This window comes from Cynocephalus volans, chromosome 15, assembly GCF_027409185.1.
Source record: "Cynocephalus volans isolate mCynVol1 chromosome 15, mCynVol1.pri, whole genome shotgun sequence".
Classification (NCBI taxonomy): Eukaryota; Metazoa; Chordata; class Mammalia; order Dermoptera; family Cynocephalidae; genus Cynocephalus; species Cynocephalus volans.
The window spans coordinates 23,065,158-23,353,515 of record NC_084474.1 but is presented as its reverse complement, the minus strand read 5'-3'; the positions used below and the strand labels follow the sequence as shown (position 1 = coordinate 23,353,515).

Sequence of the window (288,358 nt, the reverse complement as noted above, 5' to 3'; positions counted from 1 at the left end):
GAACTATTTTAAAAGAATGGGGGAAATGTAGTGGATCTAATAAGCAGGTCAAAAACTTGATATTGAAATGAATTTGTCAACAAAAATAAGAAAAGACCATGGGCCATTTTACATTTCTGCCAAAAATATATAAGGGTTCCAATTTCTCCATATCCTTACCAACACTTGTTATTGTCTGTCTTTTTTGCTTTACCCACCCTAGTAGGTGTAAAGTAGTATTTTACTGTGGTTTTGGATCATCCTTATTTTTAGCAACAAGAAATTGAAGACTTATGTTCTATGTCCCAGCTAGTCATGAGCAAAATCTGATCTACAGAGATGTGCCATGTTAGAGAAAGACATGGGAGGATACCTAACTGTTACTTGCGGTTACTGAAAGGTAGGGAATCAGGGAAGGAAGGTGGAGAAAAGCGCTGTTAACTTTTTTCTTTATACTCACCAATTGTTAAAATGAGTGTTGTGTGTCTACGCATTACTTTAATAAGACAAAATATCAAACAAAAATATCAAAAAACACAATGAGAAACTCTGTGTCTTCTAATTTCCAGTTCTTTTGTTAATCCTTTGGGTGTTTAGGTAAAGTCTTCTTGTGCATAAGGATTATGTATATATATGGATATAAACACACATATGTACATATAATATGGACATTAGATAATACATTTAGATTATTATACATATATAAAAACATACAAAATACTAGCAAGGTCAAACTTGGTCCAATAAAATTAGTGTTCCGTGTGGAGTGTTACACTATGGCTAATGATTTGCTGGAAAGTTTGAATAAAAGTATTACACTATCAGTATTTTCTGGTTATGGCTCATTTAGCTGGAAGTTTTTTAGGTGCATGAAGAAAATTTAATAGAGACACAATAGGTCATATTCTCCTCACAATTCTTGAGCATAGTTTAATAACCAGAAAAGGCTTATGACTTGATAAACTCAAGTAAGCACCAAGTTGAGTCATTTCGCAGATTTGCTGCCATGCTTCTGGTTTCTGATTTTTCTGGACTGGTGTGGCAATCTATAGAAAATCATTCATACTTGTCTAGCAGTTTACAAACTTCTACTGAGCCTTTCTTCCAAAGAGCACAACAGATTTAACTAATTTCAAATAATTAATGGTAATACCAACATGTGGATTAAAGGGGTCTTAACATGCATAAAACTTAAAAAAAATGAAGCCCAATGCTTCCTCTATATATTCTCTCAAAACGTTTTTGATATATTATTATCTATACACCCATGTTACAGATAACATGGTAGACACAATCTGTTTTCCCTAATTTGCTTTTCTAAAGACTATATGTGTTTATTTACAGTTTGAGCAAAACTGTTCAGTAGTGTGTGTGGTGGGGGGGTGGTTTGGTTTTGGGTTTTTTTGTTTTGTTTTGTTTTGTCAAGTAAAAGACAGAGAGAGAGAGAGAAAGAGACAGAACTGACAGAGCAGGGTCTTAAAGGTCTCTCAATCCAGTTATTACCACAAATCAAGTATATAATGCCTGTAAGATCTATACTGGAGAATGCAAACATGATGATAAATACTCCAGAAAAAGGTCTAACTGAAGAATGACAGAAATTCAAGCAGTAGCGAAAGTAAAAGAGAGTTTCTTTATGCTTTTCCTGCAGTACCATTATTCTTCATTATGAAAGTCAGTCAATAGGAAACCGACAAGAGTGAATAGCACCTTATGAGGGCTTTGGATATGTGTCTGGGATAGATAAGATCAGACTCCCCAGTCTCAAAAGGATAACAAGGAATAAAATTCCAGAGACAAGAATCGACCACCAGCAATGTGCCTTTGCTTGCCCCAGAATTTCAGACCTTTGGGATGAAGAGTAAGAATTAACCAATCATCATAACAAGAATTTATAGAGACAATACCACAAAACTGGCTCTAGGACACTTTAATAATCTGTAGCTTGACATGTCCCTGACCCTAGTTACACTTTCTAAGGAGCTGAATTTGTAAATACACTTGTGATAAGAGGTATGCTCTCCTGAACAGAGCCCTGGATAAGTAGGTAGGGAAGCCAATCAATTCAGTAATCTATTGAGTAACTTACTATATTTGGTCTGGGGTAGTATAGTTTAAAGAAAATTCCTCGAACGTAAATGGAAGAATCTACTTTAAAAGTCTAAGTGGCAAACAAAAAACCTACACCTAGGCTTTTAAAAAATGCTTAGCATTAATATTTCTTCATTGTTAAACAATTAATAGGACATTTCAGAATGGGAGGGAGTTGTGGAGCCAAATAAACATAGTAACAATTAAAATATACAATCAATTCACATATTTTTCCCTAAGTTACACCATCTACACTTATGCCCATCATATCTACCATCAAAAAATGTTGTTTTTAAAAAAATGTACATCCTGCTTGTTGTCTAGCTTAAATTACTTTGACTATTTTTATCTTTTCTTACTAATTTAATTTCTCACTTGATTAATTTATTATAGCAGATGTCAGGGATCAGCTTAACATAGCTCATCTCATCTCATTCAGAGGCAGATCCAAGTTTTATAAAGATGGAAGCTTACATAATTTAGGAACCCCTTTTTAAAAGAAGAATACAAAAATATGTAAAAAATTAGAATGACAATGGAAATCATAATAAGTTAAAAAATTTAAATGTTGACAAATGTCATAAATATTACAAAATTCAGGAAAATTACATAATATTTTCATTAAGTAACTGCCTAACATATCCTTATAATACTTTTCATAGCTTCTTTATACAACAGCTATTTAGTAATATCATCTAGAACAAGACAAGAAAAATACTTTAGTCTTTCTTGCAGCGTAGTTGATCAAAATTTGTTTTACATATTGAAGTTTGGGATGCATAAGTCATCTCAATCTCATACACAGACATACTTGCTGTTTTTAGTACTACTTCAGGTTTGTGCCCTAAAAATCTAAAGATTTTGATCAATTTTATTTTACACCATTCCCATCACGAAACAGAAAAAACATATGGGTGTGTTTATAATTGCAGATATTGCATCACTCTATATATTCCGACTGGAAAGCTACAGTTTTGCCTCGACTTTGATGCAAACTAACTTCTCTGCTTATAATTTTCTACATCTGATAATTGAGGAATTTTTCATAGACTTGTTTAGGACATGTCAAACACATTTCTCCACCACTTACCTAGGCAGTCCTGATAAGAGGTACAAGAGGACACAATCATGGTTTATGAACACTGGCTTTGCACCTTCATGTCATGGCTCTGGGTGGCTCAGCATGTGGGTGATAAAAGTATTTGGGAATACTATTCTTTCACCAGGACACCTAGCTATAACTTAACTAATCACAGAAATGACTGCAAACCACATACATATATCCCATGAAACCCAAACTAAATGTGTTACCAACTTAATTTCCCCTTATCAAGAACCTAAAATACCCACAGCATCTCCAACATCACCAAACACAAGGGCTAGTGCTACAGAGGAGAAGTCCAAAAGGCATAAGAGAAGGTGGCTAAAATATCTTTCTATTGCAAATTTTACAAAAACATACGACATGTGAACACATTGCTAAGGTCTTTCCCTCAGCCTTGGAAGTATCTGTATGAAAAAGGGAGCCTGCAACTTCAGCATCATCAGCTTCTGTCCAGCTTGTCTCGCTTGTGAAATGCCTACCATGCAAGCTTCATGGGAGGCACACCTGCGCCTCCACACAGAAATAAGTCACATGATCTAAAGGAATTAAGGCTGTGCTCCAGAAGGGACAAAACCAAAACACTTCCACTTTCAATTACAGCGAATAGACTTTCCAATTAGAGCTGTATTCCTCTGAGTCTTCAGGAATCCTTAATAAAATGGCCTGGGGACGATTAACTTCTCTCTAGTTGAGAGAAGACGGAACAAATGCCATGGAAATGAAACTCAGGCTCAATCAACCAGTGAGAACAATCTGAGTGCCAGCTTGGCCGGCCCACCCAGAGCATTGGCCCAGGGCAGCTATCATGGTGTGTAGCAGGCAGGGCAGCAGGTGGGCCTGGAGGGAAAGAGGCCTCAGAAGGCAAAAGAGGAGACCTCAGAGATAAACTGTGCTATTCTGACAGATTATGCCTGGGATAAATCTTACCAGGTGCCCTCAAATAAATCTAATGTAGAGTCTGAGGCCAGCCCACCAAGTTGGATTTACATAACCAGAAAGAAAACAGGCAGTATTAGAAAAGTATTTTAGCTCCCTAGATGAAATTTGTTCTTCCAGATTAGATCAAGACCTATTTGTACCTGAAGACAGAGGGGTGATTAGATGACTTCTTGAGGCATTACTCACCAATCTATGATACATTTCAAGAGAAGGATGAAAATACATTCCCAGGGAAAGATGAATCACAAACATTATAGATTTGGGGACTATTCTTTTAACTCTTTATAAGCCATGTAGGCTACTGAAAGCCTTTCAATGTTTGAGATGTTATAGTTTTCCCACTCAAGAAAACAGAAAAGAATAAGTGAGAATTTTAAATGTGCCTTGGGAAAAAAAAAACAGAAAAATCACCAAAATATTATTCCCTAATATTTTCTAAAAGGTTCCTCTTGAGTTATTTTTTCATTTCTGTATGAATAGGAATAAAACAGAATTTTGCAAGTACACTTAAGTAATTTATAAAATCTGAATTTGTAACAGGCAATTAAGCTATGAAAACCAAAACATTTTTTGCAGCAATCTCTCTAGATAGAAATTACTGCTTTTAATGATCCTTAGGACACTAAATAAGAAAAATCATGAAACTTCAACTGTACCTAATACTTTCTTTGCTATTTGATCTACTGGAAAATGAAAGCCCCTTTGTAAAAGTGATTCTCCAGACAAGGTTCTCACATTCATTTTCCTGATGATGTTACATCTTCCATGGTAACATTTTGCCAGTCTGCTGTAAATAAGCTAAAGCAATTCTTGCTTGGTTGTGTTTAAAAAAAAAAAAAAAAAGGAATAATTCCTTAAAATGTCAGATTTATATCTATTTATTTTCACACAAAATTGAATAAAATATTAGTGGAGGGAAGAAGGTATCTTAAAGCATGAGCATAAAATGAAACTTAGGTCAATCTGGAAAGGCCAGATAGCATGCTAGAGATTTCAGAATTCAGTGTCAAGTTTATGTAATGGCCAAACACTCTTTTCCAGATTTTCACACTTGAAGTGTATGAACACAGCCTTGGTTAAAACTCACTATAGAGGTAAAGAGCAAGAGTGGCTTTTGAAAGAAACAGATCTCAAATAATGTCATTACTTTAAGAAAGAAGATCTGAAATTACAGTACATAAAAATAAATTTACCTGCCGACATGTCTGGGAAGTAATATGCTAAAATGAGAAGTGGAGTGCTTCAGGGGTAAGAAAGTGATATGTGTATTCAAAACAGTTTTTAATCTCCTTGTTCTTTCAGCATCTCAGAAACAATGATTTGAAAATGGATACATCATCTGGTTAGAAGAGGAGAGGCAAGTAGTCTGACTTTGCTGGTAGGGGATGCGCCATGAGTGTGACCTCCCAGCCGCGTGCATCGGGAAGTCCACAAGCCAGTAATTGCGCCCTCAAATGAAAAATTAATTCTGGGAACTTATTTCCATAGGTCACTAGGAGGGAAGCAGTAGCAGAAATAATTTTATAAGCTTAACACCTCTCAAGACAGAGAACTAGTGAATAAACAGCTGAGTCCCCTCTCCCAAACTGCCCCAGAGGTTTCTCATGTTCTGAAAGAGAAAGACTGAGTCTGTTGCCAGCAACAGCCACCCATGGGTCATAACAGAGGCCACATGGGCCATCATGCCAAGTTCTAGAGAGTCATCTAAAACTCGGAGACTTTGCTTTTGAGACCTCAATAAAATAATAAATGATCAATTACATTTTTGAAAGGTTAGAAAAGAGAGAGCAGCACTGAAGAAGGAAAAATGGTATTGTACCACTGTACTATAGTATTTGTTTGATTCTGAATTTAAGAAATAAATACTTTAAAGTGTTATTTCATCAAAATAGTTGATTGTATTAATCAAGAGTAAAGACGTGGGACAAGGGAACAATACCAGTGTTTAAGACATACTTCATGAATTAACAGAAATTTGACATCACAAAAGATTCAGAGCTGTGTTTGTGGTTTGCCTCCCAAGACTTGTCTGTTTCTGTAATACTGGATAATTTTATCTCTTGTTAAGATGATATACTGTACTTACAGCAGCAACACCTTTGGGTATCCTCTTTTTCTTTCTCTTAGTCTTTCTTCCTGTCTTGTCTTTCTCTTTCTACCTTCCTTTCTGCCTTCCTTCCTTCCTTCCTTTCTTCCATCTATCTATGATCTATCTGTCTGTCTGTCTATCATCATTTCTCCAAATTATCTCGTCTTTGAGGGACCAGAAAATTTGGCACTGCTATGGCTATGTTAGTGGTTAAAGTCTATGACAGGAAGAAACCGTAATTAAAGTTGAGACTTTTCAGATCTGACTTTCCCCAACCCTGTACTGACACTGACAGAGAGTAGATCTCTCAAGAGAGAATACTAGGCCAACACTTCTTTACAAAACCATACATAAGGACAAATATCTAAAAGAGTAAGAAAAATATCACATAAATAAAAATTGGAATTTCTTTTAGCGGCCTTTGATATTCAGTATTCCAGTCTAAGCCGTCTATTTCCTTTCTCTTTTACTTTAATATGTCATAAAACGAAAGTTAAATAGTCCAGAGATTTCTACATGGTATGTACCCCCAAACATTACATATCATTATTCTTCACTCTTCAATTTTTTTTTGGCAAGACCAATAAAGCTGAATACACTCTTTAATTTTTGAGTTAAACAGATAACCTAGTCAGAAACAAGGGTAAGAGATTTTTGAGACCGATAAACTAAGTTTGGAAGAAAACTTGAAGGAGAAACTGTAGGAAAGGGCTTCAGGAAAAGAAAAACTAGGGGAAAACTTGGGTGAGAAAATAAGTCATCAATGAGGTGAGGAAAAGGAAAGTTGCTGAAAGAGAAATAAGGAAAAGATGATGACAAAACAATCAAGGGCTTATTAGTCCCACGAGAAAAGTCCTTGAAAATAAGTCACTTGTAGCATGATCCTGAAATAGAGCAGTATCTATACACATAATAAACAGATTCTCTTTCATAAAATTATCTTGCTGTAACATGAAGTATCCTAACTTTAATGAGGGAGAATTTGCTTTTCCTTGGGATAACAGCATCTGTGAGGCTGGTTAATTAAAGGGACAATTTCCACTTTTACTAGAAAATTTTATCTTCCAGTAAAAGAATTATTTTGATGGCATTGAACCCTGTTTCAAAAGCAATAGCCCAAATTACTCAAATACCACTTTTAAAAAAAATATTTTTAAAATGGGAATTCTGCCAGAAATACATTAACTAGACAAAATGTAAATGAAATCAGGAAAGTAAAACGCATCAAATCAAACCAAAGTGCATTTTAGAAGCAGAGAACAAAAACAATAACTCATTCTCACCAAAACCAAACCAAAACAAAACAAAACCTTCTTTGAAGAAAACTTCATGTTGAAGGCCACTAAAATATGAATCTGGCAAATCAGACATTGGGATGAATTTCCAAGGGTAGAGAGGAGATTACTCCCGAGAATTTTTCTGTGTCATTTCTAGATGGTTCCATTTTGGAAGACAATGTCTAAAGTATACTAATCCAGCCAGCCAGTTAGCTCACTTGGAAGAGCATGGTGCTAATAACACCGAGGTCAAGGGTTTGGATCCCCATACTGGCCAGCGGCCAAAAAAATAAATAAAATAAAATAAATAAATACAGTATACCAATCTTCATTGCTTTACTGGAATTTAGGGTTAAAGGCAGTCTGATAAAAGCAGATAATGTGAACTGACATAATCATCTTAATGACCGTTATCAGCAATACTGAAATTCTTTCCTTGAAGTAAAAAGGAAACCAGTTCGGTTTGTAATGTAGGTCTTATGGTTTTCTTATGATCATAATTGGACTCAGAAATGTCAAAATATGGTAGCCAGTCATGTACTTCTAAGCAGCATTGCTTAGAATGATGGCCAGTATTCTCAGAAGCTTTTATGTCCAATTTAAATAATGTTAGAGAAAATTCCTGTGTCGTTTTGGGCAATTCACTAAATCTCTTTGAGGCTTGTTTTCTCATCTATAAAATAAGAACTGAAATATCCACCTCATTGGGTGATTATGAAAAATAAATAAGATAATGTTTAGAAAGCATTTAACAAAGTATCCACCACATAGAAATGGCTTCAATGAATGAGTAACTACAATATGTGAATAATCAAATTTAACCTACCCCTGCCTTGTGGAGACTGTTCCCTGAGAATAGTTTTTGAGCAGATGACCGAGCTCTAAGTCAGGAAGAGAATTTGAGAGAACAGAGGCAGGATGCTGCTGGGAAGGTGAAATAGCTGGAATAATATATTAGAGACAGCAATACTTAGAAAGGAGCAAGAAAAAGGTGGAAAGCAAAAAATCATAATGAATAATTTCAGACCTAATAACTACCTTTTGCTAAGGGATGCTGGACATACTCTGGGTTTTGACTATAGATTTCAGGAAATTTTTAAAGCTGGAAGGGAACAGAAAGAGATAATTTATCCAATCTTATTTTATAGATGAGGAAACTGAGGGGAAGTAAAAAATATCTTTTCTAAAACAACATGATTATTTAATGACAACAGTAGGACTCAGAACTGCTGACTTCTATCCCAGTGTTTTTCTCCATGACAACACCTCTGTCACATAAAAGTGAGCAAGACTTCCTGAGAGGTTCAGAAACGTCCAAAGGAATGTTTGCTATAAGAAACGGACAAAAAAGAAAAGCAGAAGACTGGACGTCAGTTCATATAGACCCTGGTTATTTCTTTAGTTTTCCCTTATGTTAATGGAAAGTCAGGAGCAATGCAAAAATGTTTCTAAGGAGGGCTCATGGTAATAGCAGACTTATATAATACCCTTGGTATTATTATAGACTTGAAGGAAAAACATTGTAATAATCTCAGTATTATGAAAATGAAGTGTGTAACTTTATGTAAATTCCAGAAAGAATTTAATACACAAAACACTTTACAATAATTATCAGAATCACCCCCCAAATACTAAACAATAGCAAATATGCTATTCTGTAAAAATCATGAATGTAAGCAACATTACAGAGGAAGAGCTAGTAAATCTTAAATTATCTTTTTATTACTTGAAATTAAATTCCAATTTTTGTCAATGTACAAAATGCATTTGTTATGGTTATAAGTTTACACACTATTTAATATTTCTTCCTTAAATTTTTTTCATGTTGATTATTATTAATCAACCTAATCTGCATACTTGTAAATTTTAGTGATTACACAGTCCATCCTACTGTTAGAGTTTAATGTGTTTATCTTGTCCCTCATTGTTTCTAGTTTTCTATTATTATTTAGAGTGCTAAAATAAATCTTTTTCTTTAAATATCTTCCACCCCAACAATAGTTTCAGAGTTATTTTCTTAAGGTTTATTCTCCATTATAGAATTATTGGGTCAAAACAATATAAATAACGATAGCTATTATTAATTTGTTCCTCTGTATGCCAGACACTCTATTCAGTATACCAGATATTACCACTTTTATCGTAAAGACAACCCTATGAGGTAGTTATTCTTTTTATCCTATTTTACCAACAAGCAGACTGAGACTAATAAAAGTTGAACAACTTCCCCATAGTGATACAGAAATAAATGTTAGAGCTAGAAGTGAAACCTAGCTCTACAAGGCTACAAAGGCCATGCTCATTTCAAAACACTGTTGTGGCTTCCAAATCAAATGTTGTGACTTCAGAACTCCTTTATATTGTTAAAAATTATTGGGGGGTGGGGGTGAAAGAAACTCCGGAGAATAAGAAAGAAAAGTCAAATAAAAAGATCACATTTAGTTGCCAAAAATAACAATTAGAATTTAAAATTTAAAACACAATTTATATTAGCACCAAGAACAATGAAATGTTTTGGTGTAAATCTAACAAAATATGTACAAGATTGATGAGGAGAACTACAAAACTGACAAGAAACTCAAGAAGCCTGTGCAGAGAGGATCCTAAGATGGCGGTGGCTGCGGCGGCTGGCGCGGAGTAGCTGAGGCGGAAAAGGCGGCCACTGGGCCTCAGGCAGCCGGGAAACTTGTGGACCTTCCTCTTGCTGTCCCTTAAGGGAGGACCGATGCTGGTGGCCGGTCGTGGGGGCTGACTGCCACTTTGCTCTTGGCAGGAGAGGCTGCCTCGTTTAGAGGCAACAGCTTTGAAGTATGGAGCAGGAAAAGAACTGTTTCTTAGCTGCAAAAGCGAGTCTCTAAACAGAGAACATGGCGCTGGGGCTGCAGTTGATGCAGCCAGGATCCCAGAGGCCGGGGCCGCGCTGAAGGTGGCCAGCTGCCCTATTCAAGATTCAAGGTTTCAGGCCGGCATAAAAGAAGATTCCTGGGAGCGCCCGAGCCGCGCAGCGGGACCGACTGAGCAGCCCGAGGTGGCGATGGCCGAGAACGGGGATGGCAACAAAGCAGAGGAAGAGAGGGAGCTGCCCAACCCAGCATAGCCCTGTGAGTGACCCGCGGCCTGGCCCTGCTCAGGGGGTGGTCGCCCGCCTGGCTTCCGCCTGCCCCACCGGGCCACTCACCGCCCCCGGGGCTGCCTCCATTTTCTCAGGTGGTGGCAGCTCCGGCCCGGCTCAGCCAAGCCTGTCCTCCTCGCCCGACTGGGCTCCTCACTGAGCCTTCCCACTTGCTTGCCCCAGCGCAGGGCTTCCCGGGGCCTGCGGGCCGGCCTCCTCTCTCACTCCCTCCGCGGTTCTCTGGCGGGGCTGGTGGCGTGGGGCGTCCCTGGACAGCATCGGGAGGGCAAGGAAGTACGGCCGGACGGACTGTCACTCCACCGCACCCTGGGCTCTGGCCCCCGGTAAACTTCCTGTTACTGGGAGGCAGATACCATCTCTGCGGCCACCAGCTCAGAAAAACGCCTAACCGATTTCTGGTTAGGAATAGTGTGGTTGGAGAGTTCCCAAGTTCGTTTGAACCTGCCGGCGAGCTGAATGCGGTGGGCACTGGACGTGGTCCGCGCCAGGGGGGATACAAAGGTGAACCATGTGCTGTGGGCTCCTCCCCCGAGGAGCTCATGCTATGGTGTGAGAGATAAGACAAGTACACAAATAACCGCGATACCAGGAGGAAGGTGATAAGTCCCGAGAAAGATCTACACAGTGCTACAAAGGCACCCAGAGCGACCGGTCGTCTACGCCTAGCAGAAACCTGGTAGACTTCCTGGGCGAGGCAGTGCCGAGCAGGGTCTTGAAGGCCCAGCTGATAGACGAGGATTGCAGAAGACACGTCCCAGCCCAGCCCAGTGCTCACAGGGTGGGGAGTCGTCAGGCTAGGGAGGCGGAGACTCGACAGAAACCACACACCCTGTGGGGTCGCCACTGCATGATCCAACAGCCCGGGACAGAGTGCACAGAACAGGGAGAAGTCCTGCACAGGAAGTGAAAGCTCAGCAGAGATCACATACCCTGCGGTACTGCCCCGTGATCCAGCAGCCCAGCAGAGTCCAAGCTAACCAGAAAGGTGGCTCCCCGGAGAGGCCCAAGACCCGAGGTAACCATACACACAAGGCACTAGAGGCCAACTGAGCAGTCACGGACGTAGCCATACCAAATTGGCAACCACAGCAACATCTTAGTTAGTCAATAGTCTCAAACCGGTGGACTGTGAAACCCCCTGCCACAATGAATAAACATCAAAAAAAAGATACCAGAAATACAAAAAATCAAGAAAGTACACCACCAAAAGTTAATAAATCTCAAACTCTAGATCCTATAGAACAAGAAGCCCTTGAAATGACTGACAAGGAATTTCGAGTGATATTTCTAAGGAAACTGAATGAGATACAAGAAAACTCAGCTAGACATCGTGATGAAATGAGGAAAAGTATACAAGACCTGAAAGAGGAAATGTACAAGGAAATCAATGTCCTGAAAAAAAATGTAGCAGAACTTGCTGAACTGAAGAAGTTATTCAGCGAAATAAAAAACACAACGGAGAGTTTAACCAGCAGGCTTGTCGAAGTTGAAGAGAGAACCTCTGAACTTGAAGATGGGCTGTTTGAAATAACACAAGCAGACAAAAAGAAAGAAAAAAGAATCAAAGACATTGAAGAAAATCTGAGAGAGATATCAGACAACCTTAAGTGCTCAAATATCCCAGTCATGGGTATTCCAGAAGGGGAGGAAAACGGAGATTGCATTGAAAACATATTCAACAAAATAGTGGCAGCAAACTTCGAAGGTATAGGAAAAATCACAGATCCTCAGATCCAGGAAGCTCAATGATCTCCAAAAGTATTCAACCCAAAAAGGCCTTCTCCAAGACATGTCATAGTCAAATTGGCAAAACTCAGAGACAAAGAGAGAATCTTAAAAGCTGCAAGAGAGAAGCGTCAAATCACCTATAAGGGAGCCCCAATCAGGCTAACATCAGACTTTTCATCACAAACCCTAAAAGCTAGAAAGGAATGGGATGATATTTTCAAAATACTAAAAGACAAAGATTGCCAGCCAACAATACTCTACCCTGCAAGGCTATCCTTCCGAAATGAAGGGCAAATAGTATATTTCTCAGACAAACAAAAACTGCGGGAGTTCACTACCACACAACCACCCTTACAAGAAATCCTCAAAGGAGTACTGGGTTTAGTTCCTGAAAAATAGCTACCACTGCCATAAAAAAGCAAAAAAAATCAAAACCCACTAGTATAATAAAAATGGCATTCAGAAAGAGAAAACAAACAAACAAAAACGCTATCTACAACCTAAGGAACCAACAAACAAAGAAATCAAACAGTAAATCAGAAACCAAGGAACAAGAGACACCTAAGACAACCAAACAACCAATAAAATGCTAGGAATAAATCAACACCTTTCAATAACAACTCTTAATGTAAAAGGCTTAAATTCCCCAATTAAAAGATACAGATTGGCTGACTGGATCAAAAAGGAGTACCCAAGAGACTCTGCTGCCTACAAGAGACCCACCTCACCCATAAATATTCACACAGACTAAGAGTGAAAGGATGGAAAAAAATTTACCATGCAAACAGAAAAGAAAAACGAGCTGGAGTAGCTATTCTTATATCTGACAAAATAGACTTTAAACTAAAAACCATAAAAAGAGACAATGAGGGACACTACTTAATGATAAAAGGACTGATCCATCAAGAAGACATAACAATCATAAATATGTACGCACCCAATGTTGGAGCAGCCAGATTTATAAAACAAACTCTATTAGACCTAAAGAAGGAAATAGACACTAATACCATAATAGCAGGGGACCTGAACACCCCACTGTCAATATTAGACAGATCATCTAGGCAAAGAATCAGTAGAGAAACACAAGATCTAAACAAGACTCTAGACCAATTGGAATTGGCAGATATCTACAGAACATTCCACCCAGCAACCTCAGAATAGTCATTTTTCTCATCAGCACATGGATCATTCTCCAGGATAGATCACATATTAGGTCACAAATCAAGTCTCAATAAATTCAAAAACATTGCAATTATCCCATGTATTTTCTTAGACCACAATGGATTAAAACTAGAAATAAATAACAAACGAAATTCTGGAAACTTTACAAACACAAGGAAATTAAAAAGCATTCTACTTAATGACATATGGGTCCAAGAAGAAATCAAGCAGGAAATCAAAATATTTATTGAAACTAATGAAAACAATGATACATCATACCAAAACCTGTGGGATACTGAAACGGACTTAAATCTCCCAAAATCATTCTATGAAGCAAACATCATCCTGATACCAAAACCAGGTAAAGATATAACCCCAAAAGAAAACTACAGGCCGATATCCTTGATGAATATAGATGCAAAAATCCTCACTAAAATACTAGCAAACAGAATACAGCAACACATACGTAAAATTATTCACAATGATCAAGTGGGATTCATCCCAGGGATGCAAGGTTGGTTCAACATCTGCAAATCAATAAATGTGATACACCACATTAATAAACTCAAACACAAGGACCATATGATCATCTCTATAGATGCTGAAAAAGCATTTGATAAAGTACTAGCCAGAGCAATCGGAGAAGAGAAGGAAATAAAGGGCATCTAGATTGGAAAAGATGAAGTCAAACTGTCCCTGTCTGCAGATGACATGATCCTATATATCGAACAGCCTAAAACCTCTACAAAAAAACTGCTGGAATTGATAAATGATTTCAGCACAGTAGCAGGATACAAAATCAACACACAAAAATCAGTAGCATTTCTTTTCTCCAACAGTGAACATGCAGAACGAGAAATCAAGAAAGCCTGCCCATTTACAATGGCCACCAAAATATAAAATACTTAGGAATTGAGTTAACCAAGGATGTGAAAAATCTCTATAATGAGAACTACAAACCACTGCTGAGAGAAATTAGAGAGGATACAAGAAGATGGAAAGATATCCCATGCTCTTGGATTGGAAGAATCAACATAGTGAAAATGTCCATACTACCCACAGTGATATACAAATTCAATGCAATCCCCATCAAAATTCCAAAGACATTTTTCTCAGAAATGGAAAAAACTATCCAGACATTTATATGGAATAATAAAAGACCACGTGTAGCCAAAGCAATGCTGAGCAAAAAAAATAAAACTGGAGGCATAACACTACCTGACTTTAAGCTATACTACAAAGCTATAATAACCAAAACAGTATGGTACGGGCATAAAAACAGACACACTGATCAATGGAACAGAATAGAGAATCCAGAAATCAACCCACACACTTACATTGTTGGTGGGACTGCAAAATGGTGCAGCCTGTATGGAAAATGGTATGGAGGTTCCTCACACAATTGCAGATAGATCTACCATACGACCCAGCTATCCCACTGTTGGGAATATACCCAGAGGAATGGAAATCATCAAGTCGAACGTATACCTGTTCCCCAATGTTCATCGCAGCACTCTTTACAATAGCCAAGAGTTGGAACCAGCCCAAATGCCCATCATCAGATGAGTGGATACGGAAAATGTGGTACATCTACACAATGGAATACTACTCAGCTATAAAAACGAATGAAATACTGCCATTTGCAACAACATGGATGGACCTCGAGAGAATTATATTAAGTGAAACAAGTCAGGCACAGAAAGAGAAATACCACATGTTCTCACTTATTGGTGGGAGATAAAAATTAATATATAAACTCACACACACACACACACACAAAAAACAAAAAACAAAAAACAAAAAAACCCGGTTGTGGGGGGAAGAAGATATAACAACCATAATTACTTGAAGTTGATACAAGCAAACAGGGGACATTGGTGGTGGGAAGGGGGGGAGGGAGGTTTTGGTGATGGGCAACAATAATCAGCCACAATGAATATCAACAAATAAGATTAAAAAAAAAAAAGAAACCCAGGAAGATCTAAATAAATGGAGAGCTATTTCAAGTGTATGGAGAGGAAGACTTAATATTGTCATGATGTTAATCCTTCTTAACATGGTCTACAGCCTCAATGAAATCCTAATCAATAGCCCAGTAAGTTTATTTTTGGGGTATTAACAAACTGATTCTAACTAGGAATGGTAAATGACATAAAATAGCTAATACAATGTCAAAGAGAAGAACAAAGCTAGAAAAATGACATTACTTGACTTCAAGACTTTCTGTAAAGCTATAGCAGTCAAGACAATGTGTTATTGGTAAAAGAATAAACAAATAGATCAATGACACAGAATAGAGTGCCCAGAAATAAACTCATACAAATATAGTCAATTGATCTTTGACAAAAGAGCAAAGGCAATACAATGGAGAAAAGATAGTCTTTTTAACAAATGATGTTAGAAGTGAACATCTACATGCAAAAAAAAATGAATCTAGACACAGATTCATTTCTAACACCTTACACAAAAATTAACTCAAAGTGGATCACAGATCTAAATGTGAAATGCAAAAACTATAAAACTCTTAGAAGATAATAAAGGAGAAAATCTAAGTGATCTTAAGTTTTGTAATAACTTTTCAGAAAAAATACTAAATGCATGATCCAGGAAAGAAAAATAGTAAGCTAGATTTCACTAATATTAATAACATCTGCCCTTTGAAAGACAGAGTTTAGAGAATGAAGAGACAAGCCACAGACTAAAAGAAAATTTTTTTTCAAAACTCTTATCTGATAAAGAATTGATACCCCCAAACTATAAAGAACTTTAAAAAGTCAACAATTAAAAAGAAAAACTTGACTGCACCAATACAAAGAGAGTCATGAATGGAGCCACTAAAAAGAGGTGAGTGAGTGCAGACCCATGTCCCAATGGCCCAACCCACAGGGGGAATAATGCTACCCCAACAGTTGTGCACCTGGGGGTGAGAGATGCATGCACAGCCCACACAACTGCCTTGACATGGGAAGAGATGCACATGGAGCACCCAAAAAGCATGGAAACATGGAGTAGCCAAAAAGACTATAGAAGAAAATTCCCAGCCACCACCAACCCACCCCTCAACTAGGGAAAGCAAGGACACAGGAGGAGCCTTTGCTGGTAGGAACGAGGAAAGAGAAAACCCACCCAGGCTCACCCATTCAAACTGAAGAGCTCTAGTATACACCATTGCACCTGTATGAGTCATGAGACCTTAGCTAGAGTGCCAACAAGCCAGTCCAGGGTCACCCACTCAAGCCAAAGAGTGACAGGCACCCAGGCACTTCTTGCAAGAACTTGAGAGTTCACTCACATCCTCAGTGACCCAGTACAGTGTCACTAACCTCAGTAAAAAACCACTAAGTGCCCCAGCAGCTAGGCTACAGAGGCACTCACATGCAATTCAGACATTTAATAGGCCAACATAACTGCATGGAGAGTACATTACTGTGTCTACTGTAACCAATACTAAAACAACCTACTCTGTGTTCAATATAAAACACCTATGGAAGGCAGTCTCTCTCCTCAAAAGCCACTCCAAAGTAATAGAAGAAACAACTGCTCTGTCAGATGTCCAGACATCAACATAGGGATACTAGAAATATGAAAAAAAAAAAAAAAGAAAATATGACACCACCAAAAGAATACAATAATTTTCAAGTACAAGACTCTATACAACATGAAACCCTTGAAATGACTAAAAAGGGATTACAAGCAACAATCCTAAGGAAACTCAATGAGAAACAAGAAGACTTTGACAACGCATGAAATGAGAAAAACTATCCAGGATATGAAGGAGTACTTTTATGAAGAGATAGATACCTTAAAAAGAATGTAGTAAAACTCCTGCAACTAAAGTATTCATTTGACAAAATTAAAAACACAACCAAGAGCTTAAGCAACAGGCTAGAGGAAACAGAAAAAAAAAGTCTGATCTTGAAGATAGTCTTTTCAAAGTATCCCAGGCAAACAAAAAGAAAAAAGGATTTTATAAAAATGAAGAAAACCTACAAAAGCTATCAGACAACCTTAAGCACACAAACATCCAAATCACTGGTATTCCAGAAGGGGAGGAGAAAGGAAAAGGCATTGAGAACATATTCAATGAAAAAATAGCAGAAAACTTCCGAGGAATTGGGAGAGACACAGACTTTCAGATCCAGAGGTTCAAAGATCACTAAACAGATTCAAGCCAAAGAGGAGAGCTCTGAGACATATTATAGTCAAAATGGCAAAACTCAAATACAAAGAGAGAATCTAAAAAACAGCAAGAGTAAAGCAAGTCACCTAGAAGGGAGTCCCTATCAGACTAACAGCAGATTTCTCAGCAGAAACCCTACAGGCCAGAAGAAGATGGGATGATATATTTAAAGTGGTAAAAGAAAAATCTTCCAGCCATGAATACTATACCAGCAAGGCTATTTGACAGAAATGAAGGAGAAATAGTGTATTTCCCAGACAAACAAAAACTGCAGGAGTTCACCACAACATGACATGAGGAAGAACAAAACCAACTGGTAGAGCAGATATGCAAATGAGAAAGAGAAAGAAACTATATCTTACCACCTCAAAAAACCAATAAACACCGAAAACAATACAAGTTAAAGAAGGGAACAAAAGATATTTAAAACTACCAAATAGAAATAAAAAAATACCAGAAGTATGACAATAGCTTCTGATAACAATCTTAAATGCAAATGGACTGAATTTCTCATTCAAAAGACAGACTGGCTGATTGGATTAAAGAGGTAGACCCAACTGTTTGCTGCCTACAAGAAACTCACCTCACCTGTAAAGACACACATGGATTAATAATGAATGGATGGAAAAAGGTATATCCTGCAAATGGAAACCAAAAACAAGCAGGAGTAGTTATTCTTATATCACATAAAATAGGCTTTAAACAAAAAACCATAAAAAGAGACAAAGAAGGCCATTTTATGATGATAAAGGGATCTATCTAGCAAGAAGACCTAACAATCATAAATATGTACACACCCAACACTGGAGCACCCAGATATATAAAGCAAACACTACTAGACATTATGAGAGAGATAGACCCCAATACAATAATAGTGGGGTCCTCGACACCCTTCTCTCAATCTTGGACAGATCATGTAAGCTACAAATCAACAGAGAAACACAGGATTTAAACTACATGATAGAAAAATTGGATTTGGTAGACATCTGCAGAACATTTCATCCCAAAACTACAGAGCATACTATCTTCTCTTCCACTCTCCAGGATAGGCCACATATTAGGTTACCAATCAAGTTTCAACAAATTTAAAAAATTGAAATCATTTCAGGTGTTTTTTTCAGAGCACAATGGATTAAAACCAGAAATCAATAACAAGTGAAACTCTGGAAACTATATAAATACTTGGAAATTAAACAACATGTTCCAGAATGACCTATGGGTCAAGGAAAAAAGTAAACAGAAAATAAAAAAATTTCTTGAAACTAATGAAAATAAAGACATATCATGGCAAAACCTGTAGGATACTGCAAAAGCAATACTAAGAAGGATGTTTATTGCAATAAATACTTATAGCAAAAGGATAGAAAGACTTCAAATAAACAACCGAGGCTGGGTATACACCCAAAGAAATGGAAATCATCATGTCAAAGGGAAACCAGCACCCCCATGTTCATCACAGCCCTATTTACAATAGCTAAGAGGTGGAACCAACCTAAATGTCCATTGACAGATGACTGAATAAGGAAAAAGTGGTATTTATCCACAGTGAAATACTATTGAGCCATAAAAAAAGAATGAAATACTGTCTTTTGCAGCAACATGGATGAAATTAGAGAACATTATGTTAAGTGAAATAAGCCAGGAACAGAGAAATAGCACATATCCTCATTCATAAGTAGGAGCTAAAAAAATAACCAAATAAATTTTAAAAAGAATAAAGATACAACACTCAAAATAATATATTGAATTTTCAAAAGGAGAGACCAGAACTGAGGTTACTTAGATGTGGGAAAGGGAGAGGGCAGGTTAGTGAGACATTGGTAAAGGGTCTCAAAAATGATTACGTTTTATAATATGAATACACCAATTATCCTGATTCGATTATCACTTATTGTACATAGGTATTCATATTCAACTCTGTACCCCACATATATGTATAATCAATTGTATCAATAAAAATTTTTAAAAATATCATATCATTTGTCATATGTCATATGTCATTTGTCATATCTAATATCATATGTCATTGAAGAATTTAAAATTAAAGCAATGAGATACAACTACCCACCTACTAGAATGGCTAAACTCTAAATACTGATAAGGATCAGTGAAAAAAAAGGATCAGTCAAATCCAGTGAGGATGTGAAGCAATAGGAACTCTCATTCATTGCGAGTGGAAATGTAAAACAGTACAGCCACTTTGGTAGACAGTTTGGCAGTTTCTTACAAAACTAAACACACTCTTACATGCAATCCAGCAGTGGCATTCCTTGATACTTACCCAACTATGTTGAAAACTTATGCCTACACAAAAACCTGCACCTGAATGTTTATGGAAGCTTTATTTATAATTGACAAAACTCGGATATAATCAAGAAGTCCTTTAATAAGTGAATGGATAAACAAATATGGAACATCTATACAATGGAATATTATTCATTGCTAAAGAAAATCAGCTATCAAGCCAAAAAAAACATGGAAGGACCTGAAATGCATATTGCTAAGTGAAAGAAGCCAGTCTGAAAAGGTTGTGTACTATATGATTCCAACTACATGACATTTTGGAGAAGGCAAAACTAGAGAGACAGTAAAAGGATCAGTGGTTGCCCAGAGGTCAGGAGGAGGGAGGAGAAAATGAATAAGTGAAGTATGAGGGATTTCTAGGACAGTGAAACTACTCCATATGATACTATAATGGTGGCCACATGTCATTACATATTTATCAAAACCCGTAGAATGTACAACACAAAGAGTAAACCCTAGTTAAATTATAAACTTAGGTTAATAACATTATACCAATATCAGCTCATCAAGTGTAACAAATGTATTACACTAATGCAACATGTTAGTAATACAGGAAGCTGTGTGTGTGTGTAGGGGGAGGACATTCACAGGCACTCTGTGCTTTCTGTTCAATTTTTCTGTACACTTAAAACTGATTTAAAAATAAAGTCTATTAATTTTTTTAAAAAATAAGAAGGTCAGATTTAATATTAAGAAAATTATTGTGAGCTTTTGTTTATGTAAGCTGTAACTATCAATATTTACCATATTAGAAATTGACCTTTAAAAATATTTATTTATTTAAAAATAACCATAGAAAATATGTTGCATGTTAATATAAATAATATTTTTGCAAAAAAAAAAAAAAAACCCTATATTTTCCAAAACAAAAAATAGTGAAAAGAGTTGCACTGTTTTACATTTTTGCAAATCTCTTTAATATCTGACTTAATAGAAGGCGGCTAGCTTTTCATATCAGTTTTTTCATTCAAACTATTGCAATATGTTGTTTTGGTTGAAGTATGCAAAGAAAATCTAACCTCATATACATGTGGAGTTAGAAAAGGGAACAGTATTTTAATAGCCTGTTCATATAATTGTGGATATTCTTGGTTACAAAACCCAAAATTGACAAATGGTAGTTTCTTAAATGTTAGTTGCAATATGGAATCTGAAACCTTATTGATAAGCTTTTCATACTCTGTTACATTAAAATCCACTGGGCTCTTTTGAACTCTTAGTGGATCTTTTTACCATTGCATGTTTTTGCAAATCATGCATTACTTGTTTGGAAAATGTTGGTTAATTTTGTTATGCAGACTTTCCCCGAGTTGGCAAATTGCATTATACAATACTAAAAAATTATATCCATTAATATTACCACTGATTGCATTAGAAAATTATTTAAGGATCAAGCTCACAGTGATGGATCACTTTTCCAAAATTCTAATATTCACTTGAAAATTTGGACTTTATCATTGACAACAAATACTGACAGTTATTTACCTTGAAGTGACAGGCTTATTTACTTCATTTTAGAGAAAATGTTTGTCAAATACCCAAATCTTAAAACTATAGTTTTTCTGCTAGTCATTCTTTCAAGTAAAATGGTGTTTCACAAAAGCAGCAGCTGCTTCAGTTCCCGAGGCAATTGCACAAGAGTTTTCCTTGAGTCAACCATCAAGCAGCACAAGTGCTTTATCCATACTTTCCCTGTCATCACACAGTATATTAAGAAGATGTGGACTCAAGGGGTGACATATAATAAAATTAAGTTTTACTTCAAGGACATGCATAAGCTAAAACTGGCATTTTGAAATGCGAGTGCATAGCAGTGAAGACTGCAGTGACCGTCTGCTCTGTGCTAAGGCTCCAGCAGTTTTACCAACCATTTCTTTCACACCATCATTGCAAACATCAACACAGTAAAAAAAGTAAAAAGAGGCAAATAATGTCTTTGTATTCTTATGAAAATAGTTTTGATCTGGTATATTCCATCCCCTGAAAGGGTCTCCAGGACACCCTGGAGCCTGTAGAACACACTTTGAGAACCCCTGAACTACACTGTATTAATAATGATAGCATAAATATAATTGCTACTGTCTCTGTGTTTAATTCAGGCATACCTATAATTCCTTAGGATGTACTACTTCTCATTTCTTATTAATCAATCTGTTCAACAAATATTTTTTGTGTGCTGGGTACTCAACAAACTCAGGAAATGGTTGCTGTCAATAAAAAGCATAGAACATGCTAGAGAAGATAGAATTTTGAAGAGGACATCAAAAATTTGATAAATCTGAAGATGTTAAGGTGTTTTGGAGTAGCTTCAACTAAAATACTTGAAAACAAAGTGATATAATAAAGTAACTAGAAAGGAACACTTTCAACAAGAAGTGGGAGATTAAATGAAGCACAGTACAGTTGAAGAAATAGACTGATGGCATTATCGCGAGTTAACGGTAGTTCCCTCATCCAGGAGGCGATATGTTCCAAGACCTCCAGTGGATGCCTGAAACCACGGATAGTACCAAATCCTATATACATTATGCTTTTTCCTATGCATACATACTTGTGTTAAAGTCTAATTTGTAAATTAGGTATAGTAAGAGATTAACAACAATAACTCATTATAAAATAGAACAATTATAACAATATACTGTAATAAAAGTTATGTCAATCTGGTCTCTCTCTCTTGCTCTCAAAATATCTAATTGTACTGTACTCACCCTTCTTCCTGAATCTGCATGACCATCCCTTACTTGCAGTAAATGGACAGGTGTCACTCATTTCAGGAGATTCCTCTCTGAAGTCTTTTTACATGCTCAATCTTTATGGTGCTACACATTGCCATCGATCAGAACACATTACTGTTTGTGTCTTCTACTCATAAATTTAATGCCTTTTCCACCTTAACTAAGCACTCATCATGTACTGTGGCTGTAATTTTTGCAGTTTGAGGTGTGACAGCTAAACTAGCATGAATTTCTTTTTCCTTCTTCAAAATTTCATGGATAAATTTGTTCTTGTAGATCTTGGCAACCTCAGCATACGATTTTTTCTTCCCTTATCAAGTCGAGAACTTTCACATTTTCACTTAAAGGAAGCACTTTATGGCTTCTCTTTGGCATATCTGAATCACCAGCGTGACTACTCTTGCACTTTGGAGCCATTATGAAGTAAAACAATGGTGACTTGAACATAAACACTGCGATACTGCGACAGTCAATCTGATCACCAAAGGCTACTAAGTGAGCAATGCGTCTACAGCATGGATACACTGGAGAAAGGAATGATTTGTGTCGCAGGTGGGACAGGGCAGGATGGCACGAGATTTCATAACGGTACTCAGAACGGCACACAATTTAAAACTCATAAATTGCTTATTTCTGGAATTTTTCATCTAACATTTTCAGATCACAGTTGACCACGGTGTATTAGTCCATTCCTGCTGCTTATAAGAAAATACTTGGAACTGGGTAATTTATAAGGAAACAAATTTTGTTGCTTATAGTTTCTGAGGCTGGGAAGTCCAAAGTCCCATCTGGTGGTGGCAACAGTGACCCAGGGGTCTCATATTGCAAGATGGTGGAAGCAGAGAGAGTAGAGAGAGAGAGACCCTTTTCTTTTAAAGCGCTCACCACACCCCTGACCATTTTTAACCCATTCACTACTGCATGGTCCTACAATCCAATCACTTCTTCAAGGCTCCACCTTTCAGTCACCATAACAGGATTTTCGACCCTCCCAAAAGTCACAGTGGGGCCAAGTTTGTAACACATAAAACTTGGGGGACACAATTCAAGCTTCCATGAGTTTGGGGGGGACATAATTAAATCCACTACACACGAGTAGCTGAAACCATGTAAATCAAAACAGCAGATAAGGGGGACTACTGTATTTTGTGCATTAAATAGAAAGTTGATTGAGAAAAATTATAAAATAGAGTTGCTTAGACTCTGTTACTGAGGGCAGATAATGAAGATTTATGATTAAGTGGGGAACTGAAGATATAGTTTTCGAGATCAGACTTTAAATGTTTTATTAGTTTTAAATACTTTCGTAATTATATTAAATAGTACAGCAGAAAATAGCTAACAATCTGGTGAAAAGTGAGTGAATTAATGTGTGCAAAACACTGTGGCTTCTTTGCTAAAAAAGAGCATCATTCATTCTCTTATTTGACAGATATTTATCAAACGTTTAAAGATACCAGAAATTTTAAAATTCTGAATAATTTAAAGTGGCTTAAATTAGAATCTTTAAAATGAGATAGATATGATAAAGTAACTAGAAAGGAGCTCTATCAACCAGAAGTGCAAGGTATTTTCTAGGAATTACAGAGAATACAAAAATGAAACAGACATAAACTCTGCCTTCATGGGACTTACCATCTTAGAGGAGAATTAAGACATGGCCACTGGAGGGTAGAGGACATTTGTTGCTTTATTTTGGTTGTCCAGTAGGTACCCTCTCATCATATGAGTCTTTGGCAGAGTCAGAGTCTCACCACCTACTACAAAAGACAAGGAGTCAGATATTACCTGTCCTTGAACCCTGCCATTTGACTGTGGGCACATAACCCAGAATTAACCAAATGTATGTGCTCACCTAGAACTTTAAATCTTGAGCAAGTGATGAAAGATGAAGGATAGCAAGAAGTGATTGTATAGGTGTCCAGACCCAACAGTAGCAGTGGGATATGGGAACAATAAAGGTGGCAGCATTCTTGCCAAATGCTTCTGTCTATCCTAAAGATTACCCTGCCTGTTTTTCAGCCTCCCTTCTATTCTTTGAGTCACCACCACATCTATCCAATAAATCACTTTTTGTTATTTTGTTTAGAATTATCATGTTGGCTACTGTTGTTTGCAACTATGAACCCTGACTGATACAGAAATATGAAATTCGCCCTGTGAGAAAGTTTCTCAGAGAGTATAGCATTGGAGTTGTACCTTGTAGAATAGTGTAGATATTAGCAACGTGGTACAAGAGCATTCCAAGGTGAGAGAACTGCCTGAGAAAAGCATTGGGGTGGGAAATTTACTCATTCATGGATTCATTTTTTCATTTTGTATTTATTAATTTTTCACTCTAGGTAAGATACCATTCAAGACACCATGGATACAATATAAGGTCTGATAGTAGTTGGAGGTTTCGGAATAGGGGGAAGAGATGGGGAGAGAAGAAGGAATTGAAATTACAATAATATTACAGAAATAAAATTGGCAAGGCTTTGTAACTGTTTGAATGCAGGCAGTGAGGATGGTTTTACACCCAACAGACCAGGAAGGTATTGGTGTCTTAACATAAGGAGAACAGAGGAAGAAAGTTAGGCAGGTAGAATGACCATTTCCATAGTAGACTTAGTGAGTTTGAGGTTTAAAGGGGCAACACAGTGCAGAAATCTAGCAGGCAGTCACAAATGAGGGACTGAACTTTGAGAGAAGGATAGGATAGAATACTAGAGTAGAGATTTTGGAGAATCATTAAATGTACAAACTTCACCTTGGTAAATGACTTTATCCTTCTCGGTCAACTCAGAATATTTGAAATGAAAAGAGAAAGTAAGTGTCCTAGAATATCTGAAAAGGTTTTTCAAGGCTTTCTGGAAAAATAGAGGGGAAAAAAATGTATAATAGGAAATTGGATGAGATATGTCACAGGCTCTGATACCTATAGCAAAGAGAAGCTGTAGTCACGCTCTGAGAATGCGACCACGGTGGGTGCTGAAGGGGCTGTGCCTCCTGAGCAAGGATGGTGACCTGCCCCCATGAGGGTTTTATTCTAGAGCTCAGAAGAGAGTGGTCGGCTAAAGCAATGAATTCTCATAGCACGTACCTTTTTCCATCCTTTCTACATCTTGGAAGGGGATGCAGGGGTTTGTTGTGGTAAAATATGCCTCACATAATATTTATCATTTCAACCATTTATACGTGTACAATTCACTGGCATTAAGTGCAATCACAATGTTGTGCAACCATTACCACTATGTATTTCAGAACTTTTTCATCATCCCAAATTGAAACTCTATACCCATTAAACATTAACTCTCAATTTCCCCCTTGCCCTCAATCCCTGGGAATCCCCTCTATTCTACTTTCTGTTTCTGTGAATTTGAACTATTCCAGGTACCTCATATTAGTGAAATTGTACAGTATTTGTCTTTTTGTGTCTGGCTTATTTCACTTAGCATAATATCCTTATTGAGTCATCCATGCTGTATCAGAATTTCATTCCTTTTTAAGGCTGAATAATATATATTTTTTAAATTTTACTCCTCAAAATACATTGTACTTGATATTCATGCTCCTTTACCCATTCCTCTCCACCCCCTCCCCTGAATAATATATCAATGTACATATATACCACATTTTGTAATCCATTCATCTCCTGATGAAAATTTGGGTTGTGTCCATCTTTTGCTCATTGTGAATAATGCTGCTATGAACATTGGTGTATAAGTATCTGTTTGAATCCCTGTTTTTAGATATTTTGGGTATATACCTTGGAATGGAATTGCTGGATCATATGATTCTATGTGTAACTTTTTGAGAAACTAACAAATTGTTTTTTTTTTTTTTTTCGTGACCGGCACTCAGCCAGTGAGTGCACTGGTCATTCCTATGTAGGATCCGAACCCGCGGCGGGAGCGTTGCTGCGCTCCCAGTGCAGCACTCTACCGAGTGCGCCACGGGCTCGGCCCTAACAAATTGTTTTTCACATCAGCTACCGCACTATTTTACATTTCCTCCAGCAGTGCACAACAGTTCCAATACCACCACATTCTCACCAATATTTGGTATTTCTTGTTGTTATTGTTTTAAATATAATAACCATTCTCATTGTGGTTTTGATTTGCATTGCCTTAATGACTAATTACATTCAACATCTTTTCATGTGCTTATTAGTCACTTGAGTATCTTCTTTGGAGAAATGTCTGTTCAAGTCTTCAACATTCTTGAGCTGGGTTGTTTGTCCTAGGAAAGTTTTTTAAAGCTTTGACCTTGAATATTTAATCACTTCATTTTCTAAAGTCAATGACTACTGTTAATTATATTCACTTATTACCGAATGAACAAATCTCACTTTAAACTTATCTGAATTTTGAATACTGGCTCCTTCTACTCTGGGAATTGTGAACATTTAGTAATTCTTGGACAATGTTCAATTTCCTAAATACTATAACTAGAAGAATTATTTTAGTTGCACTTAAAAAATCAATTTAATACTGCTAATACATACCATAAATATAACTTATTTTGCCACACCATGTAAAAATTTTATATTATATAAGTCATTTACCTAAAAAATACATTTGTTCTGGGATTTTTTAAGAACAATTTCATTTTTATCCCTCAATTTTAGAGTCATTTTAAGTTTTTGGTTTTGAGCTGAGAATAAGATGTCCAAATGGATATTAGTCGGTTTATTCAAAAACTCCTACAGATTGCTAATCTAAAGAAGGATGTGGAAGAACCCGATGACTGTTATGATTTTAACTTGAAAAGGGATGACGTTTGCAGGCTTAGATCATTATTTGTAAATTTGTTCTATATAAATTTGCATAGCGCCACCTCCAAAGATGCTTGAAGGTTCCACCATCCTCTTTCAGGCTATTTAAAAAGCTTTTAATTCATCTCCTTGCTTCCACTGTTCACTTAGAAACCATTGTCTATACTGCAGCCAGAGAAATCTTTAGAACATGTAAGTTAAATAATGTCACTTCTATGATTCTCTAAACAAAACAAAACAAAAAACATTCCAATGGCTTCCTGTCACACTTAAGAATAAAATCCAAATCCTTAATGAAGCCTACAGGGACCTACGGGTCTGCTTTCATCTCCTTTCCCTGCTTTGCAATCATTAGGCTCTCTCTGCATTGGCCTTATTCATGCATTTGGCATTTGTACTAGTTTCTTCTACCAAGATAGTTCTCCCTACCCTCAGTCCTTGCCTAGCTCATGTCCTTATTTCATTCACGTCTCTGCTCAAAAGTCATCTTCTCAAAGAAGACTTCCCTGAACTCTATCCACTTTCTCATACACTTCCCTATTTTTTCTTCATAATACCTAACACTAGCTTATGTTATATTATCTTATATCATGTCATATCATGTATTTATTTACTTCTACTCTCCTCCATTACATTTTTAACTGCATTAGGCTAGGGACGTTTCTCTGTCTTATTTTATCTCTAATGACTAGCAGAGTGCCTAACACATAGCAGTCAGTCAACATTCAGTGAATAAATAAATAAATGAAAAAACTGGAATTGAGAAAAAAATTTTAACCCCTCCCCCCAGTATAATTCTGATTAACAAAATCCCTGTGTATTAGTTTCCTAGGGCTTCTGTAACAAAGTACCAAAACTGACTCAAAACAATAGAAATGTATTCTCTCACAGCTTTGGAGGTAAGAAGTCCAAAATGAAGGTGTCAACAGAGTTGGTTCCTTCCAGCAGCTCTGCAGGAGAATCTGATCCATGCCCCTGTCTAGATTCTGGTGACTGTTGGCAATACTTGGCATGCCTTGGCTTGCGTATGCGTGAGTCCAATCTCTGCTTCCATCTTCACGTAGCATTCTCCCTGTATCTATGCCTTCACATCACTGTCTTCTTATAAGGACAACTGTCCTAATGGATTAGGAAACAATCCTAATCCTATTTGACCTCATCTTAACTAAACTAATTACATCTGCCATGACCTCATTTCTAAATAAGGGCACAATCTGAGGAACTGGATGTTAGGATCTCAACATATTTTTTTTTGGAGGGGTCGGGGGTAGACATAATTCAACCCATAATACCCTATAACCAACTGCCTTAAGATCTTAAAAATTCCATTATTTGAACTATTTTTAAGCAGATATCTGACCCTAAGACAGGGCATTGGAATTGAGTGTAGGAAATGTAAATAGTACAGGTGCTTTCTTTAAATCTGTTACTGTTTTGTATAAAAATGATAGTTAACAAGTTCAGAGATACTTGTGAATGGAAAAAAATTGTTTAGTGATCGATTTTCAGTGCACTGTAAAAGATTTTGCTGTTCTGAGTAAGATTTATTCTGTTTAACAGTTTACATTGTTATTGTGCAGGGTGTGAGCGAAAGGGCCCCTTGTTCTTTATAACCGTTCTTCTTCAGAGATAGCAGGAGAGAAGAGTGTTTTTTAAAACAGAAAGTAAACCTCAGATGGGCATTTACTTCAATATTTATAACTAGAGACTAAGATTTGTGATTCTGCATTTGCCAGTCCTCTCACATCTCGTAATTGAACAGATGGGTTTTTTCTCCTGTGCCCTAAAAAACAGCTAACTTGATTAGTAGTTGTTGTTGTTTTTAAACTTCAAGTGTGGAAATGAATTTAGAACTGACCCTCTGTGAAACATTCTTGCTCCAATTCAGAGACACAGAATTGAGTAACATGATTGTATTATTTTCCGAGGGCTGCCATAACAAATGATCATAAACTGGGTGGCTTAAAACAGCAGAAATGTATTCTCTCATCATTCTGGAGTCTAGAAGTCCAAAACTGGAGTATTGGCAGGGCCGTGCTCTCTCTGAAAGCTCTGGAAGGGAATCTATGTCATGCCTTTCTCCTAACTGCTGGTGGTTGCTGGCAGCCCTGGGTGTTCCTTGGCTTGTATACGTATCACTCCAATCCCTGTCTCTGTCTTCATGTGGCTTTCTTCCCTGAGTGTATGTGTGCTTCCAAATTTCCCTCTTCTTACAAGGATACCAGTCATTGGACGTAGGACCCACCCTAATCCTGTATGGCCTTATCTTAACTTGATTACATATGTAAAGACCCTATTTCCAAATAAGGTCACAGGTACCAGGAGTTAAGACTTCAACATAACCTTTGGGGGACACAATTCAACACACTACAATTAATTCTATTTTTTTGAATGAGAAGAATAATACGAAGGTACTTCAAAAAGTTTGTGGAAAAATAGAATTAAAAGATAACATGAATCTTTCCATAAAATTTTTGAAGTACCCTTGTACACAAATGTAACATTTAGAGTTCAGTATTTCTACTGTGTTATAATAAACCTAGCAGCCTTCTGTCCCATCCCTATACTCTACCAATTTTTCTTTGCTGAGGCAAGAACGTTCACTACTTTTAGTTGCTTCTTACAATTATTAGCTCCATATTATTAAAATACATTTCAATTTTGTATACTATCTATCAATATTCTACTGGGGAAGATGAAAATTTAGCTAATACCACCCAAACATACATATTTCATCCTTTTTCGCCTATCAATACAGTCAGCTATGACACCATATTTTCATTAAATCAAGATTCAGTGATTATATTATTGTGAATATATAACTATTATTTGAAGAATAGCCATATAATGTATGATGATTAAATTTCTTTTCTTTTATAACCTGTTTTGTTCAGTGTCAGTAGTTGACATTTTTTTGGCTTAATTTTTTGTGTGGTAATAATAAATTTATTTGCAAGGTTTTTGCCAGAGCTTTTCTCACTATGCCCAGCCACCTCAAGTCATCTCTTAGTTTCATTTTCTTTTCAGAGCTCCTATCCTCCTGCCTACAAATGTCCTTGTTGCTCTTTAGGTCTTCTCTGTAGCTGTGACCCAGAGACTTCCATTCTGGGGACTCCCTTTCCCTCTCTTCTGTGTTGAAGCTCTTACTTGCTTGATTCTAATGCTTTTCTCTCTTGGTATACTCCCTCCTCTTTCTAGAATACATTTTCTAATAGCTTCCTGAGAACAGGTGCAATGGCAGCTAAATACTAGAGTTTTTCAACATCTGAAAAATATCTTTATTCTGCTAGCACATTAAATGATAGTATAACCAGGTATACAGATTCCTAGATGGTAAATAATATTTCTTCAGAAATGTTGGAGGCTTTACATCATTGTCTTCTAGCTCCTAATTTTCTGTTGAGATGACCTTTGGATCCTTATCCACAGTCCTTTGTATGTGGCCTGTTTTAATTTTTACTCCCTGGAAGATTTTTAGTTCTTCATTTTGTCCTCATATTCTGAAATTTTGCAATGATATGCCTTGGTGTAGATCTTTGCTCTATATCCATTATTCTAGGCACAAATTTGGCTATCTCCATCTAGAAATGCATGTCCTTTGGTTCTGCTGAATTTTTTTGAATTATTTCTTCCCTTACAATTTTCTCAATTCTCTCTTTCTGAAACCATTCTTATTTGGATGTTAAACCCCCTGGACTGGGATTCTAATTTTAATATATTTTCTCACATTACCTTTATCTTAAATTTTTCATTTGAGTTTTGGGAAGATATCTTCAACCTTATTTTCTAGGCCATTCATTAAATATTTAATATTTTTGCTATTATAATTTTAATTTAAAATAACTATTTTGTTTCTTTTAAAAATATCCTGTTTTTATATCTTATAACTCCTCTTCTAGGAATATTATTGGTGTGTTTTTTTTTAAAGGGGTTTTCTGTATTGTTTCTGCTTCTCCTTGTTTCTTTTTTCTGTTTATTTCTGTTACCTCAGATGCTGTGGGATTTTTTGAACATCCGGTAATGCTTGATTTTTTTCTTTAATTTAAGAATGAGATGCTGATATGCTGTTTACAAGCTCTATGTGCATAAGTAGGGTCTACCTTAGAATTATGTGTGGACCTACTTACTCACTTGTTTGAAAGACTCCCAAGTGATAGCACCTGTAAAACTTTTGCCTTGGGTAGGTCCACTTTTCTGAAAGAGGAATTTTCCAAACTCTTGCCTGGAGGATACAAACTTGGCTGTCAACAGTTATGCACACGCTTAATTTTTTCACCTCTTTTTATAGAGTACTCTAACCTCACCCTCAGCTCTGCCTGATAAAACCAAGTCCAGAGCCTGTTTGGTTCAATCCATTCAATCTCCTGTTGAGGTGAAGAAGAGGAAGGGTGAAGGAGGAGACCTGAGGTTCTAACCACTTGTTATAAAGAACTTCAATTGATTCTTCTCTTTTTCAGCCCACTTGCATCCTTGCCTTCCAAGACAGGTGGGGCCTCTAATTTCTGAGATTTTTCTGGGTATTGATTAGATGGAGCCCTCCCCTCTTGTAAGCTCAGGTTTTAGCTTTCTTTTTAGCTAAGACATATACAACTTGTTCATCTACCTTTAGTTTCCAAAAGATGAACTTCTAATCAGTTTTTATTTCCTCTTCTTTTCTCTTTGCTTTTCTGGATTTATGCTTTATTTTCTTTCTTTCTTTCTTTCTTTCTTTCTTTCTTTCTTTCTTTCTTTCTTTCTTTCTTTCTTTCTTTCTTTCTTTCTTTCTTTCTTCTTTTTTTCAGTGTCATTTAGTAGAGTTTGAGGAGGAAACAGAGATGAATACATGTATACAATCTTCTGTGTTTATCTAGAGGTCCTCTGACTGATTATTCATTAGTGTACTACCATGGATGGAAGTGCTCGTTGATCAGTGTCGGGTTATGAAATAGTCTAGGGAAATTAACCCTCTAGAAGACCTAGAATTAACCACTTTTAACATTTTGGGAATATATCTTGGAGACTACTTTTTTGGGATATGTACAGAGAGCTTAGTTTATAAGATTTGTGAAGTTAAGAAACTGAATTAATCATTTAAAATCTTCCCACCATGAAAATTCCAGGTCCAGATAGTTTCACTGATGAATCCTGTCAGACATTTATGGAAGAAATAATATTACTTGTATACAAACTCTTAAGGAAAACTTTCCAACTCATATGAGGTAAATATTGCCCTGACACCAAAGCCAAACAAAGAGTACAAAAAAATAAACTATGGATCAGAGGCAGCAGAGACTTTATTTTCAGTGTTTTAACCTACCACGGTATGTCTGAAGGACTTGTTTCTGTTTTGCTTAACTTGGATCTCAAGCAGGGAGAAATAGTGGATACTGCTTGGGAAAGTTGCAGGTAGACTGGCCTATGAACAGGTGGGGTAAGAGATTATGGATGGAGACATACAACAAACCATCAAAGGTTCCAAGGAGAGACTCATTTGGAAATAAGGACATTTCAAAGCAACCATGTACACAGAAAAATCAAAAGAGCCATACAGACCTGGGCAAGATGCATGCTCAGAAAAGACCTCACAAAACCTTAAACTTTATCTTCGGGCTAATCCCCAGGCTTAGAAGCAAGGCCCAGCTAAGTAAAAAACTTGCTTGACACAGGACCAGTGTGCAAGGATTAGAAGAGGAGGCTATTTTTTCAAATGCCCAATTTTACACAAACAAATAAAACACAAGGCAGACCAAACCAAACCAACCAACCAAACAAAAAACCTAGGAAAATATGGCTTATTCAAAGAAAGAAAATAAAGTGGCAGAAACCTTCCCTGAAGAAACACAGACTTCAGACTTACTGCACAAAGACTTTAAAACAACTGTCTTAAATATGCTAAAGACAAACATGGATAAAGAACTAAAGGAAATCAGAAAAGCAATATATGAACAAAATAAAAATATTAACAAAGAGATAAAAATTATAAAATGGGACCAACCAGAAATTCTGAAGCTGAAAATACAATAACCAAATTGCAAAATTCATTAAAGGGGTTCAACAAAGAATCAGCAAACTTGAATATGGGACATTAGAAATGATCAAGTCTGAGGAACAGAAAGATAAAATAATTTTTAAAAAGTGAACAGAGCCTAAGAGACTTATGTGACACCATCCAGCAGACCAATACATGCATTATGGATTTACAGAAGGCAAAGAGAAGTAGAAAGAAATAGATAAATTATTTAAAGAAATAATGGCAGAAAACTCCCCAAATTTGTGGAAATCATGAATATATAAATCAAAGATCAATGAACTTCAAGTGTGATAAGCCCAAAGAGATCCACACCCCCAAAATTATAATCAAATTGTTGAAAGAAAAATAGAAAGAGAGAATTTTGAAATCAACAACAGAAAAGCAACTCATCATATACATGGGATCCTCGATAACATTACCAGCTGATTTCCCAGAAGAAATCTTGAGCCAGAAAGCAGTGGGATGATATATTTAAAGTGGTAAAAGAAAAAAGCAAAAAAACCCCCTATCAACCAATAATTCTATATCTGAAAAAATTGTCCTTCAAAAACTAGGGAGATACTAAAACATTTTCCAAATAAATGAAAGTAGAGGCAATTCATTACCATTAGCCTTGCTGTACAAGAAATTCTAAGGGAGTCCATCAAGTTGAAATGAAAAGATGCTAGACAGTAACTTGAAGCCATAGGAAGATATGAAAATCTCTGGTAAAGGTAAATACATGGAAAAATAGAAAAATCAGTATAATTTTGGTTTGTAACTTTGCTTTTTAAATTCTGTGGGATTTAAAAGACAAATGCATAAAATAATTATAATTTTAGTGTTAATGTGCACACAATATACAACTATATAATTTGTGACATCAATAACGTAAAGTGGGGTGGAGAGAGCTATAAAAGGGTAGAGTTTTTGTATGTATGCAAGTTGGTAACAATTCAAATTACATTGTTATAACTTTAGAATGAAATATGTAATCCTCATGGTAACCACAAAGAAAATATCTACAGAATATACAGAAAAGGAAATGAGAATGGAAAAGTTCTGGAGATCGGTAACACTGATGGTTGCACAATATAAAGGCACTTTATGCCACTGATTTCTACATCGAAAAATGGTTAAAATGTAAATTTTATGTTGTGTATTTTACAACAATGAAAAAATAAAAGGCTGACTTTGACTTAGAATAGGAGAAGTCTATGAAAGGAGTCCGTTCCACCATGCAAGCTTCTCTGTCTTTGGGCCATATGACCCAGCAGATATGTGCTGTAGTGTCTATGATAGATTATGGATATTATATGGAACCTTTGGTAAGCCCCTATAAGTGAATCTGTACAGGCTTTTAGAATTTTTGGAGCAAAGCTATGCCATCTTCTAAAAATAACTATTCTTTTTTTGAAAAATTGTTCTGGTTTACAATGATACTGGGCCTTAGTATAAACTGAACTCTTAACTATGAGCTATCAAATTACCCTGTGACCTGAGCTGCCCAAAGTATATTAGATGTATTATGACCCACCAAACCATAAATTTGGTTGTACTCAGCAACACCCCATCATTAAGTGAAAGTGCCATATATGAGATCAGGCTCAAGCATGTCTTTGAAGGCACAAGTAAACTGTTTAAACAAATGGCCCAGATGCCCAGGATCTCTACTCGTGCTACATTGCCTCCTCCCTCTCACCTCACATCTAAGGGGACAGTTTTCCTATGATCTACTGAGAAAAATATTTGGGATTGACTTGCAGATAGTTCTACATTTTATGGCCCCCAAAGTGAATAGCTACAGCATTATGGCATCTCTCTGGGGTAGTCCTGAAGGTGATGAGGGGAAATATTCCCAGTGGACAGAATTTGTTCATTTGTCTGAAAAGAGAGCTATCTATATGTATGGATCTATACCAATTCATGGGAAATTCCTGACTATTTGGCTAGATGGTCTGGAACTTGGAAAGAACACAATTAGAAAATTGGTGACCAGGAAGTCTGGAAGGGGTATATGTGTGTAGATTGGATGGGCACATGGTGTGACAATATTTGCCTCATGTTAAAACTTACCAAAGAGGAACCTCATTAGAAAACAATCATAATAATGAAATGGACAAGATGATCTCTTCCATGGATATCAGTGAGCCTTTTTCCTCGTCTATCCCTATCCTTTCCCTACGGACTTGTGAACAAAGTGGCCATGGTGGCAGGATGAAGGTTTGATATGGGCTCAGTAGCTTGGGTTTTCACTCATCAAGCCCAATCTGGCTACAGCAATGGTTGAATATCCAACTTACTAACAGCAGAAACCAAGATTAAACCTCTGTTCCCTATAAGTATCAGCCAGCCATCAGGCACAATACATTGGGCCACTTGGTTTCTCATAGGCAACCCTTTGCTTCTCACTGAATAGATACTTATCCTGGAAATTAATTTCCTTCCTTGCCTGCAATGCTTCTATCAAAACCACCATCTACAGACTTACAAAATGCTTTAGTCACTATCATGCTATTCCACTTTTATCTTGCTTTTAGCCAAGAAACTCATTTTACAACAAATAAAGGCAGCAATCAATTCATGCACATAATAAGAATTCACTGGTCTTATTATGTGCCCTATTATTCAGAAGTAAATGTCCTGATATGATAGAATGGCATTTTTCTTTTTATTGTTGCAAAATACACATTACATAAAATTTACCATTTTAACCATTTTAAAGTATACAATCCAGTGGCATTAAGCACATTCACAATGTTGTGCAACTATCACCACTATCTAGTTCCAGAAATTTTTTTTATCACCTTGAAATGAAACTTAATATCTATTAGGCAGTCACTCCTTATTCTTCACTCCCTCAACCTCTGTCAAACACTAATTGGCCTTCATGTCTATTTGCCTATGCAATGTATATTTCATATACACTGAATCATACAACACATGACCTTTTGTGTCTGGCTTCTTTCACTTAGCATGTTTTCAAGGTTCACCCATGTTGTAGCATTGGAATGGCCTCTGGAGGACTCAATAATCATTCCATCTGGGTGGGTGGAAACATGTTGTGAGGCTAATGTTTTCCAGGTTTTGGTACATGCTTTAAATTAGTGATCAATATAGAGCCGTGGTCCAAGAATCAAGGAGTGGGCTTGGGAGATGATCCCACTTTTACCCCTAATGAAACATGCAAAATTTTTGTTTCCCTCTTCTGCAACTTCAGGCTTCTCCCAGAAAAGAATGCTTCCACCAGGGTACACCAGCAAGAGTTCAATTAAACTAGAAGTTGAGACTGCCACTTGGCCATTTTGGGCTCCTTGTGCTATTTAACCAACATGCAAAGAAGGGGATTACTGTACTACCTGGAATGACTGATCTTGACTATCAAGCAGAATTTGAGTTGCTGTTACACAATGGGAGAAGTAAGAAAATGCATGGAATGCAGGAGAGTCTTTGGGGATGTACTTGGTACTTAGCATTCTGGGAGTCCAGGCTCTATGATATGAGTTAATGAAAAACTACAGCAATCCAACAGAAGAGAAATTCTAATGTCCCAGACCCTTCGGGAATAAAGGTTGGTCACCCGACAAGGCAGGAAACTACTACAGGCTGAGATACTTGCTGAAGGAAAAGGAAATATGAAATGGGTAACAAAAGAGAAAGAAGGTAGTTATAAAAACAGTAGCTATCATCACATTACCAGTTAAAGATACAAGGACTGTAATAGTTATGTGCATTTTCCCTTATTTGGATATAAACATATTTGTGTATATATTAACCAATTTTTCTTTTTTCTCCCTCTCATTCTCCTAAGATGTGTTAATAGTGGGTAACGTTATATCTTAGTATTTAAGTTACAGAATATCAAAGGGATAATGAGTCATCAAGAAGGGGAATGAATATAATTCAAAGACGCCTCTGTAACCTCTTTTGGGGAGGGAGTGAGCTGGTTTTGGTTGTACGAGAGAAACTTGCATCATATGGGCAGAAGCATGATTTTGCTATGGTCTTTATTTGAAAATTAAATATGATTAAAAGAAGTGTGAATGAATGTCAAAGTGGCAAGAGTAGGACTGAGGTGATTTTGTACTGTCAACTTAGCTAAGCTAGAACTACTTTTCCCAGAATTGTTTTCTCTGTATGGTTCTGGTTTCAGTTGGCTACAATAGAAATTTGCAAAAGTTTTAAAAAGTGAAAGTGAAGCACCAGTCATCACCCTTGGAAGGTCCATGTAGGATCCTAGGCACCACTGTGACCTGTGCACACGTTCACTGATCTGCTGACTCACCTTATCGGCGAGGTGCAGCAGCAGGGCCTGCAGCTTCTCCAGCTTCTCTGCATCCTGGGGTAGGCACATGTCAACTCCTTGGCTACAGGCACCAGCTTCTTGTGCATGACATGGGGTTAGAGGCAGTGAGAGAAAGTCATGGCTCTCTCATAGGCTACAATTTATCCAAGCTTCCTCCCACGTTGCCTGCAACTTTCCTTCCCATGGGCCTGCAGTGACTTCAAACCCACTACTAGACTCTGAGGCAACAGCCATTCATACATCTTGTTACCAGTTCCCCTTCCTGATTCCTGTTTAGAGGGTTTTCTATGATCCTATAACCATCCCTTCCTGACTTTTACTTCCCCAGCTTCTCTAAGTTGAGTAAAGTCTAATCCCTATCATAAATCTTTTATTCTGTATCACTTGAGGTGATTCTATATCTCTGAATCAACCCTAATTATAGAGATATTCATTTCTTGGGGTTTCCCCCCCGTAATTTTCTGGGTTAACTTTATATATATATATATATATATATATATATATATATATATATATATATATATATATATATATTTTTTTTATATGATCTTAGAATCAGTTTATCAAGATAAAAATGTTTGATTATTTACTGAGGTCATGTTAAACATGTAGATTAATTTAGGTGAATTGTAGGTTAAGTCTTCCTATTCAAAGGACATTCTTTCTAAATATCCAAGTCTACTTTTATATTTCTCCCACATAAAAGTTTTCTTTATATGAATGTTGCAGTTTTTCGTTAAATTTATTCTTAGGTACTTATCTTTTTGTTGTTGTAGGTAACAGGACTTCTCCCATATTATTTAAGCTTAAAGTTTGCTCTCTGTGATAACTGATTTTATGTACCATCTTGGCAAGGCTATGATGTCCAATTGTTTGGTCAAACACTAGCTGCTGTAATATTTGTGGATGTGATTAACATTTATAATCCATTGACTTTAGGCACATTACACTCCATAAAGTTGGTGGAACTCATCCAATCAGCAGAAGGCCTTAAAGGCAAAGACTCAGGTTTCCCCAGGAAGAAGCAATTCTGCCTCAAGACTCCAACACAGAAACCCCACCTGACTTTTCAGCCTGTTGGGCTGCCCCACAGATTTGACTCAAGACTGCAATATCAGCTTATTTGAATTTCCAGCCTGCTGGCCTGCCCCACAGATTTCAGACTTGCCAGCCTCCACAATTGTGTGAACCAATTTCTTAAAATATATCTCTTTCTCTCTCTTTATATATATATATATCCTATAGTTTCCGTTTCTGTGGAGAATCCTAATACACTCCCCAACACTGTAAAGAACACTGAAAATGGCTGAAGAGCTGGTTTTGGGATACTGCATAGTAGGGTGGAAAACGTATGGTTCTGAAATCATAGGCCAGAGTTCACTGGGGCAAATGCCTTATTGTCTTGTAACCTGATTCCTCATCTGTAGAAGTGGGATAAAATTATCCTACTTGTGTTGGCTATTGTGTTGAGTGAGGCTAAACACGGTATGTAAAATACCTATCATGTTCTTGGCTCACAGTAGGTGCATACCTCCCCTTACCATGCTGCAGGGAGATGCATGTAGTTACTTACGTAGTGCTGAGTCTTATTAAATGATTTAATCAACCGAAATCTCTTAGATATTATTAGATGTAATATATTTTATTTGGCACATATCACACCAATATGACCTTCTGGGTGGTTACATGTACAAAGAATTCAAACATTATTTGAGATTAGTTCTTGCTACTTACCTGTGTAATGTTTAAGGCAAGTTTGTTTCCATTAGATATTTTCAGTTTAGATACCAATAATCACCTCGTGAGGTTTTCGTGAGAAGTAAGTGTGATAACATAGGAGAAAGTGCTCAGCATAATCCCAAGCATACAGATGCTCAACATATCTAACAGATGTTGTGGGAGTATTTAGGGTTTCAAAGATGAGTTGGACTAGTTGTTGCCCTAAAGGGGAGTTTACCATGTAGTGAAGACAAAAATCCACAAAATCCACACAGGAGGCTGTATTTCTCTTAATAGTGGACAGCAGACAAGTAGAAAAATACCCACGGAGGAGGTAGAAAGTTTTAACAATATAAAAGAAACAGATGCCACGGGAAAATGATAAAAGGTCTGGCAGACTTTGGCTTATTTATGGGACCATGCGCCTGATATCATCAGCAGAGGCTGTGCAGTACTATCAAAGCCCTGCCATTTTGCCAGTGGTTAGTCATCCCAAATAAGTGGAAGGGTGACTGCCCTGAGAACTGAGCCAAATCAACAATTTTGCCAGCAGGGGTGAGCTTGCTCAGGCTCAAGTCCCAGAAGCTGGAATGCGTTAGAAACCATCAGTTACTGCTGAAAAGCTTTGACGGTTTGGGGAAAAACGTGATACAATAAACACGCAAATCCAGCTTACAAAACAGGTCAAGAGCGCTTTACCGTCTCCCGCTTTCTAAAACTCAAAAACTAACAAACAAAACACCTTTTGGTAGAAAGGCATGCAGTCTCTTTTCCTTTGTCTTCTCAATACCATCCTTTCCCATTTTTCTCATCGCTTACTCCAACTTCTTTCTCAGTATTGGAATTTTCCCCCTCCCCCATACCTCCTGTGTACTCCCGAATTCTCGGCTCCCCTCTCTGCTCCTCGGGCCCAGGACGGCCTCGGGGCCGCACCTGCCAGGGGAACGCTCGAGCCCGACCCCGCCAACAGATGGGCAGTGACGTAGCGGGGAGGATGGTGCCCGCGCGGTCCGCTGACGTCACTGCCGCAGCGGTCCCGAGCGGAGCCCAAGAATGGGCATCCAAGGAGGAAAAGCCGGCGGGGACCCCGCGGTCAGGGCTGAGCGCGGCGACTACGCAGCGTGCTTTGGGTTTCTGGGCTCGGCGGGCCGGAGTGGCGCCTCTCGCACGGGCTGAACACATCCCACGCCCTCAGCGCGCTCCAACCGAGAGTTTAGCTTTGAAGGGGATGCCCCCACACGGCGGGGCCTCGTGCGCACGCGCCCTGGGCTGCGGGGAGCGAGGGGAGGGAGCTCCCGGGGCTGCGGGAGGAGGTGGGTGGGGGAGGAGGGAGGTATGTGGCGGCAGGGAACACGGGCCGCGCTCCGATGCAGTACGAAAGGAACGCTGCTCGCGCCCTCGTCCGCTAGCTCGGCTCCCCCGGCGCTGCGGAGGCACGGGGCGCAGGGCCTGCGGCGCGGCGTCCTGACGTCACGGTGGCGGCGGCCGTGGTTGGCGCAGGGTCCGCGGCTGCAAAGTGTGAATTACGCCGCGCTCGCGCGGCCCGCGGAGTGAAGTCAGGCTCCGGGGGAGGGGAGCCGAGGGGAGGGGCAGGACTGCGGCGGCGGCGGCTGCCCGAGCTGGTCGCTGGTCAGAGCACCGCGCGCCCTGGATAGGGCCGTTGGCTCCAGCCGTCTTTTCTTGCACCTCTTTGCTCTGTCCTTGCTCCGCTAGTGCTCTGCTGTCCCCGGACCCGCTCCTCTCGGTAGAGGAGCCCTAGGGCGGCGGGCTTCCGTCTCCGACTTTGCGTGTGCTGCCCCCGCTTGCACCCCGTCCCCTCTCGCCGGGAGCCAGGCGCGCGCCGGTCCTCGTAACTGGCGCCGCGGCCGTCGCAGCTCCTTCCCGCCGGCGGCTCGAGCGGAGGGCCGGGGCGGGGGAGGCGTGAGCGCGGCTTCCCGACCCGGGGTTGGCGCCCGCCCGCCCTGCCCCCGCCTCGGCCCGGCGCCCCCGAGCCGCGGCCCCCCTCCCAGCGCAGGGGCCGGCGGCCGCGGCAGGGCGGGCGCCGCGCGGAGGCAGGGCGGGCGTATTCAATGGAAGTATGTTACCAGCTGCCGGTGCTGCCCCTGGACAGGCCGGTCCCCCAGCACGTCCTCAGCCGCCGAGGAGCCATCAGCTTCAGCTCCAGCTCCGCGCTCTTCGGCTGCCCCAATCCCCGGCAGCTCTCACAGGTAATCGCCGCCGCCGGTGGTCACACTTGGGGGCTACTCTGTTTTGTTTCCCTCTGCCCACCCGGCTTCACCTCCGCGACACCCCAGTCCTCGCCGCTCACCCCAGCCCCAGCATTGTCCATTGTTTGGGGATTTCTAGGCTCGCCCCTCGCTTCGAGAGCCGCTTCTTTTAATCCTCGCGGTTGTCCGCCCTCAGTCCTCTGGCCTCCTCAGACCCCCACCTTGGTGGGCTCTGGGAACCCTCAGACCCTCCCAGACTCCTCACCCTCCGTGCTCAGCGGCTTAAACCCGAGGAATGACTTTGTCTTCGCTTTCTCGATGTCTCCGTCTGGAAGTTGGGCCCCTCTTCTTTAGCTGTGGCCCCCGAGCCCACCTGTTCACCCCGTCCCCTAACACACCTTTCCCCCCCAGCCCCACACACCTGTGCGGGGTTCGCGCCTCTCCTCCAGCTCCTGCGCGCCCGGCGGTGCTCGGATGGTCCTGCGCTTCTCGAACAATAGGCCTAGATGCCCCGCTGCTGCCTTCTCCCCGACTCCTTCCTTAATGTGGATGGGCCTTAAGTGGTATCAGAGGAACAAGTCCACAAAGTTGATAGCCAGGAATCAGTTTTAATTAGATACGGAGATTTTTAAGAGAGAAATGACTGAACACAAAACTTCTGACAGCAGAAGGTGAGGGCACTCAGTTCATATGTAAACCAAACAAAATTCTTTTTGCCTCCCTATTTCAAATATATTTATTTTTCTTATTGGTTAGTATTGTTCTTTTTTATGGAAGTATATTTTTCTCTCTCCAATTGTATTGCAAGTATCTTGAGCGAGGTCTCTCTCTCTCTCTCTATATATATGTATATATATTACAGGTAGTGAAGACAGCACCTGGTAGAGATTTTGCTTATAATAGGTGCCCAGTAAATATTTGTCATTTGCCATTTATTTCTTTGCCTAAATTGTTTGTAGAGAGAGCGAGAGCCTGCATTTGGGTATCGTTTTGAATCCTTTTCATTTAAAATCAGACTTCTTTCGCTGCACAAAGTGGTGTGTTAATGTGGCCGGAGCAGACTTGTAAAAATTACTATAACAATAAGTGGCATTTTAAATAATGTTACGTTGTTATTTATTTTGAAGGTTAGATCTGTGAAATGCCTTTTTAGTACTGCTTAAAGCGTTTTTTCCAGAATTAATGTTTGAGAGATTAATGTACTGCTGAAAAAGGTTTTTAATAGTAGTAATTAAAGGTTTTTAATGATAGTAACTTTTTTCATTACTAAATACTATTTTACTTCCTCAGATCAGCAAGCACAGGACTAATACCCATATCCAGTTATGTCTAAGTGATAAAGGCAATCATTGATCATGTATAAAATTATTAATTATGAATAAAGTTCTTGTGCTCCCTAAGGAGAAAATGAATGGGGAGGAAGATTCCAAGGAAATTAAAACAAGGTTGATGTCAGAGGTTTTACCTGACGTCTTAATTAATCCACCGAGACCAATTTTAAGCTCCAGTCCTTGACTCATTTCCTAGCTTAGGTTTAAATGGGTAATGGAATTTTTAAAATATGGTTGTGGCAGGTAAAGTAAATATTGTAGAGTTACACCATATTTTACTAGCTCTTAAAAGTTTTTAAAAATTCCTAAACCCTAAAGTGAAGTAGGAGTGTATAGGAACTTATTAAACTTCGGACAGAAATTTTCCTGAATTAACACTTTTTTTCTGTTCAACATTATTCAGTATTACAATGATTGTAAACTTACCAGGATGCTGACATGGGTTTATTTGCCATTATGAGGACTTTGCATATTATTTAATAACAGACCATATGTTGACACTGATTTCTTTAGGGCTAGATAGAAATTTGTGATAGAAAAAAAAAAAGGTAGAAAACCTTGGAATTTTATTCAGAGCTCTATAAAATAAATATGTGGTTAAAGCAAAAGCTTTCTTTACCCTTGAATCTTTAGTTTCTAAGCCTAACGGTACAGAAATTATAAAAAGTTTGGGTGGTTTGTAATTTCACTCAAGAGACTTAAAAACGTTTTTTTCCTTTATTTTCTAGACATTAAGTAGAATAGTTATATTAATTAAAGCTTTTCTATTTTAAAATGTATTCAAAACTAGCAGGTTCAGCTTATAGTAGGTACTTAACAAGTATTTGTTGAATGAGTGAATAGGTGATGAAATTATCTCTGACTGAGCACCAGTTTTAAATATGAAAACAATGTAAGCATATCAAGGTATAGCAATGACTCACTTTTCCAAAACTTGGCTTGGAACTTGTAACTGCAGTTTGTAACACATCCAGCAAAAAGCAGAAAAGACTTTGAGCAATCAAAAGAGATTTGGAGATCTTCTCAAAACCTGTGTATTTTAGGCAAAATTCTGACAAACTTGTTTTCTAGGTAGCGGCAAATTTGAAGTGGGATATGAAGCTGCTAGAGGCCGATCACACTGGTAGCAGCAAAAGTTGGTAACTGACACACCAAAAGCCAGGGATCAGAAGAAAAACTTTTCAAAGCCACCAACTTTTAATACTTTTTTTTTTTTCTTTTTTGGCAGCTGGCCGGTATGGGGAACTGAACCCTTGACCTTGGTGTTACAAGGCTGTTCTCCAACCACCTGAGCTAGCAGGCCAGCCCTAAAACCACCAACTTTTAAAAAGGCAACCTGGGAACATTTAGTTTAGGGGCTTGAATGCTGTACACACAATCATTATTAGTTGAAATATGTTAAATAGACTCTCTTTTTAAAACTTGGAAGATTTGTTTCTTTTTTTTTGTTTTTAAAGATTTTCTGTGCCAAACAGTTTAAGTGTTGGTGCTTAAATTGACAAGTTTGAGTGATCTGGAAAATTCATTTATGTGGAACATCGCCTCTCCCAAGGATGCCAAGTAAATGAGACACTAGCTTTTTGTTTTAAATCAGGTCATATACTACTTTTTCAAATGGTTAATACAAGTTTTTTGAGTTATTTGAATAATAAGGATAATAATTGAAGTCTGTTCTTTGCCATTTTTGGACATTTACTGTTGATTGCTGAGTTTAAAGATTGTCTTTCAGAATAAAGTTCTTATTTAGGAAAAGATATTGTGAAGGTAGAGATTGTGTCTTGTTCACCACTGTGTCCATGGTGCTTTGCATAGGTAGGTGCCCAGTAAATGTGGAAGTTGAGTTAGTGTATTGATGTGCATACCAAAAGTCTGCACTTGGGATTATTTCAATCATATTTTCTGTTCACTAGAAATAAATCTTACTTGGGTTAGAAGTTTGAGGTTTAATTTCTAATATCCATCATAAATCTATGATACCTGTTATTGAACAAAATATTGGGATCTAGCATGTAAACATATGCTTTTCATAGCATAATAAGCTGAATTTGATTTCTAATTTAGCATCTGTGTCTTTTTTTCCCTCCCAGAGAAATTAGTTCACAAATATTTACTCACAGAACACCTTCTGTGAGTGAGGCTCCTTGTGTTAGGTGTTGAAAAAATGTAAAGAATTAGTAGTTTTTTTTAAAAAAACAACTTGTGACCCTGCCAACCTAAGTTTTCCTTTGTATGTATTACCTTCCTTGTTTACATGAACATTTTCCAACTTTAGTCATTGTGTTCATTCTTTTTTTGTCTTTAGCAGTGTTTTTTGTATATGACAAATCATGAAGGTCCTATATATGCCAGAATAAGCCCTTCGGATAAAAGTTGGTTCTTCCTTCAAAAAGCTCACAGGATTGTAGTAGGAAACATGATATGATTATATGTTTTATCATTACTGTATTGGAGTTATAGTGGTATAATGAGACTACAAAGAAGCTATACCTAAATTTCTGGGATAAATCATTGGGTAGCCTTATGTATTTGTTGAGGCTTAGGCCCATGACTGAAAGTTAACCAGATGTTTCTAGACAAATGGGTGAATGTAGAGGGGGAGGAGGAGAGAGGACAGCCCATGTGCATATATAGATCATTGCTGTCCAATAGAACTTTCTGTGATGATGTAAATGTTCTCTGCATTATTCAGTATGATAGTCACTAGTCATAGCTAATGAATACTTGAAATGTGGCCAGTATGAGGAAATGAATTTTTGTTCAGTTTTATTTAAATAGCTACATATGGCTAGTGACTACTGTATTGGCAGAGCAGATGTATAGTCTTATTTAATGATCGTTAGAGTGATGTCATGTTGATCTTTCAGCAACACATTCTCTAAATGTTGAACATTTGTTTTTTCAGGTTTTTGTTGTATGCAGAATTTAATTTCATAAATACTTTCATGCATGTTTGATTAAGCCTTAGAGTAGAATCACTTAGGTTGGGTCAAAAGGTAAGAACATTTTTTTTAGCTTTCTCAAAAGTCTGTCCTTTTACAAACCTGAGATAAATGATCATATCCCTTTCATTGCCAGTCATATATTAGATATTATTTTATAAACATTTTGCTACTTTAGTAGATGCATGTGGTACCCTGAGTTTGTTTTAAATTTCAGTAAGCAAGAGTGTATGCTTTCTGAAGTGTTGTGTCATGTTCTGTGCTCATTTATAACAGCTCTTATATATCCAACATCAGTTTGTAAATGTGCATTATTCCAAATAATTGTTACCATTGTAGTTATTTCTTTACATACCTACATGCAGAAACCCATACAGGGGATAGTGTGGATACTCAGTGATATACCCAGAGGGAAGTGCTTATGTTCCTGAGACCTTCCTTCCTATCCACTCCCCAAACACTTGTTTTGTTGGGACCTTGATTTCATTCCTTCATTTTCAGAAATGCATCATATTTTGATTTAAAAATATTTTTTGATTTAAATTTAATACTACCATGTTTTGGCTTTCACTCCTGAGCTAATATATATTTATATTATATCTCACATATGTGCTCAAACATAATCTTAATGTATATCTCTGGTGTATTTGGAGTGGGAAGGTAGTTCTAATTGAGTAGTAGTGTGTTCAGATTGCTGGTTTACAGTTATCAGGAACACATTCACTCTAAGGGATGTGATTTGTACACCCTGATTTTGCTGCTTTGTTGCAGTGCTAGAGTTCCGTCAACTGTACATACTGCCTACTCCAGAATTCTTTTTTAAACACAAATGTCCTACAAGAGGTAAAATATTATGCCTTTCAGAGGAGTTAGGAAGATGGGGAGCACACTTAGGGTAGAAGAGGGAAAGATACCATCTGTTTTCTTTGAGGCAATTTGATAAAATTTTTGCTAACTCTTTAGAGTGAATTTCATCTTTTTCTTTCTTTTCCTTCTCTCCTCTCCTCCCCTCCCCTCCCCTCCAAAAAGGACCACAGCAGTTTTTGAGAATTAGATTCTTTTCTGAAGGTGGATATAGGGACAAGTTTAGGAAGAGAAGAGCTGAAGAAAGGGGAAGTGGACAAAGCTTAGCTTCATTCACGTTTTTGTCTAGGATCATTAATCGTCATTTAATTGGACTAAAGATACCTAATAAATTGAGATGATAAAGAAGACTTATTACACTGCACATCCTTTTGAGGAGTTTAATTTTCTTTGTTTTCTTAATTATCTTTGTGTGTTTGATATTATACTTATATGTGTTTATAAAAACTAAATTTCTAATTTTGTTAGGAGTCTCTTGACTAAAGATCTTTTCAGATCTGGGCATTCTTAAATTCCCTTTGGCCACTCCAAAAAACCTCAACAATTAATTTTGAATATTCTAATTTAAAAAAATTCAAAACTTCTTTTCTGGCTGTGAATTGTTCATCTTTTATGATTAATTTGAATTGAGAGAACATTTAGGGTTTATGCTGTTCCACGTTTAAGTGGCCTATATTCTTGCCTAGAAGTGACATAGACTTTGTTAATTGTCTTGTTTCCAAATAGCTTTTTAAAAGATTATTCACAAATAAGTGAAATTTTTGCATATTTGCATTCAGGTGTAAGTGTTCATAGGCTCAGCATGTGAGTTAAGGAACAAAAAGTGGGTTTGTTGATGAGCCTTCTAAGCTTACAGGGTATTATTTTGGCTGCTGGCGGGTTCCCTTTGTAAGGGACCTGTGCCACTGATTTTGTGGTTGACATCAGAAATGTCTCCTGCTTGTAATTTTCTTTGAGTAGGAATTTTGGCTTGCTGCTCCATGCCTCCACCTGCTGGTAAGGATGGCTCTTCGTTTTTGGAAGGTGATGGCTAGAGAGAGAGAGAGAAGACCATTGCAGACCAGGACAGAATTCGGTTTGGGGAAGAAAATAAATTGTTAATTGGATTATATAAAGTACTTGGCAAATGGTGCTTAATAAAGATGCAGTAGTCTTGCTTCAGTAATAATTATAGTTATTTATTTTCATTTTTTGGAGTAACTCCTCCATGCCGAATACTTTAATTGGTGTTTTTAATCTTTACAAAAACTCCGAGATAAGTGGTATTACTCCCATTTTTGCCAAGAAGTAAACTGAGCTTCGAGACTTTGTTACTTGCTGAGGCATTACATGAACTTCAAGAAGGGCCTGTCACGTTTCATTGCCCTCACTTTTAATCTGGCCCATCTCAACAGTCAAGATGAGTGGAATATAGTTAGAATTTTAGGTTTGAGTATTTGTAAATGATGTAATATCTGGTGTATCGTTTAAAGCACAATTTTAAATGTATTTAGAGAGATTTTAACAATTCAGTATGTCCCATCATCCATTTAAAATATATATGTGGAAAAGCTCTTAATTTTAACAGAGTTCTTCATTCCTTCTTTCTCTCTTTAAACTCTTATTTTCCTTTTACTTTCTCTACATATTATTATCATAATGTATTCTTTTGTACTTGAAAGCATTTTATCAATCATGTTTTATTTTTCTTCAACAAAAGTAAATTCATCCATGAATTTAGTAGATGGGAATGAAAAGTGCCATTCTTCTGAGTTATATGCATAAAAAATCAAAGTGATCCATAATCAAAATTATTTTAATGCTTTATCAGTTAGCAACTAGATTTTATTTTTCATTCCATTTTTATGGAATTGATGGCAACTTGACTTGAAAAAGAATTTGATACCCAATGTGTAGAGTAATTAGCTTTCTCAACACAAATATTTTGAACTGTCCTTTGGCTCCCCAGATGCTGTTAAACCCCAAGATAGTACTCCAGAGTAAATTTCAGAAAGTGTGAGAGTTGTGGTTTTCTTTTATGAAGTGGCAGAGGGGGAGAGGTGAAAGTGGAGAGGAGGTGGAGGTAAAGGAAAGCTGACATGCTGTGTCAGTAGAATGGTTCCAGATAACTGCACATGTGGACATTGTGAGGACCTCATAATCAGTTCCCTTGAAACTCTCCATGCTCATATATTTCCAGGGGTATGCATGACCCAGTTTGTAGTCTACTGGTTTACTATCTTTCACCTTGATATTTACCATGTTGCTGTATTTTACCATTTTCCATAGCTATAAAGAAGTAATACCTTGTACATCTGTCAATTTTTTTACTTTGGTTTTTGATTACTTCAAGTCCTGGGTCTCCATACTTTATTACTCTAGGCTTTCTTTGGGAATGGAGTCAGAATATTAATACTTGAAAGAAATCATATACATAATTACATTCCCATAGCTTTAGTAGCTGAGGATCAGAACATTATGTGTTTTGTCTAAAATCACACAATTAGAAGGAGGAGAAGTTAGGGCTTTAAATTTAATTTTTCCAACTTTAAATGTGTTGTTTTTATCACTGTGTCTTCTGATTCCTTATAATAGGATTGATCTGTAGGATTTCTTTAAGTAGCAACCTGTCTTTAATGAACATTATCCTTTTGTCAGGTCTTCTTTAATACATATATGCATCTGTTTATAAAACAGTAATTATTTGAAAAGGTTAGAATACAAACACACTCAATTCTAAAAATATCAAATATGTAATGGGCCAGTTGGGAAGATAGCATTTGATTTGTTGAGATGTGATTTATGTGCACTTATTAGGAATAACCTTTTTATAAAGAAAGACATATCTCATGCGTTACCCCACAGACATGTACAATTATGTTTCAGTTAAAAAAAAAAAACCCACATATCTCATTTGCACCTTGAAAATTAACTTATGAATGAAGCCCTTTTCACCTCAGGGAATAAAAAAGTTAATATTTCTGTTATGCAAAGAGCTTACTCTATTATTTTACATGTTTGCTATGGATGAAATGGTGAGTAGTGAAATTTTTTGATAACAAATTTTTTTTTCATTTTCCTTTTTGTGTGAATTTTTCATAGTGAACATATATTTTAAGAAAAACAATGAAGTTAATCTAAAAAATAAAGTAAAAAGATTCTTTTCTTTTTACAAGGGCAATACGGTCAAATCTATAAGAAAATAAAACTACTCAATAGAAAATCAGCAGAACGCTGTTAGTTCCAAGAAGAAATACAAATGTAGGAAGACATGTACAACTTCTCTAATAAAAGAAAAGCAAATAAGAGGGTTTGTTTAATTTGTTTTTTTTTTGGGGGGGGCAACGGAGTAGTTTCATATTGGTGAAGATTGATAAAACCCAGTGTTGGCAAGGATGTGAGAAAATGTATACTCTAATATATGGAGTTGGGAGCATCACTTGAGTCAATCTTTTGAGAGGATAGTAAGTTTATACTATACAGGTGAAAATTTTGAAAGTAAATACTGCTCTTTCTTTGGTCCTGGAATTTGTCCAAAGGGACATTGCAAAAATTTGCTAAGATATATGTGCATAGATTTTTGGTAACAATTTGAAACGGGAGTAATGATGGATATTTGGATTTATTTCAGTGCTCATCAGTGGGGGATTGGTTAAGTTCTGGTATTTTAATTCAACAGAAAACTCTTATGTCTGATAAAATGATGACATGTAGTCATATTTGTCATGGAAAGAGGGACATAACAATTTAGTGGAAAAACTAGTTGCAAAATAGCATATGTATTAGCTTATTAATACAACTTTCTACATAACATCTGTATTTGTGGACAAGATCATGGAGGATATTTTATATACCAATGTATGAATACATCCATATCTGGAAGCTTGCTCAGTGTGATGTTAACAGTGGCTGTCCTTGGGTAGTCAGATTTGTGGTAATTTTTACTATCCTTGTACTTTGGTGATTTTTTTCAGATGATGAAAATATATTGTTTTTTGTAATCAGAAATCAACAATGCTATTTTTTGAAAGCTTTCTATTAAAAAAATAATTTGCATCTATTAGTTAGAATATCATTTAAGTAGAATTTTAAAATTATGAAGAGACCAAGGTCTAGTTAGATAATAATTTAATAAGTACAAATATGTGGTTGGAAGTGTGTTATTCACTGCTGTTCCTGTGTAGGTGTTTATTAGAATGGAAGTATAGTGTTTTAATGTATGGAGGAATACATTGCATTCTTGATGAAAAATAAAGATAATTGAAGTGGATGTGGTGGTAGTTTACAAAAAATTTTTGCTTACTTAAGGGCTGAGAAATAAGCTTTCTACTGTAATTTAATTTATTCAAATATTTGAAGGTCTCTATATGTCTAACACATTTATAAAATCTAAAAAGTCCTCAAGAAAATGTATTACTCAGAATCATAGAATATTAATGTTAGAAGAGGCCACAGAGATCAGTACCCTCAACATCAGATGACAAGCAGAAACTAGAGAGGGTAAATGATACACAAAGACAATACAGAAATCCATTTTGTCGAATATTCCTGATTTTGACTCCTCAGCCTGACTTGAACATTTTTGGTTTGGGAAGATTACCACTTAATAAGGCAATCCATTGTAGTGTTGAATGGAATAGTGGGTTGACTTGTGTCCACCCAAAATTCATGTCCACCAGGAACCTCAGTATGTGACCTTATTTGCAGATGTAGTTAAATTAAGATGAGGTCATATGGGATTAGGGCAAGCCCTAAATTCAGTGTCTAGTGTCTCCATGGACACACAGAGGATTAGACATACACAAGGAAGAAGGCCATGTGAAGATGGAGGCAGAGATTGGAGTGATGCAGATAGAAGCCAAGGATGCTAGGGATTGCTGGGAGACATCAGAAACTAAGAAGAGGCAAGGAAGATTCTCCTCTAAAGCCTTTGAAGTGTCCTGTCGACACCTTGATTTTGGACTCCCAGCCTCCAGAACTGTGAGAGAATAAATTTCTGTTGTTTTAAGCTATGTAGGTTGGATACTGTGTTACAGAAGCATTCGGAAACTCCTATAAATGGCTTGGAATATTTTAAATTTATTTGTTCATTCTTTTAATCAGCAGACATTATTTGAGCACTTTTATGTCTGCTTCGCGTGACAAAGATAAATATGTCTGTCTTCATTCTTTGGGCTTGATCCAGTAAAAAAAAAAAAAAAAGCTATATAAATATATAATTGCAATACATTTCGATACATGTTCTCATTAGGATTGTGTGTAAAGTTACTTGGAGCTTGGAGAACTAGGGAAGGTTTCACAAAGTGAAATCTTTGTGCTGGGTTTCAAAGATAAAGTTTTGAGATCAGTCTCCATGGGAATTCTGCTTCATTCTGCCCCCTCTAGTGCTATCAATTCTACTTAGTTCAAGGCACATTTGGCCTGCTCCAATAGCCTCCTGTCACTAGAGTTCTATCCCCACAGATTAGTTGAGGTAGTCTCTAAAATGTAGTCAGATCATGTCTACTGAAAATGTCAGTGGGTTCTCATCACAGTTAAAATAAAACTGAAACTGCTTTTCATGATATGGCCCCATGTAATCTGGTCCTGCGGTCTCACCTACTTTCATGGTGGTCTCCTTGCTGTCTGTGAACATGCCAGCTTTGCTCCCCTCTTTGACTTTGCACTGGACTGTTCCCTCAGGCTCAAGATCTTCCCATGGCTCCTTGTCATCCAAATCTCAGCCCAATCTTTGTAGAGAAACCACCCTATTTATCTATCCCATTACCAGCCCCTATCTATCCCTTTACCTTGTTTTGTTTTATTTATGGCACACACCGCTAACTTGATTTATTTATGTGTCTCCACCCCACCTCACCTCCCACATCCACCACCATAGAATATGTGGTCAGGAAGCAGGGACTTTGTTTACCCTGTTCACTGCTGTGTCCTTAGTGTAAAACACATAGTGAATGTTCTTTACAGAAGAATGAAGAAAAACTTACTCTTTTAAAAGTCTCAGGTTTGTCATGTCTGAACATAAGTCACCATAACTTTCCTTTGGATGAATTCCTGATACTTACAATTTCATTTTATGATCCCCCCTACCCCCTCCATCCAAAATTCCACATGCATCTTTATACCCTTTCTGAATCGCCCTCTGTGGTACTGGAGCTGTCTTAATCTCTAAATTTTTGTAAGTCTTATTTAATTTAAGCATGCGCTGAAGTTTTGAGGTTCTGGTCAAGATGGCAGGATAGACAGTTCCCAGCATCACTCTCTCCCACAAATCAACCAAATTGCAACTATAAAAATGTAACAACAGCCAAGCTGGGGCTGCAAGAGCTCAGGGGAAGAGAAGGAGAGACCTACAGAGTTCATGAAGGTGGGAGAAACCATGATGAGAGAAAGAAAAAACTGCTTGGAACGTTTTGGGCCATGGCTACTTTAAGGCTGGAGCTGCTGAGTGCATGGAGCAGGAGCCAGCAGAAGCCACAGCTGGGCCCCTTCAGATGGAGTTGCTTGGAGGCGGCAGGGGAGAAGAGGGCCTTGGTGTCCCCCAGGACAGCAAGACCACTAATAGGGTTCCCGTGGGCCCACACAGGAGTAAGGAGCCAGAACAGCTGAAAAAGGGAGCCACTCAGACTGGTGAGTCATCACAAGGGACTGGCACAGGGCCCGTCCCATGGGAAGTGTTTGGAGCATGGGCGGTGGGGGAGATGGGCCCACTGGGAGAACACTGGGACAGAGCAAGGACAGCCAATCCACCCCCCAATCAGTGCAGGACCTCTCAGAGGAGACTGGTCTGGAATGCTGAGTTGCATGGGGTGCTCTTTGATGAAAAAACTCAGGCCTAGATCAGAGTTTCTACACAACCCAGGTGCACCAGGTCTCTGAAGAGCCGGAAGTACCAGTAAGGTCAACCATTAAACCCTGAGCTGCACAAAAAGCCTTCCCTAGGGAAATAGCTGCAAAGCAGCAATTTAGCTCAAGAACACAGCCCAAGTACTGGTTCCCACAGGAAGTTCCCCTGTTTTAGAAGTAAGCAAAGGACAAAAAATTAGTTCCGGCCCAGGCACACCACTAGTTCCTCGGGGCTCTCCGGTGGACCTGAGATATGGAGCTGGGGACTGGACCCCCTGCCCACAACCATGCACACCACCAGCTTTGGGGCCTGCCTGGGGCATGGAGCTGGGGACTAAACCCCTCCGCCAACAACCAGGCACACCGCCAGCACCTTGGAGCCCTTCCCCAGGGCCTGGGCATGGATCAGGGGACTGAACACCCCTACACACCACCAGGCACACCACCAGAGCCAAGGAACATGCCAAAAACATCGCTTCCATGTGGGTGGCCCATCACAGCCACCACTGTAACCACAGCTGCCGCAAATGTGGCTAGACGTCACAGCCACCATGCAGATGGTCCAACAGCCGGTGGAGTGCATTGACACAAGGAGAGTCACCAGCTGAGACTAAAGAAAAGAAGAGGATGTCTCTCTCCACAAAGCCCATTCGAGAGTGACAGAAGAAGGAGCTGCTGTATGATAATATTGGGGGGGCCTGAACACACCTCTCAGCATTGGACAGATCATTTAGGCAACAAATCAACAGAGTAACCATTACTCTTTAAGAGTGAGAGAAGAAATCTAGGGTTATCAGTGGTGGGAGTGGGGAGGAGAGGGGGATAGGGAGAGATCCGACAAAGGGCATAAAGAATAAATACAATTTGTAACAATATACATACTAGTAATTTTGATTTGATCCACATATGTCAACATTGAATCCCTAAAGATATGTATAATCAATTTTGATTCAATTAAGAAAAAACGCACTGAAGTGTAGAAAGGTAAGTTGCCCAGAGTAATACAGCTATAAGAGGCGTTTCTGGGATTTGTTAGATCTCTCTCTAACTTGAGATCCTCTCTGCTGTGCTGGTGTGGAGGCTGCTGTTTTTGGTGAGTGGGAGGTATAAATCCAGAATTAGAATAGGATACTTGTCCATTTGGAATAGAAATAGCAAACACGTATTATTTGTTTCTATAAGAAGAACTGGGTGGTATTTGTTAAAAAGAACTTTTAACAAGTTGAATTTTTTGGGGGGGTTAAAGTTAACATATGCTTGTTATAAAATACATGGAATGTACAAAGAATGTAAAGGAGAAAGTAAACACCATCCATAGTCCTATCACCCAGAGATAACCACTGTTAGTATTTTAGAGCATGTTAACCCATTATTTTTTCTATGCAGAAATAAAACATTGTGGTGATCATTTTCATATATAAATCTTGAATTTTGAAATCATTTCCTAATGTAATTACTAGATCAAAGCATATTGTCAACTTTTTTTGCAGAAAGGTGATGCCAGTTTATATTTCCATGAGCATCATGTGAATGTCTTTTTATGACTTGCCAATATTTTTAGTTTTCCTTTCTTGGATTTTTGTTCATATTAAACTTGTAATATATGTTTATTATTAATTTCTCACTATCTTCTATGAATTGTTTATCTCTATTGCTTATTTTTCTGTTGGCAACTTAGTATATTTTAAATCAATTTTTGAATTAATTTATATTGAGAATGAACATTTTATCATATTTTTGGCAAACTTCCAATTTTTTTGTCTTATTTTTAATAAAATGATGTTCTACCTGTACTGCCATATCTTTATTTAAGTCTTAAGTATCTTTAATGATGTAATAATAATGGGAGTAAGTTTATTATTAATAAGAGGTTTCAGTATTTTACATTATTCCATATGTAAACTTTGTCTTCTACATACTAATTAGTAAAGACACTTTTCATCTTAATTGCACTTATAACTAGTGTGTAAAGGATCTTTTTCATTTTAGTTGCATTGACTAATTGTCAATAACAAATTATCGACTAGTTATCTTTATATTTTTAATATATGGTAAAAGGGAAAGTGACAGGATAAATATTTTTCTAGAACTGAGAATGTAGAATTGGAGGAAAAAATTTTTATGCTTGGAAAACTATATTGAAAATGACTAACTTTAGAACTGAATGTACTGCCGAAGCACTCATTGTTAAAGCGGTTGGCACACAATTTACCTCGAGTAAATATTTTTAATTTTGTGATACCTCCAATTTTAGAATAAGAGAAAAGGGAGAATAAGACCCCTTTTAGACAGACAGCTTTTCTAAAATATAAATTTTTTGAGAGAGAATTTATATCTTCCAGATACATTACAGGATTTTTTAGTGGCTTATAATAATACAGAAGAAGACAATTTGAAGATAAAAGTAGAACGTAGATTATCCGAAATGTGTAGAAACCACATTGTTCAGTTTCATTTTTTTCTTTGTCTTACAATGAAAGTATTCCAAATTCATTTTCAGAGAAAAGCTTTCTGGAAGTTACTTTGAGGATTTTTGTGGTTGGCCTCTGCTCATTTTCCTTCGAGGTGTAGTTTTAATAACTTCGTAGAAGTTTTCCACCCTCTTTTCCCCATCAGTGGTGTTTTTCAATTTCTTAATTTTAATGTTAGGGCACCTTAGAGTAGGATTCAAGTGGACTGTGCAAGAAGAGCCATTGGAAATAAATAAAATTTTAGAATTTTATTTATATTTAACTTTTATTTTTTAGATGCTAATTTTGTTTGTGTTGCATAGACTACATAAAAGTCTACACACACACAACACAAACACACACCCACCTTTTTGAGGATACTTCAAAGAGTTTGTAGATCTTTGTGTGTGTGCGTATGTGTGTGCAGTTTATAAATAAATGCATTAAAAGTTTGGAGACCACTGCCTCGGTGAATCTGTTTATTGCTATGAATTCTTTCACCTTTCCCCCTAAAGTGGAGAAAAAGCCCGTGTAGAACTGTGTACATTTTCAAAGGGTTCTTGGAGTCCACTGATCTTACTCCTTTGAATAACTGTATTCCCATTTATCCATATCCTTCCTTGTCTCCTGAGTCCAGTTATCCTCAGCTTTTTGTTTACTGACTTGCTTGACTTTATTAACCACCTCTGGTTTTAGTTCTTAAGGTTACAGTCAAGGATTAACCCTCAGCACAGCTGTCCTTGTCCACTGTCTGTCCTGACTTCAGTATGTTTGATTACCTGCAAGGCTATCCTTCCGAAATGAAGGGCAAATAGTATATTTCTCAGACAAACAAAAACTGTGGGAATTCACTACCACACGACCACCCTTACAAGAAATCCTCAAGGGAGTACTGGGTTTGGTTCCTGAAAAATAACTACCACTGCCATAAAAACCCAAGAAAAATCAATACCCACTAGTATAATAAAAATGGCATTCATGAAGAGAAAACAAGGAAACAAAAACACTATCTACAACCTAAGGAACCAACAAACACAGAAACCAAACAGTAAATCAGAAACCAAGGAACAAGAGACACCTAAGACAATCAAACAACCAATAAAATGCTAGGAATAAATCAACACCTTTCAATAACAACTCTTAATGTAAAAGGCTTAAATTCCCCAATTAAAAGACACAGATTGGCTGACTGGATCAAAAAGGAGGACCCAACTATATGCTGCCTACAAGAGACCCACCTCACCCATAAAGATTCACACAGACTAAGAGTGAAAGGATGGAAAAAGATTTACCATGCAAACAGAAAAGAAAAACGAGCTGGAGTAGCTATTCTTATATCTGACAAAATAGACTTTAAACTAAAAACCATAAAAAGAGACAATGAGGGACACTACTTAATGATAAAAGGACTGATCCATCAAGAAGACATAACAATCATAAATATGTACGCACCCAATGTTGGAGCAGCCAGATTTATAAAACAAACTCTATTAGACCTAAAGAAGGAAATAGACACTAATACCATAATAGCAGGGGACCTGAACACCCCACTGTCAATATTAGATCATCTAGGCAAAGAATCAGTAGAGAAACACAAGATCTAAACTAGACTCTAGACCAATTGGAATTGGCAGATATCTACAGAACATTCCACCCAACAACCTCAGAATATTCATTCTTCTCATCAGCACATGGCTCATTCTCCAGGATAGATCACATATTAGGTCACAAATCAAGTCTCAATAAATTCAAAAAAATTGGAATTACCCCATGTATCTTCTCAGACCACAATGGATTAAAACTAGAAATTAATAACAAACGAAACTCTGGAAACTATACAAACACATGGAAATTAAACAGCATTCTACTTAATGACATATGGGTCCAAGAAGAAATCAAGCAGGAAATCAAAAAATTTATTGAAACTAATGAAAACAATGATACATCATACCAAAACCTGTGGGATACTGCAAAAGCAGTATTGAGGGGAAAATTTATTGCATTAAACGCTCACTTCAGAAGAATGGAAAGATGGCAAGTGAACAACCTAACACTTCACCTTAAAAGAACTAGAAAAACAAGAACAATCCAAACCTAAAGTTAGCAGACGGATAGAAATTAAGATCAGAGCAGAACTGAATGAAATTGAAAACCAAAAAACAATTCAAAAGATCAACAAATCAAAAAGTTGGTTTTTTGAAAAGATAAATAAAATTGACAAACCATTAGCATGGCTAACAAAAAGAAGAAGAGAGAAGACTCAAATAACAAAAATTAGAAATGAAAAAGGCGATATTACAACTGATTCATCTGAAATACAAGGAATCATTCGAGACTACTGTAAACAACTATACACCAACAAATTTGAAAATCTGGAGAAAATGGATAAATTTCTGGACACACACAAGCTCCCAAAACTGAACCATGAAGACGTAGAAAATTTGAACAGACCAATAACAATAAAGGAGATTGAAGCTGTTATCAGAAGGCTCCCAACAAAGAAAAGCCCAGGACCAGATGGATTCACAGCAGAATTTTACCAAACATTCAAAGAGGAATTGACACCGATTCTTAACAAACTATTCCAAAAGATTGAAACGGACGCAAATCTCCCAAACTCATTCTATGAAGCAAACATCATCCTGATACCAAAACCAGGTAAAGATATAACCCCAAAAGAAAACTACAGGCCGATATCCTTGATGAATATAGATGCAAAAATCCTCACTAAAATACTAGCAAACAGAATACAGCAACACATACGTAAAATTATTCATCACGATCAAGTGGGATTCATCCCAGGGATGCAAGGTTGGTTCAACATACGCAAATCAATAAATGTGATACACCACATTAATAAACTCAAACACAAGGACCATATGATCATCTCTGTAGATGCTGAAAAAACATTTGATAAAGTTCAGCACTCATTCATGACAAAGACCCTCTATAAGTTAGGTATAGAGGGAAAGTATCTCAACATAATTAAAGCCATATATGACAAACCCACTGCCAGTATCATCCTGAATGGGCAAAAGCTGAAAGCTTCTCCTTGAAGAACAAGAACTAGACAAGGATGCCCACTCTCACCACTCCTATTCAACATAGTGTTGGAAGTACTAGCCAGAGCAATCAGAGAAGAGAAGGAAATAAAGGGCATCCAGATTGGAAAAGATGAAGTCAAACTGTCCCTGTTTGCAGATGACATGATCCTATATATCGAACAGCCTAAAACCTCTACAAAAAAACTGTTGGAATTGATAAATGATTTCAGCACAGTAGCAGGATACAAAATCAACACACAAAAATCAGTAGCATTTCTTTTCTCCAATAGTGAACATGCAGAAGGAGAAATCAAGAAAGCCTGCCCATTTACAATAGCCACCAAAAAACTAAAATACTTAGGAATTGAGTTAACCAAGGAGGTGAAAAATCTCTATAATGAGAACTACAAACCACTGCTGAGAGAAATTAGAGAGGATACAAGAAGATGGAAAGATATTCCATGCTCTTGGATTGGAAGAATCAACATAGTGAAAATGTCCATACTACCCAAAGTGATATACAAATTCAATGCAATCCCCATCAAAATTCCAAAGACATTTTTCTCAGAAATGGAAAAAACTATTCAGACATTTATATGGAACAATAAAAGACCACGAATAGCCAAAGCAATGCTCAGCAAAAAAAATAAAGCTGGAGGCATAACACTACCTGACTTTAAGCTATACTACAAAGCTATAATAACCAAAACAGTATGGTACTGGCATAAAAACAGACACACTGACCAATGGAATAGAATAGAGAATCCAGAAATCAACCCACACACTTACTGCCATCTGATCTTTGACAAAGGCACCAAGCCTATTCACTGGCGAAGGGACTGCTTCTTCAGCAAGTGGTGCTGGGATAACTGGATATCGATATGCAGGAGAATGAAACTAGATCCATACCTCTCACCGTATACTAAAATCAACTCAAAATGGATTAAGGATTTAAATATACACCCTGAGACAATAAAACTTCTTAAAGAAAACATAGGGGAAACACTTCAGGAAATAGGACTGGGCACAGACTTCATGAATACGACCCCAAAAGCACGGGCAACCAAAGGAAAAATAAACAAATGGGATTATATCAAACTAAAAAGCTTCTGCACAGCAAAAGAAACAATTAAAAGAGTTAAAAGACAATCAACAGAGTGGGAGAAAATATTTGCAAAATATACATCTGACAAAGGATTAATATCCAGAATATATAAGGAACTCAAACAACTTTACAAGAAGAAAACAAGCAACCCAATTAAAAAATGGGCAAAAGAGCTAAGTAGGCATTTCTCTAAGGAAGATATCCAAATGGCCAACAGACATATGAAAAAATGCTCAACATCACTCAGCATCCGGGAAATGCAAATCAAAACCACATTGAGATACCATCTCACCCCAGTTAGGATGGCTAAAATCCAAAAGACTATGAACGATAAATGCTGGCGAGGCTGCGGAGAAAAAGGAACTCTCATACATTGTTGGTGGGACTGCAAAATGGTGCAGCCTCTATGGAAAATGGTATGGAGGTTCCTTAAACAATTGCAAATAGATCTACCATACGACCCAGCCATCCCACTGTTGGGAATATACCCAGAGGAATGGAAATCATCAAGTCGAAGGTATACCTGTTCCCCAATGTTCATCGCAGCACTCTTTACAATAGCCAAGAGTTGGAACCAGCCCAAATGCCCATCATCAGATGAGTGGATACGGAAAATGTGGTACATCTACACAATGGAATACTACTCAGCTATAAAAACGAATGAAATACTGCCATTTGCAACAACATGGATGGACCTTGAGAGAATTATATTAAGTGAAACAAGTCAGGCACAGAAAGGGAAATACCACATGTTCTCACTTATTGGAGGGAGCTAAACATTAATATATAAATTCACACACACACACACAAACCCGGGGGGGGGGGAGGGAAGAAGATATAACAACCACAATTATTTGAAGTTGATACAACAAGCAAACAGAAAGGACATTGTTGGGGGGGAGGTGGGGAGGGAGAAGGGAGGGAGGTTTTGGTGATGGGGAGCATTAATCAGCTACAATGTATATCGACAAAATAAAATTAAAAAAAAACAAAAAAAAAAACAAGCAAACAGAAAGGACATTGTTGGGGGGGAGGGAGAAGGGAGGGAGGTTTTGGTGATGGGGAGCAATAATCAGCCACAATGTATATCGACAAAATAAAATTAAAAAAATAAATTAATTAATTAAAAAAAAGAGAGAGAGAAAAAAAATGGGCAAAAGAGCTAAGTAGGCATTTCTCTAAGGAAGATATCCAAGTGGCCAACAGACATATGAAAAAATGCTCCACATCACTCAGCATCCAGGAAATGCAAATCAAAACCACACTGAGATACCATCTAACCCCAGTTAGGATGGCTAAAATCCAAAAGACTCTGAACAATAAATGCTGGCGAGGTTGCGGAGAAAAAGGAACTCTCATACATTGTTGGTGGGACTGCAAAATGGTGCAGCCTCTATGGAAAATGGTATGGAGGTTCCTCAAACAATTGCACATAGATCTACCATACGACCCAGCCATCCCAGTGTTGGGAATATACCCAGAGGAATGGAAATCATCAAGTCGAAGGTATACCTGTTCCCCAATGTTCATCGCAGCACTCTTTACAATAGCCAAGAGTTGGAACCAGCCCAAATGCCCATCATCAGATGAGTGGATACGGAAAATGTGGTACATCTACACAATGGAATACTACTCAGCTATAAAAACGAATGAAATACTGCCATTTGCAACAACATGGATGGACCTTGAGAGAATTATATTAAGTGAAACAAGTCAGGCACAGAAAGAGAAATACCACATGTTCTCACTTATTGGTGGGAGCTAAAAATTAATATATAAATTCACACACACACACACACAAAACCCTGGGGGGGGGGGAGAAGATATAACAACCACAATTATTTGAAGTTGATACGACAAGCAAACAGATAGGACATTGTTGGGGGGGAGGGGGGAGGGAGAAGGGAGGGAGGTTTTGGTGATGGGGAGCAATAATCAGCCACAATGTATATCGACAAAATAAAAAAGTATAAAAATTTAAAAAAATTACTGCAAGTAAAAAATACAGTATAACAGCCATTTACATAGCAGTTACATTGCATTAGGTATTATAAGTAATCTAGAGATTATTTAAAGTATTACAGGAGGATATGTGTAGGTTATATGCAAATACTACACCGTTTTATAGAAGGATTTGAGCATTGGTGGATTTCCACAAGGGATATTAAAATCAAGCCCCCGCAGGTACCGAAGGACGGCTGTATTGTTAAAGCAGCAAGAGGAAAACACTCCTTACGTAGAGAGGAGCATAAATATGATTATTGGCTGCTTTCTCATCAGAATCAGTGGAAGGCAGTGGGATGCCTTATCCAAAGTTCTGAAAGAAAAAACTGTCTGTGAAAAATTCTATGTTTAGCAAAACTACCCTTCAAAAATGAAGATGAAATAACTACATTCCGTCACAAAGACTGAGAGAATTTGTAGCTAGCAGACCTGTCTTATAAGAGGTACTAAAAGAAGTTCTTTAGGTTGAGAGAAAATGACACCAGATGGTAACTCAAATCCACAGGAAGAAATGAAGAGCACTGGAAATGTCAATATGTGGGTTAATATAAAAGACTCTATAAATACATTTTTTTCTCATTTCTTCTTTTAAATAGCATTAAATTCTATCTGAAAGAAAATTTAGTATCTGTAACATTTTACCACCTCCTCCATGTTCACTCATTCTAGTTGTAAACAAATTGCTTTCACCTTTTTTTGCCTTTTGATCCATAGGATACATGTTTGATGATGGTGGTTCTCAAAATTTTTGGTTTCAGGACACCTTTCCACCCTTAAAATTATTAAGAACCCCAAAGATCTTTTGCTTATGCAGGTTTTATGTATTGCTATTTATTGTACTAGAAATTAAAACTAAAAAAAAATTTAAGTAGCATTTATTTAAAAATAACAATACCAATTACAGGTTAACATAAATAACACTTTTTTTTTTTAAATGAAAGAAAAAACCTGTATTTTCCAAAGCAGATAGTGAGAAGTGTGGCAATGTTTTACATTTTCAAATATCATTAGCGTCTGACTTATTAGAAGACAGTCGGACTGTCATATAGGCTTCTGCTTTGAAGTTGTTGCGATATGTTACTTTGGCTAAAGTATGTGAAAAATAGCTGGTGCCACTCAGATGTAGTTGGAAAAGGGGGTATATTTTAGAAGCTTTTCCTTATAACTGTGGATGTTCTTTGATAGGACACTGAAACTCAAGAAGTGGGAGTTTTGTAAATGTTAGTTGCAATGTGGAATCTGAAATCATATCAATGAATTTTTTTGTAGTTTTTTTACGTTAAAATCCATTGTATATCTAGCACTTTGAATGGATCTTTTAACAATGCGTAATTTTATCTCTTGAACACCTTGAAAGGGTGTTCCGTTCCTGTAGCACACTTTGAGAATTGTTGGACCATTCACCTTACTGCAACTTGAAATGAACACAACTATGAAATGAACACGTTTTTAAATAAAAAAGATTTTAGAACACTTAAAACTGCTTCAGTGAGTATGGGTATTTTTTGCGTCATAATTGTTTTACTTTTGTTTATCTTTTGCCTATTTCTTAAGTCTTAAATTTTATTTTACAGCTTGGTATTCAGAGCTCAGATCCTCTCTATCTCTAAAGGGTAATGGGGTAAACGAAGATTTTCTGTCTGAAGTAATTACATTTGAAAAAAAAAAAAAACTGTTAGGGTAATTGAGTGTTGCATAAGAATGTCTTTTAATTAGTATGAAGGTTTCTAAATTTAATGCCATCAGTTAGGCTTTAATTTAAATTTTCGAAAGCTGGAATCGTTACTATGATTACTATATACTTAATTTAAAGCCTAATTATAGCATCATCATCATTATTATTATTGTGAATACATCATTGTAAATATTGTTATAAACATTACTGTATTATTGTAAATATTGTATTATTACCTCCTGTGGTAAAATGAAATCATTCAGAGGGATGTAAGGAAATCTCTCTTTACCAATTCCCAAGAGTTAAGCAATGTTTATAGTTTCTTGAATGCTTTTTATGAAAATTTGTTCACCTATTATGGTAGGTATCTTGATATGTATTATGTATGTATATGTATATGTATTATATGTATGCATATGAAAGTCATTTTTGAGCAAATGGAATCATACTATACTATACATATTGTTCTATAAATACATAAATCTTGGGCATCTTTATATCGGTATAATAGATATGTCGTTCTTATTTAATGACTGCTTAGTATCTGTGTTACTAGGTTAGTTATGTAAGCAAAGGTCAGAAGAAAAATTTTCAGTAAAGGAAGCACCGCTTTCAAATTAGTTCCCTATCACATGTGAAATTCTTCTTGCACGTATTTTGGTGTATTCTTGGACTTTCTATTCTGTTCCATTGATCTGTCTAATCATGTGCCAGGATCAAACTTTAAATTACTGTAACTTAATAATTTATTTTGATATTTGAGAGGACTCTTCCCTCTTTTTTTCTCTACCCTATTTTGCATTCATATTTATTATTCTAGAAGAACTTGTGAAAAACTCTCCTCTTCCCTCTCACCACCCATTAATATTTTTACTGGGATTGTTTGAATCTGTAGTTTGGGGTAAATTGGCACACCATGTGAGAATTAAAGGGATTAATCCAAGTAAAGTGCTTACAGTGGTGTCTGGCACAAACAGTCAAAAGAGACTAGCTGCTGTGTTGAATATTCTCTTTGCTCCTTCAGAAATGTTCTCCACTCTCTTGTCTTCCTCTCTGTCCAAGGACACCGATCTCTGTGCATCACCAGGCCTCTCATGCCCTCTGGCTTCTGGTTGGGTTTGGCCAATGGGAGGTCTAGGAGGAGGTGGGAAGGTGGGAGGAAAGAGAAGTTAGGGCATATTTCCCAGCCTCTCCCCAATAGGGCTGTGTTTGTCTACCTAAGGCCATGCTTCTTGTCAGGTGGCTGCTCTCCTATTGCTAGCCCCTGGGGGCTTCACCCTGCCCAGATCTTCATGAATTTCTCTTCAGTTACCCTTTGAGTGTGCTGTGAGTTTCCTGCGTGGAGCCTGACTGATCAAGCAGCTCTCATCTCCCTCCTTTCCTCCACCTCTTCCTCCTCTTCCTCATCACTGCTAGTATCAAATCTTCCTATTCAAGTCTTCTTGGAGAGCCTTCAGTAGGGATTAAAATTTTCTTCATAGAGTCCTTTACAATTTTTTTTTATTTCTACCCAGATTTGCTCTTATTTGGTTGCAATTATAAATTTACATTTTTCTTTTCTTTCATTATGTTTTCTAACTAATTGTATGTGGGCAAACTATTGATGTTTGTGTTATTTTGTAAATCAGCTGTGTACTGAATTTATTGTTTTCAATACCTTTTCTTGTTTATTTCATCATAAACTGCAAATAATGATAATTTTGTCTTTTTTTCCCCCTACTTTATTAGGAAGTATTTATTTGGGAATGATTACTTATTTTATTCAAATGAATTTCGGGACATCTGTTGAGATGTCTCAAATTAAAGTTTTTCACCTTTGATCTACTAATATAGTAAATTATCTTAGTAGATATTCTAATATAAACTTATCCTTATATTCCTAGAATGATTCTTACTTGGTTATGATATGTTGTTATTTTAATGATTCTATTTGCTAATATTTTATTTAGGACTTTTGCAGCAATATTTCTTATTGAAATTCATCTATAGCTTTCTCTCCCCATCTGGTGTCATGTTGTGGAAATAGTACTCTGTTGACATCATCCTTGTATTTTTTGAGGTAAATTAAAAACAGTAAGATAGTAAAGAGGTGTTTTTGTTTGTTTTTTTAACTTTTAATTTTTTTGATACTCAGATCTTCAAAGCAGTCAGCAAGTTAACTTGTTACCAGGGAAACTGGCATCATACATTGCTGGTTATAAATCTGTCTTTTGTATCAAAATGGAACAAAATACAATTGTTACAAGACTTAAAATGTGTATGTAATGAAGTAGCAGTATGTAATACCATCTTTCACTTGATAGTTCTTTCATCTACTTTATCTTATCCTGTGAAGAGGAATAGGTAGCTATTATTAGTCCCATTTAAAAAATTAGAGTATTAGGGCCGGCCCGTGACTCACTTGGGAGAGTGTGGTGCTGATAACACCAAGGCCATGGGTTTGGATGCTATATAGGGATGGCTGGTGAGCTCAGTGGCTGAGCATGGTGCTGACAACACCAAGCCAAGAGTTAAGATCCCCTTACCAGTCATCTTAAAAAAAAAAAAAGAGAGAGAGAATGTTTAGGTTCAGAGAAATTGCTGCTTGCTACAGTACATGGCTAATAAGGTTTAGCTCTAGAACCAGAAACCAAATCTTCTGACTCATGGTCCATTGCTCCTATACTTTACTACATCATCTTTAGAAATAGAGTTTTGCAATGTTATGAATCAGATCTCGTACATATTTCAAAATAGGAGACACTTTGGCTCAGATTTTATTTTCAAAGCAATCATGTGTGAAGGTTTCAGCACTTCTCTTATAATGCATATCATAATTCAATTTATGTCTAAAACATCTTCTTGAGATAGAGAACAGGTTTATAACTTTGCACTATAAATAGCAACAGAATCACCCAATTTAAAAACTGGAGTTACCTTCCTATCTGCAAAGGATTGTATAGGCTCTTCCTAGATACAAATGCAAGAAAAAAAATAGTGTCATCTTGTTCTCATAAACAAAAAATACTGAATTTCTTTCTTTTAAAAACATGAATTGTGTTTTTCTTTATTATTAGTAAGTTAATACATACTCATGATTAAAATTAAGGAAAAGAACATACAAAAATATAAGAATTGTTTGTAATCTTACTATCCATAGATAACATTGTGAACATATTGGTGTTTAGCTCAACAATCCTAGTATCTTTTCATCTAAAAGTATTCTGTCTTTCTCTTACTGTGCATAATGTTTTATGATCATTTTTTTTTAAAGAAAAATATATTGTCAGTAATTTTTCTATTATGAAATATGAGGGGGTCTTCAAAAAAGTTCATGGAAAGATTCGTATTATCTTTTAATTCTATTTTTCCATGAACTTTTTGAAGTAACCTTGTATTCTTTTATAGCACTGAATACTGGAGACTTTTTTCTAAATAAAACCTTATTAGAAATCCAAATACATGCAGTATTTTATTGATGGCAATTTTTATTTTACTAACTTACAACTTTATTATGGGAATTAAAAGGTAGGGGTTTTTTGCGTGTGTGTCCACAATTTTTTTTTATTGAAGCATAATTGATTATTTATACTTTAGGAGTACAACATTGACTGCCATCACCTATGTATAGTGTATGTTGATTAAATCAATATTATTATATTATTAAAAATCATACTTATTCTTTATGCCCCTTATTCAATATCTCCCCATCCCCCTTTCCCTCACCCCCACCTCTCATAACCTTTTGATTGGTCTCTCCTGAAAGATTAACTGTTTCTCTGTTGATTTGTTGCCTAGATGATCTATCCAGTGCTGAGAGAAGGGTGTTCAAGTCCCCCACTATTATCGTAGAGCAGACACATCTATTACTCTGGAGTGTGCTTTGTGGAGAGAGATATCTGCTTCTTTTTTTTTTTTTTTTTTTTTTTTTTGGTCTCTGCTGGTGACCCTCCTTGTGTCAATGCAGTCGAGTGTCTGGCGGGCCACCTGCACAGTGGCTGTGGCTACTGCTGTGGTATCTAGCCACTTTTTTGGCAGCTGTGGCTATAGCCAGGGCTATGGTGGGCCACCCGTGTGGAAATTATGTTTTTGGTGGTTTTTTTTTTTACCGGGTTGTAAGAGGGTTTTGTGTCCCCCAGCTCCTGCCTCGGGACCCTGGGTAGTGGCATGGCGCCTGGTTGTGGGCAGGTTTGGAATCCCTTGGCTCCATACCTCTGGTCCCTGGGCCTAAAAAGATAGGTTTGATAAGAAGAAAAAAATGAAATAGGGTTTTATCTAGTGATGTACCAATAAATGTTTAGCAGCTGGATCTCTGAAAGAAAAATAGCCCTGATTTGTGGTGTTTGCCAATTTCTGTAGCGTACATTCTCTTACCATGGCTGATTTGGAGCTCCCAATGCCATGACACTTAATGGGGAGTTGAGAAGGGGATGTGCAGAATTGCCTCTCCTGAGGCCAGCATGAGCAGGCTGTAGCACATCACTGATTTTAACAGCTATAATTTTTTTGTTTCAAGTAGCAAAAATCTTATTCCAAATTCTTTAAACAATAAGAATTATCAAGAAGACTCAGGGCTGAGCAGCTCCAGGTCTGGTTAATTCAGCAGCTCAGCATCATCATCACTGACCTATGTTCTTTCTCTCTTTCTGTTTTGCTATCTTCAGTATGTTGGAGTTGTCCTTGCTCTAGCTTTCATCATGGTTGCAAAGTGGCTTTGATAATTCCATGTATCCAGACATGACAAATTCTAGAGAAATAGATCTGTCTCTTCATTTTATATCATTTTAAGTGCAAAAAAACCCATTCCAGAGGCTTCCCCAGCAGACTTCCTGTCACACCTGATTGTTTCACATGACCATTTATAAACCAGTCTCTGGCAAGAGATATGGAGCCATTATGATTAGCTTGGACCAGTCAGGACCAACTATTCATGACTGAGGCTTCGGCCACACTCCCCTGAAGTACATGACTGCCCAGACACCTGCACAAAATTTTGCTTCTTTTAGGAAGGATTATATAACTAACAGTGTGTGCTGCACAGGGATTGAAGATGACACTTCTAATCATGTTATCAGCTTAAATATTTATTCTATTCTGTTTTGATTGTGTGGTAAAATTTTTTATTCATACCAAAAAATTGCAAGTGTTAACAGTATTCTTCCCAAGTCATTCTACCCAACAAAGACATTAGAAGAAAAGGAGAGTATAGACTAATATCTCTTAGGAATATGGACACAAAAATCTGAAACAAAATATTGGCAAACTGAATCCAGCAACATGTAAAGAGAATTATACACCATGACCAAATGGGATTTATCCCCAAAATTCAAGGTTGGCCTAACATCCAAAAGTCCATTAATGTAATACACTTTGTTAATTAGATGCAGAAAAAGCATTTGACAAAATCCAACACTCTTTCATGGTAAAACCACCCACAAAACTAAGAATAAAAGGGAACTTCATCAACCTGATAAAGGATATCTACAAAAAGCCACAGCTAACATCATACTTAATGGTGAAAGATTAGATGGATGCTTTCCCAGTAAGATCAGGAACATGATAAGGCTGTCTGCTTGTACGGCTTCTATTCAACATTGTACTAGAGGTCTAGCAAGGTCAGTTAGGCAAGAAAAAGAAATAGAAGACATCTGGATTGGAAAGGAAGAAGTAAAACTACCTCTAGTCATAAATGATATGATCACCTATATAGAAAATACTAAAAAATCTACTAAAGAATTATTAGAACTAGTAAATGAGTTCAGCAAGTAGCAGGATGCAAGATCAATATATAGAAATTGATTGTATTTCTGTACACTTGAAATGAGCAACCTGAAAATGAAGTTAAAACAACTCCATTTATAATAGTATCAAAAGAATAAAATACTTAGGAGTATATTTAACAAAAAGACTGCAAAATATATTGTCTGAAAACTACAAAACATTGTTGAAAGAGAAATTGAAGGTCTAAATAAATGGGAAAATATCCCATGTTCATGGATTGGAAGACTTAATATTTTCAAGATGGCATTAACCCCCAGATTGGTCTACAGATGCAATATAGTCCCTTTCAGAATCCCAGATGCCTTCTCTGTAGAAATTGAGAAGCTGATTTGAAAATGTCTGTGGAATTGCGAGGGACCCCCAAATAAGGTCCCTTGAAAAAAGGCAAACAAAGTAGAATGTCTCACACTTCTTGATTTCAAAACTCAGTGCAAAGCAAGAGTAATCAAGAAGACACTGTGCTACTGGCATAAGCATAGATATATACATCAATGGAGTAGAATTGAGAGTTGGGTTAACTGATTTTTGACAAGGATGCCAAGATCATTCAATGGGGGAAAAAATAGCCTTTTGAACAAATTGTGGTAGAGCAACTGGATAGCCATACGCAAAAGGAATGAATTTCTGATACATGGATGAAGACTAACTCAGCACAAACTTTGCTAACTAGTAATACGTGTAGAAAACATTCAGATACATGCACAGAAGTGCCAGGGGGCAGCCCAATTTAAGATTTGTATAAATACATTTGTCTGGCAACATAAATTAATATATTGGTAGGAAGCCCCAAAGAGTTAAAATTCTAAAATGTTTAAATATGTACAATTTTTGAAAAATAAAATTTTCCCTTTTAAACTGTACAATTTAGTAGTTTTTTGTATATTCACAAAGTTGTGCAACCTTCACTGCTGTTTAATTCTAGACCACTTAATCACCTCAAAAAGAAATTCTGTACCCGTTAGCAGTCACTCTCCACTTCCTCCTCCCCAGTGCCTGGCAACTAGTAATCTCCTTTCTCTATGCATTTACGTATTGAATGTGTGCATTGTTTTTTTTTTTTTTTTCCCCTTTACATTTAAGATAGTTAAAAGTATCCAAGAATTATGATCAGTTGGGAAACTGAACATTTATGTTTCACGGCATTCACTTAAAATGATTATAGATATTCCATATTTCTATTTTTATATAATGAATTAACTAATCATTCCTTGTTGTTATTTAGAATGTTGACAGTCTTTTTTACTGTAATCAACAATTCGGTAATGAGAAATCTTTGTATCTAAATCTTCATGCTCATCAATGATTATTTCCTTAAGAGTAATTCCTGGAAGTAGTATGGCTAGTTAAAATGTTAGGTGCAGTTTTAAGTCTTTCAATAAACATTTCCAAATTACCCTCCAAAAAGCTTGTACCAATTTTCACTCTAATAATAATGTAAGAAGGATTCATATGTTTTAATGTATAATAATATGGTAAATAATTAAATTGTATTTTTTTATATAGGGTGGTATCTACTTCCCAGTTAAATGTTTACTTGACTAATTTTAAAAATTGTTTTTCGCTCAACACTTTAGAAACTTTTTGGTGAACATGAGTCATAATTTTAAAATTAAATGTACTTGAAACATTACCTCAAATAAGCAGAGCTGCTGTGGTACAGGTTGTATTCCAGATTCAAAACAAGGAACTTTTTAAATTTATATTATTCATCAGTTAGTTGTAAGCTAACTGTACTATATCTAACTTGTTCTTAATTGTCCATAGAATGAATTAAAGCTTTCAGCTTCATCAAATTATCTACTTTAGTTTTTTGTTTGTTTGTTCTTGTTTTTTTAAAGCTGCTCCAGTAAATCTTGAAATAAGCAATTCTGATGGCAAAAAAATTATGGAATTTTATTTTTCTTTCTATATCCACATGTCGGAGATGTTAAAATTGACATGCCTTCCGCAGGAGGGAAGGTGCTCACTCAAAATTGAGGAAATAGATTGAGTAAATATGTGCAGAGGCAATGCCCAGTCTGTGTTCAGGAAATCGTAACTATTTGGCTGGAGTTAGGGTAAGTTAGGATGAAAATGAGATAATAAGGTTATATTTGTCCTATGAATGACAATTTAAAACTGGTATTCTATATTTTCTTTGTAGTAGAAAATATCACGCTATAGGGTGGTGAAGGATGTATGGTTAGGAGCTGTGTGTATGCAATTTGATGAGAGGATTAAATATTTCGTGGATTTTGGTGTTTCCCTTTTTAAACTGTGATCATACAGATTTTTCTTAAGTTTTAATTTTGAATTATATCTGCTTTTTTAGACATATTCTGGTATACTGAATAATGCATTATCTTGTCTAGAAGAGAGAGAGAGAGAGAGTGTGTGTGTGTGTGTGTGTGTGTGTGTGTGTGTGTGTGTGTGTGTGTAAGGAACAGAGAAGGAGGGAGCTGTGTATGCACATGCACCTTGCCTCTGCTGGTTTGTTCTCCCAGTGCCAGGAACTTTATCCATTTGCCAGTGGTTCCCAATTGATGATGGAAAATCCCAGGAGAATCTGGGAATTTGGGAAAGGGTTCATGAATTCACATGTATTTCAAACAGTAAACTTAAAAAAAAAAAACTCATGCACATATATACTAGTGTCTTTCAAATACAAGTAGATACTGTAGTGATTTACTAAATAAAATTTATTTAAACATAACTCCTGAATTCACAATAATGTCATGTACTTTTTCAGTCAGTGCATACCAAAAGAATAAGGCCTGTTGCATGGGGGTGTGCAGACTATTTTGACATTAAGAAGTGTTTGTCATACTCCAGAAGATTAAACACCACCTATGCCAGCCATGTCTTGTCTCCTAAAAGAGTAAAATGTAGTTTAGACTCTGAAACAGTCAGGCAAATTTCTGACTGGTTTAACATTGTTGAATGCATGCCTAGTTATTGATGCAGATTACTGAAGATTGACTGTTATTATTGGGTACCATGGGTACTACCTAACAAAAATTTGGAAAGGGGAGCATTATGGTTAAACTTGTACTTAATGATGAGTATTTATTTACTTAGTTATTAATTACCTTGTCTGTCTCTGTTTCAGTCTGTTTCGTGTTGCTGTAACAGAATGCTTGAGACTGAGTCATTTATGAAGAAAAGAGGTTTATTTAGTTCACGCTTCTGTAGGCTGGGAAGCTCTGGATGGGGCAGCTGCATGCAGCGATGGCCTCATGCTGGATCATACATTGTGGAGAAGCGGAAGGAAAGTGGTCTTGTGCAAAGAGACAAACATGGGGGGTGACCTCGCTTTGCAGCAGCCTGCTCTTGCAGTAACTAATCCAGTCCCCACAAGAGCAGGAACTCTCTTACTCCCCAAAGACTGCATTAATCCCCTGATGAGGGCAGATCCCTCTGGACCTGGACACCTCTTGAAGGTCCTGTTGGCACCATTACATTGGGAGCAAAGCCAATGTTCCTCTGGTCTAATTTCAAGAGGGCATTTGCGTGAATTTCAGATTTAAGAGAATTCCAAACTTTAAGAATTATTTGAAAACATTTTCTCCTATGCATTTTTTTAATTGTGGTAAATTATACCTAACCCCAAATTCACTATTTTAACCGTTTTGAAGATTGCAATTCAGTAGCATTAGGTACATTTCCAGTGTGTGCAACTGTTGCCACTATCCATTTCCTGAACTTTTTCATCATCCCAAACAGAAACTCTGTACCACTTAAACAAATAACTTGATATTCTCCCTCCGTCCAGTTTCTGGTAACCCCTATTCTGCTTTCTGTCTCTAACGAAAATAATTTTTATTGAGAAGGCTTTCTTGATGTTAGGTGAGATAGATTAACTTTTAGATTTCTTTGTGGAGACTTTGATTATAAATACATTTCTTTTGAACAAGAAGTACCATGTACATCAATGCAAATTAAAAGTTATTTTTGCCTTCTTAATTCTTTGTCCTGTTTTAAACAAAGCATTATAATTATGTATGCTAAGTACAGAAGACTTTGTGTTCTCTTCATTTTGTTAAATATAAACAAATGGTGAACTATTTAAGAGAAAATAGTTTTTTCTGAACCTTACTAAACTGCCTTTTATACAATGTTCTAGTTAGAACTCCCTAAGTTGCATTACAGTTAGTCCTAATTGCCTTTGCAATTAAGTTCATCAAAATGGTAGCAAATTCAGGAGATGACTGTCTTTTTGCCAGCCTGCATAAATTTGTATCACATTTTCCTAGCTGATGGTTGTCTAATTGCACATGATTTGATTCAAGCTATTTTTTTAAATGAGTGTAGAATTTAATTATTATTGTTCATTGTATTCCATTAGTAATAGTAGTTACTGGGGAGTACTCTATACTTTGGCCAGATCCTGGGCTTTGTCCTTTTTATTCTGTTTACCCATGAGGTTAGGAAAAACCTAAAACTCAGGTTTACCCACTTTTCTTTCACCTTGATGAGAAAGCCAGCTTCAGTACTCTGCTTACCTTGTTGCTTTCCTGCCTTTACTCAGTTTTTGCCTGAGTATTCCTTATTTTCTTACCAGTTCATGGATTCATTTCAGAAGATATTTTTATATTTGCTAGCATTTTTAGTTACTTTCCGTGGTAGGATTGGTTCTCTGAACTAGTCCATTGTTGGAAATGGAAGCATTCTCAGACTTTGCTAAACAGATTCATTCACCCTGCCTATAACAATAGTAGTAATAATAGTAGGAGTATAGATTTTTGTCTTGGTTAGCTACCATGTATTCTTGGCTGCTTTTTCTAAATCAGTGTCCATTTTAGAACTGGATGAAAGAATTTTTAATACTAGCTGCTATAGCTTGCCTTCATCTTCTTTTTCTTTTTATTGAAACATAGGTGATTGTACATATCTGAGGGGTACAGAGTTGAATATCAATACCTGTGTGTAATATGTGATGCTCAAATCAGGATAATTAGTATATTCAGCATTACACAATGTAATTGGTTTTCGTGGCCCTTTACCAATTTCTTCCTTAATCCTCATCCCCTCCCCCTTTCCCACCTCTGATAACCTTAGTTCTGTATTCTCCTGTTGAAAGTTCAATGTATTATTGTGATTGTTGCTTTTCTTTCTTTCTTTCTCTCCCACTTATGAGTGAGGACACGTGGTATTGCTCTTTCTGTGCCTGGCTTATTTCACTTAACATAATTTTCTCTAATTTCATCCATGTTGCTGCAAAGGCAGTATTTCATTCTTTTTTATGGCCAAGTAGTATTCCTTTGTGTTAATATACCCCATTTTCCCTATCCAGTCATCTGACGATGGACATGTAGGTTGGTTCCAACTCTTGCTATTGTAAATAGAGCTGTGATAAACACAGGAGTGCAGGTATCCCTTCGATATGATGATTTCCATTCGTTTGAGTATATACCCAGCAGTGGAATTGCTCGGTCTTATGGCAGTTCTATCTGTAGTTGTTTGAGGAACCTCCATACTGTTTTCCATAATGGCTGTATCAATTTACAGTCCCACCAACAGTGTAGGAGGGTCCCCTTTCTCCACATCCTCACCAGCATTTGTTATTCTCATTTTGATAATGGCCAGTCTAACTGGGTGAGATGATATCTCACTGTGGTTTTGATTTGCATTTCCCTGATGCTGAGTGATTTGAGCATTTTTTCATGTGTCTGTTGGCCATTTGTTTATCTTCCTTTGAGAAATGCCTATCAGTTCCTTTGCCTGTTTTCTAATTGGGTTATTTGGGGTTTTTTTGCTGTTAAGTTGTTTGAGTTCCTTGTATAGTCTGGGTACTAATCCTTTGTCAGATGCATAGTTTGCAAATATTTTCTCCCACTCTGTAGGTTGTCTTTTTCCTCTGTTAATTGTTTCTTTTGCTGTGCAGAAGCTTTTTAGTTTGATATAATCCCATTTGTTTATTTTTCCTTTTGTTGCTTGTGCTTGAAGTTACTAAAAGAGTGGTGATTGGGGAGTGGAGAGGGTTTGAACCAAATGTTCTTTCTCTGGTGTAGCTCCTGAAGAGAGGTTAAGCCCTAAAAGGGGATTCAGTTTGTTATTTCTTGAGCAAAGACCTTCTTGTCACTTGCTTTTTGTATTGTATTTAAAGCTGCTTCTTTCTGGCTTTAACATTCCTGAGGTGTGAGAGGGAGAGGAATGTTATTTGTGTGTATGCCTGTGAGAGAAAACAGCACGGGGGGAGGGGGAGGGGAGAGAAGGGGGTGTTATTTAGTTTGAATAGTTGCTATTTTGAGTTTTGGTCTTTTGTCCTCCCAGTCCTCGTCTGTTTGTGAGCCTAAAGGTTTTGGTTTCAGCCAACTTCTCTCTTCTCTCCTTGGGTAATCCTACTGACCATAAGGTCTTGATTAGTAGAGTATCACTCCCAAATCCCTGTCTCTAGCCCTGCTCTCTTTCAAGGCCTTCAGACCCACATGCCCAGCTACTGAACTGACACTTTCACTTAGTTGTCCCTGGGCACTTAACCCTCTCCTGAACCATGAAAGCAAATCAACCTCTTAAATCTCATCACTTTTTTCTATTCTCTTGTCTACTACTCTAATCTAGGCCATCATCTCTTCTGGATTGAGGCAACAGCCTTCTTACAGATCTCTCTCAATTTTTGTCCTAGATAAAAACTCTCAGTGGTTTCCTTTTGTCTTTGTATACAATTCAAACTCCTTAATATGGTCAGCATAGTGTTACTTCTGTAGTCTCAACCCCCTCACCACTCCCAATTTAACTTTATACTCTAACTGTATCAAATTTCCTTTGGGATGGTGGGATAGGTTTTGCTCCTCTTTGAAATTCAGCTTTACTGAGGTATAATTTACACACAGTTGAATGAATTCTAACAAATGTGTATACCCATGCAACTAATACCCCAATAAAGATATTGTACTCTTCAGTCACCCCCAAAACTCCCTTGGGCCCCTTTAGTATGAGGTCCCCCCAGCCCCTTTCCCCTGGCAACCACTGAACTACAGATTTGTTTTTCCTATTCTAGAATTTTGTATAAATGGAATCATATAGAATGCACTCCTTTTTCCTGGCTTCCTTCAGTTAGCACAGTGTTTCTGAGATTTATCCATGTCATTACATGTATTAGTATGTTCCATTTTATTTCAGTAGCATTCCATTATATGTGTATGCCACTGTTTATTTATCCATCCTTCGTCAGTTGATGGATGCTTTGTACCTGCTTTGACTATTATGAAAAAGCTGTTATGAACATTTGTTTTCAAGTCATTTTTTGGACATATGTTTTTGTTTGCATGAGAGTTCTATACTCCACATCCTGCCAACACTACATATTGTCAGTCTTTTTGATTTTAGCCATTCTTGTGGATGTGTAGTGGTATCTTGTTGTTTTGGCTTGCATTTATCTGATGATTAAACATGTTGAGCATCTTTTAATATGCATATTGGCTATTTGTATATCTTTTTTTTTGTGACTTGTCTATTCAGATCTTTAGCTCATATTTGTAAATTTATTATGAGTTTAAAATGTGTGTGTGTGTGTATATATATATACACATATATATTTCTGGATACAAGTCCTTTGTCAGATATATGTATTGTGATATTTTCTTTGAGTCTGTGAGCTGCCTTTTCATATCTTAACATTGTAGTTTGAAGAAGGCAAGTTTTTTTTTTTTTTGGTGGCCAGTATTGGGATGCAAACTGTGGACCTTGGTGTTATAACACTGCTCTCTAACCAACTGAGCTAACCAGCCAGCACATCTAAAAATCTTTACTTAACCCAAGATCATGAATATGTTCTCATAATTGTTCATAGAAATTTTATTTTAGGCTTTATGTTTAAATATATGATCCATTTTGAGTTAATTTTTTATATGGGGTGAGATTGGGTATCAAGTTTCATTTTTTCTAATATGTTTATATAGCTTTTCCAGTGTCATTTGTTGAAAAGACTACACTTGAATAACTTTGGCATCTTTGTTGAACCCTAATTGTCCACATAAATGTGGGTCTATTTATGAACACTCTATTCAGGTTATTGATCTATATGTCTGTCTTTATGTAAATACCACACTATTTAGGATTGCTATAACTTTCTAATAAGTCTTGAAATCAGGTAGTGGAAGTCCTCCAATCTTGTTATTTTTTTCTCCAAATTTTTTTTTGGCTATTCTAGATCTTTCGTGTTTCCGTGTAAATTTTAGAATTAGCTTGTAAATTTCTGTGAGAAAGGCTGCCAGGATTTTAATTGGGATTACATTGAATTTATGGGTTAATTTGGGGAAATTGACAACTATATTGAGTCTTTTAATAAACATGTTCGATAGTTTCCTAGGCCTGTCAAAACACAGTACGTATCTCAAACTAGATGGCTCAAACTAAAATAAATCTATTCTCTCAAAGCGCTAGAGGCTAGAAGTATGAAAGAAGGTGTCAGCAGGGCCATGCTCTCTGAAGGCTATAGAGGAGGAATCCTTGCCTCATCTAGTTTCTGGTGGTTGCCAGCAATTCTTGGCATTCTTTGATTTGCATCACTTTAGTCTCTGCCTTTATCGTCACATGGCCTTCTGCCCTGTTTGTTTGTGAGTCTGTGACCAAATTTTCCTCTTGTTATAAGGACACCAGTTATACTAGATTTGGAGCCCACCCTAACCCAGTATGCCCCCATCTTAACTTGATTACATCTTCAAAGACTTTATTTTCAAATAAGGGCACATTCATAGGTACCTGGGGATTAGGACTTTGACATACCTTTTGGGGGGACACCATTCAACCCCATAATAACATGGCATATTTCTCCATTTATTTAGGTCTTTAATTTCTACCAAAAGTGTTTTATAGTTTTCATAATACAGATCTTGCATATATTGTATTAAATTTATCCTTAAGTATTTTATGTTTGTGGATATTATTGCAAATAGTGTTTCTTAAAGTTCATTTTATAATAATTTTTAATATATAGAAATACAGTTGATTTTTTTAAATATTGAATTTGTGTCCAGTGACCCTCGCTAAATTTTATTAGTTCTAGTAGCTCTTTTGTAGTCTTTAGGATTTTCCACACAGATCGTTGTTTGCAAATGAAGACAGTTTTTCTTCTTTTGTTCGAGTTTGTATGCCTTATTTCTTTTCCTTAATGTTTTGGCTGTGACTTTCAATACCATGTTGAAGTGGTAGAGCAGACATATCCTTGCTTTGTTTATAATCTTAGGGAAAAAGCGTTTAGTCTTTTATTGTTAAACGTGATAATGGCTGTAGTTTTTTTGTAGATGCTCTTTATTAGATGAAGTTTCCTTCTATTCCTAGTTTAGTAAGAGTGTTTATCATAAATAGTTATTGAATTGTGTCAAATACTTTTTCTTTATCACTTGAACTGATTGTATGATTTTTCTTTTCTATTCTATTAATGTTGAATTACATTTTTTGCTTTTTTGAATGTTGAGTCAATTTTAGTTTCCTAGAATAATCTCACTTGTCATAATGTGTTTCCTTTTTATATATTGTTGGATTTGGTTTACTAACATTTTCTTAAAGATTTTTGTGTCTATATTTATAAGAGATATTGGTCTATGGTATCCTTATCTTGTAATGTCATTGGTTTTGATATCAATTGGTTTTCATCAATTTGATTGTTATGTTTCTTGGTGTAGTTTTCTTTGTGTTTTTCACATTTGCAGTTTATTGAGCTGCTTTGACATGTAGATTTTGGTAGTTGTCATCAAATTTGGAAAGCTATTAGCCATTATTGCTTCAAGTATGTTTTCTTTTACCTTCTTTTTGGAAGTCCAGTTATTCTATGTGAGATGACTTGATATTGTCCCACAGGTTCAAAAGAATTTCTTTTCTCTTCTTCTCTTTCTGTACATCAGTTTAGGTAATATCTATTGATCTTTTTTATCTATAGTTTTTGTCTGCTGTTAAAGCCCAACTGTGAATTTTTTAATTTGGGTATTGTATTTTTCAACTATAGATGATCCATTTTTTTAAAGTTTCAGTTTTTTTTTATTGTGTGCATGTCTTTCTAAAGACATGCAAAACCAATGACATTACAATATCTTTGGACATATTTCCAATAACATTTTTAAAGTTCTTGTCTACTATTTCTTTTATCTTGGTTATTTCTGGGTTTGTTTTTATTGACTGATTTTTCTTTACCCTCAGAGTGAGGTCACATTTTCTTGTTTATCATCCTAATTTGTAATTTTCCATTTGTCATCCTTAAAAGAGTGTTGAGTTTTCATCTGGCAGGCAATTTTGCTACTTGCGGATCCTCCTGATCCTTTTAGGCTTATTATAAGCTCTTTGTGTGGATCTACAGTAGTGCTGTCTGAGAGAACTTTCTGCACTGATGGGCTACTTCTGCCTCTCTCCTAAGGTGTGGCATTTCAGAGGTCTCTATGGAATGACTCAGGGGTTCTGTGAAGTCTTCACTGTGGCTGGTTGGAACTCCAAAGTTTCCCAGCTCCCCTCTAGTTATTCTTTCCTTAGCACTTGTTTTTCTGGCATTATGGAGTCTCGTTCTAATAGGGCCCAGCCAGCTTAGTATTAAGCCAAAAAATGCACCTTCAGACTTCTGGAGCTTATAGTCTTCATAGCTCTCTCCTCTGTGGTACTCAGCCCTGCAGATGCCAGGTGCCTCCACCTCCCTGGAACTCCAGTTTCTGTCTCCTTAGCTTTGGGCGACTGATGTGCTCTGCAGGATTACTCTGCTCTGCTTCTGGGTTTGGTGACTGCCTACAAGAAGGAACCAGGGCTCACCTTGTTTTTTGCCCCTTCTCCAGGGATCAAAGTCCTGTATTACTTGTTGTTTAACATCTGAAAACAATGTTTCATATGTTTCTTATTGGAAGCCTAGCTTTCTAATTTACAATGGGAGAGCTAGTCCAGACCAGTTACCCTACAATTTATTGAATCGGCCAAGATTTTAGCTCACTTCTGATACTACTTTTTCTGCTTGGAGCCCTTTTCCCTGCCTCTTGTACCTGATAATCTCTTATTTATAAGTTAGGGGTCAGATTACATGATACTTTTTCCTGGTGGTCTTCCTTGATGCTACCAAACCCTGCGTTAGATGTTATACTTGATATTATATTTGCTTGAAATTGTAATTGCTTGGTGTTATTGCAATTGTTTGTAGCTCCTGTAGAAACCTAAGGGCAAGGACTGTGTCTGACTCATTTGTATTATATCCTTAATGCCTAACACAGTGGAGATTTCAAAATCTTTCTGTGTCTCTCCTTTGCGATATTTATGTGGAGAAGAAATAGTACTGTTCAGCTCAAAGTGCCTCGAATACACTGCAGAAAATGTTCGTGCTTCTACTTGGATTGGTTTGGGGAGGGGAACAATTATTGACAGTTGCTATCCTTATTCAGAAATTTTCTTTTCAAATTTGTTCCATTTCTGCAGAGATTAGTATTTTTCTTTTAAGCATCTGTTACAAGTATTTTTATTTATATTTACCCACAAGTAGGTCTGTTCATAATATTATTTTTAGAGGTGAAGTTTTTTTTTTTCTTACCTACAAATAGGTCTCATTAAAAAAGAATCTTTCATGATAAACACCAGTAAACCACTTAGCTGTTACAGTAGCTTTGAGGAAAACAGTATAGCTAGGTCTTATGTGGGGAGTGGTGGTAGAGGCACTGGCCCAGGGAAGAACCTTTAATAACAGCTTTCTTAGAAAGCCTCCTTTGATTATTAAATTGAAGAAGATACATTTATAATGTAAAAGTCTTATTTATTTTTTATTTATGGAAAAAGAATATTTCCACTTTCCATTTCACAGAGTTGTAAATGATTGTATTTTGTCTTAAGATTGCTGGTAGAAAAATCTGTCATGAATTTAGTTCAAATTTGCTTTATGTTTAAAGTGAAAATTGTAGGCCTACTAGCAATAATGAACTGTCAGTTATAATGTCACAGAATTTTAGAATTGGCAGAAATCTTGAAGGTCATTTGTTCTAGCCTGCCCCACAGGTTCCTTGACAGAGGCTAGTTTGAGGCAGCTCCTTTCATTTTGCATAGTTCTAATTGTAGAGAGACATTAGAAATTTTATACAGTTCTTAGGAAGTGACATTGAATCAAATTCTGTTTTCTACAAACTTGTACCCATTGGTCCTACTTCTGCCTTCTGTGATTTCACAGAGTAAAGCTGAACTTATCCCTTAGGTTATTTTATCTTATAGCAGTTTAACAACTATTCTATCCCCCTTTTTATTTCTTTGCTTAGAGCATCTCAGTTGTAAAACTATTACTTGTATAGTATCTGTATCTGCTTTTAAAAATGTCATATATGTTTGTCTCTTCCACTCTGATATTCAGAACAGAATTCAGTCTTTTAAATATGGCCATATCCCCTCCCACTCCCTCCGCGGTTCTCTGGCGGGGCTGGTGGCAGGGGGCGTCCCCGGCCAGTGTCGGGAGGGCAAGGAAGTACGGGTGGGCCGACTGTCACTCCACCACACCCTGGACTCCGGCCCCAGGTAAACTCCCTGTTACAGGGAGGCAGAGACCATCTCTGCGGCCACCAGTTTGGAAAAAAGCCTAACGAATTTCTGGTTGGGAATAGTGTGGTAGGAGAGTTCCCAGGTCCGCTTGAACCTGCCGGAGACCAGGCTGCAGGTGGGCGCTAGACTCAGATTATACTGGGGGGATACAAAGTTGAACAAGACCCGAGAAAGATCTACATAGTGCTACAAAGGCACCCAGAGAGACCGGTCGTCTGTGCCTAGAAGAAACCTGGTAGACTTCCTGGGCGAGGCGGTGCCGAGCAGGGTCTTGAAGGCCCAGCTGATAGACAAGGGGTGCAGAAGACACGCCCCAGCCCAGCACAGTGCGCACAGAGTGGGGAGACGTGCGGCCAGGGAGGCGGAGACTCGACAGAAACCACACACCCCGTGGGGTCGCCACTGCACGATCTAACAGCCTGGGCCAGAGCACACAGAACAGGGAGAAGTCCTGCACAGGAAGTGAAAGCTCAACAGAGATCACACACCCTGTGGTACGTGATCCACCAGCCCAGCAGAGTCCAAGCTGACCAGAAAGGTGGCTCCACGGAGAAGCCCAAGACCCGAGGCAACCACACACACAAGGAGGCCAAACACACAAGAGGCCAACTGAGCAGTCACGAAGGGAGCCATAGGAAATTGGCAACCACAGCAACATCCTAGTTAGTCATTAGTCTCAAACCGGTGGACTGTGAAACCCCCTGCCACAATGAATAAACACCAAAAAAAAGATACCAGAAATACAAAAAATCAAGAAAGTACACCAGCAAAAGTTAATAAATCTCAAACTCTAGATCCTATAGAAGAAGAAGCCCTTGAAATGACTGACAAGGAATTTCGAGTGATAATTCTAAGGAAACTGAATGAGATACAAGAAAACTCAGCTAGACATCATGATGAAATGAGGAAAAGTATACAGTATCTGAAAGAGGAAATGTACAAGGAAATCAATGTCCTGAAAAAAAATGTAGCAGAACTTACTGAACTGAAGAAGTTATTCAACGAAATAAAAAACACAGCGGAGAGTTTAACCAGCAGGCTTGTCAAAGTTGAAGAGGGAACCTCTGAACTTGAAGATGGGCTGTTTGAAATAACACAAGCAGACAAAAAGAAAGAAAAAAGAATCAAGGACATTGAAGAAAATCTGAGAGAGATATCAGACAACCTTAAGCGATCAAATATCCGAGTCATGGGTATTCCAGAAGGGGAGGAAAATGGAGATTCCATTGAAAACATATTCAACAAAATAGTGGCAGAAAACTTCCCAGGTATAGGAAAAATCACAGATCTTGAGATCCAGGAAGCTCAACGATCTCCAAATGTATTCAACCCAAAAAGACCTTCTCCAAGACATGTCATAGTCAAATTGGCAAAACTCAGAGACAAAGAGAGAATCTTAAAAGCTGCAAGAGAGAAGCGTCAAATCACCTATAAGGGAGCCCCAATCAGGTTAACATCAGACTTTTCATCACAAACCCTAAAAGCTAGAAAGGAATGGGATGATATTTTCAAAATACTAAAAGACAAAGATTGCCAGCCAAGAATACTCTACCCTGCAAGGCTATCCTTCCGAAATGAGGGGCATATAGTATATTTCTCAGACAAACAAAAACTGTGGGAGTTCACTACCACACGACCACCCTTACAAGAAATCCTCAAGGGAGTACTGGGTTTGGTTCCTGAAAAATAACTACCACTGCCATAAAAACCCAAGAAAAATCTAAACCCGCTAGTATAATAAAAATGGCATTCATGAAGAGAAAACAAGCTAACAAAAACACTATCTACAACCTAAGGAACCAACAAACACAGAAAACAAACAGTAAATCAGAAAGCAAGGAACAAGAGACACCTAAGACAACCAAACAACCAATAAAATGCTAGGAATAAATCAACACCTTTCAATAACAACTCTTAATGTAAAAGGCTTAAATTCCCCAATTAAAAGACACAGACTGGCTGACTGGATCAAAAAGCAGGACCCAACTATATGCTGCCTACAAGAGACCCACCTCACCCATAAAGATTCACACAGACTAAGAGTGAAAGGTTGGAAAAAGATTTACCATGCAAACAGAAAAGAAAAACGAGCTGGAGTAGCTATTCTTATATCTGACAAAATAGACTTTAAACTAAAAACCATAAAAAGAGACAATGAGGGACACTACTTAATGATAAAAGGTCTGATCCATCAAGAAGACATAACAATCATAAATATGTATGCACCCAATGTTGGAGCAGCCAGATTTATAAAACAAACTCTATTAGACCTAAAGAAGGAAATAGACACTAATACCATAATAGCAGGGGACCTGAACACCCCACTGTCAATATTAGACAGATCATCTAGGCAAAGAATCAGTAGAGAAACACAAGACCTAAACTAGACTCTAGACCAATTGGAATTGGCAGATATCTACAGAACATTCCACCCAACAACCTCAGAATATTCATTTTTCTCATCAGCACATGGATCATTCTCCAGGATAGATCACATATTAGGTCACAAATCAAGTCTCAATAAATTCAAAAAAATTGGAACTATCCCATGTATCTTCTCAGACCACAATGGATTAAAACTAGAAATTAATAACAAACGAAACTCTGGAAACTATACAAACACATAGAAATTAAACAGCATTCTACTTAATGACATATGGGTCCAAGAAGAAATCAAGCAGGAAATCAAAAAATTTATTGAAACTAATGAAAACAATGATACATCATACCAAAACCTGTGGGATACTGCAAAAGCAGTATTGAGGGGAAAATTTATTGCATTAAACGCTCACTTCAGAAGAATGGAAAGATGGCAAGTGAACAACCTAACACTTCACCTTAAAGAACTAGAAAAACAAGAACAATCCAAACCTAAAGTTAGCAGACGGAAAGAAATCATTAAGATCAGAGCAGAACTGAATGAAATTGAAAACCAAAAAACAATTCAAAAGATCAACGAATCAAAAAGTTGGTTTTTTGAGAAGATAAATAAAATTGACAAACCATTAGCATGGCTAACAAAAAAAAGAAGAGAGAAGACTCAAATAACAAAAATTAGAAATGAAAAAGGCGATATTACAACTGATTCATCTGAAATACAAGGAACCATTCGAGACTACTATAAACAACTATACGCCAACAAATTTGAAAAGCTGGAGGAAATGGATAAATTTCTGGACACACACAAGCTCCCAAAACTGAACCATGAAGACGTAGAAAGTTTGAACAGACCAATAACAATAAAGGAGATTGAAGCTGTTATCAGAAGGCTCCCAACAAAGAAAAGCCCAGGACCAGATGGATTCACAGCAGAATTTTACCAAACATTCAAAGAGGAATTGACACCGATTCTTTACAAACTATTCCAAAAGATTGAAACGGACGCAAATCTCCCAAACTCATTCTATGAAGCAAACATCATCCTGATACCAAAACCAGGTAAAGATATAACCAAAAAAGAAAACTACAGGCCGATATCCTTGATGAATATAGATGCAAAAATCCTCACTAAAATACTAGCAAACAGAATACAGCAACACATACGTAAAATTATTCATCACGATCAAGTGGGATTCATCCCAGGGATGCAAGGTTGGTTCAACATACGCAAATCAATAAATGTGATACACCATATTAATAAACTCAAACACAAGGACCATATGATCATCTCTATAGATGCTGAAAAAGCATTTGATAAAGTTCAGCACTCATTCATGACAAAGACCCTCTATAAGTTAGGTATAGAGGGAAAGTATCTCAACATAATTAAAGCCATATATGCCAAACCTAAAGCCAATATCTTCCTGAATGGGAAAAACTGAAAACTTTTCCTTTAAGAACAGGAACTAGACAAGGATGCCCACTCTCACCACTCCTATTCAGCATAGTGTTGGAAGTACTAGCCAGAGCAATCAGAGAAGAGAAGGAAATAAAGGGCATCCAGATTGGAAAAGATGAAGTCAAACTGTCCCTGTTTGCAGATGACATGATCCTATATATCGAACAGCCTAAAACCTCTACAAAAAAACTGTTGGAATTGATAAATGATTTCAGCACAGTAGCAGGATACAAAATCAACACACAAAAATCAGTAGCATTTCTTTTCTCCAATAGTGAACTTGCAGAACGAGAAATCAAGAAAGCTTGCCCATTTACAATAGCCACCAAAAAAATAAAATACTTAGGAATTGAGTTAACCAAGGAGGTGAAAAATCTCTATAATGAGAACTACAAACCACTGCTGAGAGAAATTAGAGAGGATACAAGAAGATGGAAAGATATCCCATGCTCGTGGATTGGAAGAATCAACATAGTGAAAATGTCCATACTACCCAAAGTGATATACAAATTCAATGCAATCCCCATCAAAATTCCAAAGACATTTCTCTCAGAAATGGAAAAAACTATCCAGACATTTATATGGAATAATAAAAGACCACGCATAGCCAAAGCAATGCTGAGCAAAAAAAATAAAGCTGGAGGCATAACACTACCTGACTTTAAGCTATACTACAAAGCTATAATAACCAAAACAGTATGGTACTGGCATAAAAACAGACACACTGACCAATGGAATAGAATAGAGAATCCAGAAATCAACCCACACACTTACTGCCATCTGATCTTTGACAAAGGCACCAAGCCTATTCACTGGCGAAGGGACTGCCTCTTCAGCAAATGGTGCTGGGATAATTGGATATCCATATGCAGGAGAATGAAACTAGATCCATACCTCTCGCCGTATACTAAAATCAACTCAAAATGGATTAAGTATTTAAATATACACCCTGAAACAATAAAACTTCTTAAAGAAAACATAGGAGAAACACTTCAGGAAATAGGACTGGGCACAGACTTCATGAATACGACCCCAAAAGCACGGGCAACCAAAGGAAAAATAAACAAATGGGATTATATCAAACTAAAAAGCTTCTGCACAGCAAAAGAAACAATTAAAAGAGTTAAAAGACAACCAACAGAGTGGGAGAAAATATTTGCAAAATATATATCTGACAAAGGATTAATATCCAGAATATATAAGGAACTCAAACAACTTTACAAGAAGAAAACAAGCAACCCAATTAAAAAATGGGCAAAAGAGCTAAATAGGCATTTCTCTAAGGAAGATATCCAAATGGCCAACAGACATATGAAAAAATGCTCAACATCACTCAGCATCCGGGAAATGCAAATCAAAACCACATTGAGATACCATCTAACCCCAGTTAGGATGGCTAAAATCCAAAAGACTCTGAACGATAAATGCTGGCGAGGCTGCGGAGAAAAAGGAACTCTCATACATTGTTGGTGGGACTGCAAAATGGTGCAGCCTCTATGGAAAATGGTATGGAGGTTCCTCAATCAATTGCAGATAGATCTACCATACGACCCAGCTATCCCACTGTTGGGAATCTACCCAGAGGAATGGAAATCATCAAGTCGAAGGTATACCTGTTCCCCAATGTTTATCGCAGCATTGTTTACAATAGCCAAGAGTTGGAACCAGCCCAAATGCCCATCATCAGATGAGTGGATACGGAAAATGTGGTACATCTACACAATGGAATACTACTCAGCTATAAAAACGAATGAAATACTGCCATTTGCAACAACATGGATGGACCTTGAGAGAATTGTATTAAGTGAAACAAGTCAGGCACAGAAAGGGAAATACCACATGTTCTCACTTATTGGTGGGAGCTAAAAATTAATATATAAATTCCCCCCCCCACACACACACACACAAACCGGGGTGGGGGGGAAGAAGATATAACAACCACAATTATTTGAAGTTGATACGACAAGCAAACAGAAAGGACATTGTCGGGGGGGTAGGGGGGAGGGAGAAGGGAGGGAGGTTTTGGTGATGGGGAGCAATAATCAGCCACAATGTATATCGACAAAATAAAATTTAAAAAAATAAATAAATAAAAATAAATAAATAAATTTTAAAAAAAAAATATGGCCATATTGAGGACAGTGGAACATCCTTGATTTGGATACTTACCTGACTCTCAGTGCCTTCTAAGATTGCCTTCACTTATTGTCTGTTATTAACTTAGGGCTTAAAACATCTTGGGCTTTTTTTATAAAGGAAATTTTTAAAACCCATTTCCATTGTACTATATATATGCAATTTATTTTATATAGAGACAGGCTTAATTCTTTTTTTTTTTTAAGTTAATTTTATAATTCAGCATGCTGATTTATCCTTTGTGTTTTCTATGCAGATTTGATATGCATTTGTCTGATCCGCACTGCAGTAAATAAACTGTGGAACAAGACAAGTTCAAATGCAGAGTTCTGTTAGTTACTTCCAGAACTCTTGCACTGGTTTAACTTCAAGTACTTTATCTCTGGGTGTGTTTGTTCAGTCAGCTAGGAGTCCACTTAACTGTAGTATGGGGCTCACATTGCTCTGTTTTATTCTTAAGGGTGTCACCAGAGACTTTGTATATGTCCCTGTTGAAATTAAAGTGTCCTGTGTCTGGGACATTCTCCTGTTCTAACCAATTAGTAGCCTTATGCTTACAATACACCTATTGTGTGCTCCTTTTCTTAGTCTAAACTCTATAGTTGTGAGATCTCCACTACTTTTTTTTTTTCCTTTTGGAAATTATGGCAATATTTGCCAATAAGTTTTGTGACAATTTTCCACTTTTTCATAATTTTTAAAATATTACAAGCAGTGGTTCAATAAGCACATCTTTTAAGTTCTTGGTATCATAGGATATAGTTTTCCAGACCAGAAGACCTTGAATATTTGTAAAATGTCAAGGTGTTTTTATTACTTCTTTCATATTAGGAGGAATCACATGCCTGTTTCCATCAAATATTGGGATACTATATGACAAAAAACTTAAGTTGGAGCTTTAAGTCAGTATGACAGAAAAGTCTTAATTGATTGTTAAAACTCCTTGTTCCTATAGCTTTGAAATAATTTATATGAGTTATGGAAGCTTAATTTTTTCTCAATTTCATAATTTTCTCAATTTCATAATTTTTGAAATTCATACCATTTTTAGTGAAAGGTACAAAGAAAAACTCTGCTCTGATTTATTATTTCTTATTAAAATTGGCTGGTATTCAAAATCATTAAAGCACAATTGGAAGGTTTTTACTATAGTGTTCACATCTCTTTATCATAGATTTGGTTATAGTTTTCTACAGATACTACATTTATATGAAGAACTCTGTGATGGGCTATTTCTGTCCATGGGATTCCAAAATTGTAGACACTGATGTCAATGCAGATGAGGTTAGCCTAATTTGGTCAAGAGAGGGACATGCTGAGTCTCTATATGGATAGCTAAAGGCTGTTGCCAAGATTGACAGGTGTCCTGAGGGTGGCAGAGAGCCCTAGGGATAAAATTGCTCTGGATTTCTTCTCTAAGAAACAATGATCAAAGTCATACTTTTTTTTTATTGATAACATAAAATAGTGAGGTCTACTTTTAACTTATTTTTTAAGGTATTTATAAACCCCAGAAGGTAAAAAGTTTTATACTTTCTTCTTATAGTATCAAATTCTGTTTTTCACTGTATCCTACACATTACTTTTTGTAGAATAGTCAACTGATTTATTGTTACCCTGCCATGTTTCACTAAGGATTTGAGACAACGAAGGAAACAGTTAATGTAAAAGAATATGTTTGTTATATTGTAAAAAAAAAAAAAAGGCAACTGTTTCCTTATAGAATAATAAATTACATGATTCGACTCTGAAAGATTAATTTTAGAATTTTCTCAGAAATAAGCATAATATAATAAAAGAATATTCATACTAATTTGTCAACAGCCTTTGTTTTTATTATATCTTAAATTTTTTTTAAGAGAAGCCTTATAATTTACCGAGATAAATTCGTACTCCATATATCATATCTCAAAATAAGAAAAAGTTTTAAAGCCATAAGCTCCATAACATTAAGAAAGTTGGGCATACTGCTTTAAAAGAACTGTATTGCCTGAGATTTTTCTAAGATTTGAGTGATGTAAAAGTGTGTTTAGCAATGAAGACTATGATTTTAGGCATAAACTCAATAGATATTTATATTAAATACGAAATTTTCTGACCTGGGAGGATCATGTCCTGATTATCTGTGTGTTTTAGTGTCAGACGTATAGGAGAAATTTAAGAAGTGGATGCTGGGGGCACCATTTAGGGATACAACCTAATAGCTAGTGTGAGAGATGAAAGCCAAGCCCCTGGTCCTGCCAGGGGTCAGAGAAGTTTTCTTAGGGTACTTGGCTAGCCCAGCACAGGTTCCCCTTGTGGACTATTGTGATTGCCGTTAGGCCTAGAGTTAAGGTGAAGCCAGAGTGGTTAAGGCATTATCATTTTTAGGTCTTAAATACTTAATTCTGATTCAGCTCAAATTTGTTGAGAGCCCACTATGAACTAGCTATTTTTATAGATACCATTTACCTCCCATGAAAGGGAGGAAAGTAAGACACAAAGAGGTGTTGATTTGCCTAGAATCACTCAGCAATTGGCAGTAAAGCTAGAAAATAAATGTAGCTTCTCATCTCCAAGCCCAGTAAAGTTTTGAGATGGTGGAAATAATCTGGACAGAAATTTATTTAAATGAGAGAACTATGAGGATTGCCTTTCTTACTGTCTCTTTTTTACTTCGTCTCAATTCTGATTCTTTCCCTTCTCCCTCTATCAATCCATCTCTTTTAGACTAAAATAAAATGCGGGTTCTTAAGCTCATCATTAACCAAAAAGAACGTTTATAAAAATATTTAAGTACTGTACCCAAAATAGCAATCTTTTATTTGCTTCTCAAAACTTGACTCTTTTTGAGCAGCTAATTGGAAGGGAAATTTGAATATGAGAAGAGAAGTATTCCTGGGCTAAGTGTGGTGGTGGGCTGATTTGGACTGTGCAACCCAGGCCAGAGCGGCAAAGAATGACCATGAAGCCTGTGTTAGCCTCTAGCCCAGGCTTCACGGCCTCTTAAAGATGATCACCAGCATTTTTCCTGAGTATTGGGCTAAGATACACTCTGCCGCTCTGTCTCATTCCTGGGCATCCGTTGAGTTGAGTTGTTGGAACTTCACTGGAATAACACAGAATAATCAAAGACCTCAAAAATCTCTGAAAATGTTATCTTGATTTGTGCAAGGATTTGCATTATAGCTTGTTAGTTCTGTAGCAAGAAGCGAAAAGTTTATGGCCATATGTTATGAATGGTTTCAATTTAGGAAAGTTTTGATTTAGGCCTGTAAATTTAATTTATGCTTCATTTTGACGGGTCTAGAATTAACTTTCCTTATAAATAAACTCTTGGCTTCTTTTCAGACATTTTAGAACCATCATTTCTGTACTGTTGATATGCAGGATACTTTGTCTCATCATGGACTGCAGTCCATGACACAGTCCTGTCACCTCCCGAGTCTTCTCCTTCATTCCAGGCTGTTGTCACCTCTCACCTGATCCTCTGCAATGATGCCCTAAATGCCCACCCAGCCCTTACCCTACCTAGCTAGACTTGACCTAAATGGTCTTTTTAAAATGTAAAATCTACAAAAGTTCTTCAGCAGATTGGCAGTAACTTTTAGGATGTAGACAGGACACTTTCACATGGCCTCTAGGGAGAACCCTGCAGGGTCTGGCCTCTGTTCCCCACTGCTGCAGCCTCATCTGGCTCCACCATTCTGCACTCGAGCTCCCTGGTCTTGCTGTCTCTTGTACTTGCCATGATTGGTTTTGTCTTGCCCCTTGGCCCTCATGCCTGCTCTACTGTCTGCACAGAAACATCTTCCCATCTTCTTCATGTTCTTGCCCTGTCCTTTTTCAGCTCAGGGACATTTCAGAGACTCTTGAAAGAAGCCCATCATCTCTTAGCTAGGTCGGACTGGGGCTTTGTTGGCAGTTCCTATCTCTATTTCATTGTACTTCTCACAGTTGCAACTTTGTGTTAATTTGCATCATGTGGTTAATACAGACTTTGCCTAAACTACAAGCGCTACAAGTGCAGGAGCCATGTCTGCTTTTACTCAATTATTGTATCCCTGCCATTTAGTATGGGGCCTGGTACATAACAGCAGCTTAATATATATTTGCTGAATACTCAAATGAAAGTTTCATGAAAGGTTTTTTTCTCAGCAACTTTGTTTCTAGAGAGCTCACTCACAGCCACAAGAACTCTTTTAACAAAAATATTAAAATATAAGCTAGATTGCAATTAGGGCCTGCAAATAATATACTTCTAATTATTTGAAAATGCACTATTAGACTGGTCTTTTCAGTAAATCTAAAATGAGTGAATTATAATGTTAAGTAGCACAGACAATATTTATGACAGCTCTAAATTCATAAAGTAATCCTAGCTCCAGAGGAAATAAAAAGTGAGCCAATTTAATGTTAAGTGTTGAAAAGATAGAGTAAAATGCATTAATATTTTTGAATGCCAGGACATTATGCCACTGACCTATGTGAAAAGAGTGAGGAAATTTTTAGTACTGCTATACATTTTTTGAAAGTTGTTTCAAGGCTGTCTGTTAGTTTTAACATTGTAGAAGCGTTTGGAGCTAGCCTGAGACCTTTTTTGTCTATATTTTGTGAGACTATTAGGTCAGCCTTCACTAAAGTTTATTTTTTACCCCCTCAGCTGACATTACTTGGGCTCCCCCAGCCCTGGGATTGTGGCATTCCGCATGCGCTGGGTAAGAAGGCTGGCTGTGTAGTGCATTCTCAGAGGAGTCAGGTGATCATTGTTGGAAGGCAGCTGCTTGAGGTTCAAGGCAGTCAGTGTCTCTCTCTTCTGCCTCCAGTCAGCTGGTTATTTATCAGAGTCCCAAGAAGTCTTCCTTGCTCATTGCTCACTGGTAGAGGGGAGAGATTATGCAGTGGGCTTTTGATTGATTCAATGGGAATTACGTTGATCTGGTGTCTGGCCTTGGTTCTTATCAAGTGGATCACCTCTAAGGTAGGCCATATTTTTAGGATTGTAACATTAACCATTAGTTTACATACATGAAATAGCTAGGTGATTTTTCTTCTCCTTCTGCCTCAGTTTTTATTTCTCTGCTTAAAAGAGCTATGAGTTCTACCCGTCAGCTGAAAGGCTTACTACTTGTAATTTTTATTCTTATCCCACTTTATTCCTCCTTAGGGGCTTTTTATGGTATCATTCCTTGTTATCAAAGTATCTTTCCTCAGTATCATTCCCTTAAAGTTTTTATGATTAAAGAAGTTTAACTTTTAAGATTATAAAATTAAACAATTTAGACTTTTGTTGTACATATTTTAATCATTTTCTTTTGGAGAAAAAGAGTTTACTCACGCTTGTATATTTAAAGTATAATTATTGAGGATTTCTAAACAATTATAAACTTTTTTAAAATTAAAAGCCACCCTCTATATCATGTTCTCTCTATTGTTTTTGAAGTAGAATTCTAAGTATTCAACTTGAAATGCTTGATAGATTGCTAGCTAGCCATTTGCCATCTGGACGAGGTCTAAAACTAAAATAGGAAATATTTATGATCACACTATTTGAAATTATTTTTTCTACACGTATAAAAATGACTATATCTTTTATCCACCATGCAGCTTTTTTCTTTCTGTATTAAGAAACTGAAGAGTATTAACTTAAAATTTATAATGCCATCACTATTAGCTAAGCAACATAAAGCTTCTGTGAAGTTAATTTTCTTTTTTAAGTAAAATTTTAATCCCTGCTATGTAATATTTCACATTTAGGCATAATGTAATAAACATAATTGTCTTTTACTTGAAGTGGTCCTTTTTTCTTAGTGAATATGATTGAAGAAATCTCTTAAAGAAAAAAATACTCAAATTAAAAAAAATCCTTGTGTTTTAAGAGTTAAGAATTAATTTTGTTGCACTGACAGCTATTTACTCATTTTAAAGGATTGGCTTGCCAAGTTATTTAATGGTCAAGTTAATATTAATGATACATTAGCTAAATTGTGGATGTTTTCAGAGACTTTACTTTTTAAATGACTACCCCCAAAATTAAATTTTTAAACAAAATAAATGCTAATTTAAAAAAAAAATTTTTAAAGGGATGAAGAATGGTAAAGATACTATTTGATGGATCAATGCAACTTTAGGCACTCAAACACCAGCATGTTTTTCTAAAATATGTAAGATGAATATACTCTGAAAAAGCTCATTTTGCTACATCAGAGAAAACTGGTTTCAGAACTTAGGCTGAGCTTCATTTTTTGCTCTGTTACTGTGTTTTGGTAATGCTACCAAAAAATTTATTTAGTGCTGTATTTTAGCCCTTGAACCATCAACTTTACTAATCTGTAAAATGGGACTAATAAAACCTACCCTATAGAAGTCTTGTGTGGATTGAGATTTTTGTATGAAACCACCTAGAACATTTTCTGGCACAGAGTAGGAGCTTAGCAAGTGTTTATTACGTTACCATGTAAGAAATAAATACACTTGCTTTTACTCCATAGATCAATTAGTGGAAACTTGAAAAAAACAAAAGCAATAATACTTAATATCTTTGCTGGGTTTTAAAACACGTCTGTCTTAAAAAGTTATGTATTAACTAATATTGAGAACAATGTTTACACCTTTTGTCATTTACCTTCAAGTCAGATCTTTTGTGGAAGAATGCTTCACCCCGATTCACAGTGAGTGAGTGTTTTACCAGGGCACTCAGAACTCCTGTTAGCGTGGCAGTGGATCCTTTGGAACCTTACAGTTTAACTTGTTTTTGCTACGGTTGTCAGTTTCTGATTAGCTCAGCCTCGCCCATGTTTTGACCTATTCTAGTTTGCTTTACAAGCTGTTCCCAGGATGGCTAAATTAGAAAAGTCACGAGTAGAAGCTTCTCAGTTATTTCCATTCACTGGTGAGATGAGGTGGGAATGTAGATGATAGCTCAGAATGTTTTATGACTGACAGTGTGACACAGGGTTGTGATGAAATAAGTTTTACTAGTTTTATTAGAAATAAAATACTACTAGTATATGGTTTTTTAAATGATAGTCTTTACAGGAATATATGTTAAATCTGTGCAGCAGTCTTGGTGTATAAAGCACATAGTTATTTTTTAAAATGACATGATTCTAACATGGAAGTCAAATTTTTATTGTTACAATTCATATTTTATAGCATACTTTCCCAGAATCAGTTATTTTAGATTACCTAGATTTTTTAGTGAGATAATTTGATAATATTTATTTTAATCCTCAATGAAGTAGATGAATGAATTATCACGCAGGATGTATTTGTTGGTGGGTTTAGATATATGTATTTTAAAGTCCATTCTTTAAAAAAATGTTTTTATCTCATTTGGATTTATTTCATAAAAGCTAAGTCTTGTGGTTTAGTATAGCATGTAAGCTAAGTGTTTGTAGACCAGCCTTACTTAAATTACTACTTTTTAATGAATAGAATAACTTGAATATTTGCACATCTCCTAAGTAATTTGTTAATATACATTTAAAATTACATTCTACTGTTGTTGCCAAGTTTTTATTAAGATTAACCCAGACCCTACCATTTTAAATTAGTGCCTCTATAAATTAGTGTAACATGATTTAGTACGCCATAGTTATCTGAGAATCTAGTTTTTGACTTAAAACTATTTTATTTAACATACAGCTAATGTTAGTCTTTCACAGTCCTTAATATGTGAAGTGATAAACGAGATTTACCTTTCTAATTAATGGCTGTTTTGTTGTGGGGCGAACACACAGAGGAATCCAAGACCAGCATCAGTGTTGTAGTTTTATAGCTCTTTATTTTAGTGTTGCAGCTCTTTGTTCAGTGTTACAGCGCCTCTTTTTGCTTGCAAGCAAGGAGAGCACTGGGGAGCAAGAACTCCTAAGCCAGTGTCTCCCAGAATGAACAAAGGAAAAGACCCCCTTATGTAGCCTAAATGCCTGCCCTTTCCCCTCCCAGGTTCCCATTCAGGTCCTCTTATGTAAATGAGGGATGCTGTCCTGCTAATTTGGATTGGCTAATTGTGGGACACAGTCCATTGGTCACTTTAGGAGCCTAATTTTCTTCTGGCCCCTGTGGGGTGGGGTGAGACTGCTGTTATCTTATAGAGGGCAGGCCCAGGAAGCAAGTAGGGTAAATGGCAGGGGCCAGAGTTTGCAGTGGAACATAGAGTTTCTAAAACAGTTTCTCAAGTGGAGAAGGGAAAAGCTCAACAATTAAAAATGCTTAGGGTTCCCTGAAACAGTCTTAGTAAATAAACTTCCTACATTACAAAAAAATAATAATGCAATCACTATCCTAAGAGGACTGTTAGAGATAACAGCTTAAAATTGGTTTTAACAAGCTATTTTTCCATGTTGTTATTGGACACTAGCAGGTTGATTGACATTGACCATGACAAGCTGTTACATAGTGATATCTGTAGTTTCATTGATAGGTTTTAGCTGATAGAAATATTTATCTCTACATAAGCCCTTTCTAGGCTACTAGATTTACCCCTAGAATGGTAGTATTAAGGAGAGGCCTGTAATCTAATAACTAAAATATCTTGGGGAGGGGATTGGAACAGCAGGTTTGAGTGGTGTCTTTTAACACCAAGTGTTTACAGTGGCTGTTGGCTCCAGAATGAAGAATTTACCGTGAAATACTGCAGGAGGCTTCCATAGGATATTCTGTTGGTGGAAGATACTTTAAGCACAATGTCAGGGATATAGTCTGTATGATTTAGTCCCTTGCAATTTGAGATCATGCTTTCCTTTGCAGGTTTTTTTGTGTAGTAGATTTCTACTTTTTAATTTTATTTATTTTGTGAATATATGATATATTAGTGTTTCCATTGCTTACAACAAAATACCTGGAACTGGGTGATTTATAAGAAAATGAAATTTATTGCTTACAGTTTCAGAGGTTGGGAAGTCCAAAGTCCAGGGAACACGTCTGATGAGGACCTTCTTTGGTTTCATATTGTGAAAATGGCAGAGCAGAGAATGAGAGAGACTCTCACATGCTCTCCCTTCAAGGTCCCCAGAACCACAACCATGACCACCATTATAAATCCATTCATTGGGGCATGGTCATCGGAATCCAGTCACCTCTTCAAGGCCCCACTCTTCAACTACCATAATACGATTTCCTACCCTCAACAGTTACAATGGGGATTAAGCTTTAATGACTTTGGGGGAGGCCCGTTCATTCCACTGTATTTGGCCCCTGGCCCCACAAAACTCATGTCCTTTTCACATACATTCATTTCATCCCCAAAGTCTTAACTTGTTTCAACTCAAAAGTCTGAAGTTCAAGATCCTATCTGTGAAATCAAAACAAGTTATCTACTGCTGAGATACAATGGTGGGACAAGCCTAGGGTACATATTCCCATTCAGAAAGGGAGAAATAGGCCAAAAGAAAGAGGTAACAGGTCCCAAACAAGTCCAAATCATGTACCTTGACTCCCTCCATGATCAACATCCTCTGCACACTGGTGTGGAGGTTGGGTCCCTGAGTCATCAGGAAGCTCTGCTTCTGTGGCTTTCCTAGTCTGAGGCCATGCATCAGCTCTCCCAGGCTGGCATTGCACGCTGGTAGCTCTATAATCCTGGGGTCTCCATGGTGGTCCCGCTCTCATGGCTCCACTAGGAATGGTGCTGATGGGGTTTCTCTGCTGCAACTCTGACTCCAAGTTTGTGCTTGGCATTGCTCCAGTGAAGGCTCTATGCGATGAATCTACCCTTGCAGCAGATCTCTTCCTGAGTCCCCATGTTGTTCTGTACATTCTTTGAAAATGGGGTGGAGGCTCTCAAGCCTTCACAGCTCTGGCATTCTGCAAGCATACAGACTTAGCACCACGTGGACACTGCCAAGGCTTCTGGCTTGTATCTTCCAAAGCTGCAGGTCCAGTCACACCTGGGGCCAACTTCGCCATGGTTGGAACAGCCAAAGCAACCAGGGTGCTGCTACGAGCACCAGCATCCCAAGGTGTCCCTGGGCAGTGAGCCTATTGAGGGTGCTGTGGGTCTGTTCTCCAAGACTATTCTGTCTCTCTAGGCCTCTGAGACTGTAATGGAAGACACAGCCTCCAAGATCTCTGAAATGCCTTCAAGGCATTTTTGGATTGGATTCTGATGACCATGCCCTAATAAATAGATTGATAATGGTATGGGCATGGTTCTGGGAGCTTTGAAGGGAGAACACATGATAGTCTCTCTCCCTCTGCTCTGCCATTTTCACAATGTGAGACCTTGTGTCACTGAAATCACCACCGAAGAAGACCCTCACCAGATTTGTACCCTGGACTTTGGACTGCCCAGCCTCTAAAACTATAAGCAATAAATTTCATTTTCTTATAAATCACCCAGTTTCAAGCATTTTATTATAAGCAACAGAAACAGACTAATACAGAAAATTGGTACCAGAGAAGTGGGGTGTTGCTTATAACAAATACTTGAAAGTGTGGAAGCAGCTTTGGAACTGGGTATTCAGGAGAAGCTGGAAGAATTTGAAGGAACAGACTAGAAAAAGCCTAGCTGCTGGTATGAGTTTAGAAGATAAGAAAACTAGGGGAAGTTTGGAATGCCTTAGGAATTGGTTAAGTGGCAGTGAGCAGAATGCTTATAGAAATATGGACAGAAAAGGCCATTCTGAGAAGATTTCAGATGTAAATGAGAAGGGACTTATTGGAAACTGGGGTAAAGATCACCCTTGCTATGAACTGGCAAGGAACTTGGCTATATTCTGTTCATGCCCCAAAGTTTTACAGAATGTGGAACTTCACGGTGCTGACCCAGGGTATTTGGTGGAAGAAACTTCTAAGCAGTCAAGCATTAAGGAAGCTGCGTTGCAACAGCCTACCCTGAGTTATGGCAGCAAAGGCATGACACAAAGCCAGAATTTAAAAGGAAAGCAGAGGGTAAAGCTTTGGGAAATGTGGTAGAGAAGCAGAGAGCATTTTCAGGAGAACAATTTAATGCTGTAGCCCAGTGACTGTTTGCTAAGTAGATTAATACAGAAGAAAGAGATTATCAAGGGAAGGGAAAAAAGCATTCAATCCACTAGATATAATAACTATACACACTACAAAAGATATGAAGAAATACGTTGAAAAGTTCCTCTCCTACCTCTGCGTCCCTCAGTCTCCTTGGAGACAATTTTTTGTTTGAAATTTTTGTTTCTCTTAGATTGCATGAGCTGTTTTTTTAAAGGATACATTAAGTCACATAAGATATTTTTCTCTTGAATGATATACATAAGGATATAATAACAGTGTTTTGAGGAGTTGTTTTTTGTACTAAATCCAAATGTGGGCCTTAAATAAAGAAAATTTTCTTTGTAATTGAATTAGTCCATTTTTGTGTTTCTACACAATATCTGAGACTGGGTAATTTATAAAGAACAGAGGTTTATTTGCTTATGATTCTGGGACAGCTGCATCTGGTGTGGGCCTCAGGCTGCTTCTACTCATGGTGGAAAGTGACAGGCAGCCAGTGGGTACAAGTAAGTCATATGGCGAGAGGAAGCAAGAAAGAGAGAGGAGGTGCCAGGGTCTTTTAAACAACCTACTTTCACGGGAACTAAGAGAATAAGAACTCACTCATTACCCCACACCCAGGGAGAGCATTAATCTATTCACGAGGGATCTGCCCCCATGACTCAAACAGCTCCCAACACTGCCACATGGGGGGTCAGATTTCCACATAAGTTTTGGGGGGGACAACACAGTCAAACTCTATCACTAATAATAGTAAAAACCTTTATTGTTTTTCCTTAACATTTGTAGGTATATGCTGAGGGGCTGTAAATCCCATGCCAGAGTTTTATGAGGAAAGATCTTTAATATGATGTGTTAAGACTGATCTCATTGCTTTAGTATTTCTTTTGTTAAAGAAGTTGAGCATCTTTTCTTGTGTTCATTTTTTTTATATCCTATCTTTTTCTAGAATATTATTCATCTTTTTTCTAACTGATTTGTAAGGCACTTTTTTTTCTTCATTTTTACGTATAATAGAGAAAAATTAGCCCTTTGTCATATCTGTTGAACTCATTTTTTTAAAATTTGCGGTTTGTCTTTTACCTTTGTTTCTGATATATTTTACCGTTATAATTTAACTTTTAAGTGGCCAAATTTATCAATGTTTCATGACTTCTGGATTTTATTGAACAGTTAAATAGGCTTTTCCTATTTAAGATTTAAAAAAAATATCCAGTCCTGTTTTCTTCTAATATTTTCATGCTTTAATTTTTTACGTTGAAATCTTTGTCCCTTGTGTAATTTATTCTGGAGTAGGAAGACAGTAATATAGCCTTATGTTTTTCTAGATAGCAAGCACTTAATCCAACATTATTTATTAAATAATCAATATTTTCTCCACAGATTTTAAGTCCTATATGTTTCATATACATAATTATTATATATTCTTGGATTTGCTTCTAGATTCTCTATTGACTATTTTCTGTATTTCTTTGCAGTGTCACACTATATACTAATATCTCATTGTGCTAGCTCCATTTATTACTACTTCTTAAAATTTTTTGCCTGTTAATTCAACAAATTTTATTGATCACTTCCAGTATGCTAGGCACTGTTCTAAATATTGGGATTTATTATAGATCTGGGGACCCAGCAGTAAACGAAGTCCCTGCCTCTACAGAGCTTAGATTCTAACAGGAGGTTTGGTCAATTTTATGTTCCAGATTTTTAAATCTGCCTTCATTTATATCAATTCTGTTAGTCATTACTTTATTCATGAGTTTATTTATAAATTATTATTCATTAGTTATTTGCAATAAATTCATTCAGTCATTTATTTACCAAATATTTATTTAGAATTGCTAAACAATAGGTCCTCTTTTAGGGGCCAAGAGTGCAGTGGTGAGTAAGACAGACAAGTTTCTTGCTCTTTTATTTTAGTAACAAGCAAACAAGATAACGTCAGCTAAGTGCTACATGGAAGACTGAGGTAGGGAGCTGTGGAATAGGGTGACTCTCAGGTGGCTTTAGATTTGGTAGTCAGGGAATAAAGAGATGACATTTCACCTGAGAGATGAGAAGGGAACAGTGATGCAGTGACCCAGGATAGGGGACAACAAGCATGAAGGCTGTGTGTTTGGCATGGTTTAGGAAAAGCAAGGAGGCCAGCGTGGCTGCATCATTGTGGTGAGTGGAGGTGGTAGCACAAGAGGACAGAGAACTAGGCAGATCATGGAGTGCTTTGGGAAGCAGAGCTTGCAGTTTATAGTTTATTCGAGGTGCAGTGGAGAGCCATGGGGGGACATGGAGCAGTAGCTGAAATGCTCACTCTTGCTTCTATGTGAAGAGTGGACTGGTGGCCATGGGATGCAGCAGGAAAACCAGGGGACTGCTCTTTTCTTTGCTTTTCCATTTGGCAACTCCTATTAATGCCACTACTGCATGCTACTCATTTTGTGTCCACTTTTAGAGTAGTTCTTACCCGTATTGTATTATAATTATTTGTCTCCCCAGCAACTGCGGATTTTACGAGCAGGTACCATATTGAGTTTCATTTTGTATGTCCAGCTTCTCTTGCACAGTGTGCCACAGTAAATAACAAACACATGTTTACTGTTGAATTGACTGATCAAATTTTATATTACATTTAATCGTCATGTATTAAAATGTGTATGTTTTTTTTTCTAGAGGCGTGGAGCTATTTCCTATGACAGTTCTGATCAGACTGCATTGTACATTCGTATGCTAGGTAAGCATTATTTATTTTGTACAAATATCAGTTAATTTTATTATCATATACAAGAGTACTTCAAAAAGTTCATTGAAAATCAGAATTAAAAGACAATATGAATCTTTCCTTCAACTTTTTGAAGTACCCTCGTATTGTTATTTAAGGTTGAGGTGTCTTTCATTGTGTAGCTTTTCATCACTGTTCATAGTAGAAATAATCTATCACATTCAGGTTTAGAGTCTAGAAATCACATCAGTATTGAATGTGATATGAATAAAGGGAGGCATTTTAGAGTTATAGGTAATTGAGAAATTTCTGGCTTAATAACTGGGACACTGTCTATTAGTGCACAATTTAAATTGTGTACTGTGAAGAATCTTGAACATTCTTCATAGAAAGTAGTCTTAGATTTGTAGAGTTGCTAAATACTGGAGATGAATGCCCATGAGGCCATGAAATGCCTGATCAGATAGTCCTGTCACTGGCTGTGTTTTGTTCTCAGTTGGCTTGGTGAGGAAAACTATTTGTCGTCTTCTAGTGCATTACATTTTTGATGTTATTACTCAGTTCCGTAAAGTAAAATGAATTTAGGTATCTCCGTATATGTATGATTTTCTTTCTTTCTCTCTGTGCCAGATTTATCTCTTCATCCACACATTTCTTAATTCCTTACACTTTAATTCATACTTTTGAACGTGCACTGTTGAGGTTCTCGTAGGCGAATTTGCTCATCTTTTCTTAGCAGAGTCTCCCGTGGCTTCTGTCTTCACGCTGAGAATTCCTCCCTCAACTCTGTGGTGTGGAGCCATCGTATTCCTCATCTGTGTCTATTTGTTCTTTGTCTCCCTCACTAATTTCTTTTCATACTCTTAAGGCTATGTGGTTCCCAATGTCCTGTTTTTGCTTTTATTCCTTTTTTTCCTCTTTTACTTATCTTGTGTAGCTCACCTGCCTCAATCCTATTCTACTCTAGTACATATTTTTCCCTCATGAATTTCAGCCTTTTTCTCATTACTGTCTCCGTCTCTCTCTCCAGACATGTTCAGGATTCTGCTATCCTTAAAATAGAGCTTTAGACCATATTTTATTTAACTGTTTAGAACATGTCCATGTGGGTGCAATATGGATACCTTACACTTAACATGTCTAAAACAGAAGATACGTGTTCCCCACACCTGCTTATTTTGTAGTCTTTTGTCCTCTCAATAAGTGTAGCTCCATTCTTCCCGTTGTCGGTCAGAAACTTTAGAGTCATTCTTAACTCTTGTTTGTTCAACACTCCACGTCTAATTCATCAACAAATCCTGTTGGCCAATACCTTCAAAACACACCTGGAATCTCACCACCCTGATGCTGTTACATCCCCAAACTAAGCCCTAGATGTTGCCTGGTTTATTGCACTCTCTTCTCAACTGGTCTCCCCATGTGTCTCTCCTACTCAATCCTAGTCTACGCATCCAAGTGAACCTTTTCAGACATAAGTTGCATCTTCTCATTCCTCTCTTCAGAAACCTCCAGTAGTTTTTTCTCTTACTCAGAGTAACAGCCAAAGCTGTTATAATGGCCACAAAGGCCCAGCATTGTCTGGCCCTACTGCCTCTCTGGCCTCACCTCCCACCAGGTCCCCTCACTCACCTCACTCCTGCCATGCTGGCCTCCGCTTGCCCTTGGACGTGCTGAGCATGCTGTCACCTGAGGGTGTTTATACTTGCTCTTCTTATGCCTGGGAACCTCTTCGTCCCCATAGCCGTGGCTCACTGCCTCCCTTCCTCCCAGTCCCGCCCAGATGCCTCCTTTGCAGTGAGGCCCTTTCTGACCACACCAGTGAGTCAGCCTGCCCCATTCCTCCTTCCCTGCTGCTCTTACCTTATTTTACTTTCCTCCATGGAACTTGTTACATCTTCCATAGAATGAAGTATGTATATATTATTTGTCTCTCTCACAGAACGATAGGCTTCATGAGGACAGGCCCTGTATGTATTTTGCCCACTGCTGTTTCCAGTGCCTGACATGTAGTGGGTCTCAGTAAACATGTGTTGCAGTGAAGGAATCACCACAGGAAAGAGGTGATTAGTCTTTGTAGGATGGAGTCATGGTAGGTGAAATGAGCCTTGAGGGAAATGATGGTCTTACTTAGAGAAATAAAGAGTAAGCGGGAGAGCCTGCTAGGCCAGCAGAACTGCAAGAGCTCAGGGCTAGGGGCTGAAGCCTCCTGACAGGCTATGAAAATGGAGGCTGTGAAAGTGTAGTGGAGGAAGAGCTGTCTTTGGAACCCACGGAGCTAGGTGTAAATCCTGGCTCGCCCTTTGCTCTAGCTTTGTGGCATGAGGCTTGCTATTTAACTTCTCAAAATCTGTTTCTGCATCTGTAAAATGGGAATAAGATTCCTATCTCTTAGGGTTGATTAGAGAATTAAATAAAATAAGACCGTGTATTAGTCTGTTTCTGTTGTTTATATCAAAATACCTGGAACTGGGTAATTTACAAAGAAAATGAAATTTATTGCTTATAGTTTCTGAGGCTGGAAGGTCCAAAGTCCAGGGAACACATCTGGTGAGGGTCTTGGTGGTGGTGTCGGTGATGGCACCATATCACATTGCAAAAATGGTGGAGCAGAGAGAGACTAACCTCTTAATGTGTTTTTCTTTTAAAGCCCTCAGAACCACGCCCATGACCACCATTATTAATCCATTCACTACAGCATACTCCTACAATGTAATCACCTCTTCAAGGCCCCACCTTTCAATTCCCTAATAAGATTTTCCACCCTCAGCAGTTACAGTGGGAATTAAGCTTCCAATACTTGAACCTTGAGAGACACAGTTCAGTCAATCTACAGCAGCTTGTAAGACACAAAAAGAGTTCCTGGTACATGGTTGCTATGGTTATGTTGCTATATGAAGAAATAAATGTGAAAGTCATGTGGGTATGTGTAGGAACAACTGAGCTTATAAAGACCAAAGTTTAAGACCGAGATGAAAGCCTTGGGTATATTAAGACCCAGCTGAAAGCCTTGGGTATATATCCACTGTCAATAAGAAAAGAGGAGATTGATCAAATTAGACACTTAAAGCGAAGTCTTTAACATTTTAATTTTTTACACATTCTGAAATTGTAAGCTACTTGATAATGGGTAATGTATTTTCTGTTTTTCATATTCCTTTTAGCCCACAGTATAGTGCTAGACACAGAGTAGATGCTTAATAAATATTTGCTGATGGCTGTGGCTTTTTAAAGCTTTGTGCTGAGGATTTTCTGTTTCCTGTAAAACAGATTTCTGTTTCTTAGTGGCTTTTTTTTTCTTTTTTTTAACTGCATGTGAATAGTAATATGTTAGGTTGGATTATCATACACTTAAGTCATCTTTCAGAAGGATTACTTTAAAATATAGATTTAAATTATTATTATTATAAAGGTAGATTTAAAAAATTCTTCTCACCTAGCCTACAATCAAATAATTCAGCTCTTAACATCTTGTTCCATATATATCATGAGTAGGCCATTACTTATGGAGTACGACCACATGGACCTCTGACACATATGGGAGGTTCTTCTCAAATGACAGCCTTCTGAATTTATGTTGTATACTTGATTCTCTCCAGGAGATGTACGCGTAAGGAGCCGAGCAGGATTTGAATCTGAAAGAAGAGGTTCTCATCCGTATATTGATTTTCGTATTTTTCACTGTAAGTTGGCAGTCATAATGTTTCTTTCAGACTTTCATTAAACTTTAAGTCCTCACAAAATTATGTAGTTTTCCAAGGGAAAAAGAATACAAGAAAAAACCATATCATGTTTGGAATTTTAAAAAATACTAGGGCTGGCTGGTTAGCTCAGTTGGTTAGAGCATAATGCTGGAAACACCAAGGTCTGGGATTCGATCCAGCTGCCAAAAAACAATATCACAGAAAACTAGATCATGATAAATGACACTATTTCTAGATAATGTTAATAGACAATTAGAAGAGGAAGGTATTGAAATATGAAAGCTGATAAAGCTTTTCTTTTTTCTAATTGAAATGTGAAATTACTTTGGTACACGTTTTCCTTTTTTAAAAATACATTTTTAAAAAAGTTGTTTTATCTTAAGTGGTTTGCCTTCACTATTCCAAATAAAATATTTTTGTGCAAATGATATCTTATAAAAGTATTTCATTGGTTTAACAAGGTGTTATCCTTTTGGTTTATTTGAAAAAATACATCGCCTTTAAAGATACTTGGTGGAATGCATATTTTAAAAAGAAACATTCTCTGTGGGTCTGGCCTGTAAGGAAGGGAAAGGGAAAAAACAACGTCTTAAATGTTAAACACATTAAATCTGTTCTTGGTGGAGTTCCACTTTTGGTAATGTTGGATAAAGTAATTTGGATTAACACCTGAACTTAAAAAAAATGAGAGAAACTAGACAAAATATAAAACAATGCTATTAAGGCAGAGGGGTAAGCCTAGCATTTAGGCCACTTTCCCTTGAGTCTGGGAAAGATTGATGAGAAGCTGAGCAGAGCTTTTGATGGACTTAAGGCAAGAGAAACAAAAGCAGATGTTTAGTGCTCACCATGGTTGGGGGGTTGGTGCTGGTAAAACCCCCGTACTTAGGTTGGAACCCCAAAATGCCACACCTTAGAAATAAATCCCATCTTTGAAATAGCTCAATCACTGATTTCATTAAAGTGAACTGTGACTGTAGTACCTTTAGCTACCTGCTGGAGAGAGATGTTACTCATCCCTCAAGGTTGCTTGTTGTAAACACAACCCTGAAAAATGGCCCAGATAAAGATGGGTAAAGGCTTTGCATTCTTGGCACACCCAGTAAGAATGTGCAGGGACACGCAAGGCCCTCATGGAGGATTACCTCTCCCATTAGTGATGAATGACACCAAAACTTAATGACATAAAACAACCACCTTTTTATATGCTCATGGATTCCTATAGTCAGTAATTCAGTCAGGGTACATCAGATTTGGGTTGTCTGAGCTTTACAATGCCTTAGTCTTTAGTTGGGATGGTTTGAACAGCTAGAGATGGTTGGGATAGCTCCACTGGGTCTGTATTGTCCAGAGCCTTAGTTCTCCTCATGTCATATCTTGGGGCTGGAACCTCCAGGATGGCTTCTGCACTCTTAGATCTGGTGCCAGTGCTGGGAAGACTGGAATTTCTGGGGCTGACCAGCATTTCTATTTCCATAAATGGCAGCCTCAGAGTAGCTGGACTTCTTACATGGTAGCTGCCTTCTCCCAGAGTAAGCATTTCAAGAGAGAGGAAGCATGGGAAGTCCTAGTCTTGGAAGGTCTGGGTCCAGATTCTGACTTAGTATCACATTTCCATATTCTGTTGATCATCCAGGTCCCACAGCTTGCTCAGGTTCATGGAGACAGACCCAAGCTGTCAAAGACAGAAAGGTCAAAAAGTTTTTAATCTTCCGTCTTTAATATGGCATAAAATGTGTTGAAAAAGTTACTAGGTTCCTAGAAAGAGAGGAGCGGGAGAATGTAGCAGAAATAGTCTTTGGAGAGATAATGGCTAAGAAATCTTTAAAATTTGATGAAGGTCATTGAAGCACAGATTCAAGAAGCATTACAAATCTCAAGCTGAGTAACATTAAAAGAAAACCATACCTAGGTATACCATAGTATAACTGTGAAAACCAAAATTAAAGAGAAAATATTAAAAGTAGTGAGAGAAGAAAAAATATTACCTTCAAAGGAGCAATTATGAGATTGCCAGAAACAGATTCTTTTTCATTGTCAGCAGAAACCAAGAAGCTAGAAGACAAAGAAAAGATAGCTGCGATGTGCTAGAAAAAATACATAACTATCAAACTGAAATGTCACCCACAGACTCTTCTTGAGAATAGGAGAAAAAAGACATACTTCACAATTTATTATGTAAGGCCAGTATAGTCTTGATAGTACAGTCTGACAAGGATATGACAAAAACAGAAAATTATAGCCAAATCACCATGAATATAGATGAGACATCCTAAATAACATCTTATCAAATTAAATCTGTAATATGTGGGAAGAATAGTATATTTTGACGCAATTTGTATTTTTCCAGGAATGTAAGGTTGGATTAACATTGAAAAATCAATTTTGTTCACTACATTAATAGAATAAGAGAAAAATTATGGATAGACCAATATGCTAAATGCCAATATGACCAAATGCTAAAAAAAAGCATTTGATAAAATCCAACAGTTGTTCTTTGTCAAAATTCTGAGCAAGCTAGAAACAGAGAAAAATTTAAGTAATCTGAAAAAGGGTACCTATAAAACCTAAAGCAAACATCATATTTAGTGGTGCAATATTAAAACTTTCTGACATGAGAAATCAAGAATGTGATTTATCACCTTTTTTATTCAGTATTATTTTGGAGATCCTAGCCAGTACAATAATGCAAGAAAGAAAAAAATGAAAGATATAAGGATTAGAAAATAAAAAGTAAAACGATCACTTATGGATGACGTCATTATGCACTTAGAATATTATTAGGATTAATAAGTGAATTTAGCAAGTTTGCTGGATACAGCGTTAATATGTAGTTGTATTTCTTAAAGCAGCATTGGTGAAATTGAGATAATATATAATTTAAATATGCACTCCAAAACATCAAATATGTAGGGATAAATCTAATTACAGATATGTGCAACTTTCATAGAAAACTATAAGACATTGTAGAGAAAAATTAAAGACGACCTAAATAAATGAAAGTATATACTGTTGTTCATGGATTAGAAGATTCAGTATTTAAAGATGCTGATTTTCTCAAATTGACCTATAGGTTTAGTGAAATCACACTGACAATCCCAGCAGGTTTTTGTGTTAGAATCAACATGCTGATTCTAAAACTTATATAAAAATTGAAAAAATCAAGAGCAACCAATAAGAAAAACAACCAAATTATAGAATTTACGTCTCCTAGATAGCACAACTTATTAAAACTAATAATTAAGTCAGGGTGATACTAGTTCAAATACTGACAAATAGAATTATGGCACATTATGTAGTACAGAAGTAGACCCACACAAATATGGGTATTTGATTTGTGACAAATATGGTAATGCCGTGGGTAGAAGACAAATGGTGCCAAGTCAGGCTGATATCCATATGGGGAAAAAATTAATCTTGATTTCTGTTCACACCATATGTGAAAAAGTCAAATTTCGGTGGGTCGATTTTGCCAAATTATGCTGATAACTCAGATAAGATGAGGAATGAGAATTGATTTAGCAGTGTGGAGGTGGTGGTAGGGGAAGACTGAAATTAGAGTGGATTTAAGAGAGAACAAGAAGACAGGAATTAGATATAGCAAGTGCAGACAACTCTTTAAGTGAGCTTTGCAGCAAAGAAAAGGAAAGAAATAGAGAAGCAGCTGACAGGGAAAGTAGGATCACAGAAGCTAAAATTAATAGCAAAGCAAGAAAAAAAAGACCTGGCCACCTGGAAATTTTCTTGGGTCAAGGAGGCAGACTATAAATAGATGATAATGAAAGACTATATATGAAAGCATATGAAATTTAGCTAAAGCTATGCTAAGGAAAATTCATAGCCTTAAAAATACTTATATTCATATGAGAAAGAATGAAATAAGTCAACTAAGTGGCCCTACACAAAAAATTAGAAAAAGAATTACAAAATACACCTAAGAAAAGGTGAAGAAAGCAAATAGTAATTATAAAAAACAGAAATTAATGAATTAGAAATCTAAAATAAGAATAGAACTACCTAAATAAACTAAGAGCTGGTTGTTTACAATAAAGTAGATAAAGGATTAAATGGAGCTAATGTGCATATTCAAAATAACAAATAAGGGGGGAAAACCCCACAGATACAGAGGAAAGTAAAGAATCAAAATAGACTACTTTCCTTGACTTTAAAAATATATTTGAATACATGTATGATCCAGAAAATTTTCTTGAAAATTATAATTTATCAAAACTCAATATAGAAAATATGGATAAACTAAACAAGCAATACTGAAAGTGTGGTCTGGGTCCTCAAGAGCCTCTTAGGTGAAAGAAAGATACAACAATCACAATAATACGTTGAACTTTCAAAAGAAGAGAACAGAACTGAGGTTACCAGAGGTGCAAAAGGGGGAGGGGGGCAAGGAGGAATTGATAAAGGGTCACGAAGAACGATTACATTGTGTAATGTTGAATATACTAATTATTCTGATTTGAACATCACTTGTTGCACACAGGTATTGATATTTAACTCTGTACTTACAGATATGTATAATCAACTATGTTACAATAAAACAAACAAACAAAAAGACCCTTTTAGGGATCTGTGAAGTTAAAACTATTTGCATTATAATCCTAAGACGTTATTTGCCTTTTCCACTCTTATTCTCTCTCAAGGGTACAGTGGAGTTTCCTGAGACTACATGATGTGCGATATCTCAACATATTGAATGTATTAGCAGATATAAGAAGTAGCTGGACATAAAAGAGATTTGTAAAACTGTAAAACAGTGCCATTCTATTCATTAAATTTTTCTTTGTTTTGAAAAATATAGCTTTTTCAATAAAAATATGTTGCTCATGTTAACATGTTATGAGTTTATTATTTTTAAGTAAAATAATAAATATTTTACATTTTAAATTAAATTTAAATTATAATATTTAATATTTAAATATTTTTTCAAAATAAACTATTTTATATTTTTAAAATTAAATATTTAAATAATAAAATTAAATGTTAAAATTTCTGTTGTGATAAGTGTTGATAGCTTTACCTCACATAAACTAAAAGTTCTTTGTGATAGTCAATAATTTATTTTATTTTATTTTTTTTATTTATAAGGAAATGAGGTTTATTTGGCTTACGATTCTGGGACAGCTGCATCTGGCACAGGCCTCAGGCTGCTTCTACTCATGGCAGAAAGTGGCAGGCAGCTGGCGGGTACAAGCAGATCACATGGCGAAAGGAAGCAAGAGAGAGAGAGAGAGGAGGTGCCAGGGTCTTCTAAACAACCAGCTCTCATGGGAACTAACAGAGCGAGAACTCTCTCATTAATCCCCCGTCCCCCAGGGAGAGCCTTTTTTTTTTTTTTTTTTTTTTTTAATTTTATTTTGTCGATATACATTGTGGCTGATTATTGCTCCCCATCACCAAAACCTCCCTCCCTTCTCCCTCCCCCCCTCCCCCCCAACAATGTCCTTTCTGTTTGCTTGTTGTATCAACTTCAAATAATTGTGGTTGTTATATCTTCTTCCCCTCCCCGTTTGTGTGTGTGTGTGTGTGTGTGTCTGTGTGTGTGTGTGTGTGTGTGAATTTATATATTAATTTTTAGCTCCCACCAATAAGTGAGAACATGTGGTATTTCTCTTTCTGTGTCTGACTTGTTTCACTTAATATAATTCTCTCAAGGTCCATCCATGTTGTTGCAAATGGCAGTATTTCATTCGTTTTTATAGCTGAGTAGTATTCCATTGTGTAGATGTAATAATTTTTAAGAGTGTAAAGGAGTCCTGAGAACATGTTAGAGAAAGTTGCATAAGAGTTACCTCTCTAAAAGCCCAAGGGCCAGAGATTTTACAGGCAGATTCGGCAAGATCTTTGAAAGACTGATAATTAGTTTCAAAGGTCTTTAAACTCTTTCAGATGACAAAAAAGGAGCCATTCAAAGTTACGTTATAGAGCAAATATAACTTTTTGAAGCAAGTATAATATTCTTACTGTAAATGTCAATAAAAATCTTTAAAAAATATTAGCAAGAAGAATTCTAACAGCATAAAAGAAGAATACTCCAGCCTTAGTGGATTGGTTTCAGGGACGGAAGCAAGGATGATTCAACATGTAGTTCTTTCTGTAACAGTGCAGAACAAACTAGTAACATTGGTTGCTTCCAGAAGGAAAACTGGGTGGCTTGATGACATGGGAGGGGAAAGAAAGTTTTTGTTGTAGACCTTTTGAATCTTTATTCATGTGAATGTATTACTCATTGACAAACTTAAATAAAAATATTTTTTAAATGTTGCAGTAAACAAGGATTGACTATTGAATAAGGGAAATGAGTAAAATAGTTGTCTGTATATTGATATTAGTATAAAGAAGAGTACAATTGTATGTGGAATCTCCAAGATACCTCCTAAGTTTCACTGAATTTAGTGAAATAGGGGATTTAAAAAATATGATTCTTATAAGATGTTGGAAGTTTTAAATAGGTGACATAATGGGACTTTTTGGTGGAGGAGGGACATTGGAAATGATCAAATTGTTGAAAGTGTCTCTAATGGAATTAAGATAAGATGTATACCTTCTAAATCATTAGGAAACTGGGGGCAGATAATGTAAAATGCACAGGACAAGATGAAAGAAGACCAAACTTATCAATGGTAATAATGAAAATAACTGGGTTAAGTAGTCCTTTTAAGAAACAAAGATGCTCAGATTGGATAACAAATGAAACAATGACAAAGAATGGTTCAAAACAGTATGAAGCAGTACTAGACTTGAGGATTATGGCTTTGAGGATCTACACTTATATCCTGATCTACTGATGTGGAGCCTTTGTAGTATGGTATCTTGAATGTTGGAGGCAGCTCAGTTTTAAAAGCAACAGATTGTCTTCTTGATCTCATTGTGCTAATTGTTTACAAAAGGCGACAAATGTCTAAGACGTAAGGTTTTTATTGAAAATTGACTGTCACTGTAGAGTTGGTTCTTAGTTATTACAAAACAAGAATATCTCTTTTTAAGCCAAATAGCAATGTAATTTGGAGGATTTTTTTTTTAATAGAGAAAAAGGGAATTCTTTCCTACTGGTTTAATAGGTTCTGCTTATCACACAGCTAAGAATTCTTTAAAAATCTTAATCAAATGTGTTTTGTGAAATGAAATCAGGGAGTGAGTATGTGCTCCTGCTAAGACTGAAACCTGTTAGCTGTCTTCAAGCCTTCTCTTCTTTTGCTGACTTTTCGGTTGTCCTACAAGTTTGCCTGAACTTGTTCTCTGCAGGAGTTAGCTTATAAATCTTTTCCTTAATTTAACCCTAGGCTTGAACTTATGCACTGTATAGTCTGAGCTGCTTGGGACTTCATGACCAGTGGGAAGTAGGACTATCACTCTTTTCTTTCCAGCTATGAATCTTAATTAAGGTTTCTTCCTTGTGGGGCATTTCATTTCCCCTAGGTGATTAGTTGAAGATATAGAGATTGTTTATATGGAGGCAAAGTTGTTCTTCCACACCTCTACTTCCTTGTGAAGTGTCCTTGGATCAGGATACCTGTGACTTATGCCATGAACCCATTCACCTACCGTAATCTCGGACTTGGCAGAGATACCTACACTTAAGCAGCTCTGCAAGAGGGTTTTAAACCTTCAGAGGTACTGAAGCATTGAAAAGACTATAATGTGCCCTTTCCTTTGTATATAACTGAAAATAAGACTGTTTTTCACAATGACATGAAAACTTACATGCATGCTGAAATCAAAATAGTTTCTAAATGTTCTGATTGCAAATCCTGAATAAGTGTATTAAATTCATTGATGCTAGAATTTTCTCTGCCTGCAACTCCTCCACCCACTTTTTCTGTGAACCTCATTACTTTTAGCCTAATCTCACTGTTAATTTCCCTGTTGAAAAATTTTTTTCTTTGTGCTCTTTCATTGCTTAAATCTAGTCCGTCGTTAAGTCCCATGTATTTTTTGCATCCTAAAATAGCTGTCATGTATATCTCCTCTCTCTGTCCTTCTTATATCTTACCCTTCTTGATCCAGACTTTTATCACCACTGTCAGGGATTATTAGCCATTGTCCTTACTTTAAGGATTTCTGTCCTTTGATCCATCCTTTACTCTGTACCCAGGGTTGGGTCTTTCTAAAGAGAGGGAAACCTTAAAATATAGAGGAAAATGCATACCAGTGGATCAAGGATATATACTATGCTATTTGTATATTTATTAAAATTAAAACTATTATTTGTCTGTAATTCTGTATTCTACATGCTGTATGTGTGCAGTGCTGCTAATTTTTTTTTTAAGTGCTGGAATAGTTTTAACTTATTTCTGGATTATAATATTATCCATGTTGAACATAATAATCCTCTTTACTAAATTTACCTGGAAACTAGACATCTACACTGCAATATTGAGCTTCTCTTTGAAGATTTTTTATATATGTGGTTTATTATAAGCAACTTTTGGGTTTACCTTATGAAAACGCATTCTACTGTGAGCTAGCTAGATTCAAGACAGCTGGCCATTTAGGGAACAGTTACAGGTCCCAAAGTTAACAGGAAGGACCTCAACAGTAATTTTCGTATGTAGATACCACAGTTTCTTCTGTCATGAGTTTTCGTGGTTTGGATTGTCTTTTGTCAAAATCCTTATTCTCTTAAGACCTATAAATTTATCTCCACTATAGGATTTGCCATAGACCTGAACATCCAGCAAGTTTTGACTTTTAAGAATTTTTTTAAAAAAGGGAATAAAGAGGCAAAAGAAGAAAATCAAATGAACACAGAAACACATTAAACAGAAGCAACCGTGTTCAGTCTTGCTGCTAAGCAAACAAATTACTATCAAATTTAGAAAGTTAAATGATCAGCTAAGGTGCAGATAGTAGAAAATCAAATTCTTACAGTCTTTCTAGAGCACAGTTTGCAATATGCGTCAAGAACTTTAAACATTTTTTTCTCTTTGATTTTACTACTAGAAATGCATGATATATAATCATGTATAAATGTTAATGTACATGCAAAGACATTCAGTTTGGCCTTGTTTATAATAGGAAAGTGTATTAAGTTATGGTGTTATTCACTGAAGTGTTTAGAGGTAAAGGACCAGAATGGTTATAGTCTAACCTCAGATGTTCAGAAAAAAAGAATTAGGTACACATACACACACACACTGTAAATGATAAAGAAAATGTTAACATTGGCAAACTGAGTAAAGAATGTTCTTTGCACTATTTTTATTTTTGCAACTTTTCATATTTTATATTTGTATTTTGAAGTTATCTCTTAACAAAAAGTTTTAAAAGTATGGTATTATGAAATTACACACTTATGAGTTTATATTCAGATCACATATTTGTCAATTAACTAATATCAGACCAGTTCTGTGGTTGTTTATAAAGAACTGAGGGAGCTCAAACTTTGGGAAGACAGTATTCATAGTTACAGAGGATGGAGGAATTTTGATGATCGTGAATCCTTTTTTTGCCAAGAAGTATTTCTCAAAGATCTGGTATAAATCTCCAGTCAGGGTTAGTCTGGCAGTGTTGTTGCAGTGATTCTGCTTTAATCAATAAATAATACTATAATTTTTAAGTTAAGTCTTTGCTAAGAAGGATGTATCATACAGAAGCTTCCATTCTTAACTAGCTATTTTTGTATACATGTATGTATCTTTGATACTTTTAATGGACTCTTCATGCTAAAATAAAAAAATTCCCCCCAGATATCATATCTACTAAAGAGGTTTTCTGAAGCATTTTTTGATCTTTGTTTATATTTTTATTGATTAACCATATATTTTGTAATTTAGCACAAAAATATTTATCTCATATATACACACACATAGTTTATGAGTTTGACAAAAGGATTTTGTACATAAGAAAGTTATCGTTATGACATTATGTTAGAATGACCAGAAACATTCATTGGAATGTTGTCTTGTTAGGATGACCAGAAACATTCGTTGGAATGTTGTCTCAAAATCATGTTTTCTTCTCTGGAGAGTGTTCCATTACATGATTTAAATAGAATGTATGTATTGGTAGGAATCATCTGAGTGGCTTGAGTTAATCAAGAAATTTTGAAGATCTTAGTTCATTAAAGATGCTGTTAAAATGTTTGGATGGTCATATTAGTCAAAAATTTTTATGCAACCTGATAGAAGGACTGTGATTGCTTATTGAACAGAAAGCACAGTCTCTAGTCATTTAGTTAGAAAAGTGTCACAACTAATTCATAAGTATTCATACTGTGCTAATAATTGGTGATTTATTTACATAACAAAAAGCTAAGATTGATGCTTTATGTTTCACCTCTTTGCCCTTGTCTGTCCTCTAAAACTGTGCATAGAATTCTGTAATAGTGCTGAGGGCTTAACAGCAAATAAAGTATCTAGCTCTTCCAAGTATATGATGATTTTATATAACTTTTTAAAAAATAAGTATTGGTTGGACTTAGCAGTCCAGTTCCCATATGGGAAGATTGCTTAGTTTCTGACAAATATTTGAACTGAAAATGTTGGCATTAATACTTCTTAACTCTCATCCCACTTTTGAAAGCTCCTTAACCCTCAGGACTGCCCTACCTCTGGGTATTACACCCACTAAGGTACAGATTTTTAGTCCTCCTGAATTTAATAAACTGTTTCTGGATGCCCTTCATTCAATTTTAAACTATTTTCTCCTGCCCATATGGTGGGAAAAGTCTATTAAATGTTTGAGACACCTAATAACAATGAACAATATATGACACTAACAAATTGGGAGGAAAAGATAATGGGGGGGTGGAGAGTAAAGGTGGGGGAAAGAAGAGAAGTTGATTAATTAGAGAGAACCAGAGATTGACATAAGTGCTAGGCTGACAGTAGAGTGGTTTACACTAGAAGGTGACCCAGAGCTTGTCTCTCTCTAAGTTGGGCTCCTTTGTTCCTGAGTCATTCCTTATTGTGTCAGCTTTTCCTCACCAGCTTTCTTCAAGTTTCTGCTTTCATTCAACTCTGTACAGATACCCAGGAGACTCATTTCAGTTTCCCTCTTTCAAATAAGTGGCTTACTTTCAGTAGGCTCATTTAAGAGTCCCAAATATTACTACAGATTTTTTTCTCTGCTCAATTGGCAATATACCTGGTCTCTTGAAATAAAACATTTTGAGTCTTAAATCAATTGGACAAGATAAAATGAATTTCATATTGATATTTTTGTCAAAAATTTATCTCTTGTTTGCTCCAGATTTATGTCTCTAAATAAATCATTCTTTTAGTTACACATTTTTAGCTTATGTAATCACAAAGACTAATATCTTCAAACAAAAAAATTATTATTATCCCATTCCACATGCCCAATTAGAAAGTCTAATGTGTTATATTGAAAGAATCTGGCATGATTATTAAATGGTAATGGAAGTTGTCAGCTTGACAGTTCTCTTCATGGAATTTGCAAAGCTCATTGACGTCATCCAGCCTGGAGGGCATGGTCTCTCTGCCAATGTCCTATGAGATGGAGTACAAGGAATATGTTGCTTTGCAGTTTTTTCATGTCTGCACAAATTCAGGTTTTCCCTTTTTTTTCTTCTGCTCTTGGCACACAGTTATGTTCTAGTCCGTGCAAATGTGTTTTGCCCATTATCTTGAGCTCTTTATTCATTTCAGCACTTTCTTCCACACCATGCTACGGCAGCAGGGGAACCTTTTACAATATTTACATTGTAGCCTGAAAGCTCTCAACTTTAGGCTTTAGTTTTATTCATTTTTATATTCCTGGTCTGTGGCAGCTTCTGACTCATAGTAGAGACTGAATATCTTTTTACTTCATTAAATTGACTAAAACTGTTTATCTTCTACTATATTTTATAGTTTTTAAAAAAATTTCTCTACATGTAATCTGTATTAACTAACTCAGTTCAGGCTGGTTGCTGCCTTTCTGTTGAGTCAAGTCTCATGTTGTCTTTGTTATAATAATCCACTGTGAAAACATAAAATTCTCCCTAAGTTTCTCTTTGTTCCTCACAAGCACTTGATGTTGGGTTGTTTTCACTCTTTCTAACAGGGCTGTGTTAGACTTGAATCAATTGTTTAATGCTTATTATATGGTATGAAAGAACATCTGTTTCTTTGTGTATTTGAGCTTAAAAACTCATCTATTATGATGGTCTTATTGTCTCAGATTATCTCAGTCTTTCTTCCCCCCGTTCAGGGGTAGAATCTGTTATATTTGGAGGCTTTATGTGCTTTTTTTCTTCACTTTTTTGAAGTGAAAGTTGTTTGCTTGGTGTTCCCCTCAGCCATGCATTTTTTGTTGCTGTTGTAGTATTTGTCTCTTATTTTAACTTTCATACTGTACTGTCTGGTCATTACTTTCCTATTTACAAGCATACTTTTTTCGGTCATTATTTGTTTGGTCTCTTAAAGTGGCTATCCATCATTTGTAATTTAGTCTCTCCTTCAAACTCAGGCATGCCAGCCTGCACTGAAAGCTGTGGTATAGTAGACTAAGGTCATATTTTGTCTGGAGTTTCTATTAAATTTTAGTTTTTCCTAACTGTTTGTCTTTAAATCATATCTGTTATTCCAAAACAGCATTTCCGTAATAGTTCACAAAGATACCACAGGAAACAATAATCTCAAGTCCTTTTTTCCTGTCTGTTTTTAATCATCCATGCTCCTACCTTCTTTCTATAACAATCCCCTTACCAAGTGGTGCTTGTAGACATTAGCACTGCTGTATTGAATTGTGTTAGGAAACAGTGTTCTGCCCCACGTATATGCATTTTTTAAAACTTGTCTACTTTTGAGAACCATTAATTTTGTTTCTTTGTCTTTGTTATGCTGTCATGAAAAATAAATCTGGTTTTGTTAAAATAAATAGTATGAAGTCACTGTATTTGAAATATGCTTCATATTTATAATAACTATATCCACTAATTTTAGGTGCTTATTATTTGCAAAAAAATGTACAAAGACATATTGCATGTATGATCTCAGTTAAACTTTACAACAGTCCTGTGAGGTCTGTTTTACAAATGAAGAAACTGAGGATCAGAGACTTTAAATAACTTGCTTAAAGTCACAAAATTAGTAAAAGTGGCAGAGCTGGGAGTCTCCATGTTGGCACATGTGACTCTACTAAAGACCATTGCTCTAAGCACCTAGGTAATTTTTCCCCATTTATCCATGCATGATAAATGTAAAAAATTACTTTAAGGAAACCTGTTCCATAGATGTAGGGTAAATGTAATTTTTTAAAAAATTAACATTAGGATTTTAGATATGTCTCCTGTTCTTTTTGAGGGACACTGAGAGAAAGAAGGGGGAGATCAGAGTATATAGAATATCTTCAGATTTTTTTATTCTATCATCATTCAACATGACCTTGCCCTAGACTAGAGTTAAAACCTTATAGCACTGAATTTCTAAAAAAAAAAAAAAAAAACACCAAAAAAAAAAAAATTATCTCCAAGGGTAATTCATGATTATGGGTATTTATGTGATTTTCATGGCTTTAAGGTGACAGGGACAGTGACTGCAGGGCTCCCTCTTGTGGACCATTAAAGCAAATAGTGGTCTGGTCTCAAGATCCGAAAGCTTTTCTGTTTTTTTTGTTTTTTTTTTTTTTTTTAAAAGATGACCGGTAAGGGGATCTTAACCCTTGACTTGGTGTTGTCAGCACCACGCTCAGCCAGTGAGCGAACCGGCCATCCGTATATGGGATCCGAACCCGGGGCCTTGGTGTTATCAGCACCGCACTCTCCCGAGTGAGCCACGGGCCGGCCCAAAAGCTTTTCTCTTAAAGACCTCCTTTGTCTAATTGCTAAGTGTCAGTGACGTCTTTGGAAGATAGAGAGCAGTCTGTGGAAGAGGTAGGAGTAATACTGCACAAAATGTGTTGTTTCTCCAGCCCTTTTGGTTTTTTTTAACCTAGGGCTTGTATTTTTGGTCCGCTCTCCAATATGAAGAGAGATAAGAAAGAAAAAAACATATCTTTTAAATTTGCCTGCTATCCACAGTTTACTTTTTAGCTTAGAGAAGCTAAGAGTGGATGACTGGAAGTAATGCTCGTGATTATTAAGTAACAGTGTTCATTTGGTTTTGGTGGAGGCTGGTTAGTTTGCTCACAGTCACATAGTGAGGTAATGTGATATTTTAGAAGAGAACCAGCAGAGCCAACTGCTCTTTAATAGTAACTTGATTAATTCACTGAGCCCTGTTGGCTTTCTAAGCTGGACTGGAATGTAGGTAACCATGTAAACTAGAACAAGCCTGGGACTTAAAATAAATAGTCCAAGCTTGATGGAAGCTGAGCTTTAATAAAGACAAGTTTAATCTATTGTTTATTATGCTGTGAAATAAATAATGACTTGTCTCATGTTACAGAATGAGCTCATGAGAATATTGGTAATAGGGTCAGATTTTGTGTAACAAGGCCAGGCCAGTGGGTGAGCTTTTTAGTAATTGTCTGAATGAAAGTGCTAGGTAAATTCTCATAGTCACTCTTTCCTATTCCCAGTTCCTCATGTATCCTCTTTTATATATTCCTAAATGATATTAATTATTCAGCTTGACATCCTTTCCTCTCTGTGGTGGCCTCTGTTTGCTTGTTTCACTCAGGTTTCTCTCTATCCAGACTGACAGAAAAGCTTGGTGCAGCCTCCCAGCTTTCCCCTTCTTTGTTGCCCCAGAAAATAAGTCTATACGCTTTTTCAGTATAAGAATTTTACTTCTCATCACTACAGGGAAACTCTGTGTGTGTGTGTGTGTGTGTGTGTGTGGTGAGGGAAGTGCAGGAAGCAAATGTGAAGAACTTACAAATTTCCAATATTCTTAAAACGATCTCATTATGTTTTATCCCTGATTTATAGTACCTGATCCCTTTTCTTAAATCAGATTTTAGAAGCTATTCTAGGACAGTTCTGGAAATCTCTCTAATGTTCTTTTAGAAAATTTATTTTCCAGTTTGGTGTGTGTTTTAGACACCATTGAAATGTGCTCCTATTACTTTTTCTACTTCTGAGGATTTATTCTAAAGGAATCAGTTAGGCTGTGTACAAAGGTTTAGTTATAAGGATGTTTATTTCAGAATTGTTTGTAATGAAAATTGAAGTTAGAAACAATATAACGGCATAATTTTATGCCTTAGAATAATACATGGCTAGTAAAAATGCCACATATAAGTGTACAAGAGTACTTCAAAAAGTTCATGGAAAGATTTGTATTATCTTTTAATCCTATTTTTCCATGAACTTTTTGAAGTACTCTCATGTTTGTTGACGTGACAACATGTCCATGAATTCTTAAGTGAAAAAAAAATACTGTGAATTTTCTTGGATGAAAGAAAAATATATGTGCACATATACATATAGGAAATAATTTGTAGAAAAATATCTAGAGTGCTAGGATGTTAATAGTGGTTGTTTCTAGACAGCTAAGCCCTCCCATGCAACTTTCCCCCATTCTCAAACCTAAGCCGAGCAGAAGAGAGGGATTGGGGTGGCTAGTCCCAGAAAGGATCAGAAAAAATACATCTTATAGAGGAAAAGGAGTGAATGTTGCTCAAAATGATACAATAAAAAGCTCTAGGTGCTGATCTTTCCACTGAAACAACCACTAAACTGGGAAAAATAAGCAGAATCAACTATTTCAGGACTGACAACAACCAGGAGAGTGCTTGATGAAGGGAGAGGCTGTTGTTCTTTGGTAAGAAGGCAGCATGGGTGAACCAGTGACCGTCTTCCATAGTGGCCCACATTTCTGGAGTGTCTGGCTGAATTCAGCCAGTGCAGGAAGTGGGGACCTTGTTCTCTACAGAGTTGGAGACTCTTGTTTTAGTCATGCTGGTGGATCCCTGAGGGGACTGGTGCAGATTTTTTCCTTGGTTTCAGCCCTTTGGGCTGCAGTGGCTTCCCCTAGTGGCATCTATCAGGAGATTTAAAGAAATAGTACCTCTTCCCACCCACCCCCTTTTTGTAGCCAGACTTTTAAGGAAATCTGTGTCAGGTCACTGGCTGACCATAGCATTACTGGAACAGAAACTTCAGTGACCACACACAAGTAATAGACGAAGGCAAGTAGACAAGCAAAGGTAAAAATAGTTTGGAATAGTCATAAAATGGATGGCTTTGGCCTACAAGAAGTAAAAAGCATTCATGAGGAAGTGAAAGAATTAGATTTCCAGAGCTGCCCCAGTATAAGACTCAGAACGCCTAGTTCTCAGCAAAAAAACTACAAAACATGAAAAGAAACAGGAAAATACAGCCCAGAAGAAAGAAAGAATTTGATAGAAATTATACCTGAGGAGGTCCACATATTGGAGTTACTAGTCAAAGACGTTAAATTAGCTATCTTGAATATGTTCAATGAGCTGAAGGAAAACGTGGACAAAGATTGGCAGATTGGATAAAGAAAAAACACAGTTCATCTGTATGCTATATAGAAGAGATTCACTTTAGATATAAGGACACAAAGAGGTTGAAAGTAAAAGCATGGGAAAGGATATATCATGCAATAGTAACCAGAAGAAATCCAGGGCAGCAATATTATTGTCAGACAAAATAGACTTTAAGTAAAAAGAGGTTACGAGAGATAAAGAAGATTTAAAAAGTTTCAGTCCAGCAAGATATAACAATTACGAATACATACAAACATAGCAATAGATCTCCAAAATATATGAGGCAAAAATTGACAGAATTGAAGAAAGAAAAAAGCAATTCTATAATAATGGAAACCTTAATACCCTACATTCAATAATGGATAGAACAATCAGATAGAATATTAATAAGAAGATAGATGACTTGAACAATACTATAATCCAATTAGAGTTAAAAGACATATATAGAACATTCTACCCAAGAGCAGAATACATATTCCTTTTCAAGTGCACACGTTATTCTCAAGAATAAACAATATGGTAGGCCACAAAGCAGTCAATAATTTTTTAAAAAATGTGACAGGGTGGGGGTTCACCCAGAAGTACAAAGCTAAATATTCACTTGCCACATCTGGTCTAGGATCTAGGTGTAGTCCCCCTGAGCCCAATTTGGTTTAGAGAAACAGCAAAGGCATGTTTGTAAGAAGCAGTCTGTCTCTTTAGCAGAGAGGAGAGAGCTGTTTGGATAGTGAAGCTCAGAAAGCTCTTCTGCCCTCTCCCAATACCTTCTGTACATTCCCATTAAAAACTTGGTGCATTGTAGTTAGTCAGTGTTTCTTAGAAGACTGCATTCTTACAAGCTTAATTTTTTAGAAAAGGCAGGAGTGTGCTGATGCCATAATTTTTTTCCCCTGAAACATAATTGATTATACATATTTGTGGGGTACAGAGTTGACTATCAATAATTATATCCAATATATGATCAAATCAGGATAATTAGCATATTTATCATTATAAAAAATAATCAATCATTCTTTGTGTTCATAAACAAATTTCTTGCTAACCCCTCTCCAAATCTTTAATTTTTAATAACATTCAGGAAATTGTGGCCTAGGTGAGTCATTGCATTGAAACCACTTAACTTTTCTAAAGGAGAAATTCCACTGCAGAAGTACAGTATGATAAAATTCTTTCTTCAGAGCATTGAGCAAGGAAAGTAATAGTTTTTTAAATGTATTTATTTGTTTAATTTACACATATAAATTGTATATATTTATGGGGTAGGGTGTGATGTTTCAATACATACGTACAATGTGTAATAATCAAATTAGGGTAATTAGCATATCCATCACATCAAACATTTATCACTTCTTTGTGGTGAGAACATTCAGAATCCTCTCTTCAGCTATTTTGAAATATACAATATATTTTTGTTAATCATAGTCACCTTACTGTATAATGGAACACTATGATTTATTTGTCCTATCTAACTGTAACTTTGTACCTATTGAGCCACCTCTTCCTGTTTTTTCTCCTTGCCTCTGCCTATCATCCTAGGTTTCTAATAACCACTATTCTACTCTCTACTTCTACGAGATTTACTTTTTTTAGAGTCTGCATGTGAGTGAGATCATGTAGTATTTGTCTTTCTGTGCCCAGCTTATTTAACTTAACATAATGTTCTCTGGCTCATCCATATTGCTACAAATGACAGAATTTTATCATCCGCCCCTACCAGCTGAATAGTATTTCACTGTGTAAATATATCACATTTTATTTATCCATTCATCCATCGATGGACATTTGGGTTGATTCCATATTTTGGGTATTGTGAATAGTGCTTCAATAAACATAAGTGTGCAGATTAAAAAAAAAAGAACTTGGTGCAAAGAGTTAATCGGGAAAATTCAGCGCACTCAGTAATGACTCTTTTAAAAAAATGAAACGGGCACATCAGATAATTTAATTAAGCAAGTAAAAGAGAGCAGGAGAACTTAATGATAGAAGAGTCGTTAATAGAAAAGTGTTGCCGTAGAACTGATGAAATTGTGACTAAATTTTCTACCACTCACGTAAAAAACTAAATGAAGCAATACCTTCACCATACAGCACTAAATCAAGAACTCGGGTAAGAGAAGATAAGACAATAGAAGAAGCTGAAACATGTACATTCAGAATCAGAAAATAAGAAAAGCAAAATTTCTCACATATCACAGAAATGAAGACAGATTTGGCAAGAGCACAAGATTGAATCTCCACTAAACACAGTAATGGGTATAGTGGATAGAAGTGAGCAAAGCAAGCAAAACAAAGCAAATAAATAGTTAAAAGATTAGAGAGAAAGTGAGATACAGAAGACAGGCAAAGGTATTTCAACAGACAGTTTAGAGTCTCTGAATAGTAAGGGTGAAAGAGTAGAAAAGAGTGAATATTTAGAGATAATTCAAGAAAACTCATCAGAAATAACAAGATTTATGTGTGCACATTGAAAGAGCACACCACATACCAGGGAAAAATGACACAGAATGGTTAGTTCTGAGATACATCTTAGTAAAGTCATTGTACTTTAAAGGTAAAGAGAGAATTCTGTGGGTGGACATACAAAAGACCCAGTCACTAATAAGGGGGAAATTCACAGACTTGCCTCAGATTTTGCAAATATCAATGCTAGAAGACAATGAACTAATACCTTCAAATAAACTCAAGGAGGGAAATGAGAACCAAGAATTTTATATTCATTCAAGCTGTTCTTTCAGGTACCAAGACTACTAAAAGAAAGTTTTGAGCATTCAAGATATATTTATTGTGTGTGAAATATATTGCTGTGAGATAATATTGTTTTTATGAGCTCTTCTTACGGAAACTGCTAGAGGATGAACATGAGCAAACAAAATATAACTGAGGAAACCAAGGTAAAAGGCCTTGCAGTATTGAACATATATAATTTTTAGAGCTAAACCTAAAATGGAAGTCCCCACTTCCCTTTTTTTATTCCCTTTAGAATAAAAGGGAATAAAAAAATATGCTCTGGTACCTAACAATATGAGAGAAAAAGGAGGAAGGAAGATGGGATATAGAGTGACATCCTTGTGTGTAATTCACTGAACATTAAAGGATGGTATCTAAAGGTGACAAGTCAAGTAGTAGATATATAAGCATATTTAGTATATTTCATTCTTCCATTTTCTTCCTTTATATTTTTGAAACGTGAATGCATTACTTATTCAAATATTAGATTAATGAAAAAATCTAACCAGATATCCCCCCAAGTTCTGGTTCTATATTGAGTCTTAGACAGAGCTTTGAGTTAGTTTCAGTTGACTTCTTTTGCAAGGTTTCATGGGATTTTCAGTCCTTTCCAGAATGCAATCTTGTTAGGTATAGTCTTCCTATATGAGGCCCTAAGACCCTCTAGGTGAAGAGAACACTTCTCTGAATGATCTGCTGATTCATCTAGACAAGTTCTCTGTCCTTTCTTAGTTTGTCTGTAAAATAATCAGTAAATGTTAAGCTGGTTCTGTATCATTATGTGAAGGTCTGTTTTTTATTCTTTTGTGTAGGTGTATTTATGAGATTAGTCTTCACTGGAAGGCATTGGGCTCCTGTAACGAGTGAGCATTTCTCCTTGAGTCAATGTCTAATATTCATTCTCAGTTTAATATGCTCAAAACAGAGCTCTTGATAATGAGTCCTAACTTCTGTGCCTTGTGAAATAGGAAAAAGGCATGAATTATGATTAGTTTTTTTCAGTTAAGGAAAGTGAGATATCAGGAGGTTGTGACTTGTCCAGAAGTCATCCAGAAAATAGGAGTTAGCAGGGGAGGATATAACCATGATTTCATGGATAGGACCCTGGCTCCCAGACAGTGCTCGTTGACTTAACCATTGACAGCGTGAATGTGATACAGGGACTCCTGATATAGGGACTTAAGTACAGTGGATTGAATTGTTGAGGTTTTCCCCTCAAATGAGACTAGTTTATTTTGGGGACTTTGTGTGGGAGATTGCAATAGATAAATATTTTATTTTTAGAGCTAAACGTTAACTGAAAGTGGGAATTAGAATGAAAGGAAAAAATTACATAAAAAGGACTAGACCCAAAATGGTAAAATTATTAATGTCAGGTGATTGTGCTTAAAATTGAATTAGCCTGTTTGAGGAAATGAGGGTAGATTCTCAAATTTACTTTAAGGATGCATTAGTTTGGACATATAATTTGAAAGCAGTGACCCTACCATTAGTACATGTGTGCGTGCACACACACACAACGCAGCGTAATTGCTAGTTATAAAATTGTTACCTTTTGTGTATAATTTAAGATAAATCAAATGGAGTGCTCATTCAGTTGTACTCATGACCTTGAACTATTGTTCAGGTTACTTTTCCATAATGAATAGATTACATGTATTCTGCAACATTTTCTGGAAGTTTTCTAAGTGACTTCGCTCTAATGCGTTCATTGTTTTACATTTCTACCTTGGTTCTAACGTTATATTTGTAAAATGAGGATGATTATTTTGTCCATCTTCACAAGCTTGTAGCAATTACTAAATGGGCTAGTGGATGTGAACATGCTTTTGTAAAACTGTGAAGTGCCTTATAAACGCAGAGATGATGGTGCTAGTATTATATGAATTAGATCTTATCTCCTGCCCATATATTCGTGTCATTCCACTCTGTGCATTCCAGATCTACTCCTTTCTAGTAATAAGATTGGAAGGGTCACATTATATACTCATAGTCCTGTGGATTAGCTTTTTTTACTTCTGTGTTTCTTTTTGTACATACCTTCCTCTGAAGTAAGGACTATTTTGAATAATTGTGTACATAGAATTTGTGTAATAAAAAGCAAATGAACAATACTAGAGATATACTTTTTAAAAAAAACATAAGAGTAATCGTGTAGATACAGGCTTTGTATATAGATCTGGTATTTTAAAATACAGGTGTCACCTTATATTGGCTATATGATCTTGGGCTAATTACTTGATTTGTTGTATGTTCAGTGTTCTCATGTATAAAGTGGGGGACAATAATACTTGTTTTTTGAGGTTGTTGATGACTAAATGAGATATTTTTACAAAGTACTTGGAACATTGCTTTCACAGAATTTAGTTTGCTCTCACTTTCTCAAACAGACTAATTCTAGTTTAAGCATAATCACTTGATATTAATAGATTTACCATTTTGGTTCTAGCCCTTTTTATGTAAGTTACATTGATAAAGATCAGAAATTTAACTCCTCAATTGTTTTAGATAACTTTGTATTTTAGACTCACTGGAATGAAAAAATGGGAGAAGTAAACATATAACAGTGTTTTATTTGGGTGTATGGGAACCTCAGAACTCATCAGATATTTCAAAAACGGTATGCATTTATTCAACATATTTTATAATTACCTACTGTATACTTGGCACTGTTGTTCGGCTTTGGACTGCAGAGATGAAAACAGTAGTGCACGCCTGTATTGAAACTCATCATTTGTTGAAGGAGACAGATAAATGAGCAATTATAATACATTGTCAGAAGTACTAGATGAATGTTCAGGTAACTTTGGGAAGCTGGAGGAGGTGCCTTCTACCTCTTCAAGATGGGAGGAGTGTGTATTAAGATGTGCTTCTCAGGGAAGGTGACTCCTGAGTTGAGTCTGGAGAGAGTGAGAACCTAAAACATGTAGCCTTCTCTTCCTGGCTAATGAGATGGAATTCATATTAAGATGATGTTTTAGTTCGTTTTGTGTTGCTATAACAGAAATACCTGAGACAGGGTAATTTATAAAGGAAAGAGGTTTATTTGGCTTATGATTCTGGGACGGTTGCATCTAGCACGGGCCTCAGGCTGCTTCTACTCATGGCAGAAAAGCAGCAGGCAGCCAGCGGGTACAAGCAGATCACATGGCGAGAGGGAGTAAGAGAGAGGAAGCAAGAGAGAGAGAGAGAGAAGGTGCTAGGGTCTTTTAAAGCAACGAACTCTCGTGGGAACTAATAGAGCGAGAAGTCACTCATTAATCCCCCCTCCCCCCAGGGTGAGTATTAATCCATTCATGAGGGATCTGCCCCCATGACCCAATCAGTTTCCAACACTGCCACATTGGGGATCAAATTTCCACATGAGTTTTGGAGCGGACAACACATCCAAACTCCATCAGATGATGAGGAGCTACTGAATGTTTTTATTTAGAGCTACATGAGCACATTTGGAATTTAGGATAATTACCTTGAAGCGTTCCTCCAAGTAGACGGATTAATATCAATTTTATTACTGTCCATACTGCTACCATTTATTTAGTACCTGCTGTGCATCTGCCTTGTGTATAAATTATCTGATTTAATCCAGCACTCTTTGGATTAGATATTATTGCTATTATTTTAGAGAAAAGGAAACACAAGGCAGTAGAGGCTAACTGAGGAGTGAGTGAGTGGACACACAAGAGAGAATGGCATTCCCTGTCATTCCACCTGGTAGATTCTAATTAATAGAAAAAGACAGATGATGATTTGTTGATCCTTAGTCTTAATTTTCATGTGTTTTATATTGTGAACATTTTACTGAATTTAGTTTGATTCTAAAACTTAATGATAAATTTATGTTTCCTACAAGATAGCTTTTAAACCAAGTCTGTTATTTCATCTGGTGCTCAAAGAAACTGTGGTTTATTCTAACACTAGAGGGAAAAAATGGCTGTTAAGTTCACTGAAAGGGAGCTTATCAGTCTCCACTGTAGAACCACATCTTTTCTAGAGTTTTTCACCGTTACAGAACTTTTATCCCTCTCCTTTAGAACTCTTATATAAGCCACTTTTCCTCCATTTCATTTCCTTTTCCTCTAAATAAAAGTATCTTAAGCAAATATTAAAAATGGTACCTTATTAGGATTTGAAAATTCCATATGTAACTTGGGACCTGGCTTTTCAAATAGTTTAAAACTAGATGTTTCGTGTTCCTGCTCCACATTTATATAGTGTATTGGAGTGATAGAGTGAGAGGTGATAGTTCTTGGAAGTGAAAAAAACTGCCACACTCTTCATTAGCTTTCCAGATGCCGTCAGCATTAGCCATTCACTCCTTCATTCTTAGTTCTTCAGCTGAAAATAGAAATAAAGTACCTCTTTTCTCCTAGAAATGTGGTTAAGTGATTAATGCATTTTAAAAAATACTTGTACATAACTGCAAAGAAAGCACGCACGATCATAAGTTTGACTGCTGTACTCACCTTTTACTCCTTTTATTTCAGCTCAATCTGAAATTGAAGTGTCTGTCTCTGCAAGGAATATCAGACGGTTACTAAGTTTCCAGCGGTATCTTAGATCTTCACGCTTTTTTCGTGGTACTACCGTTTCAAATTCTCTAAATATTTTAGATGATGATTATAATGGACAAGCCAAGGTGTGTATAGCTTTTTCAAGAAAACATTAATTTTTTGATAAGTTTACTGAAGCCCTTTTTCCCCATACAGTACTGATTTATAGAGCCCCTCTTTTTTCCCCTCATCTGTAAAGCAATTGAGCCCATTTTTCAGGTTTTTAATTTTTTTCTTTAGAGCAACTATTTCTTTTACATAGGTATTACAGAGCAAGGGAAATTTCTGGAATAACTAAAGTGTGAAAATGTTATCATTATAACATTAAGTGACAAGTAGGTCAATAAAACATTAAACTGTAAAATCACAAGAATCTTAATTTTGGGAAGAATATTAGAGATTACCTGATCCAATGTCTGTATTCTATCTGTAAGGAAACTAAGGCTTAGAGAACACAGAGGACTTGTTTGCACTTACCCTGCTGATTGGAGGTAAACCCAGCACAGGAAGTTAGTTACAGCTCATGACTTTCAGTCAATGAGTTTTCATAGTCTGTTGCATCAAAGAAAGATTTTGAGGACTTAGACGTATGTTACTTAAACCTAGTTATTGTGAGCATCATTTACTTCATCTTTGTATACTTTAAAAGAAATGTATTAATGAAGGTTGAGTTTAAAAACTTGTTTTTGACCATATGAGGATTTTAAAGAACCTTAAGTTTTTAATTTATTTTAAAATTATCCTTTGACAATATTTACAGGCCAGATTTTGTATGTTTGTGTAGATGGGGCTGGGGTACCTTCTTTACAATTACATTAAGGTGAAAAAGTTTGCTGCCCTATTTGATAAAAGAAATCAGTGGAAAGTATTCATGCTTTCTTTAAATTTTAAAAAGTTTACAAAGTTCTGCTTTTTAGAATGAAAATATTGATCTATCATTGGTCATTAGTACTATGATAATCTCTAATAGTAGTATCTTGGTGTTGCTTATCAATTTATTCATAAATGTATACAAATAATGATCTTTTGGATGTAAAATAAAAGTTTTTTCTGAAAAAGTCTCCAAAATGTTCAGGTTAAGAAAATGTACTGTAAAAATATTTGGTTTTTAGGGTCTTTGTGTATTTATTTGCTTGACTGAAGTACACATTATTCTAAAAGTTAAAGCAGTAAATTCTATCAATTATTTTATAAAGATATGTAAAGAGTACAAAAAAATATCCCTTAAATTGGAAGCTTTTTTTAAAAAAAAGGAGTGACAGTTTAAGCGTGGTACAGTATCAGTGTCAGGTGCCTGGGTTTCAGAATCAGACTGCCTGACTTACAATCCCAGCTCTATCACTTTCTATCTGAGCAAGTTAGTTGCTTTTTGCCTGTTTTCCCCATCTGGTAGATGAGGATTGAAAACAATGCCTACTTGATAGTGTTAGTATAAGTAGTAAAAAAGTAAGTAAGATATTTATAACAGTACCTGGAGTATACTAGTACTCAGTAGCTATTATAACTTATTTTTACTAGATTGTTAAAATCTAGTTTCTAGACCATGCAACATATGAACTACACTTCTACGATGTTAAATTATATTAGAATTCTTGAGGGTTTGTGGAACTATACAAATAAGGTGAAAGAAACACTAACCTTACCTGTGTATTCACTAATTGAAAAACAAAAAATATTAATTTTTCAAAAGAAGTTTATTCCTTTGGACATTTTTTGGAGCCAATTGGAAAAGTCATTATTAAAAGGAGAATAATATTTGGTACTTCTTAAAGTAAATCGATCGCTGTCCATTTTCATTAACTTCTCTATGGACTATCTTCAAAACAGAGAATGTTATTGAAATTAAATTACAGTAGGAATGTTTGGTTTTCATTTCAGTGTATGCTGGAAAAAGTTGGAAATTGGAATTTTGATATCTTTCTATTTGATAGACTAACAAATGGTAAGTGAAGAATTTGACCTACTCAAGTTAATGTAGTCTCTAGATCACTGCATTGATGGTACAGCCACTGGTGGGTTGTTGCTTTCATTTACATAGGTTATGAGTCCTCTGCTGGCAGAGTGAGCAACGTTTTGTACCTTTTTTAGTGACTTTTCTAAAAGCTTAGAGAATCAGTCTCATAATTTTGTGTTTTGATTGTTACCGTTAGCAGTAATCAAAAGTCATTATCATGATCATGACTTTGCTGATTGGCAATCAGTGCTGCCATTATTAATAACCCAAAGTGAACATTATTATCTCATTATGTTCTGATTTTTCTTTTTTGGCTTCTTTTAGATTGTGGCCATTTACAATGACACCTTCTGATATTATATTCCTGTTTTGATAACCCCCGATGCATAGTGGATTCACTGTCTTTTGAGAGGCAGCCTCTCTTGTAGCACTGTGGTTCTCAGGCTTTTCTTTCTCTGTACACTTGAGAGATGTGGCATGTGATGATCAGCAGCAATGGTTCCCTCTGGCACTGCTTGCCCTTGGTGGTAGGCGAAGAGCTTGTAGCTTCTTTAAGAGGGCTTATTAGAATCTACGGAGAGTATGAATGATTTGAGGGAAAAAAAAATGCCCACAACTGATTCTGATCTGCTTACCACCTCCTGAGTGTAGTTTTGCCTGGGGGGGGGGAGGTGTCATTTTTAGTTTTGTTTTTGGGGGGAGGGTTTCTTTAATCTCCTTGGGAATAGGAGCAAGATTCCCTTTGGGAATCACTTTTATTTAGGGTGAAATTTTCGGCCTAATTCGTGGTGGTACATGTAGTTCAACTAGTTTTTGTGCATTTTGTCTAAATACCTTTAAAAAAATGAAGCAGAGTAGAAAGTACATTGAGAAGAAGTCAGTTGAGAAGAAGTCAGTTCTGACTGTTTAGAATGATGAAATAAATGTGGTTCTGCTGTACTTTGAAATCATCTTCTTTTTCTTATTTCACTTTGGAATGAAGCTTTTTTCATGGAGAAGCAAAATATGTAAAATGGACAAACAAATACAACTTTTATCTTGATGACCAATGTGGCTCTTTTAGTATCACTACATTACTCTCTCTAAGCTGCATGGCAGTGCTTAGCAAAAATACCTTCTGCTTGTCTATGCACTGTTGACAGAAGATACATTAGACTGATCCTAGGCAAAACTGTGAAGACAGTGAAGTTTGCCTGTGCCAGCAAAGCTACCCTCTTACTTCCCTGCCTTTCTGTTCTTTTCCTTTTCTCTTTCTCTTCCATCTTTCCTTGCCCTTTGCTGTTTGGAGTTTAAGTGTTCTGTGCCTCTCCTTGCCCCCACCTTGGCCCATTGACACAGGAAAGGCTAATATTTACAAAGTGGCCTTCCCCTTGGCGTTCTCCTTTTTGAAAGTACAGGTCGTGAAATACCAGGTGGCCCACCTTCTTCTAAATCTGGGAAATCCCCATTTCCTAACTCAACAAAATATCTCTTTAGGTATCTCAAGATAAATGTAGATGAAACAATGCCACCCTATCACCCTCAAGGTTTAGCTTTAGATGAACTCCAACAGCTCATAGCCTATTATTAGTCTACTGGGATGCTTGTCACTCATTGAAATGGTTGATTGTTCTTCTATAAGTTTTACTTTTAAAAGGTATCTACCCTGCTATTCAGGGGGCTTGGTGATGAAAGTGAAGTGATCTTGACAGTGACAGTGTGTAGCATGGATAGCATTAATGACCACCAGTCTACTTAGTTAACCGAGCACTCTGCCTTTCCATTCATTGCCTCACCCCTGGAACTGAGTCTTTGGAGAGGGTGGTTGAATAGTTTCTTCTTAGGGTTGATTGCAGGTAATTAGGGGTTAGTAGAAGCCATCCATGGTTAGCTACCCACCTTTGATTTTACAGGTGGCGATATATACTTCAGCTACACAGCTACCTGAAAGTTGTAAGAATTCTCTACTTGAAGAGAGACTGGGGCCGGCCCCGTGGCGCACTCGGGAGAGTGCGGCGCTTGGGTGCACAGCGCGGGTTCGGATCCTATATAGGGATGGCCGGTGCGCTCACTGGCTGAGCGCGGTGCCGGCGACACCAAGCCAAGGGTTGCGTTCCCCTTACCGGTCACAAAAAGACAAAAAAAAGAAGAGAGACTGTTGGGGAGCAAATGGGCAGAAGAAAATTGCTTGCATTATGTAATTAGAACAGATTTCCTTTCAAAACTGCTTAGCTCAAAATGAATTTTGGAAGATATATTTCCATGGTATCCAAGTGTACAGTTTTTTATTCTTGCTTATTGATCCAGTACTTTCTTATATTTCTTACTCTGGTATTTCCCGGAAGATAGTTGGGGGAGGACAAGGAGGAGTAAAGAGATAAAACTCAGTGCTTCATGCCAAGACAGAAGTCCCCCAGCTTGTCTGCTCCAAGAAGGAAATTAGTTATTGTCTGGTAGGATGCATTTGATGTTCCTTTTACGGGGATGAGAGTTAGATAGCAAGATATGACTTGTTATCCCTGAAAGCTGCCTGGTTCATGAGGACACTAGTCGCCAGGCCTGTGTTGTGGTGATAGCCTAATCCTGCCAGCTCCCATCCAGAATTACTTTCTGAAAACTATTGAGCACCACTACACATTAGGCAGTCCTATCCTTTGGTATATTTTAATGAGGGTAACTTTTTTGTAAATACATTTTTCTCTTCCAAGAAAGTGTTTATTTACATTTTCATTAAAAAAAAAAGTTGTGTGCCTGTTTTCTGTTTAACACAACTAAGCATCTCATTTTGAAATGTTTCATTGACTTGTGTTGTTATTCACTTGTATTAAAATACTCAGTTGGTGTCTTGTGAACTGAAAGGGAAAATAATGTTGCATGCAGTTTTCCAATTTGATATGGGCAGTACAATTTAATAGACTGGTTTTTGTCAGGCTCCTTTAACGTTTTTAGTTGGGGTGGGGGAATGGGCAGTACATGTGTCCCTTATTGTAGTTTGCCTGAATTCCAGAAGAGGGTATTTTCCCATTAGATGATAGCTTTCTTAAAACTTATTCTAGACCCTAGAAATTAATAATTTGTTTTGTTAGGTTTGGAAAATAGTTTTGGGAGAACCCTATGATAACCTAAATATACAGAATATATCCTAAATATACATATACATTGTAAAATATCTGTGTATACAGCCAAAAAAAGTTGATCGTTACAGCAGCAATAACAGAAACATAACTCACTTCTTCACCAATGGTTCCAAACTACATGGACTCTTGTTTGTGCCAATAGAGTGTTATCAGGACTTAATGCATTTCAACATTTCATTTCTTTAAAATAGAAAATTTGAAATTTTTTTCTTTCCATGTGAAGGTGATATGTCAGGCAGTTTTTAAAAAGAATCTCTTTTGGACTGTCACTTCCTTTCTAATGTTGCTCATGAAAATATTGCTCCAGTTAATTTACTTTTTCCTCAGCCATGGGCTTCTGTTGATGATTGTTTAGGCATCTTTGGAATCGTAGACTTCTTTAGAGAATACTAGAATCGTGTTTATGTTATTGTTATTCTCTGAGTGTTGGCAGTAATCTATGAGATCAGACCCCTTTAAAACATGCAGTCTGTTTGATTGTTAAAATAATACAGCATATGTGTCCTTTAGAAGAAGTCTACAAAACTTTGAGAAATATAATAAAAGGTATAAAAAAGTGGAGGAAAAACTAAATATTATAAAAATGGTAGTTGTGTCAAATTTTATTTGTATACGTGGTGTGACTGCAGTCATCAGTGAAGGAGCAGAAGTTGAGGACAAAGATGACCATTGTGTGTAGCAACTTATCAGAAAACTTGGCTGTGCAGGGGCATGGCAAGGGGCCAAGAGAGGTTGAGATTCTTTGTTGTTTCAAAAAATAGGAAAGTCCAGAGCATGTCTGAATGCCGATGCTTATTGGGACAACATAGAAAAGAGAGAGACTGATTGATTTGGGTGGGGGTAGATGTATCTGATGGAACAAGGAAGTTCTCTGAGGAGGTGTGGACAGACTGGCTTTTGAAAGAAAGGGAAACCTGAGGGCTTGTATTTTTTCTGTGGAGTAAGAGGTCGTGGAGATTGAGGGGGGTGGATGGGAAGGGAGTATGTTGAAAGTCTGAGAAGAGTAGAAAAGGTTGAAAAATAGGCATTTTAAAAAGTGAAAGAACCATTTCACTAGAAAAACATAATATTGCTGAGGAATGTTGACCATGAATTTGTAGAGATAGAGTTCTGTCTAGTTTTGTGATTTCCCCCCCTCCAGCAACTCTCAGGTTTTCTGTTGCAGCTATGGAAAAGGCAAGTGGTTGAGTTCAGAGTTTTGATCCTAAGTACCTGGAAAAGGTCACTGATCCCTTCTCCTAGCCCCATATGGATAAGAATGAACACAACCTTCACCTAATAAGGTTGCAGCCAAGGTAGTTTGCCTTGTCTGGGACAGGCCCACTTCAGTTAAAGCAAGGTGGTAGAGGGGATGTTAGGAGAAGAGGTTAAGTGCAGCCGTATTTTAGGTGCTTTGGAAAGTTGAATGTCTTTTTAAAAAATTAATCTATTTGAAAATGCTAATTTTTCAGTTCTGTGGTTGTGGAAAACTGAAACAACAAAAATTCATTTTTTCTTAGAGTAAAACAAAGATGTTACATTTAAAGAAGTTCATAACTGGTAAAATTAGACGCAAATTTAGATAGACAAAAAGTAGGAATTAGTGCTCTCCATATTGGAAATTTTATATTGGAAATTTTTGTTTGAAAGCACAATGTAATCATTTTAGCTGTATTTCCTACTAATGTAATATCTTTTCTTTCTTTTTAGGAAATAGTCTAGTAAGCTTAACCTTTCATTTATTTAGTCTTCATGGATTAATTGAGTACTTCCATTTAGATATGATGAAACTTCGTAGATTTTTAGGTAAGTGATTCTAAATTTAACAGTAAAAATATTTATATAAGAACTTGTTTAAATTTTGCTAGTTATTGCTCTATAACAAATAATCCAAAATTAGTGGCTTAAAACACACATTTATTTAGCTGTGCATCTGTGGGGCTATAGAATGCTTCTTCTGGCCTGTCTGAGCTAGTTTGTGTACCTGCAGTGAGCAACAGGTGAGCTGCACGCGAGCTTAGCAGGCCTTGGCTGGGACCTCAGCTGAGACCCTGGTCCTGACCCAGGTTGGCTCTACGTGGTCTCATATAGAATTAAAAGGAGACAGAGGAGTTTGGTACCATAATAGATTAAAAATAAAAAAGAAAGAATTATTATTTTACAGTAAGCTGATCTTATTTGAACAGCAGTGGCAGATTTCCAAGAGAGAGCTGATGTGTATAGGCTTCTGGAGCCCCAGGCTCAGAACTGGCCCATCTTCGTGTCTGCAGAGTGCTGTCAGCCAAAGCAAATCAGACTAGAATGAACCTGTGCCTCTCAATGGAAAAGCTGCAAAGTTTCAGAGCCACAGATACAGGGACTAGTGAAGAATTGGGATGATTTTGCAATCAGTCTTTTAGACTGGCCACAGCTTGTTGACAAGGATGACATAATTTCTGTGCTTTTCTAAATTTTTGAAGGCTAAAACTTTAAAAGATCAGGTGTATTGCCCTTAGGTGTCTTTTTTTTTCAGATCCTTGAAATCTCTTGACAGTAGACTTTAAAGATTATTCTGAATATGTTTAAATGTGCAGAGTATTTACATGATACTGATCTGCTAGGAAAAAATTTACAGTATTTCACCACGTAAAGAAATATTTTAGAAAAAATTAAGCAGTATGAGAATGCTTTCTTATCCCTTTTTTTTTTTTTTTAAAGCAAGAAGATAACATTTTCTTTCCTCTTAAGTACCAAACTAAGATATATTTATTACCTAGGACTTTTGAGAAACTTTTTAATGCATATTTATTTATAAGTAGTATGCCTGTAACACTGTACTAATATATAAATTATAAAATACAAAAATAGATATTAACAAGGGTGTTTGAAAAGGCTATCATAAAGGACAGGATCAAAGTACATGCAGAATTCTAATGCTCTTTCCCACGCTAGTGGGTTATATTTCCCCCAGCTTAGGGCAGGCTCACATTCCTTAGAGACCACTGGATTAGTGTGATGCCATTGGGGCCATAGTTCAGGATTGATGGTGGGGCATGACTCCCCTAATCCTAATCTGCTGCTCTTCCATGATAGCACAACAGGCACTGAGCTAGAAGGCAGAATTAACAAAAGCCCTCCCCTGGTACTGATTCCAGATCCTAATTCCAGATCCAAAACCGTGATGCACACATTGTGTCATTTTCATAAAGCCCAGTGTTTATACTATTTTAGCTTCATAAAGATTTTTGCTAGCTTTTGTGTACTGCTGAATTTCTAGTACCTAGAACAGTACCTGGCAGTAAATATTTGTTGAGTGAATTGTACTGTTTTTATCAAACTGAGAAACTTTTTAAATTAAAACAAGTCAGAAGAGTTTGGCTCCATGATAGATTCATAGTTTAAAACAGAAAAAGAAAAAAAAATTATTTTACAATTTTGACATGAATACATTCTTATTGAAAAAATTTTCAAACAAGGTAGGAGTCAGGTTGGTATTGATTCTTTGGGTATATGTTTTAGTTGTGAGGTGATTATCGTATCTCTGAATTTGGAAAATTTTAGCTGATAGCTACATGAAGCGTGTGAATGGTTAATTCATAATTATCACAGTTTCGTACATGTACATATGTCCCATTTTCAATAAAATTGGGGTCTTCTTTCTTTGATGCAGTTATGATTCAAGAAGATTACCACAGTCAAAATCCCTACCACAATGCAGTCCATGCTGCAGACGTTACTCAGGCCATGCACTGTTACTTAAAAGAACCTAAGGTAAGGGGTTCATTTACATAAGGTGAAAATCGTTAAGAAAATTCCTTGTGATTTACTTTCAAATACTTTTCCTTACACTAGTGACTTTACTCAAAACCAGAAGCTTCCTTCATAAGAATGAGATCTAGCTTGATCAAATTGCTAAATGTGGCTATATTTGTAAATTCAGCAACCAGAGTTGGGGTGATTGTTGAGAGAGAGGCTGGAGAAGTCCAAGCAAGGCCCCAATCACTTGAAACCTTGAACAATGAGTGACAGCGTTTGGCATTTACACTGAGTTCCACATGAGCAGCATGAGGGCTGGGACAGCCTCAGTCTGGCCCAGCAAATGAATGGGGATACTGAGAAAATTATCCTGGCTGTGGTGTGAGAATGAATCGGACAAGACCCTAAGCATGAATACTTGCCAGGAGCTATTTCAGTGCTCCATGACAGAGATCATGGTGGCTTGGGGAGGGAGAGAAGTGGATGGTTTGTAAGATCTCTTGGGAATTAGAATGAACAGGGTGTGGTGTTTGAATGTGTCTGGGGGAAAGAAATGGAGGAGTCGATGAAGACTGGTTTGGGCAGTTCAGTGGAAGGTGGAAGTGTTCAGTGAGAGGAGGAGTGGAGAAAGAGGAGCGAGTGTGGGGGTCGGGCTGATGGAGATGAAGCGTTCCATTTTGGATGTGCAGAGTGAGATGTATTCGTGCAGCATCCAAATGGAGAAGTCTAGTAGAGTTGGATAAGAGTCTGAAGTATAGGAGAGAAGTCAGAGCTGAGATACACATCTGTTTGCCCGTGCATGTTTCCTCTCCCTAGAGCTTCTGCCTGCCACCTACCTCTAGCTGGGTGGCTGCCTACCTCTAGACCTCCTCTGGGCTCTTCCTTCTGGCTGGATATCAGGAGTGAGGCAGCTGACTAAACCAGTTCATGCCGGTTGGTGCTGACTTGAGACCTCCGTCAGTCTTCTGATTTTTAAAGGGATTGTGGAATATGTGAAAAGGCCTCAGTTATTTTAGTATATGTATCATTTTTTTTAAGTCAACTTGATTGTCATATAACTTAAATGCAGTAATAAAATGAGTAATTTTTGTGTGTATAATTTTGACAAAAGTATACTCCCAAGTGCCCCAATTTTTAGTTAAATTTTTTAAAAACTCGGGGCCCGTGCTCGCTTCGGCAGTACATATATTAAAAACTCGGGGCCAAGACTGAAACCTCTGTTTGAGAATCTTGTGGGAGAAACTGTAAGTAACCACCATACAATACAGTCTTGTAAATGGAATGAGGGAGATGGGTCTGTGCGGTGCAGAGGAGGCCTAACTCGTCAGTGAAGGCTTTTCCCACTGGCCACACCCAACCGGAGCAGCCAGGGGCAAGGAAACAGGTAATGCCAGGCAAGCAGTGTGGGAGACGTGTGATGAAAATGAATACAAATGTGATTTTAAACACTTTTTGCCTATGTATCTTCTAAACATTTTTCATCATTAACATACTCAGTGAATTCTAGCCAAAGCTTCAATTAAGGATACAGATCAAACCACTAAGCCTTAAGATGCAAGCAGCTCTCTTTTTCCTTATTATAGTTAAGATATAAAAACAGAGTCAAAGTTTTTGAAGTGAATTGTAAAAAATTGGAAACTTTAAGTTTGTATCACTTTTACTTCCTGGGCCTTCACATAGCGTCCCATTATTGAGCGTTGTCATTAACTTAGTACACATTCATTGAGCATCTGTTACATGCCAGACACTGTCCTAGTGCTAGGAATGTAGTGGTGAACAAGGTGGGAAAGGCCCCTGGCTTCGTGAAGCTTACATCCTAATAGGGGAGGCAATCATTAAACAAACAGATGAATACAATTTTGATCTGTACTGCAGTAATTACTGCTATGAAGAAACCAAAATAGAGTAATGTGCTGGAGAGTGACTGGGTGGATGGCAAGAGTTTGCAACTTTAGGTAGAGTAGTCAGAAACCACTTAAGGTGAAAGTGCATAACTGAGGAGTCAGCTATAGAAAAATCCAGGTGCAGAGGGAGTAGTAAGTAGAAAGGCTTCAATATATATACTTGTATTTAGTGAGAAATTTGTTTTCAATTTTTATACCTTATGATTTATATTAAGAGCTAATTCTTGGACTCTTCTGTAAATGAAAACAAGAAATATTCCAAGCCCAAGAAAATACTGAGAACTTAGAGAACAGATCCTTCTCTCTGTATATGTATCATCTTTAATTTTAATATCTATTTTTTGTGTCCTCAAAGCTGAATTTGTATAGATTATAAAGCATTTTGTTCCAGTTAAGCCTGATATTTTCTTGATTTATTGACACTAATAACATTTGTAGTTGTCAGCTGGGGAGGTTGTGATTTTTCCATTTCCTATTTTAATGTTTGGTCTCATGTTTACATTTGAGCTTAAATTAATGAATAACTATATTTAAACTAGGCCTGGATAAAAATTATACTTATACATGTTCCAGAGATAAGCAAACCTACTGACCCTTTAAACCTTGCTTTACTTGTCCCTGAAAGTTGAAATGAGAGCCTGGCCCCCACGTCCCTCTCGAGGCCAGCAAGACTGATGATGGTTGAGTTTCTTTTCTTGTGGATGAACCTTTATTCATGTACCAAGTATATACCTAGCAACATGCTAGTTGCTGATGACAAAAACTGTGTATAAGAAGTAAATTTTGACCTCTGGAATCTCAGTCATGGAACATACTGGAACCTAACGTGGAAACCATAAGAATGTCAGCCCCCCAGGGCAGGAATTTTTGTCTGTCCATTCATTAATGTATACACCTGTCTCTTAGAATAGTGCTGGCACGTTGCAGATGCTCAGTAAACATGAGTTGTGTTAGGGAATGGATGTTGCAGTACGGTCTTTCTAATTGAGTAGGTTCACTTTAACCGTATTAGTTCTCTGTTTTTAGATCTCTAGATTGTGCCTGATTTTAATGTTAAAGCTAATGCTACAAATACCCTCCCTGTGCTTTTCCTTTTTGTATGTGGGAAGTTCTTTTCTTAATAAGTTCTAAGGACTGACATAATAAATCCAGAGTCTGGATATTTTATCTCATTAAACTACTCTCTTTATGATAGTACCAATTTATTTTTACCCTCAAAAAGAGAGTATCTCAGTTACCTCCTTTCTGCTATTAGATATATATTTTTGATTTGGCAATTTAGCAGGGAAAAAACTCTCACTTTAATTTACTTGTTTGGGTCAATTTTGAGCTTAGATTTTTTTTTTTCTTGTATTTCCTCTTTGGGGAAATGTGTGTCTAGGTCTTTGTCATTTCCTACAAAATATTTTTCCTAGTTTGCATTTTAATTTCAGTTATTAGTTATTTTTTCACATTTTGCCACATCACAGCTGCTAAAATTATTCTGAAATTGATTGAAGTCTTGTATTAAATGAATTAGACACTTGTAATAACCATTACAGTGGGAAATCAGCATAATGATAGCAAACAATGAAAACAAGTTTTTTGTTGAACACAGGGAAGCTCACTATTTAATAGTTTTTGGTTTTATTGAAAAAGGCCCTGATAACTTTGCAGATGCAATTGCAGTCCAACCTCCACAGATATTAAATGACTTGCAATTTCTTCTTCACACAACTCTTCTTTATTGCTGGGTTTTACCAGATATAACCACAGGATGGAAATAACATTTGCCTTTTTTAAAATCCACTTTAAAAAGTTGTATTAATGTCCTTGAATTCCTCGTCTTTGTTTTAATACTCATGAAGATTTATTTTTACAAGGAGAAATGTTACATTTTTATAGAGTCAAATTTTTCTTTTTTTGTATTTGTGTTTTCAGACTTACTTTTCTCTCTACAAATTTTTAAAAATTTAGTTGCTTCTCATGTTTCTGTTTTTAATGGTTAACTCTTTAACCTACCTGAGATTGTTTGATGTCATATGTAGTCATACATTCATTTTTCTAATAAGTCTAATTATGGATTATTGTATTCTCCCAGGATGGTCTGTGTCTATTCTTCTGCCACTTTCACTGTGTTTTAGTTATCACAAGAATATAAAACTTTTGCATATTGCTTAATAAATTACATGTTCATAAAATATACACACCCATGCCCATTCATTTATATGTCAAGGAAGAGAAGTTGCTTTATATGCAGTATGCTCCATTTTGTATGCCTTCTGTTCATCTTGATTTGTAAGCAGTGCTTTAAAAACCTTTATTTTTAAGATGCTTTTGCATGTCCTACAAAAATAAATAATACACATTCTCTGTCCGTAGATAGTTTACAGTTTTCCAGGAGATTCAAGCTCTCAGACAGTGATTTTTCTGACTGAGATGAACTTAGCACAGGGGTGTAGAAAAAGATGATTCATTCTGGCATAGAAAGAAAATAATAAAAGTTTAATCTATATTTTTTAAACTCATATTTTTAAAACTTTCAATTTTCATCTTTGTTTTACAATATGCAACATATGTAGTTCAGTATATAATATTACAGATTATAATCTGTAAGTAAATATACCTGTATTGGTGGTGTATGCTCAAAATTTTTCAGTTAGGGCAAAAGATCATAAAAATTTAGGGAGCCACCATTGTCCTCTTTTACATCTAAAGAAAAGCATGCTCTGATGAGTGTTATTGTGACAAGACGTGTGAAGTGCTGTAGAACACAGATCAGTCCTTGCTGGGGCAGGGGCTGGAAGCAGAGAACAAGGAGGGTGGGTCAGTGGAGTTGGAACTTAAAAGATAAGTAGAAGTTTGCCAGAAAATGAGGGGTGATTTATGAAAAGCAATCAGGGTGGTAGTTTTTTATCACTGAAAATTTTATTTATTGTGATTCTTTTATTGTGTCAAATAAGTTTGGAAATGATTATTGAGAGTAAAATTATAACTGCTAGTTTACAAGATTGTGTTTTCTGACATGAATACATTGTGTCCATTGTTCTGAATGTATTTATCCATTGAGAAAGGCTTTTATTAGACTTCTGCTCACATGGCTACTCAACAGTGTCCTTAAACATTAGGCCTACGGGAATAACCTTGCCTTTTAGATCATATTATTGAAATCCAATAATCAATTTGTTGATAAACACCTCCCAAGTTATAGGTCTTCTGTTTGGCAATGGCTGTAATAATAACAATGTGCATACCTGTGTTTGTCATTTTGAAGCCATTATTTCTCAAAAAGAATGGTTATGCTTTAGCTACCATTTTAATTAAGTTTGTTAAAAATGAAACAGTCTAAGGATGAGCTCTGTAAACTCCGTGTGGGCAGGGATTCTGTCAGTTATGCCTACCCCAGTGTCATCATGAGGCCAGCGCCTGGCAGGCGCTTGGTGGCATTAACAAGCAGTCCACCTATAAAAACAATAGGAGTGGGGAGGAGACTGTCAACACTACCATTGGCTGCTAATTCAAAACTATTATAATAGTGTTGGGTTTGTTTCATAAATGTTTATGATTAATTGTTCTTTGTCACACTTTAGCTTGCCAATTCTGTAACTCCTTGGGATATCTTGCTGAGCTTAATTGCAGCTGCCACTCATGATCTGGATCATCCAGGTGTTAATCAACCTTTCCTTATTAAAACTAACCATTACTTGGCAACTTTATACAAGGTGAGTGCAATTTTATCATCAAAATAGAACGTTTTTGCATTCTAGAAAATGTTTCATGTTTTGAAGAAATGAGGAATGAAAACAAATTCTCAATCAATATTAGAATTTCAACCAGATTAATATTACTAACAAATAATTCTTTACATTCTGAAAGAGACTTAACTATTAAATAACTCAGAAACGTACTTTTTTCTAGAATACCTCAGTACTGGAAAATCACCACTGGAGATCCGCTGTGGGCTTATTGAGAGAATCTGGTTTATTCTCACATATGCCATTAGAAAGCAGGTAGGTTGGATTAAGACAAATTTAATTTGTTATCAACTATGGAAATTAAGTTGGCAAAGTAATTTTACGAAGTTTTGAAAATTGTTATTATGTTCAGTTGTTCCACAGTTTTTGTTAAATTTAATGGATAAATATCTTTTTTTTAAAGTTTGAATTAAAATTTTAATAATTTAAACCTGTTCTACAGTACTTAGTAATAATTTAGTGAATATTTATTTTTATGAAAGACCATCTCATGGATTTGAATACACTCCAAATACACAGTGGCTCAGTCATGGTTACTACTTACTTACATACATAGGTATTACATAGTTTCACTTTATACTCTGAATAAAACCTTAAGGCCTAGGTATAAAGGTAAATTTGATGGAAAGTAAACAGTCTGTATAATAAATAGATTCATTAAAATCTGTCAGGGAGTTTTCAAAATTGATAAAGAAAGTAAAGAGTGTGTTTTATATGTTCAATAGCATAGTCCTGGAGTCACTTCTGGAGCTACAGGAGAAAATAATAGAAAGAACAACAGAAAATACTAATATTTTATAAAAAAAAATTTAATGTTAAGCAGCCCATTTCAGAGCCTAATAAAAAGCATTTATTTAAATAAGCCCAAGATGATGGTAGAGGTTAACAAAAACCTCACATCACTGCCTCAGTGTGGTCCACAAACAAAAGCTTTTGCTGCTAATGCTGCACTGAGAGAAGATGCCCTCAGAAAACCAAGGAAGTGGATGTAAACCATCCAAGTCAAGCAAAATGGTGAGACACGAAAATACATTTGGGTATTAAAATTTACATATTATTCACTGTTCTATCCTTTCCCTTTCTTAATTTAAAACAACTGTATAAAAAAATGAGTGTTTCTTGTAACAACCATAAGAAAAAAGCTGGACTTTATTTTTTATTTTTAAAAATCTTTATTCATTGATACCATTTGGAATATGACAGTATTTCTTGTAAGTAAAATCATTTCTTGCCGCAGTACAAAATATAAAAATAGCTTAAACCGTACAGTGTTTGTGTATAGAAATTATGGGGTTTTTTTATTAAGGCGGATTAAAATGTTTGCCTCATTATTCCCTTTTAATCATGTTTTGTATTTGATGATTAACCCTGTTGAATTCTCAGATTTAATGAAAATAAAAACTAAAATAAGGAATACTACTTAATAGCATTCTTTTAGTTTTTCTTCGTTTAGAATTTTATTTAATATTCTTTTATGTTTTCTTCATTTAGGGTCTTCATTTGTGAGGCTTTTAATCTGTTTACCGCTTTTTACTGATCATTATACAGAGATAGCATTTGCTACAGCCCATTAAAACAAAAGGCAGGAATTTTTTTTTAAAGTGCATTTCTCTTGTTGTTTGACTGGAGGCAGTTTTTAAAATGATATAGTGTATTTGCTATTTGTACTAACAGGTTACATTTTTCCTTCCAGAGAATTTGGATATTCATATACAGATGACTGATTAGTTCTTGAGTTTAACCCTGAAAATACAGTTGAATCTAACTTTTATTAAATTGTTTAGTGGAATGTCATCAGACATCTTAGTCAGAATGTCTGTAGGAGTCAGTTGAATGGGCTTTTATTCTCTCCATTTGAATCTTCTGCCTTTCAGATCTTAGAAACTAAAAAAGAAACCAAAGTTATTTACCCTCACCACAAGAATTTTCCAGTAAAGAATTTTCTCAAACAACATACCAATGTTTATCGATTTTTTTTTTTAAAGCAAATAGTTCCACCTTGGCTGGCAAAATTAATGCACTCCTTTTGAAATGTTTGCATATTGGCATTTTTCCACAAACTCTCTTGGTTTTAGTTTTGATTATTTTAATGGGTTTTTTTTTTTTTTTTTTTTTTTTTGTCTTTTTTTGTCTTTTTTTGTGACCGTCTGCACCACGCTCAGCCAGTGAGTGCACTGGTCATCCCTATATAGGATCCGAACCTGCGGCGGGAGCGCTGCTGCGCTCCCTGCGCCGCACTCTCCCAAGTGCGCCACGGGATTGGCCCTATTTTAATGGTTTTTTGATGCATTTTTTTAACTTCTTTTTTTTTGTGATAAATTTTAAGTTGAATGGCAGTTAGAATATCTTAGGGCTGTATAAAGCTTTTCAAGTATTAAGGTTAAGAAAAAAAGTCAAGAAGTAATTATTTAATAGAAAGCCTAACATTTTCTCTTTATATTTCTCTAATTCCAGGCAACAAATGGAGACCCAGATAGGTGCTTTGATACTAGCCACAGACATCAGTCGCCAGAATGAATATCTGTCATTATTTAGGTCCCATTTGGATAGAGGTGACTTATGCCTAGAAGACACCAGACATAGGCATTTGGTTTTACAGGTAAAATGGGGCTTGGAAAGATTCTATTTCTAGGGTAAATCATGTGAGTATTAGAATAAAAATGAAATATTCCAGTATAGTTTTTCAGATTGGTTAAATCCTGAGGGAAAGGTGAGGTGTTTCCTTCAATTAGCACACACGGTTTCCTGAAGGAGATCACTGGTGGATCTGCTACCTGTGAAGGCACCATTGCTTTTGTAGTTTTCATACTCAAGATTTCTGATGAAAACAATTTCTGCAAGATTTAGGATGTAAATCAACAAACAGCGTTCTGTTCTAATAAATTCTCACATATAAAAAATGGGAGAGAGAAATGATTTATTTCTAGCTTATTTGTTTATATTTTATGGTTCATCCAGTCCTTGTGCTTGGCTCCTTGGTATTAGCAAGCATGTATAATTAGATTAGCAGTCTTACAGCCTCTTCATCAGCATTTCTGCAAAAAGCAATGGGTAGATCATCATAAAATTAATATAAAAGACAATGAGTATTTGTTGCAATATGTATTCTCTTTTTTTTAAGTGTTCTTTTTTCCACTATTAGAGTATTATTTAAACTTAGTACAATTCAGATTTTACTTTTTTTTTCTTAGAAAAATTTTAATATTTTGTTTGCTAGATGGCTTTGAAATGTGCTGATATTTGTAACCCATGTCGGACCTGGGAATTAAGCAAGCAGTGGAGTGAAAAAGTAACAGAGGAATTCTTTCATCAAGGCAAGTTACAATATTGAGTAATAATCTATTCAGTTTATTTGTTAGCATCATAAGAACAATATAAAAACACAACCACTTATGAGTTTAGCAGTAAGGTGCTTGATATTTTTAGTGACAATTCACAGTAGATGTACATATAATCAGTAACGTACGAACTAAGCATCTGTTTTGAAAATTAGTAGAACACATGTATATATGCATTTATGAATATACATAGATCAGGCTGGAAATTTTACTGTACAGAAAGATTTCCATGAACTTGCTTCATTCTTGTCTTGTCAGAGGGCATGGCCATATGAACATGTAAGACATTGTCTTGTGATTTAAAGCCAGAATCTAAGGGCCTTCATTGAACTTACCTTCTTTTAAAAAATCTAAGTTGTAAATTAAAATGCTGACAGAATTACAGTCTTGGGGTACCACCTAGTAAATATTTTCTACTTCCTTCATGTAAATAAAGATATCAGATTGGTAGTCTTTTCTATGAGTGAATAACTTAAAAATTTAAAAAAGAACTAATCAAGACACTGTCCTCTCATGAGGATTAAATCTGTTTTTCCTAAAGAATTTACAGGTATGATGAAGGCTTTAATTATACATTTAACCAATAGGCTCTCCAGTTAGCTCAATTGGTTAGAGCACAGTATTATAACACCAAAGTCAAGGATTTGGATCCCTGCACCAACCAGCCTCAAAAGAAAATAAAAGAATATATATATATATATATTTAACCAATGGATGCATTCCATATTATTAATTCTGTCTCTTTTTTTAATTTATAGGTGATATAGAAAAAAAGTATCGTTTGGGTGTGAGTCCACTTTGTGATCGTCAGACTGAATCTATTGCCAACATCCAGATTGGTAACTATACATATTTAGATTTAGCTAGTTAGAAATGCCACTTATTTTAATTTTGTCAAGAAGAGAAAGATATTTAAAATATGAGAATAATTCAAAGGGTTCTTGGAAAGATTTGTATTACCTTTTAATTCTATTTTTCCATAAAATTTTTGAATTACCCTCATATAAAATATTAAAATTATATTCATTTCTGTTTTTAAAAATAACTTAAGAAATTTTGTCTGTGTTTTCCTTTATTATGGCTCTTATAATTTACTTTCATTTGATCATAGGTCATAAAAATCATAATCTTGCAGAGCAGGCAATAGCTTTTGTTTCTTTTCTAAAACTAAATACATTATTTGCAAAATTATTTGTGTTTGCAATACATTACACATGGAGCTTCTTTTGCGGAGTTCTGGGACTGCCATTTTAAAATGAAAAGGTGACTGAGCATATCATAATATGAAAACTAGTTTTCACTACTGCTTCCTTTTTTGACTCTTTTATCACTGCCTGTTGATTCAGTCTAAGTCTTCAGCATCCTATATAGGCCTCTTGTAATCTGCCTTGAGTCATCTCTGCCCAGCTTCCCTCTCCTTTACCTACAGCAACTTGAGATGCTTCAGTGTCTCCCAAATCCATGACGCTCCCTTACTCTCTGTGCCTTGCCAGTCCTTCCCGTCTTGCCTAATAAACTGCTTTATCTTGAAGACCCAGCTCAAATGTCACCATCTCCAGAAGTCGCCCTCCACTCTCCAGGAAGAGTTCGTCACTCCTCCTCCAACTCCAAAACATCTAATACATATCTCTCATAGCCTTGCCTTGCCTGCAGTTGTACGTCCTTGAAGCCTAGCACCGCACATGGAAGTAGGATACACTTGAGAACTATTTGTTGAGTGAACCAGTAACTGTAGTAGAAAGCATAATGAAATGTTCTGTGGTGAAGATGGTGCAGCTTGTTGTAGAAGAGCAAGGAAGGATTGACTAGGATTGTGTGTGTCAGGGTTTGGCTGTAAAGTAGGGGGCAATGAGGAGAAGTAACTGAACAAGGCATTGAGGAAAGAGTATAATTTTGGTAGCTGGTGTTAGTAGCAAATATTAGGTTGAGTATGTATATCCAAACTTCATAAGATAAGGTTTCCAGAAATTCAGAAGATAGCACAGTCCTGTGGCATAATACCTGTATAGTCCATTTTGTGTTGCTATAACAGAATACCCGAAACTGGGTGATTTATAAAGAAAATGAAATTTATTGCTTACAGTTTCTGGGGCTGGGGAGTCCAAATTCCATCTGGTGGTTACGACAGTGTCCCAGGGGTCTCACATTGCAAGATGGTAGAAGCAGAGAGAGCAGAGCAAGAGAAAGACTTTCTTCTTTTAAAGCCCTCAGAACCACGCCCCTGACCACCATCTTTAATCCATTCACTACTGCATGGTCCTACAATCCAATCACCTCTTCAAGGCTCCACCTTCCAATGACCATAAAGGATTTCCCATCCTCTTAACAGTCACAGTGAGGGCTAAGTTCTTAATACATAAAACTTGGAGGACACAATTCAAGCTTCAGTGAGTTTTAGGGGAACATAATTCAATCCACTACAATACTGTTAAAGAAAGACCGTGATATAGGGTCAGAAATTCAGAAACGTAATCCTTACATTTTAATTGTAAAGAATCCTCACATGGAAGAAAGTTGGTAGCGACTGATTTAACTGCAGAGGGATAGGTAGAGAAGATGAAGAAGAATGTGGCCCAGACCTATTGAAGTGTGCAGGGATGCTGAATCTCCAAGAGCGCTCAGGCTGGCTGGGAATGCTGAAGTTAGCAGAAGGGATGTTTTTCTTTTGGGAGGATAGTGAGACAGTTAAAAAATAGATCTTTTTTGTTTTGATTATCAAGTAGAATAATCTTCAGATGGAAAAGAATAGATAAAAAATGGGCAAAAGAGAATTGAATTGAAGATAGGCGAATGGGTAGTAAATTCACTGTAGCTATTTTAAGTAAATGTCTTTTTGCCTGAGTAAACTACTCCCTTGTTTAATAAGAGAACTTGCAAGTGAGGTTTAAAAAGTTGAACTTTTACAAGCATCCCTTAAACTGTTCATATCAAACTATAGATCTTGTCAGTGTTGGACATATCTAGAATGGGATAAGATAAATGATGATAGTTGACATCTACTGACTCCCCATAACACCCCTTTTTCAAATAGTTGGCCTAGTTTACACAGTTAACAGGTGTTGCCATTGGACTTCAAATCCAGGTCTTTCTGACATCAAATCCCAGCCTCTTAACTACTACAATAAGCAGTGATTACTACTCCCCATAGGGCCAGTAAGTACAAGTCATGTTTAATTAATTTCCTTTGATGGGAACACTAGTTTTGTTGAACAAGAAGATATATATTGGATAAGAGTAAGGCATTTGACTAGGCATCCTGTGAAATCTGTGAAGATAAGGTACAGGCATGTGGGGCTAGTACAATTAGGTAGATTAACAAATGGTTGAACAGCTATGCTCAAGGTACTAATTAATAGTTCTGCCCTCCTAGAGGCTGTGTCCTTGGCCCCAGTCTAATCATATTTATCGGGTACTTAAGCCCTAAAAGGATTTTAGGTTAACATACAGCCTGAAGTGATAGCTGATTTGTTGGATGTTAGAGGCAGGATCCCCAAAGATCTCAACCAGCTGGGACAATGGAAGGAATCAAATAAGATGAATCCTCTAAGACCTGTGACGATAAGTGTATTGCTAGAGGACTATGCCAAGTGTATGGCTAGGCAATTCGTAACTAAAGCCAAAATGTTTCATTATTTTAGTTACACTAAGTTTCCATTTGTATTGTCAGGGCTAGGGCTCACAGACCCTTCAAACCCATTGTACAGACTGGGTCACCAGTCCCCTCACATGGATGTCCATGCTAGGTAGTTGGGAAAGATCCTGGGAGCCGTTGGCAGATGACACGAGCTCAGTTCTCAGCAGTAGCAGCAGCAGCAGTGGCAATGGCCTCTTCAGGCATCGGCAACAACAGCCTCCAGCAGCAGTAGTGGCCTCCCCGTGGCCCCACCAGGGCATCCCCGGGGCAGGGGTGTGTGTATGCGGTGGATCAGAGTATCCTTTTTTATACTTAAGTCCATAACCCAGGACACCTGGGTGCACATGCGCAATTACTTTAATAGCCAAGGAACACCTGGGCACACGTGCATATTTACCTCAAATGCTCAGCAAGATTCTGAACATCTGAGGGGCCCTGACCATTTTTCTGAATTTTCCCTACGATAAGATTCTGCATTTGGGCACAGAATTCAGCTGCTCATGACTTAACCATGACACATAGGAAAGATGGGGCTTGGGGCGGCTGGCTTAACGTGGCCCAGGATTGTGGGGCTGGCTGCTGTGTTCTTTGACTGCAGCAATAATATTTTTCTGTTTGTTATCTCTTTCTCCTCACCCAAACCTAAGCTCCTTGAGGGCAGGGATCTGGTCTTATCCACTGCTATATCTCCAGCCACCCTAGAACAGTGCCTGGCACATAGTAGGTTCTCACTCTGTTAATATGTGCAGAGAGAATGGATCATTGAAAAAAAGCCTTATTGTAGATATCATAATTACTCTTTCAGATACCTTAATTACATACACTCAGAAAAAATTCAACCATCACACCATGTATGACTTCCCTAATTAAAAGTGCGTGTTATTTGCTTTATTCCAGTGAGATTTTTATGTTGGCTAAATGGAACCTTTATGTTGTCTATGGTTTACATGGTCTTTTGCTGCAAATGAAGACTTGGATGTGAAGGAAATTTAAAAACTGTTACAAAATCAATGATAGAATTTGAATGTATATTTTCCCTGTCCTTAATAGATCAAAATTTTAGTAAGGTATGATTTGTTCCCAATATATATTTGATTGATAAGCTTTTTTCTAGGAGGCTTCTTTTGACTCTTTATAAGATACAGTGTAGTATTACATCAGATATAAGGTACAATGGAGTGCTAACAATGCAAGCAGTCCTGAAGTTACTCATTTCCTTTTCTGTCTGTGAATAAAGGGAGATCCGTTATATGCGTTGTCTATAAAATAGGGCTCTGGTACATGTTTGGTGTTTACCTTAACAATTTTTTTTTTTAATCTCCCGTTATTTTTAGACTGATTGATTCTTGTTATAAGCTTCGACTTTATAAATTCTGAATTAAATACAATGACCAATTGTAATCGTGACCAGGTGTGCAGATCTCTATCATTGAGGGGTAAAGCCGTAAACCACCTCCAGCTCCACTTCAATTCAGGCCTCATCACCACAGTCCTGCAAGAGACCCCCCTCTCAGCCTACAGCCGTCACATGGGAACTGTCCCTTCAATTGTGTTATGCCCTGGTATCCTCAGAGAGTTGATACATTTGCTTCAGTAGAAGGATGTGGTTGTGTAGCTGAGAGGAACAGTCAGAAAAGATTTGATATATCAGTTCACCTTTAACATTCCATTGAGTTACTTAAGAAATTGATTGTTCAGAGAAAATATGTAAATTATATGCACACACTAGAATCTTTTGAAAACTAAGACTTAGGTAATATTAGAATAGGACTTAAGGTTAACACTGTATAGATGGTGTACTCATAAAGATTCAAAACATGTTAGTAACTTTTTTCTCTTATTTTTTTTTTCAAGGTTTTATGACTTACCTAGTGGAGCCTTTATTTACAGAATGGGCCAGGTTTTCAAATACAAGACTGTCCCAGACAATGCTCGGACATGTGGGGCTGAACAAAGCCAGCTGGAAGGGACTGCAGCGAGAACAGTCCAGCAGTGAGGATGCTAACACGGCGTTTGAGTTGAACTCACAGTTATTACCTCAGGAAAATCGATCATCATAAAACCCTCAGAACCAGTGGAATAGACTGCCTCCTGGAGGTTATTAGAAATGTGAAATGGGGTCTTGAGGTGAGAGAACTTACTCTTGACTGCCAAGGTTTCCAAGTGAATGATGCCAGCATTATTTATTTCCAAGACTTCCTCTGTTGGATCATTTGAACCCACTTTTTAATTATAAGACCTGAACACATAGCAATATGCATTTGGCTTTTGTGTGAAACCTTGAATATGCAAAGCCCAGCAGGAGAGAGTCGAAAAGGAGTAACAAAGGAAGTTTTGAGGTGTGCCACGTGTTTTTCAAAGCATTTATTCTTCAAACCATGAAACTTGAACTGAATCTTTCAGCAGCAATCTCTTGGAATTTAACCAGTCCGATGCAACAATGTGTATCTGTACCTTCCACTAAGTTCTCTCTGAGAAAACAGAAATGTGAAGTGCCCAGCCTCTGCTGCCTCTTGGCAAGACTTAGTGTTTACAAATCAACTCGGAAAATATTGGTTCTATATTGCCTGGGAGCATGATTGTGAAGGAACCACTGAAAAATTTAAAGATCAAAACTTAGACTGCAGCTCTATCCCCCTGGTTTGCCTTTTTCCTTCTTTGGATGCCACCAAAGTCTCCCATTTGCTGTAGTTTTATTTTGTGCACTGGAAGCAGCGTTTATCATAGAGTTCCGCCAAGCTTTAGCTCCAGTGCTATTGGGCAATGCAATTATTTTTTTAACTATTAGTTTTTAATTTGGGGTGGGAGGGGAAGAATACCACCAGTGTCCTAGCTGTGTTATGATTCTGCAGTGAAGACATTGCATGTTGTTTTCACTCTGTACACTTGACCTGGACATGCAAGAAAAAGGTGGAATGTTTAAAACACCATAATCAGCTCAGGGTATTTGCCAATCTGAAATAAAGTGGGATGGGGAAGTGTGTCCTTCAGAACAAGGGTACTAAAGTCCCTTTCGCTGCAGTGAGTGAGAGGTATGTTTCGTGTGAATGTATGGATGTGTTTGCGTGCATGTTTGTGCATGTATGACTGTGCATGTGTTATGTTTATCCATGTGGGAAGGATTTGAAATGTAAGCTTTTATTTATTATTTTAGAATGTGACATAATGAGCAGCCACACTTGGGGGAGGGGAAGGAAGGTAGGTAAGCTGTAACAGATTGCTCCAGTTGCCTTAACTATGCACAAAGCTAAGTGACCAAACTTCTTGTTTTGATTTGGAAAAAGTGCATTGTTTTCTTGTCCCTCCCTTTGATGAAACGTTACCCTTTGATGGGCCTTTTGATGTGAGCAGATGTTTTCTAGGACAAAATTTAAGGACTAATTTTAAACTTAAAACATTCCACTTTTGTAATTTGTTTTAAATTGTTTTATGTACAGTAAGCACAACTGTAATCTAGTTTTAAGAGAAACTGGTGCTTTCTTTTAGTTCACTTGTATTTCCCTTGTTACTGTAAAAGACTGTTTATTAATTATGTTTACAGTTTGTTGCAACAGCCATTTTTGGGGAGAAAGCTTGAGTGTAAAGCCATGTGTAAAAGGCTTTGCCATACTCACTTTAATATGTGCCTGTTGCTGTTAATTTTTGATGAATAAAAACCTATCTTTTCACATTTTTATCTTTGATATTTACCATACAACTCAATCCTTTGAAAATCGCAATGCTAAATTACTAGGACATCAAAGTTAACTTCTTGGCTCTTGCATTCACTTGTCAGATGTGTATTGTCACGGCTGTGGGTAGCACCATGCTATGGGGTTATCTACTCTTACTTTCCTGCACCTTACCAGTGAGCAAGCTGAAGACCATTTACATACATAGTATGCTCAGAGTCCTAATATAGGGTAGCGGTCAGCTTTGAACCAGGCCTCTTGACTCCACAGCCTTTTGTTCCCACACTTAGCAACTGCATATGACATCAGCATGTCTTGCAAGAACTAAAATACTAGTTGTATTTATTTCAATTATTGGCCTTTTTAAAGTAAAGTAGCAAGAAATGGCTACTTAATTCTTGATTGATATCAATGTAAAAAGGTGCCACTGGGCCTCTCTGGTATCTTCCTAGGTCCAACTTCCTAGTTAGAGGGGATATAGTGCAAATTTTAAAATAAAACATACTGTCATTTCTATAGAAGAATGATATCTGATAGAAATAAAGCAAGCCACAAAAGTAATTTTCAATTTTCTAGTACGTTAAAAAAGGAGATAGAATTATTTTTAATAACATTTTATTTCAATATATCTAAAATATTTTATCATTTCAATGTGTAGTCAATATAAAAAACAATTATTGAGATGTTTTACATTCTTTTTTTTTTTGAGTTCTAAGTCCTTGAAATTCTGTGTATATTTTATACTTACAGCACATCTTAGTTTGGACTAGTCACATTCTAAGTGCCCAATATCTACATATGGCTAGTGTCTACTGTATTGGATAATGTAGATACAGAGGTCTGAGGGTCACAGAGTTAAATGTTACCTGCGGAAGGTCAACTGGCCACTCATATAAGGTGGTATCACCTTGGCAAATTTGATGTGTCCAGAGTCTGAAAAGGATCCTTACAAGTTCACTGACCCAGTTTGTCAGCACATAGTAGAACTATCTCATGGCAAACTCCCATTACGCAAGCTCACAGTAACTGATATTTTTTAAAAATAGTATCAATATTTTAATTTACAATGAGAAGTATAACTATCAATCGTTTTCTCCCTTTAGGCAAATCTTCTTGGGAAGCCAAATTATGATCAGCCGATGGCTTGGTGAGCATGGATTCTGAGCAAGGGAAACAAGTTGCCTCATGCATCTATCTCCCTATGGGGATACACCTGCTGATATTCATGTTTGTGGACCAGGGTATCCCCTCCCCCTGGACGATGCTAGAGATTTCTCTGCCAGTCGTTGCTCCTCCACATCGGCTTCTGATTGGCACATCCATTAGATACGTCATCGCCTTCACCCGTGCTTCAGATGAGCCTCCCTAGGCTCCACTCTGCCTCTGAATGATTGCTTACTTCACTGATCCATTATGTCTGTCTTACAGTTTAATACTAGTGGACTATCTTCTCATTTACACATTCTCAGGGGACACCTTGGTGTTGCTCCCATTTCCTGCCTACACATATGAGGGTTCTTCAAAAAGTTCATGGAAAGATATGTATTCTCTTTTATTTTTCCACTAACTCTTTGCAGTATCATCATACAAAAACCTCACTGAAAAGTTATTTTGTTATGTATATGTGGGAATCACCTTCCACAGTCCTGGTTCTTAAATATGACCCATATTCCTTGAACATTGATTTTTCTAGAAAAATCTGAAGAAATGGTTAAGTATTTAGAAGATCACAGTTTTTAAAAAGTAATTATGGAACAATGAAAATTCACATGAATTTTCAAGATAAAACAGACTTCAAAAAATTGTTGAGCATGTAGCAGCCCTTTGGGTCTCTGGACCCAACACTTGGGGGGGCGTCTCTGCTCTAGGGGTAAAGGTCCTTGGAGAGAAAATTTTGACAAGTCCTAGGTTAATGAAAAAAGAAAAAAACTATGGTTCCTGGTCAATATTTGTACTCAGCTGTAAATGCGATGGTTTATAATGATCCTCTTTGTATAAATGAAGTAAAAATTATATTTTATGTCCTTTGCAAACCTGGAAAATATATTTGTACCTGAGGTACAGATTAGAGGTGCTAGTAATTCCTTGAAGATTCTGAAAATGGTCTCTTTTTCCAAAATGCTTTCTTGGCTTTTAAGCTTTCTAATCTCTTATAACTTTAAACCTTTCACATCAGAGATTTCCAATGAATTCAAGCATGTATAAATATTTAATGTATACATATTGTTTAAATTCCCTCCCCATCAGTATCTCCTGATTGAGAAAATACACAATGACCAATAGCTAACATGAATTCAGTATTGCTTTTGAAGAAATGTGCATATTAATCACCGTAGCATCAGCATACATTGAAACATAGTAATAGAGGTAGGTGTAAGATTTGCTCTGCAGCCATTACTCGCTCAGGACCTGCAGATGACTTGTGCAATTTGGAAGGCTTCCAAGGGTCCACGGTCAGCAGGGGGGATGACCACTACTTGGAGGTGAGCTGATGGAAGGCACACAGCAGACAGTCTCCATCTTCCTGGTTCCTGTGCTCAGCAGAAAGTTGGCATAAATTGGGCCATCAGTAAACACTTGTTGAACAAACTCATTTGAAATTAATGTATTCCCTTTTTAGCTATCAGTATATGACTAAGAGAAATTATATTGAAACTCATCTGTGGTGAAGTCATGTAGTAAACAATATCTGAGTTCCTGATGTGTGCAGAGCATGGCACTGGATATAATAAAAAGGGTATTAAAAGTTACAAACCATGGTCTCTGTTCTCAAAATGTTTGGGTGACAGAACAATGTGTGCAAACTGTTTCGTATATAGTATGGCAGGTTTCCGTATTTTATTGGGGGTTGTTTAGGAGAAACGGTGGTTTAGCTCAGTTAATGAAGATGACACCATTTCTAGTAAGTAATCCTTGTGTTTTTTCATTGTTAACATCTATGATTGATAAAATCACTTAGCTCTCAAATTTGATTCTAAAAATAGTTTTAAATGTTCAATGATATTTTAGTTTTATACCTACACTTTCGAAGTTGTCCTGAAACCCATCTTAAAGTTAGGTAGGATGGTGGGGGAAGATAGAAACACCTCCATTTTAATATTAGATTTCTCGGTGGCTAATTTAAAACTGAAGCACAGTAACTTAAGTTTATTGCAGCTTTCCAGTAGTCTCATCAATAGTCTTTAAGAAATTATGTCATATATTACAACACTTATCTTTAAGCTATGCATTTATATGAAATTTTTTGAACATAGATCTGAAGTTATTTTTTTATTTTTGAGCCATATCTTGTAAAGAATCAGGAGACTGTAATGATATTTCAAGTTACCTTATCTTAGAGGAAATTTATAAAATTTATATATCTAAATATGAACTTTTTGAAGGAAATATAAAGGAATGTGCTTGCCTTACTTCACTCAGGCTGCTGTAACAAAGTACCATGAACTGGATGACCCCAAAACAACAGGTATTTTTCAGTTCTGGAGGCTGGAAATCCGAAATCAGGGTGTCAAAATAGTCCCGTTCTGAACCCTTCCAGACTTCTGGTTGTATCTTCATGTGATGAGGAGAAGACAAGAACACTAATCCCATCAGGGGTCTCCACCCTGCGACTTAATTACCTCCCAAAGGCTCCACTTCCTAATACCATCCTACTGGGGTAAGGGTTTAAATAGGAATTTGGGGTAGGGGGGGAGACACAAACATGCACTTAATAACAGTGCTTAAAGTTCCTAGTTGAATATTTGCAGGAAACAGAGCTTTTGAATTTCCATCGAAGAATCATCACCAGATAGGGGTTAGTTTTTTCCATTACAGGGGACAGAGACTCACTCAGATTACCTCAGGTATCGGGGGCTTTATCACGAGGATCACGTGCAGGAGGCCTGAATGCAGGAAGCAGAGCCTGGAATCTAATCGTGCTGACGTGGAGCTTGTTGCTCCCTCTGCTGCTTCTTCCACACTACCGTCCCTTCCCCGTCTCTTCTCTACCTTGCAGCTTCTCTTAGGAAGGCAGGATGACGTAGTGTAGTCTCTACAGGCATTGTCTTTACAGCTTGACCTGGGTTCGGGTCCTTGGGTGGTTACTAATTTTATGAGTGGCTCCTAACCTATAAAATGTCTGCCTCTTAAAGTAAAATTATGTATTGACACAGGAAGTGCCGAAGCAGTGATCACTATGAGTCTTCTTCCTATTTCATTTCTTCTTCCTCATAATCTCTACTTCATATAAATTCCTCATGGATAGTTGTACCTCATGACATCTTTATCCTGCTCCTGGTGCTAAATGCCTCACTCTCTCGAGGTTTCCTATTCAAATTCCTGAGGGAGACTCTGACTGGAACAGCTCATCCAGGCTGTGCTTGGCCACAGGGCAGTCTGTGCATTGCCAGCTGTTCCCCTTGCAGAAGGGAAGGCAGAGGTTAAGGGGCACCTAGAAAACCCAACCCCTGAGATCAGTGCCTTATGTACTTCTCTACCCACTATTTCAGAACAAATTCCCAACCATACACTAGTTCTCATCCCTTTTCATCCTTATGACAGTACCCGGTTTCTACAACATAATTCCCTGGGGAATACACCTTCTTTTGCCTTTGATGAAAAGCCTATCTGGCCAATCTAGAGTGGTGGCCATTAGGCAACATGAGAACGCTTTTTATACCTTTGGTAATGTTATGAAGAGTCTGGCCTTTCTCCCCAAGTTACGGCTTTTCCACCTGGGAAGAAAGCAATTGTGAAGGACCGCTCTGTAATAGCCATTTGGTATAGATTGGGAGGCCTATCTGGGTAACCTTACCGTTTACTGTCCTGAGGAAACCTAAATTACACTCATGTTCTACTCTAACCTTATGGAAAGAGCCTCCTGTCACCCTTACAGGGGGCTAGAGAATCTACCAGAGGAGAATATTTGGGAAGTGCCAGCTGTAGGAACATTAGGGCTTCCAGCTCACATGAAGGGGACTAAGAACAACTGTCTCGGGGGAGATGTACACGAGTTCTGGATCCTTACTTGCTTCTGTTGTTTTTACTATCCTGTCTGTTCAAGGGCTAGCACTAAGACCAATGAAGAGCTAGCCCGCGTACAAGGATTACAAGGAAAGTCTGAGAAGAATCCTAAGAAATAGGTTCAATAGAGCAGCTCAGAAGAATGCTGAATCTCTAAGAGAAGGGGAAGAAGGACACCGGAATGGAATCCTAAAAATGGATGAAGGCTCGTGAGAAATACTGTGATAATGATGGACATAACAACCATCCATCATAAAACCAAGTGTTTCATTCTGCCTGGCAATCCCAGGATGACTCTGTTGGGTGAATTCTTAAAAGTTTAAACTTCTATTTGCCAGATTCCATCCCACAGAGAGAACTTCTATTTTTGGAGATGTTATCAGAACGATGGTTTTTCCAAAGCATTTGTTTCTAGTAGTTATTACCTCATGGCTTCCTCTTCACCACTGAGACACAGACTCAGGAATTATTAATACCAGGGTACTTCAAAAAGTTTGTGGAAAAACAAAGATAATACAAATCCTGCCATGAACTTTTTTTTTTTTTTTTTTAAAAAGATGACTGGTAAGGGGATCTTAACCCTTGACTTGGTGTTGTCAGCACCACGCTCAGCCAGTGAGCAAACCGGCCATCTGTATATGGGATCCGAACCCGGGGCCTTGGTGTTATCAGCACCGCACTCTCCCGAGTGAGCCACGGGCCGGCCCCTGCCATGAACTTTTGAAGATCCCTTGTGTAGCAAGAAGATACAAGTCTTATGCAGAAGGGCCTATGTCTGGGGAGACAACCAGGACTAAAGACAGTAAGGACTGCCCCTCCCACGCCAGGCCTGTGCGAGGAAGTGCATGGTGCGCACCTCCTGCAGGTGCCGGGAACCACGTGTTCCAGGAGCAATCACTCCATTGGAAACTACAGAGACCTCACGTAAATGATGCCACAGTAATAATGATAACTTATTTAGCACTCTAATAGAATGTGTTCAAAATCATTACTTCATTTAATCCTTAGGAAGTTTTTGAGCTATTGACTATTTTTCCCATTTTTTAAAAGAGGGTGTGACTTGGCTAAGATCATACAAAGCTCCAGGTCCAGTGCTCTGTCTCAGATATTTTCTCTCTCTCTCTTTCTCTTTCTTTCTCATTCCCCTTCCCCCCACCTCTCTCTCTCTTTCCCCTTATCTAAAATGAGGCTCCCTGATCCAGTCAGAATTCATAGTAGACAAAATATACTAAGTTACTTACCTTTCTGAGCCTCCTCATGATTTTTTTACTTCAGGTATTGTGTTGAGTGAGAAATCCAGACATTGAATGAGGTGGGTGTGGGAAAAGATGGGACAAATTTCACCAGCCTCAGAAGTGGATTATGGGTTTCAGAACCCTGAGAAAACTTGGATACCTCATGACTACCCTCCTGTTTTTAATGCTGAAGTTCCATTAAGAGAAAAAGTGAATAAGAAGTGATAAAATTTATTTTAAGGAATATGTTTCCATTTGAAAAATGCAGAAAGGAAATTATTCTAAAGAAACTACATGTGTAATATAAAAGAATCTTACCTATTCATTGTAAAAATGAAAGATAAAAAAATATATAGGCAGTATGGTCCAAGGAAAATAAAACAGTTTGCTTTATTTTTAAAACAGTAACTTCCTTATATTGGAGCGCCAGCCAAAATTGAATACTGATAGAAATATAAAATTCTTAGGAGGTCAAAATATGAGTCAGGCGAATTTTCTGAATTTCTTTAAAGGTAGAATTTCAAACTATATAAAAAAAAAAATTAGAAACAATGAACATCAGCACGTGCATGTGGTAAAATAAACCACAGTTCAAATTTAAGCTGAAACACCAAACCATGTTAACTGCCTCAAATAGTTTTTGTTAATATTTAGGAGAACAACACATATATTTTCAATAATTTAAAAGTGCATGTCTGTCTACTCTTCCCATCTCTTAATCCTCTCAGGAAGTATAAATTTTTTTAGTAGATTTAAATAATAAATCCAAACATTTACTCATGGTAGGATATTCTGGCATTAACTAGAGCTGAGTTTATCAGAAACAGAAAATCATCAAGCACTTATCAAGCATTTAAAAATGATCACTTATAGCAAGTCCTTAGAAGCCCCGGATGAGAAGGCAGTTCTCTACTTTCTAATAACACCTCAGGTTTATACTGCATAATATAATTCAACAAAACAGCATTCTGACCAATGATGAACAATTTATAGGAAATCCATTTGCCTAGCCAATAACGTTTCATTATAAAGTTAATATTTTGACCGATACTGAAAATTTGTAAACTCCATCATGCTGACATTTACAGAAGTATTAATTTAGCAACAAGTCATCTTTATGACGCCATTTATTAAACTGGAAAAAAAAAAAGATGGTACATTCTGGTTTTTACTTAAAAAGGGCTTTAATTCAATAATTCATCTGTCACTACTTGAAAACTATATTTTATTCCTTAGCACTGGATGGCAATGAGGTGAAAGCAGCTTTTCTGGTCCTCAACTTTCCTTTAATGGAAAGCACTGTGGAATTTCAGCAATGAACATCCCTCTGGTTCCTACTCAAACCTAGCTCCAACAAAATGTGAAAGAGAATCTAAGATATAAGTTCTGTTCAAGGCAAGAAGATTCCAATCTTAAATATTTCATTCCAACAACTTATGTTATAACAGCTGTTCCATCAATGAATAGTATATGATCATTGTAAACGAATGAAGGTAACAGTACCCTCACTGCCATCATCCATTACTTATTTTTACATGAACTGTTCTAAATCCAAATATATGCATATAAAACGTTTGTACAGATAAATTAGTGTTAAGAATGTAAAATGTACAGTAACATCCACAAATGTCCTTCCTATGTTCTGAAATCTATACAACTGTTTTCAAGACTGGAAACCAGAACACTCTGGCTGCATAATAAAAACATGTCAGAATACACACACATTATGGAGAGCTCCAGAACTGACCATCTCATAAAAGCACAACCAAACTTATAGTGCTTTCATTATTGCTTAATCCTCTTAATTAGGTTTATAAGGAGACCACTGAATTCTAAACTCAGGAATTTACTAAATAGTGTTCATTTCTTCTAGCCAGGCTAAGCCCTCACAAACCAATAACTGAACCAGGATAGTCCTCAGCCCACTGTCTTTAGGAGTTTGATACATTTTCAATTAGAGCCTTCATTTTTCCAGTAGACTTCAACATATGTGGCCCAAACTAGAAAGGAAACAAAAAGTATAAGTAAAAACATTGGTTCATATAACAGCAATGATATGCCCCCCCACCCAATCATGGATCAGAGGGCTACGTATGTTCTGCATGAAAAACCAAGCAGTTACTGGTAATAATTCACTTTTATGAACTGACAGGTTGTTTTAAACATAGGACTTATCGGGCCGAGCCCGTGGCGCACTCAGGAGAGTGCGGCGCTGGGAGCGCAGAGACTCTCCCGCCGCGGGTTCGGATCCTATATAGGAATGGCCAGTGCACTCACTGGCTGAGTGCCGGTCACGAAAAAAATGACAAAATAAATAAATAAATAAATAAATGAATAAAATAAACATAGGACTTATCAACAGCATGAAAGGCAAAGAGGCAACCAAATTACTTCCTTAAAAGGAAAACTACAATCATCTTAGCAATATCCTATTTTAGTCCAATTTTACTTCTCTCAGTAAAGGGAAGTAATACAAAGTTTCCTTTCCAATGACTAAAGAGTTTCAATGGTGCTACAATTTCTGAGCTTTCTTTCTGAAATAGATAAGCAAATATCCCCATGCTGGTAACGTGAATAAAGGGAATGTATAAATTAGCATCTGAGAGCTTCTATGAAATCTGCTCAATCTCTACCTATGACCTGGCACACATTCTTTAAGGCCCGCATCAAATCTCACCCTCTTCAGAAGACTTTCACAGGATTCCCTGAGAGAAAATGATCTTGCTTTACTTTAAATTTCTATATCACAAAATATATATTGCCCTAAAACACAAATTTTATTAAAATGAACTTCATTATGCTTAAATAAAAACATAATATTGCATGTAAAATTTAACACTGAAGATCGCTAAGTAGTGAGATCAGGGGTTAACTTTTGCTTTCTTCTTTATGCTCTTCTTTTCAATTTTCCAAATGAACTATTACTTTTATAGTTAGAAAAATAAAAGTATAAAAGCTAAACAAAGATGTCATCCTTTTCCAGCTAGCAATCTACTTGTAGGTATGGACAAATCCTGTATCACACCCCCTTGAATCTTGCAGAGGACGTAGTTGAATGACTTGCAAAATACAGGTGCTCAACAGTAGGGTGAATTACCATGTCACAGGAAAGAAACCTGGGCTAATACTCACCAATACTGTCTCTGATTCAGACTTTGGAACTCCTTTTTCAACTTCATCTTGGCTATTGCTTCGATAGCGGTACGCAAATTTCTTTTTCAGAGCCTCTGCTATGAGGGCAGCAGGGTCAGCAGTATCCAGTGGCTTGGGCTTTACATCCAGTTCTGACCTTAAAGAAGTGAATAGAGACCAACAGGGTTCAGGGGGGTCACCATGCTGGCATGGCTCAGGGAAGTACTGTGCCAGCTTTCCCATGCCCAACAGCACCTCTCTAGCATCACAGTTACTCCAGAAAGATACTGAGAAATACTGCTAACAGTGAGATGGAGCCGAGGTTTAAGGCTCAACAAAAGGGCACCAAAAGTCCAATAGAGAGCCACTTAATGCAGCTCCAGAACACTGACTATGCTCCACAGGGCAATCAGGTTCCATCTTCCAGGCAGCTCTAGTGACTACTACACAACACACCTTTATTAAATGAATGACTGAGTGATCACAATAAAGACTTTACATGAAAGGACTGATATTTAAATGAAATGGGGAAACTAAAACATCACCTGGAAATTATTATTTTGCTAATCTCTTAGCTATTGTGTACAGGAGTCACTGGGGTCCATCTTTTTTAAACTAAAAACTTAACTATTCACGGTGGTTGTGTTACAAAACAAAATTTCTCAAGAAGCCTAGTGCTTTGGCTTTACAGACATAAACAATTGGGGAAGTAAGAAAGAAGGTAAATGTATCCTCACCTTTTTACTGACCGAAGTTTTACACTGTTCATATCTTTAAGGATTTCTAGCATATTTGGCATGTCAGGTTTCTTTGGATTGTTCTTAACCAAAGTCTTCCCAGCACTGGCTTTTTTCTCTCTTCGCTCTTTAATCAGGTCAACAGCAGATGCACTTTGGTGGAGCCCTGGTGGAGGGAAGGGCAGGGGTGGGGGTGGGGGTGGTGGAGGAGGGGGCGGTGCAGAGCTAGCAGATGTGGCAGAATCTATGTCACCTATAAAAATAAGGAAAAATGAACTTAATCCTGCTGGTAACAGGCAAAGAAAGTATCAGTTTTTAAAAGCAAAATTATGTTAAGGACTTTTGTATTCCTAACACAATATCCTTAAAAAGAATTTCAGTTATGTACGGAGAAAGGCAGTTTCAGTTACTTCATGAGGAATACCTGAATCTCAGCCACAGTATCATTCAATCCTAAACTCTCCAGATGGAAAAGATCCATTTAACTTAACAGGGGTGTTTTTGTGATATCAAATGCTCAAGTTTGTGGCACAGTTTGTAATCACTTTTAGCAGAAATATAAAGCAGTCTGTACTGCATAAACACCTCTACCTTCAGCACATAGTTTGACAATTTAGTACTACTTTACCTATTTGAAAACACTTTGATAAATTTGTGATTCATTTTAAGTATAAGAGTATTTTCATATGAGACTTATTAAGCATTAAAAGCCTACATTATTAGAATATGTCTGGAAGAAAAGTTTTAGATTTACTGTTGAACAAACTTGAAGAAGAAAAAAAGTATTATACTTTGTTTCCAAAACAAGAAGTAGCTAGGATAAGAGATACAGAGATTATAAAATAAGGACGTAAAATTCATTTTTATGCATAGTAACAGACTATAGAGTTGTCTTTTGGGAGAACTATATTGGTTGGCAGGAAAAATAGCATTGATGCAAAGGAGTTTTACTCAAAAGATTCAGACCACAAATACAACGTCTAAAAATAAACTCTAAAATTATCTTGCTATTTATGGTAGTTTTCCTAGTCTGCCAGAAGAGGGAGGTAAAGCAAAGGAAAAAAGCAATTTAAAATTAAAAGAAAAAGGCAGAACTTCAGGTTTTTAAGACGTTACATGCTCATGCAAAGTTCATTCAAGTAACGCCGACCACCCTCTGGCACCCTGCTTCCCCAGTTTGTCTCAGCATTGCCCAGTGGGAGGAGGTTTCCCTGTTGCATTACATTAAACCCCAGAAGCACAAGCAAAGTGGCTCAGAAGCAGGGTAATTAATTGTCTTGTCTTTTCCACAGAGCTGGTTAATACTGAGTCTAGCCAGACCTTGGGAACAACAGGAAAACAACCATTACTTGCCAACAGATCTGTGGGCTAGGATTTCAAGGCTATGGTTTCTTCCCCAATGTGACGATGCCACAATAATAAAAGCAACAGTGTTAGACCAGGGATCAGAAGACTGAATTCATTTTCTACTCTGTAAGAGTTACAGGAACAATCATTAAGTAGCTTCTGTGTGCTAAAGGCATTTTATATACTTTCTACATTTATTCTCACAATAACTCTATAAAACAGGTACTATTATCCCCATTTTAGAGCAGGAAAGCGAGGTGAAAGGTCAAGTGCTTGCCTCAGGACATGCAGGTAGTAAAATACCACTCAACCAGGTTCCTTTCACTAAATAGACAGAAGCCCATGGGATAACCTCATGTCTGATACGGTTGGTGCCATTATCACAGACAATTAAGTTTCCCATGAGAAAAAAAACATTCACAATAGTAACAATTCAACTGCATGAATTTCAGTGTTTTCCAAAGATATTTCCTAACCATCCTCTCTGATAGCTTCAAGACTGTTTAAAACAAATAAACACCACTAAACCTGGCTGGGTTCTGCATTAGATTATGCAAAGAGGACTGACACTTTGTTTTCTAATACTAAATGGCTGTTACTTACTAGTGAATTTTAAAACAAGTGGCATTCTCCTAATTTCCAGTTTGCCAGTTAAAACAAACAAATGACAACTTACAGACCTGCAATGAGATGTTGCTGCTCTTGCAGGGTCACAATTTTGGCAATCTGCGCTCTGAGAGCAGCAAGTTCATTTTCAAGAGCACAGATCTTCTGCAGTGCTTCTTCATTCGCCAGTGTTGTGATCTTCTGCTGAGGCTCTTCTCCTGACAAGTTTGGTAAGGAAGCCTGCCAGCTAGGGGGCTTCTCTAAGAAGGGAAGGTCATCCTGAAAGGTAGGCCTTGACCTGACCTCTGTCCTGCAGAAAAAGATGCAAGGTTGGCATCACAGGCTTTGTAACAGAAAACGAAAAATCATCAGCACCAATTAACAGAATATCAAAGCAAAACATCCAAGAACCACTTTTCAGACTGATCTTACGTAAATTCCCTCCTTGCAGTGTTCAAACAGTAAAGCACTTGTCACGTAGCTACTCTGGGTGTTCTCAGCACCATCATTCCTCTTAATCTTAATCTACAAACTAACACTATCAGGAGGCATCACAGATTTCCAGCTAATTCAAGTTTTGGTTTTAACTAAGGAGAAGAATACTTTTGATTGTTCTTCAAAATGGTAAATTTAATTACTACTTATATTTGACAACAAAATCAAATCAGTGATCCATTAGCTTTTCTTCAGCGTCTTGGCTTCTGCACATCAATGTCAGTGTTTTCCATGTATGATAGGATACATCAAATTGCAAGACATATTGTGACAATATGGCCAAATATGGCATCAGAGACTAAAATGGCGAAAAAGGAATCATTAAAATTGACCCATGCAGTAACTACATAGATGGTCTCATTTTCATTGGGTATCAAAAAAATAAATTTCTTTTTTTTATGTGCATTGCCTGGTAGCTCCAAATGGAAGTCTTTTGGGGTTGAGAATAATATTCAGATTTCTTTTCAACAGTCAATTTATATACTTGCCCATTTCCTCATATTTTCTACAATTAAGTTTTCCCAGCTTGTATCCCACCTTTAAGCCCTTTTCTATCTTAAATTCTTTCCCTTTAGACAACAGTCCTAGACTCATTTTTCCCTTATACGAGGATATTTCAAGAAGTTTGTGGAAAAACAGAATTAAAAAATACAAATAAATTTCATCAACTTCTTGAAGTGCCCTTGTACCTATCCTGCAAAGACCTACAGGCTCAGAAAACAACTCTCTGCACACTATCTTTTAACAATACAGTCATTTGTAACTCTGTAATACCAAAAGAATTCTTCACACAAGTACAGGGAGTAATTATATTTATAGCTCCCAGCTCTAATCAATTCTATCTTGGGACTGGTAAAGTGATAAAGTTCCTAGTGCTGCATCATTTGGGGAAAGCCCCCTGTGTATGAAAGTTACTGAAAGAGAAAGCGAACACTAAATGTACACTAAATAAGAAACTTATTTAAGATTTCTTCATATCTGGGCTGGGGGCTTTTCTCTCCATCACTTTTAATCTGAACCCCGTGAGGCAGATACTATTATTTTACAGCTAATGAAATGGGCTCAATATCACATAGCTAGTGTGTGAAATAGCCAGTACTGGGAGTTGAGATTTATGAAGTTTTTTCATGCTATCAATGACATAGCAATGTTAACTAACTAATTCAAAAACTTACAGGTCTTTGAGGTAAGCATACATTATAAGGAAAAAAAATCTGCAATTTCTGGTCTTAACTGTATTAACTTAACACTACTTTGTTTTACACTGGGGCTAGTGAATGATTTCACCAGGACTCCCCTCTTAGGCACACTTGAGACTGCATAGGAAAAGAGAAAGGGGTGCCATGACTTGGAGCTTTAAAGATGAGAAAAGAGCCCATTACTCCCTTCTTTCTCCTTGCTGTCAATCAACATTAACAAACTGTGCCCAACTGTTTTTGTAGTCACAGATTCCTTTGACAATCTGCTGATTCTCCCATGTAATGATCATACACACCCCTCATAAAATTTTGCTCATACACTTTTAGGAGTCATGGCCCCCAAGTGAAGAATCTCTGTGATAAGCCCTATAAAAAGTGATATGAAGCCAAAAGCTAAGCAACCCTCAGCCAGGGGATGGACAGGATGCTAGTCAAGGCTTGCACCAGGTGGAACCACTTACTCTAATAAGCACGTTCCCTTTTTCCTTGGTAATAATTACCACCAAAAAAAAAAAAAAAAAGTAAAGAAGGAAACCCTTATTTCTGGGCAGTAATGTGCCCAACTAAAGGACCACATTTCCCAGTTTCCCTTGCAGCTTTGTGCGGGCATGTGACATGTGACTGAGTTTGGCTAAGATGTAGGCAGAATGTTGGTGAGCCATCTAGGAGTGCTGCTGAGAGTGGGGTGACTCCACTAGGAAGCCTTTCGTTGTTAGCCTGACCCATTTCCTCCTGCTGAGAGAGTCTTGAGTGCAAGGTGATGCTTTAGAGTTACAGAGGCACCAATGCTACAGGTGACAGAGAGCCTGGCTGGGTCCCAGATGACACTGTGGAACCACTAATAGCCCCAGAGCACCTCCTCTGGGATGTCTTTGATTTTCGAGAGAAAAAAATTTCCATCTTACTTAAGACACCATTCTTAGGGCTTCTCAGTCACATTTAGTCATACTTAATCCTGTTAGGACATTTGACAACATTAAATTTTATTTCAGATTAACTTGATATTGGTATTTTATTTTTGCTTGAGAGCTGCAATATCTTCATTCTAACTTGTATCTCTAATGGGGAAATCTTTGGACTCTTTCTTGTGGTATTAGTCACTGAATTCAGGTGTTTTTCTTCATATCTAATTTTCTTCATTCCCTGCTAAAATGACCATATATAGAGGATGCTTGCAAATTGTATTTTATTTGTAGCATTTCTAACAAAAAGATTTAGAGAATAAATGTCCTCCCTCTTACCTAGCAACCATTATATCAATTTTATTTCATTTAATTTGGAATACTTGTGGGATAAGGAAATGTTCAGCTTGCAAAGCTTCCATTACCATTTCCTTTCTTAGCCCCACACTGGGAAGAAACAGGTGATGAAATTTCTTTAAAAAGTACATGAAAATTAAACACAGGTAAAAAAATTCCATAAGGGATAGTATCAATGCTCTGATATAACACATCAATATGAGGGCCGGCCCGTGGCTCACTCGGGAGAGTGTGGTGCTGATAACACCAAGGCCGTGGGTTCGTTCGGATCCTATATAGGGATGGCCGGTTAGCTCACTGGCTGAGCGTGGTGCTGACAACACCAAGTCAAGGGTTGAGATCCTCTTATCGGTCATCTTTAAAAGAATAAATAAATAAAAATAACACATCAATATGTTCCTCAAAAGAGTGTATGTTATACAAGTTATAGATTAGAAACATATATTCTAATCAATCTGCAATAAAAATAATTTAAATAAGTCATTAAAATTTTGAAAAAAATGACTGTGGCTCTGTTGATGCAACTGGCTAAATTCTGATTTCTACCTATCTTTTCATAGGGTAGTTTCATGGGGTAGTTCAAATGATTTTGTTAAATAGCTCTAAATGATAAATGCATTAAGCTACAAGTAGAAATTAGGCAACTGAGTGAAAGAAACTTTGGTGGTGGGGGGTACTTAAATAGGGTAATTCCACTTAATAGCAGTATAATATAAAATATTCTTATTTAATTCAATATGCTTCTTCAAATATATTCTTGCTAATTTAAAAAAATAAAACAACAATAATATTTTTGTTGTTTTTTAAATTTACTTCTTGAAAGAACTAAGGTAAGTAAGTGCTGGTAGGTGGGATAGTGAGAACAACAGAATTCTGATCTTAAGAACAGGTCTAAGCAAAATACAGAAATCTCAACTCGGTGTAGAATTAAAGTAGCATACTTGTTCAAGTAATGGAGAAAGGAGAAAGAGAAGGAGGAGTAACTGAGAGTGTGAGTTTAGAGGAAGGCAGTGACCAGAAACAGAGCTTCTCAGGACAGAGGACTGACGCCACTGCCACGGGTGTCAGGGATGAGAGGTGTCTGAAGGTGACATCGGACGGAAGTGGAACTGAGAAGAAAGAAACACAGAACCTGCAGTTAAAGATACTTCTCTACCCCTACTGTCTTCCCATTTCCATGAAAACAGAAGTTTGTTTTATCAAAACCACTTAAACAAATGAATATATTCATATCTGAGGATGGAAACGAGGATGGCTTGTTTTCATATTATGTATTACTGCAGTGGTTTCATGCAGCCTATTTCCAGGAAATATAATATGGACCCAAGAACCTTTAGCGCTACTAAACAAAAACTGATGGTATAGAACTATTTATTTAAATACTGGTGGTCACTTTAGTAGAGATTATATCCCCACCTACAATTCTCCTAGACATTACAGGATCCGAAAGTATTAAACGCTTACAAGTTTGGTTTAAAATGTTATTATCCAAGTAAGCCAATCCAAATTCCATGAACGTTTACTCTTCAATATTCAGAATTAGAACAAAATAATATGATACGATGAATTAAGATATCAGCTGCAAGACATATTTGAACAGTTAACTTTCTTTAAAATATCTTCTGGCCAAAATAAATTGTAAGAGAAAATTAATGAATACTGAACAGAAACTACTGTGTTATAAAAAGGATTACATTTTTACATCTCCCCATAACTCCTCCAGGTGAATTTTATCTTTTTGTTTTTCCATCTACTGAAAATTAAGGACAAATTACTCATTAATCTTGAAAAACATCATGCCAGGGTAAAAGAAAATAAGTTTAGGGTCTGGCAAAACAATTTAAGTAACAGTGTAAGATCATCTGTACTTATGTCTATATAATTTTGCATTTACCTATGTGAAATAGTGTTAATGTTTACAGGTTCAAAGTAATTACAGAAAATATGGAGGTTTAAAATCCCAGATTTTTAGAAGTTGAAAAAGGAAAGTAATCCAGAAGTGATCTTGTCTTCTGAAAGACTCAGAGAGGTTGAACATTTACCCTAGTGCCAAAAACAAAAAAGAACTTTTTTGTAAAGTTCTTTCTTATGTATGGAAAAAGTTTAGATTTTATGATAATTACCAGACATGCCCCTTGCTTTAAAAATAGACATTCTTCTCCCATGCAGACAACAATTTTATGACAATCAACAAATAATTCATTCTTAGAACCAATCTGTTTTGCCATCCTTAAATGAGAGCTATTAAGAGCTAGAATAAAAAGGGCAAAATAAACCCAAACTAAGAGAAATGCTTTTTTCTAGAATTTTTGTGTATAATCCAGAGAAATTTTAACAGAAACAATGACAAAACCAAAAACAACAAAAAGAGACAAGTATGAAAATCCACAAAGCAGAAAACAGTCAAAGTGTACTGTTTTCTTAAAACCATTTTCTGCTTACCAACTTCTGCTGCTAAGATTTCTACCCTTTTTTGTTTGTATGATTTTCCCTCCAAAGTGCCCTAAGGTAGAAGAGCACAGGCTCCTATTTAGAGTAACGCTACACTCAACTATCTAGCTCTCTTATTTTTTCAGTGTGTCAAGAGAAGCCACAATTGGAGTGCAATTTACATAAATACAAAGGGCTTTTTAGCTCCATTGACCATTTCAAAGAAAACTCTAAGTTAAATGTAATACACCTCTGGGGTCCTTTCCCCTTAATTCACAGTTAATGGCAACTCAAAATCTGAGTTTCAAATTAGCCCAGTTTCCTACGGAGTGTGGTATTCCTAAAATGATTTTTACTGACCCTCCCTTACCTTTTTAATTTAGAGACCAATCTAGAAAGGTATAAAAATACATACTCTATTGTCTTAGAATCCAGGGAGGAAAAAAAGTTGGCAATTTAGTTCCCTGAAACATGAAGCTGAGTAGGAAACTAACAATCTTTTTAAAGAGGGCAGATGGAGAGCCAGCCTGGGGACCCGAGGCATGAAGCTGAAGACCAGACCCCCCCGGCCCCCACAACCAGGCACACTGCTAGCACCTCGGGGCCTGCCTGGGGACCTGACACATGGAGCCAGGGACAGTACATCCCTCCCACAACCAGGCACACCACCAGAGCCTTGGGGCCAGCCTGGGGACCCAGTGCATGGATCCAGGGACTAGACCCACTCCCACAACCAGGCACATCGCCAGTGCCAAGGAGCATGCCAAAAACATCACCTCCATCTGAGTGGCCCACCACAGCCACCAGAGTAACCATGGTTGCTGCAAAAGCAGCGAGATGCCACAACCACCACGCAGATGGCCTGCCAGACACTGGAGTGCATTGACACAAGGAGGGTCAACAGCAGAGACCAAAGAAAAGAACAGAATGTCTCTCTCCACAAAGCCCATTCCAGAGTGACAGAAGAAGCATCTGCTCTATGATAATATTGAGGGACCTGAATACACCTCTCAGCATTGGACAGACCATCTAGGCAACAAATTAAAGAGTAACCATTACTCTTTCAGAGGGGGAGAAGAAATCTAGGGTCATCAGTGGTGGGAGAGGGGAAAGAGGGAGGATGGGAAGAGACTGGACAAGGGGCATAAAAAATAAGTACGATTTGTAATAATACATATACTAGTAATATTGATTTGATCAACATATGTCAACATTGAACCCCCAAAATATGTATAATCAATTATGATTCAATAAAAATTTTTTTAAAAAAGGAAAGAAAAAAAAGAGGGCAGGTTGTTGGATAAAGATGACAGGAGAAATTATTTTGACAAAAGGAAATAATCCATGAAAGGATTTACAGTGAGGAATAGGCAGGAGTGTGATGAGGCTATGGACCCAGAAGACTAGTGAGATTCATCCCATTAGCTGTTCTAGGCTCTGTTCAAAATAAGCTTTCTATTGTTTTGTATTTTAAAAGTTGGCTCTTCCTAAAAGTGATACTTAACAGAAATAACATTTCTCCCTTGAATGCAGTATTTTATTGATGTTTGTTATCAGTTAATTTTTAATGTCAAATAATTAAGATTAAAAGGGGAACAAGTAACACCTGTTATTTGATGATGTGCTGAGAGTAGGAAACTGTCTGGCTCTGATCCACTGAGTATCCTGGTTTACTCTCACACCCACAGAGTTGTGTTGTGGCAAGCCAGCCTGTTTGCTTACTGAGTCACTTCGTTTACAGTCTTACTACTCCTTGTCATCCTCTATGAGGCTGGGGGTTTTCCCTGACACTCCTTAAGAGCAACACATTCTATTTTAACTTAATATTCAAAATTTAAAAATTAAGCAGGATATCTTTAGTCAAAGTCCTCAGTCTCACTTTATCCATTACCCTTATATTAGAAATTTTTATAAATATGGTCATCTTCCTCATTAGATTGCAAACAACCTGGTATAAAAGGCTTGAGATACTTTTAAGCCCTAGGAACCTATAAGCTTTTATTTAATAAATATTGAGTTTGATATGCATGTGGCACTCTACAGAAGAATCAGATACAAATAGAAATGAATATATAAATATAGAATGAACAAGTTGGAGTTGAACTTGAAATATTTCAATATTCCTTAATGTTGTTCCACTCTAAAAGCAAACAAATTCTTGATGGCCATGTCTACGATGTCTACTGGAAGCCTCAGAGATTATAGTCTTCAATACCATGTGTATATCTAAAGACTACACATTCACCTTAGACTACTATTATAAAAGAGAACAAATTATCTTAGATGAAATTATCAGTTATATTGACTCTTCGAAGAATGTCAATGCTTCCTATAAAAACGAAGATCTTTCCAATTCTGAACTCATTTTGTTCATTCAAAAGGAAGTATAGAAAAAAGAGAAAACAATGAGGCCTTAACGTGTGCATGCCACTGTGCTAAGAGTTTTCTCACATTATCTCTTAAAATTCTCTTCTCAAGGTAGGTATTAATACTACCAATTTATACATAAAAATCTGAAGTTTAATGCATTTTAAAAAATCATTTGTATAATAACCAATTATGAAGGACTTATATGTATGCTATTTCCCCAGAGTTATAATACTATGACATTATAAATAATTGTTACAGAAATGTTATCAACATAAATTTCAAGGAAGAAATAAGAAATATCTTGAAGAACTTAAGCTTCATACAAATATAAATGTGAGGAGGCAGATAAACACTCAAACTGCAGTATATGAGGAGTCTTAAATAGACTTTGTTCCTACATAGACTTACATGATAGGTTAAAAGCATGGAAAGGTATTTCATTGTGTGCAATGAGTGCTTTAAAACCATGCAGACTCTACACTGAGATACCATCTCACCCCAGTTAGGATGGCTAAAATCCAAAAGACTCTGAACGATAAATGCTGGCGAGGTTACGGATAAAAAGGAACTCTCATACATTGTTGGTGGAACTGCAAAATGGTGCAGCCTGTATGGAAAATGGTATGGAGGTTCCTCAAACAATTGCACATAGATCTACCATATGACCCAGCTATCCCACTATTGGGAATATACCCAGAGGAATGGAAATCATCAAGTCGAAGGTATACCTGTTCCCCAATGTTCATAGCAGCACTCTTTACAATAGCCAAGAGTTGGAACCAGCCCAAATGTCCATCATCGGATGAGTGGATACGGAAAATGTGGTATATCTACACAATGGAATACTACTCAGCCATAAAAACGAATGAAATACTGCCATTTGCAACAACATGGATGGACCTTGAGAGAATTATATTAAGTGAAACAAGTCAGGCACAGAAAGAGAAATACCACATGTTCTCACTGATTGGTGGGAGCTAAAAATAAATATATAAATTCACACACACACATACACACACACACACGCACACACGCACACACGCACACAAAAACCGGGGGGGGGGGGGGAGGAAGACATAACAGCTACGGTTCCTTGAAGTTGATACGACAAGCAAACAGAAAGGACATTGTTGGGTGGGAGGGAGGAGAGGGAAGGGGGAGGGAGGTTTCGGTAATGGGCCACAATAATCAACCACACTGTATATCGACAAAATAAAATTAAAGAATAAATAAATAAATAAATAAAAATAAAAAAATAATAAAAAATAAACTTTACAATTATGAATTAAAAAAAAATAAAATAAAATAAATAAATAAATAAATAAAACCATGCAGACTCATTTCATGAATGTATTTTATTTCTCTGACTCAAACTGCATGGTGAGAGTACCAGTATTCAGTACTTGTCAAGACAATGTAAAATTCCATCAACTCTCATCTTTGTTTTCTACTGTTTAAAATATACAGTAAATTTGCTACCCCATCAATCTGTACAATACAATATTGTTTATCTGGTAAGTGAAACTGATAACACAGAGCTTCTTCAGGGCTCCTGTCCATGGGAGGATGGTGACACTTAGATGTGTCAGCCTGTTTATCAGAATATTAGCCACAGGAAAAGAATTCCTTTCCGAGGCATCTAGATTTACGTATATCTACAACTTGTCACAATCAATGCTAGGAGCAACATAGCGCCATACTGCAAAAGAGAAAGTCTGCCTGATTTTTCTCAATCATGTGGGCCATGTCACTAACCTTGGAATTTAGAGGTACTTCACTACCTGTTTGTCGACTTCCTCCTCTATGGTACCATTCAAATCCAAGTGATCTCCATTTCCTTCCCATTTTGTTCAGCTTAGGATTATCTTTACTTACAATACTTCCAGGTACCTTTTAAAAGGTCCTTTAAGTCAATTATTTTCACTATCACAGACAAAATCCATTATCCACATCCATTTTGCCAGCTTAATTACTCTATAATCACAATCCCCTATTTAATAGCTAACCCATTATGTCATATCTCACATCCAGTATAAATGTGAACTTGTGTTAAAAGCCCTGTAGAAAATTCTCCTTCCACAGTGTTCAGGGCTCTCTGGGGCTGTGTGGGGCCTCAGGCCTCGGCCACATCCCCACGACACCCACAGCCAGCCCAGTGGTGACCACCGAGCCACCACAGGAAGTGCCCTGGGCTCTCCAGAGCTGGGGTGGTGGGGGGCCTCAGGCCTCAGCCACACCCCCACAACACCCACAGCCAGCCCAGTGGTGACCACTGAGCCACTGCAGGAAGTGCCCTGGTCTCTCCCAACCCAGGGTGGTCAGGGGCCAAGGGACTCGGTCACACCCCACCAATAGATGTAACCAGCCCAGAGAGGACCACCAAGCCACTGCAAGAAGTGCGCTAGGCTCTCCCAAGCAGGGGTGGTGGGGAACCTCGGGCCTTGGCCATGCCCCTCCCCAACACGTGCAATCAGCCCAGCGACAACCACCAAGCCTCAGCAAGAAGGGCCCCGGGTTCCTGAGCTGGGACAGTGGGGGGTGAGGGCTTTTCCACACCCCTTTGACATCTGCACCCAGCCCAGTAATGACCAAGCCACTGCTGGAAGCCCCCCAGTCTCCTTTACGGGAATGAGGGGGGTGCCACAGGCTTCATTTCTGCCCTTCCTCCTCCCTCCTTCTTCCATCCCATTTCCTTCCCCTATCCTCTCTCCCCCTCCCTCCCAACTGTTCTGCAACAACATTCTAGAATGTAAAAAATATTAATAAAATTTCATTTTCTTTAAAAAAAAAAAGAAAAAGAAAATTTCCCTTTCAGGAAGATGGTACGGATGTGCTTTTCCCTATTTTTCCCACTAACTACAACTACAAACCCTTAATATTTTACATAAAACAAATAAAAGAAGACCCTGAAAGGTGGTAAGAAGACAAACTGGTTAGTGACTTCAGGACCCTAAGCACACCACAGCAAAGAGTTCCCTGAGTTTTCCTTTTGCCTCATATATCCTGGACTGGGTCCTGGAGAAGCTGGCAACCCAGAAATGCCAATGGATATAGGGGGGATAAAAAAGCCTGCTCTCTCAGCCAAAGGTCCAAGAAACAGGCAGCCTAACAAGACAAAAATCTTACAGAAAACAATTGCTCCACTCCAGCCAAATACTACCAAAAAAAATTGTGGTCCCACCTCTAGCCAAACACCACCAAACACACCAGAAAAAAATTGTCGTCTCACCTCCACCCATGCAGCATAGGCCAACCTCCACCCTTGCCAGGCTTCAATGATACACCCTAAACCCTGCAGGATCATGTCAGAAAAGGCAGGAAGCAGGGACTTTCCATCCCCCATGGCGGTGACAAGGCACCCCACTGCCTTGTGCTATCAGTGGAGACAAGGTGGGGAGCCTGGAATTCCACCTCACCTAGCAGTAAAAGGAGCAACCTCACCATGGGGGTGAACGGAAGTAAGACGAGAAACCTGGACTGATATTCCCACCTGGCAGTAACAAGGTAGCACCCACTCTTCCCCTGCCAGAGTAATGCCAAAGAAAGCCAGACAAAACAAAAGGTTTAAATAAGACCCAGAGTCTCACAATATTCAAAATATCTAGGTTTCAATTAAAAATCACTGATCATACCAATAACCAGGAAGAACACAAACTTAATCAACAAAAGACAATCAACAGATGCCAGTACTGACATGACAGAGACCTTAGAATTATCTGACAGATTTTAAAGCAGCTATGAAAAAAGGCTTCAGTGAGCAATTACCAGCACACTTGTATAAATGAAAAATAGTTTTTGCAAAGAAATAGAAGATAAAAGGACAACCAAGTGAAAATTTTAGAACTAAAAAATATAATAACTGAAATGCAATAGATGGAATCAAAAGCAGAAGGGAGAAGACAGAATCAGTGAACCTGGAGATAGAGATAGGATAGTAAAAATTATCCAATCTGAACAACAAAAATAAAATAAACTGGGGGAAAAAAATAAAGAAAAGAACAGTCTCAAAAACCTGTGGGAATATAACAAAAGATCTAATATTTCTGGCATCAGGATCCCAGAAGGAAAGAAAAAAGGCAAGACTGAAAAGGTACTTAAAAAAATAATAGCAGAGAACATCCCAAATCTGGCAAAAGACATAAATCTCACAATTCAAGAAAATGAGCAAAACCTAAACAAGAACCCAAAGATATCCATACCAAGACGTATCTTACTCAAGTTTATGAAAACTAAAGACAAAGAATTTCCAAAGCAGTTAAAGAGAAAACAACACCTTGCCTATAGTGGAAAAACAATTTGAATGACAGCAGATTTCTAATCTGAAACCATGGAGACTTGAAAAAGAATGACAAAATTCAACACCTGTTCATGATAAAAATTCTCAGGAAAAAACATAAATAGAAAGGGACATCCTCAACTTGATAAAAAGTATCTACAAAAAACCTACAAGTAACATACTTAATGGTAAAAGATTGACTGCTTTCCCCCTAAGTCAAGGAACAAGGCAGGATGTCCATTTTTACTATTTCTATTCAAAATAGTGTTGCAAATTCTAACCAGTGCAATAAGGCAAGAAAAGGAAATAGAAGGCATGCAGATGAGAAACAAAGACATAAAACTTTCCCCTTTTCCAGATGACACAATTATCTACATACATAATCCCAAGGAATCAACAGAAAAATTCCTAGAATTAATCAGTGTGTTCAGCGAGGTCACAGGTACATACATTAAAAAAAAATCAACCATATTATAATATACTAGCAATGAACATGTGGACATCAAAATTAAAAATACATCAATTACAAATGCTCAAAAAATTAATTACCTAAATGTAGGATTTGTATGCTGAGAACAACAAAATACTGACAAAAGAAATCAAAGATCTAAATAAAAGGAGATGCATACCATGTTCATGGGTTGCAAGACTCACTATAGTAAAAATGTCAATTTTCCCCAAAATAATAACCTAGTTTAACAAAATTCCTATCAAAATCCCAGCAAGATGTTTTTTACAGATGTAGACATGATTGTTCTAAAATGTATACACAAAGGTACAGCAAGTAGAATAGCTAAAACAAGCTTGAAGAATAAAGAGGGAGCAATCAGTTTACCTAATTTCAAGAATTACATAGCTACAGGAATCAAGACTGTGGTACTGGTAGAGGGATAGACACATAGATCAATTGAACAGAACAGAGAATCCAGAAACAGAAAACACAAAGATGCCCAAGTGATTTTTGACAAAGGTGCAAAAGCAATCACTAGAAGAAAGTCTGCTTTTCAATAAATGGTGCTGGAATAATGGACATCCATAGACAACACACACACACACACACACACACACACACACACACACACACACACACCTTGACTTAACTCTAATATCTTATACAAAGAAATTAACTCAAAAAGATCATGGCCTTTAATGTAAAACGTAAAACTATAAAACTTTGGGGAGGGGCAGGAGAAAAGTCTAAGGATTTAGGCTAGGCAAAGAATTCTTAGACTTAACACCAAAGCATAATCCATAAAAGGAAGTATTGATAAATTGGACTTTATCAAATTTAAAAACTTTTGCTCTGTGAAAGATCTTGTTAAATGTATGAAAAGATAAGCTACAGAGTGGGAGAAAATATTCATAAACCACGTATGTGACAAGGACTCATATCTAGAACATATAAAGAAATCTCAAAAATATCCAGTGCAAAAATGGATATGACATAAAGATACATTTTACCCAAAAGAATACATAGATGACATGAAAAGATGTTCAACATCATTAGCTATTAAGGAAATAAAAATTAAAACCCAAATGAGATACCACTACACACCTATTGGAATAGAGAAAAAAAGGGAAAAAAAGTTAAAAAAAATACAAAAAAGAGTGACAACACCAAATATGGGTGAGAGTGACGAGAAACTGAATCAGCCATACATTGCTGCTGGGAATGTAAAATAGTATGGCCACTCTAGAAAACGATTGGTCAGGTTCTTGAAAAGCTAAGCATGCAACTACCATGACACAGCAACTGCACTCATGAGCATTTATCTCAGAGAAATGAAAACTTATGGTCACTCAAAAACCTGTACACAAATGTTTATATGCCAACTTTATTTGTAACAGCCTAAAATTGGGATCAACCCAGATATCCATTAACTGGTGCATAATTAAACAAGTGGTACATCCATACCAGTGACAACTGGTACATCCATACCAATGACTACTACTCTGAAATAAAAAAGGAACAAACTATTGATACAACAATCTGGATGAATAGCCGGAAAGTAATGCTGAGTTACAAAAGCCAGTCTCAAAAGGTTACATACTGCATGATTCAATTTATATAACATTCTTTAAGGACACACAAAAATGGAAAGATATCTCACGTTCATGGATTGGAAGAATTAATATTGTCAAAAAGACCATACTACCCAATGCAATCTACAGATTCAATGCAATCCCTATCAAAATACCAATGACATGCTTCACAGAACTAGAAAAAAAAATCCTAAAACTCATATGGAACCACAAAAGACTCCAAATAGCCAAAGCAATCTTGAGAGAAAAAAAAAAAAAGCTAGAGGCATTACTCTAGCTGACTTCAAAATATACTTCAAAGCTATAGTAATCAAAACAGCATGGTACTAGCATAAAAACAGACACACAGATCAAAAGAAAAGAGAACCCAAAAACAAATACACATATCTACAGCCAACTGATTTTTGACAAGGTGCCAAAACATACATTGGGGAAAGGAAAGCCTCTTCAATAAATGGTGCTGGGAGAACTGGAAATACATATGCAGAAAAAACAAACTAGACCCCTATCTCTCACCATATATCAAAATCAACTCAAAATGGATTAAAGACTTAAATGTAAGACCTGAAACTCTAAAACTACTAAAAGAAAACATGGGAGAAACACCCCAAAACATTGATATGGGCAAAATTTTATGAAGAAGACTTCTAAAACACAGGCAACAAATGCAAAAATAGACAAATGGGATTACATCAATGGGAGAAAATATTTGCAAACTATTCATCTGACAAGGGAATAATTCCAGAATGTACAAGGAACTTAAAATATTCAACAGCAAAAAAACAAGAAATTCAATTAAAACATGGGCGAATGACCTAAACAGATATTTCTCAAAAGAAGACATACGAATGGCCAACAAGTATATGAAAAAATGCTGAATATCACTAATCATTAGGGAAATGCAAATCAAAACCACAATGAAGTATCATCTCACCCCCAGTTACAATGACCAAAAATAACAAACATTAGCAAGAATGAAGAGAAAAGGGAACTCATACACTGTTGGTAGGAATGTAAATTAGTAGAGCCATTATGGAAAACAGTATTAAGACTCCTCAAAAAACTAAAAATAGAACTACTATATGATCCAGCAATCCCACTGTTGGGTATCTATCCAAAGGAAAGGAAATCAGCATACTGAAGAGATATCTGCAACACCACATTTACTGCAGCACTATTCATAATAGCCAAGATATGAAATTAAACTAGGTGTCCATCAACAGATGAATGTGTAAAGAAAATGTACACAATGGAATACTATTCAGTCATAAAAAATTATGAAACCCTGTCATTTGTGGCAACATGGATAAGAAGACATTATGTCAAGTGAAATAAGCCAGGCACGAAAAGATAAACACCGCATGTTCTCATTCATATGTGGAAGCTAAAAAATAAAGTTGAGTAGAGAATAGAACTGTGGTTACCAGAGGCTGGGGAGGGAGAAGGAGGTGGGATAGTTAAAGAGGTTAGTTAACAGATACAAAATTATAGCTATAATAGGAAAAATAAGTTCTAGTGGTCTATAGTAGTACTAGACATCTATAAGTAACAATAATTTATGTTTTCAAATGACTAGAAGAGAGAAGCTCAAATGTTCTCATCACAAAGAAATGATAAATTTTTGCAGTGAATATGCCAATTACTCTGATTTAATCATTATACATTGTATACATGTATTGAAATACAACTCTGTACCCCCATAAATATATACAATCAATACGTGTTAATTAAAACATGACTAATTTTTAAAAAACAAGAGAAAAGAAAAAGAATGACTAAGACATCAATTTTCACATCTCTAGTCAATGTTGTAGAATGTTTAAAAAAATCACATATTTCCAAATATAATAATGAAATATACATTGAAACTGTGAAGGTTTGTGTGTTTTCCATGTATAACAATGGAGAAAAGTTAACATGGCCTCCATAGTCATTAAATACTAAATAAAAATCTGTTAATTAAAAAAAGTTTTTATAGAACATTCTTTAAATGGCCAAACTGTGGAAATGGAGAACAGGTTAGTGGTTGCCAGGGATTAAGAAGGGGCTGGGAATGGAAGAGAAGTGGATGTGGCCATAACAGGGTAACACGAGGGATACTTGTAATATGGAACTGTTCTGCATCTTGACTTTATCAACGTCAATAATATTGTACAATAGTTTTGCAGGATGTTACCAAGTAAAGGACACAGGTAATTTCTCTGTAATATTCTTACAACTGCATGTGAAGAATCTACAATTATCTCAAAATAAGGAGTTTAAATAAAATAAACATCTTAAAAAAGAAAGGCTCTACCTGCTAATCCTGCGATACCTCATCTGTGTTCATCTACTATGTCCTTACTTCTACTTGTCATTCAAATCAAATTTCTTCTTTGCTCTTGGATTACGTGATTCTTATTTTATCCAGCTAATACCACTCAAATGAAATTACTCTTGCTAAAGTCAATGATAATTTTCTAACTGAAAAACAAAATTGAAACTTGCTAGTTTTCCAGTTTACTTAGTCTACTATTTGATTTATCTAGCCAAGTATTTGACTAGTAATGACTACCTTACTCCCCTTCCATGAAAGCTGTCCCCTACCTCTGCTTCCACGACAACACCTTCTACTAGTTTTTCTCCTGCCTCTTAAGCTGTGGGGGTGGAGGTTGGGGGTGCGGGGTGCGGGGGGAGGGCTTTTTCTTTTCCTTTTTCTTAACTTCCAAATGTTGGTTTCATTAAAAATACAAATGTTATTCATGTTCTATATATGCTTCTTGGGTGCTCTCAATTCCAGCCATTCTATCTACATGTTCCAGAGTGCAAGCCTTCCTTATTGATATCTATTTACATAAATTATTTCTACATCAATGGGAGTGTCTCACAGAAAACTCAAACATAACATATTCCAGATTTGACTAACCCCTACTATTGCCACCCACCAAAAAAATCTGTTTTCCATTATGCTAAGAGAAATAAGTCAGGCACAGAAAGACAAATATTACATGTTCTTACTTGTATGTGGGAGCTAAAAAATTAATCTCATAGAAGTAGAGAGTAGAATAATGATTACCAGAGGTTGGGAAGTGGGTACGGGAAAGGGGAGGATGGGAAGAGGTTGGTTAATGGGTACAAAAATAGAGTGAGATAGGAGAAATAGGTTCTAGTGTTCTATAGCACAGTAGGTTGACTACAATTAACAGTAATTTATTGTATATTTTAAAGTAGCTAGAAGATTTTGAATGTTCCCAACACACAAAATGATAAATGTTTGAGGTGATAGATATTCCAATTGCCCTGATTTGATCATATACACTATATACATGTATCAAAATATCACATGTACCCCATAAATATGTACAATTATTATGTATCAATTTTTAAAATTGTGGTAAAATGTACATAATAAAATTTAATATTTTAGCCATTTTTTAAAAAATCTGTTTTCCTATATTATCATTAATTGTTCCACCATCCTCATAATTATCCCAGCCAAAAAACTGGAAGTTAACCTAAGACAACTCCTTCCTTAATCCCATATCTAATAAGTTTCTATATCCTTTCCATTTGTCCGAGTCTCTCTTGGCTTTGATGCTTGAATGCCAGTTTCTTAATTTAGAACAATTCTAATCATCTATCTATTGGTTGGTCTATCTCCTGGTCTGGATCCCTTCTATTCTTTATACTGTTTACAGTTAACTTTATTAAAATACAAATCTGATCACACTACTATAGTGCTTAAATTTCTTCCATGGCTCCACATTGCTTTCAGGAAAAAGTCTAAATTTCTTAGTGCAACATGTTTGACCTTTAAACTTCTACCTGCTTTCCATCCTCATCTCCCATGACTTACCCTTCTCTGCTACTCTCTAGCCATTTGGCATTTCCCAAGCATGTCACCTTGTCTCCTGATTGTATCTTCAAACAAATTTTTCACTCTTCCGGGAATACAGCCTTCCCATGTGCTTGGCTCCTGCTGACCCTCATCACTCAGCTCTGGCATTCTGCCCCGAGAAGGCTTGCTGAACCACTCTTATCCTACAGTGGCCTTCTGTAATTACTTAGTAGACTTTACAATATCAATAGCATTGATTTTCTTTCTAATCTCCTCTAACACCTCAAGTATTGCTGGAACGCAAGAACTGTGTCTTATTTTATGTCTGTATCCTTGATGCCTGACAAAAGTGGAGAGTGTAAGTTGAATAACTGTTAGATTGAATGTGTGGTCAATATTTTATTCAGGCTCTTTCAAACAAATGGAAGCACCTCTCTAACTATGATACATTGTTTCCTTTGAATCACAACTCATTTTGACTCACAATATTTAGGAAACATTCTCCAAGTACACAAATTCCCTACTCTGATCCAGATTGATCCCTCTGCCCCAATGAGATTATTATAATTACAGTACTTATCTAAACACATTTATGATAGTTCTTTCTGGTCTCTCATATGAAAATGTAAACTTCTGAAGGGCAGGGAATTCTGTAACTGTTAAGGACTTAGGACACAATGAACTTTATAAATACTAGCTGAGTCCTAAAAATGAACAGAAAAGACTGCTCAAGAAAGAGAACTGAGTTATTTACTAGAGACCAAATTAGGTTATTAAAAGAAAGTAATGCCAATGTATCATCCTTTAAAAGAAAAGATATTGCATAGCAGCTCTGACATTCTTCCAAACTAACCTTAGTCTTGTTGAACACTCTCCTCCTTCTTTGGCTACCCATCCAATGTCGGCAAAAGATGCCACTGCACTCTCTCCTGGGTGGTTGGGACTCCATTCTGTTTCATGGCTGGTAAGCTGTAAGTTACAAATAGGGAAAATTCTTCATCTGACACCAAACTGTTAAAGTAAAAATTTTTACTCACCTAAAGAAAAATCATCAGCTATATAGCATTACAAACACATGGGTGGATTCTAACATTTCCACTAAAATCTCCAGAAAAGAGATCATTAGTCATATCATACTGTTACTTATAGTGTATGAAAATCTCTGAACTATAATTTAACTTTTTAGTTTGTATATTACAAGTTAATTTTTTAAAATCTCCTTTCATCCTAAAACATTAAGAAATATTTTTTAATCTAAGCATTAGAAACACTTTTTTATGAAGAGATTTAATTTTAAAAAAAGGGGGGGGGACGGGTATCAAAGTATAAGAACAAGAACAAGCCAGTGACCAATTTGTACTAAATCCAGGAATATTTTTAAATGACTATTAAATGGCTATGTTGTTATAATGTTGAAAATGTTTATAAAAGTACCTTAAATCTTTTTAAATAAAAGTAGTAACTTAATACTCATGAACAAAGACTGGCCTGTGGCTCACTTGGGAGAGTGTGGTGCTGATAACACCAAGGCCATGGGTTCGGACCCCTATATAGGGATGGCCGGTTAGCTCACTTGGGAGAGTGTGGTGCTTGCCGGTCATCTTTAGGGGAAAAAAAAAAAAAAACAACAAAAAACTCATGAACAAAAAATACAAATAGCAATAGAACAGAATTCTCCAGCTAAACACATGGACGAAGAAAAAAAATTGAAAATAAATACAACAAAGAAAAAGCATGCATATTCTGAAATGTATCTTGAAAAAAATGAAAAGATAACTTAATTGAATTAAATTTAGGTTTTGTTATGTATAAATGCCTCAGAGTCAGAAGATCAACAAATAATTTTTAATTTATCAGATTAACATAATACTTCCTAAAAGTTGGAATGAAGCTTAAAGAAAAAAGAAAAACAGTTCACACTTTTTAACTGAAGAAAAAGATATGAAAGACCAAAGAGATTTACTCATTATTGTATTTATCAGAAAGGTTATACTGGGATTCATGCATTATTCATGGCTTGTTAATGCTATCATTGCCAAGTCAAACTTCTGGAAGTGACACTTAAATAATGCCTCTTCCTTAAACGCAAAATATTACCATACAAACACATAATACTAACGCAGTTAAAAGTTTAAAATTTTAACTGAACCTATCAGCCATTGGTAGGTGTACTCATTCTAGTATCACAATTAAGTAACATTATCAAGTTAATAAAGTAGCATTGAAAAATGACATTTTTAACAGTAACATACTAAGAAGATCAAGTATCTAAAATGCCTTAAATTATGACTCTTGAGGAACACAGGTGGGTATATAAGAGAAAACAAGTTCTTTTAAATGAGTAGAGATTTAAGAATCTAACCCTTGGGGAGTGGAGTGGGGGGAACCACAAAAAACCTAATAATGGAATTAAGATGAAAAGGCTTTCAAAATACTAATGTTCTCCATGTAGTGGAAATAATTTGTGGTCACAAGAGGAAAAAAGTATAAACTTCGGTAAATAAATTCTTAAGGTATATAATCAAAGGAGAATCAAAGGAATATTTTTATACTTTTCCCTATGTATTTCAGAAACTTATCCAAATAAGTCAATATCCAAAAAGATATTCAGCAAATAGGTATCTTATACCACTTAAATAACTTTACTGGGTATCACATCTGAGCATAAGAAATCTGATAATATTCTACCCCTACCCATTACTGAAAATAGAATGGTATCTTGATATTCCTTTAACACTGTAATAAGGATATTCTAAGTGGGTTATGTGGAGATCCATTCAGCAGGAAGGTCCCCAAACCTCGTGGAAGCAACTAGAAGATATGGCATTTAATGGGCTATTTTGTACAAGTGAGGGAAATCCTAAGATTAAAACCTGAATGGTGCCTTCCTAAAGGGTTAGTTCCTAAAGATCAATCTGATCATAACCCTATGTTTAGAAAATAAAATTTTGTTCCATTAGTTACTAGTTAGTAGAAAGTTAGGTATATTTAAGAAAAAATCTAGTTTTGACTTTAAGACTTCTTACTTTTCTATAAGTTACAAAAATTGCTGTTTTCTTCCAAAATATTTATGTTTTTCTCATAACATACACTCAGAGATATAGAAGTTAACTCATTTTCAGGGAATCTTAAGTGGCAATTAAGAATCAAACATATTTCTCAATTTTACATCTGTAATACTTACATTAAACATGAAATGTTTCTTTTTGCACAAACTTTAAAAAAGTAACAAACTACTCCACGGACTTAGTTTGCAATGTTAGTTAAGAATTAATTATGCTTAGAAATAATACCATGTGTATAACATGTAATTCAATGAGACAATAATGTTAGTGATACTGTCAAGAATCAATTCCAAAATTGATAAGATGTGTCATTCATTTCTATTTGATATCCTGTCTCACAAAACAAAGTATTTCTGATATATAAGTAAAACTCATTCAAAAGACAAAGCTGAAAAAAAATATCTTTTTTAAAGGGCCATCTCAGGTGTTTCTGAGGGAAACATTCATCGAGTGACATAAGCATGGAATGGAAAGGACAATTTCCAGGACAATTCACTTAGTAAAAAACAAGTCAAGGTGAAGTCAGCATTGGCAAGGGAGACTGATGGTAAGAAGTTCGTGGAAGTACAATTTAGACACCACTGCTGACATGCATGGATGACAGATGAAAAGTTTGTAAAAGAAAAGGACTTACGAAAGTTCCCAGCAAGGTCCTGTCTTACTATAGCTATTGTTAGTAGGAAAGAAAAGTGAAGAGAGAGGAATTTTTTTTTTCAAAATCACATTCCATTCAGAGCAAAAATTCAGTATTACGGTTGCATTTTTACTGATTTTAAGAAGTTCAATTTAACATTTGAGAAAATTTAAATTACCCAAAATTCAATTGTATTTTAGGAATCTTACCAAAACAACTTTATAGTTAATATAAAGTATTCTGATGATGTAAAACTATATTAAGGAAATAGATTCATTTGATAAAATGCATCCGAGTAAAAATACAAATATTGTACAAAAGTTGAAATACTTAAAATAAAAATATTAGCAAAGCTAATTTTGTCCTCACGACTTTTCATAAATAAACACATTGTTACTGGGAACTAGGATTCTCTGCAAAGACAGGCATAACAGTAAATGAACTCAGTGTATTTTACCATTTGTTTATAGCCACATACAAAATGTGCATTCTTAAAAGCAACATAGTAAAATAATAATCTCTGGCTTTTTATCTATGTCCTATCTTTAGGATTTAATTATTTCTCTTTTTCTACCTTTGCTATCACTATAAGAAAAACTGAAAGCAGAATTTCTATATTTTAATACAGTGACACCAATTGGCCAGGTGGTATACCTGTGTGAAGAAGAGCAGTCTGAGCTGCCCAGTTAACTCAGTTGGTTAGAGCATGGTGCTAGTGACACCAAGGTCAAGGGTTCAGTTCCTTGTACCAGCCAGCCAACCAAAAAAAAAGAAAGAAAACTAGTCTGAAAGATGGAATGCTCAATCAAGTATTCTAGCCCAGACTCAGCCACTAATGTTTCTGAATAATATGGTCACTTTTTAAAAAAATTTTATTTTTTAATTGACAAATAAAGTAGTATATATTTATCATGTGCAACATGTTGTCTTGCAATATGTATACTGTGGAATGGCTCAATCTAGCTGATTAACATATGCATTACATCACATACTTATTTTTTCTGGTGAAAACACTTAAAATCTACTCTACCAGCAATTTTCAAAATACACTTGGTTCTCACCACAAAGAAATAAGTGCATGAGGTGATGAATACACTAACTACCCTGACCCAATCACTATACAACATACATATGTATCAAAATATCAAACTGTACCCCATAAATATGTACAATTACAATGTATCAATTAAAATAAATTAATAAAAAAGCCAATACATTGTTATTAACCATAGTCACCATGCTGTACAATAGATCTCTTGTGTGCCACCTTTTTTTAAATTGAACATTTATTAAAAGTTTCTATATATGACAAACCTAGAATGGGGGAGGGGCAGGAAAGGGAACAGGCAAGGGAGTAGAGAGACAAGAGGGAGGAAAATGTGTGTGGAAAGGAGGAAAACAATCCTGGAGGGTAATAACAGCATCCTCAAGGAAAAACAAGTTCTTGAGAGATCAGTTACTGAGTTTGAATAAAGTGGCCACAAACATTTGTTAGTTTTGCAGTTAATCTTCAAACTACTATTCCACACTGCCTAATTTATAAAACATAATACTCGTAGCTAGATTCCATTATACTTAAAGGGCCATTTTACAGTTAAAAATACCAAGAATTGGACATCACATCCAGTATGACATCACTTGCTAGAATATTCCAGACTATCAAACAGTAACTGAAAAACCAGGGTGAAGTCAAACAGTTATTTTAAATATTAATCTAGGTATGCATCTTTGGATGGCTCAGACATCAGAGACCACTATACCACACTACTAAGTCTCCTACCTCACTAGTTCCTGACAGACTGGCTTTCTCTTAGTTCCGTAAACAATAATGTCTATCTTGCCTTAGGACCTCTGCACATGCTATTCTCCCTGCACACAGTACTCCCCCAACCTTCATCCCTCTCCAACTCTGCAGGGATGGCTCTTTCTAATCCTTAACAGTCATTCCTTCAGAGAGGCCTTCCCTTACCACCGCTGTTATTCTCCTCCCTGCTATACACTTTCCTATATGGCATTTATAACAAATTATAATTATACATTTATTAGCATATTTGCTAATATATCTCTCCCACTGAATCATATACCCAATAAGGGCTGACATACATGCCTGTATTGTTCACCACTGAATACTAGCACCCCATAAAGCACAGATTTCAAGTTTATTTGTTAAATAAATAAAGATGGGCCATAACAAGTGGCCATGTTACTTCCAGATTTAGTCATGGCATGTGAACTTTAGTGCAACAGAACATTCCCTTCCACCACCAATTCCAACAACCACTCCTTTTAGCCCAAGAAAACAGCTTGGGGTAGGCTTACCAGCGAGAAAAACATAGTCAGGTTAAATTATCCAGAGGTCTGTTAGTTACAGAGTTAGGATCAAAACTACTATACAACACAGCCAAATTCCCAACCCAGGTTACCCTAAAGTACCTTATCTGGTAGTACTCAGGATCACTTTTTTTTTTTGGCCTTAAGTTTTTTTTTTTTTAAGCATAGTACTTATATCCCCAATAAGCTACGCTTACATTCGTGCTATTCTTTAATTCATACAACTTAAAATTCATGAAAATGCACCCTAAAAATGCATTAGTGATTACTCCCTAAATTGCCAATAGGTAACATGTTGCTGCTTTCAAAAAAAACCTTTCATTAGCAAAATACTAAAACACAACTCGTGCCTGAGGTCCTCAACCTTAGCAGCATAGGAAGCTCCTGAAGATGTTTTAAAAAACAAATGTATGAAATTCAGATTTAGTAAGTTTTATTTACTTATTATTATTATTATTATTTTAATTTTTTTTTGAAAACATGACCGGTAAGGGGATCTCAACCTTTGGCTTGGTGTTGTCAGCACCACGCTCTCCCAAGTGAGCTAACCGGCCATCCCTACATAGGGATCCGAACCCGTGGCCTTGGTGTTATCAGCACCGTACTCTCCCGAGTGAGCCACGGGGCAGCCCCAGATTTAGTAAGTTTTAAATGAGCTCCCTAAAAGTGATTTTGCAAGGAGACAGGGAGGCCTGAGCATGGGTATTTTTTTTTAAAGCTCCTGATGATTTGTGAATATACATCCAGTGTTGAGAATCACTGCAAATCAAAACCTCTGCACCCCTTTCCTCCCAATCCCCTACAGCTAACTGCTTTTGCAAGGCCCTCCATGATCTGAATTTTCTTTTGGCATCCTGAATCTAGAATAATAACTGGGAGACAAAGAAAGGCCTGTTTTTTTAGTCTGTCTTAATATGAGTTCCTATCTACACAGGGCCATGATACCCAAATATACAAAATGCTTATGTGTAGCTGTGACTTATGGTTGAACTGCATATATGTGAAAAGTATAAAAAGGCCAGGGGAAGTCATTTTTCTTCAACTAAAGTAATTGTGAAGGGTCTAGAGATCCTGTTTTTGAGTGGAAAGTTGCCAACTCATTCCTATTGCTCACTAAATAAAATACCAATAAAACCTATGAGGTTACAAGCAGGTCTTAAATAACATAGCAAAGAAAGTGTCTCTTAAATGCTTTTTACATTTGGTACCTCATTTTACTCCCAGCACAATAGTCATTGTGCCCATTAACTGGATGAAGATGTAACTAAATGTGTTGGTCTGTGTTCTAATTTGTGACCCAAAAAATATAAAGAAATCCAATCTGTATCAGGGAGTGAAACTAGAGAACTAAATAAAATTGTTTGTTCTACAACTATAAGGTATACAATAACAACAGCAAAATCGTCATCACCAGCAGTACTTTTACTGTGCACTCACTATGTAGCAGTTACTACACTTGGGGGACTTTACACAGATTACCTCATCTAACACGCACAACACAAAATAATGTGCCCCATCACCTATCCTTTATATAGGAGTCTTACTTGACCAATATGTCAGCTGGTACAGTGAAAAGAGGTAGTGATCTATAAAGAACATACTGAGCTTTAAGACTTCAGAGGTGGAACCGTTTTGAGGGTGAAGGGGTAGAGCTGATGCCAATGATACCAAGAGAGGAATGGAAGTGAAAGTCAATAGGAACAGAGGAAGTGAAGAAAAATGAGGCTGAGTTTCAGATGGATCCTCTAAAAGACACTGAACTCACCTGGGATAATGGAAAGACAGGTTTTGACTGCCTAATTCCTGTTTCTAAACTGACCCTTTGAATGTCCTATTCTCAGTTTAATCCATTTTGACTTTTGTCTCCTGAATATGGCCTTATTATAATGGTGTCTACTCTACCTGGGCCCCATAGTGGTTCCCCAGTCCCAGACTTTCTATAACAGTATTTAACCATGTTGAATTCCTAGATAGCCCAGATACATTTCCATATCAATTAGCCCCCAAGTGAGCCCCCAAAATTGCAAAAGTGCATTTTCAATTTTATTACTATAAATTGCATACTTTTGAAGACTAAATTTTTTATATTTCCCAAAGGAATAAAAAATTGAAATACAAAGGAATAATGGCACATGTAAAACATCTTACTAAGTAGCAAACAAAACACTCACCTTAACATTGATGTTAAATTTAAAAGCACTAAGTATGCCTGGAAACAAAAATCTCACTATAAACAACTGGCTTCTGTCTTCCACTACATTCTCAGGTAGGTCACCAATATTCCTCTTACCTTACTCCTCTCCTTACGTTAATCCATTTCTTTTCAAATGTAGTTCCTGTACTAAATCTAATACTCTTTTTCTGCTCATACGCTTTTTATGTGACTGATAACAACACTGAGAAAGAGAATCCTTCCAAGTAAATGTACGTGGCTCTAGTACTTCGGTCCATTCACTGCCAAGGCAGATTTGGTTACAATCAGAAAATGTTAAATATCTCCATGTCCTTACATGTCTCTAGCTACGTGAACACAAATGCTGAAGCAAGTTCTCCTGAAACTAGGTTAGATAAATAGAAAGAAAATTTAGTAAAGCTTAGCAATCAGAAAAAAATGTAATAAGCCTTGGTTTACACAATAGTTATTTAAAGGAAGCTGGCAAATAAAGCAAACAGCAATTTGTGTCTAAATGAAATGAATTCTGAGAAATTATAGCTGAGAAACTTACTTCTACAGATTTCTTCATTTTGATTATTTAAAAAAAAAAGTCTAGAAACTGATAAAAATTACTTCTTGGAAATTTCCAATCCGTCAATTTTTAGATTGATGCATGAAAGTTTACCCAGAATATCTGCAAGTGGGATTATGAACACAGCAATGAACAACCCTGCTAGTCAATCTGAATGAACGCTAATTTCTATCACTTATTTAGAAACAGATTTTCACCTCCACCTACCAGGTGGAATGATTTATGGAGCATGACGTGATATCAAATAAGCACACAGGGGCACTTTTGAGCTTCTGAATAATGAGTTAAATACATCTTCCACATCTCCACATGCTAATCTATTATTTAAAATTGGCATAGATGTCTGTTGAAATTTATATTTTATTAAACGTTGAACTGAAATGTTTTGTCATTTTGGTGCCATACAGAATTACTGAAAAATAAGAACAAAGCAATGTGAGATACGTCTAATACTATAATACAATAAGAAACAAACACACAAATCAGAGAAAATAGCAATATCTCCAAGCAAAGCACCGAGTTGCTCCTGATTTGACACTAAAAAAGAATTCTAAGACTTGAGTGTTCAAAAGTTTTCCTAATTCAGGGCTTGACCGTTACCTCTTTCAGAGAACTACAATTACTTCTTTGTCTTGAAACTGTCATTGCCAAGGCAATGGATCCTACAATTAATGCTGAGCTTGAAACCAATGATGGAGAAAGCAACTTACATGGCACCCACAGAGACATCTACAAGCAAACTAGGGGAACAGATTAGCTATCCAAAAAGGAAGGTATAACAACTAAAGAAAAGAATGGTGGTACTTTAAGTACCTGAAGTAACATAAGGCCTATGTTTGAGGTCACCCGGGGCTTAACAACTGCTTAGCTTATTACATCCTTCTAAATCTTCACATATGCATTCTTAAGAGTGAAAAATGTCTTAAAGATCTTGAATACTCAGTTCATAGAAGAACTAAAATTAGAAAGACTTTACTGTGTTTTTTAATCGTCTTTTATCTGATGGACAGTGGCATCAATGGGGGAAAAACAACAAAGAAAATGCTTTATGAACCATCTCGCCTAATTATATTCCTAATGTACATATTAATATCAAAATCTGAAATATAGTCTTCAGCCATACCACCCTGAACGTGCCCGGTCTCATCTGATCTCGGAAGCTAAGCAGGGTCAGGCCTAGTTAGTACTTGGATGGGAGTCTACCCAGGAATACCGGGTGCTGGAGGCTTTAAAAAAAAAAAAAGAAAAAAACTTGAAATATATAAAATACAGTACCTGAAACTGAACTCTTGGACACTGAATCAGAGATAAATTAGTCCCAATTTTCCTTACAATACTTCGAGATGAACCATATGGCTTCCCAGACCAAAGTACCTGAGGAAGTAGGAAAAACCAAAAGTTTAATTGCAAGACTTATAGAACTGCTAATACAAAGTATTGGACAATTATTTGTCTGACATGCTAACACATTAATTACAGGATCAGAATACTCTAAATCTTATAGAAAGTAAGCTAATATTTCTCAGTTCAAAATTAAAGAATATATATAACTGGTTATTATTAATGCAATAAAGTTTAATGTAAGGTATTATATAAAAATGTAAAAGAATAGTAATTTTTAAATAATACTATATTTGGTGTAAAAACTTTATTTTCATCAGGTTTTCATACTATTCTGCAAAGCAAACACTATTTTACCCTTCTGCTATACTTTCAGTTTTAGAATTTTAATACACACAAATTTTTTAAAAATATGAGCTACTTTTGCTATAAGAGAATTTTCAAAACAAACCCAAATTAGTACAAAGTTCAGAATCTGAATTGTAACATGCAGAGTGCTGCATGTCGTTTGCTGCACAAAAGTGCCTGGCCAAGGGTGAGCAGGGGCTGAAATCCAGTTGCACTGCTCACCAAGCACTGCCTGTTCTTGGGATGCCTCATCCCCAGAGGAAAGGTGCCTTTTCCTAATTTGCACAAAGGTGCCAAGTGGGCTAGTGAGCAGAATTTCTCAGATGAAATCATAATACACACAGTACATTATGCTATGCTTAAAGCAAAACCAAAAATAAACCCCCAAAGCAAAAACCAAACAAAAATCATACATGTAGAAAGTGAAATCATTACAAATTGTACCTTGAAACTTCTCCCCAAGTATATGGTCTTTCCTTAAAGAGAAAAACTATCCATTTGTTTTGAGTGCTATACTTGAAAGCCTGGACAGAAGAGGTAAAGAAAGGTATTATGCTATTAAAAGCAATTTTCAAAGAATGAGAATGATATGACTACTATATACTTAATTCATCAAATTTTAACACTCAATTATATCCTAAAGACTAAATAAATGGTAACAAATAAGATGGGTATAGATTCCGAGCAACGGACATCATCCCTTTTTTAAGGTCACTCCAAGGCCATTCTAATTTGAAGAATCAAATTACCCTAATACAAACAGTATGTCAAGCTATTGGTCATTGTAGAAGTGGGGGCTCCAACATCTAAGCCAAACTAGACCTTTAGACAATTCTAAAAGTACATACAACTTATAAATGTAGCATAGAAGCAATCTGACTTCTTAGATTTTTAGCAACCAAACTCAATTTAGGGATAACAGTATGAGTTAAAGTGAGGTTCATGAGAGCATGTATGAGGTACTTCAAAAGGTTCATGGAAAGATTTGTATTATTTTTCAATTCTAACTTTCCATAGACCCACTGAAGCACCCTCGTATAATTCCCCTGGAACCTGCCTCATCTTTTACATAATTTTTATCATATATGTTCAAGGTTTCACTGATTCTTACCTAGGAGATTTCCAGAAAGTACTATGATCTATACTGGCTATGATAACCAACAAAAAAACTAATTCTGCCTTTGTAAATGTAAATAAAAAAGGATGGTACAGATTGGAAAAGTGGTCAGTAGAAAGGTAGGAGGATATCAATATTAAAATATAAATATTATACAAAGAATTTAAGAGGCAAAATTATTCTGAAACTTAGAACAAAACATTATCCACACCTATGATCATACAAAGAATTATCACACAAGTCGTCTTATCAACATGCAAGGACTAAGAGGAGGAAAAACTTCTGACTAGAGGAAAAATTTCTGATTAGAGGAAAATAGGGAGCCTCACAATTCTACAAAGTCAACATAAGAGCTCTTTCCCCCAACCCCAAAAAGAACATAAGTAAATAATTTTAAAACAGACAATATTTTAGCAAACTTATAAATCTCATACATTTTAATAGGTCTCAGTCATTTAAAAATAAATCCATGAGGCAACAGTAACTACACCATTCAGTCATTTCTCTTCTTGAGTCCTCTATTTAGTCACAAGTCAAAACTCTTGTGATGTAGGAGAAATAGAATGCTATTTGTGTATCACAATATGACAATTACATAGTCTAAAGTGAATCTTCCTCCCCTACAGTAAGCAAACATCTTGCTTGGAGATGAAGAGGACAAAAAGCTTATAAAGAAAAACTTACAAAGGATTTGCCAAGGTCAGGAACTAATGTTTCTCCCAGCTTTTAGCAGTCCTCGATATGCATGCTGCAGGGTTAAGTTTCAACTATTATCTTTCCATCTGTTTAATATCAGAAGGAAAGAATACCACGTGCCTTCTACAAAAGAAGTGGCCAATGATTCAGCTTTTAATTATAAGGAATAAGTAGACTATTTAGGTTTCTTCTACAAAGTCAAAGGAAGGAAAAGACAGATTGCTATATGTGATTATTTTTTCAAGCATACACAGTAGACTAACAATTTTCTTCTGTTACCCATAAAGTGCATAGTACTCAGCACCAAGAAATATGAAGCAAGGGTCTATGTAAGCTGAAATATTTAGAAAGAAGAGCCACAACCATTATTGGATGGTAGGAAAAAGTGAGGGAAAGAGCAGCTAACTTCCAGGAACTCCAAAACTAGGTCTTACTACTTTTCTATTTTTTTCTATTTAGCCCTCATCAAAGGGGAGAAATTGTAAATAGTTGTGAGGAAACAGTGAACAGATGGTACTGAAAAGTCACCATCTGTGTACTGGGAGGCTGCATGACCCAAGTGCATCTCCTACCCTAACTTGTGGCTGAACTGTGTCCTTGAAGTACACTGGTTTGGAGAAAGGAAGACTTCCTCTAAAGATGAACCAGCATTAATATTTTTTTCAGATATAAGAGAAGGCAGGGAAAAAACTGTCATAACTAGATAATTCACTTTCATTAAGAAATAATTAAACAGAAAAACATGCTTTGCTTTATCTATAAAAACTGCTTATAAATAATCCAGTAATGAATTTGTGTATGTATGTGTGTGCATGTCTGTCTAGTAATGACAGTCCATAACATTTAGCAACAGTGTTTGAAAGTGATGACAGTGAGGAAGGGGAAGACAACAGGAAAGTAACTTGTTCTTTTTCAACATCATGAATTGCTATTGTAGCAGTGCTGATGTGTGAGCTGGAATCTGAAGCTTTCATCTGTCTCATCCATGATGACTGCATTCAAGTTTTATGTGGTCGTTCATTTGTTATAGACTAGTTTAATCCATATTATTGTTTGGAAGAAACTATTTAGCAGGAAAAACTATATATTAATTCTAAGTAAATATCTTTTTCTCAAAACAAACTATGTGACATGAGCTGGAATCTGAAGCTTTCATCTGTCTCATCCATGATGACTGCATTCAAGTTTTATGTGGTCGTTCATTTGTTATAGACTAGTTTAATCCATATTATTGTTTGGAAGAAACTATTTAGCAGGAAAAACTATATATTAATTCTAAGTAAATATCTTTTTCTCAAAACAAACTATGTGATATTAATGGAGAAGTTCATGTACCTCTTAAATTACACACAAAATTTTGTGTGTATGTAACATTTTTCTGGGAAGAAAGTCCATACCATTAGCCGAATTTTTAAGGAGTCTAGGACCCAACAAAGTATAAATTCTTATTTCCAAGGGAGCTAAGAAAAAATAAAAAGTGTGTGTTGGGGTGAGATGGGTTGGAGACTGGAAGATGAAACTCTAATACGATATTCAAAATCCCTAACTAAAGATTAACACTTCCCTCAGTTTTCTTCCTTATTCTAAATCCCTAGCTACATTCACAATCCTCCTCCAAGGCACAAGAGGAAAACAAGGGTAGGTCTATATTACTAATACAATATTTAGATATTTGTGTAGCTGGCCAGTTGGTAAGAATGCAATGACACCAACGTCAAGGGTTCAGATCCCCTACCAGCCAGCCGCCAAAAAAAAAAAAAAAAATCTGCTATAACTTTTTCGAACATAAAATACCGAGATTAATTAGAATCACATTAGCTTCACACTATTCTTACTTTCTCCAGTTTAAAAACATTTCTGTTTAAGGACATAAATATAATAATAGGTTGGGGAAAAGGTTGAACATATTTAAGTATACGGTTTTAAATTCAAACAAATGTTGAGGCAAAATGGAAGGCAGTGAAGAGAAAAATTAAGCCACAGCACAACAATTTGTTGTTTATATAAAGTGGCCCAAACTATTGACCCCTCTATGCTTCCGTGTTCTCATCTATAAAATCGGGACAATATCTACTTCATGAGACTGAACATTAAGTGAGTTAAAATATTTATAATGTCTTTAATAAACATTAGCAGTCTTTTCCCCTTCTATTGTAAGAGGTAGCAAAGTATACTAAAAAGAGGAAGGATTTTGAAATCAGGATTGGGTTCAGATTACAGCTCTACAATTTAGGTAATTTTGGTCAAGGCAGTTAAACACTCTGAACTGCAGTTTCTCATCTGTAAAGAGGGTTGTTCTACTGAACACACACAATCTGTGTAAAAGCAGTGGGCACAGTAACCACCAGCATAGTGAGCCAATCAGGGGTGGCTCTTATGGTGGTGCTGATGTGTACAGTAAAACGTAAAGAGCTGATCATCACTGGCTTTACTAATGGTAAAAAATAAAACAAAACCCAAATCTAAAAGCTTGTACCTTTTTTAAAACAACAACAACAACAAAAGTAGGTAAAGGCTAAAGGCAGTTTCTGCTCTTAAAAAGTTTTCAAGCACAGTATCAAATTCATTTATGTCAAATCAGCAGGAAAATACATGTTAATCATTGAAAGGTGGAACTAAGAAAGCTTTTATTATCTTTAGATGCCCAAATCTTGGTAGACTACACCTTTAATGTTTGTCATAGGCAGCAGGATAAAATACCTTGGAAATTTAAAAAGAAAATAACTCCAAAAGATCAAATTACTTTATTTTAGAAGAAAACTTTATTTTATACAGATTTTCAACTAACTGATTAAAACTGATTGTATGTTAGCTTCAATACATTAAAAAAAAAAAAAAAAGAACTTTCTCATCAGCTATTAGTAGAAAGGGCCTTCATTTGTGATTATAATATTTTGAGCAAGTTAATCCTCTCGTAGCTTGTCCATTCTCTGATGAAAAGCACCCATTTTACAGCTTAAAATGAACAAAGCCAAATAAATGAATAAGCTAAATAAAGTGTGCTATCTGTGCCTGAAACAGAATTCTATACTTTGGCCTCAATTAGCACTAGTCTCATTAGCCTGACCTGGGGTAGGGATGGGGGGGATAGCAAAAACATAGGAATCCAACATTATTGAATGTACGTACACTATATACAAGCCACTATGCTTGTATATATGCTTTACAGATATTGTCATTTAATCCATAGTCTAACTCAGCAATAGCAGTTCTTCTTTCCCTATTTTGTAGATGAAGAGAATTAACTGGGAGGGACAAATTTCAGATCCAGGTTTGTTAAAATCCAGGACTGATAATCTTGCCACTAAACCATACTTTTTACTAAAATTACAAATAAGTAGAAATCGTAAATCTTCACTTTTTGGGAATCATAAATAACAAAAGCTTCCTTTCTTTCTGGAAGCAAAAGAAAAAGAAATTCCTTTGTTGTCAATACTAAAATGTTAATCTATCCTATGCAGCCAAATGGTGGTAGGTAACAAATGAGAAAGGTGGTATAGCTAGCCGCTCTAAAAGAAGGTCAAAACGTAGGAACATGTATCTGAAAAAGATGGTATTACCAATAACTTCATAAGTCTTTATGTTGTTGTTGTTGTTGTTGTCTGGTAAAGGGGTTGAACCCCGGACCTTGTGGTTATCAGCACCACACTCTAATCAACTGAAGTAACTGGTCATGTAAGTCATTTTTCTACTGCTTATCCTCAAGGTAATAATCTCAAAATTATGCACCTGTAAACAGCGGTAAGCAGAGTTAATTTTATTGGGTTCTCTGCTTTTTATCTCCAAAGAAAATAGATGTCACCTTGGGAGTTGGGGAGGTTCAAAGTTCAGACACAAAATAAAAACAAAAAAGTAAAAGTAGTGCATTAAAAAGTATACCCACATTCATATTATATATCTTGCCTATATCTGTTATCAGTAAAACTTAATTCTATGTCTTCAACACCAAAACATTAAATTTGAAAATAAAAAACAAATATTTTACAAAATGTGTGTGGCACAACAATTGATCTCATAACTTTACGGTGGATCTGAACAAAATTTATAAAAATGTCAAGATAAAAACTACCATCTCCTGCACAGAACAATCATACTATACTAATTTTTTTTCTTCCCATCTATAGTTATATTTTAAGACATGACTTATCTTTTACTTTAAACAATTGTGTAATTAACACACCACATTACAACACCATTCAATATTAATAAATCTACAACAATCAGAGTTGTCAAGTGTTACATTTTATTCAATGATTTCTCTATATATTTAAGCCTTTTCCTCACTAATAACAAACATATTGCTTTTAATGGTAACATGAATATCAGTAAGTTTTCAATATGACCCAGAAAGTTATTACCTTACTTAGGATGCTGGGAAGATTCACTTCTATGATTTAAATAGTAAGCAAATTAAATAGTACATAAACATATTAAATTCAAAATGTTGGTCACATAAAGATTTATTTCATTTTCTCTGAAAAATTCTTAAAATATCTAAATGTCTGGATTTTTAAAATAAATTTTGAACACTCACCGATTGCATGCTTACTCCAGCTTGTTGAAAAACCATCCTAATTAGGCGCTTAATCCAGCCAAGCATTTAGATGGCAAAGTCTCCCCAAATTTGCATTTCAAGTACTTCAAGGATATATAGCAGCACATGGTCCATAAAGCACACTAAAAATTAAAAATGCAAATACTAAAATGAAATAATTATTATTTAGAATCTCTGCTGTCTACAACATGGCTCACAAAGTAAGCCTAAAGCATTTAAAAACTTTTTGTGTGAATTAAGAGAAAACAAAATTTGCTTGTGATCAGCGTGCTTAAAGTAACCGTAATAGCACAATATTTTTTCAGTCAGAGTTCTTAGTTGGAAGCAACAAACATGTACTGTCACTAATTTAAGTAGAAAATACATTTAAGAAAAAATACCTAGTAGATAACAATCTTCACAGAACCTGACTCATAGGCTACACAGCCAGGAAAAGATGTCCAAAACTGTAGCGGAATTGGTATTGAAAAGACACAGCAGCAACTGCTACAGCCACCACTGACAGAACAGTCCATGCAATCAGTTCCTGAGTTGCCATCACTTCCTGAGTTGCTGTCCATACTGATGGATGCATTTGCTTGGCCACATCTAAAGCTCACGTACTAGCAAAAGTGAGGCTGGAAAAGCAAGTACCTGACTATAGTAACAAGCAGGTTTTGCTTCGCACCAAAAATCATAAAGAAAAGAATTCCAGAAACACAGAACAATTCAGATGCTAGAAGGTCAAAAATAATGACAAAAGTCCTTTTACACTCATTGGCACCATCACCCCTACCATTCACTGCCACCCCCCACCCCATCAATACATCGTACACCTGATAAAATTAAAATGTTAACTTGTACAGTACCAACAAGTTCACTGAAAGTATTGGTCTCCAATAAGACAAAAAGTTAGCAGCACAATATAAATCCATATACTGCTTCCTCATTAAGAAAATCTTGTTTGAAAAACAAAAAAACAAAAAACCAGCTAAACAAATAGTATGCTTCGAGATATAGTTGATTTACATTTTTATATAAATTCCTTTTCTCATCATGAACCCAAAGCAGTCTGCACTCTGAGAACTTTATAGATAAAAGTACAGAGAATAGGGAGAAAAAAGTAAAGGTGCCACAAATATGACAGACACTGGGTGACAATGAACTGAAAAGAGCTGAGCCTTAAAGACAGAAGAATAGAAAGGAGGAGAGCATTACAGGTAAAAATGAACAGCAATGGGGGAAGGCCATGAAGACTGGAATGAGTATAGGATGTGAGTTTATATGAGAATCTGATCTAAATGCTTATACTGGAAAAAAAGAAACAAAGATCAGATTAAACAAACCTTGAAACTAGCCAGAAGAGTTTGACTCAATGGGGTAGGACAGTCATGTCTGCTAAATTCACCAAAGCTCAAATTAAAAATTATTTTTTATCCTTTGAAAAACTACTGCAAAAAACAGTACATAGGTTTTAATGTGCTCTATACCAAATTTCAACAAATTGGAAATTTCTAACTTACTATGTTTCACAGATTGCTTTTATAAGTAAATGATATATATTTGAATTAATGAAGTAATGCTTTTAGTCTCCTTTATTTGTGTTCCAAACATGAGCCGCTAGCTAAAAATGTCCAGAAACCTCTAAACCACACAGCAATAACAAGAGCTAACATCACTGAACATTTACTATGTGCCAGGGTACTAAGAGGAACATTTTTATGCTTATTAAGTCATTATTCATAAAACCTCAATTAATTATCAGAAACCAGCATATGAAGGTGGATATCAAATTATCTTCCACTTGCAGAGGGGCAAATCTTAGTTAACATAAATTGATTAAGTGTCACACGCTTGTAAGTAGCAAAGTTAGGACTCAAACTGGATGTTTAGATAAAAGTCTGTGCTTTTATCCACTATACCATGCTACTCGCAAAAAGAAACCTATAGTTTGGGGAACCTATCAGAAATTTTCTGAGTTTTCTATTTTTATTTTTTCTTTACTGTAATCCTACTCAACTTTCAATAAGTTTATATTCTCAAACTAATGTCATAAAATAGTGAAGTGGTAAAACTCTCAACTTGAAATTGTACCCTTGCTGTGCCACCTACCAATTAATTGGTCACTACGAACAAGTTAGAGTTATCCATCAGTATCCACAAGGGATTGGTTCCAGGACCCCTGCGGATAACAAAATCCTGGATGCTCAAGTCCCTGATAAAAAATAGCATAGTATTTGCATATAATCTACATACATCCTCCCATATACTTTAAATAATCTCTAGATTACTTATAATACCCAATTCAATGTAAAGGCTATGTAAATAGTTTTACCTTGTATCGTTTAGGGAATAATGACAAGAAAACAGTCTGTACATGTTAAATACAGATGCATTCATTTTAAAAAAAATATTTTTAATCCACAGTTGGTCGAATCTGTAGTTAGCTGGATCTGCAGATGTGGAACCCATGGATACAAAGGGCCAACTGTAATTTCAGAGAGTAACAGTAACTCACAGAGTTATGAGAATTTATAGACATAATGCAGAAGACATTTTAGTAAAAATACTAAAAAAGAAGGTTGTTGTTATCAGGGATGGAAAAGAAGAGATGGATTCAGGATACCAATAAAAATATGAATAAACTAGACTTGGGGAAGAGGTTGGTTACAGGAACAAAGAAGCAGGGGAAAATCAAATGACTCCAAGGTTGCCAGCAGAGATGCTGGAAATTATGGCCGACAGATACGGAAATATTGGAGAGTAAAGAATGAAGATGAGCCTTAGATGATAGAAGTATATCTAGATGAAATCAGGGAGTGTGTTTTAGTCTGTTTTGTGTTGCTATGACAGAAATACCTGAGACTGGGTAATTTATAAAGGAAAGAGGTTTATTTGGCATACAATTCTAGGACAGCTGCATTGGGCATGGGCCTCAGGCTGCTTCTACTCATGGCGGAAAAACAGCAGGCAGCTGGCGGATACAAGCAGATCACACTGCAAAAGGAAGCAAGAGAGAGGACGCAAGAGAGAGAGAAGGTGCCAGGGTCTTTTTAAGCAACAAGCTCTCACGGGAACTAATAGAGCGAGAAGTCACTCATTAATCCCCCTTCCCCCAGGGAGAGCATTAATCCATTCATGAGGGATCCGCCCCCATGACTCAATCAGTTTCCAACACTGCCACATTGGAGATCAAATTTCCACATGAGTATTGGAGGGGACAACACATCCAAACTCCATCAGACTGTTAAGCACTGGCAGGAAGATATACTTATTACTATGAAATGTCTGTGATGAGATCTTTGTTCAGACAGATATATTTTAATGTTACCAAGTTCTACTATCAGTTGTATGAATTAATCCTTACTCTGAGAATAAATGGAAATAAAAAGAGCAAAGGGCCAAAAATAATGTCAAAGCTGGAAATGGCAAAAAACTGAGCAGGTAGAAAGAATAGTTTTATGTGAGGTATGAAAAACCTACCACTTTTTAAAATTGAGATATAACATGTAGAAAAGTACACAAATTTTAAATGTCTAGCTTGAATTCTTTTTTTTTTTTTTTTTTTTTTTTTTTGTCGTTTTTTCGTGACCGGCACACACTGGTCAGTCCTATATAGGATCCGAACCCGCGGCGGGAGCGTCGCCACGCTGCCAGCGCAGCACTCTACCAAGTGCGCCACGGGTTCGGCCCCTTGAATTCTTATACATGTATATACCTGTGTAACCACCACAGATCAAGACATAAAGCAGTTCCAGAACCCAGAGGCTTCCTTGGGCCTCTCCCCAGTCAATACCTACATCTCACCTATCTAACCACTCTTCTAACTTTTACAACCAAATGTTAGTTTTGCCTGCTATATGTACTCTTTGCTGGCCTCTCCCCAGTCAATATCTACACTTTGCCTTTCTAACCACTATTCTAACTTTTATAACCAAATGTTAGTTTTGCCTACTGTATAACTTCTATCACTCAAATTGCCTGTGAGATTCATTGAGGTTGTTTGTGAATCACAGTTTTTTCTTTGCTGTACTATACCACAATTTACTTACTCATTTTACTGCTCATGAACATTTGGGTCATTTCCAGTTTTTAGCTATTACAAATAAAGCTGCTATGCACATGGAATAGCAAGGTACACATAAGCACTCATTTCTCTTGAGTATCCTCTTGAGTACTGGGGAGTAAAACTGCTAGAGCATATGAGCATATGAGCATATGAGCATATGGATGTATTATGTATATATATGTAGTTTTAATAGAAACTTCCTAATGTTTTTCCAAGGTTGTTGTACAAATTACACTCTTACAAGCAAATAAGAGAACTCCAGGTACTCTACATCCTTGTCACTACTTGGTATTGTTGGTATTTTTTAATTTTAGCAATTCTACTGGTTTCTTCATATGTTTTTGGGGACTTTGATATCTTCTTTTGTGAAGTGTCTGTTCAAGTCTTTTTGCTCATTTTTTTTTTTTTTTTTTGTCTTTTTCGTGACCAGCACTCAGCCAGTGAGTGCACCGGCCATTCCTATATAGGATCCGAACCCGCGGCGGGAGCGTCGCCGTGCTCCCAGTGCAGCACTCTCCTGAGTGCGCCACAGGCTCGGCCCTTTTTGCTCATTTTAAAAAATACTTTTATTTAAGAACAGTTTTAAGTTCATAGTAAACTTGAGTGGAAGGTACAGAGATTTCCCATATATCCCCTACCCCCACTTAAGCACAGACCCCTCCCATCAACATCCCAGACAAGAATGACACTTTTATTACAATTGATGAACTTACACTGACACATCATATCACCCAATGTCCAGAGTTTACATTAGGGTTCATTCTTGGTGTTGTACATTCTCCGGGTTTTGACAAATGTATGACATGCATCCACCATTACAGTATCATACAGAAGAGTTTCACTGCCCTAAAAAGCCTCTGTGTTCAGCCTATTCATCCCTTCCTTCCCCCTAACCCCTGGCAACCACCAATCCTTTTATTGTCTCCAGTTTGCCTTTTCCAGAATGTCATATACTTGGAAACATATGGTATGTAGCCTTTTCAGATGGCTTCTTTCACTTAATAACACACACTTAAGGTTCTTTCATGTCTTTGATAACTCATTTCTTTTTAGTGTTGAATATATTCCATTGTTTAGATGTACACAGTTTATTTATTTGTTCACATACTCAAGGACATCTTGGCAATTATGAATAAAGCTGCTGTAACATCTGTGTGTAGATTTTACTTATTTTTTAAATGGATATATTAGGGTTCTCCAGAAAAACAGAACCAATAGAACATACAGTTGCCCCTCGGTATCCATGAGGGATTGGTTCCAGGACCTCCCGCAGGTAGCAAAATCCACAGACGCACAAGTCCTCTATATAAAATGGTGTAGTATTTGCATATAACCTATGCACATCCTCCCGTATACTTTAAATCATCTCTAGGTTATAATACCTAATACAATGTTAAGGCTATGTAAAGAGTTATTATACTGTACTGTTTAGGGAATAATGACAAGAAAAAAGTCTGTACATGTTCAATACAGACGCAATTTTTTTTTTCCAAATATTTTCAAACTGTGGTTGGTTGAAACTATGGATGCAGAACCCACCGAAATGGAGGGTAGACTGTATATAGATGCATAGAAAGAGATTTATTATGTCCCATCATCTGTCCCGTGCAAGCTGGAGGCCAAAGGGTGTAAGTCCCAGTCTGAGTTGGGAGGCCTGAGCGAGGGCCTTTTCTGAGGGCAGGAGAAGATGGATGACCCAGACCAAGAAGAGAGCAAATCCGCCATTCCTTTGCCTTTTTTGTTCTACTCAGGCCCTCAGGGAATTGGATGGTGCCAATCTTCTTTACTCAGTCTATAGGTTCAAATGCTAATCTCTTCTAGAAACACATTTACAGACCCACCCAGAAATAATATCTTACCAGCCATCTGGGCATCCCTTAGACCAATCTAGTTGACATATAAAGTTAACCATCACAGATAGTATGTTTTTTTTACCTGAAAATTATTTTTATTTGCCAGTAAGAGATGTTTCTTACATCTGGGCTAGAGATAAAGACTAGGAAGCACTGGCTTAGAAAATGGAGATGAAATGAGCTAACTCATATAGAATTAGGGGATAAGCCAGTATAGAAGGCTCAAACAGTACTTGAGGAACAAAATAAAAGGAACTTAGAAAAAATATTTGAGGAACAAAATAAAAGACATGTAGTAGAAAAGTGAGTGTTTTTACCAAAAAAAAAAAAAAAAAAAAGAGAGAGAGAGAAAGAAAAAATTTCAAGAACGATAATGGTCCTGGTAAAACACAGAAGGGACGTCATACAGCTGATGGCCTTCTACTGCTACCCTTTCCTCCGAACTTCACCATGCTCTCTGGAACCCTGTCTGAAGGTAAACATTCTCCCATCTCCAAATCATCAACATATTCACTCACTGTTAAGGTTAAGGTCTCCTGCCCCATTTCTTTCCCTTAACTGAAATTTGGCTTAGAACACTGTTTCTACTACAGCTCAGCCCTCTCAAAAGGTTTCTGTTTGCTTATTCTCTTACACTTTATGAATGCTGTTTCCATCAATTATAATTCTAAGATCTTTTAAAAACTCTTCATCAAAGGGAAAACTAAAGGGACAGAAAACAAATCAGTGGTCACCAAGGGCTAGCAGTGAAGCAATGCTTAACTACAAAGAAGCATAAGGGAAGTTTCAGGGATGTGAAACTATTCTTTATCTTGACTGCAGTAATAGTGATGTGTCTGTATTCATCACAGAAATGTTCACCAAAAAGAGAGAATCTTGATGTATATAAATTACATCTTCATTCAAAAAAAACTCTCCTTTGGCGGCACTGCTTTACCACACTCTACCCCCCCCCCATTATGGTTGTCATTTAAGGACACTTAAGTCATTCCCCATCACTCAACTATGACTTTAACTGAGTCTTCTTCTCCCCTTCAAGTCCTTCCTTGAAAGAAATTCTACACTTTGACCTCATTAGCAGTAGTAAATCAATAAATATATCTTATATTCCCACCAATGCTCAGTGATTTTAATATTCACATAAATGATGCATCCACCATAGTACTGTGTAAGCCCATTTATATAAAGATCTAAAATAAGCAAAACTAAAACTAAGCTAATACTCATAGATAAGTTTTTTTTTTTTTTAAATTAAAGTTTTATTATCTTTGGAGACAAGGTAATAATGACTGGTAGAAGGCATGAGAAGAATTTCTAGGGTGCTGGCAATGTTCTGCTTTTTGACATAGATATTTGAGTATGTTTACTCTTACCAAGATGTATGCTACCATACTTTTCTTGAATGTAAGTTATGCTTCAAATAAAAGTTTTAGGCACATCCAGGCCAGCAATGGAGCCAGCCCAACGCCTGGGGAGTCCTGAAAGATGGGGGCTGTGGGCCTTAGCCCCGCTTCCACTGCCGCACATCCAGGCAAGCATCGGAACCAGCCAATGCAACCAGATCCTAGACTGTACTTAATTAATTATGCATGTTTCTTTGGGGTTGTGACTTATCTGCTCATGTCCTTTACCAAATTTCTGCTTATATTTTTCTAATTCATTTTTAAGAGTTCTTTTTGCAATAAGGACGTTAATCTTAGTGCTTAAAAAATAAAAAAGAAAAGTAGAGAGTAGAATAATGGTTACCAGAGGCTGGGAGGGGTGGGGAGAAAGATTAGGGGTGAACTAATGGGGACAAAACTATGCTATCTACCCTAAGTGAATCATGGTGCAGGACATGCATGTATTGAAACAACACCCTGTACCCCCAAAAATAGATATAAATAAAATTGAATTAAAAAACAAACAAAAGTTTTAAAAATACACATCACCTTTGACCTAGTTATATAACCTTCAGGAATTTCTCTCTCAGAAATAAAAGCATTAGTACATAAAGACACATGTACAAAGACAATTTCTGCAATGCTTTCTATACTCAAAACTGGGTTCAACTTTAAATGTTCATCAATAAAACAATGTTAATTAAATTACAGTATATTATGAAACACTATGCATCTATTTAAATTAAGTTAGTCTATATAATGACTCAAAGGCATATCCATAATATAGGAAGAGTAATATGTGAAGTACAAAACCAAAAATCCTCAACCTTTTTATATGTAGAAAGATAGACATCAACCTATTAAAACTGGCCTGAGTGGGTAGAAGCCAAACTTTTTTCTTATATAGTTTGTACTGTTAACCAATGCTACCAAGCATGTTTTACTTTTCATTTAAAAACAAAATCTAAAAGTTAAAAAAAGAAAAATCTCACCTTCGAGCTTTCACTCAGATACTCCTGTGACCTACTATTCGATCACATTGAGACCTTCAGTCTCTTCACCCCTGCAATTTTCATCTATCTAACTAGACTCTTCCCACCTTCACTTTCTTCTACCCCATCCAGTCCAAAATCACTGCAATGCCAACATAGTCAACTGTTTGTTCTACTGTCTTGTTTATCCTATAAGCCAGAACTTGATGAATCCAACAGCCTATAGTTCCTAAAATTGGGCTATGGAAAAGTTACTAAACTCTACACTTTGATGTTGCTACAAATGTACTATCTCCAATCTCAGCTGGACCCTCACTGCTGCCTGGAATTCTAGGAAAATCTTATTCCTACTCTTCCCCTCTTGCGTTCTCCAGAACAGGTATTTAGAATTTTCTCCATGCTACCCAAATCTACCCAAGCCCTCCCCCATCAATTCTCAGCAGATGATCAAGCATACATTTCAAATAATAGAGAAGTCATCCGACAAGAAATCCCTCAACGTCCTGCCACTCCACATGCCACACACTTATCTGCATCTGCGCCTATTCTGTTCCCCAGTCTCTCCTGTCCCTCCTCCCAACTAGCTGTTCAGGATTCCACTCTCTCACTTCACAGGTCTCACAACATCAGAGATAACCTGCATTACAAAAATTCTATTCTCCACTGTTAACTTCAATCACTTGCCATCTTCCCATTTCTCCATCTGCATTTAAACCAAAGAAATCCAAAATTGAACTCCTTAACTTTCCTCCCAAATCTGTTGCTCATGCATTCTCTACCTCAAAATGACATTCATATATTTTTAGTTATTCCTCCTTTCTCTTTCATTTTCTCCAATCAATTGGGGAGTATTTTTTCTACTAAATATATCAGATTCCATCTCCACTATCCTTACACTACTATTCTAAGCCTTCACTATTATAAGAATTCATTAATTAGACTACTTGTCCCCCAATTTTGCCCTCTCCTTTCGATCCATTCTCAATACTGAAATAGGTCCTTTATGATTTGACTTCTGTCTTTTCCTATCCTCCACATCTTTCATTCTCTATCTTTTGATCCAATGACATAGGTAATTCCAGAAATCCTACATGCTATCTTCATTTCTGGACTTTTCTTCTATCCAGTATCCCACCTCCCTCCTGTACTCCTATACAATCTAACTCCTACTAATCCTTTGTTTTGGCTTAGCTATTACCTCCTCCAAGACATCTTTCCTGATCAACCAGGATTAGGGCCCTCCTGTATGTATTCTCCTACACAGTAGCACGTTAAAACAATGTACCTAAACTAATTACCCCCTCCACTGGACTCTTTAATCACATTAAGGGCAGAAACTGTATCTTATCCATCACAGTGCCCCAGCACTTAGCACAGCATATGGGATATAATAGTTGCTCAATTAATATTTGAATATTAAATGAAACGAACTGAAGCCCCAAGCCAGTGCCTTTCCCATGCTTTCTCAGTTGTAAACAGATATCGAAAAGGAATTTGCTTCCGTTTTAGGGGAACTAGGTAATTTTCAGAGAAACCCTCCTCCCACTGAGGACAAGGAAACTAGCTGGACAAAATATAAAAACCATTTATGTGAAAGCATCTTTTCTTTTCTTTTTTTTTTTTTTTGTGGCTGGCTGATATGGGGATCTGAACCCATGACCTTTGTGTTATAAGGCTGCACTCTAACCAACCGAGCTAACCAGCCACCCCATGAAGCAGCTTGATAGAGAACTAACAATTCAGGCAGAGAAATACAAGAAGTCTTTAAAAAGTTCATGGAAAGATTCGTATTATTTTTTAAATCCATTTTCCATGAAATTTTTGAAGTACCCTCATATAATCAGGACAAAAGTTGGTTCTTTGAAAAGACTAATAAAAAAGTATCGACCTCTAAGGAGATTTATCAAGGAGAGAGAGAAGGAACATATCACCAATATCAGGAATGAAAAAAGGGAACACCAGTACAGATACTAAGTACATTAAGAAAATCATAAAAGGCAAAACAAGATATACTGTAAGAAGTTACAATGGTGTTTATCTTTGGGTGGAAGCGGGTAATAGTTGGAAGGGAGGCTTAATGGGGTTTTCTGGAGTACCAACAACTTTTGATTTCTTACCTGGGTAGTCATTACATGGATGCATGTTTTTTGATAATTTATTGATGTATATTTATGTTTCTGCACATTTCTGTGCTATACTTTAAAATAAAAAAGGTAAAAAAAAAAAAGATAGCTAAAAATCAGACTGCATTTTGTTCTCTCTAGGTTCCATATAAATATATGAATAAACTTAACTCCCTAGGCTTTCAGTGCAGTCTACTCTAGCATAGACTGTAAGAAATAGCAAATAGCTTTTTTTTGAAAAAATGATGACCAGTAAGGGGATCTTAACTCTTGACTTGGTGTTGTCAGCACCACGCTCTCCCAAGTGAGCTACCGGCCATCCCTATATAGGGATCCGAACCCGTGGCCTTTGTGTTATCCGCACCACACTCTCCCAAGTGAGCCATGGGCCAGCCCTAGCAAATTGCTTTTTTGTGGAGGTGGGTGGCTAGCAGAGTGGTAGAAAAGAAAAAAGCAAGAGTAAATGAGATACAAATAAACTTTGAAAACAGACTTTCTTTTTCCTCCACACAGTATGAAAACATATATAGCATATAGCTAGACTAATTAAAATGTGTAGCAGTCAAATTGGAGATAAGACCAAATAATAGTCTTCAACTACTGCAATGTCTGCTTTTGAGATAGTTATAATAATAAAAAGTTATTAGCAGTAAATAGTTTCACAATAGCAGTGTTAGCAGTAATAAGGCTGTCATTAAATTTAAAATGCCCCAAATTTACAACAGTATAGTGGGGCTTATTTTTATAAGATCTTTGAGAATTATTCAAGGAAATGACCATTTAAATTATCTTTACCTTATGAAAGACAAGTATGAGCCATTTTATAGTTGGGAATAATGTCTAAGAAGATTAATAGAACATTCTTAGTTATTTGGTTGGCTAAATCATTAGAATGACATTAACTGTTCTCAGAATACTAAGAAATTAGTTAAACCTTATAAATGCATCCCAAATGACAGTCCACATTCTGGTGCCAAACAATAACGCAAAAGAAAAATCAGGACCATAAAGTAAAAAAAAAAAAAAAATTACTTTTCAATTTAAAGTTACTGTCCATGATTTGGAAAAATGTGCTGCATTTTGATGTAAAAATGTCCTTTATTTTAAGACATGACGACAGCTGAGGGTTGTTATTTGATTTTTCAAAAAATGCCCTTACCTGTCATAATGCAAAGTTGTCAATCCTATCTGTGTCAACCCCCTACCCTCCCTTTTGGAAATTAAACTTTGAAATTCATGTCTAGTGACCACCACTAAACCTCACATTATTCTAATCGAGACTTTAAGTCAGAACACTTTACCATAACTATAAAACAATGACATAGTATTCAACCTGTGGGTTCAATATACTGGCAGTAATTTAGAAGCAATATTCTATACTGTTCATGCAAAATTTACTACAATGCTAGATTCCCAGTACTTAGCACAGAATCTGACATATAGTGTTATTTTTTTTCAGTCCACAAATGAATAAATCTCATGACCTGTGCTACCTCTCAACAAAAAGTAAAACTGGTTAGATAAGAGGTCTATAAACACAAGCTAATTAAAAGCTGATGAAAATTCTTTCAGGTTAACGAGCTTTAGATATGAAATTAAACTTTTGAAGGACATTTATAGAGATTAACCTTCTCCATGTATGATATAAAAGAAGTTTGAGTTACAGGTTATGTTTCTATTTGAACTAATGTTCTTCCGTTTTCATGTGAGGATCTCTGAAATACAACCCTACAGTGAATAATATAGGTATTTTCTCCTTAAAGTAATTTTGTTATTTTAAGCAATCTCATGCAAATAAATTAGGCTCTCTGGCATCAATTTTAAAACAATCTCTTGAAAAGACTGGTCAAATATCTTAAGTAATCCCGTACTGGACACAGTAGAAGCTAACAAACTTTTCGAAAGTCAACAATATTCTTCACTGGCTAAAAATGCTGCCGTTGGGTCCAAGAAAGTGATAAAAACTCACTATAAAGGTGATTTTAGTAAGTTGCATAATAATTACTGTCCCTTGCATACTATATGAATAAAAAATTCCCTCATCAGAAAAACTCAGTAATACCTCTGTAAATGAAGATTTTTAAGTCTTTAAAGGTAATAAGAGTACTCATTGAAGTATTTGTTGTAAAAGAAAAAATTTAGAGGCAATGTAAATGTCCACCAATAGGTAAATAGTTAAAATAAACTCAACATTCCTATCTGTTTGTGGCCATTAAAACAAAAAAGATAGAGCTATAGATGAAAGGATTTTCATGATAAAATGCTGAGTAAAATAAAAACAGCTGACAACATGAAGGTCAAGGGTTCATCCCAGTACCAGCCAGCTGCCAAAAAAAAAAAAGAATAGTTGAGTAGCTGAGCAGTGATTAACATTTCAAAGACCAGTGATACAGTAACACTTATCACCAAGAAAACAAACTCATGGAAACTGAAGTTTACAAGCACTTCAGTAAAAGGCGAAAAGATTTATACGATCTGAAGAAAAACCAGAGTATTACAAGCACTTCAGAACCACAGTCTTCTCTTTTTCAGGCTATTTTTTTTCCCTCCAGTCCTTTCCTTATATCCATAAATTTACTAGTTACCCACATCTATTACCTTTATATTCATCAGGTCCACCCATTAATCCTTTCACATCTGAGGTAAAGCCGTCTTTGACAGCGCCAGCTCACTATGAGATGGCTTTGATCATGTCACCTCTTTGCTCATTAAGTTCAAACTCCTAAGACTTGGCAGTCAAGTCGCTTCACAAGCATTTCTGACCTTACTTCTTCCAGACTTAGGAATTATTCCCCTTACAGTATGAATACTAAACTCCAATACAGACCTCCACTGTCCTCTGAATAAGCCTAGCAATCTGTTTCTAGCACTTTATTCCTCTAACATCTGGATGAAGTTGCTGTCCTGGAAGTAGTTGGAAGATCGGGAAGGTGAGGAATACAGATGAAATATTCAGTATAAATATCCATTATATACTAAGCGCTAAAGGAGTGGTAGAGACTATTCATTTAAGTGTGTTTTTTCCCTCTTCCTTTCCCCTTTAATTGGCCATACACTAAAGAAAACAATTTTTAACACTTGTATCTGTTGAACTACATTTGCATACTTTGCTCATAATTTTAAATTCAGTTGTATTAATCTTTTACTCTTTCAAAAAAGCAAAAATACCTCTCTCACTATTGTTTTGTACTCGTGTAAATTGCCAGGTACTTTTTTTTTTTCCCATTGGAGTTGTAACTCAATAGAAATAATTTTCCACAGCAGTTTCATTTACTCCACAACTCTTACAGGAGATTCGATTAAGGTTACAAGAGCAAGAACTTTGCAATGACAAAGCCAAGACTAGCATTCTGAATTCCATTCCCTACTCTTTCAACAGTGAAACCTTAAGCAAGTTGTGTGTGACCTCTCTAAATTTCTTCTTCCCTCATCTGTAAAATGGGGATTAACACCTACTTGACAGGGCTGTTGTAAAAATTAAATAAATGGGTGGAAGCAACTTCACAGTGCTTCCTGCATACTAAGAACTCCAGAAACAAATTATAAATACAATTATTACCGCTCAAAGCAGTAACACTACTGTCTAGATTATTTGGTAACTTTGTTTTCAGTGATTTTGAATACCTGAGCACTAAGTAATGAAGTTGCACTGTCGGACAACTGCCCACATTCTTTTAGTACAAACTAAATTAGAGCTGTCTACACTTTAATATGTGCCTTATATTACTTAATCCCTCTAGAAAGCGAATGATTAGAGAAGAGGTATGATTAGTGATCATGATAGAATCGCAGACATACGTAAAAGAGATGAAATGATATGATGTCCGGGATTTACTTAAAAATAACCCGGGGAAGGGGAGCAGGACTCGCCATGTATCGATAATTACTGAAACCGGGTGATGGGTACACCGAGTTCTTTATAACTACTGCTCAACTACTCTACAGTTTGAAGATTTCCATAATAAAATATTTTTTAAAGTGCCCAAACGCCGACCTTTTCTTTGGGGCTTCATGCAAACCCTTGTCACGGTCAGGAAGATACATTGGGAAGTTCCGGGTGGTGAAAAGTGACACAGCCACACAAGCCCGGTGGTGAAGCTGGTTAAACCTCCTGGGCAGACCAGTGAGCGCGCTCCTCCCGGAATCCCCGGGGCCCGCTGGAGGTGCACCGGCCCAGGCCGCTCCCCGAGTCCGGGGAAAGGGAGGCCTTCCTGGGACCGCCGCCTGGCGGCCGGGGCGGGAACTAAGGGCTCCGAAAGAAGGACGCACGGGCGGGGGAGGGGGCAGCAGATGTAGGGGTAGCCGGGTGGGTGGGCGATCTCAGCCTTCAAGGCAGGTCGGAAGACTTCCCTCGGCTCCGCCAAAGCCCCGGACCCACGAGGAGCTCTGCCCTCCTTGCGCCACGGCAAGGACACCCTACCGGCTCACGGGGCCCGCCGGCCTCCCCGCATTCCCAAACCAGACTCCTTCAGCCCCTGCTCTGCCCATTACCAGAGTCCAACCGCCGTCAGGCCGGGGGGCGCCTCCTCTGCCCCAACGCCAACCGCTTTTCCGAGTCCGCAGCTCCACTCACCTAGGCCTCCCGGCAGCCAGCACCTAATCTACTCAACCTTCCAGCTTGGCTGTCAATCAACCAATCCCCGCCCCAAGCCGGAGCCAGGCTGACCAATCAGCTGTTTTCTCCGGCTGGTAGGCGGGCCCAGGGAGCCGCGGCCCGAAGACAAAGCTGCAGCCCCAAGCTCCCTTAGCCCTTTCGCGGTCAGTGTGCGCACGCGCGAGGCTAGGCAACGGGCGTGTGATTTTGCTCGGACGTCGCTTTGTGTCTTCACTGTTCTGCCCTGGAAGATATTTTTGTTTGTAAACTGTTCTGCCCTGGGAAGTATCTTTGTTTGTAAACGTAATGCTGTATGTGTGGGAAGACTCACATACTTAATGCAGCCGCAAGTGTGTATGACTTTGAAAGAAGCCGTGAGTCTTAAGCCCTCGTTAACCTAACATATGTTGAGCCCTTTTTGTCCCACACTGCAGGGACTAGTTGGTTTTCAGCTGGCACATCTTCTGCCTGTGTAAACCTCAGATCCGGGGTGTGTTTCTGCTTCGGAGGACTAGGAGGGCTGGCCGGTTAGCCTGGTTGGTTAGAGCGGGGTGGTAACATCTAGGTCAAGGGTTTGGATCCCCGTACCAGCCAGCCGCCAAAAAAAAAAAAAAGTACGGACGAGGGGTTGTACAAAGTCCCTGACGGATAAGGATTTTATTTTACTGTCTTCAGTGCCAGCATCTGCTTAGTATAATTCATTGGGGAACGTGCTTTTTAAATAATTTAGTATTCGAGGACACTGAGTTTCAAACAATTCCGTCATGAAAATATGATCGTTACATTTATAGCTAACTATATTCAGCAAAGTAATGTGTGTAGGCGTGATAAAAGATGTAGGGTGAGAAACCTATCAGTATCTGTATGGCCTTTCAAAAGGCTGTTGAAGAGTGACTAGGTCTCTTACCCTCTCATTTGCAATTCATTCTTGGGGTCGCTGGGCCGGCACTGGCGCTCTGATGTTCTTGCCCTGGGTGGCCCAGTTCTCTTCCTGGTGAGGGCTTCCCTGTTTCAGCAAGAGCATTAGTTCATTTACTCAACAAAGGCTTATTGGGCCCACTGTGACAGCACAAAGAATTTGAAAAGGCTTGAACCATGCCCTAAGTGAGCCTACAGTATAACGGGGAGATAAAAACCCAATCTTAACATGTATGAGCAAAAGTTACAGCAGAAGTATGGAGGGAGGCTAGGAGACATGCTGTTTTAGTCCGTTTCCTTTGCTTATAACAAATACCAGGAACTGGGTAATTTATAAGAAAACAAAATTTATTGCTTACAGTTTCGGAGGCCAGGAAGTCCATAATGCAGAAAACACCTCTGGTGGGAGTCTTGGTGGTGGTGACAGTGAGCCAGGGGAAAATGGTAGAGCAGAGAGAGACTAATCTCTCATGTGCTCTTTTAAAGCCCTCAGAACCATGCTCATGACCACCAACCATTATTAATCCATTCACTGTTTCATGGTCCTACAATCTAATCAGTTTTCCAAGGCCACACCTTTCAATTACCATAATAGGATTTCTCAACCTCAACAGTTATAAAGGGGATGTAAGCTTCACTGAGGTTGAGGGCCATCCAGTCTACAGCACATGCCTCAGCCTGCAGGGTGGCTCAGGGAACACTTTAGGGGGGAGTGAGTGCTTGGCCAGACGTTTGATGAAAGAGCCAGAGCTTCTGAGTTGAAGGGGTGGGGGCAACGGGTGGTGGCATTTCTGGCAAAGGTCACTTGTTTCCTCTTGAGACCTTTGTAGGCTGGATTTACTGCTGGGCTGATGAAGCTTATGCTTCAGGCCCCCTGACTTGCAGCATCCCTTTCCAAGGCTTGAGAGACCCTAGCACTGAGTTCACATGGTCTTAGGTCGTTTTGTATTTTTTTGAAGGAAGATGTCTTAAAGCACTTCTCCAAGGGAGATTGGGTAAGGCCTTTTTTTCCTTTCCAACTTCCCTTCCTTTGCTACCAGCTGCCGGCCTCATTTTAAAAACAAACCATTCAAAAGTGAAGTTTTGGTGACAATGGAAGTCAGCTTTTATTGAGGAATACCTGAGGAGAGATGTTGGGCTGACTGACTCACCTCTCCAATAAACCTGAAGGAGAATGGCCAGACTAAAGCCATCTCAGAGACTCAGATTTACTGACGGGTTTTTAAAGAGGAGGCTGAGGGAATGGAACATGGGAAATGAAAAGCAGGAGGGAAGAGGACATGAGCTGCAGGGGCTCTGTGCAAGAAGCCAGGTGCAGGGTCTCACCAAGACTCAGTCTGGTTTCTGCTCCCATCCTTGCTGTTATCTCAGCGTCCTGCTAGAGGAGTGGAATCAGCATAGCTTTACTAATGTCTTCCTTGGTTTCCCAGGGTCTGCAAGTTTGCAGCTTCAGGCTGGCTGGAAAACAACTTTGCATTTCTGTAAATAATGTCATCTTGCCCCATAACCAAGGTTAAAAATATCAAATGACCATGGGAAAAGAGGGAACTCTTTGAAAACAGGTCACTAAATCCTGTCCACACTCAAGGGGAGTAGGGCGTTAAGCTTCAACTCCTGGAGGGGTATATCTACATATGTTTGTATTAGTTCATTTTCTGTTGCTTATAACAGAATACCTGAAACTGGGCAATTTATAAAGAAAACAAAATTTATTTCTTACAGTTTTGGAGGCTGGGAAGTCCAGAGTTGGGGGGGGTGCATCTGGTGAGGGCTTTCTTCTTAGTGAGAACTCTACAGAGTCCTGAGGCAGTACAGGGAATCACATGGTGAGGGCTGAGCAAGAGCACATTTACATGCTTTCTTCTTCTAATGAAGCCCCCAGCCTATTCCACAATATCCCATTAAGCCATTAACCCATTGATCTGTGAAAGGATTAACCCATTCATGAGGGCATAGACCTCATGGTCCAATCACCTCTTAGAGGCCCTATATCTCAAATACCACATTGGGGATTAAGTTTCAACATGAACTTTGGAGGGGACAAGCATTCAAACCATAGCAACATTATTTGGAATTCTTCTGTACAGGAGATTTGTCTCTTCTCTCCATTTATTTATTTATATTCAATAATTTACTTGTATAGACTCTTGTATATTTATTTTATACTTTTTTATATTTATACTGTAATTTTTATTTTGTTGCTGAAATTGTTCCAGCTTTGGCCATTGGGACCTCTTTTCGGTTGGCTCATGTGTCCCTTCTGTTTTTTGATTATCTCCTTTTTTCTGGAATTACAAGATGCTCAAGTCTCATCTTGTATCTTTCCTTCCCCAGCCCTGGAATCAGCCATTTCTCCAAGGAGCCCTGGAATGGTATTTAGAAACCAAGATCTAGGGACTGGGTATGCTCATTGCTGCTGGAATGTCATTGAATTTAGCCTCTTAGTGGACAAAACAAAGAAATATATTACTGCCTTGTTTTTTAATTCTTCATTTAAATGTTTGTGATAGGCAGCCTCTAAGACAGCCTCCAGCGATTTCTGCCTCCTGGTTTTCACACCCTTGTTTCCCCTTTCCTTGAGCATGGACTTAACCTGGTGACTTGCTTCTAATGAATAGAATACAGCAAGAGTGAGAGGATGTAATTTCTGAGATTACAAAAAGATTGTGGGCTGGACGATTAGCTCAGTTAGAGCGAGGTGTTATAACGCCAAGGTCAAGGGTTCAGATCCCTGTACTGGCCAGCCACAAAATAAATAAATAAATAAATAAAAAAGAAAGAAAGAAAAAAAAAAAAGAGCTTGTGGTTTTCATCTTGCTTTGAGAGAAGCAAGTACCATACATACTATTGTGTACTGTGAGCTGACCCAAAGAGAGACCCATGAGGCAAGCAACTGAGGGACACCTCTGGCCAACAACCAGCGAGGAACTGAGATTCTCCATGCATCAGCCTGTGAGAAACTGAATCCTGCTAACAGCCATGTGAGTTGAACTTGGAAAAAGACTATTTCTCACTTAAGCCTTGAGACAACTGCAGCCCCAGCCGACACCTTGATTGCAGCCTTATGAGAAACCTGAGCCAGAGTGCCTAGCTAAGCTGTTCATGGATTCCTGATACACACAAACAGATAATTAATGATTATTGTGTTAAGCTGATAAGTATTTTAGTGATTTGTTAGGAAGTAACAGATAACTAATACAATTTCTGTCTCCTCCACAAGATCAATGGTTTTTAAATTTTACTTTGCAGCTATTTAAAAATACATTTGCCCAGGCCCCTGCCCAGACTGTTAGGTAATTTCTCTGCATAGCTAAATTAGGAAATAAATGTAAAAGGTTACAGGGCAATCCATTTGGGATTATTAGAGGAAAATAGGGTTTTCTCTTCTTTTTAGTGTATTTAATCCTGGAGTTCTTAGCCTAAATTTATGGCTCAGCTTTCTTGGCAGAACCCAGAATTACTGAAACTTCATCTGCTACTTGGACTATTTATTGAACAGAGAAGAAAGAGTCAGACCTCTCTTACTCACTGTGTGGCCTTGAAAAAGTCCTTTGACTTTTCTGTGTCTCCAAATTCCTAATAGGACATTAAAGGCTGTTACTTAGGCAAAGAGATTTATCTATTGTTAGATATATTAGGCAATAGAAAGGTGACCAAGGCTGATTGTGAGCTCCCTTCCTTGTAGGGATTTAATAAAAAATCAGATTACCATTTATTCATATTGGTAGACAGTGAAGCTTTATACTGTTGTAAAAAGAATGTGGGCTAAGGAGTCAAACAGACTCATGTTCAAAATATGCTTTTGCTGCCGACCAGCTGTGTAGCCTTGGGCAAGCCAGTCAGTCTCACTGAGTCTCAATTTCCTGACCTGCACACAGTGGATGGATAGTAACAGCTTCAAAGAGTAGCCTTGAGGACCAATTATGTAACATTTGTCAAATGCTCAGGGCAATGCCTGCCTTATTACAAGGTCCCAGTAAATAATATCCATGAAGGACATGGAGTCAGCTCTTGTGGTTGTGATCCAGTGGTTAGTGAAGTAGGGAACAGACAAATGTCCATGTCAGCCTGTTTCTCACATTAGGTTTAATGATAGCCTCGTTTGGCGAGACAGGTGGAATAATCTGCAACTCTGACATGGTATCGTTCCTGGAAATTGAGACCCTTTCCCTCTAGTTCTACTTTTTTCCAGCTCTGATTGCCTCTCTACAGAAAATGTAACACACTGAAATGGGCCTCCAGAGGTCCTGCATTAGAATCTAGGAAAATTTTCTGGATGGTAAAAGACCATTGGGTAGGGCAATGAAGTGCCCATTTGAGGGGTACTTTAAGACACATTGAGGCTGGTTGTGCCTGGAATAGGTTGGGCTACAGGACCACCTGTCAGGCTAATTGGTGGGCCAACCTCATCTCACAGGAGGCTAACCCAACTCTGGGGATTGCTCCTGACCTATAACACTCTTTTTAAAATTGTAACTATGGAAAACTTCAAACATGCCCAAAGTAAAGTGTACAAGGAATACTTATGTATCCATCGGCCAGTTTCAACAATCAATAACTCATAGCTACTTTCATCCATAGCTTTTCCTCACCTCTTGGATTTTTTTTGAACCTAGTCTCAGATATGTCATTTCATCCATAAATGCTTCAGTCTATGTCACATATTTTAGTGAGTCTTTTTAAAAATCATAACTACAATACCATTATCAGACCTAAAACATTAATAATTGAAAGAAAGTGAGCCGAGATGCCGGATAACATTCAAGCTTTGTTAAAGAAATCTGCTGGGCTGGGCTCAGAGTGGCACAGGGCCCAGGGCTGCCTTGGAAATGGTGGACAGCACCAGGTGTGGGGGTGGTAGAGCTTATATTCGTATGTTGGCGCCAAGGGCTGGCTGATACCATCAAGGAGGGTCATTTTGCTAATGTGTATGGGGTGGAGAACAGCGTCCTTGTGGAAGCAAAAGGGGTTTTTGTTTAAGTTAGGAGGCTTCTAGTAAAGGGAAGGGATGAGGGGAGGTGGGCAGTGCCATTTTGTACTTGGGCTTGTCTAAAGTGGTGCTGGTTATGTTGCAGATCTATTAATAATTCTTTCTTTCGGGTTTTTTTTTTTTTTGTAGCTGGTCAGTACGAGATCTGAACCCTTGACCTTGATGTTACAACACTGTATGCTAACCAACTGAGCTCACTGGCCAGCATTAATAATTATTTCTTAATATCAAATTAGTACTTGATTTTACCTGGTTGTCTTTTTTTTTTCAAATATAGTTAGTTTCTTTGAATCAGCATCCAAAAATAGCTACACATTACATTTGATGGATATGTCTCTTAAATCTATTCTATGCATAAGGGGGTAGCAACGGTAAAGCTAGCCCCCATTAAATCTATTTTAAATTACAAATCCCTCTCCCACCTTTTTTTTTGTTCTGTTAAAGAAACAGATTTTTGTCCTGTAGAAATTTCCCACATTCAGGATTTTTCTGATTGCATTCCTATGGTGACATTTAACAAATTCTTTTGACTCCTTTTGTTTTCTGTAAACTGGTAGTTTAATACAAAGGCTTGATCTGATTCAGGTTCAGTTTTCTGGCAAGAATTCTTCATACGTGGTGTTGTGCACTTCTATCAGAAGGCACATAATGTTCATGTGTTCTCTTCTTTGTAAAATTAATGGCTATTGATGACGATTATCTAGATCAATGATCTCATTAACAGTTTGCAAAATCGTGACATTCTATTATTCCTTTTCATTTATTAGCTAATTAGTCATTTTGAGGCATGGTTTATAAAGAAAAGCAAGTTAAGTACTTGTTTCTTAACATTTATCAGTTTTCAGAATACTTATCCCACATTTACTGTTTTGTTACCCTGAAGTATAGTTCGTTTAAGAAAGGCAAGTTTAATGTTTGATTTGATCTCTCTTTTTATTTACTAGTTCTCAGAAAAATGAGTTGGTTCCTTCAAATTCTCTAAAAGTGGCCAGTGATGTTTCTTTTTTCTTTTATTTATCTTTCTTTTTTTGTCAACATAAGTAAGCACTCATAATTTTATCATAGTAAATTAGCTTTTATCAGATCTTTCCTGGAGAGATTTTTATACAGAGAGAAATTGGAATGAATTTATATTTATGGAACATCTTCTACGTATGGGTTAGGTGCTCTAACATACACTATTTTATTTAATCCCCGCAACAGTCTTGGAAGGCAGGTGCCATGATCTCTGTTTCTTCCAGAGGAGGAGTCTGAGGTCCCTAGTAGCTCTATGAGTAGTCCAAAGTCATACAGCCAGAGAGTGGTCAAACTCAGATTCATCTAACTCACAGGGCACCATGTATCTCTTTTGAATGATATCCTACAGACACTGAGACCCTAATTAGGGTTCGCTGAGTACCCCTTCAACCTCCTGTCTTACTTCTTGTCATATATCCTCCTCATCAGGAACTGTTTTTACGACTCCTCCACCCCTCCACTCCCCTCCTTCCATTCATCACTCTCATATTTACAGAAGCAGTTCCCTCAAACTGCTAAATACCCTTCTGCTTTATAACCTAACTTACAGCCTTTTGTTTTGTTGTTGAATACATTTTATTATATTTACATATATGATTTTACTTAATGCAAACTTATCATATTATGTATAAAACTATATTTACACACACACCCTTCCCTAGTAAAGCTGATTTTATTTTTAATTTTTCTTTGTGTGGTAGGTTCCTGTCCCCTCCAGGTCCTATCCTACTCATTCCAGTAATATATGCTGAAAACCTAGATTTTCTGTATATTTTTCATGCTCATGAGATAATATATAAAGATATATACTTCTATAAACATGTATTGGATTTATTGTTTCCAAAAATGGGATCATATTGTATATACTTTTTAGCACTTTACTTTTATCACTTAATGTTGTGGAAATTCTTCCCAGTCTCTTCCTATAACTGATTTATTTTCTTATTGGTTATATAATGGTCCATGGCCTCTAGCATACCATGATTTGCTAAAACATTCCACTATTGATATGAACTCATTGGATGTGTGTTTCTTTATTTTTTTATTGCCACTGTGAACAATGCTGCAATAAATGTCTTTGTTCTTATATCTTTGTGTACTGGTGCTTTTTATTTCTATGGTTTAGATTCTTGAGAATGTGATTGCTGGGTCAAAAGACAATGTTTCTTAGAAAAGATTTTGGTGGGTCGCTCTCTAAAATGCTGTAATAATTTACATTTCCATAGCAATTTATGAGAGCCCTCTTCCTACCCATCATCTCTGACAGCAACAATGTGTCATCTTGATTTTTGCCAGTCTGATCAAGTGATAATCAAGTGATTATTCTCACTGTTATTAATTTGCATTTTCTTATTGCTAGTGAGCTTACATGTCTTTTCATGTTTATTGGTCACATGTATTTTCTCCTTATTAAATATCTTATTAAATAACTCAATTTCTATAGGGTTGTTTATTTCCTTCTTGACAATTTGTAATAGTTTTTGAATGTTACCCTCTTATCTGCCCACTGGTCACAAATTTACCCCCAAATTTATTGTCTGTTGACATTGCCTATGTATCTTTTTGCCATATTAAAAAATTGTTTTTTAAAACAAGTCAAATATGCCCTTTTTTTTTTTCTTTTTTAACTTCTGGGTTTCCAGTCTTGTTTAAGTTTCCTCCCTGCTTCTAGATTGTATATGTGGTCACCAATATTTGGATTAATATATCTAAATTTAATTTTTTGGGAAATGATATATGAATCCAATTTTATTTTTATCCAGGTGAATAGTCAGGGCTTCCATTTATAATTATTTCTCATCCTTTTAAAATTTCTATTTTGACATGTTTTTTAATCTACATATGTTTGATAGTACATGTATAGAATTTATGAATAAATACATATATATCTATCAGAGCTATGTGCTAAAAGAATTTTTTTTAAGCTGAAATGGTTGCTTAGTCAAAAAATTTCAGAAACCACTGCTTCTTGAACTCTGTAGAACATGAGATTCTTGAGGGCAGGGATGTTTTTCCTTATCTTTGAATCTGTAGCTAAAACCATCTCTGGCACATTGTATGTGTTCAAAAAATAGTTGTTAAATAACTGAGTGAATGAAACTGCCAGTATCTGAATCGTGTGTCTTAAGTTACACAGCTATTGAGAAACTTGACATTCCAGCTGAATCCTGTGGTAAGACACCCCAGGCTAAAAACAAGCAATGACTCATAACAGCAGGTAAATTCAGTCATAAATTCACTGGTGTCAATTTCAGACATTTCTAATATGGGAATATGAATTCTTAAAATCTTAAAGACCTCCCTTCCATAGGTGCTTAGGAAACTGGTAATTATCTTTTGCAAATACGTCCCCTGCTTTTTTTTTTTTTTTAAAGATGACCGGTAAGGGGATCTTAACCTTTGACTTGGTGTTGTCAGCACCACACTCTCCCAAGTGAGCCACGGGCTGGCCCTTATCCTCTGCTTTTTAATGCTAGTCACCTACTCTCTCTAATGGCAGTTTGAAGGAAGGATTAGTCTCCTCAATACATTAATGACAGAAGTGTGATTAAATTTAATTTTAGGTTGTGAACTTCTGAAAGACTCTATAGAACATATATTCTGGACAGCGCCCAGAACCTCTGCCATCAATTACTAGTTGGAAAAATCCCAAGTATCTTTTCCCTTCCTAATATACAAATTAACCTTAGCAAAAATATTAAGTTTACTTTCCTGGTTTATCGAGTTGCTTTTAATAACAATACTGGATGAAATTTAACTTACTCAACTAGATGGGTTATGTTTAACCTAGCTGTACCCTTTGTACTTCTCATATTTACTTTTTTACAGCTTTCTTTATCTCCCCATCCCCCACCCCCCCCCTTTTTTTTCATTTCCAGCAGTTGATTAGTTTGGTTGATTATTACAAATGAGGCTGGTGCTTTTACCACTGGACATTATGTGTCTTCTCTCTCTCTCTCTTTATTTTAGACTCTGTCCACCTACCACCCTTCCTCTTATGACTTTGGGAAACAGAAACCATGCCAGACTTGTTTTTGCTATAGATCAGATGATGTGAAAGAGACTAGTAATTGTTTTTCCTTCTTTTTTTTTTTTGGCGGCTGGCCAATACACAGGGGTCAAACCATCAGCACCATGCTCTAATGCTCCTATTTTCTTCTTTATTAGGAGGTTTATTATAGTTCTAATAAACGGGGGATCCGACCTTGGTGTTGCAACACCACCCTCTAACCAACTGAGCAAATTAGCCAGCTTCCACTTAGTTTTTAAATTCAGTTACAGAAAACCAGTGTGTAAGAGATATTAATATAGAATACAATCCGAGATATTTATTCTCACCCACACTCCTCTCAAGTTCCTTCTGACTTTAATATATGAACTATATGGCAGAATCAAACTGTAAAAGAGCAAATCCAGAATCTGTTCAGTGGGGCTATTGACTGCAACTGGATGCATTATTCTCAAAGATCGCCTGCAGGATTTAAATTACGCTGATATTTAGAGAAATATTTTAAGAAATAAAACCTATATCTACACAAAACAAAAACTTAGGTGACAAGAACGAGAGTACTTCAAAAAGTTCATGGAAATATTTATATTTTCTGTTTCCACAAACTTTTTGAAGTACCCTTCCATACAAATCCTTACTTTGATAAACAAAATATTAGAAAATACTCCATGACGAATTTGAGAAAATTCTCTCTGATCAGAAGTCCCTTACAAGGAAAAGAGAAGAAAAATTCGTTCCAAAAAGAAACCACAACTTAAACAAACAAGAAAACTTGGCGGCCTTCGCTCTTTCGCTCTTCTGGGAAGACAGTGGACATCAAGAGGAACAAAATCCAAGGGACGCCTAATACAGCGTGAACATTCATAGTAAGAACCCCCCAATTTTCTTTTAAGGATTATGAATTAAGACTCACAGAAGCGAAGGAAATATTATGAGTTGCTTTACTACGACTGAGAACGTTGCTAAAGAAAAAACACAATTTGAATTTCTGAACGCAGGAGCAGAGAAAACCTCCCAGCGTGACGCTGGGAATTGTAGTCGGAAAAGTGCGACGGTTTCTCAGCCGTGATCTAATTTCTCTGGTTAGAGCTTGGTGGAAGGAAAGTGGCTGAGCCCAATCCAGTGTTCCTGAGCCCTCATTGGATCTGTCCATTGAACGCTTAGCGCATTTCCCTAGACCACCAATGAGTGCTTTACTCTAAGAAGACCTTCACTGATTGGATATTATTTCCTCGCGTTGTAATCATTAGCCAATGGGCGGGCAAAACCGATGGAGGTGACAGGGTCCTTAGGGGAGAGTCTGCAGAGCTTTTCCCCGCCGGTGCCTTCGCTGTCGGGCTCTTTGAGTTAGTCCGGTTGTTAGGGACTTCCGAGGCTGCGGCTACCAACGGAGGGGCTCGGTCCGTGCCACCTGGGTTCCTCTACCTCGTCTGTAGGTGTGGCCCTCATGGTGCGGCAGGCTCTGGACTCGTGAAACCCTGGAACGGTATGTAGGGTCCAGGGGCTTCAGACAAAGCGGTGGAGCCGGGAAGGCCGCGGAAAGCGGCCCCTGCAGCAGGGCGGGGAATTGGCCTGGGCCGGGGCGCTCCTCCTGCCTTCTTGTCAGGATCCAGCAGTGCGTCCCACTGAGGCGCTTTAAAACGTCCTGCTCCCATGTGTCCCGAAAATGTTAGCTTTGTTCCCTTCCTCTCAGTCCCCCTCACATCCGACTGTTACTAACCCTAGCATTATTATTGAATGTCATGTCACCTGTTTTCTTCATTTCTCCAGGTTCTTTGAGTGCTTATATTGTTTTATTAAAGCTCACATAACTGTATAAGGATTTAGATTGTGTCTGTATGTTCTGCAACTCTTAGCCTGTGAGAGCTGAATCTGAGTTGGATGGTGAATCTTCGTTGAAAGGAAAGAAAATCTTTCAGGCATCTGCCTAATTACAGGTGTTTCACATGTATCTAACTCCTTGCTTCTCAAATTGTGTCTCCCTGACGAGCGGCATAGGCCTCACCTGGAAGCTTTTTGGAAATGCAAAATCTCAGGCTTCACCCACCCACTGAATCAGAAATTGCTTTTTAACACGATCCGTTAGGGGATCAGAGTGCTCCTTAAAGTTTGGGGAGCATTCATTGCCTGATGATTTTTTTTTTTGTCCAGATTGAAACAAGAGAAGATAAAGGTATGCAGCATGTCTACTTGTGTTCTAATAAGACTGGAAGGTAGAAAGATAGAGAATTTTTTTTTTTTTTTTCACAATTTCAGCGTTTGCTAGTTTGCCAGTGACGCTATGATTTTTAGAAAATGAAATATGTCTGTATGGGTAATTTTAGCTTAGCAGCCAAAAATCTTAAAATAGACACGAATATTAAACAGTAATTCAAAACTATCTTGTAAGACATCAGGTGCTGTCTTTAAAGTAAAAGTCAGAGACAGAAGAAATGTTAAATACTACTGCTAACAAATAACATCTCAAGAACCTTCTGTTTATCCACACACAATCTGTGCACAGACTGATTCCTCACCGTAATTTTCCCTCACAATTTTGTTCCATTGATCAAGAGCATCCAAACAGTTTCTTTGGCAAGAAAGGGTAGATTTGCTATTCTAGTGGTTTTTCCAGTTTATTAATTTAGTCATCTGGTAATAAAATCCCAAACCTAGTCCCAGATTTACATAATCTCATGTTGCTCAGTAATTAAAGAAAGTCTCTTGTGGAGTTTTTTTTTGTTTTTGTTTTTTGTTTTTTTAAAGATGACCGGTAAGGGGATCTTAACCCTTGACTTGTGTTGTCAGCACCATGCTCTCCCAAGTGACCAAGCAGCCATCCCTATATAGGGATCTGAATCCTTGACCTTGGTGTTATCAGCACCACACTCTCCCAAGTGAGCCACGGGCCAGCCCTTCTTGTGGAGTTTTATTCAGAGTTTTATTCAGATGTTCATAGCTATGTTAAAAAGGAGTGCATTTGGGGCCGGCCTGTGGCTCACTTGGGAGAGTGCGGTGCTGGTAACACCAAGGCCACGGCTTTGGATCCCATATAGGGATGGCTGGTTCGCTCACTGGGTGAGCATGGTGCTGACAACACCAAGTCAAGGGTTAAGATCCCCTTACCGGTCATCTTTTTAAAAAGAAAGAAAAAAAAAAAAAAAGGAATGCATTTGTAGAACAACATAAAGCATTAGTGGGTCTTACTTGCACCAGAAATCATCTGGTGTGCTTATTAAATTAAGTCTTGGGCCCTGTCTCCAAAGATACCCACTTACGTCTGGGATAGAGCCTAGGAATTTGCATTTTAACGTTAATTCCATTTATTCTTATGTAGGCTGTCCAGGTCTACACTTCTTGGCATTAATGTTTTACATAAAAAAACACAAACTAGAAAAAAACATCTCTTGAGCCTAATGCAGTACTCATTGTAGAAGAAGGTAGAAGAGAGATTTTTTTTTAAAATTTTTTTTTTAACTTACTATGGTTCATTGCTGAAAAACTGCTCAGACACGGGCCAGCTGCACCTCCCCCCCCCCCACGCCAATTGCTCAAACCAGTGTATTTCAGGTTATTTAAAAATTATTTTGAGGTGTGCCAAATTGGAAATAGAGTAGGTGGAATGAATCCTGAAATTTTTTTTTTTTTTTTTTTTGCAGTTGGCTGGTATGGGGACTGAAAACCTTGATCCTGAAATAATCATTTAAAAACAACTTTTCCAGCCTACAAAGGCAAACATTTCTGTCAAAAAACTTGAGTGTTTGTGTGAAATCAGTAGAATTAACACAAAATATATCAGTACATGAATTGGGGTTGAAGTTCTAACTTATCTGTTTCTGTTTTCTTAGCTGATCCATAGCTATCTCTTATAAAATCTGCTTTGTAAATTCGCAGTCCACAGAAATATTGGTCATTTAACAGGATTGTCATGCCACGGCTACTGTCGGGCTCTTTTAATCCTGCCGGTGACTCCAATTGTAAAGCTAGGTGACTACGCTAGTTGTCGGGCTCTTTTACCTGCTGGTAATCCTGCACCGACTAGGCCAATTGTTGAGCTAGGGCTGGGTCTGGCACTCCCAGACCCTTCAAGCCCATTCACAGACTGGGTCACAAACCCTTCATATGCCAGGCTGGGTCACCAGACCCCTTTATGCAGGTCTATGAGCTAGGTAACCAGCCAAAAGGTCCTTGGAGCCATAGGTTGGAAAGCATGACTGTGCTGGGCCACCTGTCTGCTTCACTAAAACTCTAACTCTCTCTCTCTCCCTTTCCCTCCCTCCCTCTCCCTTGCCCTCTCCCCCTCTCCCCCTCTACTCCCTCCCCCTCCCTCTTTTCTCCTCTCTCCCTCCCTCTTTTTCTTTCCCTCCCTTTCCCCTCCCCCCTCCATCCCCCCCCTCTAAAGAACACAAGAATAGCAACAAAACTAAAAAGATACATTGGCGTGCAAGCGCACTAACTCCCCCCAACACACACACACACACACGCACACGCACACGCACACACTTTGCTTACAATGGTTGTGCTAAACCACACTCAACTGGACCTGAGGCGAGGGCCCTGACCAAACTATTTTATTTTCCCAACAAGGATACAGGCAATGTGGTTATTAGTAAGAGATATCATGAATGTTAACATAACAAGCTAGTCAAGAAAAATGAACTCTTGACAGGGAGGGGTTCTCTCCTGAAGTTTTACATAAAACCCTTCTAATTGGGGGGCAAATTACAGCTTCTGCCTGCTTTGCTTGCCTTTATGTAAGTGCCATAGGAAATGCAGTGCTTGACCTCAGCTTCTGCCTCTGTTATATTAATTAAGATCTTTGATGCCTCCTTGTATTTCCAGCCCTTTTCCTGGGCATATCCTGACTTGGGCCCTCTCCTTATCAGTATGCTTTGAAGATTAGAAGTTCTTTCTTTCTTTATTTTTTTGACACCTGGTGGGTGCAGGGATCCAAACCCTTGACCTTGGTGTTATAACACTGTGCTCTAACCAACTGAACTAACCGTCGAGTCCTGAAGACTGGAAATTTTAACTACTTTGACTTTTGTTTATCTCAAAGGAATAGAAAAGCTATAAGTTTTTCAGGATCATTCCCACTGAATAGTTATCTAAGAACTCCTTAGATGAGAATGGAACTCTAAAGGCCAATATTTTATGCAGAAAACCATCACCCAGAGAGTGGTTCTTTTATGTTTTCTGATTTATTTTATTTTTAAAAATTTTATTGTAAGTTGACTATATTTGTATATATTCATGGGGTACAAAGTGATGTTATGATTTATGAATACAATGTGGAATAATTAAATCAATCTATTTAATAAATCCATCACTTCAAATACTTATATTTTTCTGTGGTGAGAACACTTGAAATTTATTCTCTCAGCAATATTGAAATGTGCTGTAAACTATTAGTAACTATATCACAACTATGCAATAAATATTAAAAAAACCACTTATTCCTCCTGAGACATTGACCATCATCTCTCCCCATTCCTCCTATACTCAGTCTCTGTAACCACCCTTCCGTTCTCTGCTTCTATGAATTCTGTTGTTTTCGAGTCCACGTTTAAGTGAGAACAACATACTATATTTGTCTTTCTATGCCTGGCTTATTTCACTTAGCCTAATGTTCTCTACTTCCATCCGTGTCATCACAAGTGACAGGATTTCCTTCTTTTCTAAGGCTGAATAGTATTCATTGTGTATATATACCACGTTTTCTTTATTCACTTATCTGTTAATGGACGCTTAGGTTGAGTCCATAACTTGGCTGTTATGAATAGTGCTGCATTGAACCTGGGAGCACAGATATCTCTTTGACAAACTGATTTAAGATTTTTGGGGTATATACCATGAAGTGGGATTGCTGGGTGAAGTATTTGATTCTTTAACTGTGACTGGCTCTTGGGCCTTTGTGTGACTAATTGGTTCTGCAGGTTCCATTTTGGGTAGTAGTTGTGTTGGTGACAGCACATAAAGCTTATAGGTAAGCTGGTATGTTAACAAGGATATTCAGGATGCTTGATAATAGAAGCACCTAAGAGGCAACATGCCCTCAAATCTCTTCTTGTATCTCTGTGTGTTCGGTCTATTGCTTTTTCTTTTATGCTGACTTTTTAAAAATTGCAGTACTAACTATAATATCTTCATTTTGAGAACATTACCTGCCAAATATTATCCCACTAAAGCCCTCTTTTGTCTTGAGATTTTTATTTTACATTTGCTTGCACATTTAAAAAATTTATTAATATATTTTATCTGGAATATGATTTTTATTTTTTGAGCATGTGGAATGAGTTAAAGATCCTTAGCAGGGTTTTAAAATAGCTAAGAAGTTATTCCAATACCATTTATTGAATAATAATATCATTTATTGATTTTTGACACCATGTAACTTATAACTACCATTTATTGAGCATTTACTGTGCGCTAGGCACTCGTGTCTTATGTGCATTGTCATTTCATCTGGACAATAAGCTATTTGGTAGCTGCTATAATTAAGCCCTTTTTATAATAGATCAAGAAATTGAGACAAAGAGAGTTTAAGGGGTTTTCCTAAAATTGCAAAGTTATGCAGTGATGGTGTTTGGGTCTGACTCAGTTGAGCCTTCTCTCTTATATTGAATGCATAAGTTACTTTCTTGGGGCAAGTATCTTTATCTTTCCCCTTCCCCCCAACTGCTCTACTCTTACAGCTTCGTGTATTTCAATACATGGTAAGACCAGTTCTGCTTTATTACATTTTTCCTTCAAAATAACTTTAATAGTCTTTCTGGACTTACAGAAGTTTTGTCCCTGTTGCCCTCACAGTTGGCATTGTTATTGAAATTACCATTAAACTCATTGATTTGTGGAAAGCATTTACAATTTTATATTCTTCCTAATAAGGGACATACTGTGTTCACTTAATTTGGTTAAAGTTACTATTTTTAACTTTTTGCATCTATGAAAAATTATTCCTTGATATTTTATTTCTTGGGTTTTGTGTATCTAGCATTTTACATTTCCTAAAATACCATCTTTATTTTTGTGGGGAAAAAAATACATGCTGAATTTAAAAGGACTGTATGGAGAGTGGAAAAACTGCTGACCAGTTTAGGAAATAGTAAATAAGATTTCAGCCCAGTTCTATACTAACTAGCTTTTGTGACCTGGGACAAATTATTGAAATTCTCTGTGACTCTTTCCTTATCTGTCAAGTGAATTACCTCACATTCTATTTTATGAAAAGCAGTAGAATATGGCACACTGAAAGATGGACAGATGTGTTTAGATTCAGTTCAGATCCACAGTGATCTCCCCAGCTCTGCTGGCTTAAGGCACAGGAAAAGACACCGTTCTTTGATTCTTGGTTTACAGCCTTCTTTGACTCCCTCCTTTTTCCGAGGGGATTTTATGTTTTGTAGACCCAATAGGATGGGTTTTTGTTCATACATGAATAAGAAAAAAAGCTGTCAGCTAGTTACTTTTCCCTAAGACATTTGTTTTAGGCCCAGAAATGTTCTAGATTTAAAAAAAAAAGTGCTGGCAATGTTAAAGTTTGAGAAGTATAGCGAAAGTTACAAGCTTGAACTGGAAAGATCTTGTTTATTGTGACTTTAGTGTTAAAATATGTATTGCTAAAAAAGAACTTATTGGAATATTGAGGATGACATATGTTCTTTAAACATTGTGCACACATAAATAACTTGATTTCTTTAGTTAGCTTCTTATGTTCATTTTATTTTTCTCAAACTGGAATTGCCAGTTTGTTAAGTTTTTGGGTGATTTAGATTCATTGGTTTCTTTCCAAAAATGTTGTAATCCTGGTTATTTAACAAATGCCATAATATACCTCAGCAGCCTAGAACTAGTTTTGCAAATTTTTTCTACAGGATTTAAGAAGATTTTATTCATGTGCATGGCGTAGAAGATGAATTCTTCCTCCTCCACCATGAATGAAGAACCTGATGCTCTATCGGTAGTTAACCAGCTACGGGATCTAGCAGCAGATCCATTAAATAGAAGAGCCATCGTCCAGGATCAGGGATGTCTGCCTGGCCTTATTTTATTTATGGACCATCCCAATCCCCCTGTTGTCCACTCGGCTTTACTTGTAAGTTGCCTTTACTAAGTTCAGTCTTAGTGTTTTTTTTTTTTTTTTTTTAGAAGATGACCGGTAAGGGGATCTTAACCCTTGACTTGGTGTTGTTAGCACCATGCTCACCAGTGAGCTAACTGGCCATCGCTGTATGGGATCCGAACCCGTGGCCTTGGTGTTATCAGCACCACACTCTCCCGAGTGAGCCACGGGCCAGCCCCATCAGTGTTTTAATTTTGCCATTAAGGAGAATTTTGAAAAGTGTTACATGACATGCTAAAAAATTTTAAAAGGCTATAGAGCAAGTAATAGTCTGTATTTCTGTATCTGCAAATATGTATGTATGTGCATAGTCCTTTACGTAAATGGTCCCATGCCACATTGTTTTTATTCTTTAACGCAAATGGTGGCATACTACATGCATGGAATGTTCTGCAACTTCCTCCTTTCAGTTAGCAGGAAGTCTTGAGGATTGTGTCATATCAGTGCAGACAGACACTCAGATTAAAATGGCACTTTAAAAAAAATTTTTATAACAGCTTTTAAGTATGTAAATCACATACCATCATATAATTCACCCATTTAATGTGTACAACTCAGTGGTTTTTTAGTATATTCAGAGTTGTACAACCATCACCATAATCAATTGTAGGACATTTTTTTCACCTTAAAGAGAAACCCTGGGGCCGGCCCGTGGCTCACTCGGGAGAGTGCGGTGCTGATAACACCAAGGCCCCGGGTTCGGATCCCATATAGGGATGGCCAGTTCGCTCACTGGCTGAGCATGGTGCTCACAACACCAAGTCAAGGGTTAAGATCCCCTTACCGGTCATCTTTTAAAAAAAAAAAAAGAGAAACCCTGTATTTTTTTTTTTACCTATTGCTCCCCAGTCCCCCACCCCCTATTCCTAAGTAACCACTAATCTACTTTCTGTCAGAATTGTCCTATTCTGGCCAAAAATGCCTATATATTTTTCATGTAAATAGAACCATGTAATATGTAGCCTTTCGTGACTGGTTTCTTTCACTTAGCATAATGTTTTCAAGGCTTATCCATATTGTAACATGTATTGCTACATTTCTTTTTTATGGCTGACTAATAATATTCAGTTGTATGGACATGCCACATTCTGTGTATTCATTAGCCGATGGACATTGCACTTGTTTTAATATTGAGAGGGAAGGATAAGAAAAAGAGGAAAAGAGAAAAATATTTAGGATCAGAGCTAATAATGCAGAAGGAAATAGGGGATTTATGGGGGCTAGAGAAACATGTTAAAGAACAGTACAAGGTAAGCAGGCAAATCTAGAATGTGATAATTTCTTGAGAATAGACCACCTGGTTTCTTGAAAGGTAAATGGCTTTAAAAAGAAAGACAGTTGGGGTGAAGGGGAGGGAGAGATGGCAGTAACTGTTATAGATTAAAAGACATTTAAGGGACATATCAGCCAAGTGTAGTATGTGGACCTGATTTGGATCCTGATCTGAATAAGTCCACCATAAACATACTTATTAGAGACCTGGAAATTAATATGGATCAGATAGTAGAGGATATTAAATAATTATTATTTGCTTTTGCAGATAGATGGTATTAAAGAATTATTATATTTTCATTAAGTTAATTTAAAAAAAATTTCTTAAGAATTTACTGAAGTTTTTACAAATGAAATGATGTGTTCCCTGTGATTTTGCTGTAAAAAGCTCCAGTAAGGTTATGAGCAGGGGAGATAGATGAAACAAGATTGCCAAGTGGTTGATAATTGTTGAAACTGAGTATGGGTACATTGGGGTCACCACACATTTTTTCTACTTTTGTGTGTTCTAAAATTATCATTAAAAATGTTTAAAAGAAAATTAATGTAGTCAAAATTTTACTTATTGTCCTTTATTTGAGAACACATGATAAATTCCCCATTTACTCTAATTTCACAAGGTTGTGTAAAAAATATATATGCTTTTCCTTTTAGAAAATCAAACTATATGATATGAATTTTCTATTTTGCCTTCACAGAATGAGGCTTAACAGGCAAAACAGACATTGATATGAGAGTGAACAGTAGTAACAAATTAGGAAAAATTGCATGGCCCCTCCTAGTTTGGGTCCTATTTCAATAAGAAATGCAGTAAGGCTGAGAAGAGGGGGAGGGTGTTGGTCTCAAGATAGGGACTTGGGGCTGAAGGAATTTTTTTAAAAAATAGACTATATTTGAGCATGTGTAAATTCAGAAGACAAGGGCTGCTCAGAATTCCTTTTAAGTCATTTCAAGGGTTTCCTGCTCTATGGGGTCTGGTCTTGAGAATAACTATATTCCTTTGGTGGTGTCATATTTTTTTAGTTTTTTGTATTTCTATTATCTCTACACTGATGTCTGGTTATTGGTAGAGTAGTTGCTTCTTCTATTACTCTGGAGTGAGCTTTGAGGAGAGGCATTTCCTCTTTTTCTGGTCTCCGCTGGTGACTCTTCTTCTGTCAGTGCAGTTGAGTGGGTGGCAAGCCATCTGCGTGGTGGCTATGGACGCTATTGTGGTGACAGTGGCTGTGATGGACCACCCATGCAGAAATGGTGTTTCTGGAGTGCTTCTATCTTCTGCTGGACAGTGGGGGCTCCCTATGGCTCCTTGAAGTACTCTTTTATTTAGTGGCAGAAAAGCAATTTCAGACTGTTAAAAAGTAGAGGGGCCAGGAACATCTGAGCTGTGCACAGCCATGCCAGTGGCACTGGGCCTGCCCCCAAAGGTTTACCTCTCAGGAAGCAAAGAGGTGAGGCGAGGTGAGACTGATATCTCCGCTACTAAAGTTATGCTCTTTTGAGGATTCTCCCTGATGCCTCATTTATGGTGAGGTTTCTGCACTTCTGGCTGGTGGCATCCCAAAGTATTCCCAGCCCATTGTGAGCTCCAGAAATTGTTTTCCCTACTTTTTGGTGATTTTATTCCCTATCCCTGTGGTCTTTAATTCAGGCATGTGTAGATCATTATTCAACCGAGTATTTCTGGGCACTACTCTGTAGATCTCTGCAACTCTCTAGCTGTTATTCTCCTGTTATTCTGCTCTGCAAATTCTAGCTGCCCCAACTTCTGCAACTCTGATCTCTGCCTCCTAAACTTAACAAGACCACTGGGCTCCATTTGGGTTTCCTCTCCATGTGCTGCAGTCTGGAAACTGCCTCCAAACTGGTAAAGTGGGGCAGCTGTAGGGCCCATGTCATCATTTCTTTTCTCTCAGGGATTATAATCCTATGCTACATCCTGTATCTGAAAACAGGTGTTTAATATATGTTATCCTGTATGTTTTTTATGGAGGGAGGGCAATTCCCGTAGCAGTCAATCCTTTATGGGCTGAAGTGGAAGTCATAGTAAGAGTAGTTGCAGGAAGGATAGGAGGTAGTAGTTAGAGGTTGCTGAATATGTGATTTCATAGATGGCACATTTTTGATAATGACCAGGCACTTTGGAAATGAAAGGAAAAGGACCAGTGGAATATTAGTAGACTGTGATGGCAGAGTTTTAGGTGGTATGAGTCCACAAAGGTATTACCTGAAAAATCAGCTACCAAACTCTTCAGTGAATGAGTGATTAGGAGGTCTGTAGGTGATGACAATATTTAGGTGTAAAGGAGAAACAGCTAAATGAGATCCCTAAAGAAGCAACATGTGAAGGAAATACCTGCAAAAATGCATTTTAAATATTAAGAGAAAAACACTCAAGAAAAGTTGGTTTAACTCACAAAAAATATGCGAGCACTAGTTCATCTTTTGTTTTTCAGTTTTAAAAAAAGATAAATTGTAGTAAAAGCAGAATCAGTTCATTTTATAAAGGTAGTTGGATGTTTTATCTCCTTCAGCAATTTATTTTAATTAATGCATAAAAAGCATCTAGGGAAATGAGGGCTAGAGGGACTACTCCCTGAAATTAATAAATGAAATATAGTTCCTTGAGTCCTTGGCAAGGTGCAGTAGTGAAAATAAAACTGAAACAACCTCATTTTGACCTTCAGTTAAGTTAGGAACCTTCATTACAAAGAGCAGATTTAGCTACCACAGCTCAAAGGATCATTTCTCCCCCAGAGGATTCCTCTGATTATCACATTTAAAGGAGTGTTTCTAAAACACTTCAAAACCAATTGATTCTAAAAACAAAACCTATTTTTCTCTTTGTCTTCCTCTGGTAGGTTAGTAGTGGTTCTAATTTTGAATAGTCTGGACCTGTGAATTAACCTGTGAATTAACTGTTTCTGCTACAGGCTCTTCGATACTTGGCAGAATGCCGTGTGAACAGAGAAAAGATGAAAGGAGAACTGGGGATGATGTTGAGCTTGCAGAATGTTGTACAGAAGTAAGTACAACAGAGGGTGTCTCCTAATGCAGTAGAAAAAGGATCTTGTTAAGTGTATACTGATGGTTAATATATGAGGGTACCTCAAAAAATTTGTGGAAAGATTCATATTATCTCTTAATTCTGTTTTTCCATGAACTTTTTGAAGTACCCTTGTATAATTTTACTGAAAAAAATTTTCTTATTTAAGCTGCTGGCCTGTACAGGTATCTGAACCTTTGACGCTGGTGTTCTAACACCATGCAAAAACTAACTGAGCTAGCCAGTAAGCCCCACCATGAAATTTTAATTCTAATATAAAAGCATCCTTTTAGAGGTTATATGTCCAAAAATGTTTGGATGGTTAATATTTTTTTTTTTATTTATTTTTTTTAAGATGACCGGTAAGGGGATCTTAACCCTTGACTTGGTGTTGTGAGCACCACGCTCAGCCAGTGAGCGAACCGGCCATCCGTATATGGGATCCGAACCCGAGGCCTTGGTGTTCTCAGCACCGCACTCTCCCGAGTGAGCCACGGGCCGGCCCTGGATGGTTAATATTTTGATGGTTAATCTTCTGATTATTCTTGAATATTGATATTAACAATAGTCCTTATAAAAAGGCTCAGATTTTATTTAAACTGTTGATACTATACGTATGAATAATTTTTTGAAAGAGAAAATCCTACATTATATGAGATTTTGTAACATATATGTAAATTGTTTTGCTAGCAGAGCAACACAGGTAACTAATCACATTTGACAATATGCAGCATGGTATTATGGAACAAAGTTCTTTTGTTATTTTCATCCTGGTTTTGCTCAAAAGAACCTTCATCAGTGTCATAGCAATTAAAAGGACTTTTGGTAAGGTTTTTATGAGCCTCATTGAGGGGTTTCTCAGAGACTTAGAGCCATTTAATTTGATTTTTAACAAATGGGTGTTTTTTAATTGTCCATTTCATTTTACTGAGATTTTCATATCTGTTGTCTTATTTTGTTACTTACAACTTTCTGAGGTAGGTTTGAAAGATATTAGCTTTGTTTTATGGATGAAGAAAATACAGAGAGGACTAGATTTCCTTGTAGAAGGCTAGAAATTGAAGACTAAGTGTGTTTGTATTTCTACTGTGTTTGGAAGCAAAAAAGACATTGCTTTCTGAGATATTACCTTAGTGTACTCTTCATCTTGATCTTACACAAGACATGCCTTCCTTTAAAACTAAATAAGTAACTATTTAATTTATTTGATTGAAAACTTATCTTGTAGTTTCTTTGGCTTGAGTGATCACAAAAGTTTTTCTATAATTTTCAAACATTATGAGTTAAATTATATCCAGGGAGAGTCATCTAAACTTTCACCGAAGTATATATTTTTTCTTATGGTTCTTGGTTTCCGGGTAAATATTTTTAAAATTTTATTACTCTTATTTTTTGGCAATTACTGTAGTATTTGTTCTCATGAGGTCACCTTCCTGATAGGGTAGTTCTATGGTGCCTTGATCTTTGATAATGACAAGGTAGAAATTGAAGTTTTTTTTCTTGTTTTTATTTAGCTGATCAGTTAGGATTAAATAACAGAATATATTGACCAGCATTAATTGTGTTAAACATTGCCTATGGTTTGGGGTCAGTTCCATTAGCAGTAAAAAATTTGGATTCTAGTTCTGACTTGAGACGAATAACCTCTTTGATCCTTGATTTCCTTGTCTATAAATAAACCTGGAGTAACACCTACAGTGAAGTGCAGGATCCAGTGGGATAATATGTGTAGAAATGCTTCATAAATTTTAAAGTGTTACCTGAAATATAGGGTTGTGTTATTTTTTTTTTTTTAAGATTGCATTGTTCTTGTTCCCAGTGTGCTTTAATGCCCAATAGTTAACTATTTTTAACCATTTAGATGGAATATTCTATTGTAAATGGTGAAAGGATTAAGATGCTTCTATAGGACCATTTTATAAACATGATGAACTTCAGAATATATATTCCTTTAGCAGGTGTAGTTATTGAAGTTGAAAATAAGTGGTAAAAATAAAATGATGTGGGAAATTCAGTTGAAAAATATGTTGAAATATTAAAATATACTTCATATTTGAACTTTAAAAATATAGAGTAAGCTTTAGAGGTATAATAGATTTAACCTATAAAACAATTTCTTGTTGGCTCAAGGATGTGAGTATGTATGTATGTATGTATGTATGTGTTGTATGTATGTATGGGAGAGATACAGCTGTAAAATAGGAGAGACTGGTTGTAGCCAGCCGGTCAGGATGGATTTAGAAGCAAACTTTCCGATCAGCATCTCTCTGTTTAGAAATGCCAAGTTAGGGGGTGGTTTTGTTGTGCTGTTTTGGAACTATGCAACTAAAGAAGTACCAGAAGGATATTTCCATACTACAGAAATACCCAGAGAACAAAGAAAATTTGTTTTGAAGGGATGCTACGTTATTAACTGAAGAGAATCTTACATCTGGCAGTGATCAATAGGGAAATCAGAAAAAAAAAACAACAAAAAACCAGAAGGTAGGGAGAGTAGAGGTTATTCTTCACTTGGGAAGCAGAGAAGAATATTTCATAAAATAGGGAAAATTCTGCGAACTATACTTTGTCCTTTAATCTCCATATTATGCTTTCCTAGAGAATTTTGCAGAGATTTTCCCATGTTATTCAATAGCAGGTTTTACTTGTGTTGAGGTCAAATTGGTGCTTACAGATTGACAGTTGGACTGATTTCAGGTTTTCCTTATTTATTTATTTATTTTATTTATTGAATCAAAATCGATTATACATATTTTGGGGGCTGAACATTGAGATATGTTGATTAAATCAATATTACTAGCATATATACTGTTACAAATCGTAGTTATTCTTTCTGCCCCTTGTCCAATCTCTCCCCCTCCCCCCTCTAATTGCCCTAGATTTCTTCTCTCCTTCTGAAAGAATCATGGTTACTCTGTTAACTTGTTGCCTAGATGATCTGTCCAATGCTGAGAGATGTGATCAGGTCCCCCAGTATAGTCATAGAGCAGACGCTTCTGTCACTCTGAAATAGGTTTTATGGAAAGAGACATCCTCTTCTTTTCTTTGCCTCTGCTGGTGACTCTTGTGTGAATGCGCTCCAGTGGTTGGCGGACCATCTGCGTGGTGGTTGTGGCATCTAGCTGCTTTTGCAGCAGCCATGGTTATTGTGGTAGCTGTGGTGCGCCATCCACGTGGAGGTGCAGTTTTTGGCATGCTCCTTGGCACTGGCGGTATGCCTGGTTATGGGGTGTATTTGGTCCCCTTCTCCTTGCCTCTGGTCCCTGGGCAGGCCCCAAGGCACTGGCACCATGTGCCTGGTTGTGGGAGAGGACTCCAGTCCCCTTCTCCATGTCCTGGGTCCCTGGGCAGGCCCCGAGGTACTGGCGCAGTGTGCCTGGTTGTGGGAGAGGGGTTCAGTCCCGTTCTCCATGTCCTGGTTCCCTGGGCGGGCCCCAAGGTACTGGTGCAGTGTGCCTGGTTGTGGGAGGAGGGTCCAGTCCCCTTCTCCACGCTTCGGGTACCCAGGTGGGCCCCGAGGTGCTGGCATTTTGTGCCTGGTGTGGGAGGAGGGTCCAGTCCCCTTCTGCATGCTTCTGGGCCGGGTGGGCCCCGAGGTGCTGGCACGGTGTCCCTGGTTGTGGGAGAGAGGTCCGTTCCCCTTCTCCTTGCCTTGGGTCCCTGGGCAGGCCTCAAGGTGCCGGAGTGCTGTGCCTGGTTGTGGGAGAGAGGTCCAGTCCCCTTCTCCTTGCCTCAGGTCCCTGGGCCGGCCTCAAGGTGCTGGCGTGGTGTGCCTGGTTGTGGGAGGGGGGTGCAGTCCCCTTCTCCATGCTTCAGGTCCCCAGGCTGGCTCCAAGGTACTGGTGCAGTTTGCCTGGAAGTGGGAGTGGGGTCTGGTCCCCAGATCCAAGCCTCCAGTTCCCAGGCAGGCCCCAAGGTGCTGGTGGTGTGCCTGGGCCACAACTAATTTTTTGTCCTTTGCTTCTAACACAGGGGAACTTCTTGTGGGAACCAGTACTTGAGCTGTGTGGTTGTTTAAATTGCTGCTTTGCTGCTGTTTCCCTAGGGAAGGCTTTTTGTGCAGCTCAGGGTTTAATGGTTGACCTTATAGGTACTTCCGGCTCTCCAGAGACCCGGTGGATCTGTGTTCTGTAGAATCTCTGATCTGGGCCTGAGTTTTTTCATCAAATTGCACCCCATGCAATTCTGCATTCCTGACCCTTCTCCTCTGAGTGGTCCTGTGCTGATTGGGGCTCAGGTCAGCTGTCCTTGCTGGTCCCAGTGTTCCCCTGGTGGGCACGTCTCCCCCACCGCCCATGCTCCAAGCACTTCCCATGGGACGGGCCCTGTGCAGGTCCCTGGTCCCTTGCGATGACTCACCGATGGCTCACCGGCCTCTGAGTGGTTCCCTTTTTTCAGTTGTTCTGGCTCCTCGCTCCTGCATGGGTCCACGGGAACCCTATTAGTGGTCTTGCTGTCCTGGGGGCCACCAGCACCCTTTTCTCTACTGTTGCCTCCAAGTAACTCCATCTGAAGGGCACGGCTATGGCTTCTGCAGGCTCCTGCTCCATGTGCTCAGCAGCTTGAGCCTTAAAGCAGCTGCGGCCCGAAACGCTTAGAGCAGCTTTTTCTTTCTCTCATCGTAGTTTCTCCCACCTTCATGAACTCTGTAGGTCTCTCCACCTCTTCCCCTGAGCTCTAGCTGCCCTGGCTTGGCTGATGTTACATTTTTATAGTTGTAAATTTGGTTGATTTGTGGAAGAGAGTGATACTGGGAACCGTCTATTCTGCCATCTTGATTGGATCCCCAGGTTTTCTTTTTTTGACATCTGGCTAGAACCCTGGACTTTGGCGTTATCAATACAACGCTCTAACCAACTGATTTAACTGGCCAGCCCTTTTTTCTGGTTTTCTTTTTTTTAAATTTCTTATTTTTTTGCAATTGGATTGATTTCAAAGTCACTGTTACTTTCAGTTCTTTAATCATGAAAAGAATTTTAAGTTCTGTATCATTCAGAGTGAATCTGTCATTATATTCCAATTTTAATCTCTTCCATAAATAAAAACTTATTAGAGATTAGAACTTTTTTATATTGTACTTTTAGACCTGGATCCCATTGTAAAGAGAATTTTCAAAATGTCAACTTAAGAGAACATCTAAATTCATTTTAAGACATTTGCTAATTTGTGTTTCAAGAGTAATACTTCTGATATAAGATGCATTTTCTAAAGCACTTGTGAATATCTAATATGAGGTATGCTATAAATAAAAAGTTGCTTTAATAAAATGTGGCATTTCAACCTTAAAATATCTCATTTCTTCTGGAGAACTTCCTAAAAATCTAGATTTTGAAACAGTGCCATAATAAATGAAGGTCTATTACTAAAGTGGGTTTTTTTGGGTTTTTTTGGTGGCCGGCCAGTCAAGGATCAAACCCTGGACCTTGGTGTTGTCAGCACCACCCTCTAACCAACCAAACTAACCGGCCAGCCCCTTCTTATTAAGATATTTGATGTGGATGAAAACCTTGTGTTTCTTTATGCTTTTTCTCTGTGTTCTTTCATTTTTAAAAACTTTATATATTAATAATATATGACCTACAGAAAAGTTGTAAAAATAATGCAGAGAATCCCTGTATACTCCATACCTAGATTCTCCAAATTTTAACATTTTACCACATTTGCTTTATCATTTTCTCTATATTACTATTGTTATTTGATACATATATAGTCATGACTTATATATTCATTGTGAAACATGTTCTTTAAGATTTAAAAAAGTATCCTTTGTCATGTTTAATACTTGGAATTGGGGCAGGAATTCTACTTTGATGTCAGTACAGTTGATCCTTGAATAATGCAGGGTTAGAGGTACTGATCCCCTGCACAGATGAATATCTGCGTTTAACTTTTGACTCCTCAAAAACTTAGCTTCTGATAGCCTGCTGTTGACTGGAAGCCTTACTGATGGCATAAACAATTGATTAACACATATTTTGAATGTTATATGTATTATATACTGTATTCTTACAATAAAGTAAGCTAGATAAAAGAAAATGTTAAGAAAATCATAAGGAAGAGAAAAATACATTTACAGTATTGTACATCATTTATTGAAAAAGATCCACGTATAAGTGGACTTGCACAGTTCAAACCCATGTTGTTCAAGGGTTAACTGTGTACAAGTCCTACTCTCTTTGTTTCCATTTGTGTCGTCTACCTTTGCCCCTTCCTTTGTTTTACCTGTATTTTGTTTTGTGAGCCAAATTGAGAATCTTTTTGTTTAATTAGTGAGATAAGTCCACTTATATTTGTTGATGTAACTGATCTATTTTATCTTAACTCATGTCTTTGTTATAGTTACCATGTATGTTATGTTATAGTTGTCACGTTTATTTCTCTATGTGATTTTTTTTTATTTTGAAAATTTCTGAAAGATTTGTCTTATTGTGTTAGTGATTGTCTTTGTACTTTAAAAAAAATGTTTTAAATGTACCATTTTCTTCTCCTCCTCCTCCATCATCATCATCATCATCTTCATCATCATCATCATCCTCCTCCTCCTCCTCCTCCTCCATCATCATCATCATCCATCATCATCATCATCATCATCATCCATCATGATGATGATGACCAGTAAGGGGATCTTAATCCTTGACTTGGTGTTGTCAGCACCACACTCTCCTAAGTGAGGCCGGCCCTTACCATTTTCTTATTTAACCTTTTACTGTCTTACTTGTTAGTTTTTAAAGGTATTTTTTGACTCCCACCTATTATGTGTTCAGTAGTCATTGAGCTTTTTCTACATTCCTCACTTCCTTTCCCTTCTCCTTTTTTTAAGTTGCATTGTTCCTTTTTGGTCAGAACATTTATGTATTCTTCCAGTCTCTTACCTGTCTTTGCTTTCAGTCTTAGATCTACAGTTAAATATAAAATGTTCATCAGCTTTTTTGCTGAAGTTTTCCCAGTCATCTCTTCATTGGTTGAAGTTCATTCTCTAGCAGATTGCTCAGAAAAGCTCAAGAATTTGCTTTTATTTCATGTTTAAAACTCTTTTTCTATAACCTTGTTACTTGAAGGACAACTGGATTGGATCCTTGGTTTGCCTTTTGTTTTCCTGAGATTTTTGAAAATGCCACTCCATTTTTGTCTCGATTTTTATGTTGTTTTTGAGAACTCTGAGGCCATATTATCTTTTGTTTTGGTTTTGGCAGCTGGCTAGTAAGGGACCCGAACCCTTGACCTTGGTGTTATAACAGCGCTCTGTAACTGATTGAGCTAATCGGGCAGACCCATTTTATCTTTTAACAAATAAAGATAGTAAAAAAAATTGCTTTTGTGAAGTACATGGAAGTTTATCTGGACTTTATGGGCAATATGAAGTGTTATTAGCATCTACAATTAGAGTGAAGTGGTGCTGATGTTCAATAAAATATACTTATATTCAGAATGAAAATTATGATAAAGCTTAGAATTAACCTTTTGGTTGTGTTTTATGAATAACATTTTGAAACTTCTCAATATAGATAACTAATTAGAAAAAGTGAAGAGGAATCAATATACCTCATTATGGAGTAGTAAATTACTGAGAGCAATGTTCCAGTTACTTAGATGAAAAAGCTTTTCAAGATAGTCTTTTTTTCTGAGTGTCAGATTTTAAAGACTGCACTAAATCCAGGACGTTAATCAGCTCTTTCAATTTTCACTTGCCTAAGAAAATTAGGGCAATTAATATCTGTTTAATTATATAGTCTCTTACATTTACGGCTAACTGTACCAATATAACACTAGATTTTTTCTGCCTGAATTTGTTTTGATTCATAGTATTTGAACAGTAATTTTGCTTTATTTTTTAAAAAAATGCTAATATAGCTTCCAAATCTGTAGATTCTCTCAGATTTTCCATTTTAGTTTTAAAAGCATTTTTATCAGCCCCGCACTCTCCCGAGTGAGCCACGGCCGGCCCTTAAAATCATTTTAAAAAAAAATCAGGAATAAATTATAACTGTGATTTGAACAGCAGTATGCATGGATGTTTGTGATACTTCATATAGTGCCTAGATCAAAAAGTAACTTATTGTAATTCATTTTTGCTTGTATACTTTTTGTAAATTTTGTTTTGCCTAAGACAAAATTTTATTTTGTTTTAAAAGAGGTCTGGGTCTTTAAATATGTGGGTACTTCAAAAAGTTCGTGGAAAGATTTGTATTATCTTGTAGTTCTACTTTTGTGTGAACTTTTTGAAGTGCCCTTATAGTAGAGGTGTTCTCTCAACTGTTTCATAGGAAAATGTGGTATAATATGAAAATATATTTGGTTCCTGGTTCCTGGCACAGAGCTCTTAAATCTCTTAGAAATTCTTGTATGATGGGTGTATCTTTTGTTACTCATGATGAGCCCTTCTGCATCACACCTGAGTTTATGCAAAGGTAACTTGGGATAGAGCCCCTAGATAGCTTCAGGATGGGGCTAGTCACCAGAAAGAGAAAGAACAAGTTAGGAGGTTGGAACTTCTAGCCCCACTCACAACCTTCGGAAAGTGTATGGAGAGGAGCTAGAGATTAAGTTCTGTAAAAACTCTTGAGCAATGATATGTGATGAGCTTTGGGATTGGTGAACACATTGGGGTTCTAGGAGGGTTGCATGCCTGGCCGTGCACCCCCACTTCACCCCCCATGCTTTGCTTTATGTATCTCTTTCAAATGACTGTTCCTGAGTTATATTCTTTATAATAAACTGGTAAATATAAACAAACTGCCTTTCTCAGTTCTTTGAGCTATTGTAGCAAATTACTGAACCTGAAAAGGGGGGAGTTGTGAGAACCCCCTCTCATCTTTGTAGCACAGTTGGGTAGAAATGTGCGTAACCTGGTGACCCAATACTTGTGACTGGCCTTTGAAGTGAAGGTAGGTAGTCTTGTGGAATTTAGTCCTTAAACCTGTAATGTTTGACTCCAACTCCAGGTGGTCAGTGTCAGAATTGAATTAAATCGTAGGACACCCAGTTGGTGTCTGGGAAATCAGAAAAATGGTTGTTGGTGTTGGAAACACCTCAGAAAGGTGGCAATAAAATTAATCCTATGAGGTACACCCACCAGAAGAACATATTCGATTTGACATGTTTTTAAAATCTTTCAGTTTTACGTAGAGAAAATTAAAAATCTTTCTGAAAGTAATTTATTACTGTATGAAAATGGTAAAACTGTGGAACTATGAAATAAGGAAGTTAAGAATGGTGCTGGATAGGGGTATTTAATATTTCATATAACCATTTTTTCTAATCTGTTATCTATAATTGCTTTGTTTATCTAAGTAGACGCAAGCCCATGTGACTTTATAAAGTATATTTTGTTGTAAATTCTCAACTTTCTAATTAAAGTAGTGTGAATAGCCTCTGTAGATACAGGCATTCATAGATGTACATGCATCAACTTTGCAAATTCATATGAACATATGAGTAATGGCTATTTCCTCTTTTGCTGCTAATGTGGAAGACACTACAACAGGCTTTAAGCCCTAAAGCCCCAAGGAATCCATTATGTATAAGGGATTATGTGCTCTCCAGTTTATTTGGAATGGTTTTAGCTCTTTACCCATTCTTGGGAGTATTGAGAATATCATCAGTCAGTTTTTTGGTAGAGCTCAATTCTTTGGCAGGACCTCAGTTGAGAAAGTGTACTAGAGAAATGGTTAGTCTGAGGCATAGGAGCAATGATTAACCAGAAAAAGGTAGGCTAGTTTAAGGAAGCTGACAGAAGTATCATCTTTTTTTTTTCTAAAACTGTTTGGTCTTGTAAGGTAGTCATTAGCTACATGTGGCAATTTAAATTAATTAGAATTAAATTAAATAATCAGTTCCTTAGTCTCACTAGTCCTAGTTCCAAGTATTTAGCAGTCATGTGGCTAGCCTATTTTTATCATCTCAGAAAGTTCTGATGGACAGTGCTATTCTAAAACTTCTTTGCCTAATCACATATAGGGCTATTTTTGTATTTTGGATTATTTTTATTTCATGGGTTATTTTCTTAACTAATTACACTATTACTCAAAGACATAGATTTGTTAACTTTTTTTTTTTTCAAATGGTACCATTAACACTCTTACCAGCAATTTCCATTGTATTAGATTTTTTTCAAGCATTGGATAGTATCTCTACAAAATTTTTTATTTCCTTTTGTCCTGTGAAATGGTTTCTAACTTTGCATCAGATTCTCAGAGGGGTTAGTAGACCTATTGGTTAAGAACTACTGTTGTAGTTCTTATTCTAGAGAACAGGAACATAATAATTTGATGTAATATAGTATTTTATTTTTTTGGTCACTGTTGGTTCATTTGGAAGCATATAAAAAGGTTTTGAAATAGTGTATTTTAAAAAAATTATAAGAAGATCATTAATTGCATCTTCAATTATGTGTTGTGATGATTCTTTTTTTATTTGATGCAAACACTTAAAAATTGTTGTGAAAAGGGGTAACAAAAACATACCTTTTTTTTTTTCTCTCCAATTCACAAGTGCCTCTAACCATTGTAATCTTATACTCTTTATAACTTGTGTTTGGCTAATATTTAAAATATCTGAGAACAACAGTGACATTTTCAATAAACTGTAAAACAGTTATCAAGAAAAATGTGACTTTAAAAAAAATAGTATTTTGATAGCTATCTGCACCACAGAGCTAAAATCATTCAAAGTAACCTATCTCTCTGGCCAACAGTGGCCCAGAAAAGTACCTGGTATAGTAAATTAATTGCCTGGAAAACTGTCAGATTATCACCTTTGGAATTATCATTAGAGCTAGTATATGTATAGTCTGAATATCAGAAATTGAAGTATTCTTACTCATTCAGTAAACAAATTGGCTTACGAAAGTTTTTGTTAGGTCTGTGGAAGATACAAAAAGAATACATCTCTACTCTGAGTTTTATATACTTATGAAGAAATAGAATATCAAGATCAGTAGCATAAATACAAGTGTAGTACTTTGAACGATGCAGAGAGAGAAATGGGTTGTTGGGGGGAAGCTTCATAAAGAAGGTAGTGGTCAAGCTGAGCCTTCAAGGGTGAAAATAAGAGTTGGAAAGCCTACGGTCTACATGAAGCTCTTCTGGTTGAAGAAAGTCATGAACAAAGGTTTGTGTGAAAAGCATTCCAGAACAAAGAACAGCAAAGAATATATAAAAATGCATGGCCTTTGTAAGAGATGGCTAAATGTCATAGTCAGCTAATGTGAAGAGTTATAAAAGGGCAAAATGAGCTGATGTGGACGGTTGAATTGGGACAGATTTTAAGGTCTTGAATATGTGTCAACAGGTTTGGACTTAATTGAGCTCATTTATAGGTGAAATGAGGACTGTTTTCTTATAATTATGTGTACTCACTGTTTATTCAGTTCAACTGATTAGTAAGAATCATTACATCTGTACTGTCCATTATAGTAGCAACCATAAAATTTATATATAAAAATTTTTAATTAATTTAAATTACCACATGTAGTGAGTGGCTACCATAATGGACAGTACAGTGAATGAAATTTCTTTCTTTAGTTGCACTAGCCACATTTCAAGTGCCCAGTAGCCACATGTGAGTGGAGAGTGCAAGTACAGAGCATTGCTGTCATTGCAGAAAGATCTATTGGATAGTATAGCAGTAGATGTTGATGTGAGGAGTTGGAGTAGGATTTAAGAGTTTAAGAATGAAAATTTTGTTTGAGTTGTGGTTTTATGATATATACATGCTTTCTAAAAGATAAGTAAAAATGTAAATTAAGAAAGAGAATCAGTTTGAATGTACTAAGGAATTTCATAAAATATCTGGTAATGTAAATGATCCTATCCTAATTTTGTTTCTCCTTTTAAATTTTTACGTGTTCTATTTTCTTGAAGGTCAAGGTGCTTTCCAATTGAGAGTTGAATGTTAGTTATAATCCAGGGACATGTTATAACCTGATGTTGTTAGTTGATTTCCTATTTAATTAATAGTTTTGATTGAATGGGCTTTTATACCGCTATAGTGATGGGTTTTGAATCTCAGTGAATCATGGGGATTTAAAATGAAATTAGAAGACTCTTATAGATGCATTTTCTACATTATTATTCTAGGATTCACTGGTATTGCTTTTAAATGAAACAAAGCATCAGAATGAAGGAAATAAGGCTCTTCAAAGTTGAGAAAAATTGTATTTCACAGAATCAGTAGCAGTAACAAGACTACTTTATTAATTGATGTTTTTTTTGTTTGTTTTTCTTTTTTCCTTAGGACTACAACTCCGGGAGAAACAAAACTTCTGGCCTCTGAAATCTATGACATTCTTCAATCCTCCAATATGGCAGATGGTGATAGTTTTAATGAAATGAATTCACGTCGAAGGAAAGCTCAGTTTTTTCTGGGAACTACAAACAAACGTGCCAAAACTGTGGTTTTGCATATAGATGGTCTTGATGATACGGTAAGAGTTTTATAAATACATGATTCATAGATGGGAAAGAAAAATCATGTCAACTAAATAGTTTCTTCAGTGTCACGTGCTAAGTGTCTTTAGAAGTAAGTCCCAGTATCAATATTTTATACTGATAAAGAGGGTCATTTTATGCTACAGGGGTCAATTAGTCAGAGGAAATAAGAATTTTAAATATTTATGCCCCTAATTATAGAGCTTCAAAATATATGAAGCAAAAACTGACAGAAGTGCAAAGAGAAATAGACAAATCTACAGTTAGAGCTAGAGATTTCAACACAGTGCTCTTGGTAGAACAGGTATAAAGAAAATCAATAAGGGTATAGAGTACTCGAGTAATGCTATCAACCACCTTAACCTAATTGATATTTATAGAACTCACAGTGTAATATTCATTCTTTTCCTGTGCACATGGAACATTTACCAAGGTAGACCATATTGTGGGTCATAAAAGAAGTCATAATAAATTTAAAAGGATTGAAATCACATAAAGTATGTTCTCTGAGCATAATGAAATCAAATTAGAAATCAATACAAAGATATCTGGAAAATTCCCTCAAAATCTGGGAAACTAAATAGCACATTTCTAAAATAATTCATGAGGCAATGAATAAATCAAAAGAGAAATTAGAAAGCATTTTGAACTGAATAAAAATAAAAGTGTAACATATAAATTTGTGGGGAAGCAGCTAAAACTGTTTGGAGTGGAAATTCATTAGCACCAAATGCATACATGTTTTATATACAAAAGAAAAGGTATCAATGACTTAAGCTTCTACCTTAAGAAACTAGAAGAAGAGCAAATTAAAGCTGAGACAGACAGAAGTGAGGAAACAAAAAACAGCAGAAATCAGTGAAATGAAACCCAGTAGAGAAAAATCAATGAAATCAAAAGCTGGTCTTTGACATGATCAATAAAATTAATAAACCTCTAGCCAAACTGATCAAAAATAAAAGAGAAAAGTCACAAATTATCAGTATCAGAAATGAGAGGACATTACCATAGCTCCTACAAACATTGAAAGGGTAAGTGAATATTTAAAATAATTTTATGCCAATAGATTTGTTAATATAGATGAAATGGGAAAATTTCTTTTCTTTCTTTTTTTTTGGTTGGCTGGTAAGGGAATCCAAACCCTTGACCTTGGTGTTATAACACTGCACTGTAACCAAGTAAGCTAGCTGGCCAGCCTGGATGAAAAATTTCTTGAAAGACACAAATTACCAAAGCTCACTAAAGAAAAAATAGATGACCTGATTATCTCTATTATCTGTTAAACAACTGAATTTGGAGTTAAAAACCTTCCCATAAAGAAGGCTTCAGGCCAGGATGACCTCACTAGTGAATTCTACCAAACATTTAAGGCAGAACTAATACCAATTGTATAGAATCTTTTAGAATATTATAGAACTACAGTAGTAATTCTTAATAACTTGTGATTTCTTCTGAACTTACTCTACTTTGCTTTTAATATTAACCAGTCCAGCTTTCTTTTGGTTAGTGTATATCTTTCTTCTATTTGTGTCTGTATTTCAAGTGGATGTCTTACAGCATATGGTTGCTTTTTTATCTACTCTGAAAATCTCTGCCTTTTAATAGGGGTGTTTGGGCCATTTAAATTTAATATAATTATTGATATGGTTTGGTTTAAACCAACTATCTTGCTAATTGCTATTTTTCCCATCTGTTCTTTGCTCCCCTTTTTTCTTTTTCTGGTTTCTTTTGGGCAAATTGAATGTTTTTATGATTCCATTTACCTCTTTTGTTGGTTTATTAGCTACAGTTCTTTTTCTGGGTTAGGATTTGTTTTATATATCCTTGACTTATCAGTGTAGCTTCAATTAATATTATATCATTTTATGTATAGTATAATACACTCATAACAGTATGCTTTCATTTTTTTCTCTTCCTGCCTTTGGGCTATTGTTATCATACATTTTACTTCTACATATGTCAGAAACCCCACAGTACATTATTATTAGTTTTGCTTTAAACAGTGTCTTTTGAAGACATTTAAAAAACAAAAAGTACTTTATATCCATATATTTACTATTGGGGCTCTTTATCCGTTTGTATTGATCTAGATTTTTATTTGATATCATTTACTCTGCCTGAAGGACTTTCTTTCATATTTCTTGTAGTACATGTCTGCTGGAGATCAATTCTTTTAGGTTTTTTTTTTTTTTTTGATTGAAATATAATTCACATACTATACAATTCACCATTTTAATGTGTACACTTCAGTAGTTTTTAGTATATTCACATGGTTGTGCAACCATTGTTATGCTGTAATTCCAGTGCATTTCATCACCCCAAAAGAAACCCCTTACCCATTAGTAATCCCTCTCCCTAGACTCGGAGAACCACTAGCCTACTTCCTGTCTCTATGGTTTTGCCTTTTTTGGATATTTCATATAGGTTAAATCATATAATATATGACCTTTTGCGTCTGGCTTTCACTTACCATAATGTTTTTAAGGTTTATCCATTTTGTAGCATGTATCAGTACATCTTTTTTTAATAGTTTTTCATTGCATGGATATGCCATATTTTGTTTATTTGTTTATTAATTGATGGACATTTGGGTTGTTTCCACATTTTGGCTCTTATAAATCTGCTGTGAACATGCGTGTACAAGTTTTTGTGTGAGTGTATGTTCTCAGTCCTCTTGGGTATATACCTAGGGGTGGAGTTGCTAAATCATTTGTAATCCTATGTTTCACTTTTTGAGGAACTGCCCGACTGTTTTCCACAGTAGCTGCACCATTTTACATTCTAGCCACCATTTTATGAGGAATCTACTTTCTTATCCCCTTTAACACTCTTTATTTTCTATTTTATTTATTATATATATTCCTAGTGGGTGTGAAGTGGTATATTATTATGGTTTTGATTTGCGTTTCCCTAATGATTAACGATATTGAGCATCTTTTCATATACTTGCCATTTTATAGGGTTTATTTTATCCATCTTTAACATCCATATTTTCTCTTCTTTGGGGGATGCTCATTTAAATTCTTTGCCCATTTTATTTTTTTATTTAGTTTTTTTTTTTCTTTGCCTATTTAAAAATTGCCTATTATTTGTCTTTTTGTTGTTGAGTTGAGTTTTTTTAATATGATGTATTAAATTGATTGATCTTCATGTATTGAAACAATCTTTTATTCCTGGGATAAATTCCAATTTGTTATGGTGTATAATCCTCTTAATATACTGCTGGATTTAGTTTGCTAGTATTTTGTCAGGAAGTTTTGTATCTATATTCATATGGGATATTGATCTGTAGTTTTTTCCTTGTGATGTCTTTTTCTGGTTTTGGTGTCAAGGTAATACTGGCTTTATAAAATGAGTTGGGAAGTATCTGGATGAGGTAATGAATGATTGGTTTTAATTCTTCTTTAAACGTTTGGTAGAATTCACCGGTGAAGCCATTAGGTTACGGGCTTTTCTTTATGGGCAGTTTTTTGATTGTTAATTCACATCTTTTTACTTGTTACGTACGGGTCTGTGTTTTTTTTTGTTTGTTTGTTTGTTTGTTTTCTTCAGTCAGTTTTGGTAGTTTTTGTCTTTCTAGGAATTTTTCCATTTCATTGGAGTTATCTAATATATTGGCATACAGTTATTCATAGTATTTGCTTATAGTCTTTTTTGCTTCTTTAAGGTTATAATGTCCACTCTTATTTCTGATTTTACGAATTTGAGTCTTTTATTTCTGTATTTTTCATGATCATTCTAGCCAAAGTTTTATCAGTTTTGTCAAACTTTTCTTTTCTTTTTTTCTTTTTTTTTTTTTTTTTGCCTTTTTGTGACCGGTAAGGGGATCGCAACCCTCGGTGTGAGGTCGCCTGCACCGTGCTCAGCCAGTTAGCGCACTGGCCATTCCTATATAGGATCTGAACCCACGGTGGGAGCGCCGCTGCGCTCCCAAGCGCTGCACTCTCCCGAGTGCGCCACAGGGCCGGCCCGTTTTGTCGAACTTTTCAGAGAACCAACTTTTGATATCACTGACTTTTTTAAAAAAAATTCACCAGCTCCCTCCCAACCCCCACTCTATTCTTTATTATTTCCTTTATTCTGCTTGCTTTGAGTTTAGTTTGTTCTTTTTCTTGTTTCTTAGGGTGAAAAGTTAGGTTAATGATTTGAGATTTTCTTCTATTTTAAAGTAGTCATTACAGCTATAAATTTCCCTCTAAACACTGTTTCTTCTGCATCATATTAGTTTTGGTATGTTATGTTTTCATGTCATTTGTCTCTAAGTATTTTCTCTTGTGATTTCTTCTTTGACCTGTTGGTTATTTAGGAGTGTGTTGTTTAACTTCCACATATTTCTGAATTTCCAAATTTCTTTCTCTTATTGATTTCTAATTTCATTCCATGTGATTGGACAAGATACTTTGTGTGATTTCAGTCCTTTTAAATTTATTGAGGCGTGTTTCATTGCCCAGCATATGTTCTATTCTGGAGAATATTCCATATGCACTTGAGAATTTGTGTATTATTGGTTGGAGTGTTCTGTAAGTGTGTGTTAGGTTTAGTAGGATTATAGTGTTGCTTAAATCTTCTTTCTCCTTGCTGCTCTTCTGTCTAGTTATTCCATTCACTTTTGAAAGTCAGGTATTGAAGTCTCCAACTCTTTCATTTTTGTAAGTCTGAAAAGTCCTTATTTTATTTTTGTTTTTGAGAGACATTTTCAATGAGTATAGAATTCAAGGTGAGAGTTATTTTTCTTATCACACTTTCGGGTGTTCTTCTGCCTGGAATTTTTTCTGTTCAGAATTCTGGTGTTATTCAAATTATTCCTTTGTATCTTATTCCCCATCCCTGCTTTTTAGATTTTCTCTTTTATCACAGGTTTTGTTCAGTTTGCTTAAGATGTGCCTGGCTATAACTTTATTCATGTTTATTCTGCTTCAGGTTCATTCAGCTTCTTGAATCTACGGGTTTATGGTTTGCAACAAATTTGGACTATTTTTTTTGTTACTTCTTCAAATATTTTTTCTGTCCCCCATTTGCCTTGGTCTTTCAAGGATTTCAGTTACTCATGTATTTGACCACTTGAAGTTCTCTTACAGTTCACTGATATTCTGTTCTTCTTCTTCTTCTTTTTTTTTTTTTTTAAAGATAACCGGTAAGGGGATCTTAACCCTTAACTTGGTGTTGTCAGCACCACACTCTCCCAAGTGAGCCAACTGGCCATCCCTATATAGGGATCCGAACCCGTGGCCTTGGTGTTATCAGTACCATACTCTCCCAAGTGAGCCATGGGCCGGCCTTCTTTCTTTTTCAAACTTTTTTCTCTCTGTTTCATTTTGGATAGTTTCCTGTCACTATATTGGCTAAATTTGTCTCCTGTGAGTGTTTAATTTGCTGTTAATCTTATCCAATGTATTTTTTCACCACAGACGTTGTTTTAGTGTATTTCTAGAAGTTTGATTTGAGTCTTTTTTATATCTCCTTTGCATGTTTACACTTTTCTCTATCTGCTTGAACATACAGAATATATTAGAATAACTATTTGATGTGCTTGTCTACTAATTCTATCTGTGTTACTTCTGAGTGTGTTTCTATTGATTGATTTTTCTAATTATATTTTGTATTTTCTTCTTTGCATGCCTGGTAAGTTTTGTTTTGTAGTAAGTCTTTTATTTATTTATATTTTAATTATTTTTAATTGACACATAACTGTACATATTTATGTGGTACAATGTGAAATCTGGATTCAGGTATACAGTGTGTAATGATCAAATCAGGGTAATCAGCATATCCATCTCTTTAAATATTTGTCATTTTTTTGTTTTGGGAACATTCAGAATCCTCTCTTCTAGTTATTTGAGATTATACAATAAATTATTATTAACTATAGTCACCCTACGGTGCTATAGAATACTAGATCTTATTCCTCCTATCTAGCTGTAATTTTGTATTGCCAATCTCTCCCTATTCCACCACTACACCCCCACCCCTTTTTGGTCTCTAGTAACAACTATTCTATGCTCCACTTCTGCAAGATCAACTTTTTTAGCTTCCACATATGAATGAGAACATGCAGTATTCGTCTTTCTATGCCTGGCTTATTTCATCTAACATAATGCCCTCCAGGCTCATCCCTGATGCCCCAAATGGCAGGATTTCATTCTTTTTTATGGTTGAGTAGTATTCCATTGTTTATATATACCACATTTTCTTTATCCAGTCATCTGTTGATGGACATTTAGGTTGATTTCATATCTTGGCTATTGTGAATAGTGCTGCAATAAACATGGGAGATCTGTTATACCTTTAACATATTGATTTCCTTTTACTTTGTATATATGAGGGGTCTTTAAAAAGTTCCTGGAAAGATTCGTATTCTTTTAAACCCATTTTTTCATGAACTTTTTGAAGTACCTTTACATACCCAGTAGTGGGATTGCTGGATCATATGGTAGTTCTCTAAGTTTTCTGAAAAACCTTCATATTATTTTCTATAATGCATGTTTGGTAATTTTTGATTGGGTGCCAGATAATGTGGATTTTACATTGTTGGGTACAGCATATATTTTTATGCAAAGCCTTTAAATATTCCTGAGCTTTGTTCTGGAACAGTTAAGTTACTTGTAGATGGTTATATCTTTTGGGGGCTTGCTTTTAAGCTTTGTTAGGCAAGACTGTAGCACCCTTCAACCTAGGGATAAGTTTGCTAAACTAGTGCGGGAACACTTCTGGGTTCTCTCTCCACACCCCATGTATATCTAGGTTTTTTTTTTCACTCTGGCTGATGGGACCATGAAGTATTCCCAGATCTGTGTGAGCCCACAGAATTGTTCTATTTCTTTCCAGTGGTTCTTCCCCAGCCTCAGATTGTTTGCTCACATATGTGCGCTGACCATCTGTTGGCTGAAAATTTGAGGGGTACTTACTACACATCTGGAGAGCAGGTTTCTCTTTGTGTGGTCTCTCCTCTTCGTGCAACTCTTATCTCTCCTGTGTTCTGCCCTGTGAATTGGAGTTGCCTCGGCCTCCCTGAATTCTGAACTCTGTTTTCACTGTAGGGACACTGGCTGGATTCTGCTTGGTTCCCTCTTCCTAAGTGGCTGCCTGGAAACTTTTTAGGCAAAGTTGGTGCACTGTGGAGCTCACTTCATTTATTTTTCCTTTTTCAGAGGTGCTTGTTTTCCAATGTCTGGAAATTGTTGTTTTTTAAAATTTTTATTTCATCTGTGTTTTTAGTTTTTTAATCCTGGAGGGCAAACCTGGTCCCTGTTATTCCATCTTGACTGGAATTGGAAGTCCTCCTGAAGTTATTTTGAGCAATGATAAGTTATATAACTTTTCATATTTAGGAATGGGAACTGGTGGATTACTACTTATCTCTTTAGCTATGCCAGGTAGGTTGCATTAGATTGTCTACAACTTTTTCCAGTTGTGGTGTTTAGGCACTTAGGCCTTACAGTTTAGGATTAAGTAAATAAATGTAAGGGGAAGCCTTTCATATGCATATTATCTATGACAGAGCTGAAGAAGTTAACATTATCTTATTGAAACAGGTGCCCCAAGATCCTGAAAAGTTTCTAGAAAGCAAGTTCTGATAAATGCGTATTGATTGAAGATATTAAGATATATAAAATATCTCCAATACCATCTGCTTAATTTTAGTGAATAAGAATAATGCATTTCCTTTTTAAACCTAGCTCAAGCCAAATAATAAAAATCAACAAAGCACACACAAAAATATAGGCCAGTATATAGTAAGAATGGAATTGCCAAAATCCAAAATAAAGTATTAGCAAATTAACTCTAGAACCATACTACAGTGTCTGTTAACATTTTTTGGTGACCTACCCTGGCATTAGTGATAAGTGTATTCCATTAACTCTCTCCATTTGATTCTGACAGTCAGCACAGAGAGAAGTACATCATCATTATCTTCTTTTTATGGAGGGGAAAATTGAGTTTTGGAATGATTAAATAACTTACCTAAAGTCACGTAGGGAGAGGAAATGATTGAGTCAAGATTTGAATCTAGGTAGTCTAACTCCAGAACTGAACGTTTAACCACAATATAACTTCCTGGAAAGCAATATAGTTTTATCTCGAGGAGATAAATATGATTTAATATAAGTCAGTAATTTGATAATTTGCTAATGATTTGGTTGTAAATACAGATACTCCCTGACTTAGAAAAACTAAAAATCTTCCATGGTATAAAAAGACTGAAGTAAATGGAATGAAATGGCATTACATAGGTATGCCTTTACATACCCAGTAGTGGGATTGCTGGATCATATGGTAGTTCTCTTAGTTTTTTGAAAAACCTTCATATTATTTTCTATAATGCATGTTTGGTAATTTTTGATTGGGTGCCAGATAATGTGGATTTTACATTGTGGATTTTACATAGGTTTCTAGATAGTAGATACCAAAATTGTAGAGATGTTAGTTTTTTCTAAATTTATACACTTAAAATAATATCAGTCAATTCAAAAGACTTTGGAACTTTACTACCTGGTCTAAAAGTTCACAAGGTAGAACGTACTAACGTTAACAATAGAAAGGACACCTTGTATTAGCCACTATTTTAGGTACCACAGTGAAAGAAATAAGCAAAAATTCTTGCTCTCTACACTAGCATTTTAGTAGGGGGTGACAGGCAATATGTCTGGTGAAAAAGTGTTAATTTGTGTTGAAATAAAGATGAATTGGCCTTATGAATCTCATTTCTCATTGTTACCTATGGTTGGAATTTAGTGCCACCCTCTTTACCTGTAATAAACTAGGCAAGTTACTTTTCTATTTTTTGCTTTCTTTACATTTGAAATAAGGAACAGGTCGAAGCTATACAAACTTTTCACTTTTAAGTTTAACTAGTGCTGAATACATGAAAGAGGTAGACATGGAACCGTTTGGTGCCAATTCCCTAAAGGGGCTTCACAGAGTCCAGGCCTCACCGAGCAGAGTCCAGAGACAGTGCACTGGATGAGCCCACGGTAGGCCTCGCTCTGCCATGGACCGTTGTGTACCAGATCCTTCCCTGCATACTGGTGAAATGCAGAAGTCAGAAGTGGCTCCAGTAGGGAGATGAGCAGTGATGGGAGAGTTATTGTGAAGGGAGTGGGAATAAGTTTGAAAAGTAAGTACAATCTAGAGACTTGGCACGGGGGTCAATTGTGAATTCCTTTCCCCTCAGAAGTACTAAATCAGAACCTCTTCTTAATACAGAAACAGGAGAATTTAGAGAGAGTGATTTGGTGTGGGCTAGAGGTGCAGCGAGTGATGAGGAGAAAGTGCAGTTACTTTTTAATCCATTTTCATGTTGGATCTTGTGTTAATATTACTTGATATCCAAGTGGATATGTCTGATAAATGAGAATAAAGTCTTATTGGAGTTATGATGTTAGTGATAGCTGAAGTGATGAGAGTAGTCTCCTGAGGTCAAAGCAGAAAGAAAGTCACTTAGTTTTAGGCACTGCATTTTGGTGGTGAGATGGAGACAGAGATGCATATTATATTGTATCATGAACAGCATCAGAGGAAAATGAGAACCAAAAAGAAGATATTGATTACCCTTGAGAATGCAGTGGTAACGGTTGAGAATGCCATAAATGAAGGATGCGGTGATATTTATAAATACCAAGTGATTTAAGGAATAGTGACTCAAACACTAAATCCTCACTAATTCTAACTTCAGTCTATTAGGGTTTATCTCTAGAGATTATTAAACTAGAGCAGGGGTCAGTAAATCTTTTCTTCACAGGGCCAGAGGGTAAATATTTTAGGCTTTGCAGGCCATAATAGTCTCTGTCACAACTACTAACTCTGTCTTTGCATGAAACTAGCTTCAGATAATATTTAAACAAATGTGTGTGGCTGTGTTCCAGTAAACGTCTATTTACAAAAACAGTGATAAGACTATATAGTTTGCCTACCTTTGAACTACAGAAACTTCTGCTTTGGGGCTATTTTTTATGTATTGTTCTTTTGCTCTGTTTAAGAAGTAAATTGACATTGGCTAACTTCTTTTGATAAAAATTATTAAAACTACATATGAGTATTGAAGCTTAGAAATTCTAGAAGGAATTACTGTTCTGCTGACCTTGTAGAATTTAATATACTTGACTAATCAACACTCCCACCCCCGCCCCTCCACCCTTCATCCCCAACCCTTGTGCCCTGAAATATGAGATGGCAGAACTGAAATAGGTACATTTGCTTCCCTTCCCCCCAAAATAGAATGACTAGTTCAATGTGGTTTGAGTTGATTTATTTCCTTTTACTATTTTACTTATTTTAATAATTTTCTTTTCCTTTTTCAGTCACGGAGAAATCTATGTGAAGAGGCTTTGTTAAAAATTAAAGGTGTTATTAGCTTTACGTTTCAAATGGCTGTTCAAAGATGTGTGGTGCGAATCCGTTCAGATTTGAAAGCAGAGGTTAGTATTTTAAATGGCTGAGAATGCTTGAGTTACAGGTAAACACATCAGTGTTCAAACCTGTTCCTTTTATGCCTAGGCTTTGGCATCAGCGATAGCGTCAACCAAGGTGATGAAAGCTCAGCAAGTTGTGAAAAGTGAAAGTGGAGAAGAGGTAAAAGTTTATTTAGTTTTCTTTATACCCAACTCAGACTCTTGGTTATTTTTTATGGCTAGGAGATTGCCAGTATTTCTAGACCAACAGTTGCCAAATATGTAAGAATGTGGTGTTTCTCGGTTAACATTTAACCATTCTAGAAATATAAAGAGATCTTTTATGGATTTCAGAGTCTGCTTTTGTGAAGAAAACTTCTTTTTATCTCAGTGGAGGTATCTTGCTGATATTATAGGGAAATAAAGGATATATGGTTTCTTTACACTTATTTTTAAAATACTTTCTAACCTTAACTAGTGTTGCCAATCCAAAAAGTAAAGGTGCAACCATTGGGCAAGTAAATAGGGTGACAGTCCTTGCCAGTCACTACTCTTTCCACTAGCTTTGTGATATGGGAAATTAATCTGTATGCTTTGAGCTCATTTGGGTTCCCCTAGACATGGGGTTCCATACCTCTCCAGGGGCCCACAGTGGCCACACTTGCTTTAGTGATCTTTACACAGACAGAGGTTGCTCATTTACTCCTAGAGCCTCAGCAGATCAGTATCTGAGTTCTCATTTGCAGTTTTCTTTTCTGTGCTTATGTAGTGCTCAGCAATTGGGCCTACCATCATGTAAGAGGAAAAGTTTAGAAGGAATAGCACCCCTGAGAATAAATATGGTAATTAGAATTAGGAGTGAGGTTGACCTTTAATGTATGACACATATGTATGTCATATATATATATATATAATGTTTTATATATTTATATTAAACATTAAGTTGATTTTGTGATAATTTTTAACAGATGTTGGTTCCATTCCAAGATACTCCTGTGGAAGTAGAACAGAATACAGAGCTGCCCGACTACCTGCCTGAGGATGAGAGTCCTTCAAAGGAGCAGGACAAAGCAGTGTCCCGGGTTGGCTCACACCCAGAGGGTGGAGCTGGCTGGCTGAGCACAGCTGCAAACTTTTTATCCAGATCATTTTACTGGTGACTTCAATTTGGGGCTCAAGGACTGTGTGAACCAACAAGGGGCCAGTTTTCCATTGTTGTGGTGAACTGTCAAGTGCAATTTGCAATAAGTTATCATGAAAAGTTTTTAGATTACATGATTGTGTATGCTGCATTATACATTTTATTGGACATTTTACCCACTGAGTGGCAAAAAGGACAGAGGCGACAGGTGGAATTGCTTTGTTTATGAAGGTATTCTGGTTTTGTTTTCCTTTGCTTAATTGCCTCACTTTTTAAAAATCATGGGTCCACTGTTAAAACCATACATGTATGTGCAGCTTTACATTTTATTTTACATGAAGCACATGATTAGGAAAACTCATTTTCTCCTCAAGTCTCAGGACCTATCTGAAGAGAAGTTTTTTTGTAGCTAGCTCAAGTTGTGCATGAATTACCGAACATTTTTCTCTGCTTTTTTTCATGAAGGATACATACTTTGGTACTCTTCACTAAAAGTTGAAAACATTTTTCGTTACCCCTCTTTTGTGCCTTTTTAATTTTGCCAACCAGGTTTATAGAAAGGACATTACTAATGATATTTTGCAAATTAAAATATGTTCATTTGAACATAATAGTCCCCTATAAATACAACTGTACAAAATCTTTTTAATCTTATTATAATTTTAATAAGATTAAAACAAAATTAGTCGAGAAGAAGGAAACATGTATATTAGCAAAGTGCTTTTGGAGACTGTTTGAATGTGACCAAATGTGGTTCTAGTTGTCTACTGTTCACTTTGGTTTATATCAGCTCTTGAGAGTTAAGTCCACCATGATATCGTGAATAACTGTAAATGGCCTCTAGGCCTTACTTTGTGGTTACACACTATTTACTGCTAGAAAAAAATAATAGTAGTAAAGAACTGACAAACTTGAAAAAAAGGAAACAAAAATTGAATGCCTATTATGCCGCGGTGCCACTTTGGTAGAGTCTAACTTTAAAACGTGAATTGCTTCGTAGAAGCTTATTCAGTAGGTATTTCCTTATATTGCCTTTTGTGAATTTATTGTGAAAATGCTGCAGTCATATTGAATGAAAAATTACCCCAATTATTGCTTATAAAGAAATAAAGCCAGCATTGGTCACTTAATCTTGTTTCTCATGTCCAGCCAAAAAAAAAAAGGAACTTCTGTGAAGGTAAGATAAATAAATATGTATACATATATATATTTTTTTGGTAGGTGAGAGCTAATTATACGTATGCAGTGCTTTATTAGATTTCTGAAATATTTGTCAACTAAATTTTTTTTGGAAACCCAACTAAATCCAGATACGTTTTTATGTTAATATGGTTAAAAACTAATAGGAAGAAATTGAAATTATTTTTATCAGCCTGTAGAGCTGCTGTTTACTACTTGGAGAATGTGAAGTGAAAATTGGATCCCGAATGGTTTCCTTGTTTTCATTGCTTCTCTTTTAGAGAAAATTAAAATTATCCATTGTCACTGGAGAAAAAATAATTGCAAAATATCATCACTAGTGAGGGTCTTGAGTTCACTGATGTTGTGATCTTCTTGAGGGAAAGTTATTGAGGGAATTGAGAACAATGTTTCTTCATGTGTTTGGTCTTTGATGCAGGTGACACGCACAAACTGAAAATACAAGCTTTCAGGGCACACATTGCTCTAAATGCATAATACAACTTGCTGCCAGAACCAGATGTGTTGAAAAATAAAACAAAACCACCTCCTTTCTATAGCCATTAAAACAAAGTTTACTGTTTTAACAATTTTGTACTTTATTTTGCATTGCCACATATCTGCTTATTTGAAAAACTATGTCCCTTTGGAAGTAGTGGTTTCAGTGCAAGTAGGAATTACAGCTTGATGTTTGTGTGTTGTAATTCTAAGTGTTCTTTTATTCCAGGTCTTATAGAGCAGTTAAGGCAACTATAACAGCATTTTTTGAAATATGTTGTAAAATAATTAAAGGTAACATAATTAAAATTGAATGGATATTGTATTCTTGTGATATAAGCATTATTGATTACTCTTAAGCCTGTTTGTACACACACTGCCTGGCACACTCTCCCAGGTCCCTGCAGTTGTGTGTGTGACTAATGCCCGTGAACCTTCTATTCATCTGCTTCCCAACATCACACCTATCTCTCCCCAGGATTGGGTCAGATGCTCCCTTTAATACTCTCATCATAGCATTTATCACAGTATGTTAAAATTGCATACTTACCAGTGTCTGTTCCCTACTAAGCTCTGAGAATAGAGAGAGTCTTCTTCACTTTAATGTTGTAACTGTACCTGGCCAATAATAAATGCTCAAATATTTTTTGGGAAAACAAAGAATTTTTTCCTTTGGACTGGTAAGGGGGTTGCAACCCTTGGCACGGTGTGGTCTGCACCAGGCTCAGCTAGTGAGCGCACGGGCCATCCCTAGATAGGATCAGAACCCGCGGCCTCGGCCCTACCAGCACCACAATCTCTCCTGAGTGAGCCATGGGGCCGGTCCGAACAAAGAATTTTTTAAAAATCTGTAAAAATAAATGAAACCTACTTAATAGGGCAAAAGGAAAAATGTCAGGTGTTATATATATATATATATATATATATTTTTTTTTTTTTCCTGGGCATGCTTGTTTCTGATTAATTGGTAAGTATTTAGCAAACTCCTTCATTTATTTTGTAATTTGGTTTTTATTTTTTTAAAAGTGGGAGGGGGCATAATACTTGCTCCATTGAATGAAGTTAGGATTAATTTATCCTGATTCTTACTGTGTGGGTGTGTGTCCATGTCCATATATACAAGGGTACTTCAAAAAGTTCATGGAAAAATGGAATTAAAAGGTAATATGCATCTTTCCATGAATTTTTTGAAGACCCCTTGTGTGTGTATATATGTGTGTATATATATAAATGATGGTTTCAATTCGATTTTTGTTTTATCATTTACTAGCTATGTAATCCTAGGCAATAGTTTAATTTCTGAACTTTTCTTCGTTAGTAAAATAGAGATAATTCTTCTACTTCATGGGGTCATTATTAGGATTCAGTAAAATCATGCATGCTTTAAAAATTAAACATTTACCAGTGTATGAGGGAATTATTGTTACTAGAAGTTTGACATAATTTTCTTTAACTTGATTCTGAAGTGATACACTTGTACTTTTCTAATCATGCTTTTATATGACTCCCCATCTTTCTACATCCAATCAGAGGGTTTTTTTGAGGCTTAGTCATCTGCTGTTTGATTTTTATCTAAATTTTCTTCTTTGAAGAATTCATATGTTGTTAGGATTTCAATTACCTTTGTGTAGGTATCTTCTCAATTTCCATTGTTCTGGTCCCCTTGGACAGCTCTCCTTCCTTTACAGTATCTGTCAAATGTAAAGTCTGTGAATTTTTATTTCTATTAGAACTAAACTAATGGTAGGCATACATTAAATTTAACAAAAACTAATTCTGTGCCAGGCACTGTTTTAATTGCTTTACAGATATTTACTCGTTTAACCTTTAACAACTATGAGGTGTAGGTACTCTTATTAGATCACCATTTTACAAAGAGGAAAAATGAGACAGAGATTAAGTAACTCATTATTCCAGGTCACACTCAGTCAGTTTGGCTCCTGAGACTCTACACTCTCACAAGTCAGCCTGCACTTAATGTCCCCCTCCTATGCCTTTCTATTTCTATCACCACCAGTTCTAGCCCAGGCTTGTATTAGGCCAAGTGACTTACCTCTGTTAACAATCAAACTTCAGTGTCTGGAGACTAGAAAGGTTAGGTACATGAAAGAAATAAGCCTGATCAGGAAAACACATGGAAAGCACCTGGCCTGTTTAAAGAGGGGAAGCACATTTACTCATGTGGATTGTTGGCTTTTAAGAATGCGGAGATTCTGAACTTTTTGCTCTTCCAGATCCTAATACACTACCTGATCCACATAAAACATGTCTGTCGGCTAGAAACTGATTACTCTTACTTCTAGAAAAACCCAATTTTAATTTGTCAGATTAATCTTAACAGTATTTTTTATTTTCTGCTTTAATGTCAACAGTCACCTATAGATTAAAATTTGGACTGCTTTGTCTAGCATCAAAAGTGTCCTGAGAGTTTAGCCCCTAACCTATTCTTTCACACATTCTATAAGCATTAGTACAGACTTTCTGTATGTAAGGCACAGTTGTATATCTCATTGTTACAAAAAATAGTCTGCTTTACTTAGGCTTGTCTGTTATAGCTTAAATATTTCATATTCATCCAACTATCTAGATCTTTTTTTGACTGGTAAGGGGGTCACAACCCTTGGCTCGGTATTGCCTGCACCACGCTCAGCCAGTGAGTGCACCGGCCATCCCTATATAGGATCTGAACGTGCGGCCTAGGCGCTACCAGCGCCACACTCTCCCTAGTGAACCATGGGGCCGGCCCCAACTGTCTAGATCTTTGCTCATATTCTTATCTGGAATTTTCTTCTTCACACTCTCATCCCCTCTAAAATATTTTATTGTAAGAACTTTTATAACGAAAATAACAAACTCAGCATATTGCACACATGCTTAAAGAAAGCACAAGCCACCTGTCATCCCACAATACAGACAACGTAGGTAACTGAATATTTTGACTCGTTTTATTCTCATTTTGTTTTTTTGTGTTGGTAAGAAGTATACACTTTAAATTTTTAACATGTTCAAAATAGCTATCCAGTGGAAAGTAATTGTACTCTCCTTTTGAACCTTAGTCATTGGTTCCTCTCACTAGGGACAGTCACTGTTACTAATTTTGTGTGCCCATCAGAGATAGTCTATAAATTTACCAGCTTTTTCTTATTTTTTCCCCCACAGTATAATGTCCCTCACCTTACTCTTTTCACTTAAAGTGTATCTTAGAAGTTACTCTGTATCCATGTATAAAGCAGTTTCTTAGATTCACAGTATTATGCTATATTAATGTTCCATAATTTATGTCCGTTGATTGTAATCTTTTGCCCTTACAAATATTGCTAGGTATGTAGGATGGATTCCGAGATGTGGAATTGCTGGGTCAAAGGCTATAAGTGTGTTTAATTTTGATAGTTCCTGCCTCCTAAGAGATTATTCCAGATTCACCAGCAAAGTGTGAGAGTTCCCCTCAGCCTCTCCAACTCTTTGTTATCCCACAGTTAGCCCTTTGCCATCTGACAAAATGGCATCTCTTATGAATAGTGAGTTTTTTATATATTTAAGAGCTGTTTGAGTATTTTTTTTTCTATAAACGTTCTCTTTTTTTATTTTGGGGAGATGAGGCTTGATCTTCCTTACTCATTTGTAGAAAATCTTTAACATACTAGAGAGATTTTTGCATTTAATACAAATATTTGTAATTCATACGTCATGTATCTATTTTCACTTTTTCCCATGCAAGTACATACCTGTGATCATTTTTCACCGCATGTTTTTCCTCCTCTTGACTGCTATGGTACTTAATCTTGTTTGTGACCAGTCATTATGGTCCTTTACTTTCCATAACTATATTTCCTATTGAGATCAAGAGATCTGAAAGGGGAGGGAGTGTTTCTTATGATTCCTTGGTGTTTGCTGCAATATGTAGCTTAATTTTGTGTGTGCGAGTGTTTGGGAAGTATTTACTTAATGAGTTACAGTGATGAAACAATTATAGTATTTCTGTGTTGAGGGGGTGGATATTTGGTGTTCTGGTTCTACTGCTTTTGTCTGGACCTTAATTATTGCACATCTAGATTATAGCCACCAGCTTCTTAATAGCATTTAACATTACTTGAGCACTTATTATGTGCCAGGCTCTTTACTGGGTCCTTTATTTGTGTTATCTTTTAATCACAGTGGTCCAATGAGCAATTTTCTTACCCATTTTACAGAGGAAACTGAAGTTTAAAAATAAAGTTAACAGGACTTAAGTATAGCTAATAAATGGCAGGACTGGTATTTGAATTTCATAGGTCCTTCTTGGTGGCCTTTGGTATGTTGCCAAAATAATTGTAATGTATTTTTATTTTCTACTCTCCTGCTCATGAAACTTTCGTGGCTTACTGTGTCAAATGTAAATTCCTCTTATGTTTTTAAGATTCTCTCTAACCTGCCCTACTCTCCTGCCAGTTGACCTGACACTTTTTTTTTTTTAAATTGACATCTTTAGACTGTGTGTGTACTCATCTAGAATGCATTCTCTTCTCTTCAACTTAACCAAATTCTTTCTGTTCTGAAAGAATTGACTATTCCATGAAACGGTTCCTGTCTGTCTTGGCCCTTGACAATCTATTTCTCAGTCCTTCAAATCTTTCAGCACTGAAACAGTCTGCTGTGCATTTGACCACTGAGTTGTGTCATTTGTCTCCTCATGCCCAAATGTGTTGATTTTGTAGGTTATGAGAGCAAAGATTACTTTCAAAGCTCGAGCTTCTCCTTTTGCACTGCCCCCATCCTTATCAAGCCCAAATTGAAGCCTAACCCCGCGGCTCCTCATTACGGTGGCTTCAGGACCAGCCTGTATCCCAAGGTTCTTTCCAGCCCTTGATGGCTCTGAAGTCTTTTTCTAATATACTCCTTTCTGGTAAGGAGTTTAACGTGAAGATGTAAGTTGTGTAAGAACTTATTTTCTCATGTTTAAATATTTCAGGTGGGAGGATAATGCATTAGGGCACATTAATACTCGAGTGTAGTCTGTGGCAAATAAAAGCCCAGTTATCCAGAGAGCAAAATTAGGCAATGGAAAATGCACTTTAAGGAGAAGAAGCAATTTTGTGACTGGTAGAAAAAAAGAAATTTTAGTTTAAAGAAATGAATTAGAAAACTGATAGGTAAGAAAGTGACATAGAATGAATTCAGAATGATAGTAAGGAATAAAAGAAGATGGAAAAAGTGATGAAATACGTGGGAAATCAGTTTTACTGACCTTATTAGCAAATGAAAAAATAGGGTTAAGGCAAATGTAGGTGAAAACTCTGAGGTGAACTGTGAAAGAATTGAGCCAGAAACCAGGACTCAAGAGATAAATTTTAGAGGAAAAAGGAATCATTACCTTTCAATGCAGAAGCTCAGAGAAAAGGTATACTTCTTTAAGAAAATTTATATGTAAAAATAAAGGTTTATAAAGTAAACTTTTTGTTTACAGGTGTATTTACACTTCTAGTTTTGATTTTGTTATATTTAATGTACCAAGTTCCTCCGGGCAACATAAGGCCTGTTTTAAAAAAATTCATCTGATGCATCAGAATTAGAACAAGACATACCTAATGGGAGCAAAACCAAGAGTTTCCGGGCCCAATGAGATGGGAAGACAAGTTTAAATTTGGTAGGAAACTAGCTTAAGGACAGGAATCAATGAATAAAGACTTCTGGTTGAACATATTTATAGTGCTTGATATAATGACTACTATTCTTTTGTTTAATTTTTTGTTGAAATGGTATGTGGTCAAACTCTTGGAAATGACAATCTGGGAATCTTTTCTCACTCTGTGATTCAGTAGTAACTAGCAAGTGTGTACAGGTGTAATGTAATGAATTAAAGAAAAATATATTCTAAATTAAGATACTGATTTTTAAGCTAGTAGTCATAATCCAGGATGGGAAAGCAGATCAGCCTTTTTCCTTCAGTATACGATTTCCTAGTGTTTAATAGAAACATCGGCCAGGCAAATGTTTTGTCACCTCCATAAAAGTTATATTAGAAATATTACTTTTAGGTTAGAAAAGTCATATGAGAAATAAAAAATGAAGATACTTTCTTACTCTGTATGGTATCACCTTTCTTGTTATTAATGAAATTCAAGGAAGACACAGTGATAGAGAAATGCCAACAATTACCAACTTATGTTGAATGGAGTCACAGGCTTCTGTTTGAGTATAGCACTTAAGGGTATTTTTCAGTCGTGTCATTAAAGTCAGTTACCAAATCTTTGAAAACCTATATTGTCCCAGTCATGGTGCTAATTGGTGGAATTACAGACATAATCCTTCTTGGGGCTCAGTTTAGTGAGAAGGAATATCATAGAACAAACATATCTTTACATATGTGATGTACCTGGAGGTAGCACAGGAGGTTTGGGAGACCTGACATTGGTGAGGTTGGGAGTGAGGAACTCGGGGTAGGCTTACTGGAGAAATCAAAGTTTAAGCCAGAATGTAAAGGATGAGCAGGAGTTAGTTGGCCAAGTGGGGCAGGGAGAGCATTCCAGGTAAAGGTGCCAGCATTGCAAAGGCTCATAAGAGCAAGGCTGGTGTGTTGAGTCTAAAATGAGACCGGGATGTTGGTGGAGGCCAGATAAGATAAGACTTTGTAGGCCTTTTGTTTTAAGTTCCTGAATATTATAGTATTTTTTTTTTCTCCTAATGTAAGTAGTAGTTCAACTGCTATAAAGTATTTGGATGTTAATAAACTAGTAATAGCTAACATTTATTATGCTTTACAGTTGCTAAGTGCTTTTGTCAAGTATTGGTTTGATACTATGAGGTCTATAAAAAAAAAGTTGACTACACATAGAAAAACTGAAGCATGGTTCAGTAGCTTGCCTGAGAAGAGACTACTCATGCTACAGTGTGGAGATAGATCTGGGAGGAGAAAAGTGGATCTGAGGCTACCAGGTTATGAGGCTCTTACCAGGCATGCAGTACAAAGGCAGTGCTGAATCAGACTTGGGTAAGTAGCAGTGGATGTGGAGAGTCTGGGACATGTTTGGAAATTTGTTTTCTTTTCAAAGGCAGTCTCAGAGAATTTATTGATTTGTCATGATGGTCCCAGGATTCTGAGTTCGTAGCTGGACTGATGGTCTTGTTGCAAACTGAACTAAGAGAGACTAGAAGAGAATTGTGGGCAAGGATGACAGGGAGTCCAGGGACGTCTGTTTTAAAATGGGAGAGAGACTGAAATGTTTAAATGTTGGTGGGATGGGTCCAAGAGAGAGATAAGAAATAGAAAAGAGAATGTTTATGGGGCCGGCCCGTGGCTCACTCGGTAGAGTGCGGTGCTGAGAAAAGAGAATGTTTAATATAGAATGAGGTTCAGAAGCAAGTAGAATCCAGAGTAGGGATGGAAGGACTGGCCTTTGATAACTCTTTTGGGTCCCTCTGTAAAGCTGAAAGAAGACTTGCTGAGTTGACATTATGAAATTTCTTGTGTTCTTAAATCCATTATTGAATTTCTTATATCGCATTAAATTCCTAGTGAATTAGGAAGGAAAGTTGAATTAGTTTTATTCTAGGGCTATTTAAAAGTAGCCAGAAAAAAAATGTACTCAGTCTTAATAATTTAGTCTTTTTTTTTTTTAGCAGCTGACTGGTACAGGATCCAAACCCTTGACCTTGGTGTTATAACACCACACTCTAACCAGCTAACTGGCCAGCCATAGTCACTAATATATTTTATGTTAGCACAGATGAGGTCATTTCCATGAGAGATCTTCAGACTCTTAGATTGCCATCTGCTTTCTCTGAACTTTTCATTTGATCCTTGCATCTAGTTCAGTGGTCTCAACCCTGTCTTCACATTAGAATTACCTGCATGCTTTTAATAAATAGCATTGTCTGTCCCCACTCCACACAGTTGAACTAGAGTTTCTGAGGATGGGACAAGGGCATGGGTATTTTGTAACCATATTGAGGTGATGCTAACATGCAGCCAAGGTGGAAAACCATGACTTAGTTCTTGTACTTCTAAGATTTAAAGATCTTCTGGGCTGGCCAGTTAGTTCAATTGGTTAGAATGTGGTGCTAATAACACCGAGGTTAAGAGTTTGAATCCCCATACCAGCCAGTTGCCAAAAAAACCCCAAAAACCAAAAATACAAAGATCTTCTGAGATCTGTTACCTTAAGCTTTGCTTAGTTCAGTAAAGTTTCTTTCCTCCAATCAGCTGGTTTCAGAAACTACACAAATCATAATTTAAAACAAAAGTTTGTATATAATGCCTTTGACTGTTAGTTGGATATTTTTGCTGTTTTATTATTTACTTGGCTTTGCATGGTTTTTAGTGTGCTCATTTTGCCCTTGAGCTTATGTCTCATGTGTTTCACATTATAAATGTCAGGGGATCCTGACTTCCCAGCATCTAGCATAGTGTCACCTGTTCAATGGCAGATATTCTTTATAGATTTGTAGTTTAATATTGAAATTCCCCTTTATTTTAGCCCCAGATAGTATTACCTATCCTAAAATAAGTGGTTACAATGATAAAAGATGACAACAAAAGGCCAACAGGTATGTAAAAAAATAACATTGCTAATCATCAGGGAAATGAAAATCAAAACCACAATGAAATATCTTCTCACCCCACTTAGAATGGCTGTTATCAAAAAGACAGTAGCAAATGCTGGCAAGGATGTGGAGAAAGGGGAACTCTTATACACTGTTGGTGGGAATGTAAATTAGTACAGCCACTTTGGAAAACGGTATGGAGGTTCCTCAAAAAATTAGAACCCTCCTTTTGATCCAGTAATCCCACCACTGGGAATATATCCAAAGGAAACAAAATTAGTGTGTTGGACAGATATCTGTGCGTCCATGTTTATTGCAGCATTAGTCACAATAGCCAATATATGAAATCAACCTAAGTGTCAATCAACAGATGAATGGATAAGGAAAATGTGGTATATTTACACAATGGAATACCATTCAGCCATGAAAAAAGGATGAAATCCTGTCATTTGCAGCAACATGGATGAAACTAGAGGTCATTATGTTAAGTGAAGTAAGCCAGGCACAGAAAGACAAATATTGTATGATCTTTTGGGGGGTGATTGTGGTTAACAATAATATATTGTATATTTCAAAATAGCAAGAAGAGAAGATTTTGAAGTTCTGCCCATTACATGTATTGAAATGTCTTGTACCCCATAAATATGTACGATTATTATGTGTCAATTAAAAATAAAGTTGTCCAACAATACATATACCCCCAAATGGTCGGATTCTTCAGATATCCAGAATCTAGACCATGATAAAGTAAAAAGGTATCAAAAAGGCAAGAATATACTTAAAAAATTTCTCAAGGCACTGCTGGGCAGAACACTTAAATTTTAGTAATTGAATACTTAATAAAATGGATATAAAAATTTAGAGCTAGCAACTAATCAAAAACCATAAATATATATGTTTTAGGATAAGGAAGACATTGATGTAATAAGCTTGCATTGTTATCTGTTATAAATTATGGCTTCTGTTGTTACATAAACATAGAATTTATGTTCTATAAATATTGGTTAGTGGGTGTCATATATTTCCTGTACATGTATAAATTCTCCAAATGAAAAGTATTAATTCAAAATGCTAGAAGCAAAAATGTTATTAGTGGAAAGTCAGCTATTTTACAGGACTTTTTAGCCAGTAATGGCTGTTATTTCTTGTCCTATTTGAAGGAATACATAGAATGCTTTTATAAGTGTTTTTATTCATGTATAACATACTCATTAGTGCTGACTGTAGAGGAATGTTGTTGACTACTAATTTCAGTTGCCTACATTTTCAAAACAATGGAGGCATATCACTAACCATAAAATGGAAATAGCAACCATTCAAAATATTTGAACATTTGTTGTGTCATTTACTCTACAGAACCAATCTCATTATTTAAGTAAGTAAAGTCAGTTTATGTGCATATGTAGATACAGGTATCTATAAAGTACATTACAATTTGTGACTATCAGATACACAAGTGTCATGGATATTTTAGTTTATTTTCAATATAAGCTTATATAAAACAAAGATTCTGTGCCTGTGTGCTAAGGAATGGTTTCAATTTCAACTGAAGACTTGTGTATTAGTTTTCTGTTGCTGACAACAGATTACCTGAAACTGGGTAATGTATTTTAAAAAAGCGTTTCATTCTTATAGTTTTGGAGGCTGGGAAGTCTAAGTTCCAGGGGGTGCAACTGATGAGGGCCTTCTTTTTGGTAGGGACTCTACAGAGTCCCATGGCATCACAGGGTATCATATGGAGAGGGCTGAGCAAGAGCACTTTTCCACATGCTTTCTTCCTCTCTTGTAAGGCCCCCAGTCTACTACCTGATAACCCATTATTAAACCATTAACCCATTATTCCATTAATGAGATAATCTGTTCATGAGGGCATAGTCCTCATGACCCATTCACCCCTTAAAGGCCCTGCCTTTCAAATACCATATTGGGGATTAAGCTCCAACATGAGCTGGGGGAGGAGGACATTCAAGCCACAGCAATTTAAAAGTTGTTCATTAAATTTTACCTCTTTCTGTTTTTATTTTTCATAGATGAGCTATTGAAAAAGAAAACAGATTGGTTCTGTAGCCACTTTTTAGATTTCACATTCTCATGTGTTTTAATAGCTGCCTGCATGCAGCCTTATTCAGTTAAGGCTTTCTGGTTTGTAGTTCTTATATATAATTGTTCAAGGACTCTGCCGTGTAATATCTTTGTGGCATACATAGGTCTAACAGTCTTCCAAAAGTAAGCCTAATATATAAATGTTTATGCTCTATGCAATCAGTGATATTAATAAACGTGAATGACTTTACAGAAAAATCTTGCATGATATGTGAAATTTAGAAATAATGATACCCTGATTTTCAATTATAGTTTATTCTTTCAAGTTAAAAGGAGACCCATTTTCAGTGTGGTGATTGGGTTGGGGGTGGAGGATATGGTAGTGAGACAGAGAAGTACAATTCCTGCTTTTATCGTTCTGATTTAGACTCCTTTAACTTAAGTGAACACAGTTATCTACTTGAATAAACAATGTTTCATTCTTTCTAATCAATATCCTGGATATATTACTCTAAAATTAAATCCAGATCAATATTAAAGAAGTCAGCAAGTCAAATTATGGATTATTATAGAAAAAGTTCCCAGCTAAAATCTTACACTAAATATGTCTAGTCTCTTGAAAACCTGGTCCAAAGAACTGGCTACCTTTGCCAATTTTGTTCAGGTCTACTATAATGTTCATCACAGGGGTTCTTGAAGGGGCCTAAGGGTGTGGAGGGTTTTGGAAATGTCCGGGGGCACATTCATGATTTGTGCACACATATTACATGGTTGGAGTTACTGGAAGGAACTATTGTCACTTAGTGTGCTGCGGCCAGGGATGCTAAACATCCTTCAGTACTCAGGACAGTCCCAAATGTTGAAGATTGGCCTGCCGAAAGTACAAGTAGAGAAATACTGGCAATACAGCAAGCACACACAAGTAATATAATTTTACTGATCAATAAAATACTATGTAAATTTAAATCAGATTATTTTGCTTATAAGTTTACCTGGGCTTGTTTCATTTGTAATCTGAGTGTAGTGATAACAGAAATCGGTACCAGGAGTGGGATATGAGTCACTATTTTAAGATCTTTATTTTGTTATCAGTATCTTCATGATTATAGTGGAGTCTCATCAGAGGCACATTCAAATTTTTGAATTCCAAGTCTATGGGCCAGAGAGAAAGAAAGAGGTGTTGAGAATTTAAGTCATGCAGTCGCTTCTGCCTTATTTCTCAGTAGTATTCCTGGGAGTAAGTGCTAACAGGGAGATAATCTGCCATTCCCTCAATTGGTCATAAATTCTTTGTGGCTTGTAGTGTGAGCTGCTCCCTGTGCAGAGTGTGATTCTAGTGTTTAAAGATAAGTATTTTTTTTTTTATACAAGATGGCCTCAAATGCAAGCCAAATATTTCATCTGCTGCTCACCCAAAGAATGAGCCATCTGTTTGAACACTGAAAGGAAAACTGGCTGTGTTGGACATATTGAGAATCTGCCTCCAACATAGTCTGTAAATGTTGTATACTGTATTTTAAAGGTGACTTAGATTTCCAAGCATAATTTGGACTCCATGAGATTTTTTTTCTTGTGTGTACAACTTTGTATGAGAGAAACTCCACTATAATAAATGCTGCATCTTTCCAATTTTCGTTTGTTACTCGATAACATAGATTACTACAACAGTGTTTATCATCCAAGGTGTGTGGAGGCCTGTTAAAAATTCTTTCCATTAAAGGAATTAAAATAGTGACCTGAATAAAAAGTGAGGTTTTTTGCAAACATTTAAAATTTATATATAACAGTAAGTGACTCATACAAAATCAATGCTATCATAAAATTAATAAGATAGGGAACTGGCCAGTTAGCTCCGTTGGTTAGAGTGTGGTTGGTGCTGATAACATAAAGGTCCAGGGTTCGATCTCTGTACCGGCCAGCTCCCCCCCCCCCCCCCGCAATTAATATGCCATAGTCATAGCAGCAGACTTATAGGGTTATCATCTGTAGTAATCCTCTATCCAGTCCAGGCAGCTATGTTGGCAGGGTTGGCTGTGGGCTAGAGGATGGTGCTCTAGAGCAGGGATCAGCAATCTTTTTTTGTAAAGGACCAAAAAAGGCTTTCCAGGCCATAAAGTCTCTGTTGCAACTACTCAACTCTGCAGCTGTACTGAGAAAGCAGCCATAGACAATATGTAAACAAATGAATGTGGCTGTGTGTATGAGACAGAAGAAAAACAAAGTGTGTTTCCTACTCTCACACACACCACTCATCTCTTCACCTCTGGCCACCAAAATGTGTGGGGATTTCTTCCCACCAACAACCAGCTTTCCAGTGGACAACAACTGGGTGTCCTATAATTCAATTCAATTCTGACACTATCTACCTGGACATCCCACAAGTTAAGGGTTCAGTTCCATCAGACATCTCCCACTTCAGGTGTCAGTTGCAAGCTCCAGGTTGTAACCTGTATTTCTGATCAACTGGCTATATGTTGGTGTTCCCATGACCCCCTCCTCGGGTTTGATTAATTTGCTAGGATGGCTCACAGAACTTGAGGAAACAGGCTTACTGGTTTATTATATTAATAAGTGATACAGATGAAGTGGTACATAAAGTGAGGTCTAGAAGGGTTCCAAGAGCAGGAACTTCCAAGAGCAGGAGCACATGGATGTGTTCGCCAAACCATAAATTCTAATTCCATGCTTTTGGTTTTTTATGGGGTTTCATTTGTAGGCATTGTTGATGATATCATGGCCATTGGCCCTTCTTCCCTCCATGGAGTCAGGGGATGTGGCTGAAAGTTCCAACCCTCTAATCATGTGGTTGGTTCCCCCTGGCAACCAGTTCCCTACCCTGAGGCCATTTAGGAGCCCACCAAGAGACACCTCATTAACAAAAAAATGCTCCCATCACCTAGGAAATTCCATGGGGTTTAGGAGCTATCTCATGGGCACTGGGAGCAGAGACCTATACACACACACACACACACACACACACACACACACACACACACACACACACACACACACACACACACACACACACACACACACACACACACACACACACACATTATAATATATATATATAATATATATGTATATATATATCTTCACACTGTGTTACAATAAAGCTTTATTTATATAAACAAGTGACAGGTTGGATTTTGCCCACTGGATGCTCAGAGACGGAAAATGATGCCATAGGCAGTGGTTCTCAAAGTGTGATTCCCAGTCCAGCAGCACTGGCATCACTGGAATCTTGTTAGCAATGCAAATCCCCAGACCGCATCTGACAGTTGTTACTGAGTCAGAAACTCTGGGAAGGGGACCAAGCAATTGGTGTTTTAACAAGCCCTCCAGGCGATTCTGATGCATGCATGCGGACATTTCAGAACCACTGCTGTAAAGATCTAGACTCTTCTTTTTTTTTTAAAAATATTACTCCGTTTTATTTTTATTTATTTATTTATTTTTTTCGTGACCGGCACTCAGCCAGTGAGTGCACTGGTCAGTCTTATATAGGATCCGAACCCGCGGCGGGAGCGTTGCCGCACTCCCAGCGCAGCACTCTACCAAATGCGCCACGGGCTCGGCCCAAGATCTAGACTCTTCTAAGGCCAGCACTTAATAGTACACAAGTAGATATTTTTTGGTAGTGTTCCCATTAGTGCACAAGATAGTAATTTGAACAATGGGATAATTGTGAACACTCTACTGAGTTAGAAAATAGATTTATGCTTCTAGGAAGGAAATATTTGTCTTTCAAATTTCTGAAGTCCTTTCTGTTTAATATGTTTGAATGTATTCTAAATTTCTCTTGAAAAATTTTTTCCTTAAAATTTGAGACCAGCTTTCATTTGTGTTATCATTTATACTAAAACTTATGAAAATAGTTCAAAGTTTCTTGTTGTTAGAATGAAACCTGACAATGCGCTGTTGTGGCCTCTGATCATTTCAAGTGTGGTTTTATTTTATTTTTTATTTTTATTTTTTTTTGTGACCGGTAAGGGGATCGTAACCCTTGGCTTGGTGTCGTCCGCACCGCGCTCAGCCAGTGAGCGCACCAGCCATCCCTATATAGGATCCAAACCCGCAGCCTCGGCGCTCCCAGTGCTGCACTCTCCCAAGTGAGCCACAGGGCTGGCCCTCAAGTGTGGTTTTAAAAGACCCACATCTTACAAATACCTGTGGGGCTTTTGCTATTCTGGAATTGCTGGCAAGGCCCAAAGCTGAGACCAAAGGGTACTAGATTCTCCTATATTCCATTGTCTAGGACTGCCAAATTCTGGATTTACTTTATCAACCACTGCCTTCTTCCTCAAGTGTGTATAAGGAGAGGCTTGAGGAGGAGTGAATCCTTGGCCTTGAGGACAAACAGAGTGTGTAGCAGGAGGTTACTTCCCCTCTCCTGGGGGAGAGAAAGGGGGATGTGGGTGTGGTGGGGTGGAGGTGGTTCCCAAGCCCAGAGAGTGGAGTGAGTGGCCTCAAGAGTATTCACAGGTCTTTATTGTACTGTCACTTTGGTGGAGCATGGACAGAGCCTAGAGTGAAATATATCCCATAGAATTTGGGGCAGTATGTGTACATAGAAGCTAATCGCTGTTTCTGTCTAGAGGTTTGTGAAGGTGAGAGATTGATAGAGTAGCCCGTGTCAGCGTAGCGGGAAGGAACCTGATGTGGCCTAGAGAGAAGAAGGTGGAAGCTGCCATCCCATTTCAAGTTTCCACAGTCCTCAGATTCTCTGGAAGAGGTATCTCTTAGAGGTTCTTTGGACACCTTGTGAAAGAACTTGGAGGTTAAAGGAAGGACAGGAACTGTACAATTACCTAGGTCAAGTGAGAAGACAACCCACCTCAAGAGGGGGCTGAGGACATTTACCACAGTCAGGGTCAAAGGGGACTAGGCTTCTTCTCCCTGAGGGGCTTCTCGGCAAACAAAGGAGCTGGGATAAAGCCGATAGTAACCCAAGAACACACATAACTATTTGGAGGCCACCAGCTTCAGACAGATCCATGTCCAGTAAGTAGAAATGAGGGATCCTTCCTACCATCACCACCACCAGGCAGGCAGGCGGGCAGGCAATTACATATTTCCATCTGCCTAATCCTTCCTCCCTGTTCCCAACTCCAGCGTTAAAGAAGGAAGGAGAGAAGGTATCACAAAGATAGACAACCCTGTTACAAGCCCCTGGAGTTGACATCCAGTCTGTGATTGAGATGGACATAGGAGAAGAGATGGGTGGGTTTTTTCCCATCAGATATGAGGATCAAGAAGTGTGAAGAATGATTTTACCCTACTTACAGGCTAACAAGTTACCCTGATAATGTTTCATGTCTGCTGGCCAAAGATGCCAGACTCCTGCGTCAGAGACAAGTAGCTTTTATTACTCAAGGCACAATGAAAGCATGAGCTTCAGCATATTTGTGTTGATTTTGTTTGCTCCCAAGTCCTATGGGGGTGATTTCATGGCCTAAGATAACATGAATACAGGCAGTGGGTCCTGGTCCAGGAGAAGCAACCAGGGCCAAGAGCCCAGCACTTTTTGAGCAAGCAGCAAACATTGTAAGCAAACAGCAAGCAAGCCAGTTCTCCTCCCTGTGAGAGGGAGCAGATAGATTGTGGTCATTGGGCTAGAAGAAGGATGAGGAAAAGGGATGGAGCCTATGATGCAAAATTTAAGAAGGCACTCACTGTTCAGTCTGTGCAAATGCAGGATTGATAGCTGGGAGTGAAGCCTCTTTAAATCTTGTGCCCTGGGTGTCTTGCTTGCCTTACCCTCAACCTGGCTTGGTGGTCATGCTAAACTGCCTGGTCTTCACCGTGACCTTGTGTAACTGCTACAGAATTTGCTCAGTGTCAGAGCATTTGTACACCTGGCAGTCTAGTGCACCCAGCAGGAACATGTAGGGACTCTCAGGGCCCAAAGTGCCTCTCCCAACAATGAGATTGAAGCTCAAAACCTAATGGTTTTAATAACTCAGGGGGCAGATCTGGCTCCAGCTCGTGTTTTTGACATTTTTAAAAGATTGTAAAATAAACAAGAATATGCAACAGAGATTATATGTGGCCCACAAAGCTTAAAACATTTATTCTCTAGCCCTTTACAGAAAAAGTTTGCCGACCCCTATAATAACTGAAAGACATTTAGTCTGTACATGTTTTTAAAAGACAAGTGGGAGACTCAATGTAGTACAGTTTGAGGCAATAATTAAAGAAAAAAGATTGTTTTACATTTATTTCCCCGAGAGGTGTATCTCATCAATAAAATTGTTATACGTATGATGGGCATTAGGCCTCTTTTATCCAACTTTAATTAAAGCCCCCCAAACTGCATTGGTTTGCACAGACAAATTGCAGAAAGGGCAGTCATAGAACCTGCCCCAGGGTTGGCTTCATCTAGAGATTTGAATGCCACTGGAATCTGTGTACATGTTGGCTTCGTTTTTGCCTCTGAGGACTACTACAGAAGGGCTTTTCCCAGATGGTGGAGACCAAAGCTCATACCACTCCAGAATTCTCCCCATCCAGAGCTGCAATCCAAGAGGCAACAGGGAGTTTGCTTCCTAGCTGTAGGTTTGGCCATTGTCTAACCCTGGCATGGCATCGTGGCTGGGGTGAAGAGGAACCCCATGATTAACCCAACCATGTGCCTGTCTCTGGGGCCAGGGAGAGGCAAGATCTTGTACCAGAGAGCAGTGAAGAGCAGTAGCACAGATGTGACCCTGGGTGATCATTGGCAGCTGCCCCAGTTTGTCACCAGTTCACATCTACCACAAACCTTCTTTAGTTGGGAATAACATGGGCTTTTTAGGCCCTGTCAGTGTCTGCAGTTGAGGGTCTTTTCCTATATAATTCTCATGTGTTTTGACTTAGCTTCTGTATTTCTGATTGATGTATCAGATGAGCCTCTCTACCCTTGCTTCTATAGTTGTATATTGTTTGGAGTTGTGTTTTGCTGTGACTATGCCTTGCAGCATTTTCTCTTTTATGATGAACAGATCCTGGAAGAGTTGTTTAGGGCAACTTTGATTAAGCATCATCTTATGGTCAGACACTCATCCTATCTGTCTGTAACCTAGCCAGATTGTTCTATGGCAAACATTCATTCCTGATTCTAGACTCTCTGTGTCCTATAATCACAGTGATGATTCTGTTTTGCTATTTAATTTTTACTGTGGCTTCTAGATGATGCTCATGAAATAAGTGAGATGTAACAGCCTGACAATCCATAAAGAAGCCTGAGAAACACAACCATTCTCTAGATAGTTAACTATATTTGGGACTTAATGCCAGATTGATCCTAGAGTCCTAAAAGACTTGCTAGACTAAGTCAGTTCTGTTTTGTTTTGTCTAACACTATGTGGCAGCTTGGGTAATTTCCTATGTCCATAATGGATCAAATATTGTATTAGAAATATTTCCCAACTGTTTAGATTTTCAGCATAAATTTTGAGGGCAACATTCACTCCATGTAAAACTTCTTATTTATAAAAATCTCAGAGTTGAAAGGAAAGGTAGTAATTCAGTTTCACTTTGCCACCAAGTTGCTCTAATATCACCAACTTAGCCCTTTCAAGGCAGCCCTTTTGATTTTTGGACAGCTCTGATCATGAGGAAGGTTTTCCTGTCGTTGAGTGCACATGTGCCTTCCTGCTGCCCCTGCGTGTTGGTGCACGCTCTCTTCTCTGTGGGACAAGGCAAAGCAGGCTGCTGTCTTTCTATCATATGCCCACTCGACTCCCAAGTCATCTCTTTGCCAGGTTAATTTTAGAGTCTTAAGGACATGGGTGACAAGAAAATGTCTATTGCATGCTGTATTTTCATTGGTTTTCTACAATAAAATAGTTTCCATTTCTTAAAGCTTCTTCCTATGGTCCTAAAATGGTCCTAGTCATGAGCTCCACAAATTTAAGAATATAAACTTTCACTGAAAGTTTTTATTTTCAATAGCGTCTTAATGACTCTTATGGAATACGAAAACACACACACACACACACACACACACACACACACACACACACACACACACACACACACACACACACACACACACACACACAATTCTTCCAGAAAGTGAGTGTGAATTTGTGGATGGTAAGCAAATTCGTAACTTCTGAAACAAGTCCATGTAAGAATTGCACTATACCAGAACATAAAAAAGTCCAGACAAGTTTATTGTTTGAACAGTGCTTTGTTTTAAGCCATTAAAGTTGTGTTCAGCATATGCAGTGGTGCTAAGTGATTATTTAGCTATGGGGGAGTGAAAGTATATTAACAGTTTTTTGGTTTTCAAAAAGTTCATCTTTTAATTCCACTTTTCCACGAAATTTTTGAAGTACTTTTGTATTGTTTTTGGATTAATAACAGCATATGTAGTATAGAAAACATACTTAAATCCTGAAGATAAAATTATACTTTTTAAGTTATTATTAAAATAATACATATACATGGTTTTAAATCAGCTGATACAAAATGCTTTTAAATAAGAAGTAAACATCTCCCACTCTATCCTAGTACCACTCTCCAGAGGTAGTCACTTCTTAATTGTTCTATTTTTAATTCTAAAGGTGTTACCATCATACTAAATAATATTCTTATTTATTTGTTTCTTGATGTATTAATTTCAGACTATACTAGTCAATTTGCTATATGAAAGATGATTTCCACCTTTCTTGCCTCTTCCCTTGAATTTGTTAGTTATACTATTATTTTGTGTTCTTTTGGTGTTTATTTTTATTATTTATTTATTTTATTTTATTTATTTTTTAATTTTTTATTGAATCATAATTGATTATACATATTTTGGGAGTTCACTGTTGACATATGTTGATCAAATCAATATTACTATTATGTATATTGTTACAAATTGTACTTATTCTTTATGCCCCTTGTCCAATCTCTCCCCATCCTACTCTCCCTCCCCCCTCCCCTCTCGGTGGTTATTTTTAGAACTTTAAATAGTATACTTAAACATCTACTTTTTATTCCATCATCCTTAGACAAAGAGTATCTATTAATGCCCAGTGGAATCAGCTTCTTGTAACTCCCTCCCCTACGATGATCCTCACCATCTCATGTTTATAGACCCTCTCCCATTAAGTAGGGTTGACCTGTGTAAGCAGTAGGATGTTGCAGAAATGATGGTGTGTGACTTCCAATGCTAGGTCATAAAAGATGCTGCACCTTGCTCTCTCCTGGGAGAAGCCAGTTTCCTATCACGAGGATACCTGAGCAAATCTAATGGAAGGTTCATGTGGCAAAGAACTGAAGCTTCCTGCAAATAGCCAGCACCAAATTTGCCATCCATGTGCGTGAGCCATCTTGGAAGCATCACCCAGCCCTAGACAAACTTTCAGGTGACTGCAGCTTGAAGCTAATTTCCTGACAGCAACCTCATGAGAAACCCTAAGACAGAACCACTAGACTGGTTTGCTCCTGAATTCTTGATTGACACAAATTCTGTGAGATGAAGAAATGTTTATTGGTCTTTCAAGCCACTAAGTTTGGGATGGGGTATTTCTTATGCAGCAATAGATAACTGATAAATACCTGCTAAGTAAGATGATGTCACATTCCCCTTCAGGGTAACCTCTCTTTTCCTAACCCCTTCATTTCTCTTTTAATTTCTGTCATCTATGTACTTTTATCATTATCTCATTGCATGGTTTATGATGTTTATACTCTGTTCTTTAACTATAATTACAAATGTAACCATCTGTGCTTTATTTAAAATTTTTTTTTTTTTAGTTTTTGGCAGCTGGCTGGTAACAGGGATAGAACCCTGGACTTTGATGTTATTAGCACTGTGCTCTAACTAACTGAGCTAACCAGCCAGCCCCATCCATGCTTTATTTAAATGTTGATTATTCCAAAGTTAGAAATAAAAACAGCATTTAAATTATTATAACTATGAAATGTAAATATTTAATCTTACTATATGAACTTATCATATTATTTAACACAGAGTCAGTACTGAACCAGTAGAAAAGGAAATGTACTCCTTCTTTACCAAATCTGTGCCCCTTGAAAGAGAATGCTTCCTTTTTGGCCCATTACATTTTTTGTAAGTTTCTAAAATTTTTCTTAGTGTTCCAGAGTTGCCTTTAAATTTTTTTTTTTTTTTGAGATGACCGGTAAGGGGATCTTAACCCTTGACCTGGTGTTGTCAGCACCACGCTCTCCCAAGTGAGCCATGGGCCGGCCCTTGTCTTTAAATTCTTATGGAGAGCTTTGCCATATCACTAAGTTCTTTCATCCTCTTTATAATATAATTTGCAGAATGAATTCCATCCCAACATTCTTTTTGAAGACGTTCTTCTTCACACTTTCTACTTTCTTGTTCCAGGCACTTAGCTGCCATCTTGGATTTTTTCTTTTCATTGTACTGTCTGGGTTAGTCTCACTGTTTTCTGATGTTATGTAAATTTTTCCAGAAGGGCGTGTCAGGGGAGTCTTTGCATGTCTATTAAACTTTTAATTTTTTCCTTAAACTTTTTATTTTCACACGATTTTGTTGCTGTTCTAAATGGTATCTTTCAATTATATTTTCTAATTGATGAGTGGAGAACAATACTATTAATAAGTTGATCTTTTATCTGGGAACTTTGCTCAACTCTCTTACCAGTTCTAAGAGTTGACTGATTTAGAGATCAAAACATCTGCAAATAATCACAGTTTTGTCTTTTTCCTTTCAGTCCATATCTTTTTCTAATCTTATTACTTTGGTCAGCATGTTCATTATTCGGTAATATAGAATCATATACCCAAACCATTTTTTCCTCCAAATTTTTAAGACATTGTCTTCTTATATTCGTGAACCCAGTTGAGAAATCTAATATTACTTTGAATTCCATTCTTTTGTAGGTAACCTATTTTTATTCTCTAGAAGCTTTAGTATATTCACCTTTTCCTTGGAGTTCTGTAGTTTTACAAGGATATACTTTGGTATGAATCTCTTTTTATTGATTCTACATAGTGTTTCATCCTGAAGGCATTTTTTTTAGCTCTAAGATTTTTCTTCTATTTTCTCCCTTTAGCTGTCTCTCTTTTGTCCCCCCTAGAACTCCTATTTGACTAACATTGGACTTCTTCAGTTGAGTCTCCACTTCCCAACTTTTTTTTCCCCTCATATTTTTCCATTGCTTCATCTTTTTGGTTTACATCTGAGACATTTTCTCAGCTTTCTCTTCTAAGCTTTCCATTGAGATTTTTATTTAGGAAATTACATTTTTGATTTCTAAAAATCTTTCTGGCACTCTGCCTCTTTTTTATAGCTGCATACTTCATCTATTGTCTCAGATATTTCTAAGTATACTAATTTTTTCAAGTTATTTTGATTGCAAATGACAGCAAATCAATCTAAACTGCATAAGTAAAGAGAGAATTTAATGCTCATGAAACTTAAAGTTCAGTAGTAGGGCTTACTTTGTGTGGTTTAGCTTCATGTAAGAACTTAAACATGTCACCAGGACCTGATTTTTATCTTTCTTTATCTTACCTCTGTTTATTCTAGCTCCATTCTCTAACTCTCCCCTGATGGCAGTAGTAGACAGCAGCAGCCTCAGTCTATACAAGCTAAAGTTCCCTGAGAATGAGTGAAGGCCTCTTCCCTAGAGCTCCCAGCAGGAGTATCTTGTACCTTGCTATCTCTGACTGAGCAAATTCCTAAACAAATCCCAGTGGTCATTGGAACGGAATCTGGAAAGTGTGCATTAGGGCAGACACAGCCATCTTTCTTCCATTAGGGAAGAGCCTGTCTGACCATAGTTTTGGCTTATGTTGTGGGGTGGATTCAACTGCATTTGAAACACAAAGGCCGAGTGTATTAGAATATGGCTCAGTAGAGAAAAATGGGGTAAGCACAAGGAGGAATCCTAGGCATAGAACATGACAAATATTTCTGTAACAATATAATATAGAAAATTTGGGAACTTTTGAATATGTAGGGGCCCAAAGTAGATAAGTATTAGGCATTTTACTGAAGCAGAGGATGATAAACTGGGGACTAGCCATGAAGTACCATAAAAATTGTCTGTCCAGAGGTCCCTTGTATCTTACTATTATAGGTGGGGTTGGGGGGTGGGGAGTGTGTGTGGGAAACAGAGAAAGAAACACTAATGACTAAAAATATCTCTGTGTTTACACCTGGAATTTCACCAGTTTCATTAGTACAGGAAAATGTTCCTGGGTGGATTGAGAAAGTTAGAACCTATTAATCATTCACATTTTAATGAGAATTGGTTTAATTGGTTTTCCGTTTTTTGAAGAGACCAGCCTATACCTATATGTACAGGAACATGGGCTGTTACGGGGAAGAGGGAGACAAGACTTTCCCAACAAGACACCAGAGACTTCTGAGAGGAAGACACCCTAGGTAAAGGAGGATTTGAAGAACTGGAAGTAAGAGGAAAATAGAGACATGTACTTCACTACTTTTATGTAGTTTTACCGTTTTCGTCCAAAGACTCAATCTCAACACTATTCTTTTTTCTTCGTTCTCCTCTCTTTATTCTTTTAAGTAAAGGTGACAAGTAGAGGAAGGAAGGACTTTTGGCATAAATAACTAGCATCAGTAGTTCATAAGTCAGTTTCTACACTTTTTACCTGCTTCTGTGAACCAATTGGAAACGGAGATAGGAACCAGTTCATCCTCATGGCCGGACCTCACCTAAGGAAGCAGCAGCCAGAGAACACTCTAGACAGAGTGCAGATTAGAGGTCAGCTGCTTTGATGATCACTGGCTGTGGGATCACAGGCTTTGGTCTCATAAAACTAGCATGTTGGGTGAGATCTCTAAAGTTATTTCCAGCTTTGACATTTTATCATCTGGCAGACAGTGTGCAGGTTGTGATGTTTACCAAGAATCAGTGCAGACAGTTCTGGTCTATTTTTTTTTTTAAAGATGACCGGTAAGGGGTCTCCAACCTTGACCTGGTGGTGTCAGCACCACGCTCCTCCAAGTGAGCCAACCGGCGATCCCTACATAGGGATCCGGACCCGTGGCCCTGGTGTCATCGGCACCACACTCCCAAGTGAACCAAGAGCCGGCCCTCATTCTGGTCTATTTGTTTAAAAGAAATCTCTTCACCTGATAGTCACACCTCATTAGTGGTGAGACTAGGCACTTGTAGGGTCTATGGGAGGACAGAGGAAAAGCATGAAATCCCCTTTTTCACTGTGTTCCTATTTCTATCACATGTTTATCATCTCTTCTGTCTCTTTCCTCTACTAGATTAGGGCTTCTTGGGAATGGGGCGGCATCTGGTTTATCTTGCTCCTCCTGTGTCCAGCACAGTGCCTGTCGTTAGTGGTGCTCACCAAGCATCTGAACTACCTAAAGAAATAATTCTACCTCGCCTTCAATTCTACCTGAAACAACAACCTTAGTATCATTTGTCTTACTTTTTTTCAAAATATTTGGAAAACTTAGTGCTCAGTGTATTCTTATCCTGTTTTATCTTAATGATTAAAATATAATAGCTTTATGTTAAAAAGAAATTACCGGTTTATTTTTCTCTAGATGAGTACCAATTTTCTTCAATTTTTTTTTGTGACATCAACAGTACTTTGCAGAAGGGTAAGATCAGGGTTGCCAGTTAAAATTCAGGATGTGCATTAAAAATTTGAATTTCTGGTAAATAGTGAATATAGTTTTAATATAAATATGTCCCAATTGTTTATAGTTTATCTGAAATTTTAATTTAACTGGGTGTCCTCATTTTTTTCCCCCTGAATCTTGCATCCCCAGGTTCTCCTCCTGGTATATCTAATATTCTACCTCAACGGATACCAAACTTAGGTTATATAAAACTTAATGGAAAAAGTAGGATCTTAGAGGCCAGCATCTA

At 36.9% G+C, this 288,358-nt stretch overlaps 3 protein-coding genes and 1 pseudogene across 7 annotated transcripts; 3 read left to right on the top strand and 1 right to left on the bottom strand.

The window, feature by feature from the left end:
- The first annotated feature begins 92,894 nt into the window (after positions 1-92,894).
- Positions 92,895-156,956, top strand: PDE7A (phosphodiesterase 7A). 3 transcript variants are annotated; one of them, XR_010021773.1, is made up of 14 exons: positions 92,895-93,094; positions 101,752-101,812; positions 105,397-105,480; positions 129,072-129,223; positions 131,016-131,079; positions 135,897-135,992; positions 137,836-137,936; positions 143,395-143,526; positions 143,723-143,814; positions 146,014-146,158; positions 146,777-146,873; positions 147,656-147,736; positions 152,386-152,658; positions 155,306-156,956. XR_010021773.1 is itself a non-coding variant. In XM_063079510.1 (13 exons), the coding sequence occupies exons 1-13, from the start codon at positions 93,035-93,037 to the stop codon at positions 152,589-152,591; spliced, it is 1,371 nt and encodes a 456-aa protein (XP_062935580.1). In that variant the 5' UTR covers positions 92,895-93,034; the 3' UTR covers positions 152,592-154,192. The 3 variants fall into 3 exon arrangements, 1 of the variants encoding a protein (XP_062935580.1); XR_010021772.1 differs by having other exon boundaries at positions 152,386-153,563; XM_063079510.1 differs by lacking the exon at positions 155,306-156,956 and having other exon boundaries at positions 152,386-154,192.
- A 3,874-nt stretch (positions 156,957-160,830) lies between these two features.
- Positions 160,831-215,986, bottom strand: MTFR1 (mitochondrial fission regulator 1). 2 transcript variants are annotated; one of them, XM_063079634.1, is made up of 8 exons: positions 215,876-215,986; positions 200,966-201,108; positions 194,205-194,303; positions 185,006-185,121; positions 166,338-166,573; positions 164,311-164,563; positions 163,574-163,730; positions 160,831-162,441 (listed from the first exon to the last, which is right to left on the bottom strand). In XM_063079634.1, exons 2-8 carry the CDS (start codon positions 201,029-201,031, stop codon positions 162,373-162,375), a joined length of 996 nt encoding a protein of 331 aa, XP_062935704.1. In that variant the 5' UTR covers positions 201,032-201,108; positions 215,876-215,986; the 3' UTR covers positions 160,831-162,372. The 2 variants fall into 2 exon arrangements, with proteins under 2 accessions (XP_062935704.1, XP_062935705.1); XM_063079635.1 differs by having other exon boundaries at positions 164,311-164,476.
- LOC134364246 (5S ribosomal RNA) lies at positions 194,039-194,157 on the top strand (annotated as a pseudogene).
- An 11,222-nt stretch (positions 215,987-227,208) lies between the features above and the next one.
- ARMC1 (armadillo repeat containing 1) lies at positions 227,209-264,288 on the top strand. 2 transcript variants are annotated; one of them, XM_063079515.1, is made up of 7 exons: positions 227,209-227,399; positions 233,767-233,987; positions 238,217-238,308; positions 250,564-250,753; positions 261,056-261,172; positions 261,252-261,326; positions 262,114-264,288. In XM_063079515.1, exons 2-7 carry the CDS (start codon positions 233,805-233,807, stop codon positions 262,303-262,305), a joined length of 849 nt encoding a protein of 282 aa, XP_062935585.1. In that variant the 5' UTR covers positions 227,209-227,399; positions 233,767-233,804; the 3' UTR covers positions 262,306-264,288. The 2 variants fall into 2 exon arrangements, with proteins under 2 accessions (XP_062935585.1, XP_062935586.1); XM_063079516.1 differs by lacking the exons at positions 227,209-227,399; positions 250,564-250,753 and having other exon boundaries at positions 233,921-233,987.
- Positions 264,289-288,358: the final 24,070 nt, after the last annotated feature.

What these genes read in the sequence shown, in the direction of transcription:
- PDE7A (XM_063079510.1), top strand. Translation starts at nt 93,035, where the DNA reads ATGGGAATTACGTTGATCTGGTGTCTGGCCTTGGTTCTTATCAAGTGG. An exon ending in GAAACTTCGTAGATTTTTAG is followed by an intron (nt 135,993 to 137,835) that starts GTAAGTGATTCT and finishes TCTTTGATGCAG; the next exon opens with TTATGATTCAAGAAGATTAC. An exon ending in ATAGGCATTTGGTTTTACAG is followed by an intron (nt 146,159 to 146,776) that starts GTAAAATGGGGC and finishes TTTGTTTGCTAG; the next exon opens with ATGGCTTTGAAATGTGCTGA.
- MTFR1 (XM_063079634.1), bottom strand. Translation starts at nt 201,031, where the DNA reads ATGCTTGGCTGGATTAAGCGCCTAATTAGGATGGTTTTTCAACAAGCT. An exon ending in CTGGAGTAAGCATGCAATCG is followed by an intron (nt 194,304 to 200,965) that starts GTGAGTGTTCAA and finishes CTACTTCCTCAG; the next exon opens with GTACTTTGGTCTGGGAAGCC. An exon ending in GTCCAAGAGTTCAGTTTCAG is followed by an intron (nt 185,122 to 194,204) that starts GTACTGTATTTT and finishes TGTAACTTACAG; the next exon opens with CTTACCAGCCATGAAACAGA.
- ARMC1 (XM_063079515.1), top strand. Translation starts at nt 233,805, where the DNA reads ATGAATTCTTCCTCCTCCACCATGAATGAAGAACCTGATGCTCTATCG. An exon ending in TTGCAGAATGTTGTACAGAA is followed by an intron (nt 238,309 to 250,563) that starts GTAAGTACAACA and finishes TTTTTTCCTTAG; the next exon opens with GACTACAACTCCGGGAGAAA. An exon ending in AAAGTGAAAGTGGAGAAGAG is followed by an intron (nt 261,327 to 262,113) that starts GTAAAAGTTTAT and finishes AATTTTTAACAG; the next exon opens with ATGTTGGTTCCATTCCAAGA.